This window comes from Cottoperca gobio, chromosome 16 (genome assembly GCF_900634415.1).
Source record: "Cottoperca gobio chromosome 16, fCotGob3.1, whole genome shotgun sequence".
Classification (NCBI taxonomy): domain Eukaryota; kingdom Metazoa; phylum Chordata; class Actinopteri; order Perciformes; family Bovichtidae; genus Cottoperca; species Cottoperca gobio.
The window spans coordinates 24,236,892-24,483,882 of record NC_041370.1 but is presented as its reverse complement, the minus strand read 5'-3'; the positions used below and the strand labels follow the sequence as shown (position 1 = coordinate 24,483,882).

The 246,991-nt window shown below is 40.0% G+C and overlaps 1 protein-coding gene across 2 annotated transcripts; it reads left to right on the top strand.

Annotated features, from left to right (window-relative positions):
* The first annotated feature begins 4,237 nt into the window (after positions 1–4,237).
* grik2 (glutamate receptor, ionotropic, kainate 2) lies at positions 4,238–208,736 on the top strand. Of its 2 annotated transcripts, XM_029451364.1 has the most exons (18): positions 4,244–4,380; positions 7,128–7,519; positions 71,603–71,770; positions 73,363–73,620; positions 89,190–89,371; positions 93,603–93,656; positions 96,208–96,381; positions 132,798–132,941; positions 136,939–137,046; positions 142,957–143,070; positions 153,927–154,133; positions 157,315–157,538; positions 163,927–164,045; positions 168,065–168,282; positions 182,151–182,376; positions 192,344–192,594; positions 192,880–192,907; positions 208,483–208,736. In XM_029451364.1, exons 2-18 carry the CDS (start codon positions 7,402–7,404, stop codon positions 208,734–208,736), a joined length of 2,847 nt encoding a protein of 948 aa, XP_029307224.1. In that variant the 5' UTR covers positions 4,244–4,380; positions 7,128–7,401. The 2 variants fall into 2 exon arrangements, with proteins under 2 accessions (XP_029307225.1, XP_029307224.1); XM_029451365.1 differs by lacking the exon at positions 192,880–192,907 and having other exon boundaries at positions 4,238–4,380; positions 208,483–208,719.
* Positions 208,737–246,991: the final 38,255 nt, after the last annotated feature.

Genomic DNA, 246,991 nt, shown 5'->3' with positions numbered 1-246,991 from the left:
GTGTCGCTCTGTGGCGCAGCTTCAAGAAAAGTGCAGCGATTGGACTGACTAAATGAGATCCTACCCCACTGATGACTCCTGTCATCGAGGTTTAGGGAGCAAGCCTCAAGCACACTGAACCCTTAATTGTATACAGTATTTAATGTATACTATTTGTAAAAGTATACCGTTTTTGCTATTAGCAGACATTAAACTCACGTTCATGCACATTCAAAATGTATTCTACCAATGTGTGCTAATGGAAATAATGCAATACACCAATCAAACTGTAACTTTGTACTATATAAATATATTAATTTATATAGTACAAATATTTTCCTAAAGATAGATACCTTTTTGTTTTTATTTGATTGTATCCTGGGGGTTAACAGGATCCTCCAACATCGACATTGATGCTGGGTTGAGCATCAGCATCTCTGCTGGTGGGCCTCTCTGAGCTCTGTTCTGTACCAGGTTGTTCTCGGCTCTGGAAGCTCCTCAGTCCACCTGCAGCTGCCTGGTGCGCCTCGCAGCCTGACAGTTCATCTGACAGTTCATCTGACATGTCTTTGGAAAAAGTGAAACCTAAGCTAAGCCCCATTCAATAAATAAGGAAATCCCAGCTCCATTTAGTGGTCTGCTTACTTCATTAGCTTCTTGATTTGTTTTCAGAAACATTAAATCACTCTAATCTACAGTCTTTGGCAGAATTAAGTGTACTGGACAGGGTTGAAACAGAACGATTCGACTCTATAGAACTTCCTTCTGCAAAAGATTTTAAAGCAATTATAAGAGCACTTTGACAGGGCTGTGGACCAATTCTGTGTGCAGCTGAATATATTAAAAATGACCCTTTTAAGTCTGACACTTGATGGTTTTTACATGCCAGGGTGTCAGTTTGAGAGAATTGCACTGGTGACTGCAGCAGTGGCACGGCTGATCCAGAGATGTGCTGAACATGCATACACATTCTCGTGTACATTATTCAAACACTTATATTGTATATGTTGTATAAGTGTTATATTGTATGTATACATTCATAGGTTGAACTAGATTTGTTTTGGCTTTGGCCTTTTTCCTGAGGTGGATTCTGGAAAGACATTCTATATTTCACTTCAAATACATGTGAGGGAACAATGTGCAATCATTGCATGTGCTTTGTGTTTGAATGGCAACCGTAAACGTGTAAATAACTGGAGCACGACTGCATGTGGATTACGCAGAGCATGACGTGATGGCTGTGATGGAAATGGTGCTAGATATGAGACGGATTTAAAACATCCAATTTTAATTTGTTATTACAATATATGTTGAGCTATTACATTTGACATACAACAGTTGCTTCTAAGCTAAACATGTTACAACTAGTATAACATGTTATAACTTGTTTAAATGATGTGTGGAGTCTACTGTGACCAGACATGGCAGGTGCCACCATGACAAGAAGTCGAACATTAAGGAACTGACTTTTCTTTCTGGATTTTGTCTTTAATCTTTGATGTGCTGACTTTTATTGCAGACTCATAACCTTTTCCTCAAAAAATCTTCCATTTCTGAATCATGCCTTTTTAATACATTATTTCTCTAATGTTAAGCTCAAACTCTGGCCCAAATCACCAAACTAAAACAGCAGGATCTGCATTCTTTTTTTAAAGTTTCTTTATTCAATGGATGGTTTCAATTAACTTTATTTTTGGATCTCACCCTTTATCTATGTTCTCGAAAAACTGTCAGTGTCAGTCATGCTGCATTATTCATCTCAAGGATTCAAGGATCATTTATTGCCATTCTGCCACACAGGGCTGCTCAACCAAATGTTGTTGCTTAGTCCATGATGCTACACACCAGAAACGTGACAACACAGAACAGAACAAAAACAGTAAAGAAAGGAAAAGTAGCATTAGTGCAACAAAAAACAAAGAATTCTCTGGCCAGATAATATGTCCGGCATCTTTAACATTAAAACATTCAACATCAGGGAAACTCTAAAATGTTTTATCGGATCTTATCTTGTTTTATATTATCTTATTTATCTTTGTACAAAGATTTCAGCTCCTTTTATTTCACATGGGTGAAAGTAGCAGAGGTTGTTGAATCACAGAGCTGTCATTGACTATTTATTTGTAGCCCCCACAATTCAACTTTTCATGCAGCACGCTAGGGGGGTGGTGTGTGTGTGTGTGTGTGTGTGTGTGTGTGTGTGTGTGTGTGTGTGTGTGTGTGTGTGTGTGTGTGTGTGTGTGGGGGGGGGGGGGTGATCAAAGCTCCCTTTCATTTCAGCTCCAGACTGTGACTTCAGATCAGGCCTCCATTACTGCAGGGATGTGATCCTTCACCACTAAATTGTATATCTTATTGCAGTTACTTCTGTCTGATGGCCTCCCTTTGTTCCCCTTATTTCTGATCCTGCCTTTTGATTGATATGCCGAAACAAAATGAAAGGAGTATTCATGTTGAGCAGTGAACCGCAAAAAAATAAAGGTGTTCTATCTCATTTAAGTCAATTATTGCGACACTGAATCTGAAGAGAAGTGGCATTGCCAAACATAGGAGATCATTTCAGTTGCTTCTCTGCAAATCAAGATGTAACAAGATCTTTCTGTATTGAAAGACATTATCTCTCCTAATGTCGAGATATTGTCGCATGCTCCTATAAACACAAATTGAAACAGAGAAAGCTTTTCACCACACAGGCGGAGTTCTTCATTCATTTGTTACATTGCTTTGCAACATGCTCCATGACAATACTTATTCATGCATCGCTGTTAGGCTTGTCTGTTATCCCATCAGTGTCATCGCCTCTGAAATGACACTGAAATAAAATCAGTAAAGAATGACTTCAAATTTCCTTTGTACACCCATTCTTTAAAAAAAATATAATTTATTCTTAATATATTTGTATTATTATGTAACCTTTAGGTTACAGTTAATATAGTTAAAGGTTGGAAACCTCTTTGCTTCTAATCCTTTGACAAAACAAATACATCTAATAAACAAGTAAATAACAACACTTCACTCCATACACTGTGAGAGAATTTCTGTTTCTGTCACAAACGCAAAATAATTCAGTCTCAGGAGGAAAGATAGTTGATGAAGATCATTTTCCTAAGCAACATTGATCCTCCATTTAGGTTTACCATCTGCTACATGTGAATGTTTCTAATCTCATAACATTTCCTTTAAGTTCGGACAATGTGGGAACCTGTGAACTGCAACCGTTATAGAACTCTATGACGACGTTTATCATCTCAAAGAGCTCTCTTGCATTATTTTACATTTCACAAAATGTTCTGGATATATTATCCTAAAGGCGTTCTAATACTGAACATGAGTTGTCCTTGGTGTTTACTGAGGTCCTTCAGTTTTGGCTCATAATAAAAAAGATTTTATGGATCTAGAAAAAGTTAACTTTAGTTAACATACCAAACCCCAAGCAGTTAAATATGTTGTTGTCTGTACTTTTTATTTAAACTGCCAAGCCTCTAAAACTGCATACAGTTTGGAATACTGATAACTTCACTTTGCTTCTTTTGACAAAACCTTTACTTAATTACTTTGGTGAACCAATTTTAAACAACTTTCAAACACACTCCATACACTGTGTTTGAAAGTCTTTATAGCTTGTCAAAAATGCAAATTAAACTATGAGTCTGAGGAATTTAAATAGCTGGGTTCACCAAGCTCTGGGTTAATCCCCTGAAATTCAAACAGTGGGATCTGCTGTAATCTGTAAATTTCGAGTAACATCCCATAACCTCTTTAAACTCTGTTTAAACGCCTATTTGACTTTTCATGAATTCAAATTAAACTGCATCCTGTTTACATTTAATGTGTAAAATTAAATCTGTGGGGGAATGACGGCTGACTGAGAAGATATTACTATTTGAAAAAGGCAATTTTACTATAGTCCTGAAGGGAAGATTGTGATTAACAATAAAAATAACAATATGGCGCATTTATTCACATTCCTGACGGATGAGATCTGCTTTTGGCTCACCCAGTCTGTAGCATGGACAGTACCACACTTTAACACCCAACTATCGCCTCTGATGGCCACATTACAATTGTATACTTGCTCACAGTGCACATGTCCTCAGGGTTGTCGGGGCTGAACTATCCAGCGGATAAAGGAGTATAATGTGCCTCAGTCCAACCTGACAAACAGTCTCCTCCGCCGGGGTAAACTGCAGCCTCGGTGTCGGTGAGTCCCATGGTCCGGTGTGCCCCCCTGTTGCTTTAAGCAGTGCGTCCTGCCGTCCGACAGGAGGCGTGTCTCCCATACGGCCGGAGCGCAGCGCTACCAGATGCAAGTGCGGGGGAAGCGACTCGGCTCCTCCATAGAAACAAATCAACTTCTTTGTGCTGCTCTGGTGACTCTTCCCTGCTCCAGCTCTACCGAGGGTAAGACCATTATTTTCAACTTCACACATATTTACATGTTTTTAAGGCTCTATTTGTTTGCGCGTTTCATCTTTTCAGGAACAGTTCTTTGGAAACAGATGAGGCCGACGTATGAGATTTTTTTAACATCGTTTCCAACCAACAAAACGCGCAGAAAACACCGTTACGCACCTCAACGGTCAGGTTTGAAGTTCATCTGTGAGTTTAGAAGGGACAAAGCCGCTTTTAACCTGCGCATCTATACGAAAATAACATTGAAATGTCTCAGAAATAAGCTCCGACTTGTGGTTTAATAAGCCTTGGAGATATGTGACCTCCCGTGTCTTTGCCCGACCTCTATTTGGAGACGCTTGGCACCTTTTCGGGTTCCTCCTTCTTCTTCTCCTCCTCCCCGGGCTGATGACTTTACTGTTGTGGGGTTATGAGGGTCGTTAAATGCCTACCGTGATCCGCTTTATGAATGATCCGTAGATAACCCATCTACTTCACGGGGCTGGATGGGAACTCGCGGAGACGAGTCGCGCATTTAAATCCGATAGTTGATGAGCACATTAGCTTTAAATCAACTTTAACATCACGCGGCGCTACTGGGTGGAGGGGCTCCGCTCAGCATGTTTTAAAACCCGTTTTAGATGTACAAAGGAGCATTTGTTGAGCTTTAAAAAAGAGCTGGAAATAAGAAATCACACCCGTGCCAATTGTGTTTTTTTTCACCTGCCTACCCTGCAGACTCCATAAGCACCTCCGTGGCCGTTCTGCACGGCTGTCAGAACTGCAGCTTTGTGTTCTTATTAGTTCAGATCTGCTCCTTATTATTATGACCTGGATGTGCGTTAAATCACTGCGCCGATTTACTCACTGCACGCGGAGAGACAAACACATCTCAGACACGTTTTTTCGTTCATTCATTAGTCACATAGGAAACCTACTGACAACCTCTAAAACGGAAGCTATTACAACACATCTAAAAACAAGCCTATTCTAAAAACGGAGAAATCAACTTGTAAGTTCATCTGCATGTTTCCAGGTGTGTTAAAATAATGTCCTAACTATTTAATTTAATTATGGCGTTGGTTGGTTTTTAAAATAATAGTTAGCCTGTGCATACAATTTACATATTAGTTAATTTCAGCTTTCCAAAAAATGTTGGGCAGTCCGGCATGGTAGTTATTTGGGTGTTGGCCATTATAAATGAATGCTAATGTGGAGGCAGGCGTTGTAGTGGAACAATATTTAACCTTTACGCATTAGCTGTAACTGTATCACATGGATTCGGTCCAGCCAGAATGCCCCGCTGCTAATTAAGGAGCCAAACAAACTGTCAAAAAAAAGGAACACAAGGGGCCGTGGAGTCGCTGTCTATGGTGCTGAAACCTTATCAGTACAGAAACTGGTTTTAAATACAGTCTCTCTCCGTGGTGCTGAAAAGCCTCCATGCAAATATTGATCCAAACTGATTCCCTGTCCGTGGTGCTGCAAACTCCTCAAAGCAAAGACTCGTTTAAAACAAATTTCATCAACTTTGGCCTGCATGTTAAGCCGTTTACTTCTTCAGAGACTGTCTTATATCTAAATAAAATAACTGACGATGTAACAGTAAGAACGAATATCTTCTCATAGCTTAATTTCTTCCTGGAAATACTGTCCATATTAATTTAGTGCTGACAGCCTGCCGCTCTTTTTATTTGCGCCATGTTTAAATCAGCTTGACCTCCATATATGCAATACTCTCTATCCTGTCTAAATTGTGAAGTTTAGAGATGGAATATTTAAGATTTAGAAATGATGCATCATATTAACCAACCAGAATTTGACTGAAAACTCTGCATGCACATTTACCGACCTTGGAAATAAAACAGTAATAATTTGTGCTTCTATATATCCAGTATAATGAACCCATATGGTTGTAAAATCGTTATGGAATTGTGTGATTTATTTACATAGCAGGTTAGAGGCCACAGTCCAGCCTATGGGAGCATATTGACCATGACACTTACATGTCTTCGCCTTTCAGACCACGTAGTTCAATAGTCATATAAAGGAGCCGATATGCCACTTCTCGCGATCAGAAGTCAGACGAAACACATTACATTGAATTAAAATGTGATGTTACGGGCTGTCTCTAATCTAACAGGCTGTCGCAGGAAAAGTAGAAAATAAAAAAGTAATAATTCAAAAGACGGAACAGTGCTGAAATAGAACGGGGGTGAGGCTATTCATCATGTTGAGTGTACAGTGACAGGTTTGCTTCACGGAGCCCTCACATGAGTCCAAGCTTGAGTGACTCCGATCAAACACAGGCGATATTTTCAAATTCAAAGATTGTCTTTTAAACGTCCGTGCACGGCGGCGCTCCGCTGACAGTAACGGCCATTGGACCGAAACGAGGCAAAATCTGAGGGAAAACCGGAGAGCGGCGGATAGCTGGCCGGGGACGCGACATTGGGGAAAGAGACGGGAGGAAGGGGGGAGCAGTGGGGGATGCATGACAATTTCCCCGGGCAATATAGATAAAGGGGCGTAGTGTGGTCAGTAGTAGCCGAGAAACATGCCCGATCCACCCTGTGCGCTCCCCCACTACTAGTGTTGGCTCGACGTCAGATGCTGTGCGGCAGTGCAGCAGGAGGAGCTCGGGCTGGAGAGGCTGCTGATACCGCCACTTCACTCACTCACACTCTCACGCTGGATCTCCTCAAACCTCCGCTCTCCCCCTCTCACTCCCTCCAATCTCTGCCTGTGTCTTTCAGTAGATGGATTTCTTCAAGCTCTGCCCTGCCTAATATGGATGCCCAGCCACCTCCACCACCACCTCCACCATCATCTTCCTCAGCTGACTCGGAGGGCTGTTTCTCCTTGGCGCAGTGAGCTGGACACGCAGTGTTTTTTTGCTAAATGGATGTGGGGAAAGCGTTACCCAGCCCGCCGGTGGTGCCCAGCCGTCTTGCTTCACGATAAAGAGAAAACAATTCTGGGGAATATACCGATTCAGGGAATAAAAATCCTGTGCACCACACAAGAACCATGAAGATTACCTCCTTGATGATACTTAATGCGAGAGTTAGGTGGACCGTCAGGCTTCTACTGCTGCTATTACACTGTGTGGGATATTCTCATGGGATGCCACACGTCTTGAGATTTGGTGAGCTACTTCTTCTTTTTCCTCTCATGTAGTCCTAAAAGTTTGATTGGTGTGTTTTCATCCCCATAACGCATGTTGCTATCATCCCGACCTGTTGGAGACTCACTTTCCCTGCCTTTCCTTACTTGTGGGAAAGTTGCTGTTCTGAGTGTTATTTGCTGTGAACGCGGCTTTTAGTAGCAATAGCACGAGAGTAGTGCATCCAAAGAGTTGGCACAGATCTGCACTAGTATTATGCAAAGCTGTAAGATGCATAAGGAGGCAACCTGTCACTTGTTGCTATTTGGAAAGTTTCACATTTAAAAGGTTTAATGTTTGCAGATTTGAATGCCCCTCACACTTCACCATCACACCACTGTGGACAGTGTCAGATGTTTATTAGTTCATATATGTGTGTGTGTGTGTGTGTGTGTGTGTGTGTGTGTGTGTGTGTGTGTGTGTGTGTGTGTGTGTGTGTGTGTGTGTGTGCCTGTGCGTTCTAGATATTGAAGTTATGGCGTTTGTGTGTGTGTGTGTGCGGGTGTTTTGTATATATTTATTCAATAATTCATATTGTACAGTTTATTTAAATGTAGTAGTGGTGTGTGTGTGTGTGTGTGTGTGTGTGTGTGTGTGTGTGTGTGTGTGTGTGTGTGTGTGTGTGCGTGTGTGTTTGTGTGTGTGTGCAAAAGTGTGTAAAAAACAACAGTGAAAAAGTTAAATAATTTTATTACAGTCACTTCACTTTTTTTGTTTAAAGAATAATACACTCTCTACATTTTCATATATGCCTACATGCCTCATCTATATTTCAGAAATATGCTGTAGGGGAACATTTTGATGACATTTTCCCCTTAAATTGCAGCTTTAAAGTACGAAAAAACATCACTATTATAATTAGAACCCTTTGAATAGATTATGTTTGTTCCTACACAGGAAATATTCCACCCCAGGTCCATATTTTCATAGCTGCATCATTTTATCGAATAGCAATATTCCAGACGTCTTGTGTATCATTTTATACACAAATTAAGGACCGTGCTTCTGAATGAGTCAACATTTGTAATGCTGGGACCAGCGGTTAGAGATTCACACAGTGTGGCTGCGATCACAGAACAGAGCAGCTGAAAGAAGGAAAAACGTTACAGAAACAAAATCATTAGAATAAAATGTTTGATTTATTTGACCCTAACAATCATGTAATTTCTCAAGAAAACACACAGTAATGTGAGCACACTAACACACAACACAATCACAATAATGCACACAGATACACAAGTACGCAGATTGCTACTACTGTCACCAGCACACTGATATGTTAATATCGCACTTTTGGTTGAATAATTCAACGTTTTAGTTTTGTATGGATTGGAAGAAACAGCACTGAAGAAATATCCTCAGTAATTAAATCCACAATGTACATTTCTTTAATTCATTAATGCAAATTGATGAGGTGCAGATTGATTTTCGCACTGATGGAGATAAAGGATCTTAATCAAAGTGCAGATGATAGAAAGGTGAAATCCTGTGAACCTCTGGCCTGCAGGGTGTCAGCAAAGTCGTAGTCTCTTTACATTACGTTGACTGGCTCCCAGCTCCAAGTCATTCCCTCCATATGTTGAGGGCAATACAGTGTGTTGAGGCAGTGACGCGGTACCCCATGACATCCCATTATTTCATCAGTCCTTTGCTGCTCCTCGGTTAAATCGGCCTGTATTTGAACACATACGAAGGCTGATGCTGGACAGTTAACCCCTTAATCTTTCTGTTGGACAACATGTCCTCTCTTCCTTTGCCAAGCTGCTTTCATCAGCTACCAGCCACTTGTGTGCAGAAAGACCTGTTCAGCGGGTGTCTGGGTCTTGCATGTGCATTTGCTTAAAGTTTGATCAAGGTGACAGATTTCAGTTTGAATTGTGAAAACATTCACCACATCAGTGGCTCGGGAGATAACTGTATTGATTGAGCTGCAAAGAGAAAACCCTGATCAGAATATAAATATGTATAAACATTAAAGCGGCACTCCAACAGTTTAGTATTGCACTTCAATACATGAGTGGAAACCTTTGAGATATGGATTAAAAAACAAATGCTCAACATTCAAGCTGCAGAGGCTGAGATATCTTGACTGTTAGTCCCTAATATGGATCAAGCTCCAGAAACACTGGATCCTACCCTTCCCATGATGCAACTCAACAGTGTGTTTCACTTGACCCGCCCACCTTTGTAGGCCAATGTCTTTAAAACTCCCCCCCCCCCCAGTTTTAGCACTCAATGATAACTTTAATCATTCACCAAGTTTCAGAAAATAAGGGATGTTACTGAGTGCTATAATGAGAGTGTATCTTTAAATAGGAGAAAGGGCCTCATAATATTAGTTACGTCATACACGTGGACTCCCTCTGTCCACTGTCAGAACTGTGCTGCTTTCTCTCCGCCAATTTCATTTTGACTTTACAAATGAGATTTCCTCTGTTTGTGGAGCAGCTTTGACTCTGAGAAATGACATGAAAAGAACTTGCTATTAATGCAATAATCTCAACAACACGCAGTTTATATTATATTATATTTAGAATTATGGTGCAAGAGTGATGGATAGCTAAACTGGATTTCCATTTTTAAATTCAAGCACAAGAAAAAACAACTCAGAGTAAGAATGCCAAAGCTGTCATTTTTAATCAATCTGACCAGATCATGTGATAAATAAGGCTTTTTATAGATTTCCATCGTGAGTTCTCATAGAGCTTTTGAGCAGATATACTGTACATGGTCAAGATTATATTTTAAACAGCTGTGCAGGGAATACGAACATTAACGCAGCGTAAACGCTCACATGGTGTGATACACAGTTGTGTTTGTTGACAACCTCTGATAATAGAAAGCACATCGCTGAATTCTCCCACAGCCCATTGAAGATAATGCTTGATACAGATCAGCTGTAAGCAGCGATAGACCGAACCACAGCAACACGTGACCTGCCAGCTCTGTAACTATGACTCCAGCCAGATGGGTCTGCTGAAATGTTTGCGTTTTTGAGGAGTTGTATTGCAGACAGGTGAGGTCAGGAAATTAGATTACCCGTGTGAAGGAGAAACCATATTCAGGGTCACTTCAGAATCAGAATCAGAATCTTTTTTATTGCCAAGTAAGTTTTCAGACAGAGTGCAGACTGAATCAGGTGCATTGACTGCCATGGTTGGCATTAGTATGAAGGTCACCATCTAATGGGGCAGACAAACTAAACGTTGCAGGTCGAGGCCAGAAAAACCCTCTTTAGAAAACAACTCGCTGTCTGAGAAGGCTGTCTGTCAATAACTGAACAGAAAAGTTGACATTATCATCCAGACTCTGGCCCCCGCCTCACCAATGAATTGTAAATAAGAGGATTTACAGAGAAACGCAAGCTGCTTGGAAACAATTGTTGGCTAAGCAGATCATTGTGCAATGGAGAGCATTAGGTATGAAATGGGAGGTGATAATCACAGCATCCTTCAATGAACAAGCTAATTTCCCTATTTGTTTTCCAGTTTGTCAATGTAGCTGTAGGCGTAAGAGTTTTCTGAAGAGACAGCTTGGAGATATTACTGATTATAATATCATAAGGTGACAAAAACACTAAATGTGTATTAATCTACACCTGAATAAAGTCTCCCACAAATGCATTATTTCTACCTGCTTGAGTGAAAAACTAGTAAATCTTTATCTAAAAAGTCTTCAGTAGGAACCAACTGGCTTCAGTCTCAGAGCCACAGACTGGGTGGTTCTGCACCTTAACATTTATGTTCAGTTGCAATACAGGAAGCAGGATGTCCTTTATGTAGTGAAGCTGACATTTGGGGTTGGAGGTCGGGGTGGTGGATGGGCATGTAGTGCAGAACCTGGAGTTTGTGTCCTGTCACAGACCTTTATCCACAACCACAATATTTTCCACCTACCGTTAGGTAAGCATGGAAAATTTACTGGTTTGCTTTAAGGCCTCAAACATTATTTTGTCAGTATTCCATCTGTATCTTTATAACAAAGATGCTGAGGGGAGGGAGAGGGCTTTGAGACACACCATGTGGTACATACACAGCACCTTTTACTCCTGCAGGAACCCATAGGCAAGGCTTGAATATCGGAGTCTTTATGCAAAACATATGAGCAGATATAACATTACATTTGTAATAGAAAAAGAAACCCATATGTCTAATACTGATTATGAGGGTGGAGCATGAGCAGTCTATTCAACACAAACACAACTGAACATGTGTCAAACGCCTGACTTCTGACCTTTTGCTCAGAGCCAAAACAAAATGAGACCTTTTCAGTGGTAAAGAGATGAGTGTGTGAAGAGGATTATGTCCTGGACTGATACATCTATTATTCTCATGAGCACATGTATATGTGGTGTCGCTCAGATGCTGTTGTTTGTTGATGGTTTTATGGCCTGATACCAGAGGTGTACGATTGGTTATAACATTGGGGAGGCAATTTTCTTGGACATCAAAAATGCACTGTTGTGTTTGTGTTTGTGTGTAGTTTCTCCTTTTCTATATGTGTGAGGACACACACCAACACTTTTGCTTAATTCATAACTATTTACTTACATATTTTTCTCAAAACGGAACCTGCATCATATGGAATGTTGTCATTGTTCAGACACTAATCTACATTTAGACTATCTTTCAAAACGTACACTTTGCTCTCAGGAAATCTAAACTGTTTTTGTCATTATGTCATCATTTGTTCACCAGACAACAGTGACAAGTTAAGTGTCACTGTAAATGTTCTGCTTAGTACATACAATATTTTACACACATTGTTTAAATAAAACTTATTCAAAGGGTCCCCATGAAAAATACTAGTCATATGTTTATAAAAAAACAAAACAGCAAAAAGAACGTGTATCTGTTACGGTCTCAAACATCCAGTATCAGTCAGGCTGTGGTTCTTATATTAGGCTCATTCTGTGATGTTGAAAGAGTTAAAACTATGAAAACCAACTGCTTTAAATTTCCCTTCATTTATCTCACAGATGCTACTGCCAGTGCTGCAGCTAGTTAATAATGTATAATCCAGCATACAGAGCCAGATCATCAGATGTATGGATCCATAAACATAGCTCCCCTTGTACAGGAAATACACAAACCTGGCAACCCTACCACTAACTTACCATTTCATCCACAGAACCTACAATACCAAGATCATTTGGGATTGCTAACATATTCGTGGGGACAATTCAGTAGCATCTTAAAATGGCAGAGACTGTCTGTAAGCAATTCTCTGTCTATAGAGTCTACAATGGCTGAGAGAAATTAAAGGAACTCTTCCATATTTTACACAAATTCAAAATGTAATGCAGCACATTTTATTGACTTATGATCCTGGATATTCTCTTTTTAGCCATCTTGTTTAAAATTGCATCAATTCATTTTTCCTTCAAGCTCCAGTTTGTCAGAAGTCCTGCTGTACAGTAAGATGTGGACTCACAGAAAGAGCAATCTGCAACAAGAGAATATAATTGAAAATAATCATTTCAATGTTTAATATTTGGACTGCCACACTTGCTGGATTGGCCGTTATGTGTGTGTGAGTTAAAATCGTTTTTTAAGATTCAGCTGTTTTTCCAGTCAGCTGAAGCTACATCGCACTCGCTAGTGCAGCAAGAGATTAAATCTTGAACATAATCAATACTCATGATGGAAGAAAAAAGAACAAAAAAAAAAGAACAAGAAAGAAGGTCTAGTTTTAAAAATGGATCAGGTTATGGATTATGAATTGCAGTCCAGTCAGAATTAATTTCATCAAAGGAGAATGTATAATTTATAAACAGTATTTGGCAGAAAAGACTCTGTGGTTAAGCATGATTATAATATGAATCCAAGCAGCGTGTTAAAGATTCAGCAGGGACTGTGATAAAATCGCTCTGGGGTATAAAACAGACCCCAGCAGAGACATCGCACTGAAACAACACACAATGCACAAGAGACAAGATGCCATTGTGAATTGAGAATTAGTTCAACATTTGGGAAAATGTGGTTATTTGCTTTATTTTGGAAAGTGGGATGAGAAGATCAATCTCATGTCTGTCCTGACGAGTACAACACAAGACAGAGAGACAAGAGCTGGAGTCAGGACAAGGTTAGCCTAGCTTAGCAGACAGACTGGAAACAGTGGGGAGCCGGTAGCCTGGCTGTGTGTAAAGCTTTAAATCTTGTTTGTTTAACGTGCAGTTACATAATGATGCTATTTATTGATGAACAATAGTTTATCCGTCAACTAAGCAGATCTCTAATTTATGCCAGGCTCACATTGTAAGGGGAAAGACAGATACATTGGTTGCTCATGTCTAATATAAGAATTGGGCTGAATTTGTAGATCTGCATGTGTTTCACGTTTTGATTGAGGGGGGGCTGTGACACCTGAATTGTCAGACGGAGCTAGCTGTAGTAGGGACTGAGACTGTGCTGTGATGAAAACACAACTGAACTTTGCTGTACAACAGACCATCCGGTTTACATCTTTCAGCCATCTGTGGCTCCATATTCTTTTGTTCTTCCTGCTTTCTGTTCAAAGTACAATTGTATAAAGTAATGCTGCCATTCATTTGAATAACATTTTTAGGAATGGACACAAGCGATTGGGTGTCCTGTTCTTTACATTCAGTGCGAGCCCCCAACAGTTGTCAACTGTACTGGTTGATGGAGCCGTACAGTGTGCACATAGACGTTCTGGCTAAAATAAAAAGTACAGTGTCTGCCCAGTTTCAGAGGAATTCCCAAGTCCAAAGTGAAAAGTGAACCTGAACCCAACATGCATTTTCATTTCTACTACAAGACCTCTACTCTGGTCTTGCTTTGGTTTCCAGATGAGGTCATCGAGTCTCTGCACAGTACTCGACAAGTTTAGAGGTGCTGGTTGGTGTCCATTTTGTAACAGGCTAGCTGTTTCCTTCTGCTTCCAGTCTTCACGCTAAGCTAGGCTAACTACGTACCCACCCCTGATTCCTCAAATCCTGAAGTCTTCCTTTGACACAATCACAAAACAGTTGAAGAACTGAGGTTGTGGTTTGAAATATCAGTACAAGTGTGAGCTGTCACATTTGAGATAACCGTTCATTGTCTTTGTTCATGATCTCACAATCTGCAATCATATTCAAACTGCTGCTGTGCTTTGCCAAAAATGTGATACTCCATTCAAAATGCACCTGATGCAGCAGACAGTCACATCCTCATGCTCAAAAGGCAGATTTTCTCGTGATTTGTTTACCAGCTCTACATCTTCCCTACTTGAATTACCAAGATGAATTAGAAGAAGTGTTAGAAGTCAATGTTATCTGGAGCTAGCAACGAAGCTGTCATTTCAATTAGAAGCATGCTGGTTGAACTACATTTGACCTCAATCAGAGGGAAGTCATCTGATTTGATGGAACCATGTTAAGGAGGATAGTTTTAATAGGAAGATACCTTTAAACGAGGAAATCAATTTCCTGCACTTTTCTTCTTTTAATGGGCAACAGGTATTTGGTGCTTGAGGTGTCAGTGTAAGACGAGGACCGAGCAATTATTTTGCAAATGCCATTATTGTTATCCAAGTCCATTTGATGAAAAAAGAAAAAAACAAAGAAAACGTGAACAAAAGCAGAATATATTCCCCACTCTTTAATATCTTTAAGAAATAAATCCTGGGGCTGTTGCAGATTAATGGGGAACATTTCATCTTTTACAATCAAATTAAGTTTTTGTCAACTTCAAAGGCCAGACTTAACCTGAATATGATCATCCATGAGCACTCATTCTTGCAGTGTCGTCGGACAAAAATCTGCTCTCACTTTTCAGCACGAGGAAATGTGCACCTATACAAAACCAATAATGCTGAGCATAGGACTTTTATATATTTAGACTGAAATTCACTGCCGTTCTTCAAGTGCCTTTGTGTTCATTTTGCCTCTCTGCAGTGTAATTGTGGTTTATATACTCTGCCATCAGCACTTCTTCCATCAGTAAGTGCTCTGCAAGAGAGGTCTTTCACTCAAAAGTATTACACAGGTATTACAATTTATTGTAACACGTGTATGCATTTCTCTGTAACTCAAATAACCGCAGGCAGTGTCGGGCAAAGGCAAAGGCTCCTTCATGACATTGAGATGAGGACATCTCTTATCTCTTGCCAAAAGAATTTAGCTAACATCTTTGGATGTCATCATGCAGTGATGGCAGGGTGATAAACCGGCTGTAAACCCAGCTCCAGCTCCAATGGCATCATTCTGAATCTCATCTGAATAAACAACATGTCCAAGGACAGCTTGGGTTTTCTCCAACCTGTCTGATTGTCAGACTTGCTTCTTGACCCATTGAACCAACTTTAGTGATGTCGTCATGCTCTAAAATCTCAGCAATTGCTTTGGTGAGTACAATATATCATAACTGATAGGACTAATGGCCAGAACTATTTAAAAATAATCGTAATATACCATAGTTTCTCTTTAAAGGTGCTGCAACGTTCGATACACCAGGCATCATGAAAGTGGTGGATTGAATGAACAACAAGTAGTTTTTTTGCTGTGGAGGTCAGGGGGTCACCAAAGTGCTGAGTTTGAATAGTAGCTGTGGACCCATCTTGCTTTGGAACAGCAGTGTTGGATTGATCAATGGAGAAGAGTTGCGAAGATATTTACATTGATATTTTCCCATTTTCCCAACATCTCTCGACACTGTTCACTAAGTGGAACACATGGTAGGTAGACATTAATTGTTAATGTCTTTGAGAAAAAGACAGAGCGAGTGTATACTCTACATAGTCCTTGGGAACCTGTTTTTAGCCAGAAGGCATGTTTGCTGAGATGGAAAGAAGTTCAGCGGTTTCGTAGAATGGCAACACTCATCGTATCATCCTTCATTGAGGGTAACTCAAGCATATGATGTGTCAGTGACTCTTTTAATGCCCTTGGCACCAGAGCACGCGTTATACCATTGCAGCACTTCCCCTTCCCCCCTCCCCCTTGTTCTTCCAGTTTATGATGATTTCCTACTAAGAGGTGCAGCTTTACTGGCCTTCTTTAAACAGATGTAGAGTGCAGCGCTCATGTTTTATAAGGTTGAGGGTCGCTGTGCCTGCCAACCATATGTGATGGGTCAAATAAAGATAGCACTTGATGCTTTCTTGTCACTGATTATAGGGATCCAACCCTTTTATAAACAGATGGTTTTACATTGTTATAGACAGATAGTTCTTAGGGTAAACTTATCTTTTAACCAGTTGACCACGATCATGCTTGACCTTGGAAATAGTTTGCCAACTCTTAGTCCATTTATTAGCTTTTTTGGGAGATTTCATCCATATCACATGTCTTAATCAGAATGGAGCTCAGCAAAACTCTCAAAAACTGTGTTTTCCACAAGCTGATGAAAACTGTGCGATATGATATTCAACAACTGTAACGGTCCTTGAGTTGAGATAGTTTAGTCAAACTGCACTTAGAATTATAATTAGATCAATAAATGATGAATGATGATCAATGAATTAGATCACATGACCTTCATCTGAAGATGGACCTTTCACAGCTGTAATGTAAATGTGGATGTTCAAACGTTCCATTAGTGCAACATTTGAGGTCGAAGCATTTTGAAACTACATTTCAGCATGTAGCAGGTTTTATTACAATCTCCTGGACACATTTCTTTGCAATGGCTGTACAAAAGCAGGCCTGTTTACGTCTGCCTACAACAAGGATTAGTCTATAGCCATTGCCTATACTGTCTGTCATACTGAACATGTCCTCTATAAGAAGGACACATACTGTAGAATAGGACATGACTCACCACACTGTACAAAAACACTTGTAGTTGTTTTTGTTGCCTAATTTCGTCTCCGCCATGTTCTCACCATGTCTACTCATATCTGTGTTATTCTCCTTGCTGTTTTTACAAAGCATTAGAAAATGAAATATTTGACTTAAATGACTTTATTTGCCATAGCGCTGCCAGTCTGAATTATCAGCTTTCTTAAATTGAGTTTAGCAGTGGTGGCTTTGTGAGCATTACACTGTGTCTTGGCCCACAGCCACTGCTGGTAAATATATTTAAATCAGTGCTAAGCTGCTTAAAATATTCATATTTCACTCATAGCTAGTTTATAGAAATTTGAAACTATCTCAGGCTGGAAAAATCAGTTACATGGATAAAATATATATATCATTTCACATTTTTAGGGCAACAAAGAGAGCTAGTGAGCGGTGGCGAGGCATTAAGCCCCTGTCCACAGTGTGTGTTTTTTTGATATGGCAGGCTTTAGATGCTCTGTCTCTCCCGGGCTGAGAGAGGCAGGAGGACACATGCCATGTTCCTCTGCGCCTCATGATACTGCCACGCGTGAAGATGGTTAATGTGCCACATGAAATGATTATTCTAAAAGCTGCTTCTCTGTATCCTTCCCTCAGCTTGAAACAGAAAGTCTCTGCCTGCTGTTGGTTTAGCCAAATACGACATGTATTTGGCTGTAATTAGCTGAGTCTTAGATGCTGACTGGGGCTGAGCTGGAGGTGACTTACAGTGCAGACTAACAGGGACAGAGACGCTCTGTTCCTGCTGTACTGGAACACACTGAGAACATAAGTGACCAGATCCCTTCCCTATATCACTGTGACGGTAATACGAACCAAGACTTTTTATGTCACAGTGTCCTCTGCTCTGACTATTCTATCCTTGTGGTTCGTCCTTCACTTGAGGCCCTGTGTACTGAGACCTGCATCCTGTTGCCATGATGACTCTTTGCACTTGAGCGCCATGAATTACATTTATCCAATGTGTTGTTCTGCCTGATTCAGAGCCTCCTCTGCAAATTCAGATTCTTAATTTACACAAGAGAAGAGTCTCCAAGATCGTTCTCATATCCAGTGTCGTTTCAGTAAGGTGCTGGTGTGGTACTTTCAAACCGATGTTCTGGAAGTATACATACATGTAAGTGCTTCCCTAAATCAATCATATGATTGTTACACAAATGATTGTCTGATCTACCACCTTTATGATTCCTTAGGAAACTACAACTACCTTTGTTTGCCCAATGATCCTCCATTTTGCAGATGTTGTGCAGATCTATAACAAAGTCATACAACCAACTCCTTAGCTTCTTAGAGAAGACATACCTGCATGACAACAAGAGGTTTCTTGTTGGGAAAACTTTAAATTAAGTTTTTGTAAGAATTTGGACAAACAACCGATGCTATTATTTTTCAGGTAGTGGCAGTCCTAATCATAACTTCAGAGGAAGTGATGGGACATTTTGCTGGTATGACTTCATCACAGCTGGTTATTATCATGGCATCAATTCAAAGGGAATGATCAATAAAACAAACAGCCAGTTTAGCAGTGATTGTTAATATTATACTCACTGCTGACCTTATGCTAAACTGTTCTCCCTAGAGTAATACAACCTATGGATGTCCAGTATGGCTGCATCACCTGAAAGCCCTCTCTTTCCATCTGAGTCTTCCAGATGTCTCTATCTGTCCTCCGGCTGCCTGGGAGACAGGTGTTTGGAAAACAGAGCTGTATATATTATGTGTAAAGGACTCTGATTGAGAATGGCAGAGAAGCCTCTCCAAGTCAATAACTCATTTGGAAAGGGTTTTGAATTAGAATGATCTTGCTAAGGGGAAGGTAGACTCCAGCCCATATCCTGCCTCCAGTCGCTGAAGAAACTGGAATAATAATCCTCCAGGAAAATCGATGGCAGAATGCAGTGCCACAGGGACACATACCAGCACCGGCCCCTTTGTGCCACACACAACTCTTATCCGTCAATCGGCTGAATTTCTGCTGATACGCCATAAATCCAATTCTCTAAAATGTCATATTACAATTTCAGGCCATTTAGATTGGCTTGTGGATGGAGAATGATGGCTTCCCTTTCCCAGGGGCTGGGATTATATGTCAATAATGTCCTCAGTTTCATTAGCTTGTATTTAGATTGAAGTGTCATCCATATTTTGAGAGCGTGCTACTGCATCTCTGCATGTGTGTGTGTGTGTGTGTGTGTGTGTGTGTGTGTGTGTGTGTGTGTGTGTGTAGGTTTGCCTGTTTGTACAACAGTCAGGCTGTTTCTCAGCTCTCAACCTTAATAGAGTCGTCTGTCTGATAAACAGCGTGATGTGTTGGGAGATACACAGTGAATCTAGTGTTGCAGTGTGGAGGTAACTGAGACCCCGAACATAGAAGCTATACGTTTCAGGTCAGTAAAGTACCCTTTACTCTAAAGCTGACTTTATCCTACACATCTTTAGTGACAACTTAAAACATTCACAAAGCGCATAATACATCATTTTTACCATGCATAAGTATATTGACACATTTATGGCCCATCGTCAGGCCTTAATTAGTGCAGAACTGTAAACAGGTTATTTCAATGTATTGTATTGATTACACAGAAAGCATGATGAATACAACAGTTTGTTCAAAACGACTAATCATATTTTTAGCCATACTAGCGGCAAGTCTGCTCGATAAGTCCTCTTAGAAATCAAACAAAAGATCATAATTAAAGATGTCTCTCTGTGATTTTGAATATCACATCTAATCCAGTTCTTGAGTCTGTACACTGTATATTGGAACTACTAACGCACAGCTTTGAACAAGAGCAGTGCAGGCTGGAAACCTCACTGAAATCTTGCGCAGTGCTTGACAGTAGAAGCTACTCGTGCTTCTTGCCTCTTCAGACCTATTTTAGTTTTGTCGCTGCAATCCAAGATCCCAGCAATTACTCTGGTGAGCACAACATTACTTTCATTAATAGCTATGAAAAGAAATATGTTGGCGTCGTTGTTCTTACAGTGATCACTTAACTAAGCAGTGTGGATGCTGTGCTGCTGTTTAAACGCATTAATAGAGTTACAGAGCTGCTGACTCTCCAGTTGCTTTGCCCTCCAGCTGAAGTTCCCAACAACACACCGATATGTCTCATGGGTTAGTGGAGCGTTTAGTAAATGTATCCCTTTGGGTTGTTCTCTCTCTTTGTGTCATATTTGGGTTACAGGTCAAGTAATTTGGGGACCTAGTTGTCTGCCTTAAGGTGTTTTGGTGCTTGATCAGCCAGAACCTCCATGGTCATGATTTTGTTTTCACCCGTTACTAGAAAGCTTGAACAGCCATGAAAGCGCTCTTTTACAACATATCAGCTTTCAGAATCTCCATAAATGACTTTTTCTAGACCCTTTGGATACGAACGTATACTGTTGTTTCTATAGAGATGTTGTTAGAAATAATGTTCTCCTAATCTCTTTAGCTTTGTGAATTATGTGCTGTCATGAGCCATTACTTTACAGGTTTTCATTTCAGGTTTGGCGTTTTTACTTTTATTGGAGAGCTGACATTGGTGGACAGGACAGGGGGGAAGAGAGGCCGGTGTGATATGCAACATGGCCCCGGCTTGAATCAAACCAGAAGAATCAACATTCCTGTTTTGTGGCAACCATTCGGCTACCAAGGTGCTCCAAGTGCTGTAGTGTCAAAGCATTATAAACATCTTGTTTTTGTTACGCACGTACACATGCATGCACGGGCGATCTAATTCACATTATATCCAAAGGTTTCACACGATTCCACTGATCGACAGATGACAGTAATGCCCCAAGAGACGCATCAATGCTAGTAAACATGGATTCAAACAATGCAGGATCGAATGATTGGCTATGCAAATGTTGTATTAGGAAGGAAAATCAGTCCAGACATTTGTTAGTTGAGGATACACACAATACATATTTGTGAGTAACACTGAATATAAACATGACTTTTGTTGGATTACAAGAAAACTCCACAGGGGACTTTTAAGTGTGAACACATCGTATGTACTGCATTATTGCAAACATTTTCCAAAGCATACCAAGCAGCAGGTTTCAGGCATTTCCTACCTTTCAGTGAGCACTTGGTTTCAGTTCATTTCAAATTGCTCTGAAAAAGAACTTTGTTTGGTCCATCTTGAACCAGCCAATCTGTGGTTTCTAATGCTTCAAGCAATCATGTGCATATTCTGTGCAGTTTTGTCCCGTTACTCAGTGATTGTACACACAGCGAATGTCCTGTTTCTTGCATTCAGAGACATGCGCAGAGAAAGTTGCTCTCTCGGAGGAAGAGTCTTACACTCTGCTGACTGGAGAATAAAGAAACACTTCAGGCATTTCTTAGAAGTGCTGCGACATCACAACCAACAGGATCCCTGGTTGTGGGTGGGTATTTTATCTGAACTTCTACAGGCTGTGTGTGTGCATGATATCTCCTGCTGTTATCTTCACTCTTTGAAACTTTGCATGAGGGATTTTAGTTGTGTGTGTTTTGGGTCTTTCCCCCTGTTTGACAGGCTTTTGTCCGGTTTCGCCTCATGAACTGTGATTCTCCTGATCTGCCCTTTGTGACTCTGAGGGGATATCAGTGCATCTCAAACGCCCCGATCAGCTCACTGTAACTCCTCATTGTCTGCTATGGTTTTGAGTTTCCACAAAGTGTGTTTGTTCGTGTGTTTTTATACGGGCTCAAATCGGTACAGTGAGAAGGGAGCCGCTTTGATTTCCCAAGACGTCTCGGTCAGGCCTCATCGCTTTCAGACAGCAATCTCAACTTAAACAGGAGAGAGAAAATGTTGGGCGGAGCAGAGAAATGAGTGAGTGCATCCTTGCGTGTGTGTTTGAAAGAGAGAGAGATAGAGAGAGGGGGAAGATGGGATGAAGGTCATTTGGGGAAACTTTGCAGAAAAATATGAAGACACTTTAGAGAGGAGGGAGCAAATAAATAAAGGATATTTCCTTTGAATTAAACATGACTGTAAACGGCGGTGGGGATAGGGACCTCACACTTAGTTCATCTGAGCTGGTCAACACAACACTACGCCTCATGAGCCTATTGGGACAGTGAACAGTAGAACATGCTGCTTGGCTGGGCCGCTCTTCTCTTATTTATATAAGTAATAATGTTTGTCTTCATGCTGTGTCATGCTTTTGTTGAACAGGCTTGGTTATTGCTCCTTCTTCTTTAGGACTCAACAGAAATAACGTTAATACACACAATTGAATATTATGGTATGGAACAGTTTAACTTATGATCTGAAACTTTGAATCGCACTGTGGTCATTGAAATCAATCTAAAGACCTTTTGAATTCTGTTGGAAGTCATTTAATTGTGTAGAATTTATATTGTTTTTATGTATTATTTAATCCAGAAATGTGCATCATCTGTGAAACAGAGACGGGCCCGGGTGATGCAGCAGAGCAGATAGCTAGCAGCTGGCTGAGATCAAAGCGGCCACGCTTAATAAAATAGAAACAGGTTGTATGAAAACAAAAACAGACTGTAAACTTATTTATTTTGGCTATAAAGTTGAGCATTTTAAATTGTGGGTCTATGGAGATCAGCCTCTAGTGGCCATTTGAGGAACAGCAGCTTTTGGCACCACAGAGGCTCCACTGCTCAGCCCCGGACGTTGCCACTTGCTTTCCCCCCACAAAGCACTTTGAATTGTGTTTGTATGAAAATGGGAAATACAAATGTTTGGTAGAGTTAGGCCACAGTAAATTACATATAAGTACATCTTAACAATTTTGAACTTTGTGGAAAACTATTTAAAACAGGACATTTTTAAATACTTAACAATTCTTTAATTAACTGCAGAGGCTTCTCAGATCGAATGTATTCAGATGCTGGTAAAATTGTAGAGATGATTTCAGTTGGATAATTAAAATACAAGCTGAGCTCATGGTGTGGTACATTTCAGCAGTTAGATTTAGTCAGGTTCATCCTTAACCAAATCTTTCAGTCTGGAATAGAAGAGAGGCAAAAATGGGAGGATAGCTTAAAGTTTGGGAGGAAATGTGTAATAGTTGAGCATGAATATGATCTAATTTGAAGAAAATACAAACTATCTCTATTAGCCTTCCATAGCTATTATTGGTCCAACAGTGTGCAGGCACAAACATGCATCTTATTAGCTTCAGTCACATCAAACAGCATCCTTCTGTACTGATAACTGCTCTCTGTGTCAACTGCTATACTGTACATTCATCCTGTGTTATTATAGGGGAGGTCTGCTCAGCTCCACCACCAGCATTACTTCAAAGGCTCCCAACTCTCTTCTCAGAACTGTTAGGGGCTAGAGAGGAAGTGCTGCTAAAAGTGCATGACAATATCCTGAGCTGCAGAGCTGCTCACCATTTTTCATTTTCAGCCATTCTCTAGTTCCACATTTTGCTGACTGATTGTTGGACATATGTACCAAGACACCAATGTTACGGTCAGCTGCATGTGCCAGATTCACTGAAGTCAGGGATATTAGTTAACTTCTAAATATAAATAGTATTAATTGGCAAATTTAAGCATGTATCCAATGATTTTAATCACTGAACTTTGTTCAACAGTAAAATATATGAAAAAGATCTAATTTAACAAGCAAGCGGGCCATTTCCCTGTGAGGGTTACAATTACCCTAATTGAAAAAGCTGGACATGGATTGAAACTGGCAGTCTAATTAATGGACTCATTTACAAGCTTCCATAGAAACCCCTGTTCAGTATATTACTTACACACATGGGAGGGTTCTTGGTAAGTCTGTGTATGTATTCCATATTTAGCTGGCATTTTATTTGTATCTGTAAGATATGTGTTTTTTACACATATACACATATTCCATGTATGGCCCTTTCTTTTTATGTCTGGAGCCCCAAATATTTAATATTAAATGAATAAATAAATCGACATCATGAAATAAACAACAATATGATCGCTTTGTGTAAAATAAAGAAATGGACCAATAAAAAGTTTCCCTTTTTTTATAACTCCAGGCCCCAATTTGGGGGCATAAAATTATGAGTTTGATGTTGAGTTTTCATTTCATATTGCAGAGTTTATTGTTCATGTATAATTAAATAATTACACAATCTATAATAATGTGTGTAGGTTATAGTTTCTTTTCTGTGTCATCTGTCGACACAGGAAACTCTGAATAGGTGTTAATTGTTTTGGTGGCCTTTCCATCAGCTCCTAGAAATGTTATCAATAATTGTTAATGGCTTCCCTGTTGTTTTTCATTTGTATGTTATTATCTATATTTCCTGGCTCAAATGCTCAGTTCTGAATTATTACGCCACTGACAGTAAAGGGTCCAATTATTAGATTCTGCCTCAGCATTCCTTTCAATGCGACATTATGATATTACGTGCAATATCAAATCATAGACATTCTGAATTAACCATATACACTCCACTTCAGATTTTATAATGTATACCACTTCTCATACATATCCACGTGGAACCCACCACGACTGATCCTTTACGTTTTGCATCTGATACCAACGCACAAGGAACCCTCCATACAATCTCTAATGTTTATATTTTAGTTGTAGTAGTTTGATATATTGATTGTATTCTAATTTATTCTTTATATTGTGTATTGCATTTACTCCTGTGTAATGCATGTCAGTCAGCCAGTGGGCAAGAAAACCAAAATGCAATCAAACCTAAACAAAACAAACAGGGCTGTAGTCCGTGTGACGTTATGTTAGTTTGTTTACTGGACTAAATCCAAAGTGTCAGAATCTATAAAACGACCCTCACATTCGTCTCATCTTCCCGGTGGCAGCGCAGCCAGGAGAGCAGCCCGCCAGGGAGGAGAGAGGTCGACAGAGCCGCCACTCTGCAGCCTCGTCCGTCAGAACCAGGTCCAGCCCTGCAGTCACAGCTGCTGGACCTGTGTAACAGCAGGAACAGGGAGTCTGCAGTTCCCCGGTGGTGTGGCTGAACTCCTGCTAACTGCTAACTGAAGCTACGCAGTTTCCCGGGGCTCCCGACAGATATACACTCAGACAAACAGCCTCCTGGCAGCTGTGAGGATGAAGAGAGGTGGTGCGGGGGGTTTTCTCGTTTCTGTCACTTTGAACAAGTCTGTAATATCTACAAGAGAGTCAGACAGCTGAACTTCTCCCTCTGTACTGAGGCAGACTGCAGCTACAGTGACTCACTATCATCTCTAGAGGAACAAGTGGTATTACACACTGGACGGAGTTTCTTTTATGTTTATCACCTACATATACTTTACTGTTACAGCTGTAGCTTTGGTGATTGTTGTAAACAATTTGTTGGCATTGCTAAATTAACTCTTCCTGCTTCTTCTCAAATACAGTGAAACACAGACCTCGTTTAATCTTTCATGGGGATGTTGTGCTTGTGTGAGATATATGCTAGTTTCATTCCTCAATAATATTAATACAACATCAGCATTGAGGGAACAAAAAAAGGGAAAAAATATCAATCTTTCCATTTAGTGTTTTGTTACTTTGAATGTGTTAAAGTTGTACTTTCACTTAAGGTCATTAAGAGCTCATCCGGCTCAAACCTACAGTTTATGGTATCTGTTTCAGTCTTTAAGCGTCTTGTACGTACATCTCTTTTCCTGCTGAACAGTGAGAGTAAGAGCACGAGTGGGTGAGCATTTACATATGTCTGTGACTAAGCCCATTGGCACAGTACAGTATGATGCAGTGCTCCTTCCCTCACTGTGCCTGTCTGCTGTGAGTGTAGTTTTCTGTGTCCTGGTTGTAATCCTCAGCACTGTCCCTGGGGGAAAGCTGGTGATGCTAACAGCTGCCAAACTGCAGGTTGCTGCGGGAGAGAGCAACAGGTCAGTCTGTTCTTGCTTCCTGAACGTTAACAACCTAGGCCACATTATCACAAGTGCCAAAAACTGCAGTTCCTCTAATGGCAATTTGAGACTGGCTCCGATAGCGATTCAATCCCTGTAGACCCCCTTGTTGAAATGCCCAACTGTACAGCAGAAATAAACATGTTTACAGCCTGGTACAAATACATGGTTTTGGTCTCAATAGCTAATTTCCCCGCTCATGACAACGGTACGGGGGTTGACTTTTAATTTAACTTTTTATGACTTTTATATAACTTTAATCCCCGGCTCCTTCAATCCGCATGTCGAAGTGTCCTTGTGCAAGATACTGAACCCCAAACTGCTCCCAGGGCACAGCCTCACCGGTGAGTGTGTGTGAATGAGCATCAGATTATGATGAGCAGTTTGGCACCTTGTACAGAAGCCCTGCCATCACTGTATGAACGAGTGTCAATGAGGAAATGCTAGCATGTTGTGTGGAAGTGCTTTGAATGGTCAGAAGACTAGAAAGGCACTGTATAAAAGTCCATTTACCTTTTACCATTGAAAGTGATGCATAATTAAGAGTGTGGCCTGATTAGAGTGACAGTTTGGTGCCGTCACTAGAGGTCTGCTCTGCTGCGTCACCCGGGCCCGGACCCGGGCTCTTTACCTATTTATGGATTATCCGGTTAGTTAGGCGGAGTCGGCACTGCCAAGATGGCGGCACCCGAAGCCCCCCACATTAAGCTTCACACTGGTTCTTAAGAACGTCCATGTTTTATACACAGTCTTTGACTATCAGATATAAAGATACTCCAGACCCTTTCAGTGCGGTGAATGAGTTCCTATCATGTCGGTGTTCCCTCTGACAGCTCCATTGCACAGACCTCTGCCCTCTTACGTCTTCCAATGAGCCAGACAGTGTAGTACTACACAGGTCACTACACATGGGATCTTATCTTATTCATTAGGAACATGGATGACAATTAGACACTAAATAATTAATTCAAAATTGGCAAGTAGGAGAATATCTGACATCTTTCTCGTTTGGCCTTATTCACCTCCCATGTCACTCAGTCCTTTTCTTGAAAAGACGATTAAAGACAGTGAGTGATACACTGTGACTCAGACTGTTTGTGCAAGTACAATCTGAAAGCAGCCTGGGGGATACTGCAGGAGAGATGTGCATGGGCTCTCTACCTCATTCAGAGGTGAAAATAGGCATTGTGGATCCGCTGAGAGACAGGAGTGTTGTCAGGTGTCCCATATCGAGGAGTGTGAGACAACCCCCTTTGCTGCATGGCAGAGTGAAGGAACTATCAACACAAGCTGGATGAGTACCTGCATAGTTCAGGGATTAAAATGTGAGATGGAGGTCAGAGAGGAAGGTGGGAAATTACTAGCTTCAATAACACGACCAACTGGGGAAACCTGGGCAAAGAAAGCAATAGATTAACACTCTCCAAGCCTTAAACGCAATGCTTTTTGGAGTAAAGCGCTGTATCCTCTACCTAACCTTAACTGTTCAGTCGTCACCAGTCGATGACAGTGGTTGGTCTGGACAGGTCCTACACTGTAACAAATTGCTGCATATTTATTGTGGATTTACAACAGTATTTTACACTACTTCATAATAGTAACAGTTGGTTAACCACAATAGTAGATAACTGTCATTTATCAGAAAATACAGAATTTTCTGACAAGCTTTGGCCATGCACACCATCATCCTTCAGTCCCTATCTATCGACATCGTACTGATGATTGTAGCATATGTTTCTGTTACGATAACACTTTGTTATCTGTTATCAGTTAAAGTGCTCATAGCCTACTACTCATTTCTTAGTTACAAGACAGGACTGGTTATTCCCGAGCATGACTTTGGACTTTGGTAACCAAGGAGTTATATCTCCAGAAATTGAAAATCCAGTATCTTTTCAATCTACATGATTATTGAACTGTTGACATTTGATATAATGTTTCATTAGGTCAGGTTGCTGAAAATATTAAAGCAGTCTCTGTACAGTAGCTAGCTGAAGCTCAATTAGCCGCTAGTTTAATTCAGCGTCAGAGGTTATGATCATGAGCTCAGTGCAGTCTGTCATTAATGATTTTATTTGAGTTTCTTCATAGTACATAGCAATGCAGTATCGTTCCAAATAGTATTAGTCAGAAGTATAAATGATTGAGGATTTGTAAAAAACTACAGCAATATTTTATTGAGCATGTATTTTCTTGTGTTTTCTACTTTTTCTGTGGGAAATTAAAGGCAAAAGTAGCAGATTATATTACCCTTTGTAAATAAACAGTAACATACTGTTATATACTCTACTACCACATTACCATAAAACAGTGTATAGCATAATGATGTGTGCTTTAGTTTTTCTTTTAAACGTAAAAGGTAACTTTCCCCAGATAGATAAAGCTGAACATATAATACCTGCAAGCAGCACTTCCTGGGGCCAGCAGAACACATCAAGCACAGTACACTGCACACAGGTGCTGCGAGGACATGTCTGCCTTCTGAGCAAGTGTGATCAGGATTGGAAAAAGCATAATATAGACGTGGTCCACTTCCTGTTGTTTCTACCAACTTGAGAAATAGTCTGCAATAAATGGCTTGTTAATACACGACGGAAGCTGTTTTCTGCGTCTTCCTCAACAAATGTATATTTTTATCGTTGTCAAAAATCCAGGATGGATCACCTTATTGTTTATTTATGGCAGCAGCCGGCACTCTTTGATAGAACCCAATGCTCTTCTTCTTCATCTTCTTCATCTTCTTCATCTTCTTCATCTTCTTCATCTTCTCATCTTCTTCATCTTTTTCTTCTTTTCTTCTTCTTCTTCTACTTCTTCTTCTTCTTCTTCTTCTTCTTCTTCTTCTTCTTCTTCTTCTTCTTCTTCTTCTTCTTCATTACCTGTGTTGTACCTGTCACATGAATGAAATGGTACATATTCCTCATTAAAGGCTAGCAAGGGTTAGCACGGTTGCCTCACAGACAGAGAGCTCTGGGTTCAAACCCTGGAAAAAGTTCATTTTAGAAATCAAAGCAATGTTTTTTCCTTCGTCGTCTGTTTTTCTCTCTCTCTCTCTCCTCTCTCTCTCTCTCTCTCTAACTTCTCGGCTCCTGTCCCATCTGTCCCCTCTGCCACCCCCTCTCCCTCCCTCACCCCCAGCTCTAGTCTCTCACTCCCCTCTCCTCTTCGCCTCCTTCCACCCCACCTCTATCCTAACTCCCTCTCTCATTAAGCCCCCCCTCTCTCCTCACTCCCACCCCTCTCTCTCCCCTCTCTCTCTGTCTCTCTCCTTTCTCTATCATCACCCCCCCTCTGCACTCTCCGCTCCCCGCGGCGCCCCCCCCCCTCCTCACTCTCTGCTCTCACTCCCCCCCTCTCTCTGTCTCTCTCTCTCTCCCTCTCTATCCCCCCCTCTCTCTCCCTCTCTCCCTCTCTCCCTCTCTCACTCCCCCCCTCTCTCTCTCTCCCCCCTCTCTCTCTCACTCCCCCTCTCTCTCCCCCCCTCTCTCTCTCCCTAATCTCTCTCCCCCCCTCTCTCTCTCCCTCTCTCTCCCCCCTCTCTCTCCCTCTCTCTCCCCCCTCTCCCCCCCTCTCTCTCTCCCTCCCCCCCTCTCTCCTTGCTTCATGCTCTGTAAGCCGAACCTCTGGAGGGCGCCGGGCTAAAAAAGGAAACAGACGGTTTGGCCCCCGGCTCTTTCCTCTTTTAATAGGCCTAGTATTCCTGGCGGAGCAGGCAGGAGTTCACCTTGATGTCACATAACAGCGGCAGGCTCAGGGCCGGCCTTCTCTCACTGACTCACAGTTACAAAGGACAAAGGTTTGGGGAGGGTGAACAAACCAACTTTCTTTTATCTGCCAGGTCTACTGCGAAGGGGCAGTGAGGGTGTGTGATTTTATTTAATTGTATACTGTATGTTCAGAGTTTTTCTTATACACACTCAAATATATTTTGTGACATGTAAAAGCATTGATAATCTTATTTTTCTTTGTATTGTTTGGAACAAGGATTTATTGCTGCAGGATGTTTTTGCATCGAAATCACTCAGTCAAACCAGTGATTGGCTCTGAACCTCACAGCTCATGCCAACTGCAGTTTTTATTCTTGTCATTCTAATCAAGAAGAGGAAAATTGCAACGCAAGCCAGTGGTGGCTAACGCTAGTCAGTGGTGGCTAACGCTAGCCAGTGGTGGCTAACGTTAGTCAGTGGTGGCTAACGCTAGCCAGTGGTGGCTAACGCTAGTCAGTGGTGGTAAATGACAGTAAAACGTTAATGCACTCCGTCAAGCTGTCATATTCAAACTGTTACAGGCTGGTCATGTCTCCTCTGACAAAACAGTTAATGCCGGGGGCCGGTGGTCTTTCCTTCAACATCTTAGATGTATCCTTTAATCCAGTTTCCACATGGAGATTCCTTTACCCCGTCCCATGTATTAGGTATTACTCTTACTGTACAGTTAATACAGTGTGAGGAAAAAAAGAAGGTTGTGCAGACATATAATATGCGTTACATATTAAATCAAACCTCGTGGGGCCCTCAAGATTCACTGAAAAGGAGGGAGACATCCAATTTGGCTCCAGATAACTCCCTGTTGAAAAAGCGACATCAGGGGAGTCTCAAAAAACCTGCACATAAATGCAGAGAAGTTCACACACGAAAAGCAGTTTTTAAATGGAGCAGTGGGCAGCTACTATACAGCGCCTAGGGAGCAGTGTGGGAGTCCGGTGCCTTGCTCAAGGACACCGTGGCAGTGTACTTGGTCTGTTCGGGTTAGTAAGTAACTGTGGTGGAAATTCAAGGTGAATCTAATTTTGAGAGAAGAGTAAATAATAAAGTTTCAACCAAGTTGTCTTTAATGGTTTATTAATCAATTGTCAAAAGAGATTTCAAACTACTTCCGCTGAAATGGACAGAGTTCCCACAGCAACAAGTGCTGCCGAGTCTGACCAGGAACAATAGAAAACACATGTTACTTATACACACAGTGAGATTAGCACAAGGAATGGGGGGGTGCTCGGCACACCTCGTTCTGTGAATCTTCTTCCCATGGCTCATTTCAACAGGTGGAAGGAAGTGAACTGAAACCTTCTTCACAGTCAGAACATCAAAACAGGAGGCATTCTCAAGATGCAAGTATATATCGTAGATAAGGTCACGTACAACTCTCTCACAGACGAAAAACAACCGTTTCACATACAGAGAACAAGTAACGAACCTAATTCATCATGGAAATGCACTGCTCAGAGTCAATACAGGGTCAACACATTCCAGCTCAAAACATACAAACACAAGGCTTACATACAACTGCTTAAATGAGACTAAATATGATACATTTAACAGTAACCACCGACCTTAACCTTAATAATGTAATACTTAACAATGAAAATAACTAGTAATATGTAATATATTACATTATTAAGGTAGCTTTCCCAACACTGCTGGTGACATTATATACTTATGTAAAGCCTTGCTGTCTAAGCAGCTAAATAACTAAACTCCAGGTCAATATCTGCAGTACATAGCCTTTTCTCTTTTCACTGTGGACCATTTATATATGGACAGCGTTACCGTGGACTGGCTGGCATAAGGTGCTCTGGTGGATCCTGACCAAAGTAAAAGTTGGATTCCAATGTCAGGCAGTTCAACACGCACAGACCTTTTACCTCCCAAACCTCATCCACACAAGCTCTCTAGCCGTCTCACATTTCTTTATGTTTGTGTTTTAACTCATATTCTGTAACAGTAAAAGTACACACAAATCAAGTATATAGGTGGGCATTGATCATATCATATCCGACAGCAAATCTGATGTGCCACAGGCACCGGAGTGGAGTCCCATTAAGATTGTTAAGCAGGTTAAACAAACCTTGGCTACGCAATATACAATTCTCCCCTTGTATTTGCAGTCAAATCAGACACAGATAATTCCATTTATTTATTCAATTAGTTGAACTTTTAGTGCAAAAACTGGTTCAAACCATAGACTGAATATAAGAATGAAGACACTGTGACATCCCCACAAAGAAAACAGGCCAAATATAGCCATGCCCTAAAAGCATACCCTGCTATATCTCGTATTTTACTCTAAATGGGACCATTATTTACAAAATGAACATCAAGGTGTGTTGAAGAAGACTTAGAGAACTAGATTGATACCATAAAGCTCATGTTTACAGTGAGAAGTGGGGTCACTTTCTCATAGACTTGCTTGAAACCCACCCTCTCCCTCACACGGCCATTTGGTGAACGTGGTACCATAACAACATACACATTTAGAAGCCTATTGCATCATAGATCATATGATATTTTTACCAGTTCATGAGTCAGCGTGTATTGTGGTGGCTGCAGTCGCAACACATTTGTGAAGCAGGTGTTTAAATACACTTCTTTGTAAATGTGTGATGATGTGCTGATGTCCTGAGTGGCACTAAATACTTCATGCTCTTACCTCAACCTCCACTATACACTTTATAAGAGAATGAAGTAGTAACCAGGAAACAAAAGTAGTTGGACTTGAAGATCCATACCACACAAGAACTTTGCTTGTGGCTGTTGCATTAAGTCAAGTGAAGCTGATCCTTTAGTGGGCATGAGGTTTCTAATGTACGGAGAGTTCTGCAGTAACTTTGCTCGTCCTGAACTTGTCAACAATATTTCTATAAGCACATGTCAGGGATCATTGCTTTAAGACATTCTGTGGAGGAGTGCACATAGTATGTTACTGAGTTCATCTTGACTTCACCATCACCATCGTCTGTCTATCTGTCTCTCTCTCTCTCTCTCTCTCTCTCTCTCTCTCTCTCTCTCTCTCTCTCTCTCTCGTAGTCTCTCTCTGTCGCTCTCTTTCTCTTTTTCTATCTCCCACTCTCAGTCCATTTTTCTCTCTTTCTCTAACACACACCCACACGCAAGCACACACACGCACACACCTGTACACACACGCGCACTCTCTCTCTCTCTCTCTCTCTCTCTCTCTCTCTCTCTCTCTCTCTCTCTTTTTTTTTCAGTCTCTTGCTGTTTGGACAAACACTTGACCAGAGCGTCTAGCAGGCCAGACAATCGATTGCAAATGCCCATGGCTAAATCAAATTACTTCTGCTCGATTTGTAGCCGGGAACAAAAGAAAGAAGAGGAAAATATAAAACAGTGTTATTTCCAGGGTCAGTGGCTGTCTGAAGTTTTTTTTGTCTCAGTCTAGAAGGACACAAAACCGCTGAGTTGAACTTTGGCTTAGTAGAGAGGATCACTGTTGTGGTGTCTGGTGGTTCACCCGAACTTATCAGTGAGCGCTGGGTGTTATATATAATCATATGTCATTTCTCTAATGAAAACTAAAAATGCTCGAGTCTCAACTTGCAGTCGGGTGACTCTTTTTATGCTTTCCTCAGAGCCTACTACTATAGCAACACAATTAGCAACTTATTCAGATCATCAGGAAAAATGCAAGAAATATGTTGAAATATATTCTGTTTGAGATGCTATTAATTCATTCATTAGTTTTCCCGGGAGATTGTACCCGGTGCAGAGAGAATTGTATAGTGAAAAGCCAATAGGGATCCAATCTAAATCAATATTTACTTAAGAATAATAAGTTAAAGCAGAAAAGCTGTCTGTTGTCTCTGGGAAAATATATATTTTATGTAATATATAAAATGACCAATTATAATATTCAAACTTTTAACTATTAATTTGCTAAATTAATAGGCAAACAGAAAAACAAGGTGTTTCCTTAGAAGTGACTTAATAATAACTATTTAATTTGACACATTTATAATCGGAGAATGCAAATATATTTTTAAACAATAGCACAGACAGTTGGTAATAACGTTAAGCAATGACAGAGTGACAGTGAGACAGCATGGACAGTACCAGTACCCTGAATATGAAGCTGCTAAATGGAGTTCAACCATCACTCATTTGATTATTTAGACCTACTGTGACACGCCAACATGTCTTCATAAAGGCCTGTTGGATTTATGATTTTGCATGTTTAGCTGACATATTGTGCAAAAAGGTTTTAGATGATGATAATAATTTATTCTATATATTAGTTTGATGTGTATCCATATATGTTCTCTATGGTAATTATCAAATGACAAATTCACAGCCCTGTGAAACACAGTGTTACCTCTTTCAATCTTTAAACCGTTGACTGATTTTTTCTTTTTTACCCATTTTCTTGCATTTTTGATTGTCCTTGTTATCATATTGTATCATCATTATTCTAGTCCATATTGTGCCTCTTCGCCTTCCTCTCCAGTCTTCTCCGTCCTGTCTACGCCCCTCACCTCTGCCTCCAGGGCCACTTTGACAAGACATGATGCAGGTGTCAGGCTGCAGATACTAAGCTATCCATTTCTCTGTCTAATGGAGTTACGGCTGGCCTCTGTTGACCCTTAAACAGTTTGCGGTGGAGGAGGCGACCACCGGCGGCCACATTAGTGTGACATTCTCTCCTTGCCGCCTGTTTGTTCTCTGCTAGCTGATCTCATTTCAAGGTGAAATGCGGGATTTGACAAAGACGGACCTTTAATGCAGGCGACTGATTGATTTGCGGGGAGATCTGGAGGTGAGTTTGTCTATGTGCGTCTTTGGGCAGAGCTGGGGTTTCCATCCTGGTTTCAGCCTCAGGGCTCAGCCTTATAGCCCCCCAGCTCTATCTCCTCCTCTTTGATCTCTAGCTGCTTTATTTTCTCAGCCAGTTCCAGTTGGATCCATAAAGGTAGTTTGAAGTTGCTGCATCATGGCTGGGCTTGCATCATAGAAGAATATGTAGCAGTTGCTTTGTTTGAGTCATCAAATGATTTTTTGTCAGAATTTAAGGAAAGATCAAGTCTTCCTGAAGAACATTCAAAAAGTGTTACACTATTGATCTCTTCAAACCAGAAGAAGAGCACAGTATTGACATCTTCTGCAAAGGTCATGAGCAGCTTAAATCTTCCAGGGTCCACGATAAAGCCAACCATGTCCACTGGGGTGTGAAGGAGCCTTTGAGCAGAAACAAATTGGAATGTAAGAGTAAGAATCCTAAATGTTGGTCTCTGTAAAGATGTGGGAACAAAAGTCTCCGATGTTGTTGGGTTAGCCTAAGTCTTATTTTATTTTCCCATGACCGGACGTCAACGCAGAAGCAGGTTGTGTAGTGGAATAGATTTAGCTATATAACCCTAGCTGGGTTAGCATAGCTCCCATCTTGGCGCTCCTCCCTCTTCTCCCTCTCCCCATCCATTTGGTCTGGCTAGGTGGTCGGAAGATGCCGCGGACGGAAGTCATCTCAAGGCATCCAATCCCCACGCTATCGTCTCCAATATTGATGAATGTATCTTAGTAATAGACAACAGACTAAAACAAAAATGTAGCAAAGTTATTGTAACTACTGGCCCTGCCTCTTCATGCCTGCCTGATTGTACTTCTTTTCACAACTGACTCCTTTTTAAACAATTTTGACATTTTTCCGGAACTCGGCTTTAAACTTTGTGATCACAATGCTGTTATTACTGATGCAGATGGAGACTGTCTTCAGCAAAAGATTAACACAGAATCTTTGTTTATGTTTTCCAAACGGATGATGTGAATAATGACTATTAACTGAATAGTTGTTACAATTATTGTAGCACCAGGATGAGTCAATGCGTCAACAAAGCATATGACTTCTATACATGAGCCAACAGTTAATGCTGGTGTCCTTTACCATGACTGCAGTATTTCCGAAACCCTTACCCAAGTATTTATAGTTTACCAAACCTAACCAATTGGTGGGAGATCAGGAAAATTTTATTTTAGCTGAAGTCACCGACTAAGTGCCATGCTGACATTCAGAATGACTAAATATCAAAAAATGCCAGCGTAATTTGTGATGAGGAGGCAATTCAAAAATGATCTATTTTGTCTTAGATTGCAGGACTTGAAAAACGTGAAACGTGGCAAAAATAATATCTTTGGAATTATGCTTACACTGTATTATTACGGTTACAAAAATATATGAAAATAACCACTTTCATATTGCATCAATGATATTATATTGCTATAATGACTTTACACTCCAAATTGTAACCAGTCCGGCACAGATTGTGTTTATTCTGTTTGGCTGTGAATTCATTTGAAGGTGAAGCACACTGCTGCCTATCAGCCCATCTGACTCCTTGTGATGAGATGCTTCACCTTCCGCTGCAGTGTCAGGGAATAAGGAAAAGTCTCAAAGAGATGGAAACAAGATTCACCAACCGATCAACAAAGTGCTTTAAAAATTACAAATAAAAGGCCTGACATTCAGATTTCATGTTTGTCTCTTACCTGCAGATTCAGCTCTTGCAGAGTCAGTCTGGAGCTGCAGAATGGCCTGCTGCTAATTGTGTTATTTCTGGACAGTTGAGGCTTTATCCTTGCAGGGCTTCAGCAGTTGCCATCTTCTGCAACTGTATATTCTCTCTACAATTTCTCCCTCATTCGCCTCTTCCATAATAACCATTACATTTTCTGTTAAAATGCCTTCCCTCCTCCAGTCTAATTATCACCAACCCGTTCCCTCTCTCTACATAATGGATGCGAGGAAACATTAAGAGCTCCTGTGCAGAAATTAGCGCTTGACCCGCAGCCTCCGAACTGAGATAATGTCTGTACGCTTACAGTAGAGGAAAAAAAATCGGGGAGTGGGTGTGCTGGTGGGAAAGGGGGGTTTGGGGTGGAAGACTGTGATCTCTTCCTTTGCCTTTTAAGTGCTGAGGGAATTGAGAGATAGTCTAACTCAAAAAGCGTGGTGTGTATAATCCAGACAGAACGAGATAGGCGACGCAGAGACACTGAGAAGGGATGGGATCAAGAGGGTAGGCGAGAAGAAAAAGCTGCTCTCATCATCCCTCTCTCTCACCGTTTAGCTACCGTCATTACTGCAAAATGTCTGTCTTCTTCGTCCTCCCAGCATCCAAAAACACTTTTCCAGTGCTCAGATAGCTACTGCAATGGAAACTGGGCTGTTTCATATTGAGAGGAGGCATACAGAGAAGAAGAGGAAAGAAAAAGGAAGGCATTTACCAGTGGTACAGCTTCCAAACACAGCACCAGAAGGTTGTGAGTTCAATACCAGGCTGCCACCATTGTGCCCCTGAGCAAGGCTCTGGATAAGAGCATCTGCTAAATGACCTGTAATGTAATGTAATGTATATAGTGAAAAATGGCTAATATCCCAGTTGACATATTTAAAATGATTAACAGTCCAAAAGCTCAGGATATTCAGCTTACCACTGTAGAATACTAAGTAAACTAGCAAATATTCTAATTAAAATTGAAGTTATATCTGTATAAATGATTGAACAGAGCAAACAACACAGTGATGAGCTTTCTATTCTTCCACAGCTCTCTCACCAAATGCACAACCTTGATATTTGATGAAGCATATCATTTGAACTGAGCGTCCTGCAGTGCAGCTGGTCAACCCACAACTTTGTGCTTTTCTGATGGATAATAATTTCCTTTATCTACACCAGCCATTTTGCTAAATATACTGTCTTTCATGGGTTTTGACAACTCTGCTTAAATTCTATTAGAGTTCAGACTGTTGTTGCCGATGGTTTCAAGTTAAGTCTACAATTGGTTGATATAGGTGTCCCACAGGGATACATATTAGGCCCCCAGCAATTTACTCTCTCTCTCTCTCTCTCTCTCTCTCTCTCTCTCTCTCTCTCTCTCTCTCTCTATATATATATATATATATATATATATATATATATATATATATATATATATATTATAAAACAGACATGTCAAATCAAGCAATCTGATTGGTTCTTAGCCGTGATATAATGAGCGTATATCACGTGTAGAATTGTAGTTACTTTTCACAAAGTCAGTATCCCTCCGCGTCTGAGAAAAAGCTACACCTTACAGCTGTTAAATTACGTCCGTTAGTTAATTGATTAAGTACAATTACACACCCATTTGAATTAAATCCGCTGTGTGTGTATTCGTTCAGAACAAAGGGGCTGTTTCGCGGGCTTCCGGGAGCGCCGTAAGTGAAGTTACCGTAATGAATTGATATATGATGTGAAGCGCAGAGTCTCAGCTTTCAGAAACCGTTGAAATCTTTTCGATTGTGCAAACTATGACATAATTACGGTAATCCAAAATTTTGCTTGCAATCGCCGACACATTCGGTTTTAAAGGGAAACAAATTTACAAAGCTTTACTCTGGAGGAGTGGATTGATCAGTGCCTATCTCCAGAGAAAGAAGCCCCTAAAAGACGACATGCAGAGCTACGTGAAGAGCAGGTAGACCAAATAATCATCAACGTTGTCTGTCTAATATGTTCGCTAACTGTTAGTGTTGTTGCATAGCAACCACCTTGCACTATGTTTTGTGCAGAAGGCAACGGAGGGACTATTTAAATTGGAGTGTGTATTTTTCTTTCATATTGCCACACTTGGTAACCGTTTTATAAAAGCAATAGGTCACTTCAGACCGTGATCGGGCCGAACCATGCCCTTTAACTGTGATATAATGACCATATACCATGGCCTGTCGTGAGCTATTGCTTAAATATATATATATATATATATATATATATATATATATATATATATATATATATATATATATATATATATATATATTTCATAAGCGGATTAGAGGTTTTTAATGACGCAACATTAGAGACAAGAAAATGCTAATTTTGTGAAGAAGTTTGTCTTCCAATTCCAGAAGTATATAACTATCTCGAACCTACTGAGACTTGAAAAAAATGACTGAAGTAATCACAAAGATTGGGGAACCAGGTTAGAAAACTAGTAATTTGACTATTGTTATTGGATAACATCCTTGTAGGATGGGTAATGCTCTACATAATGGTCTTCAATTTATTTTTCTCCAGGCACAAATTGTGTGCCCTTGACCGTTTGGTATGAAAGATGCTTTAGAGTCTTGTCAGTAGGCTAAACATCTACAGCTTGTCTAAAGACACAGGGTCATTACAATCAAAATGCTTCATCCTTTGGGTGAGAGGGTTATAAAAAGGAAAGTGCATATTTCTCCGATTTGGCTATGGGCACAAGGTACTTATCTTGGCATAATGATGTTCCATTATTCTAATATGATGGAGCTGGAGGCTTTGGATTCAGCAGGAAGTCTTATTAGCATAGCATTGGCCGCAGGACATTTGCCTCATACTTGTTTAAAGGTAATGAAGAATCATCTGAGAGAGTGCGTGCTGCGATCAGGCTGCCATCTGTTACCTGCTAACACTGCTCACCTTGACAATGAGGAAAAATCTGGAAACACTACACAGCCACACCGAGCTGTGTTCATACATGAGTACTTGTTTTGCAAATGATCTATTATCTGTTTGAAAAACGGCAGACATTCGGTTCACTCTGCACCGCTTTTTTGTGGCTAATAGTGACTTTTGGAATCATATTAAGATAACATTTGAGCATTTTGATGTCAACGCATCACACCTGAAGCATTTAGATCTTTAGGGGACACAGTAACTTTCCAATCTTTATAAGAAAAATACAATTCCCTTATAATGTAAATAATTAATTGAATAAATCTAGATACACTATTTATTTGGTTTTTAGACATCATCCGTTACTTTATGGTTGAACCTGAGCCATTCTCCCTACAGCAGTAGGGATTTGTTCTTAGCATGAAAAGACTCTGATAAACCAATTGTGCATCACCTGCCATGTGCCAAATGACAGATACACTTAGTGACTAGCTGATGTACAAAGTATAACATCTACTGCCTGATTTTTTTCCCCAGTAGTAACAAATGAGATTGAAACTTGGATTTACATTTATCAGGTGGGCATGACAATGACCATGGTTAGGATACAATTATTGCCCTTTGTCTATTGTGAGTGTAAGCAATTGTTCTTTAACATTGAGCCATAACGACATAATAAGTGGGCAATTTATAAGGGCTTTCTATGTTTAATGTTGTTTTGGAGTTAATATGGCTGCTCATCAATTAATGCAGAATTAAGACTAAACGACTAATGCCCAATTTGTAGCCTTATAGTTGTGTTGGTTGGAATGAATAATGTACTGATAATTTTTTCAGAGAGACTTACCAGTGCATAGTGGGTCTAAAGATGTAGTTTATGCTAAGGGTGGTGCAAGAGGTAGGGATGCAAGATTAGTATCAGAGTTGATCGGTACCTTTGACACAGCCAATCCACATTGGTGCATCCCCATTAAAGTGTCAACACCTCTGGTTAAATGTGTGGTGGTGTTATGTTCTCTATAAAAAGGTGTATCCCCTTGAGAGCATAAATGTGCACATGATAGTTTATGAGGTAATCTGTGCAACATTGTCATTTTTGCCTGTTGGTGAAACGGGAGAAAATTACAGGGGTCACAAACACATTAGGGTTGATCCTCCTGGGGGGAATGATTCAGAAAATAAATGATTATCATCCATTTGTTTTGGAGATGCTTTGTCATGGGCCAAAGTTTTGGTTAATGATAAATGTTAGCCTGGTGGTGGCATTGGAGGAAAAGTCAGGGGATCACAAAAATGTCTTGGCAATCTTGGCATTAGTTCTCATGATATTATAATTTGACTTTCATCATTGGGAGAAAAATAAAACAAAATTTCCCAACAAACAAAAAAACAAAAACAGATGTTGCTTATTTGTGACTTAGAGCCTTTTATTTTATACAGATGTGTTACTGTGCATGAACATCAGTGAGAGATAATCAGCCTACTTACTGAATGTCGTCACTGATTTTCTGATCGTGTTGTCCTCTGATTGGATTCATTTCCATTGTGGCCTGTTAGATGTCTATTGATGAAAATGCAAAGGACCATATTTCTTTTTCCCTGCTGCTTCTTGATAATGCACCATGGGCTGAAACTGGGTTTGCTGCTCAAAATGTTCTCTGGATTTGTTTCCATTGCTTCAGCAATATTGCATACAAAGAGCTCATCTAAATAATTATGGATTGCATTTTGTTTTTCTGGGAGACAGGCATTTTCATATTGGAAAAACAGCAATGTAATAATCATTATTCATTATTATTGCACTGAATATAATTGTTGAGTTAAAATAATGAGAGGAAGTGAGGAAAGCCTGAAATATTCTATAGTCTATAGGGCTCTTACTGGGACTTGGCCAGTGGTCTATTGTTTGTGTTTTTACATTTCAGAGGAAACTCCCAATCTGTCTTAAAGTGTGAGATGAACAAATATGAAAAGAATTATCTCTCATATGTTAATGGTCACAAGATTTTGTGTGTGGTTCACAAAAATCTATTCCGGCCACAACACAGGGGGAAGAAATTGATTCCCCAGTGTTTGTTTCATTTGTGATCGACAAACCCCAAAGACAATAGGGGAAATCATTTCTATGGGGGAATAGTTACTTGGTTGGTAGTTTTAGATTTTGTTGCTTTTTTTGCGCTGTATTCATCCTTGGTGTGTTGTTATGGTAGATCCAATTAAACTTGCTGCAGACATTTACAAAAATGAAATCAATAACATATTGAGTGTAAATTCTACCCTACTCTATTTTGGTCTTCCTTTCAAACATGGCTGCACGCACACACACGCACACACACACACACACACACACACACACACACACACACACACACACAGATCAGTGAGACTGTTAGTTAACAGAAGGCTGGTATCGGGGCAGTGAGGTGGTGAATATTGATGCCAGTGGTATTGATTGAGGACCTGTAGGGTTTGTCTTCTTTTATCCAGCGAGCCTTCTGCCTGTCCAGCATACTTTATAGAGCATCTTGTCTATGCCTGGCTGCACATTATGAGAGGAACGGAGCAGGCCCATTAACAGAGCTGAAGAAACACACTTATTATATACACAGCACAGTTAAATCATGGAAAGACACTGCGGAACACTGATGTTACTGCATATAATGAGACACAACTGGCTCACTCCTCATAATATAGACCCTAGCTCAGACAGATACTATATCAAATTCTTTGTAACCACACGTAACCACTATACAACCACACAGTAATACAGCAATCTCCCAGAAATGATTAATACATGCAATGCAAACACTGGGGGAAGGCTTGTACCTGCCCAGCAACTCAGTCACTACACAGTAACTACTAGCAGCATGGCTCAATGGATGGTAATGTTGCTGCGAATAGTCCAATAGTCCACTTTGGTCCAATACCTGGTCTGTTGAAAGGCTTGATAATCCAATTAATCTTCCACCCAAGAGGTTATGTGAGTCCCTTCTTCCCTTCGTCCACTCAAATTGTAGTTGTCTGTAGGCAACATACAAAAGCTAATAGCTGGATTAGCATTAACTGTGCTGGACACATCAATGATCCCAATCACCTATTGGTTCCACTGTGATCTGTGTTGGACTGTGGGGGTTTTCAAGGTCATATTAAGAGCTACAACTCCAATCTATGTCATCCATTTCCCCTTTTGAAGGTTTTATCTGGTGCTGTCAGTGTTGCATTAAAATGGGAACTAACAGCTGGTTTAATACAGAACAATTATGATTTAGAGACACACACAGTAGTTTCTGTCCATGCTACTGTACTTTTCAGTATTTTAGAACTGCTCCATTGTGAAGTGCTGTTTGTGGTGCTGTGGGTTGGAAGCCTTTAGATATTTGAAGCCTTATATAACAGCACCATTCAACATTAAGTGGTACTTATTCAGATTAGTGCAGCGCTCAGCTGAATCACCTGTTTTCACAACACCGGTAACCGCTGAGTGGAGAGCATGTGGGTTTTGCCAAACAGGTGTTGCATTATCTACCAATTTGCGATTTAGATTATTTGTGATCTTAATGGCCATGAAACACCCTTTAGCATTTGTGTAGATGTTTGTCTGAGTAAGAAATTAAGTGTTTGTGTGGGCCAAATAAAGATTTAAATACAATGTCAATCATCTAAGTATTCACTGGCAATTAGAGTTCATAAGAGAAACTCATTAAAACAATATTTGCACCTGTATAATGATACATTTTAAAGTTTGAACATAACGCAAACTTTTAATGGATTTCTTGTTTTAGATTTGTTGTAATCAAGTCATATAATGGTTTTAATAACACCACTGATGGTTGCCGTGGTCCAAACATCAAACCTCTGTAATCTAGGAGCCAATCAAATATGCAGAAAAAAACTTGCAAATCCACATACCAGGTAGAATGCCTTGTAGTTTATAGCATTGTGCTAATTTGACCCTTTATCTTGCACTGTTACAAAAAATACTAATCTGAGATCTAGAAAATCAAGCCATAATATTTTAATATTACGGGACCAGTAGCTCCGAGTCTACTCTCGCTTCCACAACTTTGCTCTGTTTAGGAATACCTTCCTACTCCAGGATGCTAACCCTGTGCACGCAAAAGACTCTGGAATTAAAGAATAGCAGTGGTCACAAGAGGTGTTAGTTGCCAAAACTCTGCAGTCAACTCTAATCTCTCTCATTGTTACTATATGTGCTCACAAGGTGGTCAACAGCTTCCAGACACCTGAAGCAGTGGTCCCTCCCCTGGACCCCCTGATTGAATGCTCCCCATTACATTGCACTTCTCGTGTTTCAATCATCAATTCCATTTTTTCCCCCAAATGTTGTCAGGCAAGCGAGGCGGTGTCTGTGTTTGGCAGGGGGATATAATTAGGATGATGAGTAGTTATTGGGTTGACGGATCTCTCGGCAGTCCCAGCCCATTGTATTAGGATGAGTTTGAGTGAAAGGAGTTAATCGGAGAGCATGTTCCGATCGTCATTGACACCTCAAACCTCATTAACATGCAGCCTGCGCGATGCAGGAAGGTGGGCAGGAGAGGTGGGCAGGAGAGGTGGGCACCTGGTGTAAGGACACACTCTAACTGTCAGTACAAGATGTAACAGACAATTCCTCTGTATTCATCTGCTCTCAGATTTACGGAACATACCATTCGCGGTGGTAGGAGGTCATGGGGTATTGTTTGTTCTGACATCTTCTGATTGGTTTTGCTTCTGGAAATATTACCAACTTTCTTGGAATATACATTGATGATGCTTGTAATTACAGTTAATATTTAATTCTGCACTAGGCATCATTAGTAAAGAGCAAATGGCAGTGTGTCTAAATGTGGATGTAGGAGTGCAATAACAAAAAAGCATCCCATCTCCTTTATTATAGATGCCTAGAATGTGCTGTATTTATCCAATAACTCTGCTTTTGGTTTGGTCATAGGAAATTGTCTCCACACAGGAATTGATTCTTTTAATGAATGAAATTGTTCAAAACATTGACAATTATTCACAGTCATTTTGCTGTTCGATCTGGGCTGGTGCATTTTCTGTAATCCGGTTTCACTTCTGGGAAAGCAATATATTTCTAGAAAGTGCATCCTCGAGGCAACCATATCTTTTGTTTTGTACACATTTCGTAACTAAACCATGTCCGACTGTCTCCTGTTGTGTTCTTGTGTGTTTGTGCATGTGCGACTCATATCTGATTTACCGAGGAGAGAAGAGACACGCGTGCATAAGGCTGAAAACTCAGCGTTCCGCAAACCCTCGCTGGGGAAAATCACTTACACAAGCATGTTTTCTTGGATATTAAGTATTGAAGACATTTATATTCTTCACTCAACCTTCATCACCGCCTCACACTCCCTCCCTCATCACAACATGCTCTTTGTTTTTTCACCTTCCCTCTTTTGTATATCGTCAAAAAGGAGAAGCACATGTCTGTTCCTCTGCTGAAGGGACTGTTTAGCTCCACAAGAACAAAGAGCAGCAGTCTTGTCTGCGTTGTGTCACACAACTCTTATGTCGGTTATTTTTACCTCCTCTATTTATAATCTTTCCTGTGTCCTACATATGTCTTAGACAACTCTGCTGGGAGGTCTTTGTCACTAAAATAAGCCTGTTGCTCTCTTTCTGTCCAAACCTTGTGATTAGGTCAAAGAACACAGCACCGAAAGGATTAATAACAATATTTCTCATTCTTTCATTTGTTTAATGGAAGACCTACAAAGCCGCTTTGATTAGTTTTGATGCAACGATTGATGAGTGGCTGATTAAATGAATTAATTAAACCAAAACACAATTGGCCAATAACAGAAAGGAGACTTCTTTTGCTTTTGATGTTTTTGTTGAACCTGTAAATCCTACCTGCCTGCAAGGTGTGTGTGTGTGTGTGTGTGTGTTTACTGTCCCTTACAATACAACCTTTCTGGACAAAACAAATAACATGCGGATCGTTTGCCTTTCTTCAAGCAATACAAGTAGATCTTATCATTTGATCATAACGATCCAAACAGTTCATCGTCTTGGGACCAATAGTGATCCACACACCATTAGTTGGCCGTCCTGTTCTTAACGTTACTGTCCAAAGCAAGAAAACAACCGCAAGAATCCCAATCTTAGGGGTAGTCATGCAGTGTGTATGTCCAGGACTGTTATTGTGAAAGGGAGAATGCAACCCCTGAAAAACAAACATTTCGACTTGCACAAAATGGGGGCTCTGTCCAAAAACAGCTGGTTAACTAGTTCATACGGCATGATTTGTGTGTTTTGTTAATATCCGTACAGAGGAGAAGAGCCACTACGGTGTGGTCAAAGTGTGAGTGGATTGTGCCTGGCTGCTGCCTGCTTTCTTTGCCTCCATTCAGCTGGTGGCCCTGTCCCTATGCTTTGTATCTCCATTGTTAACCCCCCCCCCCCCCCGCCTATATCTGCTTCCACAAGGAGCTCCTGCACCGTCTGCCTGCAGGCTTGGCTGGCTCTGATTATACTACCTGTAGATATTCATGTCACATTTTCCTCACACTCAGCCTTTTGAGGCGTCTACATCTCACACTGAAAGTGAGAAATATTCCCACCATATTCCCACCTCTAGCAATATAATGTTTACACCCCGCTTACAGCTTTGCACACCCTCTGTTTGGGAAGGGTGTGTGCGTCCGACCAAAGTGTTAATTTGGCTTTTAAGAAAAACACTGAGTGTTTTCGTACACACAGAGCTGCGTGTGTGTGTGAGTGTGCATGAAAGCGAGGCGGTTGGAGTGTGGAGGGTCCATGTGGTGGTGTAATGGAAGGCAGTGGTGGTGTTAGTGTGGAGTGTGCGTGGGAATACTACGTCGGACCCCAGCAGGTGTTGTTGTTGAGCTGATCCTGTCTGTCTGTGGGCTGTGTGGGAGGATCATCATATCAAGACGGCTTCTCTGATGAGGGAGTACAGTTTCTGTGCCCACCTCCTATTATCCAGGTGTAGCTAAATATTCTTATGCAAATTATTTATGCATTTCATTTTAAAATCTAACTGGATATGGCATAGCAATTTAAATGAATAGTGACACTATGGTTTTGTATCAAACACAGAGAGAAGTTACCAAACTTGCTGATCTCTGTGAGCTGATGCAGGTCGCAGGGTTGGAGCCACCAGTGTCATGTTCACCATATCTTTGGGGGAATATGGATGTTTTAGGGAGCAGCAGCCGGTTGCATTAGGGTTACATAGCTTAGATTGATTGTAGTGTGTACGCTATACTGTAAAATGTTATTCAGTTAGTTTGAAAGACTTAACGAAACATTGAAATATATTATTGAAGAAGGAGAAATAATTTGTGTTGAAATGACGGCAAAGATAACAATAAATTATAATTAGTTCATTGTACTTTTTATTACACTACATTTATTTTAAAGCTATAGTTACTCATTGCATTTTGGATAAAACATATATATTTTATAATTAATATCAAATATTAATGCATCAGTAATAATATCCTTTAATATATGATAAATACAATAATCTGAATAAGGGCATTTTGCTTAGTAAATCATTTTAGCCGACTTTTGATACTTTTATAAATAATATTTTTTGTTTCTAATATTTATATACTTTTACTTAATTATTGTTTTGTGGAGATTGGGTGTACTATATTGAATGAGTTCTACATTGAACTCAATAACAGCTGTAAGAATGCAGAAACATAAAACGAGTCCATGAGCCTGTTGCCCCAGTGCATGCTGGGATGTTTCCCTAATTGCAGAAAGCGAGATTACATCCACCGTAGTATTGTCACATATGAAAGGTGTCCTGGTTATATTCCAGCAATGGGAAGTTTTGCTAAATTGTTAGGTGACGTAGCAACTATATCTGTTGGTTATGTTAGCACTTAGATATCCTCTGCAGAGCTGCAGGTGCGTTTCAAGCTGCCCACGATCGAAGCTTGCCAGAGGGTTCTGCTAAAAAAAAAAATGAATGATGAAAGGTGTGCTGGAGAAGAAACAACCTTGTCTCCTTGTTCTGTGACGTGTATTTGAGTGAAGGAAGCACTTTAATTATGCATTATATAGTCATAGGGAGCTGGTTGTGGTGTAGGAAATATACGGCTTGGGATTCTGAGACATGACTTTATATCCATCATTCAGTTACTTATTACCAAGTGACAGATTGTGTTTTAGCTTAATGATTCAAAATGAATGTGGCAATGATTTATTAATGTGAAAATGCTACTGACTGCACCCTAAACAGATGACATTTCCAAAAGTATGATTTTCAAGGGGAAATGTGTTCGTATCCTTAATAGTTTAAAATCTGTTTTCAGAGGCTTTTCCAGCCTAAGTGTGATAACAGGGCAAACATCAAGTAAACATTGAGTACATTTCCACACATACTGTTGTTGTGATAGTCAGGTGTTGTCGCGACTCTGTCTTGGTGGATTAGCACTATAATATGACAAGTAAATACTCCCTAAACCAACACCATCATCATTATCAGAGCCCAGAAATAAACAACAGCAACAAACCATTAAGCCACACACACACACACACACACACACACACACACACACACACACACACACACACACACACACACACACACTGCACGTATACCCAGTTGCGTGGCAGCTGGCTCCGTGTCCCAGCTAAATGCAGCTAGAGGTACAAGTTCCCTCAAACAGGGAACAATTTCCTCTAACTGAATGGTAATGTTTGAAATAAATAAGCTACATTATGCATAAAAGGGAAAATGATTACCTGCTTTTAAAAGCCTTTATGAATATTTATAAATTGTTTCTGTCACCACTTATTTCCCTTTGGATTTTGGATATCCAGTCAGGAGCAGCTAATAGAAAGGCTCATGTTCCCTCTCACTGTTTCGACATGAAGCCGACTTGCACGTTAATGCTTTGGCTTAACATTTAATTTAAATCTTACCTTTGATTGCTGATTGAATTTTAATTTCTCTTTATGTGTGCTTTTATGCCTTTTGTGTGCTTTTACATGTGAGCCTGACGTGCGTCTGTGTGTCTTTTATGTTTTAAAGGATCCTGCAGGCATGCATTTCAGTCCCTGTAGCTGTGATTGTCAGGGTTAGTTAAAGGCTGAGGGTCCAATGTTCCCGTGGCTTTAAGGACAGTGTGATCTGGCAGTGGAGGGATGAAAAGATAGAGGTAACTCTTCCACCCATCTGAGGGGATTTTCCCTTCAAGGGCCTCATCACGATCTTTCCAAATGAAACCATTATCTCAACATTTCTGCCCCAGGGTCTCTCACTCTGACTATTGTTCTCTTTCTTTCTTTTGCACACACGTTCACACCATATCATCTATGCTCCCCTGAACGTTTTTCTCTATCAGAGCTGTATTTTGGAGATGTGAAGGGAAGACGGAAGATGGAAGGTGACAGCTGCAAAGAGATGGTGGATGGTGGTAATAGAGAAAGGGGAGTAAAAGGTTGGAGGTGTCAGGGGAGGAGGAACCAGCAGGGAGGGAAGTGTCAGAGATGAAGGAAACGGTGGTGCAGCGTGTGTGGATGTGTGTTTGTGTGTGTACACCTGTGTGTGTGACTGTGGAAGACTCCTAATTCATCCAGGGAAAGCTGAGATTTGGTTTGCTTGTCATAACAGATGCCTCAGCCTGCCCAGAGGGAAAGCTGTTCTCCACCTGCCGTGATTCAGTTTGAAATGTCTCTTAATGTATTAGTCGACCATAATGGATCCCATGGCTCATACCTGCAGACATGCCTGCCTTTTATCTCCACACACACACACACGCACACACTGCAGCCACCCACTAACCCCCAAAGGAAGAACCAGGGTAAAAAAGGAGGAAAAGAGACGACAGAGTGAATGAGAGAGGGCAGTGATCATGATGGTAACGGTGAATAATGGCATGGCCGCAGGACTGAAACAAATCACCTGTAGATGATTTTATTATGTGCAGCCACAGAGGAGCTTTTCACCACCGCCTGCTGCTGTGAAGCTTGCTGAGAAGCTGCTCACTCAGGACACAACCAATGAAATGAGAATTTAATTATGTTTATCAATGTGTTCTAGACATTAGTGCAGGGAAATACTTCTTTGTTGATTAGATCCTATTGAGAAAGCATCTTGATGGGGTGAATCTGAAGGTGGTCAGGGTCTGTTGTGGTTGGGATGTCTGAATGAACTCTATCTAAGTCTGCCGGGTTGATAATGATTTCCTTTTAACTATATAAGTAAAAAAAAAATTTTTTTTAATTGGATTGTTAAATTAAAGAGTGTAATTAAATGAACTATTTATTTAACATATTTTAAAAAAGGAAAACACTTTTCCCACCATGGGACCAAGACAATTCACAGTTAAATAAAAATGGGGAATACATTTAAAAGATTATGCAAAAAAAAGCACAAATGACTTTTTACACAAAAAGAAAACGACAAGAGATACAACCAGATCAGTAACAGTTTAAATATGTCCTAAGATACATAAACTATACTCTATAGACTACAGGGATGTCATAAAAGAGCAAATATAACCTAAAATAAAAACATGTATAAAAGAACAGAAACAAAGGACAATGTAAAGATCATTAAACAATACAGTATTTTGACTGAAAAACATTATTTATTTTCAGATTCTATAGACAGAACTGTGTTTTTTCCAAAACAATGATTCAAAATAATAATCTGGATAGTATGTTTGTATTTATATGGCAATGCATGGTATGTCAAAACCATGTAAGGTGATACAGAAAAATAAGAGTTTCAAGAATTAGTATCAGATAAGACATCAGTGTTAAGGTAAGCAGTGTGATTGAGGATGAAAAGGGTGAACTGCAAGTTAAAACAAGATGTCTGCATAAAGAAATAAAGAGCAGACTTTCTCTAACACTCAAATACACATAACACTTAAATACACACCCCAAACATGATATTAAATATTAGAAGTTTTGTGTCATTCCAGCAGAATAATTGTGGCTATCAACGTTTCAAAAGTCCTCCAATACGTGGTTGTATAAGCAGCCACGGTCCGTGATTGGAGCATGTTTGTATCTGGAACTGGAGAGATAATATCTGCACTCAGAGAACCTGGGTTACGCATCTAACCTTTTTGTTCTCTAATGTGCCGACACTATCTCTCCAACCTACGTATTCCAGATGTACTGGAACTGCAGGACACACTATGAGGAAACCATGCTCACAACTCCAGCTGCTCCAGTGGAAGCATGAAATGGCAGTTGACTTCGAGTGAGACGTCACCACCAGATCGCTCCCTCACGGGCTCAGATAAAGGAAAAGCAGTGTGCCTGCCAGGTTGCAAAGCTGGCTTTGAAAGCACTAAACAAAAAGAACCAAAAGAAATTCTAAATGTTCGTACAGTGTATCTGGAAAATGTTGACTGACGACGTATTTAATTAGTATTAGCACAATGTCAGCTTGGAGCCACTAAATCATGATTTCACGGTTAGTTGTTTAGTTTTGTCACTATGTCTCCCTAACCTCCCTAAAGTGTTTCTGTAACCACACATGGGATGCAGAACACAGACCCCGAAGTATTGCGTGCTATACTGTATATCTATCTGACCACTCCTTCTCAAGAGCATTACAGAATTACACTTCCTGGTTTACAAAAACACGCCAACATAAACATGGTCAAGTGCCTCACTCACTTTGTTACCAGATGCTTTTCTATATTTTGTTTTCCACTGTATATAATTCGGCCTCAGTGTAGGTAGGATTCTCAGCTGATTGCCATAGCGACACCGCATGAAACTGCCGCTACATCTTCAAGGCGACACTCGATGAATCCTGTCACTGTCAACCAAACAGAGGAAAGTGTGCACTTGTACAGCGTAGTGTCAGCATAGTGTATGCTATTTTCTTTAATCTGGGTCGAGTAATTAAAAAGCTTGTGGGAGCTTGGCTTTTTTTAAGGGTGAGGGTTTGTGCAGGATGTCCTGCAAGTGACAATTCTAGTGACACTTCTTGTTGATCAACCAGTGGTCTGCTGTGTTCTAACTCCACATTCTACTAGTATCTGGTGGACAATGTTGTTTTCTTTTACCCATGATTGTTTCCTAACCTAGTATTTATTTTCTTCTTTCCCTAACTTTAACAATGTTGTTTATGCACATTAAACAGTAGAAGATAACAACATGGTGACATGAAACAATGTGTAAAGGTCGTATGTTTTAGAAAGTGTTGACAGATTTCAGAGGGCAATGAGAAACAATGTATTGTGTGGTTGGCAAGCTGTAAAGAAAGGAGGAGAGGCCAATGGAACAATCACAAACGTGTTTATCCTTTGAAGATAGAGGGCACAGGAAGCAAGCAATTGGACATATGGTGATAATTCAGAGAAATATTAACGCTGACAAAACCACTGGTATTTCAGTTAAAATGCTCTAAAAGCCCCATACACCTCTTGCTTTATTGATTCTATGCTTGGCTACACAGGTTGCAGTGAAGAAAGGGTTTACTCTCACCCCCATTTGGTTCTGTGTGGCGGATCAAATGGAACAAGTTCATTACAGAGACCAGGCGGATCGTTCCGCTGCATCCATCATGCATCCATCAGCCGTTAGTTCTGTCTCCCAGATTCCCAGAGAACCTTTTGGGATCTGGGAGACGAAGCAATCAGCCCGCACCTCTGCCTTCGAAAGGGAATGGGAGTATTCCAAGAAGCCGACCTGGTTGTGACCTTGAGGCTGCAGCATGATTTCATTAAAGGGAAAGTTGAGACAATAGAGGCAATAGAGGCAAGGCGTCTTAGGAGCATAGAGAGCTGCTCGCTAAATGGGAAGTGCAGTGAAACATGATGATTTCAGTGTGTTGGCACTTAGTGAAGACGTGTGGAACAGTGGAAAACAGAAAAACACAATATGTGCACATGGCAGACACAGAGGTGCCAGAAAGACTGTCTGATAACTGATAAGATCACCAGTTCAATAAACACAACAGTCCTGTCAATTACGTCTTGAGAAAGACACCGCCTGACACTTTCCTTGCTCAATGCGATTGCTGGCTCAATCTGTCTGTTGAAGTACTGGCTTTGTGGCTTCCAAACACAGGTTACTGTTACGCTGATGTTCCGTAATGGCTCTCATGACATGACAGAACGTTTGAGCATTCTGGAGCTCTTTGTGTCATGGTTCTTTACGTTACACAAATAACTGCAATGCTTGGAAAATATTTGGTGCCTGGTCCACAAAGGAGAGCGGTGTCACAGCTGGAGAACATCAGTTATTATGATGAAGGACGAATCATGACGGAGCAGCCGACGTAGTTTCCCATAGACACTGGATGGCAACTTGCCGTAGGCTGCACTTCGACACTACTCCAGTGTGTTTTTGGCACAACAGTTTTAGGAAGACTGATGGCGTGATGACCTGCTTTGGTGGCACTGTCTGTTGTTGAAGCACTTAAATTTAAATATGTTGGCACCTATTGGACGATCCCCTGGTCTTACAGCAACGGTTCCTATTAAGCAGTGGAATATGTCCATATGCCCTAACTATAGTTTATAGTTTATATGTCCATATGTCCTAACATATGATCAAATAGCTTTTAAACTAGTGACATTCCCACCAGCCTCAGCTGTACTTTGCATTTACTAATTTAAACTAATTATAGCACGCTAACACACCAAAGTAATTGGTTTAACTTGTTAAACATAACCCGGTAAACCCCATCAAGAAAAACCCTTAAAAGTGCCAGTTAAACGTTACAGCTTTCGTTGTGAACATACACACAAACACACTGCCATTGAATGAACTTGCAGTGTGACCCTGAGAGCAGCTTCAGATGAGCGATGCAGCTGTGAGGACATTTGTTTATGAAGCCAGGGATCACATTTTTTCACTCCCACCTTGCAAATGATCTTTTCTTGCCATTATGATTCAGTGCACACTTGCCAGAGCTGTTTTCTCCCTCAGAAAATCTAATTGCTGTACATTTGATTTGCTTCTCTTTTTGTTTTCTCGTTATGTGTAAAACATGTTGCGTACCTCTCCACCCATTTCTAACCCTCTACCATTTCATACAGAAAGCTGAAAATGAAAGTCACGCTGCATATCTTTCATATCATGATAGTGTCCACGTTCAATTTTGCTCCTTCCCACTTTTCTAAATATTTCTAATAATAAATAGGTCTTGGCCGCAATTCTCTGGAAAATGAATTTAGAACATGAAAAATGTGTGTAGAATAAATCCGTGGATAATAAAAGGAGGAGACTTTCTTTTTAGTGAAGTACAGAGAGCTGATTTTTCGCACTTTCTTTCCTCCATCTGCACCCAGCCATTTGGTTATTGGAGAGATTCTGAGATTTACAGCATTTATATACGGATGAAAGAGTTCCCTTTTCCATTTCTCTCCTTTTAAATCATCGTAAAAGATGTGGTGATTCAGAATATCCTGAACACACCGCATTCTTCCTTTATTTATTTATGCTCTACATGAAAGGCAAACCTTCATTTCTTTGTGATGGACAATGGCGTTTCTCTGAAGCTGAATTTATGATGCAACTTAAAGCTGCTTTATTCAATATTTTCACATTAACAATGGATGAAATGACTATGTGAGAGGGGTTACTCGTAACAAACCCGCACACATTTATTCTAAACTCTTTCCTCATTGTTTTAGATTTCCGGCCCACAACTTTACAGTTCAGGGTCAGCGCTCTCATCAGCTGTTAGTGAAGAAGAGCTTATCACATGTGCTCCACCTGCTCACAACCGAGCTACAGATAGACACAGTTGGAGACAGTTAGACAACTTAAGAGCCAAATGTTTTTCTCAGGAGTTGGTGGAGACTTCGCACGTGGAGAATCGAGTTTACCAGATTAGAATGATGACTGGAGTCTGGATTTTTTTCGAAGTTGTCTTGATTTTTATATGGATCTGTTGTCAGAGCAACAAGTCCTCATACCCATCATTGACAGTCATGACCCAGACGGTTCACTGTACCACACACACAAAGTCATCTTCCAATACAAACAGCTCACTTTCTTAGATTCATAATGAAAGTGTTAATATAATAATGACTTTAGATGAGAACATGCGGGTTATTGTAAACACACCATGATCTGTAATTATCACATTTAACTTCTTATAATTTAAATGTACCTATACATGATGAAACATCATTATATTGAAATGAATAGAATAAGAATAAATAAACGTTTGTAAACAAAAACAACCAAACATTTTTTTTTTTGAGAAATTCTGAGTAATATTTTTACATACATTTTATCTTTTGAACACGATTGATACACTGCAAAACTCCCTTTGCTGAAAATTGTTTATGCAATTAAAGCAGCAACATCACTCACAAGGAAAAAAATGGCATCAGTGCAGGGACGCACATAACATGAGATTATGAATGAATCGATTGCCACGTGCAATGCATGCTGGGATAGTTCTCAACACACCTACCTCATGTAAGCACAAACACATGATGAGCACTCAGCCAGTCGTATGGATGTTGCTCACAGTTTCAACTCTCCACTTAATTAGCCTTTATTTCAGAATAAGAGTGCACTGGAGATAACTTCCTACAGGATTTAAAAAATCAATTGTAAAAATGCTGGATGAGAAAAACACAAGATTATTTTTAGTCTGATGTCCAAGTGGAAAGAGACACATCTCCAAATGAAGGCTTATGTTGCTTTGGGATAGCTGGATGTGTAAACAGGTGACTGATAGCTCACATGGTTTTATTTGTGCTGCTGTAACCTTTTGAAGATATGGTCCAGCTCGTTGTCAATATATTGTTTTATGAGTCAGTAAATAAGAATAGGACATTGGGAATTCAGTGTGGTTTACCACTTGTATGATTGAAGTTTCCCATATGACTAACACTTAATAAAAAAGTTTGAATAATATGTGTAGCTACTTTTTAAACATCTAACACTTCCGTCTAACTTCTGTGAATGTTTACACAGATTCCGAGAGACATATTTTTTATGTTCCTTGGTGAAGCTTAATATCCATAGTCATCCATTCAAATCACACACATCTCCCATTGTCTATATGTTGTAGTTATATTATCTCTATCAATAGTGATTTATGGAGGCCCTTCAGTTTTACTACAAGCCCTTTATAGAAGTTTCTCTGGGCATACAGAGCTTCAGTGGGAGGGAGGAATAGAATATATTAATAACTAAAAACAATGCAGTTTTATTACTACTCCTCATGGAGCTTACAGTACTTGAGGACTTTATTGAACATTGTATTTCTGATATTGTTTGGTGTGGTGAGGACCTAAGAAGCTGTAGTGATGACAGGGCAGCTGGTTCTGAGGACAGTGATAGCCATTCTGAACGTCAGTTGTATTGAATGGATAGAAGCTTCAGGGATGCTTATGTAGCTTTCTTTCTACTGTGCACTTTGGGGAGGACTTTCCTTAACAGCTTATGGACAGTTTCTGTAAACCTGTAAATCTAAGCCATGAAACAGGAATATTGGCACAACAAGTATTGACAGGTAAAAACAGTAGGAAGGGAAGGATGATGGATATACGAGGTAGGAAAGAGGGGGCATGTACGATCCAAGTCTCCTGTAACCTCAGGAACCTCTATTTAGACCATTAAAGATCCACAATTGATCCCATTAAGGCTGGGAGACTTTATAGACAGCTCTGCATCCGTATACCTTAATTAATCTGAATCACGGACAGAGAAGGAAGGTTGTGTTTGTCTACCTGGTCGATCATTGGCTGATGTTTCCTCCTACACTAAATCAATGAGTCTGTCGAGACGGCTTCATATCTCATCAGAGGCTCAGCTGATTCCTTAAACGGACTGGGATTACAACACAATGGGGGGTCAGGGGGCATCATGCAGGTGCACCATGAGGAAAATTGCCTGAGGAGAAACGTGCCCCTGACCCCTCATCCCCCTCGTTTTCCCCCTTTACTCAAGATAATATCACAAACTCGCATGAGCACAGAAAATCAATGTGGCTCAGCTAAGTTCAAATCCAAAGCTACTCATTAAATAGAGGGGGGGGGCAAACACGTTGTTCAGAGTATTGGTCCAAACCTGGCGAGTTAAGCTGCAGGGATTGTTATCATTGTTAAGCAAATAGATCTACAGAGAGAGAGATAGAAAGGGAAGGAATAATAAGATTTACTCCCTGTGCTATTAGCAAACTGTGTCTTCTTGTACACTGACGGGGGGAGTCGCCCCCTCGGAGTGACTGAATGCCCACCTCAGCATACAGGGAATTAGCTGACTGTTGATGGAGGAGGTTGTATTGTAAAGCGGAATAAAGCTGGGCTCTCTGACGGTCCTCTAAACACCTGGCCAACAGTGTGACACCTCCACTGTTTGAGGAAGGCAACGTGACGCACTGGAAGTCTCGAAAAAACCTTCTCTGGGGTTAAATTAACAATACAGATATTAGGTTATATTTAAGAAATGAACAACAACATTCTGTTCTACAAGGGCAGATTTGGTGTGGAATGAACCCTGATCCAAGGCTGCTACCACAGCAGATCTGCTACCACTAGCAGCACTTTTGACCCCTAATTAACTGCAACATTCAGGTCCCACAAACATAGATCAGGACTAGAAAGAGATGCTCATTGTTCCCCTCACTAAAACACTCAGCTTAATAGCACCCTCTAGCAGCAGTATGTGGAACGTTGTGAAACATTAAGAATGGAGTATTATGTTATATGGCTTAATTCTATATATGGTGATGTTTCATTTCTTCACGCTAATTCAGATATCCCGAATACATTTGACACATATGTATTGATCGTAACAAATGTATCACCTTTAACACTTTATCCATTTCCATTACTCATGTGGCCAAATGTATCATATCAATGTGTGTGACCTTTGCCTTGTATGGGTGCTGATATGGGTCACAGGGTTGTAGCAGCAGAGCGAATGAGTTTCTCTGTATTACGTGACCGATACTCTTCAGTAGATCTTTATAGTGGATTGGATTGTGTTGTGCTTTCTGCCTTCCAAGAATGTGCTCCCTCCCATTGTGGTTTGCTCATTGACATTTCCAGATGTGAGCAGTTCACAAAGGCTGTGACTGAGGAGAGAGGCTGACATTTTGTGTCTCTGCAAGTGTTTGACAATGGCTGAGAAGCACTGACATTTGTGAAAGTGCCGCGAGAAGCATTTCTCAGATTTTCTATTATGAGGAAGAGGGGAAAATTACACATTACACACTTATATCTGTTGCAGTAATCTGTGCTCACAGGATGTCAGATACAAATGAAACAGAAAAAGATGAGTGGTAGGGAAAGAGGGAAAACAAAGCACAGGAAGAATGTAACAGAAATAGGAGAGACAGATGAAGAAAGGACAGATGATAGAATAAATACAACAACCTAGTTGCAATTCTCAAGTGGCTCACTGTGTGAAAGCGTCTTTAGTCTTTTCCTTCTAAACCTCCCCCAACTGCTGCAGACAGCTCCCTGAAGTATAGGAAGCCTGCTGTTGATCTTGTATGTAAAAGGTACAAACTGTTCTACACAAACAGACCATTGAATAATAATGACAACGCTCTGGGAAACAAATTCACAAGTGCCTGTACAAGATGTGCACAGGCTTACAGAGATAGAACACATACTGAATAAGGATAGCTGGAGTATAAATCTAATTATTCCACAATTAAAATGTTCAGTAAACTATTTAAAAAGGCTTAATTGCACATGTGCTCCATCATTGAGGATTCCAGAAACTATAAGGATGCAAATATAGCGATGCCTCAGACCCTGTTCATCCCACAGCACCAGTGCTGTTACACCAGTAGCAGCAGCAGTAGCTGCACAGTGTGCAGGAATATTGTTTAGAAGAGGAGCAGGTTGTAACCGTGTGTGTTCTATTCACATTCACAAATAGCTAATCGTACCAACCACTCGTATCTAACAGGCATGTAATGTCTGGAACAAAATGCTTTTGGTTTTGGCTTGTGTAATGTGTCATAATGCAAAACAATGGATTCTGTATCTGGAACACCTTACTAGCAGGGCTAGATGAATCTACTGTGGTGGCAAAAATAAGTTGCAGGCCACTGTTCAACCCCCAATTGTTCCTAGTGTTTTTGCGATGTGTACAGTTTCCTATTGATTTAACAGGAAGAAACTAAAGAGTCCTGCACACAATTGATCTAGAACTCCTTACTAGTGCTTCAGTCTTTATACCTTTGGTTACATTTCCCCCAAAAATGTATGATAATGATTTAAGGTAAAGACTATCTTCAGATATCATTTATCAAAGGACCAACCTGTACGACTGGTTTAATGAAACATTATTTTATTAGAAACTTGCCTAATGCAGGCATAAAAAGTGTTGTACATCATGGAAAACACCTCACATCCTCTCATCCTGGCCAAACAGTGGAGCACTTTCAGGAAGAGTCTGTCTGTCTGTCTGTCTGTCTGTCTGTCTGTCTGTCTGGGACATGCTCCATGATGCCACAGTTGGTGACATTAATGATCCTGGAATTCTATCGCAGTCTCTTTGAACGCCATAACCTTTACACGTGATGTACTTTAAAGACCACAAACTAATGTTGGTTTGGGTTACAGTAAAAGTATAGATGGATAAATCCATCAGCTGAGTGAGGTTCCTGTATACGTACAACATGTACTTGCTTTCTGCATGGGCAGAGCTAACCAAACGCTTTAATTTCAGATTTCGGGTTAGTGTGCATTCTTTCAGCAACAAACATACAATGTACTTACATTTGTAGTTTTCATTGTTAGAGGCAAAGTCCACTATTCCCGTGCGGAATTGAAATTGCCTACTTACACATGAGGGATTGACAGGAACTGAAAGAAGCATATTTATTACACAGTAATGCAGTCTTACTGTTCGTAATGGGAGCTCGCCTCACTGTTTAAATTGGGGTGATGCTTGAAAAAACTAGTTTGTACGACTTGTTGTCTTGATACTTCGGAAGGAAAACCTGTAACTGTTTGAAACTGCCACACTCACTTCACCACGAGGCAGGGGGAAAATAGGTGCACACTTTCAAACAGATTCTTTTGGAAGGCGTTAATAGTGTTGCATTTGGTTGTTCCAACAAAACAGAAGAAGTTTTATAAAGAATGAAAAAAGAGAGCTTGAGAGAGAAGTTCAAACTGCTTACTTAAATTGACTGAGCCTCACCAATTCAGTTGTTGGAAAAGTGTGGGGGAGGGGGTTCAGACACTGTTTAACCATCCGAGAAGAACTTTGATTGAAGCATACTGGCGCCTAAAAGGCATACATGCTGTTCCTCTGGACAGGAACCGACTCCTCCTCAGAGGTGCGTGTTTGAAGGAGGAATACATCATAACGGGTCAATGAGAAACAGGAATTGATGTATTTGTTGTGGTCTTCAGCATCTCTAAATCTCAAAACTGTTGCATGAAAGTCTGACATAAACTAACCTTAAAGGATTCAATATGCTTCAAATGAACAAGGTCATCCATCCGTGTGTAGAGGCAAGGGTTTTTAGCTAATCTGAATGGCAACACTCGGAGTTGGAGTGAAAAGTCTCCCATAAAAGCCTTTTCTCGTTGCAGCCCACCTCCGTGTCCTTGATCTCTCCAAGAAATATGTACTAACAAAAAACGTGAGGTTTACTTCGAAAAAGCTGGGTTACAATTTCTACACAGAAATGATGTGAATAGTAGATTTTTCAAGTAAACTGTACTTACAGTTAAGAAGTGTTTCTATCAAAAGATACTCAAGTGAGCTTTACTGTGTATTATCTGTCTCTGTTAGTACATTTTGCTCACAATTGCATCATCATTTTTACTTTGCACCTAAACATTTGTTTTGGCTTTTCAAGTTTGTTTTACTTGCTTTTCTTTACTTTAATTTGAGAAATATTTACATAATATTTATTCTACCTTTAAAAAAAAATTACATTTATCAGACACTCTTATCCAGAGCGACTTACAGTGAACTAACTACAGGGACAGTCTCCCTGGAGCAGCTCAGGGTTAAGTATCTTGCTCAGGGGCTCAATGGTGGCAGCCCTGGTATTGAACTCACAACCTTCTGGTGTTGAATTTGGAAGTCGTACGACTTATTTAATAAAACTGTTTATACTAAGGCTACTACAAAACATGAAACATCAGACATTTCTAAAAGACAGCACCTTTATTATAACAAGCCAGGATATATATATACATATATCATATACATATACAATCTAGTGCATCAACAGACAACACTGCACCTAAATCTGTGTTAGAAATGTTTTTATTGAGAGGCTCAGTGTGAGTAGAGGAACTAACTGTCGGGCTGAAGACATCATTTACAGAGATCAACTTCAGTTCGTCTTGAAATGTCCAATGACATTTCCAAAAATATCATTTTATAGTGCAATGGCTTTGCAAGTGCAATCACTCACAAATCCCTTTCTTTTAGTGTCATAGAGAATAATTACACAATGTTGTTCTGAGACCTCAATGCACAGCAACTCAAGAAAACACACATGTGCAGCATTTAGCTTGTTGAGGTTTGTGACTCAAAGTAGAATTGTCATTTTTTTTATGATAGGACAAATGTGTCCCAGCCGTGTCAAGTCGTGTTCATCGCTTTACAGTGTCCCTGGAAACAGTTTCCATTATTGTCTGTGCTACACAAATGCTGCCAATCAAATTGATGAATATGTGTTCTTAAGTTGCAGTGCGTAGAGCTCTCTGGGCCATCATAGAGTTCTCTTGTTATCAGCACCCAATCTGTAATGCCTCAACACCCTCAGCAAGGTTCTGAAACATTATCATAACAATATGCAAAACATGCAGTTGTACAAAGTGAGCTCAGGCAAAACATTTGAAAGAGGACACAGCTGCTTGCCGCCATAACTACCAAGTATTTCCTCTGATCTGCAACGGTCAAAAACAAGCGTGCATACACTTATGCAAGATGCTTGTTGCACAAAGCCTGTACTTTGGGAGACATCTTCTGGACATTAAGCTCAAGAAAGAGCTTCTGAAATACTAAGTATTTCATCTTTGGTGAGTAACTTAAGTGCATTGCATAGATGAAGCCCATGAGCAGAAAGCCTTTGCCACTCATCTACACTTACAGTATCAAGAAGCTCAATTCCCTGGATGCTGATGGACACATCGGCAGGGTGGGGCTCACATGAAAACATGTGAATTGGTGTTCAGATACAATATACATACTGCATATGTTTTCTTTGAAGTTACAGAAGAGTTGATTGATTGGGTTAAGGTGGCCATTTAATTCAGTATTTAAATAAGTGATGATATTACATTTGTCGTAAGGTGAGGTGTAGGGTAGCGTTATCAAACGGGATGAAAGGAAAACATAAAAGGCAGAGAGGTTCTCTTGAGAAATGAAGACATCCTATTACTGTACAGATGCTGAGCATGTACCTGTAATGTTATTATCATCTTTTCTCAATAAATGTCAGCCGTACATAAGTTGACTGTAACTGTATTAATTTGACACTTTACCTGACTGAGTGAACCCAGCATGGGTCGTATTTTTGTGGCCACCTTTAGTCCCAAATATCTCCTGCAGTTTGAGCGTTTAAAAGTCATGTTTTGTCACTAAGGTTTGAATGAATTGTCGTTATCCTTCTGAACTCGTCTTAAATCTGAAACATCAAGGTGGTGAAAACACACTTCCTGTGCTGCACTGCAACAACCATGAAGGTTCAAATGTTCAGTTCTTGTTGAAACTGTTTGAGAGAGGTGTTGATTCATTGAACCACTTTGTGTTATACGGACATGCAATACAATTGAACAAGCATCACAAACTATAACATACAAAATGGCCACCAAGTTGAATAATTATTTTTTACATTATATTGACTTCAGCTGAAAAGTTAACAGGAACTAATTAATACTAATCCCTTATAGCATTTAAACATGTAATGAAAGTGATATTTACAAGGCCAACAAATCATTTATTTCAGTGATGTGCATCTCTTGCCATCGTAGTCGTGATGTAATAAATCATACACATGATTTACACAGTGCACATCACCTGTGGACAGTTTCTCCCTGGAGGCACTCACCATGGTGGACTTTGTAAAAGCCAAAAGTGACAGAAGTAGTTGTCTGAAGAATCAACAAAGAGAGCTCGACAGAGAAGTTCAAACCCTGCTAACTTTCTCACCTTAGCAGGTTCAATTGCTGCATACATTGAGTTTGACTGTTGAATGCAGCTTTCCCCGATTTGACTGTGTTTCAGTGTTAGATGTTCCACACGTTTGAAGTGAATGTAGTCTGTGTACCACCAAGTGAAACAGAGCTGGTGAGCAGAGCTTCCTTCCACAAGTCTTCTTATTTTATCTCATGAATATCACTGCCCCTTTTTCCTCATCGTTCCCCATACTATTCAGTTTCATACATCGCCTATTGCCTTTGTGTGTTGTCTTTTTTTATCGCCTCCATCTGGCCTCTTCCTGCCCTCCAACGCTCCCTCTCCCCCCAACCTTGTCTACTGCAGCAGAGCCTCAGCTGTGATAAAGACGGAACATGCTCTCGGAGCTCGTCATGCTACGCTTCCCGTTCTGCAGCACTGATATTCTGACACTGATCGCCATCAAACTGTCAACAACAGACAGGGAGTGAGGGCTGAGGGTGGGTGGAGGTGCCAGGGGAAGCTAACACATTTTTCCTCATAAACAATTTTCACTCAACAGAAGAGATGAGCTGAAGCAGGATTTATTATTCATTTCTCTTTTTTTTTGAGAGAGAGAAAATTGAGATGGATGATGCCTGGTGTTTGCCGGGGCCTGCCAGAGAGATGTGGGAACGGCCAGCCTGCAGCCTTGCAGGGCCCTGAGTCACAGCCCAGTGAGGCGGGATTAGATAGGGCCTTTATTCACTTTATGGATAAGGATTAGGGTGACATGTTGTTCATGAACTCACTTGAGGGGTTCAGAGGAGTACAGAAGTCATATTTGCATTTAACACAGTCCAGGCAGTAAACCAATCACAGCAAATAGAAGGTGCTCATCTGCCCGTTGTTGTCTCTTTGAATTCAGCAGGAGATTTCTTTGAAATTTACTGTGACATCTTAAGTATTGATCTAGATGTCAGTAGGGGCACAGTGGCCAGTTCTGTGAGCTGTAGCATTGATGCAGGAAGAAATGTGTTATCTTTCATGGGCAGATCTGCTAAACTATACACCATTGCTGTGATACAATGTGAATCAGGAACTCTGATACATTCTGTGTAAATCTGTCCTTGAACTCTGCTGAGCCTCAGCGTGTGTCAGTCTCTCAGCTCCTCACGGCCTTAACCCACTGAAGGACGAGGAGCAGGAGTGCAACAGACAAACAGAGCTGTTTTAACAAAGCAAACAGCATTCATGCTACCAATTGATGCTTTACTGAGCATGCTCATCGAGTGGGCAACAGAGTCTTCTTCTACAGCACAAACACACTTTTACATTGCATTACAGTTCTTGTAGCTGATGCTTTTGTCCAAAGCAATGTACAATAAGTGCAAACATGAGGATACAACTCCGAACATTAAGTACATTAGCTTCAAATAAGCCAAACAAACATACAAAAAAGCTGGGGTTTCTCTCAGTCCAATTAAAAATGAGAATAATAGTTGGTCTTTTGGTTTGTTACACAGAAGGAAATCTTAGCAACTACTGGCCATATTTCACTTTTCTGCAGTGGACAGGTGATGCTGACTTTTTAGCCACTTTAGTGTGGTGGCTATAGGGATAGCTACAGTATGTGCGTTGGATGTTTGGTCCACCACTTTAATATTTCAGTGGGTTGCCATTACCATTTGGTACAGCCATCAATGTGAGGATGAATGTGAGTGACTTTTGTGATGCCCTGATTTTAAATCTAGTGCTGCCAGCAGGTAAAAACATTTCACTCATCAAGTAAAGTATCTCAACATCTACCAGACAGATTTGTACTAACATTTGTACGTGCATTCTTGTTACCCAGACAATACATCCTAATTACTGGTACTCTCTCTATTGCCACCAGCAGGTTGACATTTGTGGCTACTACAAGGTGTCATGACAACTTTTTAATGGCCTTAAATGTAATTTGGCAGAGACATTTATGTTCCCCTAAGGATAAATTGGAAGAACTTTGGTAATCCTCTAACTTTTCATCTAATGCCATCATGTGCAAGTCCTGTAGTGACTCATTCGGTCTCTACTGCATCACATACTGTGTTGTACTTTCTTGTATAACAGGAAATGCTCCTGAAAAGGAAGTACAGATTTCAGAAAATGCCAATACCCCCCTGCCAAGCTCTGACTGTTATTTATGGATGTAATGATTACATAGACTTCAATGCTACTACCAGTGTCATAATTAATCATTTATAACTTCTGGGGGGGGTTCAATCGATGGGGAGTATGTGGTGGGAAAAGGGTTTGATGCATGGCCTGATTAAGACATAGCTGTGTGCTTACAGGACATATGTCCATACAGACAAGACAAGGACTTAATGGATTAGTCTCAACTGTGTTTGTTGAGTCTTTGAGCCACCAGAGACTTAATGTTCAGTGGCTGAGGGCACCTGTCAGTGCACTGAGCTTGCTGGATAGCAAGGTAATGTTATATTCTGCTACGGCATCACAACTGCTTTATTTAATACAGGAGCCCTGTAATTGCTGACAATTTGTGTCATAGCAATCTAGAACTTAATAATGATGTGATCTTCCCTGAAATGTTAATCTTATTTTAAGATTAAGATGGATTTCAGATTGATGTAAAAAGTAATTATGTAATGTTTCCAGCAAGAATACAAATATGATACACTTAATCTTGAACATGAAGGTAGTTGCAGGTGTCAGTGTCATTTGAATTCTCACATTACATTGCAAAAAAAAGAATGAAAAAGCATAAAATAAAAATTATGAATTAAATAAATACTCCCATTAATGAATTGACCAACCTTTTGAATTCATTGGTAACCGTCAGCTCACCTGGTAGGGCCTACCCCTCATATACTAAAGCAGCGGCCCAGGTTTGAATCCGACCCGTGGCCCTTTGCTGCATATCAACTATGTTCTGTACTAACCGTGCTAACTCCATTGTTTCAGATATTGACATACTTGATTTCTAATGTTGATTCTAAAAGTATGGGCCCATTTCTAGAATGAGATGTTGTGATGTTATAGGTATTATGATAACACTTGTGGTTCTTGCCTTATAAACACACATGCATAAAGTAGTGTGTTTATTATGAGACGGTTACAATGTTTAAATTGATCTAATTGTGTAGAAAACACAGCACTAATACTGGAACATGCTGCGTTACTGCAATCTTTAAAAGTGTTTCATCAAATAAAATATTCAATGAAGGTTTTGTAAAGATGAATTCAATACACTTCCAAACCATGCCTTCCTGTACATGCACAGCTAAGTCTGTCACCTGACAATCATCCTGTTTAGTGACTCTTCAAAAAACAGTAAGATGTACTTAAATGATTTACTTAATGAAAAGTAGCAATACCATAATTACAAAACCCAGATTGTAAAAATCTTTATCTGCAAAGTGCTTGAGAAATATGAATAATTGTGAATGTAAAACACATTGATTTGTTCTGAAATGAAATAAACTAAAGTAGTAGTTTACAAAAAATACTTTGTCAGTTGACACCGCTGTCAATAACTAAGCCAAACTATATGTGACAACAGCAGCAAGCTTTTCGAACATTTGTGTTCTTTTGTTCATTGCTGTATATTGGTGTGTGATAAGAGCCGAAAGTTCCTTGGACCTATCATTCATAGTGATTTCTGAGCAGCTGTTTTCCTCCACTTGGCATCCTTCCTTATAACACCCATTTTTAAACTCTGAGACGCTCAGTCCTGGGTGGCTTATTGCTTAAGTACTCTCTCTGATCCATCATGGAGGTAATGTTTTGATCGTATAGGGTTAATTTTCAGAGAGTGCTCTGTCTGTTGGAAATGTTATGCTTCAACAAATCCTTGGGATAAGTAAAGAAGGTGGCGAGGGCTGCGAGTGCTGTGGTCACTGTGTGTTCACTGTCATTTGATCAGATTGATGAAGTGCTGATGGATTTCTCTCTTGACTGATCACAGCTCTCTGGCTCTGGGTACAGCAGCATGCCTCTTAAGTAGGAGGCTTATTCTCACACACAAACACACACATATATACAAGAGTAACTGACTGTTCAGCTTCTAAAGTGCTTATCTACAGTGCCAAGAAAAAGAGTGAACCGTTTGGAATTATGAATTTGTCTTAAACCATGGCCTGATCTTTATCTAAGTTAACACAATGAACAAACACAATCTATTTGAACTTATCATTCACAAATTATTGTATTGTATTTGTCGGTATAAAATACAGCATTAAAACATTCAAAGTGTTAATTGGAGAAGTGAATCTCTAAGCTAATTATCTCAACAAAAGCTAATTTAAGACAGTAATTTACAAACCTGGTGTCCAATCAATGTAACGAGTGTGGATGTGATGATTAGAGCTACTTTAACTTATAAAAAACACTCTTATAGTTTGCTATTCACAAGATGTGATCCCTTCCTCAGAGTAAAGATCTCTCAGAAGACCTTAGATCAATAATAGTTGATTTATATAAAAGTGGAAAGGGTTACAGAGTATTCTCCAACACTTTAGATATTCATCCACTGTTGTAATCCTGCCTAAAAGTGGCCCCCAAGCCAAGATGACTGCAAGGGGACAATGAAGAATGCTATATGATGCAAACAAAGAACCTTCTAGTCCCAACCAAAGGCATTTATATCTCTGTTCATGAAGTCCCCATACACAACATTGAATAGACATCGTGTCCATTACGGCTTGGTGTTGGTACTCTTTACATTTTAAGATATTGATGAAAATAATCCAGTACCAAGTAGTATTGAGTCTTCTCCAGTCAAACAATACCATAATTTGGTCTTTTTTTCTTTATCTAGAAAGAAATGACTATTTGTATGGTTTTGCTTTTAGCCATTCACTGCAAGCATTTTTTGATTTATTGCTATGTGTGATTGGCCCACTATGGCAGCATCTACAACCCATACAGATGGGATTGCCTGCACACGGCTCTCAACATGGAGATGGCTGTGCCGGAGGCCAGCAGCTTACGATGCTAACAGCAGGAACTGTACTAACGACAGCAACAGCTCACTAGACATTGGGTTATTCATCAGGACAATGACTGGAAACACCAAAGTAAATCCCCCCTCAGAATGGCTCAACAAAAGACAATCCAATTTGGAGTGGCCCAGTAAAGGCCAAACCAAATAGAAATGCTGTGGACAGACCTCAAGCGAGCCATTCACAGCAGACATCCAAAGAACCTGGAGCAACAGTTTTGCAAAGAGAGATGGGCCAGAATTCCCTTTGATTGAGGTCATTGCTGTCGAATGAGGTTCAACCAGATATTAAATCAAACAGTTCACCGGCACTGTGAATGTTTATTGGCTTTGTTCAATAAAATGCAGCAACAATTGTAATTGTTTCTGTGGTATTAGCTTAAGCCTTTTGTTTTTTCTATACATGTGAATTTGATGAAGATCAGAAAACATTTTGTGACCAAATGCGTTCTTTTTTGCCTTTATTATGTTTAGTGGCAACGGTTATTCAAGTCACTGCATACAGGTCATTGGGATGTAATAGGGGTTGGGTGGATGGTAGGCATACAAAGTGCAGGTCTTTGATCCCGACCACAGGGCTTTGCATCTGGAGTGCAGCATTAGGGTTAGGGTTAGGCACAAAAGCACTTTGTTTTAAAGTTGACTTTGAGAAAGATTGTGGTTTCAGTTAAATGTTAAAGCAATATAATATAATAAAAAAGGTAATTTCTCTTTAATATTCCCTTTTTAATAATTCTGTCCATTTTCCAAAAAACTAACGTGCTTTGAGTGAGTACCATAACACATTATTTATACTTTAGTTGCTAAAAAGCAGTAATTGCAGGAAAAGAAATGGAATACTTTGATAGTGAACATTTTGAAGAAACTATATTAATTTACATCATTAGATTACTCTACACACACACACACACACACACACACACACACACACACACACACACACACACACACATTGCTATTTTTAGCACAAGTTACAGCACAGTATCTCCAAGAGTCCTATATTCACCGTGACAACCATCTCAGGCTTTGGGAGTTGTGCACGTAATATACAGCTTCTACTTTCTCTGCCACAGATGTAAGTGTGGATTGAGCAAGACACATGCTGGTGTTTCCCACCAGGGTTCACCTGCCAGGCTTGGACACGGTTTCTATAGACTATCAAACCATTGCTTAAATATGTATCGGGGCAACGCAGTCGACCCTCTACGAATTACAGTGAATTTACTTTAATTATTATTATGATCTTGATCGCATTTCATGAATCAGATGTATAGTTTTCTCCTTTACTGTTCCCTTATTTGAAGGATTGAATAGGGAAACATTTGTAAATGAGGCCCCTCAGTGAAAGAATCCCAGAGAGAGATTGGGAATATAATTTCTAGAGAGGGGTTTTGGAATAAAATCATTTTGGATTTTAAAACTACTCCTAATCCTAACCCTAGACTAACTCTAATTAAGATGAGAACAAGCATTGGAGGATTTTCTCTCTTTTCTTCTAACCTCATCTTACTTATCCTGCTTCATTTCCATATCAGCAGACAAACGAGCAACTTTCTCATTAGACTCCATGTGTATTCATTTTCAAACTTACCTACTTAGACAGTCACCTCTCTAACACCGATTCACCTTTCTGGAGTGATTCATCTCCACATTTACAGGCCACATTCCTTCCAATGGAACCGCAGAGATTCTCAGCAGGAGAACAACGTTTCTTGCGTGTGAACGGAACCATTCCACACGCTCAGCTTTCCAATTATAGTACATCCCGCTTAACTGATGCTTATTAATTCCTTCAAACTCATTACGGCAAGCAAAATAGGGCTCTCCCATGAGATGAATACTAATGAAAGTAGAAACTTCTCGACAGTGCTGCTGCTATCAGAGGTCTTTCTGTTTAGATGTTTGCTTTAAGCTCCATCACACAGACAAAAATAAATGGCAGTGGAAAAAGAGCATTTTCAAAGAGACCACTGGTGAAAACACTGTTAGGAAGCATTGATCAGAATCAGCCTGTCCTGTGGTAATCGCTTGTGACAGGAAGGACCTGCAGTACTTGTGCCGTGGTGTGTATAGATTACGTCTGGACTTCAAGAGGGTCCTACAGTGCTTGTAGTTAGAGTAAATAAAGCTCTCTCTGACTGACATTGAGCCAGCAGGGCCAGGCCATAGAGCAAACCCAAACAAAACACTTCAATCTCTTACCGTTGCTCTCCACTGCTCCCCAAGGGCTTGATTGATTGATTCGCCGGCCAATCAGAGTACATTGATCTCAGAACCCGACCCCCCTACCCTCAACTTCACAGGCCTCCTCTGCGTCCATTCATCTGCTGGCTGTCAGAAGTATTCACAGGGGTGCTGTAGCTGTGGAGACCTGCGCTTTTAAACACACATGTGCAGCTTTCTGAAGAAAACGCTTTACAGTTCCTCATATTGTTATTGAATCCTCCCTGGATCCAGTTGCTTTGGCTAACATGAGGCTCATGGGTCATTCATATATAGTGTGAGGATATTAAAAGCTTGCATAGTTAGCCTTGAGAATATGACGCTTTTACCAAATACTTAAAAATATTACATTTTCAGTTAATTAAATGTTTTGACAGAAGTAAAGAAGTGATGTTGCTACACTGACACCTCTATCCATTCATTTACATGTGTCTGTTGTGATTTGTGCCTATAATATGTCTCTACAAACACTATGTTGTGCTTAGCAAAGACATCTAGTGACAATGCCATAAGCCTGTAAATTGTGTGAGAGAAATCTAAGAACAAGCAGCCTGGGGCTCAATGTGGTGAAATGCTGTTGTGTGTGTCGCTAACAGTAAACTCATGCTATACACAATATGTTTCCATTAATTAGTCAAGTATTCCACTTTTTGTTTACAATTGCAACAATACACATTTATTTATTTATTTACAAGGTCGTCACAAAAGATGTTGAGTCTCAAAACTGATGGCTATAACATAAACATATTCTTAAGTTATCCAGGAGACTCCCATGTTTGTAGGATATCAGTAAAAGAACATATAAATAGGGAATTTATGTGTGAAAGATAATTTACAGAGCCATTGACTCCTCCCACTTTACAGCATCAAACTGGACCTGCATTCAGTGCTTGGCTATTGAAGAAACTGTTACATCAAACTTTAATATATATAATACTAGAACTATTGACCAGAGGGGGAGGTTTCTGTGTATCCTCCCAAACCCTGTGAACATCATTAACTCCAACAGTTGCCCTTTAAAAGGTGCACCACTCAGACAAGTGGTAGAGCGTTCACAAATGGAAATCAATGGATCAATAAGACAGTGGTGAATCTGCCCAGGGGAACATCTCTGAGATAACTGAAGAAAGTAGATATTCCAAAATTAGATTTTGAGAGCTATGTGCTGATTATTATTATTATTTGTATTGTAAAAGATTACAGATAAAAAATGTAGTACAGTACAGTACAGTTACTAATCCCAGTACCAGTCACTCTTTGACATTTTAAGGGGTTGGCGTGTCTTACCAGGACTTGGACCGGGACAAAGGAGGGTTGATATCAATTTGATCTCTATGCATTCAGTGAAGAGACTGGTCTGAAATGTGTCTGGATGAGTAGGAGAGACTATTGCAGTTTCTCCAAAGTTGTTTTACATGTCTTGTCTTCTTCGGTTTGTTGCTAATGTTAGCCACTGTTAAAGATGGAGGATGAAGACAGGACCTCCTTGTGAGGACAGTATTTTTGGAGTGCTGGATGCGGTCATCATGACTAAGCAGTTAATGATCTGTAAATGCCTTTTAATCCACAAGGTCTCCTTTTGTTTCCACATAAATAAAATACAGAAGATACGTGATGTGTCTGTCTGGCAAGGAGTAGAAGGAAATGGTAGGAGTAAATGTGATGATGCAACGTGATGATGCAATGTGATGATGCAATGTGATGATGCAATGTGATGATGCAATGTAATGTGCCTTGATTCTTTTGGGGGAATCCATTCAGTAATAAGGGTATGTGTTTATTTGGAAAAAATCCTTTCCTCTTGTGATAAACTGATTAAATAAGGTTTTAAGGTGTAAGCCAATTCCCTTCTGAATAAGCCAAGTTACTCTTAATATTAGTGTAACGAAGGCTCCATGTAATCATGACTGCTGACTGTTAATGCATCTTTTCCAATCAACACAATTCAACCTTGATAAATCACTAACCACTTGTGTCTCTCTCTTTGACAGGGGGGATATTTGAGTCCATTGAAAGCGGCCCATCAGGTGCTGAGGAACTAGCCTTTAAATTTGCTTTAAACACAATCAACAGGAACAGAACCCTACTGCCAAACACTACGCTCACCTACGACATCCAAAGGATAAACATCTATGACAGCTTTGAAGCCTCCAGGAAAGGTATTTATGTGTTTGTGATTGGAAGATCGGCCTCTGGCTGAGTGTGTGTGTCTGTGTGTGTCTGTGTGTGTGTGTGTGTGTGTGTGTGTGCACATATGCTATGCCATAGCTGCTTTGCATTGTAAATGTATTCCCCTTTCGAGGTTTGTGAGCTGCAGTGGCTTAGATTGTGACAATTATAATCAGGCGAGAGAGAAATGGCTGAGCACTTCAAATGTAAACAGAGAGAATTGATTGGTTCCAGGTAATGACTCAGCGGCAGTAATTCAAAGACCTGTTTGGCCCCCAGAGACAGCCAATAAAGTGCTATAATCTATCAGTTTTGTGTGTGCATCAGGCTGACATTTCAAGTCTCTTATCAATTACGGGCCATTATATCCTGTCTCCGTGATTTAGCCAACTCCCTTATATCAAATAAGGTGATTAGAGTGCACAGTCGAGCTAATACAAAGATGTGCAGTTGTTTGTATGTCCTTCAAATACAATTTCATGAGAGCAAGCACAGTTGTCACACCTTTAGCTTCAGCTTTAGCTTTGCATTGTGGAAATGTAATGTATTAGATGTTGTATAATCAAGATCAGTAGATGTATTTATGGGCATTTTATACATTAGAAATAAAGGTATCTCATTTCCAAACCATGCACATGAATGTGCCCCTATGGCCACTGATATTGACCAATATATTATATCACATATTTATGGTATCTGTTTTCAAATGTTTAGTCTGTAATTTATGCTTCTGCTCTTTATTTTGGCCTGTGCACTTCTGAGATAGAAATCCTTGATCTCAATGTGGCTTCCCTGTGTTGAGGATACAACTGGTGTTATTCTATAGTTTCTTGATTGTCAACACATTCTATGACAAATCCAAAGACACTTTGTGACTTCCTCACCCTGTCTGCGAACTATTTTCACTGACGGATTAATCCATATTTAGTGCTGTCACAACAAAGGTAAAACTAACAAGATGTTTTGTTGTTAGGTCCGGGAGCTTTAATTACCACTGAGCCTTATGTACCAGCTCCCAGCCCACCATATACACTAAATACCTTGATTGCCAACAATAAGGCTGCAGGCATTACCTGAGTCCTGGTGAGCTCGACTGGTTTACTTGTCTTTTCTTAATTTGGGCGGCAAGACGGTGTATGTGGGATTGAGCAAAGGATACTACAGTGTGTGTTCATGGTAATGATGTAACCCACAGTGCAACAGTGTGGCTCATTAATGTGTTTCTGTGGATCAGTGGATCTCTATGACACAGAGGAATGTGATACACAGTATCAGGCTTTAGATATATAAGGATACATTCATTGTTGATTTAACTCTGCACATGGAATTTGTTGAAAATAAGAAAGCGAAGGAATATCTTATCAGACTTATACTTTAAATAAAAAAAACTAAAAACGTATCAAAGCTGTTAACATACAGTATTCCTTAATGCTGAATTGTTGGATACAGACCTAATTCATGAAGCCTTGTTCACATCAGACAGCGTCTCCTATTGTTTGCTGGTGATTTTGGCACTGGTCATTATGAACATGCTGCATAACAGCAGGAGGAAGCTAACTAGTCAAATATTTCCCCTCTCTAGCCTGTGACCAGCTCTCTCTGGGGGTGGCGGCCATCTTCGGTCCCTCTCACAGTTCCTCAGCCAATGCGGTCCAGTCGATTTGCAACGCCCTGGGGGTGCCACACATCCAGACCAAGTGGAAGCACCAAGTATCAGACAACAGAGATGTCTTCTACGTTAGCCTCTTTCCAGACTTCTCGTCCCTCAGCCGGGCCATCCTGGACCTGGTCCACTTCTTCAAGTGGAAGACGGTCACTGTGGTTTATGACGACAGCACTGGTAAGACCTCAAACACTTCCACTGTTGTTTCATTTCATCTATATCTTATCTTGCCCAGATGTTGTCTATTTTTTTTATTCCATTTTATGTTGCATATATTGGGATATTTTTCATCATTTTTTCTAACATACTGTTAAGATACATACATATAAAATGCTCACAATGTCAATGTACATACTGAGAATAACCATGTTCACCAACTCTTCTGTGTCTTGTGTCTTTCTATGGTAACATGTGCTAATCAATGCTAAACATAAAGTGCAGCTGAGGTTGATGGGAATAGTTATGCAGATATTTAGTCGAAGTATTGTACAACTTTATATTTTGACCTTGTGAAGGGACTAGATGAAAGGTCACCAACGTTATCCCAATTCATCCTTATTGTAAAATATTATCTGTGCCAAACTCCATGGCAGTCCACTCAACAGTTGTCAAGAGATTTGATTTAAAACCTTAAATGTCAACCTTATCTAGGCGCCTAACTGAATGCCCAACCGAAAGTCTTTTCCAACACATGTCTGGCTACATTTTTGCAAAAAGACATCTAACACAAGATTAATGATTTGCTGAACCACTTTGTGTCTTTTGTAATTCCTATATTGACATGCACATGCATTGTTATGGAATTGGTGAAATCTGTTTCCTTCATGTGCTTGTGTCTTCTTAGTTTTTCCTAAAAATTGATCATTACATTATACAAATATATGTTGAGATTCATCTGAAACTAATGTGGAAAATCAGATTGAGGTTTTTGCCCGGGTATAGCCGAGTATTGTTGCCATTGTAGATGTTCCATAATTCCTGTTAGTCAAAGAGCTTGTGAGGCCTCAGAGGACATGCTTCCCTTGTTCCTTGTTGAAGCAGACCTTGTTTAAACCTTGCTATTATTGCCGTCCAGGTCACCAGGATACAAATAAGCCAGCAGGCTGGGTACATGTACCATATGCCCGGGGTCAGGGTGTGTGCCAGCCTGCCAGGCCTCCCAGAGCTCCATCCAACAGACGCTGGAACCAGTTTGGCCTGGATCACAGTACTGCATTGTGTGAACACTGTGTTTAGCATTCGGGCCAGCTAAATAGATTACAAACAAGCCACATAATCAAGAACATTTGCAAATAGTAATGCAGAGTATTGCACTTCATGAACTTCATGTACTGGAAGAGAGATCTCCAGTCCTTCACACAGCTAACACACAGTCAAATTGACAGTGGTAGAAAGTAACTAAGTACATTTACTCAGGTGGTGTTATTAGAATCTTTAAGATTTTAATTATGTCAAATATTCAGTGTATTTGCATTCAAATTGTATACCCACCCACACACACACACACACACACACACACACACACACACACACACACACACACACACACACATACACACATAGCTACAGCCCTGAAAACCTATTTTTTATTAAATATGTTCATATCCACAATCCACAAGAAATACTATTGGTCCATTGATCCCAGATAGATAGATTCTTTATTTACACAACAATGCAAAGAAATACAAATAAAAACTGTGCTTCTATTTCAATACTGTTGAAATTCTTCTTCTTCTTCTTCTTCTTCTTCTTCTTCTTCTTCTTCTTCTTCTTCTTCTTCTTCTTCTTCTTCTTCTTCTTCTTCTTCTTCTTCTTCTTCTTCTTCTCCTTCTCCTTCTTCTTACAGCCTTGCTTTGGTGGCATCTCTCCACTACTTGGGCATGTGCCAGAGTATTTGCACATGGCACACCTGCCCTTGTACAGTGTTTAGGCATTACCTGCTAATAATAAACACACCTGGGGAGAAGCAGATTTTGATGGCTAAGAACATTTAGTGCATCTGAGGTTGACTGCTCGATGTGCGGCTTAACCCTTTGAAAGGGGCTGACTTCCATAATAATTACTGTTACCTTTAACTTAAGATCATTTTGAGAAATAATATTTCTGTACTTTTATCTTCAATTTTCATAATTGTAGCCTTTGACGCCAACTGACGCTAACTCCAGTGACATCACTTAATGTATCAGAGCTCCCTCTGGAGAAACAAGGCTTTATACAACTTATCACTACCACTAACATGTGCTGCTGTACTCCCTAACACCCGTAAAAAGACGAGATGTGGAGAATCTGCCCTGCAGGTCTTCAAGGCAGCTTTAGGGAGGAATTGATTGTTGCTGACCCCACAACCTCTGTTAATTAAGTTGTAAAGTGGACATAGCTGGTTCACTATGGGGTTAATAGTGGCTTGATTTTCTGTCTCGGTGATAGGAAATGAAATCCTTGCTCAACCTGCAAACAGCTTTACCTTCTCATTGTCGGCATTTACACAGATGACCTGATAGCCAGGACAGATAGCATTGATGGTGGACACTCAGGGCAAACAGAAATCTGATCTAATTGGAGTTCTTGAAGAGGTTCAGGCAGGATTCTATTTCATTTGAATCTTTTCTTCTCTTGTTTCGTTACAAAATGCGCATTGCCTGATGTACTGAGCAAAGTTAATGCAGCAGAACATTTATATTATCATATAATTCTCATGGGTTCTCCCCCTGACCCCCCACCCGCTGTTCTAAATCGTGTCTGCTTTTCGGGAATGGGATATAAAGGGGGTAGGAAACAACCTCTCTCTTTGTGCTGTTTCTCCACCAAGCGGGAAGCAAACAAGCAAATCAATAACCATAATGGGACTCCTCTAACGGCTCAACTTTATAATGGCAAAACTGAGATGGCAGCAGCATGTGTTATAGCTCTCCCAGCCAGCCATAACATCCATACAACTACCTGGAACACTGCTGCCGCTAGTACTGCTGCTGCTGCTCCTGCTGCAAAGTTTGATTAGGCCATAAGGGAGAACAGGCTACTATACAATAAAACACTGGCTCGGAAATAACTGCTTCTTTGTGCTGTTCACAGTATGGAGACCATACATACCTTCATTTGTCAGTAACCAAGCGATACAGTCGAGTCTTAAAGCTTAAAGGGTTTGCTGCCTTTCTTTGTCATAGATGACACTTAATAGAAATTGCTGGTTGAATAAAACAAACACATTCATCACTGTGGACCATGAAAATAAGCATCTTTTCACCATTTTAGAACATTTCATAAACTAAAAGATTAAGCATTTCATGCAAGGCTGTATATTGAGGACATTCTTTTGGAGATCATTACCTTTTTTATGATTGTGATTTCAGTATTTTTAGACTCAGTATGAGACTGTTAGGCTCAAATTCTTTATTTTACAGGTGTATTACTTTCTACAGAAACAACTATGTAATCTGATACAAATTATATGGAGATTTATGATCAGTTATTAATTTTGCAACTAATTTCCATCACATTTAAATTAAACTTGCAGAAAGTAGTTTAACAGCTAACTGAATAAAAAAACAATTAAGGTTGTCGACTGATGTTGGCAAATAAGATCTGGTTCACAGTTGGCGTTAATCTAAAATGTGTTGTTGTTGTTGTTGTTGTTGTTGTTGTTGTTGTTGTCAGGGCTCTGTGCAGGACAGTCACATTCCTCCACACCAAACAGGGGAAAGTATTTCTTCATGGGCCTGGCTTTGGGCACAGGGACATTGTCATATTGATACAGGAAAGGTATATACTTTTGTCTATAAAGTTTGTTTTATCCCCCCTGATGTCTGATGTCTCATGTCTGGCCTTAAAGAGTATTACCTTCATGGTGTTTGTTTATGTCATGACTTTTCTTCTTCTTCTTCTTCTTCTTCTTCTTCTTCTTCTTCTTCTTCTTCTTCTTCTTCTTCTTCTTCTTCTTCTTCTTCTTCTTCTTCTTCTTCTTCTTCTTCTTCTTCTTCTTCTTCTTCTTCTTCTTCTTCTTCTTCTTCTTCTTCTTCTTCTTCTTCTTCTTCTTCTTCATAACAAATAGTATCTCATAATGATCTGATACTTGGGACTAAAATGTGGACCACATTACCATCTAGATAGCTTTAACTGAATGACAGACAAAGAAGGAACATGCTAAAGATGTTGCTATTCTTAAAACCTTCCTTGCAGTTGGGCTGACCTCATGGAAAACATGAATGTTCATTTCAACCAGTCGTGTGCAACAGTTTGTCCTCAGAGTGGCAGTAAAGGAAAGGCTCTACTGATAAAGTCATTTTTCTGACAACTTTAGTAACTTTGCAGATTTAGATTATTATAATTTAAACTTTAAATCAACTAATATATTTTGATGTATAATTCAGTTTACTCCTCAAGGACAGTGCATATTAATAAACATTACTGTAAATATGCCATAATTAGCCGGGAGGCTATTTTTCATCTGTATTCCTCAAGCAGATGTGAAGTTGGCAGCCCAATGTCAAGTAACAAGTTTAAAACAATAATCATAATGTCAGAAAATGAAAGTAATCAACACATTAATGCAAAATGTGATGGTGAGTATGTAAACTTTTGTTACGTCAAGAATATTATATTGCTAATTTACTTAAAGGGACACTATGATTTGGCGGCATCCAACATTGCGGCTGCAGATTGCCTACCGACTGAGAACACCCCTCTGCTCGCCCCTTCCTTTACGAGACTACAGTTATGACCCGTAATGACAGTAACAACATGGTTTCTTTCAGGACCTTCACCTCTCTCTCTCTCATCCTTACCATCATCCTTACTATAATAGCACTTCAGGAGCAACGGAATCCAGGTGGCGGCTGGCGTTATCGCAGTTTTACAAGCGTGTCAGATAACTACGATGGCCTTGAGGTTATGTAATACCGTGAAAGGCCTTCTCTAAAGACAGAGTTTGGTTTGTCCATTTTGAGCTAGTAGAAACACGTTGGTGCAACATAGTGATTATACACTAATGAAAAAAAGGTTTTGCTAATAGAGCCCCTGAAATATTAAACACTGGCCATTAAAGTAAAGATTTGAATGCAGGACTTTTACTTGTAACAAAGTATTTCTACACTTTGCTATTACTACTTTTACTTGACTTTAAGTACAAGATCTGAGTACTTCTTCGACCTCTGTTAAAAATGTATTTTCATCTTCTGTTGATTGTGATTTAAGCATCATGAGTGCAACAATGATCGACCCTCTGAGATGTGCCATCTACAAAGCAGTGGTACCAGGGTATGGTTAAGAAACCTATGAAAAATACTTTGATCTCTTAGGATCTCTTGTATGTTATAGAGGATACTTTTTGTAATAAGGTCATACACATTTGTCTAATTTTCTGTTGCAATTTATGAAACATTTACACCTTTTTAATCACAACATGTCTGGACTATTGGGGGTCAATATGATCTTTCCTAATGCTGGTGGCAGTTAGAAATATCACTCGATATGAACCTCGTCAAACCCTTTCTGTGTGTAGCCTGGATTCTATGGCAGCAGCATCCTGAGGCTGTCCCTGAGGTGGCGTACGCAATAAAAGAGATCTTGTATTTCCCCAGCCAATCACATCTCCATTCACTGTGACTGAGTCATTTTTAATTTTTCTGCACCATTTCACTCCTCTTCGCATTTCTGCCTTGGAAACGTCTTGTGATGCTCTGACAGCAAAATAAAAAATAAAATTATTGTTGCATGCTTTTCTCAATTTAATAATAACTTACAGAGTTCAGAATCCGTATCCTATCTCTTTCTGAAGGTGGTGCTTGTGGTGCTTGAAGAAAGGTCATGTTGACGGTACGTTCACTACAAGTAATCTGGATGACTGCATGGTGTAATTACAAAGTGGTCATATGTAAGAGGCACGACAGTGACCAGGAGCCATGTCTGACTAGCTGAGTTGGTATTTAGAGGGTGGGCATGTCTGAACTTTGTAAATCCTGGTGGGGTGTTAATGGAAATGAAAGGCGAGAAGCAGTAACAGGGACAATGGTAAGAATAGTTGTGGCAAAGCTCGTTACAGTGGTAACGGTACCAGTAACAGTAGCAGATGTACAATTGTTACGTGCCAGTAGCGTTAGTTAGTCGTAGTAGAAAAAAGATGAACATTTAGAGGTTCTCAATTCAAGGGAAATATTCTAAACTAAATGTTACTTATCTACGAGAGACAGCATGTTGCAATTCCCCATGAATGCAACCTAATAATATTCATTCCTTTTAAAGGTTGTGCCTTGAGACAAAGGAAATGTTCTACAACTAAAATATACCACTATATACAGAAACATGGTCATCTGATGCAAGCTAGGCCTCCTTTCCTATTAAACTAATTTAACCAATTTAGTAAAAAGCAGGTGTTGATCTATAGATTCCATTAATGTGAACAACAATTACCGTGTTTGGGTAAATATTGTCCAGTTCTCCGCGGAATACATATACCATAAGAATTCATTCTCGTCACAAATTGAATTTGAAAAGCAACAGCCCAGCAGCAAAGATGTGCCAAGAAAGAACCAACAACACTTCAGCCTCAAAGCTTACTGACATCGACAAGCAAACACGACCTTTACTCAGGCAAAAACATGCAAAGTCACTAGCAATGAAGGAAAGCACACACAGCGCAGCAGAGGATTCTTAACTTAGACCATCTTAACACAAAGTGTGAAAAGACTGGAATGAATTAGTCAGTGGAAATATCTATGGAAAAGCCATAGCTTTAGATTGTAAAGTAATATATATTGATGCTTTTTCTAAAGTGCTGTGGCTGTGTACATTATACTTTCATTAACACTAATCCAAATAAAAGTAGAATGAAGAAGATCTTATTAGTGATTGCAAACCATATTTCTGCATTTCTATCATGAATTTATCAAGACATTCTCAGCAATTGCATTATATAAAAAGGGCATCAACAGCAAATGAACAAGTAGATGCTTGATAAGTAACATTTTAATAATTCTGGTTGCAGTAGAGGGAAATAAAGGCCTGGTCACTATAGAATTCATGTTAAACTGCGCCTACATTAGATAGAGCCATGTGAGTGTTCCTGTTCTTGTTAGAGAGAGTGTATATCTATGCTACCACTGAGAGTCCTCTCAGTGTACTTCAGAGTGAGTCCCAGGACCCCTCCAGTAATCTCTTTCAATTTGCTGTGTGTGCGTCTCCACACCAGCAGTCCCAGTTCCATCATACGCTCGACTACCACTCAACAGCCTGTTTAGAGAAGGGCTCACTGACTCTTCACAATTCACCATGCTGATCCCACTGTGGCTGTGCAGGAATGCTAATGGAAGCTGCAATGTTTTCCGTGCTTTGATCACATATTATTGTCTTATGTTTTTGTTATTTTGAGAGAGTCCAAAATTGGATGTTATTGTCAAATAAGCCTTTGTTCCAGCTGGTTCTCATTAGAAATGTATTCGGTCACTAACACAAGCAGTGACATATGTACCAGTGTGAAACAAAAGGGCATTAAGTCATTTAAAACTCCCTTGGTGAATGACCACAGTATTGCAAGAACATGATTTCTGACACAAACATGATTAATTAAGTGACACAAAGCACAGGATGAAGTGAGCTAACTACAGAAAAAGTCCAAAAAAAACATCTATAGAAGAGGTGGCGGTAGGACAATATTAGCAGCTGGGGCCTAAAGTTGAACATTGAAAAAAGAAAAGAAATTGAAAAAAGAAAAAAACAATGTCTAAGGGAAAACTGAAAACTAAAATGACCTATGAAGTATTCTTCACGTTAAATTCCTTCTTCTCTTTCGTTGCTGAATTCCTCATTTAATTTTTTCCTTTCTCATTGATGGGGGGCTAATCCCCCTTCATGTCAACCACAGTCACCAGGTCCGGAGAATCCAGTTCAACATTTACAGAGTATGTCATAAAGAAACAGGATATGTCCTATCATAATCGACACCTTCGTAATACAAATAAGTGCATTTTTTTAGATCGTTTACTATACATGTTCTGCAAAACTATATTTAACATATATTTGTAATTCATCATAAACCTTAACATCACTATTCACATCAATATTTCATTATTTTCAAAGATGAGGTAGATACATTTAGCAGCACAGTAAGACACACACACACACACACACACACACACACACACACACACACACACACACACACACACACACACACACACGTTATATATTTGTATATACAGTATATAACGTTTATATTGCCATAATAAATACCAAAATGTGTAATAATAGTTAATAAGTCTTGAGATGTTGTAAACACTTGAATTTGTTCAGAATATGAAGGAGAGTGATGGCACTTAACTTCGGCTGTTAGAAATAACTTACTCTGTGTTAAATAACATCATTTTATTTAAGTTCACCTTGAGGCCCCACCGTTTGAAAAGGAGAAAAAGCAAATTAATTAATTTTGTCTTGTACAGTGACCATAATGTTTCATTCACACAAAGCACATAATCAAGTTCTTTATAAATTAAAAGGTTTATTAAAGTATGTACACAACTAGTAACTACTTACAAACAAATCAATGAATACATACAACAATGAATAAGCACCATGAATACAGTGATGAACAACGTATGAGAGTTACAACTTGAGTAACGGTAGCAATTTGAAATAGTATCACATCACTGCTTTCTATGAATACTTATTTTTACAGATAAAAATGAAGGCGATAAAAAGTAATTCATTGTAATAGTGTAGAACATATGAACTAAATAAGAACTCAGATACAATGTCTTTTGATTAATTCAAGCCTATCTTCTGTGAATGTGTTCAACACCACTGTGGTTAATCCTCAGTTGACAAACATGTCTGTTATTGCCACTGTTGGTTTTATAAATTCATCTACAGCATCACAAATAAACTTTACTGTCCCCTGGTATCATCTGAAAACAATCTATCTCCAATTCTCCAAGTCTTTTATTTGAACTTTTTTGTGGGTTACGAAAAATGCACTTAGACCCATGAAATATATGAAATCCTGTTGTATAGTAGAAGCTTTTACTTTCAACTCTGATCCACCAAAAGAAGAGGGACCAGCAATACATCTGCATGGAGTGCTGGCAGGGTGTGAGGACGACACACACCATGCCAGGTGCCACGCTAAAGTGTTATAATGAAGATATGGGTTGTCTCAGTGTCACACATTCATCAAGGTACTGTAACCTTTAGCTGTATGAAGTAATTATGAAATAAACAACCAAAGAAATAACTACATTTATATGACTACTACTACTACTACTACTACTACAACAAACCAGCTTTCATATCATTGTTTTCATTCTATCCATTTTCATCATTCCATCACTGTTTAACCTGTTTATTTTTACAAAGTCTGTATTCAATTTTTTTTAATGAGCTTCTTCTTATGCCTCTCAACAGACAAAGGGCTCCATTTAAATGAACCCAGCGTCGCTTAACACAGTCAAATGTGCCCTACTGTTTGCATTTGGGATGTGCCAAACACACTTCTGGCAATTTTGTGCCACCTGTGGCACATTTGGAACAGAAATCATACATTATCATACATTATAGATGGTTGTGTTAGAGGTTGTGACAATCACGTCAAGTCACATTCTTTACTTTCAACCCCACTGTACCAAGTCCCCAAGTATTACATACAAAGTAACATTAGTATTTTAAATATAGTCTAGTTCTTTCCATGTTATTTTTGTATAGCTTAATTCAGTTACATTTGAATATCTTACATACATAATCCTTATATAGAAACATAAATATGACATAACTGGGCTTTATTTTACAACCAGCGCAAAACTGTCATTGCTAGTTTTAGGGCCAATTCATACTTTACGCATCTTTGTGTTTATGAGGGTTTGCTTTGGTCGTTGCAACACAAATGTCATCTGCCATGTCATGCCACAATTTGTGACCACACGGACTTGTAGGCTTAGCAAGCGCGCCGACAGCGCATGCTCCCGTTTTGTTCGACACGCCAGTCTAGTTGGTGGTGCATGCACCTCTACATAGTTTGCTGAGAAGAGAAAGAAAAAGATAACAAACGGAGTGGTTGTTTTGAAGAGAGGTTGTGTGACAAGATTCGTCATTACAGGCCATTACCAACATGAAAATAATTCGTCATTAAAAACGATACAAAGACAAACAAATGGTGATGATCTCCTTGCAAACAACGTAACATGGACTGTGGATTTGGTAAATGCGCATGTGTGCAACTCAATTGTAGTATGAAAGGAAACGCGTCGCGTAAGCTTATAGTTAGGGCTGGCTCAGGTTTGCCTTGGATCAGCCCCTAGTTATGCTGCTATAGGCTTAGACTGCCGGGGGACACCTCCCTGCTCTCTTCCTTCTCTTCCTCTCTCCTCCCCTCCCTCCCCTCTCTTCTTCTCCCTTCTTCTCCCTCTCTATCTGTATGCATTTAAATGTATGTTACTAACTCACCATCCGGGGTATCATCCCCGGAGTGTCTGTCTCTCATGTGGCAAGTTGCCACTGATAAAGTTTACGTCAGGATCATGAATCGTGACAGCGCCTGCTGACCTGGTCCTGCTGGATACCGGGAAGCCTTATTGACATTTTCCTGGATTCATCCATACTTTCTATTTTTTTTTCCAACACAACATAATTTCTGTCAAATTTTGTATTTGTACTATGTTGTTTATCCTGTACACATCACATCTATTGCACATCTGTCCGTCCTGGGAGAGGGATCCCTCCTCAGTTGCTCTCCCTGAGGTTTCTTCCATTTTTCCCACTTCAATTATGGGGTTTCTTTTAGGAAGTTTTTCCTTGTGCGATGCGAGGGTCTAAGGACAGAGGGTGTCGTAACCTGTACAGTCTGTAAAGCACACTGAGACAAATGTATAATTTGTGATATTGGGCTATACAAATAAATTTGATTTGATTTGATTTCATGCACATCCAAGTTACCGCAGCGGACGCGCAACGTATGTCCGAGCCCAGCGCCCACGTTGTACACTGTACTGCCCATTTGTGAGCCTCTGGGCGTTTTGGTTTTACAATGAGGTGTGGTCATATCTATCTTGAGGCTGCAGAAAGTGATTGCACTCTCGACCAACAAAATACTTGTCTAAAGTCGATGGCTCAGTATTTTCCTGCTTTTTACAGGGCGCGTTATTAAGATAGGGATAGAGAGGAAAACACAACATTCAGGTGGCAGGTGACAATTAAAATAATTCCAAAATATATAATGGAATATAATAAAGTAAGACTCTCAGGCATTCTTTATTGCTAAACCTGCAGCATGCTCTCAGTGCTACTCCGTGACCGGTCACAGACTCATTTTATAATCAGCACATTTCTTCTGTCACACACTCAAAGGCTTCCCCCACACATGTTTTTTTTTGTCATAATGAGTCCACGAGTGCTGATTTACTGGAGGCTACACCGTGTGAACGGTACACAAACGCCTCTTTCTGCGCTCAGTGTCTCCTCTCCTCATCTGTTACACTCACACACACAGACGCATGCGGGTTTGCATACACAGAGCCTCAACGCCACATCTGCGGGCCCTCCTAAACGGCGGCGTTTTCAGGCTAATTACGCAGCACCTCTTCGGCAGTGACCGACTGCGATCCTGTGCCGTGCGCAATACAGCCTCCGGTGGCTTCCGCTCAGTCTTTTCGGTCCGAGCCCCCAATGGGTTGCATCAGAAGGCAATACCATTTTCATTATTAATCAATACATGTGTATCATATTAAATGTTTATTACAATTTGCATTGTGCACACTAGGTTTACTGTGCAACTGCTCGTATGCAGTCAAATGGATTGCATTGGTTTAATTCATGTTATGCCCAAAACACACCTATGATTAATTAAGAGACTAAATACACCCGCTTTGCCCCAGATTACCTGATGTTTAACTAGGAAAAATGCAGTTGGACATGCACAATGCATTTGTGCCATGCGATTTAGACCATGTGCTATAGATCGTTTGAATAGGGCCCAAGGTATTTGCTCACATTCCCAAATTAATTACTTTGAACTCATTTTGTGACAGAAGAAGAACTTTTTAAACTCACTGTACCATGTGGTGAGAGTAGATATGTGAAGGGTAGAGTTAATTGCAGTAAAATAAAGTGGTGTTGCAGACAATGGACTCTTCTCAGCACAAATGATTTAGAGCCAGGAGGACTATGTGTAGGTAATAACAAAGAACATTTCTACTGCTGTGACTGGCCCACATTACAGTGTATTTATAGCAGCATGTTCTTCCTCCATATTCCTGAACAACTGTTGGAACCTTTGACTGCCGGGCTGCTTTAATCTTTCTCCAACATGTTACATACATTTAATTGAAGATAAATAAGCCAGCCGATGTGGCGAAGGTCACATTAACCTTGACCCCGGGAGTCTGCAGCTCAGTGACTATTCAGTCATTACTCCCATCAGGCAGTGCTGGGGATCGGCTGTCTGAGGGAATCACTTTAGCGACTACGCGATTGATAATGATTGAGCAGTCCAGTAAAAGGAACTCTTCTTCCTTGTCCCGATTCACTCGGAGGGGAGTTGGGAAGGGAACGCTTGAGGGGCTGTTTCCTTACAAGGATATTTATCACGGCAGGCCAATCTGTTTTACGCTCAGGAGACTCCCAGACGACCCCAAACGCTTAGTGGGGATGAAATATTCATGCAGAGTTAAATATGGATCCTAGAGCAGTCGGCGCACATTAAACACCGTCAATACTGATCAGCGCTGACACCCCTTTTCTCCCACTCCAGTATTTTTCCCCACTAGATTTCTAATCAGCTGTGCCTGTAGATTTTGGAAAGGTATGAAGGCAGATTCAGCCATGCAGAATGCAAGGAGAGACGTCTTAGGAGTGAGAGGGGGAGCTAGAGAGCTCTGACATGTGTTTATGAAGAGCGAATGCAGCAGTCAGATGTGTCGGGCTGCTTTTATCGATGTTAACTAACTAACCGTAAAACAGCAATTGCTGTTCCAGCAGCGGAAGCTGTTTTTCTCCTAAGACAGCTCACGCAACATCAAGCGCTCATATGAGATTGGACTCAAGTCAAAATAACACACACACACACACACACACTTTGCTGTTTCATACACTTGTATACATGCAAACTAAGCCAGGTAAAATGCAGCTTATCATTCTAGGTCCCAGCAAGTGGCAACCATTTTGCAGGACCTTTGCTCACACTACTTGGGCACAGCAAGAATTTATCATGCATGGTGGCCACCCCAGTGGAATCATGGGAGGGACTAAATTGATCAGCATGGTTCCATCTGTCCATGTGTCTCTCCATCTGTCATGTACTGTAAATCAGATGCCACTCACTGGCTTTTGTATAAGACTTACGGAGGACTTGTGCCAGTGCTTTGTTCAAAATTCTCAAAATTCATTGGAACATGGATCAGATCTTTTAAATTGTAAGGAAGCAAAATATCATTTGTCAAACTCAAATAATAAGAAACAACTATAAAATAACAACCATGATTAGCCCATGGTTGAGGCAAATTAAGTTTACAACAAGTTTACAGGTCGGCTAATTGGTCATGTTTCTTTATATATACAATATATATATATATATATATATATATATATATTATTTTACTTTTATTTACCAATAAATATTTCTAGCATATAAATCCTCATTTCTGATTGTGTACGGATCAAGACGTGTTATTAGTGAGCTAAACAGATTTATTTTTCAAAAGTGATTAGTAACGGTTTTGGACGATACAAAACAGATATTATCACTTAAGACTTGTTGAACATTGTTTAACCTTGGACAGTGCCAGGCTAGCTGGCTAATTTTCCTTCCTGCTAAACTCTGTAGATACCAAATCAATGAAGTCCTCTTCATGCAACCTCTTTTTATAACAAGCATCCATTATGCTCTTGTGTTGCACGCACACTTGATGCCCTAGTATACAATGTATACAATCATACATGTGGTGCAGACGTCCACACTCACATGGGCAGGTGACAAGATTTATGTAATGCTAACCCTTGATGACCTTTGGCTACGAAAATATGGAAAGTTTAAATTTGCATTTTGTTTGTCTTCAACACCTGATATTATGATCATTTAAACTGAGCTTTTTTAACCAATTTTCATCCATCATAAAAGCTTCATTTGCCCACAGCATTACCTGGTTGATTTAGCTACAGTATGCATAGCCAACAAATAACTTGTTCACATGTCCACATGTCACATTTGCAGAAATCTCGCCTTATCAGATCATGCTTAGTCTTTACTGAATATATACAGTTACACCACATAAATCATTATCCTCAGCCTTTTTTTTCCGCACACATATGGACGTGTTTGTGCACAGCTAGCTCTTCACACGGAGCTCCGTGACACAACTTCAAACCTTTATAGTCTGGTTTGTTTATATTACACACAGTGGTGTTTCCGTGTCCAGCTGAGATGTTGTGAACCACAGCTGAGGAGTCACTTTGTCACAAGATGGTTAAATGGAACACTGCCAGTGTCTCACAGGTCAACACTCTGTGGATATCGTCATCAGTGTTTGATTTAATGAAACCCAGCGACTGCAGGCTGGTTCCCCACAGTGCAGTGCACTCATTTGGAAGCAGGAAGTAAACAAATAATGCCACAGGGCAAACAGCTGGGGACAGGGGGCCGTGGGCAGAGAGCAGGACTGCTGCGCCCCTTTAGGCCGATGTGCCTGTTTGTGGAATGTAAGGACTGGTGCCTGACTGGTATTTAAAACAACATCTGGTCCAGTCCCTTGGACCAATTCCCTTGTGATAAACAGTAGTTTGATAATACAATGCGATCACTTTTAATTGAGAATGGCACTAACTCTTTACCTTTTCCCCCCCTGAATAATAAATGTTTATTTCCTCGACTTGTGTTCCAGCACCTGTATCTTACAATGATCTTATCCTAAAATATTCAAATGTATAGTGTGAATTAAAAAGAGAATGGGGTAACACTATATAATGGTATTTAAAGGATTTTGAAATAGATGCAACAAGAGCACAATTAACCAAAATGATTTACATTACAAACAAATCTAACAAACAATCCACTGTTCATTTATTAATTATAATTATATGAATTGGATTGGGGGTTTTGAAAGTCTGAGACTGTGGGCCTCCCCTCAGACAAAGCTTTGGACAAATTAAGATGCTTATGATTCTGTTGAGTCCAAGTCAATTGTCCCATAAAGTTTGACTTAATAAATATCCTACACACAACAGTGAGTGGCCTCTAGAGGAAGAGTGGTATCAATAGTGAGTACAGGATCAATGTAATCTATGATGAACGTTAGGTAATGTGCAGTATTGATGTGTGTATGTGTGTACTGCGGTGTTGCATACTGTTAACATGCACTGTGGATAGTATCAGGAGGACAACAAGCACAGGGGCAGAGACGGTGAAAGAGGAAACACTGACAGTGAAAGAACAATATTGTGTTTAGAAAAGAGAATAGTGGGGGAGGGAAGGGGAGGGTGTCGAAGAGAAATGGATTTCATCAGGAATAAAGTGACAACAGAAATATATCCCTGCAGCTTTCTTACCCTCAGTCTAATTATAAGCACCACTGCCAAATGAATCAGGAGTAGCTGTTTCCTCAATTACTGTGGAAATGTATGTACATATATTTAAATTTTCCTTTTAGGAAATTCATTGCTCTCATGGGAGCAGGACTGTACCAATTTCAACTGGGCAAAGTTTTCAAATAGCAATGGCTCTTCAGGCAACATAAAACTTTAAAATGTATTTATTTTCTTTGTTGTTTTCCCGACAGGTCTGATTCGGTTGCAAGAACTTATAAAGGCGCCATCCCGGTACAACATCCGGCTAAAGATCCGGCAGCTACCTGCAGACACCAAGGATGCTAAGCCGCTGTTAAAAGAGATGAAGAGGGGGAAGGAGTTCCACATCATCTTTGACTGTGGCCACGAAATGGCTGCTGGGATCCTGAAGCAGGTGTGTGTGTTTGTGTGTGTGTGTGTCATAAATCATTTGAGTCCTCAAGTCAAGTGGGAAATACAGCAGAAGACAGCTTCTTCATGTTGTCCACTTATACTATATCTATATATGTATACAGTATACATATACTATGTCCACTATATATTCCTATTCTAGAATGGGAACTTTACCGTTTACCCTATTACCCCTTAAAGAGTAACGGGGAAATGTACCTTGTTACTGCAAAAGAAGAAGAAAGTAAAGTGGCGAGTACACAATAATTAAATAGAGTAAAAGTAGTATAAGTACAAATAAAGTATTTCTGATTCTGACTTATATCGTGAGGCGGAAAGTAATGATATGGATGCAATCATGTCCCATCAGGAAAAACAATCCTTCACTTAACCAAGTGTGTAAGTCGCCTTAGGCTAATGATACCTTAACCATATTTTATTTAGTATAACCATGACCTTTATTTAGTTTTAACAAGAAGTCCAGATACTGCAATGGAAGCTTGGAATGGCTGTAGTTGGTAATGATAATATAAGTAGTAAACATAGTTACTAAGAATAGTTTTAGGATCAATTATTACCAAATTAAGACTCAGTCATTTCATTATGCAATAGCTGTGTATCATGACGTTATGGTCACATTGTGCTCTATCCTCTTCTGAGATACTCTTTTTCCACGGGATGGATTTATCAAATATTAAGGACAACATGATTCACCCCCAGTCTGTCAGGGTTTTTAATCAATGCCAGAGTGGTAGATTGCTGGGGAAGGTCAAGGACTGCTTTCATTATTAATGTCAGAGAGAATCCCTGCTAATGGGAAGTAATGAAAGACCTGACTGTCCTGCTGTCTGATCTGATATTCTCATTATATGACACACCTATAAGTTACAGATCGTACATACTTTTCATCAGCTATAAGCCTTGACCCCCAAAGTTGGGAAATAACAAGAAGGACAACAAGACAGTCAGGTGAGAAGATCAATATTATTAAATGTCTGTGTAGGATACAGTATCCGCTGCAGAGATTGGTCCAAGACATGTAGCACAAAGACCAGCAGGGGAAAACTGTGTTGTTAAACACTCAAAAACTACTAAATTGTTTATGTACTGTACGTGTTGGATGTTTAGGGTTCATACATTTACAAAGAATGCTTGTTCGATTTTACACAGGCTTCTCATTTCAGGCCGATGACTGTGGCTTTTGATGCATCGCTCGGTGCAAATTCGCATCTATTCACGTCTTTGCATTGACTTTGTAGGTAATTGCCTTGGCATTTGGTGTGAAGACACCATTATACTTGGTCTGGAAGAGAGTATTTCCAGTTTGGTCAAACTTTCCTTTTTATTTTAGCTAGATTAGACAGGCCTAGACGTGTCACTGATAAGTACCGTTTGTAAAAACACTCCAGCTGTAAAATCTATGTGAATACAGTGAAACAACGAGTTGTGTCTGAAGGCACCTCTTCGTGCTACAACACAATTAGGTGTCTATTAAGTGTTTTTTCTGAACTGTTGGTAGCTGTGATCCATGTGTTCAATCTTCACAGCTACTAACTGAACAGAATGTATTTCTCCATTGATTTGCTTTCATAAGTGACATACATTTTTTGGAATATAGATACATAAGTTCTGGAAGGTTTCCGGCACTGTTCTGTTATAAAAAGGTCCAGGAAATGGCACCATGTGAGTCATTACTGAGTGGGCTGATCCTCAAACGGAAGGCTGGAAGCTTTCTCAAGGTTTCCCACCTGATCCCAGCAGCCATTATCCTTCCTGTCTGTTTAATCATCCTTTCCTCACAGTCCTAGTCTGTGATTCTTATTGGTTTAGTGACTCCCAGCACGGCAGGCCGGACTCTGACACCACCATATAGCACACACACAGACACACACACAAAGGAAAAAGGCAGTCATGTAAAGTGACTTTGATCTATGAATGTAAAATGTAAAATATAAAATGGAGCTGCAACAGAGCAGAATGTTGCTTCCCCATTAATCAAGATTCCCCCTCTGTGCTCAGATTTAGTTCTGGTTTTCATGTGATTGGTTTCTCTACTAAACTGTAACACTATTAAACAACATTGATCAGCAGGTCTATAGGCTGTTGTTTTAATGATTCCATCCAGTCATATTTTGTTACTTATGGCAAAAGCAAAGGCCTGAGGTCCTTCTCCAAAATGTCTTCCAACTCTCCCTGGGGGATCACAAGGTGTTCCAAGGCCAGATAATCCCTGCGGCATGTTATGGGTTTGCTCAGGGGTTTACTCCCAGTACAAGATGGCTGGATTAGCTCCACAGGAGGGCTTTCAGAGGGCATCCTAATCAAAGGGCCACATCAACCTCAGCTGGCTTTTGTGTGAATACATAGCAGTTCCACTCCTAGAGTGTACTGGATGTCTGAGCCCCTTTCCCTTATCTAAAACCCAGACAACTTCTGAACAAAACTCATTGTGCACAGTTGTTGGTACACACAGCTCATGACTATAGTTGAGGATTGGAAGGTAGAATGACAGGTAAAGTGAGAAGTATCAATCTGCCGGCAAATCTCAGGAAAGTCTTTCCTCATTTAAATCCATTTGTTTCCTAATTTTAAACTGTTAAACGTACGCAGAGCAGGTGAGGACGGTCACAGGACTCTCTGTCTTCCACATACACAGTCACATGTGTGTCGATACAGTGTTCCCTTTTTATTTCTTAGCATTAGATATTGTGTGTTTTGACATTTATTATCTTCTTAATAAATGCTTTTTTTTTAAAATACACTTGCTGGTTTGTTTAATGTTGTACACGAGTGAGTATTGTCAACCTCTACTATCAAATAATTATGAAATCCTTCAATCTTTACTTGATATTGTTCTGGTCATTTTGTTTATAGCTAATCATTTAATAATTAATCAGATTTCCTATTTCATTGTCTCATATATGTTATGAGACTACATTAAGTGGTTATCATTTTCCTCTGACTCAGAGCTCCTGATGAGGAGGTGGTGCCCCCATTGAGGTGAATTAGTGTAAATTAAGTCATAAAATTAAGATAATTAATAATCATATTAAATATAATAATTATTTTGATAATTATGAATTCTTTCTGATAGCCATGTTAATGTCTGAGCTAATGCACCTACTCCATTGTAGTGCCAGTTATTGTCAACTCCTATTCATGATTTTATGAACATTAATAGTTGTATTAATATAAATGATCATTAATATTTGTTAATAACCAGAACCCCATACATAATGGGGACACTGGCGTGAAGCGTTATCTAGTTATCTACAATATCTGCATCTGTGACAAAGGAAAAGATCACGGTTATGGTTAATAAAAGGGATAATGCTTATTTCAGTTCCATAACTGGACATGAACTCTTGTCTCCTGCATGAGAGTCAAGCCTGCAACACACCTCAAATTTCACACCCTTTCTCTCTGTTTCCGTACTTAAAGGACACACTACTTTCCAAATTGGCAGTGAATCTAAATTGTTATGCGCAGAATTGTCAAATATTGACATAATTCCTGGCATAAGGGGCTGCATTAACATATCCATCTATGTGGGGAAATAACGCAAACTAATCTGTTTTTGAGAAATGTTGATGAGCTGCTTGCACCTTTCGTGGTTGACTGCTAATAAAATATTTTCCAAACACAGCCAGCAGCATCATATTACACACCATGTTTGTATTTTCACACATTCAAATCAACAGCATAAGTATCACACCTCACTCGCTGTTTTTCTTCTTCTCCAAATGTGATAAACACCAGTTTCCAAACAATCTCCCAAAGCAACTCCAGCGTGGACCTCATTATTGTAGGATGACTTCCTTATATGTGTTTCCCATATGTCCCACTTCTACAGATTCATGCATTACCCTACATATTACCCTACATATGCCCAATGTACGACTGAGCTCAGTCTTTTGCTTTATTTGGCTGTTTTTCTTTTTGGTGGGTGTTTGTTTCTTATCTATGAGCCTGTGGCTGCAGCAGTATAGCAGAATATATGCCTCTTCACATTACATGGTAATACAGCCAGTAATACAGACACACACATAGACAAATGTCTGTGTGTGTGTGTGTGTGTGTGTGTGTGTGTGTGTGTGTGTGTGTGTGTGTGTGTGTGTGTGTGTGTGTATGTGTGCAGAATATGACAAAATATTTTATCTGCCTCCCTATTCATTTATAAATCTCTCCCTTTCCCAATCTCTCTCTCTGCCTCCTTCTGTCACTCTCTTTCGTAGGCTCTCGCCATGGGGATGATGACAGAGTATTATCACTTTATCTTCACCACACTGGTAAGTAGAGAAAGAGGTTGTGCTGCACAGTCGCTTTGTCATCAGGTCTAACTCAGAACTCCATATCCCCATGAAGATTTGTTGCATGCCCAAAGAACGAGATGGCGCCGCTCTTTAATCTTCATTTTCTCAGCTATTCATTTTACTACCTTGCATCGTTCTTTTTCCCCTTTAATGTGTTTTCCAGAGCCAAAGACAGTAATAGCATAGTACTTTGTGACATCGAGATAACTGTTTTCTTTCTTTTTGCTTCATCTTTTTTTGCTCTTTTTCGTTTTCACTTCTTCTTTCCGGCCTTCTTCCTGTTCTTAACATTAAGGCTCTTCATCCTTCTCTCAGTCGTTTTTTCTCTCCTTTTTTTATTCCTTTGCACTTTTCTAGAATCTAGATTATACTTTTAGGAATATTCATGCAAACATAACCTTTGAGTAAATCAAATTAAACAAAAAAATATGAAATAATAATATTAATAACGAATTCAATATAAGTTATACCTTTTTATTTTACATGTCTAATAACCCTGAATTGTTCTTCGATCTACTCATTTCAGAATGTCTGAGAAGGGAAAAGCTCAACATTTCTTTTAGTAAAAACACAACACATATCTTTTGAAGACAATATTCATAATTTAGGTTGTCCAAAAACATCAACAGACCATATTTCCTTGTCTATCAGCAACAATTTGCGTTGAGTATCATGGATATTACACTGTGATCTGTTTTGAAAAAGAACAAATAAATGAATCATACAGACTGTTCATGTATATTCACGAGTCTCTTTCAAGGTTGAATCATCTGATATCTGATATATAGCCTTGTTATAGTTGTAGTGGTCAGCAGATGTGCTAGGTTGCTCATCTACCCCCGTGAGTCACATGACCATTGCCTTGCGGGTCGTAGTGGCCCGTCTAGACTCCCAAGCCCTGGGTGAGAAACATTTACTGAAATAAATGGTCATCACCATCTTGGGATTTGATTTCATGTTCTCAAAATAAGTCCTTGCACTTACTGTGTCCCTCCTCTGCTCAACACCCTGTTCCTTCTGTTTCTCTTCCTTTACTTCCTGTTTCTTATCTGCCTCATGTTTTACCCTTTGCCTCCTCCACTTTTTGCTTCTTGCTTCTTGCTTCTTGCTTGTTACTAGTATTATTTGTATTGTTAATAGTAATCAGCAGCAGTAGTAGGCATAGTAGTAGTACTTGTAGTAGTCGTGTTTCTTTTTCACAATGTTGATAGCCAGTTTGAAATCTGTAAATGAAGACTGAACAATATAGAACATCAGAGAGAGGTGAGGCAGAAGCTTGTGTCATTGTTCACCTAAATGTGAAGGGCTGGATTCTGTAGCTCTTCTGATATTATGCGGCTGTATAAGTGGCCTTACCTTTGGTTATATCAGGATATGGTCCCCTTCACTGTCCACACAATAAAATGCAAAACAACACACATATACATATACATAGTAAGCATAATTCTGAGCTCCCTGACTGTATGAACTTGCTCTCAGTCGATGTTCCACATCAAAGATTTGACTCGGTCCCATCCCACTCGTATCCTGAAGAGGCTGCTTGTGTTGCCTTGTATCAAAACACTCACTCTGTGTGTGTTACGTCTCCCCCTGTCCTTTACTTTTTTAATGTCAAGCTCCTTTGAAAACGGAATAATTCCGTTTTCAAATGTCTGTTCTTTTAATCATGGCGGCTGAAACGGATCATTTTCATGTGTTTTCAGGAAAAGTAAAAGTAAAATACAAACATGAATGAGGCCGGGGAGGTACAGTAGTAGTTGTCATTTCTCACTGTAGAGTTTGGCAGTCAGAGTCCAGTGCTGACAGCCTAATTCTCCCAGCAGACTGAACAAAGCAGCCATACTGAGGCCACATATGGCAGCCATGTTCCTGCCAGATTCTTTCTTTTCTCTTCACTTACCTTATGTTGAGTGTTTTGCAGTGTCGATATTGGCAGCTATTTTAGATTTAGTCTTAATCTTAAAACTCAAAAGCTTCATAGTTTTAATTTTGTTTTAATTTAGTTTTAATCAACGACAACTCGAAACATTAAGTCCAGTTTTAGTCAACTAAAAGTAAAACATTTTTAGTAAACTTTATTACTTTTAGTCCAATTGTTTTCTCTGTTGTCTTTTAGTTTTCAGATTGCATTGAACATTTCAATCAATCTAGTTATTATTTATAGTTATAGTATTTTAAGACAAACCATGATCTTTTATCTAAAAGTAACCAAGGACCTTTGTTTCCTAAACCTAAACGAGTACTTTTGTTCCCTTTTTTTTGTTTTGTTTCATTATAAGACAAAACTGAGAATGCAGTTTAGTTGTACTGGAACATTTATTGGAGACAGGGTTGCAATATTTATGAAAAGCCACAAAGCGGTTTTTATCATTGAGGTGTCATTGGGTTTCTTCTAAGCCGAGACGCTCGTCACTAAGACACTATGACTGTATGACTTTGTGGGGTTTTGGGTTTTAGCTTTTTCTCAACAGTTTTCAACTGCAGGGCTGTCTCTCCTATCTCTAATTAGTATTTCCCTTCTTCTCAGGATCTGTTTGCGCTGGATGTGGAGCCTTACCGATACAGTGGTGTGAACATGACGGGCTTCAGGATTCTCAACACTGAGAACAGCCAGGTAGCCTCCATCATCGAGAAATGGTCGATGGAGAGACTGCAGGCTCCACCCAAACCTGACTCTGGTCTACTGGACGGCTTCATGACCGTGAGTCTCTCTTTTAAAAACAAATGAGTAGTGAAAGGTTTGGTTCATTCGTTCTGGACCAAAGAAAAAAAACAACCCATTGTGGCCTTTGAGTTCTGGTCCATCTTCATGTTCACGCCAACTTATCATAAATTAACCAAGAGGTGTAAACTGACAAATTATTTGGTCATTGGACAGATTTGGTGGCTGCATCAAACGCAATGCATGGGAAGTATGTTGCAGTTACTGACGGCACGTCCTATTGCGCTTCAGGGCGCCTCATGGGTTCATTCATCTTAGCAGGTGTTCAGGAGGTCACAAAGCAATTGGTTGTTACAAGAGTTAGTCATAGAAACTGCAGCCAGATCACATATATCACAAATAATGACAGCAGCTTGAAACAGGACAACAACAAGGCATCTTACCTTACAGTAACTTACCATTAATGTCACATTCCAGCTCTTTTGCAGCTGTTGGCCACCTCAATGCTACTGGTAGACGTACTTCAGACACACGAGTGAAGGTTCCTTATGATGACTCACGTACTGCTATTTTCTCATCTTTATTAAAAACTAAATTCCCTTGTGAATGTTAATCAATGCCTATATCTATATCCATTGCTATAGCATGAACATTTGATGATGTGATACTTCTTTGGCACAATATGTGAAGCAGGAAGGGGAAGGCTAAAGTTTTCCTTCTACTATTCAGGAAATATAGATTTATGGATTTGTAGAAATAGAAAAGCATCTTTTCTCTGCTGTCAGTGTCCTTGGATCAGAACCTTGCTGAAGCAGGCCAGCAAAGCCCACTGAAACACTGCTAGTGATATACATCACATGCAGTTCTTACCACAGTTGATCAATGAGACAGCCAAACCAAAACTTTATGAAATTCGAGTGTGTTTCTCCACTTTTATTTCGCTTCTTGCCGGGTTTTTACAGACATAAAGTCACTTAAGATACACAGCGTTGTTCTGGACATGATAGACCTGTTACAACGATGTGCTGTGGCATCTCTTCCTGTAACTTGCCAGTCGTCCTGAGGGAGTCAAAAGGAAAACCTTGGTGCCCCGGGTGTGATAAGAAGAATCTCTGTCACTGTGATCTGAAACGTCTCTGATCAGAGCACACTGCCTGTAATAACTGTTCCTCCATGCTGCTTTCATACCACTCTCTTATCTGGGAACCTTGCCAAAACGCGTCAACCCACAAGAGACAAGGAATGGAAAGGAAAAGAGAGTAATAGGGGATGAATGAAAAAGAGAAAAAGAAGAGGGACAGACAGTGGGTGAAGGGAAGGCAGAAGTGAAATCAGAGTCCTTGTGTTTTATTCCCAGATCGACTGTTAAGGTGTTAAACGTCAGGCCGATGTAGCCGCTTGGTCTGATTCCAGTTGGAAAGCACTGGCGGCGGCAGCGGCAACATGTTGGCTGCTGATTGAAAACAGTGGCTTACCTCTGGGGAGTAACAGATTCCCTTTTTTTCTGAAACAGCGAGATCTTGCTGAGTCATATTTCTGGATTGATGTCGGAGAGTGGGTGTTACTCAGTATAAGCCCCTTTTGTTGGATTTGTGGCTCAATCAATACTGTTTCCCACTTGAGACCTGAAATGGACTGTGTGTGTAATAACTGTACCTTTTCAAAACACAAAAAGCTCAGAGAGTGCCTTTATAGCTTCCAGTACAAGATACATGGAGTCTTCAGTCCTCATAAAGAAAAAACAAGGGGAAATAAAAGATCTGTCTCATCATCTTTGTGTTTATATTCACCTCTTTAACTCCATTATGTGCTGTAGAGAGTCATCAGGCGAGCAGTGCTGGGTGGGTATTTTTGGATCAGCGACAGAAGAAGATTTATGTGTGCAAGGAGTGTGCTGTGACCCTGCTCATCAGTGAATTAATGGCATGAGTTTGAAGGTGGGGATTGATTAATTAGACAAATGGCAATCAGTCAGCAGCTAATGCATATTGACATGGTGAAAGGTTCCGTAAAGGTTTGATTAACGGCTTAATTTGTGTGCTGTATTTACGGTTTTGTGTGCTTAAGTAGTGAACTGCTGATGTGCTGTAACTTATGAACTCGCAGATCATGACAGATTACACTGAGTGAGCAGTCCAGCGACTTTCTCACATCGCTTCTCCATTTAGCGTCATTGTTTCACATTTAGGGATTGAAATTGTCGTTTGAACAGTATGGCTTTGCACAATAACAATAATGTGTTTGGACTCAAAGTAACTGCACAGTTTGGATTTATTGCAAACATTTAGAAGTTTCTGTTTTCCATCAAAATGTGTTCTTGGCAGCTGGAAAAACCTCTGAAATGGCATTATAGTTCTATAATGAATAGCCAATGCATTGGAAGATGTCTGTCCTGAATAAAGTATCTATCTATCTATCTATCTATCTATCTATCTATCTATCTATCTATCTATCTATCTATCTATCTATCTATCTATCTATCTATCTATCTATCTATCTATCCATCCATCCATCCATCCATCTATCTATCTATCTATCTGTCAGAGATGGACGAGGCTGCTCAACTGTTACATCAGTGTGTTAGTCAACAGTCTTGATCAAACCAGCATTTGACCAGGTTTGTCCTAAACCTACTACTTCACACAGAGATGATTTCTTTATTTTTTGTGATCATGGATTTATGAAGATACCCTTTTTTGCTCCTTGTACTGCTGGCACGTTTCAAAAGACTTTTACCTGACTGCTAATACATTCTCAAATGGACCATCATGATGTTATACGGGAAACTATATCAAACTAAATAGTGTTAATAAGTATTGACAATAAGAAGGACTAAAGTATTTTCATTTATTTGTCCCCAAAGGGCAAATGGTCTCGCAGCCTACATAGTGTACATCAAGGGGTGAGGAGGGGAGGAATGGGAGGCACTCAATGTTAGGAACGTGTTTTTCTACCTTTAAATAAACAGAACTCCAAAATGGAGGAAGCTATCATACTAACATAACATACATAGACGTGTTGCATCATTCACTTTTACATAAACTGCTCCCCAAAAAAAAGAGATGATTTATTTCTTAATAAGTCATACGGCAAGAATGGAAGGTCCAGACACATTAAATTAACTATTAAGGTGGAGCACATTAATAACTATGGCTGTGTCTGAAATGACTCATTCACCACTCCCTTTTTTATACCATGTCCCACAGTATTGAACACCATAAGATGTCTCTGTTGTTGGCTATTACGACATCTTCCCAAATGTTTATTCTTTCACTTGTGTTTTTAAGTTTCATTTTGCTTACCTGCCTGATCAGAATATCCAGCTGCACTTTTTCTCCCAAAAGCTCCAAACTGCATCTAGTATCATGAAGATGTTTAAGTGAACCTATGAAATCTGGTTGAGAGAGCTGTTTCCTTTTCCCCAGAACATGTTGATGTGTGACAAAGCAGGTAAATTAATACTGCGCCTTATTCCTTTATGCTGCCTCCAATTAATCTGGCGGAGGAGAATCCCTGCCCTGAGTCGTGGCTTAACATGCACGACGAGAGTGACCTTACAAGCTTCACGCTCTCATTACCATAATGTCTGTCCTTGTTAATTGCTTAAACTGCTGTCTGATTCATTGTGTGCCCTGCTAAATTGAAACAGGTTCAAAAGAACACTCAGGCATGACTGTAATTTCTTCATTTATCTCTTTGTCATAAGTCTGAAAGCCGTGGACGTTACCTTTGACCCTCGTCCGGGCAAACGGGCTGACCCTTTCGTCATCAAGGTCATCTCTTTGTTTGTTGCATCTCGAAAACACAGTTGGTATTCAGGGCCTGTAATGCTGCGGAATCATTTATGTTCCCATATTACCATAAATATGCTATACCTGTGGGTACATTTAAATGGGGCAGTGGGAGACAGCTATTTCCTTTTTGACAGATATCATTTAAAGTCTGATCCAAACAGAGTTATGAGAAATGTCACACAAACATCAGACATATTCCAGGATTCATATTATCTGAGCATCACTCAAACAGGCATATGTGGACATGTGGACACCGTGAAAGGAGAGGATGAGTAATATGAGAAATATGTTATTAAATAGTCAACAATGTGTGTGTCTGCCAATACACCTACTCACAATTTCTTATATGTACACCCTTTATTGTACATGTATTAATTCATTCTTATCAAGTATTGTAGACCATTCATAACATAACTAATATTGACTAATCCTCTCCATTTAGCTTTCTACTGTCTGTCTTGGCAGAAAAGGAATAAAACAAGTCATACTTATGTCATGTGATCACAACTAAATGATCTCCATGACAAGCGAGCAAACTCCATTTACTGATGAAGGCCATGAGATGTGGCTGACAGCTCCAGAGAATAGTTCTTGTTTTAATAGACATTTGTCAAAATGTTCTCTTAATAATGAGATAATCAGAATCTCTGAGAGGATAGTCACATAAGGAGTGATTACAAAATCTGGAAAGTCATTTTATGTAATAGAGTAGCAGAGTAGACAAAATCCTAAATAGTATTCACAAGCTATTAACAATAGTGTCTTTTAGCAAGAGCAATATTTTAAGGCATCTTTATAATATATAGGTGAACTCGCCCGGACACATGATTTGCTAAAGTTGGTCACTGGTTTATGCTTAAAATGAGCACAGTGTTTATTTCAATTGTACTGTAATATTCTGATTTCATGTGATTTTATTGTGAAAGGGAGATCACAAATGTTATCTATAGCCACTTTAAGTAGAGCCATAGTCTGCAGGATATTTGGCTGTAACGTGTTTTCACTATTTCTTGTGTTTTATTCTGGCAGTGCTCATGAAGCGATCAATTGTTAAAGAGCAATTTATTGGCAGAAAAAGAGATGATTTACTGGAATAAGACGAGGCTGGTGCAGGGATTGAGGGACGGGTTTTCAGTCTTTGTCCTGCATGTTCCTCTTCCAACCTGTCAGTCACGCTTCTCACTGGAAACCTCCCTGAGTGGCAGAACAGGCTGGGAAACATTGCCTGGACTGGTTTCAGAGGCGAGTGAGTCAGCGGGGGTGCAGGTTGGTTTTGGGTTGGGAGGGTTTGTAGCTGCTGACCCTTGGCAGAGTTCAGCTCTGGGACAGTGGGGGCTGCCAGACCTGTCAAAGTACACTGCCGTATACAAAGCCAGCACAGACCAGCGAACTGCCTGTTTATTAGCCAGATCATGCTCCACTCAATGACCTCACTGTTTTCCAAGATGCACAGCTTTTGTGTTGCATTATGGGATATGCCCTGATGAGGCTGGTGCTGCGGCTTTGAAAGGCATCCAAAGCCTTTGTCTGGAGTTTGAGCAGTTTGAAGGAGTTTTAGGAGGAGGCTAATATTTGGTTATTCCACATTTTGGCAGCGGCCCTGGGATGATGCTGTTGGACCGTGCCCTTCTTCGCCTCTTAGATGGGGCTCTTCTCAGCTTAGTTTATTCCATCTGCTTCTCTGTGAGAATCAAGCCATCTCTCTGTCTCCCCCCTCTCTGGCTCACAGACTTGGGTCTGGCTCTGGTATTGTCCAAATGTTAGGAAAGGAATTTGGGTGTGACATGTTGCTAGTACATTATTCCGGCAGCTGGCGTTACTTGGGCAAGGGCTGGTGGTTCTTGGCAGTGCCGGGGAGGCTGAGGAGCAGTGACTCCGGTGAGTTCACCCAGAGAGCCACTCAGTGTATCCCGGGGTCCTTTGTGAGCCCTGAGGATTTGTCGGAGACAATTTGCTCTCTACAGTTCTGACTTGAGCGGGTTGAAGTTTTCCTTTTTTTTTGCATTCTTTCATTTATTTAAATAACAGGATCTGTTTTTTTTATTCCTGCAGTTTGTGAGGCAGCATGTCAGGGTTTCAGGAGTGGGCTGCAGATTACAGAGCATTCAAACAGGGCTTCAGCTGAGCTCCTTGTTTTCAGCAGGCCTGTTGGAGTGGCTGCTCTGCCTTTGTTGCCATGCTGTCAGTTAAAGAGGCAGTACAAGGTTACATTTTCATTCTGAGCCTTAAAACAATGGATTCAATATTATTGCGGGGTCTGGATGAATTTGACTGTGAACACTAGCGTGAGGGAGGGAAAATGCTAATAGAAGCAGCTGGAGTACTTTCCGTCTTTGTTTGTGTGTAAGTCTTTGGGAGTGGGAGTCTGAGGTGATGTTGTAGTGACGTCCACGCTGAAAGAGGAGAGATCCTTGAGGTCTTAAAGGTAAAGAATTCAGTTGCAATTGACGTTAAAAGTACGTGAATAGAACATAAACAACCAAAATACTATCAGTTGTAGCTGAAGGTCAACATACATAGAAAGATACAATCCCAGAGTGAGTACCCAACCACAGTCCAGCATAGATGTTTCAAAGTTTACTGACGTGGGGAAACATTTGGCAATTATGGGTGTATGTTTAAAGGAATAATTTACCCACAAAATGACCGTTTATATATCAATTACTCACCCCGTGTTTCCTTGAACTCTTGAAGGACACTTTGTGTTTTTTCTCGCCTCCATGGTGAACAAAGAATCCAAAAAATAAAAATTAAAACATCCCTTTATAATTTTTTGCACAACTCGTGCAGTATAATCAATTTGTGTGTTCAGAAATCAGAAATCCTTTATTAGTCCCACGACGGGGAACTTTACATTGTTACAGCAAAAGCAAAAGTGGCGAGTACACAATTAAATAGAATAAAATACAGTAACAGTATTATAAGTACACAGTCATTGATACAGATTTGTAAAAGTGAATAAAGCACATGACAGTGATAATTGCACACAGTGGTGTAACAGTGTGTTGTTGGTGTGGTGGTCTACCAGGGGCCGTGGTGATTGTACAGTCTGACCGCTGCAGGGAGAAAGGACCTACGGTATCTCTCCGTGAGACACCGCGGGTGAAGCAGCCTGTCGCTCACCCGCAGTGTGGACAAAGTGTCCTGGAGAGGGTGGGACATGTCCAATAGAGAGGACAGCTTCATTCTCCTGTCTCCCACCACCTCCACAGTGTCCAGAGGGCTCCCCAGTACAGAGCTGGCCTTCTTAACCAGGCTGTTCAGTCTCTTCCTGTCAGCAGTCGAGATGCTGCTGCCCCAGCAGACCACTCCATAAAAAATAGCTGATGCCATCACAGAGTCACTGAAGGTCTTAAGGAGTGCCCTGCACTCCAGAAGACCTCAGTCTCCTCAGCTGATAAAGCTGCTCTGTTCAAGAAGGGACAGCTCAGATTATTGTTTTCGAGTATATTTTCATTTCATATGTCTTTAATATGTAAAATAAAAGTGTAAAAATACAAAGTTCAAGTTCCCTAAGCTAAGCTAAGAGCAGATAAGATAGTACCACAACTGTTCAAACTGAAGTTGACAAGAACAAAACAATTGACAAGAACAGTATTAACAGGGAGGGATGAAGTGTCTTTTTCTATTTGTTCAGGGTCGTGATTGAATATTAAAATAGTTTTCCTAGATGTTCATTAATATTTTGGGAAAAATAAACTTTGAATTAATAATTAAACGCACTATTAATCTTTGCTAACCTTGGAATAAAACCTTAAGTATGCAAGTTGTTGCTTAATAACATCTGCAATGTGCAGAGCATTCAGCTGTGACTAGCACGGACATGAGAACGCTGCATCAAGATGGCGTAACCGTGCCGGACAGCTGCATGATGATGGAATTTAAAGTATGACCTCCTTCGTAAAGTCTGCCATTAATTACTCCGCCAAGGAGGTTTGTCATCAGGGGAACGGATCAACCACTGTTCCACAATTTCTCAAGGAACTTGGTGGAAGGTTGTAGCAGATACACAAATAATCTTTCACTTGTTATAGCATTGAGAGATGGCTAAGATCTGCCCTCTCTGAGTGTCCTTCTAGTTAATAATGTGTTCATGGCACTGTCACTGAACTGCTCAGAAAATATTAATGCTGTGTTTAAAAAGACATATTCAGGGTTATTTTTTCCCAAGAAACTTGCATTCTTTTAGGTCAGTATGCAGCTTTTTTTTATCCACATGCTGTGGCCAGTGTATTATGCTGCTCTCTGTTGAGCTAAAAGCAATGATAGGAACAGCATTTTAAAAACCTGGTTCTATATTTGGTTTTACACCTGATTCATTCATTAATCCTGGAGAAAAGAAGCAGAATGTTGTACGCTGCATGAGGACATTTAAAGTGAGTTAAAGCTGCTAAGAACTGTACAACAACGTTAAATATACACAGCAATATGTTCTATGTCCTTCAATTTCCAAATCTCAGTTTACAATGAATAATTTAAAACTCAAAACAACACATCAGCAGTGAGCTGAGTACATTACAAGTGTCAGTACTAAAGTCAAATCAGGGAGTGTATGTGCCTTTATTATTGCTCCATCAGTAGGAGTGTTTGAGGCAAACATGAGCGCACTGACCTCTGCTTTGAGCTTTGCCAAAAAACACAAATTATGCTCTTCCACAAACAGCACTATGGCTGCTCTACATGTGCACCACTGTTAGACCCATATTGTGCTACTCTTGGCTTATAATTGAATATGAAATATCTGTTGAGAAAAAGTGATTTTATGGCCAGTGGACTCATCTTTTGACTTCTTCTTTAGAGTGTTTATGGGAGTGACATACCTTACTGTCTTTGTCATTGCCATTGCCAATTTGTTACATTGTTTGCCGAGATACATGCTGTGGACCAGAGGTTACTGACTCACAGTGGAGGAGAGGGTGGAGGAGTGGTGGTGGGGGTGACATGATTGTTAAGAAGAGAAATTAATTTAAGAAATAAGTTCAGTTCTCATATTGACAGAAGGTTTTGTGCCTGCTAGATGCAGACTGGATGGACTAACCTTCAGCATGGGGACCTGATGAATGTCTGCTGGACACCGTGTGTACTCTTGCTTTCGGTCACTGTTGGCTGCATTTCTGTTGCCTCTGTACAGACGAACAGTGTATTGTTTCACTATGATTCAGATTCCAGCAGACTCGCCATATTAAAGCCTGCAGCTAATTCTAAACAGTTCACACACTGCCAACGTCCTGATCCTGCCGAGGCTGAGAAAGTCTGCAGACGTTCCGAGGGTCCTTGTAGCAGATTCCTTTCTCTGCTCATTATCTTCTTGCTGGGAAAAACTCATCAGATTCACTTGAGTGTTAAGACTATTAGTTCTCCTGACAGTGTGTCTTAGTCACGGGACAGTGGATTCTGCTACTAAAGCAATATGGTAGAGCTCTGCTCATAGTCACGTCTACAGTCCATTCAAGGCTTGGGCATTAGTATGCTTGACAGAGTAGGAGGCTTTTTAATTAGCAAAGCTACGCTTAAAGACTTAAAACTCATTTGTGTTGCTTTGAGCGAGATCAAATACAACACTCTTGGTGTTTTTCTTTGTCTCTCACAGCATTCTGCAGTGGACTCTCACAGCAGAAAGAGACAGACAGGTTTGATAGACATCAGCGCACAAACCATAATCAAATGGGCTGTGGCAAAGCAGTGTAGCACATACTCAGCACAGCCTTACAGCGTGTTGGAGTGCTGCAGCTGGACACATTATACATTCAGTTCTCTATTACTGGGTATTAAGTTAAAGTTTACAAATCTTTTGAAGATTATTCTGCATGATTAACAAACTGAAAAGAACGCTACAATGCAACTATTGAAAACTAAGTAAGGGCTAGCCATGCTTTTTGTCTAATTTTGGCAAAAAACAATACTGTCATTTTTTACAGTTAATACATTTGTCTCATAAACGGTGAGATAACATGATCACACAATACTGTCGGTCCCTCTGTGAAAATGTGGATTTACTATTAGAAGAGTCAGAGAAAGATAGCAGCGCTGGTTTCAGGGATTTTGTGTCCTGGGACATTTACTACCCGACTTTGCAAAGTCTGAAGCAAAAATGAACTTTTCTACAACAAAATGCAACAAAACCAAGATTGAAGTGGAATATTCTTTCTTACTATATTGTATCATCTTTATTTTAGTGTCCTCTTCAAGCAGAAAGCACGTAACTGAGCCTTGAATGGTTAGAAACAGAAACTGGGATAAAGTCATGAGCTCTACAGAGTCACTTTGCACAGCAGAGAAAACGGTACTTCGATGGTACAGTCCAATGTCCTTCTCTGTGTCCTGGCTGAGGACAGGATGTGTAAATACACTGGTCAGTGGATTTATCAGAGAAGCAAAACTAAAGTTTCCTGATCCAGTTAATAACATAGTCCCCATTGAGTCATCAGTACCCCATCAGTACTGCTCATTATGACCCAGGTTGTGGTGCATTGCCAGCAGAGAGATCAAACAGTGTGGATGAGTCAGACTCAGGCCTGAAGATGTTCAGACATACTTAAAACACAAAGGAAGCTCAAACTCAAGGCCCCAGGGCTGCTGCTTTCTTACCTCAAAAAAAGACTTCAAGCAACCAAAGTATTCTGCTGACATGTTCCCTTTTCACACTATTCATCCGTACACTGTGAGAGACTCTTATCAAAGGGCTCCCTCACAGGTTCACTGAGGCTCTTTAAGCAGATACATAGCTGTTTCCTCAGTCTCTAGCCTCAGGGACTGCAGCTGGACCATGTGGAGCTTCTATCAACTGGATACACAATAAGCAAGGTCACTGTGAGGTGTTATTATGGTCTGTGATCACCAATTCTAATTCACAGTTTTTATCTAGCCAAGTATGCTGCTGCATTGCCTGTTGAATAATACACCGCCTGATTTATGTGTTGAGCTCTCGAGCGAGCCATCACACTGAGCGCACGTTTACTGACAGTGGAAGCACGGATAGTTGGACTGCTGGTATGTGAAAGTGGATGTTTTCCAGTCTGAAAATCTTACTCTGAGATTTGATTGGTGAAAAAATGTAGTCAACGTTCTGCAGAGGAGAAACTGTATAGTGCTGCGTAGGTACTTTCTAGCCAGCATTAGTTTTCAGACCTAATTTGCATATGATTATTAATCTATAATATAGAGTTTCTTGCATTATAATCAGATGGGATGTATAGTTTAATGACTAAAACCTTACAGTCTGGAGAAGTGGAGGTGACATCCCTATCTGTGTCTGCTACCAGACAACTGCATACAATAGAAGGGTTGAAAGGTGTTTGTCAACACAGTTATCAGGAACAAGTCTTGTACTTTTTACAGCTACATGTATCTGGCAGCCATAGTTACTGGTTACTTTACATACACACAACAGATATGATCATTGTATAAGTGATGATACAGGCTTACTGCTTAAACTACTCAACTGCATATAAAGTAATTAAAGTTACATTCACTCCGGTCTGCTAGAACAGTAAATTGCTGCATCGCCATATTGTATGCTTTTATTTTTCATAATTTAGGTACAATTTGCTACCAATAATTACATACTATTACTTAGGTAAGATATGAATGCAGGACTATTACTTGCAATGTAATTTTTAGACTGTGTTATTCCTTCTTTTACTCACGTAATGGATGTGAATGCTTCTCTAAAATGGTGAATTATTGAAAGGCATAAATGCTACCTGTAACAGTTATTCTTTAGCTGCTGCATTAAGAGCCTCTATCAAAACACTGTACACTGTAGAACTGACAACACCTGCAGTGTGTGAATAACTATGTTTACAGAAAAGAAATAAGAGATGACAGAAAGAGCTCCAGTATATCTGCCTTTTTGTAGACAAATTATTAAAAACACACATAATGAGCCACACCATTGCACTGGGTGACATGTTCCCTCACCCCCACACACACTGTCCTGCTGCCAGAACTACTCACTGCAGCATCAAATGTGGATTAATCCACGGCTGAAAATAGTACCCAACGAATGTGCTTTTCTTGTTTGAGTAATATGAAATTAATTTTCATTTATCAATGAATTTTTAGAAATGAAACTGTAAATGTTTGGCTGTTTATAAAATATTCCCGTGTATAAAAGGATCCAATGGTTCTTAGAGCTGAGAGCCAGAGACAGGGGAGAGAAGTCACAAAGTATTGAGAGGCATACGAACACATTTTTGGTTTGGGTATTTTCATGGGGTTTGTTCAGCAAAAAAACATCCTATCCTTTAACATTACATTTAAAAAAAGCTGAATTGGAAAGGTGTACTAGTATACACTGCGGTTACTGTGGATCGAAGGTTTTATCAGGCAGAAACAAAAGCTGATTTAGTTTTTCTATTCAAGTGTATCTGCATTAGAGTGGACATGGTCTCATTAGACTCACTGAGCACAACATTGAGACATGCAATGTTTGTTTTGTCGACACTATTATACTTCAGATTGAGTTGGAGTGTAGTCGTTTTCATGAGATGCACTTAATGTATTGGCAACTCCCTGCATATGTTGTTCTCCATAGCTCCTGTGAACAACTGCGATCAATTAAGTAGATTAACTATGTGTTATTCACTCTGCCTTTGTTGGTACTGACTGCACATACAGGACTTTACAGCTGACGCGTCCTCAGCACAAAAAGGGTAAAGGATCTTTGTGACTCACAATTCATTCAGATTATTACATTTGTCTTGCAAGCAAAGGTTTGAAAGCCAACAAATAAATATAAATTGAATACCCATTCATCGTTGTCATTTCTAATTGCTGATTCAGATTGTAAAAACTGAGCGGAAAATATTATAAACCTTTCATACAGTAGATGCATGACTAAACACATGGTCAATCCTCATTTGTATGGAATCAGTTTAATGCTGTTTAAATGTTAAAAACATCCAATTAAATTCCAATCCCTAAAAGAGATTCTCAAAGCCAAGTCGAGTCCAACCCACACAAGATACTCAGCTGCTAAATACACATTCAGAAAACACATGTTTTAAGATTTTATTTAGGCACATTTCAGTCATGCAGAGAAAGTGTGATCACAGTAATGATATCTCAGCTGGGAACTATTCAGATCCCAAATGAATGCTGTATTATGAGACAATAATTAAAATATGTTGGAATGATTGAAATAATGAATCGCTGATGCATGTTTATTCACAATTTTTTCAAAGATTGCAAAATGTCACATTTTAAGTTTTGATAGTCAACATTGGAGAAACCAACGCGAGTAGATCTTTTACATAATCCAACCAAAAACCCTGTTCAATGTTGTCAACTCTTTTCCAATGAAAGTAGCGAGCAGAACTAGACAAAACTGACAGGCCGTCCCTTCAGGCCTCCCTCCAAAGCCACATGAAAGTAAACTTATTATAGTGAACGTAAACAACAAACTATTGTTCGTACTCACAGCTGTCAGGCTAGCAGAGTGCAGGCATGATGGCAGGTCGTTTGGGCCAAATGAAATGATTGGACTGACAGTCCTGCGAGAGCCACTGATACTGGATTTGTTTGCTTATATTTATTGATTGCTGTCGGGATGTAAAGAGTATTTCAGCACACATAACAAAAAACCTAAATGACCTACCTCAAATATCTCATGAAACCAACAATGTGTTAATCCGCCTCTCATTTAATGACTTTACTCTGTCTCTGGACCCATTGGTTCTATTGAAGCGCACATATCTATAGTTTCATTTTAAGAAAGACTCATTTCCTGAAGCAGCTGGACACTGTAGTTTTTAGAATAAAATCTCTCAAACAGGAGGAAGGACTATTTTCAGCAGTGGATTAATCAATTAATAATATAAAAAAAACAAAACATCTTTCTTGATATTTTCTTTGCCTCTTCCTTCCTTATCTTCTTTAGCCATTTCCAAGAATACATGTCCACTGTTGCCACTTACTCATCCCAAAAGTGAGTTTTTCTTTGTTTTATGTCACAGACACGACGCGTTCCATGTTTTTCTAGAGTCGGGGAAAAGAAATCAGTAGCTGAAGTAAAAATCCATGAGGCGGGTCGAGGGAAATTGTATACAAAACAAGACGACAATTAAAGCACTTAAAAAACAAAGTAATTATTTGAGTTCTTTCCATGTAACATTGTCAGAGGATAGAAGAGGTGATGCTTGTTTCTTTAAGGGGAGAGGAGCATGTACACTTCCATAAAGCAAAGGGACAGAATGGGGGATCAATTAGCTCTACTGAAAGGATAAATGGTGCTGCCAGCTCCTGCTGAATCACAAACTCATTCAAGCGCTGTGTGCAGGAGAAAGGGTCCAACTTAACGGCTGTCTGCTTCATTCAGCACTGTGTAAAAAAAATACAAAAAAACCCACAAATCGGGAATGTTTTTAAATCAGCTCACCCTCTTTTAAAGCCATAACGCTTGATGACTTTCCTCATGAGTAAAGCCATTAACTGAGGCTGTAAATGGATGAGTTAATCTGGGCAGGGAGACGGGGATAAAGGACCGTGTCTGGGTGGAAGCGGAGGCAGAGGAGGTGGAAGTGGTGATGGGCTGTTTTCCAAGTTTGAGGGTTCTCTCCGGTCGTCTTGTCAAATTGCTAATAGAGACATCCCACTGAGAGACGCTCCAAGTGTTTCACAGAAAGAGACGATGTTAGGGCACACAGACTGTCATTGCAAACCCAAATGTCCCATTGTGAACATGAGGCGGAAAACTGCCCACGGAATACGGGATAACCTGAGGGCCTGCAAGGGTCGTGATAAGTAGAGGACAGAGTAGAGATGTCTAAGAGAAAAAGATCGCCAGTAGAGAGGCTGGAGAAGACTGCAAAGAGAGGAGAGTGTGACATTTGGGTGTGCAGAGTTAGAGGGGGATTTGGACAAAAACAAAAAACAGAAGTAAGGAGACGCAGGAGGGGGAGACAGCAGCGAATGAAACAGCAGAGCGCAGCAGAGTGAGAGCAGCAATGACATTAAATCTGTGGCTGAAAACAGATGATTTCCCATTTAACACTCCATTGAGTTCTCCGTTATCCTGGGTCCTGCCTGGCACTGTGACGGTGCAACTGCTTTCCTTCTGTTTCACAATAACAACCCCTCAAACCATCCACCCTCCACACACACACACACACACACACACACACACACACACACACACACACACACACACACACACACACACACACACACACACACACACACACACACACTTCATCCTCTACACACCCCTCCCATTGTTCTTCTACTGTACTGCTCAATATCCCTAGCCCAGAGGCTTCCAGGACATTATTAGACAGCCTGCAGGATACTGAGTGGGGGGGTTGAAATGGGGTTTGGAGGTGGGGGTGGATGGTGTCCAAATAAGAACAATCTACCACCCACGCTTGTCTCTGTAGCTCCAGTAATGGACCACAATGGACTCAATGGGAGGGATTGTCAACAGATGTTTTTTTTGTGAGGGAAATGATCAGACAGCAGAGCGGTGGGGATGTTCTCACTTTTACTGAGAGAAAGTGAGGAGGAATTGTGTCTTGCTTCAGCCTCAAACACTCTGCCGACATTCTTAGACTGGGCTGCACCAAAGAGGACATTGAGGGATGAGATTTGTTGAACCAGCACACATTTGTCTGTATTCCTGTTCTTGTACTTGCACCTCTCACTGGCTTTGAAGAGGGTGATGCCACTGTCAATCAAATCATATGTCAATCAAACCATGCCCAAACTGTCCTGATGAAGCAAATTAGTTGAATTGATGGGATAAAGAATATATCTTTTTAATTATTTATTATTATTTTATTTAGTCATGGACATGTCATGATATATTAGACCACTTACTCTTTTTGAATAGGTTGCACTACAGATATAATTAGTTTTCTTAACCAAAGTGGAATGATTTAATATAAGTTTTCTTATTTTATAACATTATATGGCTATTCTTTATTTCACTATTGTGTTTTATCAATTTGATTGTATTAATTGTTATTATTATTGTTATTATTAAAAAATGACATGAGTTTTTACTGACGTAGCCAACATCCAGAAGAAGGGTGTGTGTGGGATGAGAAAGAGAAAGGATACGGAGGAAGGCAGCAGGCCAGACGGAGAGATGGTAGGAGATGGTTGGGCGCTGACACCGATTCTCGATGTTGGTAATGAGACACAGTGGCAGTCTTGGCCTGCTTTAGGAGTGTTTGCCAAACAAAAAGTGTTAACTCAATTAAAGGCCAGATTTCCCCCAGGAAGAATGGAAAAGTGAAATTATCCCTGCTTGTTAAACCTGCCACTTAATTTCACTCAAATTATTACTTATGATCCCAAGGACCCCTAGGATAATTGTTTCTCTCGCTCTGCCTTCCCCTCCCTCCTTTTGCCTTCTGCTTAGTTTGCAGTGACAGAAAGAAGCTGTTCCATCAGCTCTGGTAAATGGCTTCATCAGGGAGAAGCTGTGAGCTCCCTCTGCTCTGGAGACTGCCGCTGTAGTCATCTTGAGCAGCATCATGTCACTTTGTAAAATGAGCTCAAACTCTGGAAACCACATTAAGTGTTGGGGACACAAATCAAAAGAATTTTCATCACAATGCACAGAATATGTGATACTAGCGTTTTTAGACACCGCATTTTCATTTAGTAACGGTTGCATTAAAAGATCAGCTAAGGCTCAAGTTCTATGCACCTCCCAGTGTTTGAAAAAAAACTAAACGTATTTCACAATGTGTCTGTCTATGGACAGAAGGTGTTGTATGCTGTACAGTCTGTAAAGCACACTGAGACAAATGTGTAATTGGGCTCTATAAATAAATTTGATTTGATTTGATTTAGTTGAACCTCGGATCGAAGCGAGAGTTGTGTCCGGATACTCGGCAGTAAGTCGGACTAGTTCACAGTGGGTGTTGGACTCCGTCAGGGCTGCACTTCATCACCAATCCTGTTTGTGATTTTCATGGACAGGATATCGAGGCCTAGTCGTGGAGGAGAGGGGTTGCAGTTCAGTGGCCTGAGGATCTCATCGCTGCTCTTTGCAGATGATGTGGTCCTTATGGCATCATCGGTCTGTGACCTTCAACAGTCACTGGATCGGTTCGCAGCCGAGTGTGAAGCGGTTGGGATGAGGATCAGCACCTCCAAATCTGAGGCCATGGCTCTCAGCAGGAAACCAGTGGATTGCCTACTCTGGGCAGGGAATGAGCCTTTACCCCAAGTGAAGGAGTTCAAGTACCTCAGGGTCTTGTTCGCAAGTGAGGGGACGATTGAGCGAGAGATTGATTGGCCGAAGAATCGGAGCAGCGGGGGCGGTATTGCATTCGCCTTACCGCACCTACAAAAAGAGAGCTTAGACAGAAGGCAAAGCTCTCAATCTACCGGGCGATCTTCATTCCTACCCTCACCTATGGTCATGAAGGCTGGGTCATGACCATAAGAATGAGATTGCGTGTACAAGTGCCCAAAATGGGTTTTCTCAGACCGGTGGGTGGCGTCTCCCTTAGAGATAGGGTGAGAAGCTCAGCCATCCGTTAGAGACTCGGAGTAGAGCCGCTGCTCCTTTGCGTTGAAAGGAGCCAGTTAAGGTGGTTCGGGCATCTAGTAAGGATGCCACCTGGGCGCCTCCCTAGGGAGGTGTTCCAGGCACGTCCAGCTGGGAGGAGACCCCGGGGAAGACCCAGGACTCGGTGGAGAGATTATATCTCCTCACTGGCCTGGGAACGCCTCAGGATCCCCCAGTTGGAGCTGGAGGATGTGGCCCCGAAAAGGGAAGTTTGGGGTTCCTTACTGGAGCTGCTGCCCCCGTGGCCCGAGCCTGAATAAGCGGTAGACGATGGATGGATGGATGGAACAACAATACAATAAGATTATTTCCATTTCATCATACAGTTATGCAAGCAGACAGACACTTTTATAAATGACTTTGATCCAATAAAAAAGGGCTTGCTCTTCTAGTTTGATGGAAACTCTCAGTATAGAGTTAACAAGCCTTCCTATGACTCCACTGAGATGGAGGTGTGTTTCAGTTTTAAAGGAAAGAATGACAGATTCAGTGGTTACATTCAAATTTGTTTGAACGCAGGAATAAAGCAGAATATTCGGATGTGGTGCTGTTTGAAAAACAGTGTGGAAAAGCTGAATGGACATTGACCGCTGAACATTTTTTAATTAAGATGAAAACTGAGGAACATAAATAAACGTAAGAACGGTAAATTCATAGAAACTCAATGAAAACCCATCTACAAGTACAAGTACCATGTTTGCCTTGTTGTGCTCTTTTACCACAGCACTGCTATTATACCCTTAAACCCTGGGAATGCTTCATGCCACACAATATTTCTGGTTGCAACATTTCAGAATGTATCCCTGGATAATGTTGCACTAAGGCATTGCTCGGTAGTTGGTTTGTTTGAATGTCACTCAAAACTCTCATGCAAAGTAGGTGAATGTTATGATATTATACAGCCGTATCCGGGATTCACCAATGTGGATGTAAACATTGTGTCTTCATGTCATATGAATAAATGGAAAACTTTAGATATAGACTCCATATTTGTTTGCCGGCTTAAATTGATCAAAGTTTCTCAGTTGTAATTGCATTTTATATATTGACATGAACACTGTTTACAAGTTGTTACTGTAACTCCAATATTAAGTGAACATAGTGGCCTACTACCTTGAAACCATACCTACCATAGACTCTGTATACAAATGCATCAATTATTCTTTCAAGAAAGCAAAGACAGCTAAAGTTTTGATTTACAGTAGACAACAAAACAAGTTTGGTTAGAATTGATGTTCCCTGTAATCTCATCATGTAACACTTTGCAGGAAGGGAAACATTTCTCCCAAATCTTATCCTGAGACCAGTCTGGATGTATGCAGAAGGACATGTTATGTTTTCATGAACTGTGCAAGTTTCTCCATTTCCTTCTTGCTTCATCACTTGGGTTGGGTTCAGTGGGTTTTGGGCTGTTCATCCTGCATGGAGGTGGTGGACTGCTCACATGACGGACAACGAGCAATCATTCAGCTCAGTTCTAATTAAAAGGCTCTCTAATTGCATGCGGAGGAAGTGGATATTAGTTAGTTTGATGAAACGCCGCTCTGACATTGAAAGAAAGCCTCATCCTGATGAAATGCCGCTCTGACATTGAAAGAAAGGCTCGTCTTGAATGTCACCCACAGCTACGCCTTCTCAATAAATCACCATTTCAAGGACTGCAAATGAAAAATCGCGTTGGTTGGATTTTCACAAGAGCATGCAGTTAGCACTATCTTCTCCCTTTATTTGCCTTTTCCTCACATATATGCTTACTGGTCACACACACACACACACACACACACACACACACACACACACACACACACACACACACACACACACACACACACACACACACACACACACACACACAGTGATGTGACCTAGATCATGGGAACACATGCCTGCATACGCCTGCAGAAAATTCCTAGTGCACAATTTTTCCTAACATGCTCCCTCTGCAGAGTCTTCAATCTTCCTGCCCCCAGGAAATCTTAAACAGAGGATTAGCTTTTCCAATTTGTGAATTGAAACTTGCATCATTGTTCTTATTTAATCAGGCGCTTGTTTCAAACTGACAACAAAAAAATGCTTGAGGAGGGGAGAGTGGGACATTGTCACTGTGTGCTTTACAGAGAAATGGATTCAGAAATAGCATATCAGCAGCCATAGTAATCTGGCAGAGAAGAATGAGTGAAGACTCCACTGAATAGAGGAATAATTAAGAAAGAAAATCTATTAGGCGTAGCTAATGAATTTAAAAAGTGAGAGATCTGTTCCTCTGAGGTGAAGATGCGGTCCAAGAAGACATAATATAGCAGCAGAAATCTAAAACCTGTCTGCTCATCGGAGGGCCGATGGGGCTGTAACGCTGCTCTGTTATAAGCTGTTAGTGCTGTTGTTATTTTGTGTTATGTGTGGTGTTTAATAGTCCTTTGTACATTATGATTCCTTAACTTCTTCTAGTCTTCATTAAATGTTGTATGTTTTGGGTGCATTTTGGTTTTTGGTATTGTACCATGGCTTCACTTCTCAGAGGCTACAGACAGTGTATAGAAGATCCTCACTCACTGAGTTTGCAGATATTATATGTGCATTTTTCTAAAAAACAGAATGAAAGATTCAGCCTGATACTTAAAGATTGTAGAAACTACGCTGTTTGGTTACTGGATGTATAATGACCAAAACAATTATTTGTCTCAACATTTAAAACTGAAAAGAATGTAAATATATGCTATGGTATTAAATTATTACGTTGGAAAAATTGCAATTGATTTTTAACCTGTTCAGAAAAAATTAGTTAAAAATGACAATAAATAGTGAATAGGGAGAATTGTTTTCAATGAAAACATATGTTTATTTATGTTTCATAAATGATTATCTCATATTAATGATTAAAGTGATGCTACTGAGTTGTATATTCTGAGTGCATATTAATAGGATGCATTAGAAGATTATTGTATCATTAGAAGATCAAATCAGAACAGTTAGAATAAATCCAAACAGTATTTCCCTTTCATTTCCCCAACACTTCCACTGACAGATCCCTCATCCATTCCAATGGACGCACCTTTTTGAAACGAACGATGACAGGAAGAGCGATGCAGCGCAGATTCCCAGCTCAACACTGGGTGGGACGTTGCAGTTCATGGTATTTTTTTTAAATGACAACAAATTTAAGTTCTTCATCATAAGTGTATTGATGCTGGTCTTTAGGTCACGTATTGGCTAAATGCCCCATGAAAAACCCAGCATTGATGTTTTGATGCTGGATAGTAATTACTTATCAGAAGTGTTGACATGCATTGATTCGGCAGATGTTTGACAGATCTGAGTTCAGGTTTCTGTCAGAGCCTCTATCTATTGATGTTTCTACTTGTTCAACAATAATCTTTTCGGGCATGCAACTGATATGATCTTGTTGTTTGCTATTTTCACAGCCGTGCCTCAAACCCTGTGAGTTCTGGCCTTTTGTGTCCTGATTCCGGTCAAGTATCCCAACACAATGCTCATATCCAGCCTTGCTTTGTGTGTTAATGTCTTACAGCCATCCTCTAGTTGTCCCCTCTATCACTGTCATTGGCAGCCAGCAGTCATCTTCAGGACTCATTTCCTGCTGTCATTTAAGGGGCGTGTACACTGATGGCATGTGGAGAGACACATATTGTCATTACAAAGGAAAGCCAGTAATAGTAATGATTCAGTTTTACACAGTCAATTTCCTCTTCTATTGAGGCACATTATTGTGCAGAAATTCTCCAGCGTAACTGGTGAGGAGCTGTCGTTCTCGCCCCTTTTTTTCTATTGTAACCTCCTGCTCCTTTTGACTACCCGATGCAAAATTGTTTTTAATTTAACAGAGTTTTTTTTATATATGAAAGGAGTGGTCACTGGAGCCAAATGTTGAAGAGAAAAGTGGTTGCCATGGGAAAGATTTTGGAGAAAACATTTGATTTCTGTGAAGTGAAAGAGTTTGAAAGCCATCTGGAATCTTAGCCGCAGGCAGAGTTGCAGAAATAAACAAGAGCCTGGAGGCAGTCCGCTCTGCTCCCATCTCACAGTCTGCTCCTTTATTTCTAAAAGGTTTTATGTTTGCTTTGCAAGTTGATGGTGTATAAAGGCTTTGACTGATATGGGCTTCTGAAGGGCGATATCTATTTTATGATTTTTGGTTTAAAGCTGCCAAAAGCTACTATTTCAATGGGTAACACTTTGTAACAATACAATGATATTGTGTAATGCAACAGGCACAACTCACTATAACTGAATATACATTATTTGTTTTGTCTTGGAACTACTGCAATACATCCTATTGAGCAAGGTGTTTAAATGGTGCTCAGTGATCTCCATCCCTACCTCCACAGCATCCCAGAGCATCACACACCATCACACACCATCACACACACCATCACACAGGTCCTTTGAGTTTCACGTCCTCCAATCACATATTCTCTATTGTGAACCAAAGTCATTGTCACGACACAGTAGAAATCCTGTGGATAGGTTGTTGCAATAGCATCATCTATTTTCAATAAGAAAGCCAGCAAATAATTAAGAAATAACTGTAATGCATTTCATTCAATGGGCGACACAATGGACCTAACGCAAGAGTATCTTCCTTCTTATCCTAAAACCTGTTTCTTTTTGTGAAGTTTGTCCGTACAAGTGTTCCACTTCGGATTCACCAATCTCTTCCTAACTACACAAGCACATGAATCACGTCAGCCTGGTGAATACCACCTGTTCACGAGGAAGTGTGTGTTAAACATTTGCACAATCAGCTAAAATGGTCATACGAGGCTGCCTGTTCTGTGAGCAGCTTCCCTCACAAAAGTATGACCCAAGATTCAAATAAGAACTTCGCTCCACAGACCTTTAAGTCCTGCTTTAGTTATTCAGCAGACAAAAACATAACAAAGTTAGCAGTTTCAGCAGTGATAATAGAGGACCTGAAACAATTAGAAGATATGAGTCATGTTCCTTCAGAACAGAGCTGCACTGTGACAGAAAGGGAACAGTTCATGAAGTAAGATGCTAACAAAAGGTTCTTTCCAAAGTAAAGCGGTCCATGAATAGTTCTGTATATGAGGCAGTCAAGGGGAAGTGACGGTCTCAGGGATATTAGAGGAAATAATATTTTATGGTAGGTGATGTCACCCAGAGGTTGGTACTGGACTATTTACTTAACATTTTCAAATCAGCGTTTATTTAAACTGCACCCTGTAGGTTAGGTGAGAGCACTAACATGATCCATAGAACAATCCCTTTCCACTAACCAACATGTATTATTAGACAAAGAAACATCCACTTCCTCAGTTTTTAAGGACACTCACCCACTGCAGCTTGCTGGTCCTGTCAGCTGATAATACTACAAGCCACTTTGGTAGCTCTTGCAGTTCATCCATACAAAGACTGCTTTGGGCAGAGACTTCCTTGTGCACATCACATCTTTTCGTTCTCCTCTGACCTCTGTCATCGGTGAGGCATTTGAGCTGACTGAGTTTTCCAGACACTGTGTGTGGTAAAATCCCATGAGGCACTGAGCATATCATACCACATTGAGAGTTCCATGAATCAGTGTCTGGCCCAATACAACACTGAACTGAACAGTAAGACGCTCAAGCTTTACACATCTATACACTATATACACTATATTTATAACATGATATCTGCATGAGCGGGAGGGCTGTACTGAGTTTAAGCTAGGGTAGGTAATGTATTTCAGGAACATTTTTAGGTATATTTGTTATAATACATCCTGACAGCAGTCGATAAATCAAATACTCTGACAGACAAAGGTGGCCAAAGTGAGTACAGTGGTGTATCCCTTAATACATACCATTGTCCAATAAGCAGACATTAATGTAAGTACCTATTAGTGGCTTAAGTCTTGTCTCATTATCTGGAGAGACTCCTCAGGGAGACTCTTGTGTAATCCACATCCTTTCTCAGTTGTTATACAAGACATTTCAGAAGAGTAACAGAAGACTTTGTTACCTTCCTTTGCCCCTAGCTGTTAGCATCCTGGTCTCCGAATAATGACGTCCCCTTACAAGCAAACAGCGTTGTAAATGAAGTTTCCAGGGAAACACATTTTGTTTATGACGTATCACAGATACATTTCTAATGAGTCAGTGGAACTTTCATCATTCAGACTGCTGTTTGTGCATATGTACTCTTACTTATCCACAAGCTATATGAGAAGGTCAGCATCACAAACAGGGGGAAGTCTGTCTCTGTTTGACAGGGACCAGTGACCTCCTTGTAAGTTCTCTTGCAAAGGATAACGGCTCAAAATAAAAAAGGAGCGGAAGATCATTTTGTTGTATGTAGTTGGATGAAAATGGTCTCAGATGAGATGTACAACAATGTATGACTGCAGACCATGCAAACCAAACATATGCATTACATACAACTAATGTGCAAACAAACGGGATCGAACAGCATTATTACTCTCACAGGTTAATGCATCAGTCATTTCCAACTGACAGGGACCATTGTCTTCTTTTGATAAGTTATGTACTTTTACATGAGATTCATGTTGAAAGCTAAACTCTTTTTGGAGCATAATGGAGTCATTTTTAAATGTCTTTACACTAGATGATAGCGTACAGGTGTGGGCATGTGAAGTGTCTGGCCTGAATTTGTCTCCTAAAATCCACAGCCCCATGCTGAAACATCATGTGGGATGGGAAGTGAAAGCTACATGGTGCAGGATGGAGAGCGTGAGGGCATCCAGACTGAGGCTGGCTGGTGAGAGCAGATTTTAATCAGAGAGGCTGGTAGCAACAGCAGTGCGCCCCCTGAGGGCCCGGGCATCACATCACATTATAAACCAGCCCAAACAGAGGCGCCAAAATGGCCGGGCCTGAAATAACAGATAACCCTGCCAAATCGCATCATCATCCAACCCGCTGCGGTCTTAATCTGCCTCATCCTCCCGCACTAATGAAGCTAATGGAGGGAATAAGTGACATGCTCTTTCTTCTCTCTCTCTCTCTCTCTCTCTCTCTCTCTCTCTCTCTCTATCATATATTTCCAGCCACTAGATAAAGAGGGAGAGAGAAAGAGAGAGAGAGAGTAGAAATAGAGAGATCTCTAGATAAGTATCTCCCAATATCGACTCTCTTCTCTCTCTCTCTCTCTCTTGCCTCTCTCTTCTGTCTCCTATCTCTCTCACCCCTCTCTCTCTTTTGTCTCTGTCTCTCTCTCTGTCTTCTCTCCTCTCTCTCTCTCTCTCTCTCTCGCCTCTCTTCCTCGTCTCGACTCCTCTCTCCCTCCCTCTCTCTCCCTCTCTCTGTCACTGGCGTCTCTTTATTACATTACATTACATTACAGTTCATTTAGCTGATGCTTTTGTCAAACAATCATGGAGATACAACTCTGAACAACAAGAATCTTGTTAGTACAATAGCTTCAAATATGTACAATCGTATAAGTGAACACTGTCTTCAAATAAGCCAGCTTGAACTGCAACATAAGTGCAACATACAGAAACAATAGAATACAAAGTCAACTATTAGCTATAAGCCAAACCAATACAAGTGTAACATACAAAGAAAAGTTTTTTAGTTTTCTTCATTCGCCGAGGTCTTTAATGGCTTAGCTTCTTATGTCAGAGAAGAAACAAACATTGTTCTTACCTGCCAGTGTTTTATTTTAGGGTTTGAATATGAGCATGAATAGGTAAAATAAAATAAATATGTAAATTGGATATAAGCAGATATCTGGGTAATATGGTTATCTTTTACCAATAGAAAAGTGGTCATTTTTACTCCTATTAACTTTAATGCTATGTATCTGTATGTATAATGAAGCTGTTGCACACAGCTGTCTACTTCTTGACTGCCTTAACTGCGACTGATTTGCTACTAATAGGTTCTCCAACTTCACAGATGTAGTAACTTGATTTCCTTTTATCATCTCCTGGTGTGTCCTTTGTGAGTTGCTTTTGCTTTGAGTCAGTTAATCTGAGCAGTTATTTGGTAGAATTGATATTGTTATGCTGTTGCATTGTTCCAAGTCAAGTCAATTGTATTTATAGCCCAATATCACAATTCAGATTTGCTTCAAGTGGCTTGTATTGTCGTGCTGATTTGTGTATTTTTCCTGCAGTTGAAATGAGGAAAATTATGATTTTATTGCATGCGATCTCTGTCGACATGGTGCTGATTATGCATGTGTGCCGTCGCTGCTCACTATTTGCTTCAGTCCAGTGAGTGCTGAAGTGCAGTATAATAGTTTATTTCTCACATGATGGTTGACATGATGATCGGGTAGTGCTTTATTTTTATATGGGGTTTTGATCACGTATGAAGTCACGTATTTCATGTGCAACACGGCCAGTGTGTAACTTAAACACTTTCTGTTAGACAATAATAGAATTGTGTCACAAATGTCACAGTCTTGATTTTTGTATATCCTGTTTTATTTTGAAGTGTTCACTCCCCCTTATGTCATGTCTAGTTGTACTTCCTGTCTGTGTGTTTTCCCTCTGTGATTGTTGATTTGTTCCTCCTGTGTCCGTTCACCTTGCCCTTCACCGTTAGTGTCTGTGTGTATATATCCCTGTCTTTCCCAGTGTTCCTTGTCAGATCATCAGCACTTGCCTGACCCTGGGAGGTCCTCGGAGTCTCCAGGGGACTTTCAGGTCTCGGCGCAAGAGACCCAGACCACGGCAGACTCCTGTTTCCGTTACCGGGCCGCGAAAGCCTCCTGTTCCGGCTGTTGGGCTGCAACAGCCCCCTGTTTCTGCTGCCGGACCGCAACAGTCCCCTGTTTCCGCTGTTGGGCCGCGACAGTCTCCAGTTTCTGCTGCCGGGCCGCAACAGCCTCCTGTTTCCGCTGTTGGGCCGTGACAGCCTCTTGTTCCTGCTGCCGGGCCGAGACAGCCTCCAATTTCTGCTGCCGGGCCGCAACAGCCCCCTATTTCTGCTGTTGGGCCACGACAGTCTCCAGTTCCTGCCGCCGGGCTGCGACAGCCTCATGTTCCTGCTGTCGGGCCGCGACAGCCCTCTGTTTCTTTTGCCGGACCGCAACAGCCCCCTGTTTCCGCTGTTGGGCCACGACAGTCTCCAGTTTCTACTGCCGGACCTCCACAGACTTCAGTTCCCACTGCCGGCCTTCCGCAGGCTTCAGTTCCCACTGCCGGCCTTCCGCAGGCTTCAGTTCTCACTGCCGGACCTCCGCAGGCTTCAGTTCCCACTGCCGGACCTCCGCAGACTTCAGTTCCCGCTGCCAGATCTCTGCAGACATCTGCTCCAGTTGATGCCAGACCACTGCAGACCCCAGCTGTTCCTAAGCTGCCCCTCGAGACCCCAGCCTCTGTGCTCCCTCCGTTCCTCGAGACACCAGCCCCTGTGCTCCCTCCGTTCCTCGAGACCCCAGGCCCTGTGCTCCCTCCATTCCTCTAGACACAGCCCCTGTGCTCCCGTTGTCCCATAAGACTCCAGTCCCTGTGCTCCCTCCATTCCTCGAGACCCCAGCCCCTGTGCTCCCTCCGTTCCTCGAGACCCCAGCCCCTGTGCTCCCGTTGTCCCGCGAGACCCCAGCCCCTGTGCTCCCTCCGTTCCTCGAGACCCCAGCCCCTGTGCTCCCTCAGTTCCTCGAGACACCAGCCCCTGTGCTCCCTCCGTTCTTCGATATCCCAGATCCTGGGCTCCCTTGTCCCTCGATACACCAGCCCCTGTGCTCCCTCTGTCCCTCCATACCCCAGTCCCTGTGCTCCCTCTGTCCCTTGATGCCCCTGTGCTCCCTCGGTCCCTCGAGACCCCAGACCCTGTGCTCCCTCTGTCCCTCAATACCCCAGACCCTGGGCTCCCTCTGTCCCTCAATAGCCCAGACCCTGGGCTCCCTCTGTCCCTCGGGACCCCAGCCCCTGTGATCCCCTCTCCTCCCGAGACCCCTGTGCTCCCATCGCTTCCCGATACCCCTTCACTCCCCTTGACTCCCGAGACCCACATGTTCCCCTTGACTCCCGAGACCCCCGTGTCCCCGTTGACGCTCGAGATCCCCGTGTTCCCCCCAACCTGTCGAGACCCCAGTGACCCCGGCCCGGTCTCCTGAGCGGGTCCTCTGGCCCCAGTCACGGACTCCAGCCCGGTTTCCCGAGCGACTACTCCGTCGGCCTCCAGCTCGGTCTCCCAAGCGGCTTCGCCGGCTTCCAGCCCGGCCTATCCGCCCGCATCCTGCCCGGCCTCGCCGCCGGCCTCCTGAGCGGCTCCGCCCGCATCCTGCCCGGCTTCCGCGCCGGCCTCCTGAGTGGCTCCAGCCGCATCCAGCCCAGACTCTCCGTCCGCCTTGCCGCCTCCTGCGGGCCTTAGACCCTCCTCCTCTTGATTTTTTGTATATCCTGTTTTATTTTGAAGTGTTCACTCTCCCTTATGTCATGTCTAGTTGTACTTCCTGTCTGTGTTTTCCCGCTGTGATTCTTTTGTTCCTCCTGTGTCCGTTCACCTTTCCCTTGTGTTTTAGCCTCTCTCTCCAGCTGTGTCTCGTTCCCCTCGTCAGTGTCGTGTGTATATATCCCTGTCTTTCCCAGTGTTCCTTGTCACATCGTCATCTAAGTGTCACCCTTGCAGATGTCTCCTTGTGCTTCCTCGTGCTCCCCATGTCATCCTGGTTTGTCTTTTCAGTTTACTGTTAACCTTTTGTATTTTTGTTATTTTGTAAAGCTTTTTAGAATAAAGCCCTCTTTTTGTTAATTTCCTCATCTGCCGTCTTGCATTTTAGTGCTCACCTTTTCGCTGCCGTGACAACAAATCTGTTTTGACTAAATTAAAATGCTATTTGAATTAAAGCAATTAAGCATAAGAAGTTATAAAGTTATACTTAATTATTTTCAGCTGCGAGAGCTGTCCTGCAGTCTGGTGCTGACCATGTAGATACTTCACTGTGGAGTATCTGCATGGTCATAACAGCAACACCAGCATTTGTGTTTGGAATGAGGGTAGCAAGAGTGAGCTCAAATAGCTGCCACTAAAGTCATCAGCATGCAAGATGAAAGAATCAAACAAAATAGAAAAAGATATGAACTCTCAGCAAGGCGAACTCCTGAAAAATAGAATGAACATCAAAATTGTCTTTCAAAGATAAAAATCACTCCAGGATGAGAACAGACAAGGAGAAATAAGTTGGGCGTGGCTCTTTTCTCTGTAGGAATAGAACATGTCTTTATAATTTCACTGGCGATATCTACAACAATACAAGGATTTGCAAGTTATAGCAAAGTTACAGGAAAGGTTATCACATTTTATCTTTGTTTTATATATACAGTATCAATATCCATTTCTGTAAACTTCAAAGCACAGGAGACACAAGAGATGATGGGAAATGCAGAACAAAACAACACAGTGATGACCTGGAAGCACAGCTGATGTCTTTGCAACTTGTTTCAGACTGACGTCACCAAATCTCTCGTCCAAACATAGCAGAGAAGTCAGGTGCATGGTTGATTTAGATTGAATGAAGGATAACGGTAACATTCATTCAACTCTGACATGCAGGCTGTACTTTACAAGCTTTACAGCACTGTTATACTTATTGCATCTATCGATCATGCATGTGTTTTTAATCCAAGGAGTGAGACTTCTGTTAATGTAAAAATATGAATCTTTACACCTCGACTGTGAAACTCCACACTCCTACAATCATTCCTCCAAAACACCAACCAAACAGTTTGTGTTTAAATTCACATACAATATGTATATCTGTAGTTATCTGCATAGTATGTGGAGCATTGTTCTTATTTGTGTGTGTTCACAGATGTTTTCAAATGATTGATAACATATATATATATATATATATATATATATATATATATATATATATATATATATATATATATGTAGTGTGGGAGCACGCCTGTTATTGCATACCACATGTGCAGATATGTATGTACATGTATTATAAAGATGGATGCACAACGTCTCTGTCACCAGAGCTCTGCAGCGTTAGTTGGATCTTGTATCTGTGCTTGTTTGTCTCCACACACATTACACTGCTGCTAACCTTACTGTTCACCCAGATTCACAGAACCGCAGTTAAATACTAGACTTTTGTTTGCAGATGTAATTCAAACCACTGGAGTAGACATATTTATTCTGTTTACTTAGTAATTAGTTTTACAATTTTCCCAATCACAAACCATTTAGAATGTACAACACAGTAAATACACAGTAAATTATACAGTAAATGATATGTATGGCAGCACACTGTTAGTGTTGTAATGGGGGTGAGTGTCAGTGGTTGTCAGGGGTAACGGTGGGGGGAGGGGACATTTGAATATGTGAGGGTGGCATTTTGAACCTCAAAAAGGATGTTAAGATGTTCTTTAAACTGAGCAGTAGTGATGATTGTTCACGGTGAAGGCAGGAGGTTGAGTCACGTCGTATGTTTAGCTCTGCTGATTCGTGAGAAACAGCTCTCTGCTGTTTGTTTCAGTAACCTTTATTTATTTTAAGTTGCACACCCCCATGTCATGGGATCTTTAAAATACAGAAAACGGTATTATATGTTTATCTAACACTTGTTTTTGCCATCGCCAGTGTGCCTTATTTTTCTATTGCAAAATAATAGAATCTGTTTTGACCACATAATGCTGTGGAGTAAAATGTATGTTTGAATTAAAGAGAAAAGTCAGGATTTAATTTAAATGAAATTGTTTTAGTAATCTGGTAATGAATGTGTTAGAGTTCTTATTAGCTGAAGGAGCTGTCCAACAGTCCGGTGCTAAACAGGTCCAGTATCAGTCTGAATTAGGCTGATTTTCAATTGAAATGACACGTATTTAAAAAGTCAGCGTGTTATTCCTTAAATCAGGATGCAGGTAGATGAATATGTATATGAATAGTTACTGACTTCATGTTAACTATTCTCTGTTCCTCCTGACACCAGAGAATATGTAAGTATGCTCTGGATAAAATAATTTGTGACATATCAGTACAGCTTGTGTGTACAGTGCTGAGAATAGCAAGAATAGCTGATGGCAGTGAGTGACCCCTTCATGACTCAGGCCTATGAGAGATTCCAAAAGAGTACAAAACATGCTCAATTTTTAATCCCTTCAAATTGCAGGGAGGAGGGGCCCCGAGTAGCCACAGGAGAGGTGGCCACACGCACGCACACACACACACACACACACACACACACACACACACACACACACACACACACACACACACACACACACACACACACACACACACACTGCTCTTATACCTACTCTCCCCAGCTTGTTCCCGAGTGCGCCCTCATCTCTCAAGGTGTTTATGTTTCAATCAAAAGAACCAGAGCAGCGTGACCACAGCTTTCTGCGTGACCAGCAGAGCTCCAGCTGCAGCCACCACCCTCCACCGCTTTAGGAATCAGCCATAAAAAACGCCACCTCACCAATCCCCCTTTCCCCTCTTGTTTCTGCTATTACTAACCCAGGATCTGGAAGCCGGCTATTGGCCTTCCGTCCCACTTTCTGAGAGGAACTTCAAAATAAATCCATCACTGTCCCAGATGCCGAGAATATAAGAAGGGCTAGGATTGACCTCTGTCTGTTGTTCCTTTGGTTTGAACATCTGTCACAAGCAATATCACTGATACAATTGTGACCAAGCATGAGCAGCAATGCATCTTGTCACTGTGTTCCAGGGTTATTCCATCACAGATAGATCAACATACTGGGTCTCTATTGTTCATATTGGAATCAGATGTTGGACTATACAAACCGATATAATAACTATATCTACTTTGACTGCAGAAAATAATAATAGTTCTAAATTAATAATAGTTCTAAATGTTTAAATATATGTCTTGTCTTATAACAGCTTCTCTAACAAAAGCTATCGTATCATAAATAATTCAGAGAGTTTAAGATTGCAAGGATAATCCCAATCTTCAAAGTTTGTGATCCTAAAATCTGCTTTTTATAGACATAATTGTTTCACCTGTTTTGGAGAAACTAGTATTAGGCAGATACATCTTAAAGAAAATATACTATAACCCCGCCATCATAGTTTGAGTAAACCTCGCTCTACATCCATGGCAGTATTTGATTGAGCAACTGCACAGGATTAAGGATAATAAGGAATTTATTATTTTATTTTTTTATTCAAGAATCTTGAATTCAATTCCTAGTAGTTTGTAAACCTATCCCCTGAAGTTTTTTGCCCTCCATTTCAAACAATATTCTATAGTACAGAATCTATAGTATAGTATATTCTGGATGACACAGATGACTGAAACACACCTAAAGATCGGTCAATATTATGCCAGCCAAGACAACAACACCACACACCAGAGCCTCATAACATAGCATTCCGTCAAACCCTCCCTGATGAACACGTCCTCCAAATGAAACCACTGAATGCGTTGTTAGTCAATGCAGTAAATCAGTTAATAATGATGTCATGGTATCACTGGACTGTTTAAGCATCCCATGATGCATGATTGTTAAGTTGTGGCATGGGAATTGAAGAGGTTAAAGCTAGAGAATACTGGTGAAGAAGTACTGATGGTGGTTAGTTTAAATGCACAGTTTGGTATTATATCAGTCTTCAGAAGCTGGTTGTGAACCTTGATTCTCAAGTCAGCCTTTCTTCTTCTGCACCAGGCGCGGCTCTCTGCAGAGTGCATTTACACAGAGCATTCTGCAAACCAGCGTCAGGAAACAATAACCCCAGCCCGTCTGGTGAAAAGCTATTTCTTACCACTTTGTTTCCATGGCAATGTTGATGAGCTACTCGGTCAGTACATGGGGGGGCTGGGGGATGGGGGGCCGCCAAGTTAGGCATGGGCATTTTAACAATTCATAAAACTGTTGAAATCAATCTGAGTTTAGGAGATTTAATAAATCTCTCTCACTGAGATAAGCAGGAGAGAGGGGGAGAGAGAGGGGGAGCGTGAGGGAGAGAGAGAGATAGAGAGAGAGGGAGGGGGAGAGAGAGGGGGAGGGAGAGAGAGAGAGAGAGTGAGGGAGAGAGAGAGCTAGAGAGAGAGGGAGGGGGAGAGAGAGGGGGAGGGAAAGGGAGGGGGAGAGAGAGGGAGGGGGAGAGAGAGGGGAGGAGAGGGAGAAGGATAGAGGGGAGAGAGAGAAAGAGGAATGAGGGAGAGAGAGAGGAGTGAGAGAGAGAGAGAGAGAAGATAGAGGGCGGGGGAGAGAGAGGGGGCGGAAAGGAGGGGGAGAGAGAGGGTGAGGGAGAAGAGAGAGAACGAGGGAGGGGGAGAGAGAGAGGGGAGGAGGCGAGAGGGAGGAAAGGGAGGGGATGAGAGAGAGGTGGAGGGACGAGAGAGGGAGGAGAGAGAGAGAGAGAGGGAGGGAGGAGAGGAGAAGGATTCGAGGGGGAGAGAGAGAAAGAGAATGAGGGAGAGAGAGAGTGAGGGAGAGAGAGAGAGAGAGAGAGAGAGAGAGAGAGAGAGAGAGAGAGAGGGGGGAGAGATAGGGAGAGAGAGAGAGAGGGGGGAGAGAGGGAGGGGGGAGAGAGAGGGAGGATGTAACAATGAGGTGGGAATAGACAGTGTCAGGGGTATGCTCATATTGGCTGACACAAGGGAAAAGCAGCTTTTAAAGCATTTAGCTTTAATTTCGTTCAGGAGTGACATAATTGATTTTAATGAGATGTTTATAGAGTGAAGTGCCGGTGTTGCTAAATCATTTGCGAGTCTGCCTGACGGGTACTTGTGAGGCTTGCACCGTGGAGAAGCAGAGAGGCACACAAACCTCTGCTGCCAGAACTCCCCCAGCAAGCCTCCACTCATCTTCACTCACTCCTGCACACTACTGAATGACTGCTTATTTTAATTAAGAGCATATTTAATTCATGAAATACTTTCTTAACTTTGACACTGTATTGACTGAAGTGCTTCAACTGGAATATCTTTTTGTCAGTGTATCATCAACTGAGGCTATACCAGCCGAGTCCAAGCCATCTGCGTGAGAATACAAGTTTACTTTGACTACCCAACACATCCCGCTCACTTCTGTTGTTTGAAATATCAGTGCTGTGACTGACAGGGTGTCACATTGCTATTATGAGGTCCCTGCGGGCCTGTGTGAGAATGGATGGCAGTGTGAACATAGCTGCAGCTCCTGTCCTCAGCACTGAGAGAAAGATTGGGTGGGAAAGACTAGAGTTTGACTGCTAGCTTCCTGGCGCTCAAACAAACATAGTAGTGTTGAACTAATGCAGGTTTGTGAAGGTTAAGATCAGGGATTGTCCTGACAAGTAAGGCAGCATTGGTAATGATTTCAAACACTGCATATGTTTACATGTCCTTGACAAGGACCTTTTGCAGGGATGCTAATGAGGACTTTCATGCAAAGTGTCAAGACAAACATTACTTTGACTATCAGTATAACAATTGATTTCATACTCATATCGGTCATTTTATATCTTATTGCTCCTTTGTCAATGAAAATAGTCCCCATGAAAAGTACTATTTACTCCTTTTAAAGAAACATTTGGTTAAAACTATCGAACCCAGCTGTGTAATTACAAAATGAAAGAACCTATTTTTAAAGATTAATATCTTGGGGGAATGGCTTGGGCTGGAAATACCACAAACAAGGTAGGGAAGTTGGAAACTATTGATGGATTAAGACACTGCAGGTTTTGGTGTTCTCATAGACTTGTCTGTCTATTCGATTAGTACTTTTCTTTAAATTCTCAGAGAATATTCAAGGTCCCCGTATTATTTATAATGATTTTGACTTTTTTGAATTTGACCTGTCCTCTTCCTCCATCTACATGTACAATGTCTCACATTGTACCCACAACAATTTTTATTTCAGTTCCAATTACATCCTGATGTCCAGACTATGAACCATTGCATCTATGTGAGCGTTATCAGCCCATTAATTGGCCGTCATCTGGTGTTTTTACTACTACTCTTCACTGCTGAAAGGGCACACTGCACCCACCACCAGGAGATAAGGTGCATATCCAACATTATGAAAAGGTTGCAGTTCCCCGACGTTTTACTTGATTACATAACTTTTCTTCTTGTACCACACCCGGATGAACTGCATCGTACACAAGGTTTAAAATGTTGGATGTCTATGATATTGTGTGGTAATTGTTGCGGGATGAACCCTTTAGAATAAATATAAAATGTTTTACTGATCAAGGTTATTCCTTTTCTCCTGCGTGGTCCACACACCAACATCTTCACTTGACAGTTTAACATGTAGCATGATCAATTCCACAACCACTGTTATATTGGTTATTTCTTTAACAATTATGAAGTCATTCAAAGTGGGACAAATCCATCTTTCACTGCTGGTTGGAACCCATATCTGCAAAACGATACTGCATAGCCCCCAACACACACACTTAACAGCCTCCAGGTGACACCCACACTGCAATAAATTCACACTCCTTTTGATTCAACACCTTCTTCTATCACAGATTATTTATACCTCACACTCCTGTGGGCACACACATTGAAAACAGTGGGAAGTTCTTGAAGGCAAGCTTTTTTGACTGTGATTGATTTTGAAACATCTCTGGACATCTCCTGTGCATGTGGAACCAGCTGCACACACACATTCACACATGTCGAAAAGACATGTCTTCCCAACGCTATTACAGCCAAACTGGCAACTTAAACTGCAACCTTCGGACGCTCAATCAGGGCCCAAATGGGGGGAAATGACAGGTTTGGGACTGATGTTTTCCTGCAGGACAATGCTTTCCAAAGCACCTTAGGGCACAATTTCCATGCAACAACTGAACAGAGCTGTTTTGATTGCTTTTCAATCAAGCGAGACAAACACTAATTAGATTTTTCTTTTTTGAGGAACTGCATAATTATAGGCTTCTTACATGAAGCATGGATAAGAGAGAGAGAGAGTACATTCTTGCAGCACACAGTCATACTGGCATATCGAGCTTGAGAGCATTTTTGTGTGTTTAATTTGCTTGAATGGTCTCCTGTTGCTGAATGACAAAAGAACATATCGACACCAGATTGTAAATGACATGGAGAAAATGCTTATTGCTGTCACTTCAACTCCCTGCTCTTGGTATCACGAGTGTCTTCATTCACTGTAGCCACTTTGATGTCCACATTAATCCTCACAACGGAGCTTTACCCAATTCTGCGGCTGAAAACACTCCTGTCATTTGTGCATCCAGCTTTACAGACATGAATTTATGAAGTGTGAACGTATTGCACAGAGCCCCCTGAAGGATCACAGAGGGATTTCTTTTTCTTTCGAAATTCTTGTTGGAGCTAGGCCTTTTGAAAGGAGTAATGAGCAATAATGCATAATGTAAAGTGTCAAATCATCCCTCCTATCTGTAGTGTCTGCAGAGTGTTATAACTGGACTGGACCAACACACAAACTGTTGATATGGATCAGGGGGATGCAACATGTATTGTGAAGGAATGCAAAAGTAGTTCAGAGCAAAATAACCCCAACAACCCTATTGCACACATATTTTACTCTACACTGTATGCATAAATGTACATATACAATAAGGGATTCTGAAAGGCTTTTAAGAGTTGGCTGCCAACCTTTGTTCTGTAAATTAGAGCTGCAGGTACCTTCTGCAGCAATATTGTATCTCTTGTCATTAGGTTTGCTGAATACTCTTGACTAGGATTAGGCTTTTTCAAAATACTTTGAGAGTTTACAGATGACTGGAAGAATATAACATTTGGAATTTGCACTCTAGCCCTTAAGGGACCTAAAAGCAATAATGAACTATAGGTCAGAATGAAGGAAATTAACAATGTTAAAAACGTAGCTATTAGCTCTGTAACTCTGAAACTCAGAATGACCTACTGTATATGTGGTGTCGCACTTACCACTCCCTCCTCTCCTGCTTCACCCTGCAGATCTCTGGACTACACATGGACTACAGGACTTTATTTATAGAGTCTAATCTGTATAGCTGATACAGTAAAATACATATATTTATAAATCTGAATATATTTCCCCTTTTCTCTCTTTCCTTTATTTCTCACTATTGTTCTCTCTCTATACTCAGTAATCCATACTCTGTGGAGCCATACACCTGTGTTTTAATGTGAGGCTTTGATTCTGCCATCATGATATTGATATTTCGCTGATTCTGAACAGATCCACGGCGTGCTGGTTTGTCGTGTGCTGTATTCCATGTTAATGACGCTCTGTTTCTCCCATCTCTGTCTCTGTCTTGCAGACGGACGCCGCGCTGATGTACGATGCCGTACACGTGGTGGCCGTGGCTGTGCAGCAGTCTCAGCAGATCACTGTCAGCTCATTACAGTGCAACCGACACAAGCCCTGGCGCTTCGGGAACCGCTTCATGGCCCTCATCAAAGAGGTAGCTTCTCTACCTGCTCCCCATTCTGTCTTCCTCCTCAACATACACAGCACCTTCACACAGTAAACACATGCTCTCAGGAAAGCAGACAGACAGAATGCAAATGAGGCAGAGGCAGTCAAGAAAGGCAATATGAATAAATAGAAATAATTTATCTGTGTATTTATTTATATGGAAATATTTTTTTGGTGTGTGTATACATATATACTCCCCCGAGGAGGGCAACCATCTTGAGCCTGCTCTCTGAATTTCAGCAATAATCACCCATGCAGAAACAAAAACACAACATTATTTAAATATTTGGTAATTGCCCCACAGTTCGCTGCTTTTCTGAATCTGGGATGGTTAATCCAGAGCTTTCTGTCTGTGGAAAGGCCGGGGATTAGGCAACCTATATTTAGGGCTCCCTACCCCTCTGTTCATGAGAAAACTGCAAATAATTTAACTATTTGATGAGGGTTTGTATGCAGATTGAGGCCACATGTATGTATTTATATTAAACTCACAGTTTTTCACTATGTAAATCTTATTTTTGCTTCCCTGACCCTACCCTCCTTCCCTTTCTTTTTTCCATCTTCTCTTAATCTGCTCCTTTTGGGCGTTTTTTTTAGTCTGATTTGAAGCTCTTTCTGCCCCTAGTCACATAAACAAATGACAGCATATATAAGACACTGTTTATCTCGATGGCTACAGTGCAGAGAAGTAATTGCCGATGGTTGTGCTAATCCAGAATGATGCTCTGCACACGTTTACATGACATTATCTTTGAAATACTTTCTCATGCATGATATTTACTGGACAGAAAGAGGCATATGTTATAAGAAATGGAATGTTTACACATTTGCTATAATTTGGATTGCACTCTGGATTCAGAATACCAATACAGTATATTAGAGAAATGTTACTGTATATGCTTACCAAATAAAGTTCATTACATTAAAATTAAAAACTTTAAAGCAAGATCAAATATATTGATTAGATTAGATTTATAGTGTTATTTGAACTTTATTTAAAAAAACAAGGTCTGTTGCTGTGTTACAAACAGTACATATGGATCTATAAGAATGAACAAAAAAGAGTATGAAGGGGTGCAACACTTAAAGAAGAATAGAAATAAAATGACATGTCTTCAGATTTCCATGACTTTCATTTAGCATATTGAAGGCCCGACAGGAATATTTGTTGATTTCTTTAGTGCCAAACCTTCTAATTGTACACAACATGTAATGCATTCTAAGTCATGCTCCCAGATGATTAACACATCTGAAGTTAATTCCCCCACTTCCTTTTACATTAAGGAACAAATATTTACATTTTTAATCCCACAAACTGCAGGGTTCTGATAATAAAAATACAAATAAGAAAACTATGTTGGTCATTCATCTCAACACTCCATTAGTGTGGGATATAATGAACACTGCAATGTTTACCCTTTGGCTTGACTTTAGACTTGGCCTAACTGTCCTGTATATGGAAACATTCCCCCTACTGAATAACTGATGTATTTAAGAACTGCACATACCCCCACAGTGCAATAGGGGCCAATGTGAAACCCAAGATCATTGCACTGATAGGAATCATATTAAGTGGACACAACTAATTCAAATACAGTATATTCTTCTTTTACTGGGTCATTTTGGAACTCCTTTGTGGACCTCTTGAGTTCAGTTGACCCCAGTTTCAGAACCCCTTTGCTGGCTGAATTGCAGTCCTTTGTATTAGCTCTCACCCTTGGTGCCTTTATTTTAGGATCTTTAGTTAGGCCAAAATCTTCTTGAAAGCCCCTGAACCACAGGGTCACTGAGCTGGTGTGTATTGAACAGTTGGTGCTTGGGACAGGAAACAAAAAATCAGCACAGAGAATTGAACTCTAACCTTTTCGAATCAAGTCAGACGCTTTAAAGTCAAGGTCATACTGTGCCTGTGATACAATAGTATTCGCCACTTGATGTTCAAACTGTTTTTACTGGTTCTGTCTAAAAAGTACCTTTTGTGATGTGTTTTCTTTCAAGTTGTAAATTAGCTTTTACCGACATACACAACAAAAGGGTTTTTAGTAATGTTGGGTACAAGAACAAGAAGAAAAAAGAAACTCAACCATTCAATAAATAAAAGCTATCAAGTTTAAATCTGAAAACAGAAAACGCAGCTAGTAGTTGCTTATGTCAACTGTCAAATGCTGCCACAAAAACATTTCATTTTAATAAGCAGCATTAAGTCAAGTCCAAGGGAATGATTAAATCAATATCTGCAGGACATTATTAATTATGAATATTTATTGGACTATCATTTCAGAACTGATAATGTTAAACTGAAACTAGGCAAATCAATTTTCCTCTATTAATGCAAAAAACATTAATAGAGGTACCAACAGCCTTACCTCAATATACAAGAGTTGAAACAAAGTGGGGAGTGGGGGGGGGCAATAGCCACACCCACATAATAATAATAATAATACATTTAATTTATATAGTGCTTTTCGAGACCTCAAAGCCTCTTTAATGTATGTAAGGGAAATGGGGGAAGGGGTTAGGACGAGGGAAGAAAGGGAAAGAGAAAAAAAAAAAAGAAACATCTTCGAACTTGACCTTCATTTTGATCTCAACTACACAAAACAGGCTTTCAGGGGAAATATTGTTCTGATGTTGCAGAAGGAAAGCTCACAAGGTCACCAAGGTCATCTGTTTTCTGAAGATATTTAATGTCCAGAAAGTTCTGTGGATTCTGTTAAAATGTTGTTCTTGAAAAAAACATATGCAAAGTTACATTTGGTCTTTAGGATGGCAGTCAAGGCTGGATTACCAACCAGGAAGAGCAGGCAACTCAGAATGCCAAGGGTCCTGAAAGCTCCAGGGTTGATGTCAGCAAATTAATTTAGAGTGCGCACCATTAGAGCCAAATATCAACTGTAATGATAGAGGCCTTAAGGTGGGTCTTGCTTCATTATCTGACATGGAAGCCCTGTTTTGAAGAGGTTCTGAGTGTCAAGATGTTGTTTAAAGGCTTTAATTACAACATGACAAACCGCTGGGACCTTTTGAAAGAGAATGGGAGAAACTCTGAGTTAATAGGAGACTTGCAGCTCATGTTTGCCTTCAGAGCCAGGCCAGATCATAGATTGTTCTAAAAGAAAAGGGTTCATCCTCAGTGTAGCCTGATTATGCTGAGTGAGGTTCATGGCAATTCACCAAAGAGTATTTTAGTATAAAATGATTACCGTAATCTTGACATGCATGTTGTTGCTATGACATGATGGTAGGACACCAAAATCTGAAGGAATCCTCTTCTTGGGACCATGAATATCTAGCATCCAGGAAATGGCCACCAGTATTAGTAGTAGTATCTTGAAAAGACAAAATGACAGACTGTTTGTAGAGTAACAAATACACATACTTACCTAAACAGTTGATATACGTATATAACTACCATTTTCCTTGGTTATAGTAGTTAATAATAATGTATTTTGAAGTAATCTGCAAACAGCACTGGTAAACAATGGAGAGGTATTCAGACACTGAGTCAAATGAGTATGAAAAATGCTTTCTAGAACAGTTGACTGTACTGAGTGAGTAACTTCCAGATCTGTGGCTCCCACTCATCAAATAAAAGATGGGGCCCGAAGTTCCCAGCTTCCAGTTGGAAAAGCTCTGTTATTATTTGCTGTACCTGGAAAAAAGGCTTTCCTGCACTGAACCACTTTCATGCTACATTGTATCCTATCACACCCCTAAATATCTGTAAAGATTGGGTAATAGCCTTCCAACTGTTACAAATACAGCCTGAGAGTCTGTGTGTCGGCATCTTGATACCAGGGGAGACTGTACAAACAGAAACCGTGTGTGAAAGAGCTAGAAATACTAACAGTGTATGTGTTCTCACTCCTTGACTGCTTTGCCTCAAACTCTGACATCAGAAACATATCAGAAAGTGGAGATTTAGACTTGATGCTGATGGTGGAATGTCCCCTCTAATATTCTCTCTGCCTCCCTCTCTTTAGGCTCACTGGGATGGCCTAACTGGAAGAATCACTTTTAATCGGACCAATGGCTTAAGGACTGACTTCGACCTTGATGTTATCAGTCTGAAGGAAGAGGGGCTTGAGAAGGTAGTGTGTCTTTAATTTGTGTGTGTTTGTGCACTTATTGGTTCACCTGGTATGACAACGAGATAATTAGAAGAGATACTGTGTATTAAATCAAGGTGTATATAACAGTGAATTATGAAAGATCAAAACAAACACAAACGATCTGCAATCGCAATAACATGTACGTGTAAATGCACATCTAAATGCTTATGTATGCATAGTCCATTAATGAAGGACTTTTAGGAAACACTTTGGCAGCCATATTGGAGTTCCACAAGTCACGTCTATCATTGACACTGAACTGCATACACCAGAGCTTTCTGTAGGTATCCAAATATTGATAATTTTGCCAGTGATGTGTCTATTTGTAGAAATAGTTTGCTCTCTTTCTGAGATGAGAAGATCGATATCAATCTCATGTTTGTGTGTTAAGTAATAAGCAAGCTGGAGTCAGGACGTGCTTTGACTGGCATAGCATAAGGACTAGAAACAGTTAACCTGGCTCTGTCTTGTGCAGTTCATAAATATGCGTACAACACCGCTTAACCTTATAAATGAGCATGTTGTATTTCTTTTGATTGTTGTTGTCTCTACAAAAAAACCCGAGTCTGGTCGTCATAGTGAGGTTGCCAGCTTTGGTACCATTGTGCCTTTACAGAGACCAAAACCAAAACCTGTGATTTCAATACTGCAATACCAAAGTTTGACCTGCAGACACTGAGAAAATTTGCCTCTAGGCAAAATGAACCAAAATCTTTCTTTCTTTAACCATAGAAGGTATTTGGATTGACATTCAAAAGGACACATTTTGCATTTTTCCGCCCCTCAGGGGAAGTTTCACTGAGATCAATGATCTTTTTTTCAGGAAGGCCCTGATCAAATTTAAACAGTTACACTTTTACACCTGGAAGCTGCCCAGCACGACCACAGTCTGATCTGCTTGCCACTCAGCAGCTCCACTGGAGCGGTTGGGGTTATGGGCGTTGCTCAAGGGCATCTCAGTGGTGGTAATAAGGGAGAACCAAGCACCGTTTTTCTTGCTTCCTGCTGGTCCCGGGATAAAACCTACAACCTCCGGGTCACAAGCTTGCTTCTCTAACCTTTAATCTTGTTGTTAGATCCATGTAGAAAGAACAAGCCCAAAGAATACGAAGAGAGATTGTTTTCTGTGTGAACTTAAAAATAACATTTGTGTGAGAGTGGAGCCTTCGGAATCTGGAATATTTCTAATATTCTAATAGCTAAGTAGACTCGTGCCTCACGAGACAAGTTGATCCTTTAACACCTCCTTTTGCTCAATTAACATACTGCCAAGTCAGCTGCAGAAATCAACAGTAATAAAGCAGTTTGTTTAGAAAAATGAGTATACAGCAGCGGCCCCTAATCCCCAAACTAATGTCTTGAAACTTCATAAATTCACAACACCATTGACAGTGTTTTAGAGTTGAGATGAAGACATGATGATAATGATGATAATACTTTGTCAAAGAAAGTTCAGTGTCACAGTGCCATGACAATCTTTTTTAGATTTGTTTCACTTGTTATGTATTTAACTGTTTTATGAACATTTACTGAAGATAATTTAATTTGCATTTTGACAAGCAGAATAGAAACACTATTTTATACAGTAATTTATACTGAAGACACATTGTAATAGTTTTATATAGTATAGTGCATTTCAATTAAGATTATCAGATCAAGACACAGTATAGCCAGTGAGGATCCAGGAACTCAAACTTCTCATGGGGCATTCAGACCAAAAGCAGGGGGGTGAGATCCAGAAAGGTCAGTTACACTAAATAGACCTATGAGTTTGATAGATTATTGAAGATGTTACAACTCTGGAAAGATATCTTCTCCTTGTGGCTCAGAAGATAGAGCAGGTCGTCCACTTATCACAGGTTTGGCGCTTTGATTCCTGGCTCCTTCTGGCCCAACGCTGCAGACTGTAACTTAATCTAACTTCATGTCAGTTAGAATGCATTATGTCATGGCATATGTTTGTGTACTATTTTGAATAGGTTCCTCTAGGTCTCCAATTTTCTTCTAGGAATGGCATCTCCAGTGTTCAGCAGTCAATTTAAGATTCATAAGATTATCAGCAGGAAGATAACCTGCTAACACTGCCGATAAAAATGATATTCTTGAATGCAACCACAAACACTTCACACTTCAGCTTTGCCTCTCAGAAGCTCCTGACCTCTGCTCTGTGTGCGCCTGCACCGCCATGAATAATTTACTCTCTTAATAAAAACCCCTTCAGAAGCCCTCCAGCCTCATGAAGCCTGAATTAAAGAGTTGATTTGCAATTACAAAGCCCATCTCTGGCCCTAGTCTGGGGCTATCAGAGGAGCCCTGAGGAGTGTGTGGCTGATGTGGGTTGGAGTGTTTGTGGTCCCTGTGATCAGGTCGGTGGGGTTGGATGGGGTGCAGGGGGGTTCTGACTAGGAGGCTTAGGTGTGGAGACTTAAGAGAGAGCTGAGAGAGGACAAGAGAAGCCTTGAGGCATGATCCAATGATCCTCTTCTTTCTACTTGCTACCCCAGGATGCGCCCCTCCTCCTTTCAGCCCTCCTCGGTGCTGTCCTCCACAAACCCTCCAAAAGGCCACGGGCCGATCCAGATCCTAGATCATCTCTAACATTATTCCCTGTGGGAGTCTAGAAGAAAGTGCCCCCTGACAGTGTTCAGGGTTCACACGGCTGTCAACAGTGTCCTCAGGGTGTTGCACATTATCCTCTGTATGTACCAAGACTAGAAAGAGAAGGAAGTCTGAGTTAGTATATGTCTATACTGTACATGTCTGGCTGTGTTGGTAGTGTTAAAGTTACATTTAGAAAAATGTCTTATCTTCTGTTAAGATACACGTAATCATATCTACCAGCCCGTATCCCTCGTAACTATGTTCACAGTGGAAGATTTAGTGTGTCCTGGAAGTAGTGTGTCATTCATGCAGGTGGAGGTTTGGCAAATCAAAGCAGCCTAGTATTGTTTTTTACATGAAAAAAGCGAGTACTGCCTAATACAGGGGTCGGGAACCTATGGCTCTTTCGATGACACAATATGGCTCACAGACAATTTTTTTTTAGTTCTCCCCTTTCCTTACCTCCGCTCTGTCTCTGACTGTAGGTGTGTTCGCACATGTGTGTGTCGGCAGTGAAGCCCCGCCCTTCACAAAACCCAGCAGAGGAGAAACTGCACAAAGCAAGCAGTAGACCGGGGGTGTCAAACTCAATCACAGAGAGGGCCAACATTAAAAACTGGGACTACGTCGAGGGCCAAACACGGTCCACATTTATTGAACAGGATTCACATATTGGATAAAGTGCAAAAAGATATGGAACATATTTAAGTCAACTGCAAACGGATTGCTGAGCAGTTCTGAGCTGCAAAGTCGGCAAATGCGCTCAGTTGATCAGCAGAATGCGCGGTCGGGAACACAGCGGTGGAGATGGGTTGTCAGTTTTTGGAAACACGTAGTGACCAAAGTTTCCTTCTGCATCCGAGTCTCCCACAGGCAGCTCGGCTCTCACTGCATCATACATGTCCGTGATCACACGGCCCTGAAGCTGGAACAGTGAGATGCTTCGTTATGTTGCACCAACAGGCCAGCTCACATCGTCCCAGAGATCTGTGGTTTCCCTTTGCTTTCCAAAAACGGCCAGATTTCCTCACGCAACTCGAAAAATATATTCAGCACTTTCCCTCGACTCAGCCATCGGACCGCCATGTTCAGAATGTATCTACACAGGAAGAGACTTACATTGACTCTTATAAAGTTTCCTGTCTGTGTTACGGTGCTTGTTACATGTTCCATCTCCAGAGCTTTACAACACAGCGCTCCCTGGTGTGTGATGCGGTGATACACCGTCAGCTCACCTGCACAGTTCTCCCGCTGCATCTTCTCCCGCATCCTGCACTAATCCGCTCTTTTCATCACATCGCAGGCTCCGTCTGTCGTCAGTCCCGTCAGTTTGTCCCGGGGCAGCTTCATTTCATTCACACATTTAGATACTTCCTCAAATATGTATTTTCCCGTGGTTGTGCCATGCATTGATTTAATTACCAACACCGGCAGGCCAGTTATGATAGACATAAGATATTTTCTCCCGAGTTTGACACTCGTGCAGTAGACACAGAAACGTGCTCATAAATAAGATAAATAACGTAAGCGTTTAGTTTATTTAATAAAAGAGCACGTGTTCAATGAAACACTGATACTGCTATTAGTTCTCGGAGACGTGTTATTCTTAAAAAATGCACGCGTAAAGTTGCATTCAAATCTATTAAATATATGGCTCTCAAGGAAATACATAAAAAAATATTTGACTTTTATGGCTCTCCCAGCCAAAAAGGTTCCCGACCCCTGCTATATACTATATTCAAACCCCAATAAGCTTCCAAAACGCTAGCTGAACGCTAATAACACGTTGAATAAGTTACTCCGTCGTCAGGGATAAGCTTAACATAGGTTACAAATAGTTTATCCACTCAGTTATCAATAAGTTGGCTGTAGGGTTCACCGTCAGCCGACGTAGGCTATATCTAACGTACCTCTACTGTATTCACGTAGGTATTCATGTACTGTATTGGCGTACTGTATTCAGTATTCACGTATGTCTAATGGAACGTAACTTATGTGTAACGTCTGCATAACTTATGAAGCACACGTTGGGTACGTCCGAAAATTTTGAACATGCTCAAAACATTTTCACAGACTCGTAACACAGCGTGCTCTTTTTTTAAGTTATATTTTTGGGCTTTTCATGCCTTTATGATAGTGAGAAGTGCAGATTGTGAAAGGGGGAGAGAGAAGGGAATGACATACTGCAAATGGCCACAGGTCTGACTCGAACCAGTGGCCACTGCAGCAAGGACTCAGCCTTTATATATAGGGTCACCTGTGCTACCGGGTGAGCTACCGGGACGCCCTCACACAGTGTGCTCTTAACGAATACTACTAATGCCTTACCTTATATAAACGTACACCAGCGTATTGCCGATATTTTGCATACGACATATTTTTGTATACGTTATGCATTCGTTGGGCATTTTGTATAAGTAAGTGATTAATAGGTTCGACATGCGTATCTGTATACGTTCACTTTTCCGATCCAATCCGATGACAAGGTGGACGTATTTGGACTCAAATTGTGAGCTATTTTTCGTATACGTTTCCCCCATATGGATATGTGTGACAGGGCCTTAAGTGATTGGATGTACAATCTGTCAATCAAACTCTTGCCATAGCCAATTGGGAGATGAACGAAGACTTGTTTTCCCTCAAGAGAAGCCTTCAGTGCTGTTGTTTTTTCACACGGCCCTGAAGCTGCAGGTTTAACAGTGTGATGCTTCGTTATGTCGCACAAACAGGCCAGCTCACATCGTCCCAGAGATCTGTGGTGTGTTTCCCTTTGCTTTCCAAAAACTTTCGTTCCATTCACACATTTAGATACTTCCTCAAATGTATTTTCCCGTGGTTGTGCCATGCATTGATTTACCAAAACCGGCGGGCCAGTTTTGACAGACATATGATATTTTCTCGCGGGCCGGATATAATTGCCTTGAGTTTGACACCCGTGCAGTAAACACTGAAACGTGCACATAAATGAGATAAATAACGTAAGCGTTTAGTTTATTTAATAAAAGAGTACGTGTTCAATGAAACACTGATACTGCTATTAGTTCTCGGAGACGTGTTATTCTTAAAAAATGCACGCGTAAAGTTGCATTCAAATCTATTAAATATATGGCTCTCAAGGAATTACATCAAAAAATATTTGGCTTTTATGGCTCTCTCAGCCAAAAAGGTTCCGACCCCTGGCCTAATACAATCATGCTTTTTCTATGTGTTGTGGCGTATTTTTTTTCTGTATGCCATCTGGATACATAAATCCTGGAACCAATTAAAAAAGTGTATTTTGTTTTCCAGATCGGTACCTGGGATCCTCCAAGCGGCCTGAACATGACGGACAACCAGAAGGGGAAGACAACTAATGTCTCTGATTCCCTATCCAATCGATCCCTGATCGTCTCCACCATACTGGTACTTCATATTTTCAATGCATCTATTTGATTTCTGAACTGTCGCTGCTACACCACTGTTCAGCAAATGGAATTAGCGTCATTAAGCGTCCTAAGTATCAAACTTCAGTCACCTGATATGCTACGGGCTTTGCTCAGTACAGCCACCCACCTAAAATAGTGATGCAGAAGGAAACCAATGGGAGGCTGATCTCACCGTCAGCTCTTTGGTAAAGAAGTAACACACAGACCCATTTGGTCAACATAAACCAGCTCTGCGCAGTTCACTTATGTTATCTAACAGTCTTCAAGATTCAAACAGTTACCTCTCACTGCCATTTTGGGCTGACAATGTGCAAATTAAATATTGCAGCTTTAAATGTCTGTTTATAGCCAAATCAAATTGTAATGGTGCTTTATGTGGGACCAATTATAGAAGCCTAGAACAGCTTTCAGCCACAACAGACTCCCTCCAAAGATGTCATTATTTTTAAGCTTTTCCTCTTGAAAAATCCTTCACTTCTTTGCCTGGGCTGCCCTTTCTGTTGATGCTGCTCTCCGACTCAATTGAAGTAGAGTACCCCAAAGCACTGCACTCCTAAATTGCCAGTTGACTTCACCACTGTGGAGGACTCCAATTTGGTAGGAGCAGGCTTAGGCAGGGAAAATTGACTGATTGATTGTCCAATAAGATTTCATGGTTTACGGCTTTGCCTCCTACCGACCAATTTATCAGGCATATTGTGTTATTGTCTCTCTTGCCAGTGGTGCCAAAATCTAAGGAATTCAAGTCTAAATTTGAGAAGAGGCAGAACATTATCTGGTATCTTCATAGCAATTATTTCCTTTAGTGATGTTGAGCATTGTAACAATGTTGCATAAAAGCTATTTAATTTGGCTTAAGCAGCAACTATGGAGGTCATGTCCTTGTAATATCCTTGTAATAGTCCTTGTCCTTGTATAGAGTTTGATGATATAATTATATCATTATACAGATATCACACAGGCTGTGGAACTAAATAAATCATAAATAAATGACCTCAAGTATTCTTAGCCAGAATTATTTAGCAGCTTTGAAACATCATTAAGTCCAAACTCAAGGTCTACTTACTAGTTTTACAAAGCTTTCAACCATATCACTCAGTTAGTTCACTTGACATGGATCTGTTGACATTTGGGCTCAGTAGCTGATATCATTTCACACATTGTTCAAGTCCCCAAATGGACCAGCTATGCAGAGTCGACTGGTACTTTGAGAGGTACCGCTTTGCCTGCTGGGCTCTGCCGGGGTACTCTTGGGTAATGTGCTGTATAGTGGGTAGACTATTAACATTTTTATAGAAATAATGCAATACATTTAATTACCACAAATGTATTGCCTAATGGAGGACCTGGAGCCGTTGTTTTTTCTGTCACTGAACGTTTACTTACCATATGTGTGTGTGAACATATGCATGCCTGTACCCCTACAAACAGCAGACTATGTGAGCACCATAACAGTAGAGGAAAACTTGTAGAAGCAAGCCAAATTTAATCCATTTATGATCCTGTTATTGAGGAGGCAAGCTAAAAAAAAAACAATATCAAGTAAATTGCGGGTTGTCATTATTTATCGTGGGCCCTTTTTTCCTTCCGCGCGTGCTGTGAAGTGATTGGATTGCAGTTATTAGCAAAGACTCTCCACGGCTATAATTGCCATATCAGGACTGAGTCATGGGGAGATGTGTGATGGCTGTGAGCAGCGAGGAAAAGAAGGGAGGGCTGACAATAATTGGGTTTGTTACATTTGATTGATGTACACTTTCATCCAGCTTCTCATCATTTTCTCAGGGATTATGTACTATAAAACATGATGTAATTACTGTTGAGATCTTGGCCTATCAACAGTTTATCTTCTTTGGAAATCACTCCCATAATGTTGCGGTGGAAATGAAGTACCTTTAGGCTAATGGCTGGAGCTGCAGATAATATACTGTGTAATGTCTTGGAGAGAGCAAGGAGCAGGCCTGCTTCCACTTCCACAGAAACAACCCATGTTTTATTAGTCACTGCAGGAAAAAGGTTGAACTACCTGCAGACTGCTTTAAAATACAAAATAATGGACACACTCAGGGATTGTGTTGCAGAATAATATACTGTACAATTATTTGACAATTTGCTCTGTTACAACGCAAAAAGGTCAAATAAGATAAGATAACAAGCGGCAGAAGCAGTTTATTCATCAAAGGACATTTAATGATTAAACATCTGTTGTTGTGCCAGCTGGGGGAATTCATATCATATTTGACATTTTCTAGTCAACCTCAAAAATATAGCTAATGTTACGCCTGCTGTCCAATAAGTCCTCCAAACGAGACAACTAAACACATTGTTTGGCATTGCCTTCTAAAATGAACCATATGTCCCGATCAGCAGGATGACGTAGATTACCTTCCAAAACTATAACACAAATTATTTATGTGATGTTGGTTAGAACTTCATATCTTCATATAAACTAAAGCCAGCCATCTTAGTTTGTCTCTCAATACTTCCGTTCTCCTCTCCCCTCGCTGCGGCCCATTGCTTCCTACTGGAATGTATCTTGAATCTTTTTTTCTAAAGGCTCAGTATTTTTCCTAAAATAGCTGGTCACTGTATTTTTTATCAAACATTTCCTCCTTCTGTGTGAGTGAGTATTTGGGGCAGCAGGGCGGTGTGTGTGAGATTCAGTCAAAAATAAACTGCAGTGTGTGTTCATGATAATGAAGGAACATGTCACCCAGTGCAACAGTGAGGCTCATTGATGTGTTTTTAATAGTTGTTTGACAACAATGGAGCGCTATGTTACAGAGGAAGAAGATACTTCAGGCTTTGATACACACTATATTGTTAGTAGAGACGTTGGACGAAAACCTGAATTGACAATAAGTCTTTATATAAAGATATTACACTGCTACAGCCACCTCCCCACGTCTCATATTTTTGGAAAATCTAAATACTGTTGGAAAAATGTAAAGTTGACTAATATGAATTTTTAAGGAGCCGTGCCTCATGCCATTGTTTGCATTGTAATATTGACACAGCCCACTGCAGGTTTAAGACAGATCAAAAACAACATACTTGAGTCCATAAATGTGTGCAGGTAAATAATTTCCCCCCGTTTATATTTTCAATGAAAAAACATTTCTAGTCTTCAATCTGAGCTAAAGAACTGAACACGGACATGTCTTGCAGAGCAGGATGGGAGAATGGGTTTGTTTGTGTCAGTAGGTGTTTAGTATGCTACACATTGCAAATAATTAAGTACAACTTAATGAATTATGTGACTTGTATTTACTTCTACTGTGCAATCTGTCAATCAACTATTGGGAATTCTAAAATAGTCTGTGTCCTTCCTTTTTACCACATCCAGACTAAAAGCATCTGAAAGCTAAAAAAAAAGAAAAAGAGAGCACCAGTAAACCCTGTGATTAAGACATTTGGCTGGAAAACAAAACAACCTCTGGTCTCTGATCCATTTGGCTGTCAATATTCAGAGCAACTGTTCTTGGATGAGACACCGGGAAATGCAAATAAGCCGATGCCAGAGCCCACAGACCTTCCAGCACGTATCACATCATGAAAGAGACAGATGTGGAAAGATAATTAATAAATAGGACCGGTTGCATTAATCACTACATCATACCAACACATAAGTACTGTAAAGGATCATTAAGCTAAAGGTCGGAGTTATCAAACATATGTTGTTAGTGTAACACATCCTGCCGATTATCTGCTGCGTGATGCTTCTCACTTTTCAATATGTCTGCAGGAGGAAATGTTGAGCATATGTGGGAAATAAACCAGATTGTAATACAACTATATTAAGTGAAATATCATAGAACAGACTGTAGTTCGTTTTACTAACATCCATTGAAATATTATCTCCATCAAAAAAAAAAAAATATCTTAATGTTGTCATGGAACTTTGTTAAGCACAATTTTATTTGTAATGAATCTGTCAGTTTTTGAAATACTTTAGTGCATTTCCAGGGCTTGGCTACACTACTACAGTGACACATTCTGTAAACATGCTATCATCCACAGATTAGTTTTATAATACATATGTTTCTATCTACTGTACATTAAATACTATATGTAGAACTATATATATACATACTAAACACTTATCTTTCACATGTGGGGAATGTCTCATCCTGAGCATAAAATGAAACCTAATCAAATCAGTCCAAGTCTAATATTCCAGCTAATGTAGGCTACAGTGTCTCTTTAGGCATTGACTGAATCTGTTTCTTATTATAGCTACATATAGAAGTTTCTTCCTATAAGAACATACCAACAAGGTAAAGTGATGTGCTGTTATCCAGAGAGACGTATCTTGTTAAAACTTGTGTAGTAATATCTAGTTATAACAATGCACAAGTCAGTATAAAATGCATCAGATTTAGATTTATTGCCAAGCAAACAGGGAATTTTCCATAGTGTTTTGATGCAGTAACAACAGTAAACTTAGTAAGATAAATAAATAATAAAAGCAACTACTATAACAGTCAAGACAAATACATAACATTTAAAAATGTAAAAGTATTCTAAAAAATATGTATAATATATCTGTTATTAAATTTAATCGCTGCACAGTTGTGTACAGGAATGTGCAACATATTGTCCATATATTTAAGCCATAATATATATATACTAAGGTGATTTACATTGTTCTCCGCTACAGTCACACTCAATGGAAGGGAATCAATATTACTAAAATAAATGTTGAAAATAAGGCAGTATCATTTGTTTTTGCTGAGGCACAAAAATCCTTGTTTTTAATTTATTGGAGAAGAATGGGCTAGATGTTGTGTTTGTGTTAAAGGAGAGTCTGCAGAGGGAAATGGAGGTGGTATAGCTTTAATTAGGTTTGCTTCACAGAGATACTCAGCTTCTCCTTCACTCTATCTTTTTAATTAAAGATGCACCGGCCCCCGTCTGCAACCAGCCTCGCTGCAGGACACGGGAGGGAGTGTGATTATTTGTCTCTGAATGTGTATTAAAGGATTCAGGGTAGGGTCAAACGTCATCATTGGTTATCTGTTATACAAAAAACGAATGCAGTTAGCTGGATCATTTTAATTTATTTCTCAAATCTACTTCATTTTCTTTCAGTCAGTTTTTCATTCAATCACTTTCAAAAATTGTTGCAAGCAATTATTAATATTTAATATAATAAAAAATCTTAACCACTAAGATACCTTTTAACTAGAAATGTTGAACCTTTCACGGTCACTTCAGGGCCTTTTTACACTGACGGAGTTTTCCTTGTTGAAAAATATGTTTTCACCACAACACTCTGATTCTATATTGCACATTCCTCAATGTGACTCCCAGTGGACTTTACAAAATCATTTTGATGTAAAACATTTCTTTCCTGCTTTTTAGTATTTCTGTAAGCTTCTTTTGGTAAACACCTTAGCTACTACATTACATATTGCTAATAGATTGTATCTTTTTGAAGATCACCGCAGACAAATGTGGAGTTTAAAAGCATCTTCTGTGCAACTACGTGGATCTTGAAAAGTGGGAATATATGATACAGTTACAGAACATGATTATGTGTGTGTTGCACAGAGAAAATGTAAAGTTACACTTGTTACAATTTAAGTTTTAAATTAAAGGCTTATAGTACGCAAAGTCAAATGTAATTATTTTTAATTTGAATTGATTGGAGGCACTGTAACATACAACAGTGTTGACCTGTATGTAAATCAATTTATACTATTTAGCTCACTGTATTATTTACTGTGATGAAATGTGTTGCATCTGGGACACCATAGAACAGACTGCACACACAGTGCATTAGCAACACATGTACTGAATGTAATCTTATTGGGCAATGTGCTCATGTGTCAGATTATGTACGTCACTGGGTCTGTGCTGATACGATTAATTGGGATTAAAGCATGTGTATAGCAGCTGGAGAACCACGCTGGTTGAATCAAAGCATTCCATTAAACATTTCTTTTGAAAAGATTCTCTTTGAAAATTCATAAATGACAGACATTGCTGAAGCTCGGTTGGTCAGTGTTGGCCTTAATCAAACCAGATTAAACAAATTGCTTGAATTATTGCAAATGTGTAATGATTGCATCAGAAGACGCTTTGGAGCTGACTAATAATCAGATTTGAGTCAGAGCGGCATACATCAAATTGTTGGATATCTAATTTTCTGCCATGGCACCACAATGTTCCACCGAGCCAAGTGAAAGCCGTGGGGCTAAATTCTGCAGGATTTTGTGAAATTTGTGAAGAGTGAAAAGTAACAGTTCTTTTATGTTGTGGCTACTTATCCAAACAAATATTAAAATTCCTCAATGGACCAATTCCAGCTCCACAGGTGGAAGATGAGAGCTTTTATAATGTCCAGGAAGAATCACAGGTATTTATGACTGTTCCACAGAGAAGTGCTTTTTGTTAATGTGCCCAGCAACACTTTATGATAATGACAGTCGTTCACAGTTGACAGAAGGTGAAAGATCATAAGCTGCTAATGGGCTCAAAATAGCTTCTTTGTGCTCCAGATAACAGTTTTTCCATCGCTTAACATGGCAGTAAAGAGAGACTGAGAGAAAATGCTCAAATTATAAAGAGAGGAATTAAGTTATAATTTAAAGGGAATTCACTGTCACCGTGTTCAAAGCCTCTCTACATATGAGGTATGTTGATGTATATCTGCACTGCAGGGTTGGGTTCAGAGCACGTTGCAGAGGCAAAGCGTTGAGTTGGTCTACGTCACAAAAATGCAGTTTAGCTTTATAGGAACTTAATTGTGTAGGAGACAGGGTTGAGCAGACGGCAAGTTACTGGAAAGCATTGGGCCTGGCAAATTACCATAACAAAATATACCATTTGGAACTTTATGTTGATATGTCAGCAATATTTTAGGGTAATAACCCAAAAGTCAAGAAGGGTGTTGGTGAATAAAACCATTTTCTTCCATTTTAATCACTGGTATCTTTCATGGACAGTGGTCATCGTATTGGTTGTGCATTAAAAGGTCACTAACAAATCAGGTAAAAGGTTAAAGGTCAAGCACTTTATGACACTGAACGTAAATCAAATCAAATCAAATGTATTTGTATAGCCCAATATCACACCCGAACACAAACTGGAAGCTGGTTCCACTGGAGAGGAGCTTGATAGCTGAAGGCTCTGGCTCCCATTGTACTCTTAGAGACTCTAGGAACCACAAGTAACCCTGCAGTCTGGGAGCGTAATGATCTAGTTGGTTTATAAGGTACTATGAGATCTTTAAGATATGCTGGAGCCTGACCATTAATTGCTTTGTAAGTCAGGAGAAGGATTTTGAATTCTATTCTGTATTTTACCGGGAGCCAGTGCAGAGCAGCTAATACAGGAGTAATATGATCCCGTTTCCTAGTTCTTGTCAATACACGTGCTGCTGCATTTTGGATCAACTGAAGAGTCTTAAGCGACTTTTTGGGACAACCTGATAACAATGAGTTGCAGTAATCCAGCCTTGAAGTAACAAATGCATGGACTAGTTTTTCTGCATCATTTTGAGACGTAGTGCTGCCATGACGTTTCATCTACAGTTGTATCGTGCTTTAATCACTGTGCTTCAATCAATATTTCCAAAAGTAACTGTGTTTAATGTGTTGAATTTACATTTTGACGTAGCGTGAAGGTAGACCACACTTACAGAAAAGGAGTTACACCCAGGCGACCTCTGTTTCGATTGGTTTCATTACTGAATAGGAGGATACTGCCATGCAGTCGCTGTGTTTCCATTGTCATTCACTGTGATAGAGAGCGGGGGTCACGGTGTGGACGTCATTGTTGGATGTGTGTTACTGAAAGAGAGATTACAAAACCTTTCTTCAAGATGTCTTCCCTCTCAACGATCTCCACCGACATCAGAAACTTGTTGGACAAAACATAGACAGCCCAAGCTGACCAACCATGGCTCATGGGTGCCGTAAACCTTTGACACATATCTTGAAACTATAAAAAGTCTGTGTAATGTCCGATAGCAACAGCCATAAACTGAATGTAATCTGGTTTTTAATCTGTAATTCTTCCCAAATTCATCTTCAAGTCTAAAGTAACAAAAACAAACATTGTAATGTTATAGCAGAGGGAATTTCAATTCATAATTGAGTTAGGAGGTTTCGCTTTTCACCGACTCTTCTCTAAGCAGGCCTCTAGTTCAATAGACAACAGTGAGTGATACATAACCCTGAAGTTATTTATCATAGTTAAACATGAAAAGATAAAAAACCCTCTCAAAAGATGGTACTCGTCTTCCTTCCCCTAGACTCTGATATTGGCAGTATCAGTGAGTGCTGTCCTTCTGCATACAGTATTAAAAGTACCTGGGTGGATTTAAAAACCTTGGCATGCTCATTACCACTGAAGCAGTTACCATGGCGATGAGAAGAAAGGAAAACACTGCTCCTACCTTGGATTGGTAGATGTGATATACACATATTATACACATCACCTGCACAACACACTGCTGTCTGGTCAATAGTAGCTCACCCACCCTCTGATATATTTTAGTGGTCGAGGTTTTGGGGGTGTTTGTATATTTCACGTGTGTTCACCTTCAATAACGCGCCTGTACAAACAGACACCAGTGTATTTGGCTGTTCGTACTGTAGGTCTTGACATTGCAGCGCACTGGTATTGATCTGTATGTGGACAGTGCTTTCTGCTCTTTCATCAAGATTACATCAGTATCTTTGCAGTCCTACAGTTTCTGAGGTATAATGAAGCAACACGTGAGCTGCAGTGGGTAGAACATATGTACTGGCTTGTGTCAGCAATGATAATTGATTGAATAATTGTTGCTGTGTTGTTAAAGTGAGGATAAACTGTAGCTGCTAATTTGAACTGATGTCCTGTTTTATTTGAGGGCGGAAGGCAGCGATGGGAGAGAGTTACATTGTTACAGATGACAAATGATCAGACTAAGATGGTGATTGCTAGTGGTACTAATGATGCAGTTTGCTCCATTAATAAAGTTCTACTATTTAGCCATGGTATTGGTCTTGTGGGAGTAAAACAATGTAGAATTGAATTACACGTTTAACACCATTTAATGTGATGAACGCATATAGTTCACAGGTATCTTTTTGTTAGGGACACAGATTTCACGTGAAACAATAATCTTTTATGTGACAAATTCGCACATTTGCACATGTAGCTTTCAACAATTTTAAATAAGAAATGTAAGATATCACCCGTGCAAACCTCAATTTTGCATGTGTCTTTGTTTAAAGGGGCCATAATTTCACTGCTTGCCATACTATATATGACATAGTTAAGATTTAGCACAAGTTTTGTTTACGCAAATGAAAAGTGCGCCTATAAATACAATTTCTTCTTCTTCTTCTTCTTCTTCTTCTTCTTCTTCTTCTTCTTCTTCTTCTTCTTCTTCTTCTTCTTCTTCTTCTTCTTCTTCTTCTTATTATTATTATTATTATTATCATTATTATTATTACATATATACATGATATTAGACATATGTAGCTTTTTAAACATTTTACATGAGGAAACATCCATTTTACGTGTGTTTTTTGTTAGAAACCCAATTTAAAAATGTTTTTAATATGATACATGAAACATTAATTAACATGTGAAATGTGAAATAACATCTTAATGTGCTTTTGTAAGGGACCCACATATCATATTTACATGTGAAACTACTGTGTGTCACATAGCTGTTTGGATATTTCGTTTGTGAGACTGCATGAATTTCAAGTTTGTAAAGAAAAAGTAAATACATGAAAATATTAGGGATTAATGGTAGATTATTGAGAAAAATACACCACAGGACATAATGATAGGATTTTATATTTATGCACATATATAATTATATGTATCAAGAAAGCTGTCATTGTGTTCTACGTTTGTTTGCTTTCCATCCTCACAACACTGTGCAGAGAAATCCTCATCCTCAACATCTGTCTATTATCACTACTATAAGGCGAATGTATGATATACTGCAAAAAACACCTATTTCTTTTGTCTGCCACTACTAGTGAAGAGAACAAACTGTTTGTTTTCTTGCCGCTTATACAAACACAGCCTGCATACTGTTAAAACTCCAGCCAGTGAAATGTGTCAAAGCTGTTAGCAATCTTTAATGTTTTTTTTTGTTTCAGTCACGGCACAGTTATATTATAAACAACACCTGCCTGATGATATATTGTTGGATTTATTTGTCTGAGAGAGTCAAGGGAGTCATAGAAATGAGGGACGTGCGGCAAGAACGAGCGTCTAAAGCTAACAAAGACAGATGGTGCACGGAGCAGAGGTAGAGAGCAGAGGAAGCAGGAGGAGGAGAAAACGGGGAGTGAAGCATGGAGGAAAGAGAGGAGAAGGACATGGTAGAGGAGATGCTCAGTAGGCGGTAGCGAGAAAAAAAGCAGTGCGGAAGAAGACATTAGTAATCTCCCCAGCTGTTTGTGTGAACAGAGCGGATGTGCCGGCTCTTGTTCTCTCTTTTTGTGTCCGTCTATCAGCATCTCTTATCTTATTGACAAAGCATGTGATGTCCTGAAAGCTGGGCCTGGGCCCAAAGCCAGCCTGCTGAGCCTGAGAGGAGCACAGAGTCATTGATATGGGGGATTATCTCTTATTATGGTCATGCCTCACTTTGCACCCACCCTACCTCACATCACAGGACCAGGACTGCTGCCTGACACACACATAAACACAGTAACTTCACACATGCTTTGCTCGTCAAGCCAATGTGTGTTTGGACTCGCACAGCTCAAACGCCTATCTCACCTATCAGACACCCTTTCAGATAGGCCTTATCAGTAGGTAAAAGATGTCAAGTGCTGTAGAGACTCATCCCTCCTCCACTATTTCACCTGACAGGAAGAGCCATACGTGATGTTCAAGAAGTCTGACAAGCCGCTGTACGGGAACGACCGCTTCGAGGGCTTCTGCATAGACCTGCTGAGAGAGCTGGCCAACATCCTGGGCTTCACTTACGAGATTCGCCTGGTGGAAGACGGGAGATATGGTGCACAAGATGAGAACACAGGCCAGTGGAATGGCATGGTGAAGGAGCTAATTGACCACGTGAGTCTCTAAATCAATATCAAAGACTTTGCATGAATGTGATCCCAGCAAACACATGTCAACATCCATCTATTCTTAGAGGATCATTCCGGTTCAAGCAGCTTTTAGAGTTCAGGTCAATTGTTCCTTTAGTTATGATGGAATGGTCCACACCGAGTCAATTGCTTTGGTTTATTGTCATGCAGTTTTTTATGCAATTCACCTCAAGTATGCTCTCTTGTTCTATGTCAAGAATGTTTTACAGATGTGCCTAGTTCTAAATCAAACTGCCATAGCAACATCTATTACAATTGAAATGTTTGGTTGAAAATGACCAAAAATAAGATGTACTGTAATGAGAAGGAGTATTTCACTGAAACACACTAAGAGGCAAAAATAAATAGGAAAGAATAGGGAGGTAACAACTAGCACTATTTGAGAGTACAGTGAAGCGAGGAGAGCATAGATTCTGTCCGGACGTGTTTCCCCTACAGAGCTTATTAAAACACACACACAAATACACACAATCTGCTCGCAGTGTAGATCATTACACCCGACAAAGCCTCAGATAGGATAAACTGCATGGGGAGAAAAATAGCAGACACTGCATGGCCAATATGTGACCCAGGAGGGGTCAAGTCTCCTCTAACTGCTTCTGCTTTTGATCAGGGCAGTCATTGGCCGCCGTGACAGATTGTCTCGGTCTTTTCAAGGGTGAAAGGCCCAATCCCCTGCGAGATGATCTTCAGTGTGGGTTTGCCCCACTTCTTGGACAGGGTCCGGGCTTGACATAGACAGATGCTGATTGCAGCAGACAGACCCTCAGAAGACTGGGGAGTGTTGACTCACAGAGGAGAAGTTCCGTTGAGGAATGACATGATGGATTTTGAGCTGAACAAGTTGGAAACATCCTGTCAAAGCAATTAAGCAACATTATATTTGGTCTCTCTTTTGCTTAAAGTGTAATTTACATTGTGTAGGGTTGTGATAGAGCAGTACATTCAGAGATGCCTGATATCTGCAAGACTGTTTGTGCATCACAACTATGAGCAAGAAGCTTGGTCTATTCATCCTGTGTGATATATGGCAACCTTCATAAGACAAAAAGGATATATCTTTGAGAAATGAACCACTTGACCTTGCTGTGAATGTTCAGCATTTATAGTCACAATGCAAGCTAAGATTTATTAACTGTCAACAGAACAGCATGGTTTTCGCCCCAGATATGGTAACATGACTTTCCTGGGCAGGCTCTATGCATTCCTTCTCTAAATCTCTGAAGCACACGTCTCACATATATACACGACTTCTGTGCTTGCCAGAGAAGGGATTATGCCATATTATAAATAGCTCTATAGAAATGTCATGTTAAAGCTCAGTTTGTGGTGCAAACAGTTGCATGTGTACAGAGCAAGTAAGAAAACCTTTTTCAACTGTAAGGAAGCTCAAGGGGAAATTTTGCCACAAATGAGTGTTGAGTTGAGTGTGTTTGAAGCAATACATTCCTCAGTGAGCGTTATATTGACCAAGAAATCTGTTGTTCTCCCTGCATCCAGTGCCATCATTTGATGTGACAGTGATGTAGTTGGATGCAAAGAAAAACTACTGGTTATTTCAGCTTGGATTTGTAGTCTCCGCCTCTGGGTAGCCAGGGGCTGTAAATGCTCTAGACGCCGCGCAAAAACAGAACTTACTTCTTCTTTTTGCTTGTTTTGCAAACTAGTTATGTTTTCAACAATAACAATGGCATTCCAAAATATGAGTGCAGGACCACCATTTTACAACTGCATCTTTAGATATCAGAAAAACAATGCTTGATAAAAGAAAAAACAACCAAAACAAAGAAGAACCATACAAATAAAAAAAGTCCCTCATTAGTATTTGGGGAGATGAAGCCATTCATAGGGAGCATATTCAGTTGTTAGAAATTCAACCAAATAACTACAAAGCGATGAGAGGCACAGGATTTAATTTTGAGCCGACTGGCAGAGTCCTGCCTTGGCCTATACAATTGTATGTCATGTTTATGTCAATTTCAAAGAATCAATATCAATAAGAGCACCACTTCTTACATTGTTGCCTGACACATAACCACTTATACCAAACTGCAAGAAAAAAACTTCATACCAAAGCCGCACAAGGTTCTTAACAGTTCATGTCATTGGAAACCTGGGGAATGGGTTGTTAAGTTCTTGCAGTGGAAAAGGATTATAGGTGTCCCCAGACCTGCACAATTGCAGTATGCAGTACAGTCTGTGAAGCCCAAAAATGTGTCATTTGTGATATTGGGCTATATCAATAAATGTGTATTGATTTTATTGATTAATCTCAATAATTCAATCTTATCCTTGAAAGATTTTAAAAATTTGGTTTGAAACAGTAAGCAGTTGTAGTAGTACAGATATTAAAATAGATACCCTTGCCCGTTTAACAATAAGAGAGGAGAGGTATGTCCTTAAAATCAATGCTTCTTCTTGGATACAATCTCTTGCTAAAATATCTGTAATTTCTTTAGGTGTTTTGCTGAAGTTGTCACAATATCACTAGAAGCTCCCTGTGCAGTAAAGAGAAAAACACATTGGCTGTGTTAGTAGTGTCGCATGGTTGCCAATTGCACACTTACAATTTCTGTTTTTTGGAAAGGTGGTGTATCTTTACAGGATGTAACATATTGACAGTGTTGCCGCCAGCGTTTAGGCTTAAATAGAAATCAATGGGCCCAGGAGTTTGATGCAATTCATAAGCAATAATCATGTTTCGCCTTTTACAGTCAAAGTAATTTGCTCTTACACATAATAAAGAATATTGTCACCCAGACTATGTGCTAATAGTCAATAGTTTGGTTATACATTATGTACGTCGTTGTGTTTGTCCTCTAAAGCACTGGTGACCTGTCCTATATAAAGTACCGTGCTATGATAGGCTACAGCTTGCAGCCATCCCAGCAAAAGGAGAAAGTAGGTAAAGAAAATATATGAATGCTTTGATTTAAGCTCCAGGGGGGAAAAGGGTGAGTTTAGTAGTGGGAGTATACTTGATGGGTGGAAAGAGAAAGAGGGCTTTAAATTTCTTGCTAAGTGCCTTGGGACAGACTCTGTAGTGTGTAAAGACCCTGTTTTCTTAATTTGATTGCCTCTAAATGCTTCTTGTGCCTGTGACTTATAGCCTATCTCTCTTTCCTTTTTATGTTTGCTGTTGACAGAGAGCTGATCTGGCAGTGGCTCCCCTCGCCATCACATACGTTCGTGAGAAGGTTATCGACTTCTCCAAACCCTTCATGACGCTGGGTATAAGTATACTGTACCGCAAGCCCAACGGGACCAACCCTGGGGTCTTCTCCTTCCTCAACCCCCTCTCGCCCGATATCTGGATGTATATTCTGCTGGCTTACTTGGGTGTCAGTTGTGTGCTGTTTGTCATAGCCAGGTAACATGTCACTTCCAGTGATCACAGCCTCACACACAGTCAGAAACATGCTTAGCTGCCATCGCTCAGCCTCGCCCATTGGATTTACGACAGGATCTGCGTCCTGAGCACACTCATAGTAAACGCCTACCACTCGGTGCTGACTCTAATCAACGGTCATTTATCAAACCTCAGCCTTAACGCCATTGTTGTGTAATGTGTTTAATGCAGTTTAATCATGAAGGATCACTTTAATATTTGCCTATTTCCACCATTATACATTTATCAAGTATTAATCTGGCACTTGGCACAGCTGCAAGGTTACTCCTGGCCTGCTACTTCTTGAAATCAGTAAATAAAACCACAGGAGATGCATACACACACGAACACAGACCTTAGACAGAGAAGTTGTAGGCCTATCAGCCGTTTGAGTGTTGTGTGTATACAGTATGTCACATATGGATATGTGTGCGTAAGTGTGTGTGTGGGACGTGTCTCGTGTGAACACTGCTGCCCCCTCTCCCACCTTTCCCTCACTATCCCCAGTGTCTCAGAGTTCATGCTGTCTTTTCGTTTTCCTTCACCTTGCTTCAAGCACAACTATGAAACAAAATAAAAAATGAAAAGATAGATTTAAACACAGCTGGTTCATTAGAGTTGTGAGCTGTCTCACCCGATGAGGCATTTCATTGGAAAAGCAGAGTCAAACCTGATTGTTTTCCTTGTAACCTTTTCTTAGGATGACAACCTTATCTGTACTCTCTGTCATGACTAACCTTATAAATATCTATGCCTAGACTTCAAAGCATAAAGAACAGTTAGGTGCTAACATGTGTTTTTCCACATACAACTTTACATTTAGGGTTATTTCCTATAGTTGCCTTGGATTACTTTCTCATCAATCTATTAAAAGTGGTTCTATGACCTGCAATTTCAGGTTTCTCACTGCAGTTAATCACACTTGTTCAAAGAAACTGAACCCAAGGAGGGAATGCTACAAAGTTCAAACCCATTGTTGCAAATATGTTGGTAAAGAACATTTGTGAAGAAGGTTCTAGAACTCATTTGGAGTTGCACTTATGGTGTTGGTGATGGAAAGTGATCGTACATAAGGGCTATGGATACAGTGGTTCTGTGGAGGTTAAATGTAGTATGGGGTAGAGCGCTGTACTGATTTATAGTAGAAAGCAATGATACAAATGCATATTATATCATAATGTGCTTTAGATGAAAACATCCTATAAATAATCAGAGATGTTTTCATCATCTTTGCTCTGCTGGTGTTCCTGAGATTTAATGTGACCTAACCCTAACCATACTGCTAGAACATCTTGCATAGACTGGTAGGTGTTGTATCTATAGCAAACACAAGCAGCTCTGTATTACGTCATTTGCTTTTGTGTTTATCTACTCTACAGTTTAGTTTGGTGACATCAAAAATCCTTTGGCTGGTGAAACGATACAGCATATTATTTGTCCAGGTTGTCCTTTCTTTCAGTGTCTTGGCTCAGACGAATCCTTTCAGTCGATGAAACCCAGTGCAATGTTTTTTCAAGGTTTGTTCATTTGATCCAGTAGCTCTATGCTCAGGACTGCCATTGAAGCATGGTGAAGAAAAACAGAGAAAATAAAGTTCATGTTAACTCTAAAACTTTTGGGAGACATCGGCTCTCTTGCAGCTGTGACCCGACAGTTTTACCGTTAACGCACATGTGTTTTCCGATGTTACTGGCAATATGATCACACTGTCATCTAAGTTGGCTCAGAATATGCACCTATCTGTATTTAATATCATAATAAGTAAGTGTTTCGGTAAGTGTATAAATTCCCCCCTCACTTTATTCCTTCTTTTTTCCTGTATACACACATGCATGCTGGGCTACAGCTGCATGTGTTTGCTGTAGAGTGGAGCACATAACAGTCTCACTAACTTTCATGAACTATGAAGTCTAAAAGGCAGATTTTATATTGTGAACAGAACATGTGGAGATTACGTTCCTCCACCATGACAGATGTGACCAGAACATACATGCATATAAATTAGTGTCAGGCATTAGTTCCATCAGGTGAAAAGAGCCTCTGCAGTTGAACTGCCTAAACAGTAGATCATATTAATTTACATGTCAAATATCTTCTCACTTTCTTCCCTGGCTGGTTCCTTCGCTCCAACACAGTGGAGGTGAATGGATTTTAGTTTAAATTGCTCACCACAGAAATTCAACAGGCACATGTCTTACCATGAAGAGTGTCCCTGTTGTTCTAGATAATCCACAGACCTAGCTGTCAAACCTTTTCACTGAAGCTACCCTCTACAGATGAAACACTCCATGTTTAAAATAGAAAAAAGTGATAAGAGACGGATATCTCAAAACCTCTGCAGGAAAAAACAAAACTATCTGCATTGGTACACACAACAAGGGGCAAGAGAGTGAACCAATCATTTTATAAAATCATCATGGGATCAGCTAAATGTGAAAATGTTGATCGTGGTTCAGTATTCTGTCAATAGGAAAAGAAAACCAAAAAAAGTCACACTGTACCAATCAAAGAAGAAGAAAAAAGGCTTGCAAAAGATAACAGGATAACAAACTTTCTACATTTGCATTTTAAGTCCAGAGCATTGCACTGCACTGGTCCTACATTTGTAGGACCAGTGTCTGAAACAAGTAAATTCAAGTATAGACATTTCATTTCATAACATGAAATATTTTATTTCCTACAAATCTCTGAAACTAAATGATTGATCATTGCCATCAAAAATGACCCATTAGATTGTTTTCTGATCTGACAGGCCTGAACTATGTCACGCTACTTTAGCCTTTGCTCTAGACAGAACAAGTCTTAATTCAGATGGACATGAGATGTTGTTACTCACTCAAATGTAAACATACAATAGGCATTTGCAAAAATACATATGCTATCATTTTTCTTGGGACCATCTCTGCTTATTCTATACTCCTATTAAAAAGTATTAACTGTCGCATGACCTCCACTTAATCCTTTCATGGTGTGGAAATGTATATCTTTAACTTCTGTTCACATGCATCATTTGTATGTTAAGAAGTCACTCCAATTTCACGAAACTTTGTGAGACCAAACTGTCTAGCACAAACAATTGACAGGCAATACCTAATACCACCAGGTTTATTTCCACTGTGCATTTATATACTGTTTATGTGTGTGTACACATTACACATTTTATCTATGTATGCTTGTGTTTTTGTGCTTTACCGTGTGACTGACTGTTTGTACGAGTGAGAGACTGACAGAGACCGAACACCAGGACTGACGTACACAGAGCTAGAGCAGCTTCTCTTTGCCATGGATAGGTCTATTCCACATGGGTGCACACATGATTACTCTGTTCTACTGCCACCTGCCCTGATATCTCCAGTTACTGATGTTAATGTCACCCGTTGTTATTGCTTTTATGTTCCCTCTAATGACATCAATAGCACTGTTGCTGCTTCTGGCGCAGGTGATGAAACAAAAAAAAAGCCTGTATAGGACATCACACCTCTGCTAAAGCGGAACAGTTAAAGTTGGTGCACAATATTCTTTGTCTTTCTCTAAATAATTGTGACTTGTGATATTGATATTTAGTTCTCTCTTTACTCACATCAAAGTGTAATCTGTCCGTCCTCGTTGGTTAAGTGCTCATATTAAAGGCAGATCCTCATCATGTGGTTCAAATTCTCCTCTGAATCCCACGCAGACCTCTAAGCAGGATGTTCTGGATATATGCTTATCCTTTTAATTTTCTCTAAATCTTGAGACAAAAAAGACAACTGGGGTATTGAGTCTTAAAAAGTAAACGGAAGGTTAACAGTTATAATTACATTGGACATTTAAAAGAAATCTGCGTCATGTAGGGATCTGAAGTATGTTACCTTGTACAGTAACATACCAGAGTTGACTAATCAGAACTACATATTGGTTGAAGAATGTTGCCAGTGTTAAGCCAATGTACACAAAATGATTTATCTTGCACTTGTCATTATGGTTGAACATCTACCAAACGAGGCAAAGCAAGGGAAGGCACATTTATTGTGTGCAGGATATTCGAAACACAAAAGGAAGTGCAGAGACAGGAAGCAAAGAAATGTATCATGAAATATTGAAACACAAATTAAAACGGCAAAACACCATTTTAAAAATAAATAAACCCGAGATAGGATAGCATGCGAGTGCTAGCAAAGATTTTTGTAACTTGGATGTGGATGTAATCTGCTACCCAATTACTTCAGAGGCAGAGAAGGGTCATAACATGTGATTCACAAGCAGTAGTAACTGAGAGCCGATACAGAAACCTGAGAATGTCTTTGCAGCTACATTCTCTTTCTTTTTATTTAAATTTAAGCAAAAATCCCAAATATAATAAACCAATTCCACATTGTTGTAAAATATGCACCACTGTAATTTTATAAATAGCAGCAGCAGTCTAACTGAGCTCTTTTGGTGTGACCTGTTCAAAGATCATTACAATAAAAGTGTGGAAAAAATCTCAACACTTCAACAGTCAGCAGAAATATAAGGCATACTAACCTGGTCCTTATTTGCACACTGCATCATTTCTAACATTAGACAGTAGTTCATGTGTAGATATTTACAGTCTATCATCGTATCACCGTTCTCTCCCTCCCATGACATTGGCGTTATCGTGTCTATCATCGCTGGAGGTTTCTGCTGGGTGACCGTGACCCCGTAGAAAGATAAAAGCCTCACATTGTTTCTGCGCTGCTGAAGAATTCCCCGCTTTTTTGATTTTTTTCTCCGTGCTTATCTCTGCACTGACCTTGCTCAAAGTTTCTCCCTCTGCAGCACAGATGATCTGAGATAATGTAAGGGCATTGTAATTGGATCAAAATGACAGCAAGCGGGGCCAAGCAGTGCTACAGTGAGAGACAGGTTAAGCTATGTTGTCTCCTATAAACGGCGGTGGTTTAGCATTCTCTGACCCAACCAGCAGCAGCAGTCCAGCCAGCCACTCCCATGATCTAGCACGACGCTGACAACTTCGCTCATCCATGTTAATGGCGAGCGGTAATTGGCTTTTCATGACATGATTGGAGGAAACACACTCAGAGATCTCTGCTCAAGGGATTAGGTCACATATGCCACTGGCAAGGTCGCAGTTCAGATGAACTCAATTTGGCATTGCAAATTGACAAGCAAGCAAATCTGGGGCAAATTGAGTGAGCGGACGGATTGATTTAAGGCCAAGGATTGTCTTAAAGCAAGAATAAGGGGGACGCGCAGAGGTCCTTGAGCTACACTACACAATATCCTCCCGGGTGTTGTAGGGGTGAAAAGAGACACCACTGCTAACCACATTATAATGGCAAAGCCCATTAGTCAATGAGAGGATACAGTTATGATGCTGTCATTTCATCGATACAGCCCTACGTCTTCATATAGAGGCGTGTATTACAGTATTTAACCAAGTACTACTGTATTATAAGCAGAGGACAATGGATCAAAACCTTAACATGTGGTGGTGTAGCAGTTTTATCTGCATTATCCTCCGTGCAGATGTTACATCCACTCGAGGTTATCGTTTTTGACTTCCAGTGCAGCAAGTCTACATTACGCATTGCAATTTGATTAGTCAAACCCTTTGTGTCTGTTTAACAGATTGAGTCAAGATAGGGCCCCGGTTCTCCCTCTACCCCAGCACAAACCAAATCAGGTCAGAATGTTTAATTGTAGACCAATCAACCTTTACTAATGCAATGTCACTTTTATTTGATATGAATAAATGAGAAATCTTTCTGCTTGAGGAGTGTGTCGAGTAAGGGGGAGCGGCGGGGCTGGCGTGGGCATGATGGGAATGAACCGCTTGATCTGCTGAATATTAATGCGCCTCTAAGATTATAAGGATTATTAGTTCTTTTCTCGGCTGACAATGGAGTTATTTTCAGACCCCATCGATTAAATTACTGAGGGAACTGCCTTTGATATGACGACTCCCACATGAGGAGCCACCTTTGGAATATGAGTGGTGTTAAAGCAAGCCAAATCCCCAAGTTATTACAATTTAAAACACACAAGAGAGATTCAGATGAGCAGTCATTTTTAGGCTTTATTTTGACTAATACATTGCTCAGTAAATACATCCTAATAATGATTTTACAATTATTCATGTAAATAACTCTTAATTTACTAATCCAGTTAACAGCATAGCTATCTCAGGTATGTACATGAGTACACAGCAATGCTTTTTCATTCGTGAAGTGTCCTCAGGCATGATTTGCAGTGTTTCCTCTCTGGACATGACTAAGTAACATTTGTTTTCTCTCTCCTGTCTCTCCAGGTAGGATGACAACTCTTGGTATCTTGTGTTGTTTACTCTCGTGTCTTTATGCAACTGCAGTAAACATATGTGTGTGTTCTCTGTTAATTGTCACAGGTTTAGTCCCTACGAGTGGTATAACCCCCACCCTTGCAACCCCGACTCGGATGTAGTGGAAAACAATTTCACCCTGCTAAATAGTTTCTGGTTTGGAGTTGGAGCTCTCATGCAGCAAGGTAGACGCCTCTGCCTGTCCCCCTTTTTCTAGCACAAGTCCCACTTTTTTGCTGGGGGTCAAACTTGCTCTTGGACCAGGCCCATGGCCATGCATGGGGGCCTCTGTGCATGATGCTAGATGCTTTACTGGTAGAGTCCAGCAGGATGGACCGAGTGGAGCTTGAGTGATGTGATCAATGAATGAGGATGGTGCACCTGCATGCTACCCATTTTCTAACTCCTCCCCTCCCTCCCCCCACCTATTCACAGCCGTCTGAACAGGTAAGTGTACCCACCCAGAATACATGAGATGGATCAAATGGGTGAGATTGAATGAGAATGTGAACTCAGCAATTTACCCTGCCTGTTAGGGTTGGTTCTCTTCTGCCAAACCATGCCATATCTTCTCAACTCGTTGCCATCTTTAGACTGAGAAAAAAAGTAAAAAAAAAAAAAGTAATTTATTACTCTAATTATACTGCTGCGTATATCCTTTACAATGCATGTCAGAATGGGATATATGTTGCATTTTTAAATGAGTATTTATTCCAAAGCAATTGACAATACAACATGTTTGTAGGGCCTGGAAAGCATGGTAGTCTATATACTGGATGTCTGTATGTGTCCTTGCATCTGAACAGTGCAATGGAACACACAACAAACTAGATGCTATAGTCAAAGCTGCTTTTAAGGGTTATTTCACATCCAGCCATGCAGATTTGGTTTGGGTTTTATATGTCCGGGTTTTGAATAGCTGTCTCTGACATTTCTGTATACACCCTAATAGAATGGAGGATGAAGGGCTTTCCTTTGTAGTGCACACAGTGTTGAAAGAATATATGAAACCAAGTAATGGCTGCAATCATTTGAATCTTATTATCAATTGAATATCTTATTGTGAAAGGCAACCCCAAATAAATTGTTAATGTTCACATTTAGACACTACAAATATTTTTTAATTAACTGCACAGATTTCTTTTCACCTTTAAAATAATTAATCTGAACATATTCAACTAGATATTCTATTTCTTACTGCATGAAATTATTTGTTAAAATATCTACTAAAATAATCAGTGGCAACAGTGTTCCAGGTACCTGCCTCCACCATTGCATTAGGTGGACGGTGAAATCTCAGAGACAGATATTTCAAAACTTGGAAAAATAAAAGCAAAACTATCTGCATGACTAAATACCACTAAAGCTATGTGGGAAAATGTGTTTTTTGGATGACGTGACCCTTTAAGTCCACAGACAATCTTTTCTAGGTATTAGTAGCTGATAATGTATCCCTTGTTGGCTGGTTGCATGCTTACTTATACTGCATGCTTACTAATATCCCAAATTAGCGACTAACATTTTTCACAGAGTTTAATTTTTTGAGTCCTAGGATGCAAATAGTATTCTAATTATTTGAAAACAAAATATGATTACTGGTTTGACTGTAACCTCACCCCAACGAAAAACACCAAGAAGATTTAACTAACAAGGATCCGTTTAGGATTTTTGTAAATGTCATGCATTTTAGCAACTCGAAATAGTCCGTAGCTAAATAGAGTAGTGTTGTTTGTTTGAACCCAGCTGAACAGATGTGTAGCGTTGAACAGTTGAGAAGATGTGGCTGAGGGCCAGAAGGCTGTGGGATTAGACTGAACCGTGCTGGACTGCACTGTAGAGAGGCTCCCCTGCCCGGCGGCTTGCCCCGCCCCCCAGAAAACTGTGGGATGTGCTGTTTGGTCATGACGTTACCTTGGGTACATGACAGTCAGCCCCAACCAGGCTCTGTTTGGGTCGACTCGTTTCTCCGAGTGGGTTGCCCCTCTTTATTGTTCTGGTTTCTGAGGTGAAAGAGGAAAAGAAGCCCGGAGCTGGTAACATGTTTCAAACAAACCTGCTTCTGATAGAGAGCCATGGGTCCAACACAGAACAAGCAAAATCCACTGCTCACAGAACTGATGAATATGTGTTTGTGTTCATGCCTGCTCCCTTGATTTCTGTTCTTGGTTGTGATTTTATGAATGGGCAAAGTGGGTGCCGGGTGACTTCGATACTGTGGTTGAGCCATGTATGACAGTGTGGATGGCTGGTGGCTAATGAGAGGTTCAATGTGTTTTTAGAAGACTGTACCGCTGTCTAACTTATGTTTTAATTGATAACATAGACAATAAAGTCATTGTTTTGTTGCTAGTAGCCAAGGGGATCTTAAAGGGAGCTCTGTGAGATTAGCCTTCCAGGGGTTCTCTTTGTTTATATCACACAATTACTTCTTAACCTTTAAATAACCTTCAATTAATGTATTAAAAAAAATAGATGCATTAGTAGAGATATGATCCGTCTACTAAATGCATAACAATGAAAGGTGTGTACATGCTGAAACTGTACGTGTGGTTCATGACATAACAGCAGATCAGAGATGTATTTTGGCTCCAAACCATTTAGTGCTTTAGAAACTAATAGTAGTGTAAAGTCAGTATTTATTTCATAAAAAATGTATGCAATGTTCACACTCTTGTAAGTTTAAAGTAATAAACAGCCGCACTAATGTCTAATGGTCTATGCTGCTGATCTGGGAGGTGAAGCCGTGTCTCATCTCATCAGCTCCTATTTGTTTCCAAATGCACACACATATACATGTTGGATGTTGAGTAATACACACACAGAGTGGTAAAAACTGTAAAAGGCACACTGCAGAGTACATAATGTTGTACAACAACACAAGTTGGTTCACATAATGTGCGTGTTCTAGGCCTAAACTGCATGCAAATATTATATATATAATATTTTGTTAATTTAACACCCCATATTTAAAGTGGCATCTTGGTGCTACAAAAGAGTAGGTGTAGTGCCATCGCTGCATTTTGTTAACATGTAGACATGCTGACAATAAACACATTCAGCTACTTGTGAAAAGACACAATTATATTAATGTTAATTAAACCAACCACTGTTAATTGTAGTCAGTAAGTCAGTATATTATGTACATTTAGTTGTTATAACTTAACAGGTAAGTTAATGTCCCTAAACCCTGATGTACTCCTGGGTTAAACAGTAATGGAGGAACCCTGGAAGGCATGCCCCCCCCTCCATCCTGTCCTCCCCTCACTATTGCAGTAACAATAGCAGTGGACTCCAGCTGCAGTCGGCTGTCATGTCTTTCGCTGCATGCTCCCTCTACTAGACAGCTCACTCAGGGGACTGCGAGAAAGAAAGAAAGTTTGATGAAAGTGAGTCTCTCACAAAGGGAGTGGAGCACAGAGTTCTTAACCTCCTATCTGTCTGACTCTTTATCAGCTTTCCCTCTGAGTAAATGTGCGAAATCCCAGCTTTCAATAGCTTAAGCCGCTTGAGGAGAATAGTGCTGATATAACCCAGGTCCACATCCTTTCCCTTGGACAACAAACCTCCCTAACTCCCTCCCTCCCGCTCTACCCACGCACATATGCTCCTTAATGCTCTGCATACATTGTGAATAAAACTTGAATGTAAAACAGTCAAATTAACTGAAGATTTAGTGTGAGAGATAAAAAAAATTGTCAAAGTAACTTTATAGAAATTGTCACAATCACTGGACTCACTCCCAGGGGGTGAAGTAAATCTGCGCAGATGCTTATGTAGAGTTAGCTTTAGCAGTTAGCTGGACAGGGTTGGGCTGCTGATCTTTGAGGGACCAGAATCTGAAAGTGATCATTGTAGTTGTAATAACCCTGTAATGCCGTAGTATATTGTCACGGCACCAGTAGTACTGATAACATGATTTGTCTGGTTTGATTAATTACTACTAAGCCATAACATAATGGAGAGGCAGTACAGTAAAGACAGACAATCAGCCAGTCCACAGCACACAGGAATACTTGGTAGACTAAATACCAATCACCAGATCCAACCATGAGGCTGCCCACTCTGCCCACTTTGTGTGTATGTGAGTGTGTGATCCAGGCAGCCTGGTCTGGTCTGGTCTGGCCTGGCCTGGCCTGGTTGCTGCCACCTCCCCAGCCTGACGCTGTACCAGACCTCACCAACCTCCTCTGCTCCTCTCGTTCAGGATCTGAGCTCATGCCGAAAGCCCTCTCCACCAGAATTGTAGGAGGAATCTGGTGGTTTTTCACGCTCATCATCATCTCTTCCTACACGGCAAACCTGGCGGCCTTCCTCACAGTGGAGAGGATGGAGTCGCCCATCGACTCTGCTGACGACCTGGCCAAGCAGACGAAGATAGAATATGGGGTGATCGAGGACGGCGCCACCATGACCTTCTTCAAGGTTAGTTACAGCTGGATATCATTAAACCAACTACAGTCGTTGACGGGACGTGTTTCCCTGCCCTGTATCACCCAAGGAATTAGCTTTGGTGTATAATGGTGCATACATAAACACAGTAAGAGAAATAAAAATAGAGAAATAAGAGCAAATATTGAAAAAAGAATTACAAAGAAATTACAAAAAATATTATAGAAATAAATATTATACTGTATAAAAATTATATATAAAAAAACAAGAAACATAAATATACAAAAAGGAAAAATTAAATAAGAATATGACAAACTATATATGAAATATGTAGCCTAAATCCGAATTAAAGTGGCAGTATTGTGCAGAAATGTGCAAAATTGTCAGAGGAATGTGTAAAGGTTCAGATTACCATCATTAAATCATAGCGTATTTTGTCTAACGTTTTGCAGAGCTAGAAACCAGCCAGTTTTCCTGTACCGGAATAATACTGATACTCAACTACTTGACTGTCTGTGTAAATGAGTTTGTGGTAATTTTATAAATACAATATTTCTTTGTCATGTGTTCCCTGTGAGCACAATATGAACTCCAAATCTGTTCCTTATAGATTTTGAGACAAAGCCTCAAGATTAGGTAATAATTCAGAATTTGCCTGTTGTGATATTGTACTTAATTGGTGCAAATTTGTAATAAATGTAGGTACACAAAATTTATTGACACACAGTGAACCGGCAGCCTTTGGGACAATCGGAGAGTCTGGCGGCCAGAGGCTGTTTGCCACCTCACCCAGTTAGCCTTGAAGAGTAATCTGTAGCTATATTACATAGTTATTTTATACTTTGACTAGTTTCATACAATCAAATAAGTATGTTATTGTTTTCTGTACCCACTCATCATGTTCAGTGTCATGAGGAACTGGAACCTGTGTCTGGATTGGTCACCAACCTCTCACTGACACGGACAGATAGACTAACACATTCACACCTAAGGGCAATTTTGACTTCAACTAACTTGCATGTCTTTGGACTCTCAACTCCATACAGAGCGGTCCCCGGCTGGGTTGTGTTCAAACCCAGGTACTTGTGCTATGAGGCGACAGTGCTAACTACTGAGCCACTGTGTCACCATGATCAAATACTGCTGTACCTCTTTGCCAGTGAAATAGCCTGGAACCATGTAGCAGTGAGAGTCCTACCCCTGCCAAGACTCTAATTGGTAATCCCCTTAGTGTAGGATCATATAGAATATCTGATGCGTGTCAAGGAAGTTGTGTTAATCCGGCCACGTTTGAAAACTTCCCTGCTTTAGATCTTGTTGCTCCAAATATTACATTTCTCACCGCTGTTTGTATGTCGTTTTTTTTCCTCTTTTGAGATCTATCGATGGCACTCGGACAGCGTTGAGATTTAACTTTTTTCCCACCTCATTTCTTATCCAACTGTGCAATAGGCACACATACATTCGCAGGTACTTTTCACACAAAACAAAGACCCGGCCGTGATAAATATGTTTGTGTGTGTTTCATCTGAACTGAAACATACTCACATGAATTCATTAGAAAAGTGCTGTGGTGATAGTTGCAGAGTCTTTTTATCTTTTCACCACACAGATGAAGGAAACAGTTGGTGTAAGAAGCAGCATATGTGCTTGTTAATCATCCTAACTATGCTGAGGTCCCTCTGCAGCCATAATTTACAGCCTCAGGTCAGACATTGTTATTCTAAATTCATTTTGCAGTATGGGCCGGGTTGGTATATGTTCACAGGATAATACCTGTGCTGATTGCAGTTTTTGTGTCAGTTTTGAGAATATGTTTAATTATTTTTGCAAAATTGCAAATGTAATGCTCCAAACTTCTACACAATGATAACGGTGTTTGAAAACTAAATGCTGTAACTAAGTAACAACCTTCCTTTTCAATACAGATTATCACACGTTTAATGCAAAAAAATTAATTGACTAAATGTTTTTGGCAGACTGGTTACTATTCCATATCCATCTCAGCTGGTTGATATTCATCCATATCACACCTAAACTAAAATGCTTGGAGGCCAAACACCTTGGATCAAAAAGCTCGAGGTGTAAAATCTCACTTTAGAGCATACCTCTTGAGCATGTTGTGAGCAGAAGACTCACAGGTTAAATCTGCACTTATGCTACTTATGGTTGTGAAAAGTGAAGAGAATGCTGTCAAGAGAACCAAAAATCTAGGTATTTTCGGGTAAATTCCCCCACCTCTTAAGAGGTTAAAGGTTAGTTCACATAACTTTCAAATAAATATATTTTTACCTCTGATGGTATCTAGCCATCTTGTTCAGGTTTTGATATTTCTGTTTCCACCTCAATACAATGGAGTTTGATCGAAGTTTTGAAAGCAGAAAAGAAAGAAAGGTTTACTGATTGCTGCAGAGAGTAGCGCTGCAATATTATTAAAATGGTCTCTCCAGGGGAGATTATGTTCCATCGCGCTCTCTCTCTCCCCCTCCCTCTCTTACTTACCTGTCTTCCTTCCTCTTCCACACTCTTACCTGTGACTCCTTCTCACCTCTTTATTGTCGCTGTGGTTTTGGTCACGTTTCCTCTCTCCTTCCTCCTGTAACTGCCCCTCAGAACTGCAGGCTGCTGCATCTTTCCTCTGTACGCACATACCAAACACAATTAAAAAAATGTTTAAATTGTTCTAATCTGGAAGCTATTTTATAATTACTTTGTCGTCGGTGGCAGCTCCGAGATATTTACCCAAGTCGTGGCTCTTCTTACCTACAGTTTCATACTGCTGCATTCATTTTGAACTGCAAACAAACATCTTTGTCATAGATAAAGTTAATCCACACTTTCCAGCCAATCAGAATAGGTTATGCAATGGTAATGGTATAAAATTCTAAAACTAACTATAAACAAGACGTTATGAAGTACAAGTGCTTAATAAGTACAGAGTACAGTAACCAAGCAAATAACATCAACCTTACAGTACTACATGTATGCTAGTAGCACCTTCATGCAGTGTTTTATTGTTAGCTTCAGGGATCATAGTGGACTATCACTATAAATGTTGCCAAATATCAACTAAAGCAGGAAACTGTTTTCATACATGATGCCGCTTCGTTAGAGCCCCGCTGTGTCGGAACATAATGTACATGCACTAGTCAATAAGGACCAACAACTAAAATACAATGTATTACAAAGCTAAATGCATATCATGCTCACTCAACAGCAGCTTGTATCATGACATCCACTGGCTGCCTCTTTCTGTAACATGTAGTCCTTCTTATGGTTTGAGTATTAATCCGTCTAGGTGGATGCAGAAGGCGTTTGTCCTCACTGAGGGAATATATTCTCTCCACACGTCCTGTCTGAGGCGTTTAGAACACACTGCTGAGATGATGAATGGAGTATTTTGATTATCATCAGTCTTAGTTGATTAAGTGCAGCACACACGGATGATGTGTGCACGTATCACAATCACTATTCAAACCCAGAGAAAATAAAGACAAAATACCTACTCTTTGGGTAATTATTGACTAATTATAAATACAAGCCTAATGGTGGATAATTATGTAAATGTCTGCACGAGCTAGTCTCTGAAGCATTGAGGCGTGACACTCGTCTCCCGAATAGGGACGTTCCCAATGGACTGTCGCTACAATAACACTGAATAATTTAATAAGCAAACACACACCGCTGCTGTGTCTGGCTTGTTAGCTAATAAAATCAAATCTTATGGAAGGGATTGCTGGTTTTTCACCTTGTGTGTGTATAATGCGGAGATGGCTTGCAGAGAGACAGTAGCCCTTTACATGTCCGTGGCAATAAGCTCCATGTTCCAAGGCTATACAAGCCTGAATTGTTTTGCATTAGCCATGAGACAAATGGGGGGAACACTTCCAGCACAGTGATTAAATCACACACATAAGGCTTATTGAGATGATGTGCTTGATACCTGAGAGAGCAGAGGGGCAGGGTACGGGAGGGGGGAGGGGGGAGAGGAAATGGAACATTTCTAACTTCTTCAAGCACATGGCTGCTTGATGTTTACGATCACATGGATACATTCACAGGAAAATAGCAGCATACTGCATAATAGAATGATTATTAAGTATGAATTCACGCTTAATCCAAGTCAGTCTCTTTTCATATCAATTAACTGAGGTGGGACGCTTGTATTTTTCCCATTTCAAAGTTAGTACAGATACGGCAGCGACGCTGCTATTGTTTTCAGTTTAAGAGTCTGTGCGTCGTCATGTGCAAGATGCTGTAGTTGAGATCCAAATCAAGGCTGAGTCTGAAGATGACCCCCCCCCCCCAATTTATGGCCCTGGCCCAGTTTGGCGTCGCGGCTGGTGTGATCCCATCCCAAAATTTATTTTAAAAGCATCCTCAATGTAACTCAAGATAGAAACACAGGAGTCTCCTGGATAATGTATAAAGGCTGATGTTATAGACATCAATGTCATTATTTTTATTTAAATTACCGTATTTTCCGCACTATAGAGCGCACTGGATTATAAGGCACACTGTCAATGAATGGTCTATTTTCGATCTTTTTTCATATATAAAGCGCACCGGACTATAAGGCGCATTAAGCGAAACAAAACAGTCAGATAAGTCAGTCAGTCAAACTTTATTAAACGTGTTCACAATAACTCTCAACATTGTTTAAACGTTAAGGAGCGTATTCACAATAACTCCCAACCTTGTTCAGTTGTAACACGTAAAAAAAACAGTCTGATACCGCCAAATGGTCTTCTTTACTTGGCGCAGGTCATCTTCTTGCTTCCTCCACTTCCGTACCATTGATTCATTAATGTTGAATTCTCTCTATTCCCATGTTCTACTGCGTGACTGATAGCCTTGAGTTTGAAGTCCGCGTCGTAAGCGTGTCTCTTGACAGGTGCCATTTTGGGGTCCTTATACACACACACTGTAATATTATGGTGAAGCACAGTATGTATTACTCCGCGACGCGGACTACGGTAGCTGTAATGCTGCAAGCGGTGTGGCTTTGTAGTTTACCAAAATCGTACTAAAACATTTTGACAGAGCGCCGTGTACCACACAAAATCGCTTCGAGATCAGTAACCACAACCAGAATTAATCCATATATAAAGCGCTCCGGATTATAAAGCGCACTGTCGCTTTTTGAGAAAATTAAAGGCTTTTAAGTGCGCCTTATAGTGCGGAAAATACGGTAATCAGTTGGTATGGATGGAGCTTTAGAAAATTCAGAATGCTTTATAATTTCAACTGCAAATAAAAAAAATGCACCTGAGCTGCTGAATTCACGTGAAATGATTTAACCATTTGAACCTGACCAATTTATAAATTATATTTCTATTGTTGTATTACTTGATAATTGATAGAAAAATAGGCACCATCTGACTGATGGATTCCTTTGAAACACAACATAAACTTAAGTCCTAATTATTCCACATTTATTTGACATCAGGCTACTAAGGCTCAGAGTTTAAAACGTGGACATACAGGCAAAATTCAACTATTTAAATGTTCAGCTATTTTAAAATTGATAATGCCGACACTTACATGAATCAATATGTAACAGCCATGTTTGTTTTGGAAGGCACTAACAAATGATGGTGTCCTACCGAAAGGGACACCAGATCAGAAAATGTTTATATGCCATTCTTTCAGATGGCAGGGATAAATGACCTAGTTCATTGTATCGATTGGAGGACTTGTTGGTGCGAGAGAAGTCGGTGATATCCTGTGGTTGCTCCGTATGGGTCCAACTACTTTTAATAAATCTGTTTTCACTGGCTTTGAAAAACCTAGAATAAAGAGTATTGCAATCATGTGGTTTGGAAAAGCAACCATGATAGTCAATATTTAACTGCTTAATACATACTTTACTTTACATTTTTATAAAACACGTTCTTTAAAAATGTGCAGCAAATGACTATGAGTCCAGAATTGGTGTACGTTATATAACCCCTTGTGTTTAATGTTAACAGTGTATCATAGACAATACGTGTAAAATATGGCGTGAGAGAATGTTATAAAAAAGCAAAGTTGTTTGCTGACAGAAAGTGTGCGCCACTTCCCTCCGCTCTCTGGATTCTTTTGATTAGGGCCCTTTGAAAAAATATGCAAAACACTTTGGCAAGCAGCGAGCTCCGAGTCTTGACAAGGACCAACAGATTGTGTGTTGTTTATGGCAATTCAAATCCACACACACACACACACACACACACACACACACACACACACACACACACACACACACACACACACACACACACACAGCTAAACCACATTGTGTATACTCGCTCAGTGTCAGTAAAATAAAAAGTGCTCAGAAACACACACACCAAGACATAGTCACATCTACTGCGTACACACACAGTTGGACGGATCAGACTTAACATTTCACTTCCACTCATTCTTTTTCTAAAGAAACTGGAAACATAAAACACATCAGTTTAGGAAGAATAATATGTAATCACCTAAACCAGATAAACAGCTAAATGTCATGTGTATCAGTCAACATCTGCAGTACAAACACAACTTTAATTATTTATTTGCAACTTCCCAAGAAACTCTATATGCATTACAAATGAAATACTAATGAAAATAACATATGAGACTGAAGAAAATCCCCCTGTGCTTGGTACAACCTGTGACGTCATTGATGACATCAGAGATAGCATTGTGTCTTCAAGGTGAGTTTGGGTTAGTTAGATCACAGAAACCTAATGTTTAACTCAAGAAACACATGAAGCCAACAAACAATGACTGAACTTAAAAATATGTCCTGATTTATTGAGATAATATAACAGAACATCATCTAAAACACAAACAAACCTGGAATAGTAAGCATTGCCAGATAGAGATATTAGAGTATACTGGCTGATTAAGGAAATGGTGCATCTCACCCACTTTTAAACAGGCCCCCCCTCTCATGGTGGGATTCATGTAATTGTGGAATTGATCAGGTGTGCAGAGGTGAGAAAATAAGATGGATTGGCTCTTTTCTTCACAAAATTCCTTACTTCCCCTATTTGTGTAGAACCAAGCTTGACACAACGACTGCTTTAGAGAGTGAGACTGTCTGAAAGCATACACTATGTCCTTATCCCTGTATGGCTCATTGCATCAGGAGTACAAATGTACAAAGGTATGCAAATTAGTTCTTGGAGAGAGGTTAGGAAGGAAGCCTAATGCAGCCAGGGGAGGCTATGACAAGCAGTCGAACTGATGCTTTTCAAGAATACTAAACCCCTTCAAACCTTGTTGTATCATGAAGCACATCCCCTATATTGTTACTGCTGCATCCCTCTTGCTGTTAATGCCGAGATAATAAAGCTGGACCTTACCGAGAATTCACAGAACCGTAGTGCACTGCAGAGAATGAGATGTTGCCGTGTACTTGGAGGGTGTGAGGTGGAAGTGTATTTGAGTATTTAGAAAAGTGCTATTTAAATTGAATGTATTATTATTAGTGTTATTGTTATTGTTAATTATTATTAATAATGCTAATAATAATTACCACTAAATCCATTTTTTAAATGTGGTATGCATAAAGTGATTGTGCATTATGTTAATACTGGTCATAATTTATTATTAGTATTATTAATAATAATAATAATAATAATAATAAAATAAATAATAATACATTTAATTTATATAGCACTTTTCTTATTATTTTTCTATTATTATTATTATTATTATTATTATTATTATTATTATTATTATTATTATTATTATTATATAGCAATAATAATAATAAATTAGGACCAGAATTAACATGATATCAAACTAAATGCACAATTACTTTATTAATGCCACATTTAAAAAGTGGATTTAGTGGTAATTTACTCTTTGGTAAAACAAGCAACATTTATAATTTAATACAATTCCAAAATAAGCAATGAGTTTTGTGAAAATGTGATCAAGCTAATATGGATAACATAGAGTAAACCTAAACATTCCTTTGGCCTATCTGTGTAGGGTTCATAGTGGAGGAACACAACTATGATGTGCAAAATTAAAGCTGAAGTTTTATATTTTTCTAGTTTTCTAGTTATTCAACATGTAGAGTCGGACGTGCTGTGCATATCAGACAGAAGGCCGAACAGTCTGCAACCAACTTCACAGGGTCTTCAATACAGGAAATTCTGAATACTAATTTAAGTTGCAAACCCTTGTATGCATGTTTAAAGACCACTTAAACACCTACATTTAACTCCAAGCCTCCCCACAACATCCAAGATTAATAAAGTGACAACATGTACATTACTAACTCATGCAGGAGTCTGAAGTCTTCTTGATGAATATCATAAAGTGAATATAGTCTTGTAACTCTAACGACATTATCATGTTAGATGAGTCTGCTATCTGATTTTACAGAACTGGGATGATTAGTGTGCACTTTTGTTTCCTGTCCCCAAGGTCCCGGAGCCCAACTTTAGCTTGAGTTGTTATTTTGTTGATTCTGCAATGTTGGATGAAATTGGGCTCCTTAGCTACTGTAAGCTGTTACGTGATGTTTCAGGACTTACTGACCCAAACCTACTTCCCCTCCTTTACTAGCACAGCTCAGAGAAGTGAAGCAAATAGAACAATTAATGTTGTTTTCAGACATGAAGCTGCATCTCATGTGGAAGGGTGGTATAGCGGTCTGAAAGGGCCTGGAGGGGATTTCTCTGAATCGGAAGATGACGTTAGGTTTGTGTCAGGAATGTAAATGTTTCTCTTCGTGATATAGAAACTGAGCAGAATGCTGTGTCAAAGCGTTGTGCTGTGAATGCTTATTAGAATGTCTTCAATGTTTAATAGCTAGGACGTAAAGACATTTATATAGGGTGGACACAATACTAGAGAAACATTAGAAAGTCAATCAAAGTGAAAAAGAAGCTAAACAGACCTGCCATCAAGTTTACAGCGAAGTGTCAGCTTTATATATTGCCACTGACAATTACACCTTGTAGATTTTCAAAGCAACCTATAGAAACTTACACAGCAATAAACAGACCAAATAATCACCAGTCAATCAGTGATTTCCAACAACCCTTTTTACAATCTGTGACCCAGGATAGTCCAGTGTGAAAACAAACAAAAGGAACAGTGCGGCAAGAAAATGATCCAAAAGGTCCTCCTACCTAATTACAAGACGGGCTGTTTAATAGAGGTGGAAATAACACATAACGTTGCAGATTTGTACAGTTTTGTTCCGCTTAATTTAAAGATTTATAGTCACTTTTTTTTCAAAGCTCAACCATCTCATTACCCTTTCAGGGCACACCAGTAAATAATCAAGTGACCATTCATAACGATGAGTTACATATTTTAAATGTTTTCCACAACGACCCTTCTGAGCATTTTTTGATTAGTTGCCTGATTGAGGTTTGTTGACTGTTGGTTTTCCACCTTTGGGTGGCCACTGACTCACCGACAGGAATGAAAGGAGAGAAAAGCCACATAACATCACGGTCAACCATCACTAGAGGTGTGGACCATGAAGCAAGTTCGACAGAGTCAGGCTTCCTTTGCCTTAGCTGGCTCGACAAAGCCCAAAGGCCCCATTCAGAGATCAGCGGTAGTTATCAGCGTGCTTTGTTAACCCAGGGTTTCTACATCAGGATTTCCATGATAGGGGGCGTTTGGCTCAACATTTGAATACTACACTAAATGGAGGGTTCATGTGGTGCCTACCTCCAACTATGAAGAATTTATAAAAGTTGTTACAGCTAAAAGCAACACTGTTGATTCAACTAAGGCCAAAGAGGAATGCTGGCAGGGAATTAGTAATTAAATTAATGTATTTTTTATTTTATTTTATCTGCAGTTTTATGTCTAATGTAACTATACATTCTGAAGCTTTCACTTTAATGGTCACTATAGTCTTTGTCATATCAAAATTAAATGAAGTACATTTCATACTGATTAATAATATAGTGAACTATTAATGAATGATACCTGTGATTTTAGAGAACCAGCTTTAGCAAATGGCAAGAGAACCCTACAAACATATTCCGTAATGCAATGAGAGACTAGAACACCCCCTGAAATCGGATTTCCGACTCGGAAAGTCGTGGGAACCTCATCAGCCCCGACCCCAAAATCCAAGATGGCTGATGGAAATGAAAATGGAGGTTTTTGAATCAATGGTCACACACACGTGTACACAGCACAGCACACACAGTGGAATTTAGACTCTGCATTTAACCCATCCTAGTATTAGGAGCAGTGGGCAGCTACGCCCGGGGGGCAGTGTGGGGGTCCGGTGCCTGGCCTTAATCAAGTGCTCCACAAATCAACAGTGTGAAAGCTGTAGTAATATACAATTTATTAGCACTTATGTCTTATTGATGTCACATTAAATCAGTCATACTCACAGCACTGTCCAACTTCTACCTGTGGATATGTTGCCACGGTGTATGACAAATATTGTGTAATGCATTGTTATCAACTGGTGGTATTTACACTGTCTAACAAAGCTAACATGAGTAAAACTGTTTTTTCAACTTGTTGTACTGGAATGCCGTCAACTCGTGTGTGATGTCATTCCAAGCTCCGATTTCCGACTTCCCAGTACAAATGTAATGCACCATAACTAGCCAGGTTAAAAGAGAGCCGTCATCATGACGATGAAAAATACAAACACAGAAACATTTTAAATATCTAAATTAGAATTGAATACATAAAATTCTATAAAACAAACTTTAGAAAAATAGCACTAAAGGAAGAACTAAAAATGAAAATTATATTTACTGCGAAATACAGTTACAAATAAAATAATATATACGATTATGTGTAATGCCAGTTTTTAATATGAATGTTGTAAATTGAGTACATTTGAATTAGCATTCTGATAAAATATATTGTTCAAAGGAGTTTGGGATGGAAGGATGGTTGAGTAAATAATATGACTTTGAAAAGTAGGTTCACTTCCTGTGACCCCCGTGTTGTTAGGACCAGACTATAAAACACTGGGTTCAGTTGAGGGAAATATTGTGTTTCAGGCTGAATCTTGTAAAAGTCAACTTGTCGCATATCATGCGACAAGTTGACTTTTTACTAGTCGATCTGGGGATGGCTTGGTTGATTGGTTGGCCAGCTCGCTGTCCAGACTCAAATGTCCTGACTAAGTAGATTGCCATGTAAATGTGTACTGCCGTTCATGGTCCTGAGTGAATGAATCCTCAAACTATGGCGATCCCCTGACTATTCATCTGGTGCCCTGATGATGTTGATATTTTTCAGTCAGTCTCATAAATCTAAAGTTTGTCTACTAAAAAAACTGTCTGCTTGGAAAGGCGTGTCATGAAGGATGTGTCTAGTATATGTAATACCTACCTGGAAAACATTACATTTTGGTTTAGAATGAAATGTCTTGACAGCTGTTGGGCAGATTGACAGATTTAGTATGAAATACCCACCCGTGGCATTCTTTCTACGCCATAACAAATAAGTTATGTAGAAACAAGCCAAAATCTTTCACTAAGTGGTGAGTTTATTTCATTTATGTAATATTCAGCCAGAGGCAGCGAAGGCCTAATGGAGTCTCTCTGTCTCTTTCTTCATCCCCTCCTGAAGCAAAAGCAAAAATCAGTGTAATTTGAACACTGATGTTAACAGTGTCATTGTGAGCATGTTAGCATGCTGATGTTAGTATTTTGCCCAAAGCACCATGGTGCATTACAGAGCAGTTACAGTGTGTCTCTCAACTCCGCCATCATCGTTCACTAACATTAACCAAGTACTATGAGGTGCTTCACCACGGAAACATTCTTAAAGGAATACTTCAACCCAAAATGATCACCCGGAGATCCATCATGGACCGTGTGTTGCCTTGTTTCTTGTAGAAAACGTTGTTTTTCTCGCATGCTTCTAAGGTGAACAGAGAATCCAAAAACTGAGAAAATTCTCGATGAATTGAAAAAAATGGGCATTTAACTACAGCAAAACTAAACACAATAAACAGAACTCATTCGGCAAGCGTGAGACTTCTAATGCAAAAGTGTTTGGGAAGCAGTGAGCATGACTTGGATTACACTGCATGAGTTGTGTGAACGTTTATAAACCGATGTTTTGATATAGTTTTGCTGTTCTTAAAGGCAGACCCCATTTATTTAAATTCTTCATTCGCTGTGGAGCCAGAAAAATTAAGTTTTCTTCAATAATTCAAGGTAACATGGGGTGAGTAATTGATATATTAATGGTCATTTTGTGGGTGAAGTATTCATTTTTGCTCTCATTTCCAAGAGTAGGTAGGGAAAGTAAATGAATAAAATATTTTGACAGTGAATATTTTGCGGTATTCAAAATGCAAAAAGCAAATTATAATGTTGATGCTAATTAGTTGTATACAAATCAATTTTTTAGCAGACATTGATCATATTCTGGGATTAAAATAGTCGTATTAAGTACATTAAATATGAAATATTTTGCCTTCACAAACCCATACTGAATCTACAAACTTTGCTTTAAATGATTATATACGTCATGTACGAGAGGATCAGACGTCACATCCTATCACTCTTAAATGTGTCTTAGTGTAAGTAATCACATGGCACAAACCACTTCATACACATTGTAAATAGAGAGTATTTCTCACTCACCATGTTGCTCTAACGAAGGCTGATAGTGGTTTTGGCTGGCTCTTTTCTCCCCATCACCCCACATGACTCACTGCTGCCTAACATACAGCTGGGAGCCTTTCAGCTCCTGTGAACACTGATTGTGATCTACAGAAAAAATACCTAAAATCTACAGATTGTAAAGCATTGCGCACCTCCAGCCACTTCAATTTGATAACGAAATAAACCAGGAGTTTTTCGCAGATATGGGGAAACTGTGAAAAAAGAGGACGGCATTCTCAAACAGAGGCAGGCATATGGACACTTTACCAGACAGCAAAGCATTTTTTGAGCCTATTACTAATTATTGCTCGAATATTCTGATAGAATTTGATGAAACAAAAAGGACGTCACACATTCTATGGATGGATTATTTTGGACCTGTTGACAGCTATTTGTCGTGTGTACAAGTTGCGTTTTCCAAGATCTCTTGTATGGTTTAAGTGCAATCAGCTCTGGGAAGCCCTCCTTGGCTCTCTGCCTGACTTGGAGTGTAGGTGGTTATCTGACTCTCCCTGTATTCACAGCCACTGCTCTCGCCTTATCAGCAGTCTAAAGCTTGCATGCTCAATCGGCTGATTTGTCAAGGGTGACTCCGAAAGATTCTGATAGGCACTCCGCAAATCACCCAGTTGATCTAAAATATCGACCAGCCACAAAAAGTCATTACACGCAATAATGGCGGGCAGGACCTTGAAGATGTGACTTAATTAGGTTTCAAATGGCTTCAAAAATGGCTTCAAATTTGCTCCCCTAGAGAGTAATGTGCTCTTGGATTTCTCTCCATGATTACAGGTGTAGAAAGTGAAGCACACTGCTACTGACAACACCGCTGCTGATCCTAACTATAGGTGATAGCAGCAGCACAGACAGCGGAGATGTAAGGTCATACAAAAATCACACTACTGCTGCTATTTAACATGCTCGTCTTCTCCTCACACGCGATAATGGGTGAGGCACACAGAAGGCATGTAGCGCTGCTGTAGCTGCAAAAAGGTTGTGCTGAAGCATTTGACGTGTTTTCCTAATGACATTTGGAAAATATAATTGAATGCAAATGGTTGTGCAGGCCTTGATAGAGATGCAAACAGTATTTAAGAGGTTTGAGTGCTCTGCCTGTCTTTGTTTCTTTTAGTCACTCAGAACTTTATAACTGCTGAGAACTTTTTGTCGTTAACCTCCAACCTTTACATTTATCAAAACACAGTATAGCTTTTATAATGAATAAATGTGACAATGTATTGTGTTTGAGTAGTCTGGTTTTATTATTTGTTTACTCACAATGCCATTGTCTCCTCACAGAAAACCAAGATCTCCACGTATGATAAGATGTGGGAGTTCATGAGCAGTCGGAGGCACTCAGTGATGGTGAAGAACATTGATGAAGGCATTCACCGTGTGCTCACCTCAGACTACGCGTTCCTCATGGAGTCCACCACCATTGAGTTTGTCACCCAGCGCAACTGCAACCTCACCCAAATTGGAGCCCTCATCGACTCCAAAGCCTACGGGGTCGGCACCCCAATGGGTATGTACGCTACAATTATAACATACCATGTTTTGAGCTTAAAAGCATTAATGCACTGAATGCAACATTAGACTCAACACATTTGATGAACTGACTATATGAAACAATGTTTAATAAATAACTGTGTCATTTGGTACTAATTAAATGGGAAATAGATCTAGTTCAATTTAAACCCACAAAAAATATCTACTTGATTATTTATTTATTAGTAGGAACTTTATTTTCACATATATTTCCACATGCATGTTCAGCTGGCCTGCTTGGCCTAAAGCAATTCCCTGGAAATACAACATTTGAAAACCAAATCACCACCAAATGACACAGTCCATTCTGGAACCTTCTTAGAAATTGTTAGGAAACTATTAAAAGAAATTGCAGATCCATAAAATAAGGCGTAATACCAAAAGTTTGTAAAATGTAAATAATGTTTTGTATTATGTGATGGAAGCTGGTAGTACTCGGACATTGCAGTGAAAGGTAAAGGTGTGGAATTCAGAGCGGGATGGTTTACATGTCTGTCTTTAGTCAGATTTAGTTTACAAATCCTCGAAAGAAATTAGTGAGTTATGATTTCACTTCCAGTGTTTTCCTATTTAACCCCAACTGGACATTATTATTTCCTCAAACACCTGTGCACTGTGCTATAATAATATAATAATGTAATAATGTGGTAGTAGACCAACATGTGAAACAAAAAAATATGATCCAAACATGATGTTTTTCATGACTGTAGATCATTAATATTGATAAAATGTTCAAAACTATTACAAATATAAAGCCGTGTGAAATGTATTCTGGTGTGTTTACGCTGTAGTACATCCCTGAGGGTAACCCATGTGGAGGAATACTTATCAGGGGAAATCCTGTGGCAGAAGAACAGCGTTACATAAATAGAGGGATGAATAGGAAGGGTGGAACATTACACTTGTGTGTTTGGAGGTGCAACATTTGATTACAGGGCTCAGCAATAGATTGTCATAATCCAGTAATAAATGCAGAGAAAAGAAAAAACTATGATTAAGTACACGCAGAATTATAACTGGCAGACTACTTCACATGATGACCTCATGCTGCTAGTAATCATATTTATTCACAGAAAGGATATTGTAAAAGTGCTCTTGCAGTGTGTATGCCTCCTACAAATGGTTCTTTTGAGCAACATGCGGTCTCAATAAATGTCAGTCTATTAAACCTAAAGCTTGGAAAACACTGGCTACTTGCAAAGGCGTGTCATGAAGGATGTTTCTAGTATATTAATACCTACCTAGAAGATGACGCTAAAGTAAAAGTCATAATCTTGTTGCCAATTTGAAGTATTGATTGTATACAGAGATGCTGATAGCATTGTGATACACTCTGTATCCCCTGCAGTGGATGACATGCCTTGAAAAGAATAAACAATATGTTGGTGGATCTCTCTATACCTTCTGATCTCTCTATACCTTCTGGCTCTCAGCTACAAGCCAATTGCTTCTTACTGGGGACTATTTTCAGCGGTGGATTAATCCACATTTGGTTCTATTTCCAACAGCAGGACAGTGTAATGGGAATGGGAATGAACATATCACCGAGTGTGACTGTGCGGCTTATTCATGTGTTTTTAATAGTTTTTGGACTACAATGGAGCTCTATAGCACAGATGGAAAAGTGCCATTTGTCACACGTACACAGCACGGCACCCACTGTGAAATCTAAACTCTAACTAGTATTAGGACCAACGGGCAGCTATACAGCACCCGGGGCGGTTGGACATCAAGGGCACCTTGGCTGTGCCCAGGAGGCAAACTGGCACTTCTCCAGGTACCAGTCCACACTTAGTACGTTGTCCGTTCAGGGCCTTGAACCAGCGCACCTCTGGTTCTCAAGTCCCTATGAACTGAGCTACTGCCGCCGAATAAATAAGATATATCAGACTTTGGATACACACACAATACTTGTTTGTAGAAACGATGCATTGTTGGGTGAGTACATAAAGTAATAAAGTAATAAAGTTATAAAATAAGTAATAAAATAGAAATAGAATATCACTATACCTGCCTTTACAAATGGTGTGGTGTGTAGGTGAGGTGGATCATCTTATAGTTAAGGTTTCTTTGAAGACCTTTGGGGATCATTGATTGTCTGCTACATATGTGACTTTACCTTTAATATCCGGTTTTAACCATTTTCACTTTAAGTAGCTTTAAGGTTGTCAAAATCATTTTATTCCGCACCGTCTGAAAGTATCACATATTAAGCATCAGCTCTTCATTTAAGCTACAGTGTGTTTACAATAAGTTAAACATTCAAAGCAAACACTCCATGTTTTTATGGCTGCAACATTAAATCAAATGTAAATACTCTGCAGTCTGAAATCACAATAAAACAAAGAAAGTTATGAAATACACAGACATTTTCATATGAAAACGGTCACATTTATACTGTAGAAATGATCTATATATCTACAACCAAATATCATCATCATCATCTGCCTTCAGAAGTCTCTACATGGAGGATAGATGATATCCAGTGGCCGTATCCTTGTGACAAATCAGGGAAATGTCCTCTGGGACTGTACGTGTTGGCAAGGTCGTTTGCTTCTGTTTGTGTATGCTCTGCTGGTCAGCCACAGAAGGTAATTTGAGTGACTGTTTTGCTGTGTGTGAAAACAGTGGAGGTAGGCTATATTTGCTTTGGGTGATTGCATTTCTTGACTGATGTTCTCCTTTTGAAGGTTTGCTACAGTATGTGTGTGTGTTTGCACATTTTCCTATTTGCTTTTGGGTGTCTGCATGCATGCCTAGATGACTCTATGCATCTGTTCATACTATACATGGGTGTGCATGTGTGTATGTCACTGAAAGAAAGCGAGCTTAAGAGAGTGAGCGGAATGAAGTGAGAGTGAGTGCTCGCCTGTGGCAGCTTGTGCACCACACAGATTGTCCGTACTGAAGAAAGCAGCGGGGTTAGCATCATTATTCCCTGGTGGCCCATTCACATGCAGTCAGAACAAGGTATTTAAATTGCTAATCCTACCCTTTTAGTACCCTTTACCATATGCAGCCTGTATTCCCATGTAGCCGGGCCATTTAGCATATATCTCATTGACTTGAACAGAGAGTAGGTGTCGGCCTGCATTAGTACTTGGGCCTTGATAGAGCCGCAGCACTCAGCGCTCGGCCTCATGGCAGCTCCCTCAGCTCTGTAATGGACAGACTCAGTTCACCTCACAGCTGTAAGTCATAGCTCATTCTAATGGTGTGTTTACTACATGAAACCTCTACTGGCAACTTCTGTTGATCCTCAGGACAACATTTAAACATATGAAGGGCTCTTGTAGATCAAACATGGATCCTCACTAGTAGTTCTTTCATAGTTATTTTATTTTTATTTTTTTGCTGAAGAGAATTATATAGTTTTTTGATGCACAAAACATTCCTTATGTTATCATTTTCAATATTGTTACATGTTGTCAATGCAGAGAGTTTTCCAGGTGAGCCAATTTAAGGAAATACACTTTATGTGTAGGTAGAAAGGGTTGTCCATTAATTGCAGGGTTCCTACTGTCCACATGTTGAAGTGTCCTTGAGCAAGACACCGAACCCCACCTGCTCACAGTGATTGGGTCAGTGCCTTACATGGTAGCTTGCAACAACTGGTGTATGAGTGAGAGGGTTTACTGGTGAGTGAGAGGCAAATTGTAAATTTGTAAATCTACATAACACATGGCCATGAAATATGCTGTGAATATTTACGATCCTCAGACCATGAAGTCAGTACAAGAAGTCAGTGAACGCCTTTTAAAATGCATGGGGAAATTTCCAGTTATAAGGAGCCGCAGTATTGTTTATATCTATGTGTTTATTCACTTGACAATTTCGTCACCATGTTTCTATATTGATATCTGAAAGTGCAAATACATAATATATAAAAACATAAATAACAACACATTAGAGGAAAACAAGTCCATTGTATTATGTTGTGGTAAGGAAATGAGAAAGTGGTATCAAGCAATTCCTAATTATAACTAAACAAAAGCAAAACAGTTAAGATATAAAAATATATTCTCTTTTCATCATGGCAAATTCAATGTCTGCCCTAGTGACAGTAGCATGGCTGTCTGCTGGGATCTAAGCAGGTCTCAGAATGTGAAGCTTCTTTCTCTCTTGTGTTTTTGACAGTGTTTACTGTACCAGATGTCCTGTAGTAGAGAGAGGCCCCAAAGCAGGGTGTCTTTAACATGTGTTCTTACCAACATTAGCTGATCATTTGCCATGTTTATGTGTTTCTGACACATAAATGCAGTCACTGCCTGTACCACCATCACCCATTGTGTACAGCTTGTGCAGCCACAGTCTGCTCCTCTGCCATGTCTGTCGTCTCAGGAGGCTCTGCATTATGCATCATCCTTCTTTTCTCTTTGTCTCTCTCCCTGATGAGTATCAATCTTCATTTAGCTTCATTAGGCTGCATTAATCAAACAGTGTAAGGGGGAAGTGTCTGCGCTGCTTGTCAGCAGGCTGCTGTCCTTCCAGTATTCTCTGCTGCTGCCTGCCGGGCTGTTCAGCTTCGCCTCATAAACAGGAAGGCTTGTGAATGCTTTTCTGAGAGATAGAAGATCTCCAACACTGTGACCTGCGGCGACTTCCCCCACCTCAAACCCCCAACCCTCAACCCCCCACCACTTCCCCTCCCAATGCACACTCTGGGATGTGTGCGATAGAGAAAGAAAGGATATTAGACAGAGAGCTCACACAGAATGAAGATGCAGCAGGGACATCAATTCTCTGCAGTGCCCTGCACTTACCACCACTTCCAAACACATACAGTTTATCACCTCTATATGGGGGGACAAGAGGTCATATGAGGAGGAGTGACAAATTGAAGAACTTATATAGTTAATAATTGTAAATGCTTCATTTAATATACGGTATACAAAATAGGAAAAGCTGAAAAAACACATGTACAGACTTTAGCTTTTAGACGGTGAGTAACCACAGGATTGGCATTGATGAGACACAGTTGTGGACTGCACCTTCATGAGCCACTGGAATCACTTGTGACAGCAGACCAGAAAGAATGATTTTTAATTGTGCCAGGAAAAGGAAGCGTATGAAAAGTGGTCTTCCTGATTAAACTTTCGTTAAGCTTCCCCTTTGATAGGATTTCACGTGTAGATTTGGGCTTTAAATAGATTCCTGGGGATTTTTGAGGAGGTGTCGAGGACACACATGGAGTTTCCCCAGTACCCTCCACGCTCTCTTCAGACCTTTTATGGACTGAGGCTTTTTGGAGGATCGAGCAGAAACCTAAGCTCTTATCCATTTGAAAGACTTCCACATATGTATGAGTGTGTGTTCCTTGTCCTAACATGCAAAACAAATATTTCCATGTATTACAAAGAGAGCTGAACATAGTAGGCTAAAAATACACATCTTCAGAGTGTAAGACATTGCAGCATATTATCATTTCTAGCTTTTTTTCTTCATTGAGAGACAATGCATCAGGGATTGGTGCGCTATTACTCTGCTTTGATCAGGCAGATTACATCTATGTGTCTTTTTCTGGATTCAGTAAGGCCTGTCACTTCGCTCCGCACTCTTCCCTGAATCGGAGGATTAAGTGCCTGTTTTATGGGCACACATGCAGCTCACAAATTAACATATTCTGTTTAGCACGGACAAGGATAACGACACATTTCTCCATCTATCAGCCAACCAGAATCATGAGAGATGTTCTCACTAGACTTTCAGTCCCAGGGAGCTTTGATTGATGTCACTTAAAGCACACCTTGTTTATTAACAAGCAATGTGCAGCATCGTGTTTACACATTAGCTAACTGTCCAAATTCAGTTTATTTTTCCCTATATGATCACTTCTGATGATGACTAATCAGTGTTAACTATGAAATGTTCACATAAAGACATAATTAGTAAAGTCATATTCTGAGCAAAATCGACTCACATGAATATTTTATTTATTGTTTGAGTCTGTCAAAATTGTGATTTTTATCTCCTAAAGCATCACACTGTGATCTGCCTAAAATGCCTTACATGAAGAAAATGATTACTTTTAAAGCCAAATTCTCTCTTTGTTCAGTTACAGAGGAATCAATAAATCAATAAGTAGTCCCTCCAGGATGAAGGCATCACATGTGTAGCTGCAGTCGCCTGGAATAGTGCACACCGCAGCAAAAAAAACCGTACGTAAATAAAAAAGATCCTGCGGAGCTGAAGGCATGAGGTAGTACACAATATTACATCAAGTTTGGGGGATATTTCCATTAATGGAGAGAGCCCTGTCATCCCAGGTGTGCTTTTAGGTCCTGGATGGGGGGGAGGAAGGGGACAGGACAGTATGTTTCATGAAGAAGGAGTGTGGCGGTGGAGCAGACCAGTGACGTAGTAGGAGGTCTAATTGTGGAGGGCTTTGAAATTGAAGAGAAGATCTGGATGCACTGGAGTTTATTAAGGACCTTGGAGGATGAACCTTAAAGAAAGCTGTTGCAGTAGTGGAGTCCGGATGTGATGAAGGCATGTTTCGGAGTTTCAGGAGAAGAAAGTGAGTGTGATCGACATGGATTTACTAGAAGAAGCATGAAAAGCTTTTGAGGTTTCTTGCTCGGAACCAAAGGATTGGACCTTTCACGTGACGCTGCCATTCTTAGACCTCGTGAATGGCCTGTCGTGTTTATGGAGCCCTGAAGTATCACATCCCACAACCCTAACCCTAACCCTCGTAATACCATTTGGTTCTCTGTCTGAAAATGGTGGATCTGACAGTATGCAGCATATTTTACAAATCTAATACAAAACCAATTTACAAAGGAACACCATTGCTCTATTTTCATCTCCCTATGTCAGGAGGCATCAGACCCATTTCATGATCATGTCAATGTGGGTTATGACACTTGCCAAAAACGTGGCTGGCAAGGTGCAGCATAGGTCATGACTGTACGACACAATGCTCACGTTCATCCAGCCCATGATATCACAGCTGAGGTCTTTCAATCTGTTTAGATCGGGCAAAGCTGGCCCAGTTTCAAGGCTGCCTGTTTCTTTGTCTTAGCAAGTGATTTATGCGACACACATTGGCTTGTTGTTCCACTCCGGAGCTGAAGCGAAGGTATCTACTGTAGATGGCAATGAATAACTTTAACCGGAGTGTGATTCTCATTCCCCATCACCATGGTAATAGATGCTTTTGAAGCATGCTGGCCGGCTTGCTCTGAAATAAATAGTCAGATAGCAGAAACCCTTGGGCAGAGATGAAGGACAGAAGAGATGTGTGAACACAGCCTTGTGAATGCAGCCACACATCGGGCTGCAGCTCAAAGCTCCACTTCAGTCAAGGAACGTGGCTGATCATTCTCACTGTTCTGAGTCTTTTGGGTCGTCCACTACATAATACTGTTGAAAAAGCGACTCTGCATACTGACTGCTAATCACAGAGATCGCTACTCCACTGGAGCTAGCCAGTTGATAATGTTTTCTATTCTAATATAAACATGTTTCCATCCTCCTGTGCTCAGGGAGAGCTCATTCTAAGTGTTTGTGATAATAGGTGTTATTAGTTTTTTTAAATAATTAAAGCTGCATTAACATTCTGATTACAGTGCATCGGCGGTACCGTAGGGAGGCTTTTTTGAAGTGGGAGTCGTTTTTATTTTTGTATTCTCTAACAAAGCTTTACGCTTCAGGTTTAATCAGGGATCTTGACATGTGACTGGTTTTGATCAGCAGAGCAGAGGAAGGTGCTGGAGTGCTTTCCCTGAGTGAAGAAGGGAGGCGCAGGTGCTGCTGGGAAAACAGAAGAGGGGTGGGGGGGGCTCATTGAGCACTCTGCAGACATCTTTCACGTGCATGAGGGAATATTTCAATGCTCGCTTTGTGGACGTTAACTTGTTAAACAAAGGTAACAGCTCACAGTGAAAACATTAGGACAGATTAACCATGGCAACTGGTTTTAATTAGGCAGCTATAGAGGTGGTATGAGTGGCGATATAGCCCCATAGATGTATTTTAGCTTTATTAGTTTAGTGTTGTTGGGCTTGTGGGGACAATGGAATGGTAATGCTAGACATTAGCATCAATTGTTTACAAAGTTAAACATGTACTGGAATGCAGAATGGAATGTGCTGAATGCTCACTGAAATATAATATTGTTTTTTATTCATTTACACTGCAAAGTAGAAATTAAAAATTACTCATAATAAAATAATGCAAAATAGGCTACGTATATGTTTAACAGGGATTAAGTGTAGACCTAGAATTATGAAGTAACATAAACACGGCTGGCAAATATGAGACATATGAAGCTAAATAACAATAAGTTATCCAATAAGAGGTAATATACCCATGAAAATATATCATAGGTACAATAAAATCTTAAGAATTTTATATTTACTTTTTATTTACACTTTAAACATATTTAAATTATTATTATTTATTTATTTATTTTATATTAAACATAATTTAGTGTTTATTATCTGCATACAGGAGCACTGTGACAGCCACATCAAGACAGGAGGGGCTGTGTATCATATGTAACAATATGTGCAATTTCTGTGTTCCTCTCCAAAATACACAACCCAGGCAAGTCAAGAAACAAAGCTAGCTACAGTTTATCAAATTAAATGCTTTTATACAATTCTTTAAACACTGTTTTCTGAGGAATGATTCAGTGTAATAAAGGCACCGGAACACAAACTGCAAAAGCCAAATTAGTTGGGCAACATAACTAACATGTAAGCCTGGGTTGGTTGAAGAAAAGGTCCCGGACCACTGAAAATGCTCGAACCGTGTCTCATTTTCTGCTCAATAATAAAGATTGATTCAGCCATTATCAATTCATCTACTATCAGAAAGAAAACTGTATTACAAGCATCTTCACATCTTAAGGAATAAGCCCTGAGAGGCTGTGGTTTACAGAGATCTTCAAACAGCTTAGGGCCGTTGTTTGGCCAGAGCGGAGTCGCCATCACTGTAAATCACAGCCTCTCGTGGCTTATTGCTTTTATTAAACGGTAAATACATATACCTTCCAGGGTTGTGGGGTTATGTTATGTCTGGACAGGTGCGTGTTAATTACGTGATGACAGAAACAAGAATATTTCTGCAGTATCTTCTCTAGTTTCTCTCTCAGAAATTGCTCATTTTCTTTTTTATCTTCCTCCTCATTCCTGTCCATCTCTTTTCACCACTTATCCAAGCTTAGCCATTAAATTAAAATAAACATCAAAACCGAACATTTTCTGTGGCACAGTGATACTTACAATATTATGAATATTGCAGTCTGCAAATACTCAGCCACATGCCCAAGAAGTAGAGGCAATATCATCCTCCAAGGGTCTTAACTGGGATCGAAGGACCAATAGTATTTATTCAGCCAACACATGTAATAATCCAATCATTATCATTACTCTAAACATATAATAATTGATTTTATGAAAATCATGTGTTTTTTTAAGTTCTTCAAATGATGTCTCCTTGTGTTGGACAAACAATATGTGAACTGTGAAAACAAAATGTTCTTATCTGAGAGCAAGAATAAAAAAAACATTGAATCCCAGAAGTCAATGGGTGCTAACAAAATAAGAGCAAAGCATGGCTGAAAACAAAAACGAGGACATTTGTTTTTATATTGCTCTCTGCATGAGGCCCTGAGTGACTCTGTGTAAAACAATGATTTACTGCAAGAAGTCAGCTAAAACACCAACGATGCTGGTGAGTTTAGAAGGAAATAAAACTTTATATTATCGATGAAGTCAACTGTTTTTCTCTAAACCACACTGAATCTTTACTCTCGTTACCTGTTTGCTTGAGTGGGCAGTTTGGCGATCTGAGGTATAATTAAATAATATGTACAAACTTTAACTGATCATCAAAGTCAATATTCAATAAAGTTGTCTTCCATGTTAAATAAGATAAAGGCACTGATTCAGTCATGTTGGTTGCTCACGCTGACCTTATGTATTTTGGTCCTTCAGGCTCTCCGTACCGAGATAAGATCACTATTGCCATCCTGCAACTTCAGGAGGAAGGGAAGCTGCACATGATGAAGGAGAAGTGGTGGAGAGGAAATGGCTGTCCGGAAGAGGAGAGTAAAGAGGCCAGCGCCCTCGGCGTGCAGAACATCGGAGGGATCTTCATCGTCCTGGCTGCTGGACTCGTCCTCTCAGTGTTCGTGGCCGTGGGAGAGTTCCTCTACAAGTCCAAACAGAATGCACAACTTGAAAAGGTAAGAAATACCTCTGACTTTCATCCCTGCTTTGTTATTTATAACAATGATAGCAGAATTTCTTACTTAACCACGTATGCTATAAAAGGCAGTCTCATGGCAAATAAATAAATATATAAATGCTAACAAAATGAAACAAAATATATGCTAAATATACTATATGTTCTGATATATAAGTTAAAGAAATCATTTGTTTTACCAATTTGCGGAAACTCACACTATAATGACAGTGCTATATCATATGCAGCAAGATAAGGGTTGGTTTCTTTGCATTTATTCACTTAGGCCCAATGGCGACAACGAGATAAGAAACGTGAGGAATTCTGCTGTCACCATGGATCCAAGCTAGACTTTAACCACCATCTCAAATGACCTCAAGAAAAACTCCAGAAACTTTTTTTCTGTTGTAATCTAACATGATCTAAAACTTCCCAAAACTATTGAACTGTTGTTATGTTTTTTTCCCCCTGACACCCCTGAGGGAATGGGAACACTAAGAGCAGTTTAATAAAACATTTGGAGTGCTGGCAGTAATATACAGTTGGATCACAGGCGGTATGCTCTGCTGCATGACCCATGTCTTCAACAGCCACATCCACTAACACACACCTCCCCACTTCTGCTGTCCATTTCCATTCTGCTTACAATGAATCTATTCTCACTGTGCATATCTGTCGCATTTAGCTCATAGCTTTCTAGATCAGAGCAGTAACACAGCAGAAGGTTGTGTTGTTTGACTACAGCTTTCTATTAACAAACATTCTGACACTGAGTAGTTGCTGATATAATGGCCTGCACCATCAGATAAATAATTGGGGCAACTCTAAATACACAAAGAAAGAAATAGTGAAATCTCACCAGAAATATATGTACCAAGGTTGTTGATGTTCAACAAACCCAATCCTGTCATCAATGATCAGTTTTACTTTGTACTATTCAGCCAGTTACTAACTTGTTGAAGGACAATACACACAATATATATCTTAATTCAGAATTATTCAGCTGCCAATCATATTTAAACTGCTTTACTAATTTTGACCCATGTCTTCTTTAGGCTAGATGCAGCTGTGACTCCATAAAATGGGTTATAATACATAAGTATGTCCTGGATGTACGTCCTCCTTCATACGTTTCAGTCACAAGTGCATTGTGCAATGATGGATATGTTTACGTGGACATTTTGTATGACTCAACAAAATAGCAGTTATTTTATTCTCAGCAGTCAGCTGCAAGATTGATGATAAAACAGTAGAAGCACTTTAGAAGCACATTCAAAGCTAACTGGCTTCAACACAAGTTAGCTTTAAGCTAACTGCTAGACATCGTTGTCTCCATTTAGATTGGAGCTATGTTTAGCTAATAAATAAGAGACAGACTTGTGACAGTTTTTTTATCACCGTTGTTAACTAATACTGTGGACTGAACAGAGCGGCTTTACGCCAACAGTATACATGGAGAGACGGAAAAAAACAGAAAAAAATATACATTAGTGTACCTTAAGATTATACACATTTTATGGTTAAAAAAAAAAAGAAGGATATTGCATACTAAGATAATAGTTGAACTATTACTTTTCACATAGGCACATGACTAATATATACACGTGGATATATTATGTAGTACGCTGTGATCCAGTGTACATACTGCACTAAAATTAAACAATAGCCACAAACATTTAAATATACCACTTAGATCAAATCAAATCAAATGTATTTATATAGCCCAATATCACAAATTATACATTTGTCTCAGTGTGCTTTACAGACTGTACAGGTTACGACACCCTCTGTCGTGACAACATTTTGTTAAACCTTATTAAAGATGTACATTATTGTGTACTATTTAGGTTGACATAATACTAGTTGGAAATATGTTTAAAAATCCTTAAAGGGCAATTACCAAATGAACAATTATCCAATAGTTTAAGTGACTAGAGAGAGCAGAGATCATTTAAGTGAGTCCTCTGCTTGTGTTGTTTTGTTTTAATAGGCTCTCATGGGAGCTTCCATGTGCTGGAGCTATACAGTCCTCATCCTGTAACAGCTTCCTTCAACATCTGATTGCATTGATTGTACAGTGTTTTAGCTTGGCCCGGTGACCCTGTATTGATGGGTCAGACACCCCTGTTGTGTCATTTTGTTAAGTGAATACACTCAGAACACTCAAATATGTTACATGTATGAACACACACATAATGTGTAAGCACATACACACCATAAGGCTGAGCTGTGAATAAATGGGTTGAAAGCACAGAACTGAAGAAAAAGTACATTAAACCGTAAAGGCCTTGATAAACAGGGTAACTACTAAAATGTGTCCATGACTTACAGTCACACTCCCCTTTAGAGAGCATTCCATTACAACTGCATACTCTACAACAAGTGACCATAAAAAGCCACAAAACCATAAATTAATGTAAACCAGCTTTTATTTAGCTGATTCTAGTGGTGCAGGTATTTGCCTCTACACATGAAAAGCTAGAAAAATCAGATATATTAAAAAGACAATAATGAGTATATAGCTTATATCTTATCACAGTAGTGAAATGATGTATCATTAATGAAAAACTAAAATTCTCAATTATGTGCATCAATTCTGAAACATGGATTTAAATGTAATCGGCAGCATTTGTGATTCATGATTCAATTCCTTTACCACAATTTAGATTAAAGCATAGATACTATTACACCATGTATGATATATTTAACAAACTGGTTAGGGAACTATAACAACTATGTTTTGGTTTGAGGCTAGGTTTAAAGGATAGAGTTTTTTGTTATTTGTTTGTTTGTTGTTTTGGATACCATTATCATATAAATCCCTGAAAAGGCCATAACTAATTAAGACTTTTTCAGTGTGACATTAACAGTTTAGTGGAATGAGATTGTTAGGGTCTGGGGACTATTCTCTGCTATAACAAAACTAGAAAATGATATATCTTTAAGCTTCAATAAGTAAAATCATTGCTAAGGGCTGGTGTTATTGTTGGAAGAAAACTTTAAAATTGAAACATTTCAATCGCAATATAAAATGATATAAAATGATATAAAATGATATACAATGATATAAAATTGGAATCGTTTTCTTGGAGTTTCTGGTTAAATAAGAATTCAGATCCCAGTAGAAGTAAAAACAAAGGGTTTGCACATGATGTCACTGTTTGCGAGATCTCCACGTTCCCAACAGGCATTTGCCATTGTGTGTTCACAGAGAAGAAATACATTGTATAAATGGTACAAAGCTATTGCATAATCGACGCAATAAGCGTAAGTGCAACAAATTCAGAATTAATTCAGAAAAGAGGCTAAATAGAAGATTGGGGAAATGTAGGAGTACAATCAGAGGCATAACATCAACAATTTAAACATATTTCTGAATGGAGCATGTAGTACAACCAACATATTTTTACAAACCTGCCCAAAGGAACCCACAATATAGTTAAAGTTCTCAGATTGTTCATCTACTTTTAAGTAAGATGCTACAACCATGTAATGCACACTTGACCATAAGGCTGCCAGTTGGTGTTCAACCTTATTGCCAAAGATAAAGTATGTGGGCAATAAGGCTTCAATGGTACTTTATAAGGTGGTCCAGGGGCACAAAATAGACATCTGATAAACGTATTGTCAAGGTTTATATACCCCTTCATCTCCATTGGTACAGTATACGGTGCTACACCTGGAGCACCATATACTATACACCATGTACCACTAGGAGCCCTATTGCCTTGGGTACATTATGTATAAGGTATGTGTAGGATATGCATAATGATCCGGGGTAATAAGGGTACTTTAGAGGGTGTTCTAGGGATACATTACCCTTAGTAGCCTTATTGCCTGGAATACATTATGTGTATGAAGGATCCGAATAATATACCCTCGGCATTAAGGCTGCCAGTCATATATTACGTGTTGCTCTGCCATATTGTCAGACGTAATATACCGCTAGTAACAAAGAAGAAAATTATATGGTGCTCCATATTATGTACCCTCAAAAGCCTTATTGCCCTGGGGTACATTACATGATTGAAGTATCTTAGATAGATATTGTTGTCCCCATGATTCACAAAACAACACAGATAGAAAATATGGCTTCTGACATCAATATTCATGTGTACTACTATTGGTATTTTCTCAGGTTGGTGCAGGCAATCGTGTAAGCATCAGTGTTTCAAAACATAATAGAAGGTTTGTATATCTAACATTGTAATGAATAAGTACACCAGGTTATTATAGAGCATATTCAGTAAGACACAACATACACAAGTGTGAGTGTCAGCTCTACAACTTCTAAACTATGTAATGTATCTATTCAGAACAAGGTAAGATAGAGAGGATGAATAAACCTAGAAGATCAGTCTTGTTACATACTCAACACATGACAACATATCGCCCTAATTGCTTCCAGTCTAGTTTCACGCACAAATGCCACTGATGAAACATGTTATGCACTCTGCTGTGGACATGCACTGGATTGGAGCACATGGAAGTGTGCAATAATTGACACTGTCACTTGTTTGCTTGGGATGCACACAGTGATTTACTTAGTATGTAGACAAAAAAGGATCCTTAACAGAACAAAATAAGGTATGACTAATGTTGGTTTGTTAAGGCTGTTTAGAAGCTGCCTATAGCGAGTATGTGCTGATATTCATTAACTTCTTTTTTGAATGAAAACGCTTCTGAAATTTAAACCATCATGGAGGACCAAAGCTCTCCACTGAAAGCCAGACAAATGAAATGTTTTGAGATGGTTCATCAGCTTTTTGAGACTCTGCTAGTGGTCTATGTAGCCCACAATATTTCGGTTTTGAAAAATAAACCATGGTTAAGGTATAGATGGGGTTAAATACTTGGTCAGGGAGAGGTCAGGATTACAGTTCATAATTGGCAGACATTACCTGTTGGATTTTGACAGGGCATGAATTCTGTTGTCCACCCCCCCCAACGTCCACATCGTATCTTTGTGTTTCACATAAAGGGCACACTGCTTCCTGCATGGGCAATGGATGTTGGCACAGGACTTCATCCTTGAACAGCAGAAAAGCCCAATGTGAACATAATTCCAGTTCCAAAACTTTTAGCTGATAACAATCAGTGCTAATTCAATACGAGCATCCATAACCAAAATCAATGCTAGCCACTTTTAGAAACTTTAGTGTAACAATAAAGCTGAGAAATTATAGGACTTTATTTAAGCAAACGCTCAGTACTAACCAGCCCTCTCGATTGTTGTGGTAGTGTTTGAATTAATATAGTGGGTGTTAGTTTTGTGAGGCTACCACAGCTGGCTACAAAGATACATACATCAGCAAGTACTGTGGACATTAAAGAAATCCCCTATTAACCACATATCTATTTAGCAGACGTGGAAAATGCGTTTAATAATATAATAAAAGTATAATATGAAAAGAACAAACTTAAACTTGCATTCCAGCTTATGTAGATTGTTTTTGTACAGTTGTGGTCTGGAAATAATCATAATGGCCGCTTATGATTCAGATTGGCGGCAGATATGACATATTAAAAAAGGCCATGAATTGAAATACAATATATGGGTCTAACCCTAACCTCAGCTTGATTTACTTAGTCCAAATATTAATTAAAAAACAATGAATATCCACTATAATGTGTATAATGTGTAGCCTGCACATCTCACAGTCCAGTGCTAATTATTATCAGGCCAATCTGTGAAAATTAACTATCTATTTTTTTCATTGTGAAAATGAACCATATATTTTGTTTCATGGCTCCAGGCATCTCATATAATTGAATACCTCCTACTTTTACAATATGGGGTTGTTTTCTCACCATGATGCTGAAAGTGTCAAGTTGAAAAATGTGGTGCTAAGCATCTCTTTGTTGTGTTTCACATGCTTGATAGTGCACACCCTGCAATTTGCATTTTATAATTACTTCTGTAACATTAGAAAGGAGCAAAAATAGCAGCTAGTCATTTATATAAATGGATGAGCCATACAGCCTCTTATACAATAGAGCAACTGTTAATAGTTTTTTTTAAAGGTTTAATAGACACGTTAATGCCATAAAGTATGTGTTTTTGAGATTAGTGCATTTATTAAACAGATTGTAATGCCACAAGATGAGAGCATTGTCAAAAGAAAATATACACTTGTTAAACATTTTAATAAAAGTATTAATAAACATTTGATACATTTACAAACTATAGACCTCTTTAGGCTTGTCATTTTAGTTCATCTACCGAGACTATAATACTTTCCTTTTCTTGTCTCGATTATGTTCCCTTTACATTCGTTCAATACATTCCATCATCACTGCTACATGTTCACAGTTTTGCTCTCCAAAGGTTTGGGAAATATGCGTGTTTGCCTTCAGATCCACAGGCAGATCAGAGGATGAATAACGTTTATTTCTGTTCAGCCACTACTGTTTAGCCTACACAATAAAAAAAAACTAAAAACAAAGCTAGCTCCCTTCAAAAGTGAAAAACTAGCCAAATTGCAGATTGTTTAACACGCTTCAACCACCTCACAAGGAATTGCAGGCCTGTCCGGTGCTCTCAGAGGAAGGCAATCATGTGACGTGAGAGACTCAACGCACCTGCCGTCAAAATCCAAATGTTAGAAAGCAAATCAAAATTAAAACGTTAGTCTTCTGGTGAAGTTTGTTGCCTTTAATCCATGTGCTCCAGTGAACACTTAGAACCAATTCTTAGGTCTCTCCCAGTACACTCAATTTGCAAGCATTCTTGCTGACATCATCAGCTCAGGTGACACACCTGTTATCATCACTGTAATGTATATTTACAGTACAAATATTACAGGACTATAGGCTATATGCATTTACATAAACACATGTTTATTGGCTGGCAACAAACAATTGATTTTGACTGAGATCAAAGATGGACAGAGAACTTTTCTCACAAGCGTTGACCATGGATGTTGACATCACAGCTCTCTAAACGCTGAACATATCTGGGCTCGCTAACAGGCCATCACAACTCAGAAAATGTCCGATTAAACTTTCAAGGAGGCATTACAAAATCAACTCATAATCTGACTTTATATTTAAAATCTTTATTTCTCACCTAAAAAACATCTAGGCAAAATTTGGTAAGAAAAACAACAATTGTACAATTCATATGATAAAAGATGTGTTTGTGGCTATCCTCCATAACTGCTGCTAGTTCATCCTGTCCAAATGGAGTTTTACTAATTTCTTAGTTTTGGATTCGTGGGTTATGTAAAGATGACAGGGTGACTCTTGAAGGAGCTAAGATAGCAGTTTCCTCCTGCTAAATACAACCTGGACCTCTAAGTATGACATTTATATCAATGTTCTCAGCTGACTGTGGGTAAGATGGCAAACAAGAGGATTTCTCAAAATGTTTTTTTTCTTTTATGTATACAGTCTAGTTTACAGTAAGTGCTTAATGTTGCTTAAAGTTTTGACTATGAGTTTTGGATGGATGAAAATATTAACCTCTGCTCTCATAATGCCTAGTATAAAGGAAGAGCACAGTCAAGGCAAAAGAGCCAGTGTTAGACATTTGTTTTCTTCAAGAAACATGTAAGTGTTGTAAATATGCTTAAAAAATGATTCTTGCTAATTTTACGTTTAAGTTAAATATTTTAGAAAACGTTTTATTTTCAACTAAATCACATGCCTCATTGACTTTCAATGGAGCATTTCTTTGTCATCTCCATGCTAGTCTGTCAAATTTCCATGATTACCATGGTTGTGCCCTTCCTCCCTCTCCTCCTACTCCACCTCCTTTCTCTCCTCTCCTGCCCCCCCCCCCCCTCCCTCAGCTCCTCCTCCGCTTCCTTCTGCCCCTCCTCCTCCCGCTCCTCCTCCTCCTGCTGCTTTTTCCTCTCTTCCTGCCTGCTGCTGAGGCTGCTGCAGACTAACCTGGCTCTTGGGGTGCGGGGACCACCAGCTGTGTGTGAGGAAACCATCTCATCAACCCAGCACAAACACACACACAGGCACACACACACACTCAGACACGCTTGTATGTATATGGATGAACACACACATGCACAGGTAGAGATGTCTGTGCTCAAAGGAAAAGTCTAATGATTCAGGTGGTTGGTCTCAGTTACATGGCTTTTCTGAGTTTTTGTAAGATTCAGATCTCAGAAGAGGAGCTGCTTTTAAAAACAGATTTAGTGTTTACCTTCCCAGAATCTTTGGCTTTGTCCCATATCAGCGTCCACCTGTCATATGTCAAAACATACCAATGGGGCTTTCCCATTCCAAAGGCTCTTCCACAGAAAATCAAGAAATGCAGCCTTTGTTTGCCAACATTTAGAAGACTATCTGTGTATCTATCAGCAGACAGTAATGTCAATATGGGACGATTCCTGCAAAACCTTGGGTCACTTTCACTGACAGCACTTTTTTTTTACAAGTAATGCCAACATTTACAAAATCGGCGTAAGCCAGCTACTCTATGGTTAATGTTAGGGAAAGATTATGGTTAAAAATATCCTGTCTGTGACAGGAAGCAAAATCAAAGTCATACATGCTACATGACCATCCACCACCACAACCTCCACACCATCAAGGCACAGACCCACCAAACCGACTTCAAAGAACTGGCGACGACGGAGGCCGACTGTTGGGTCGCCTCACGTCGCCTGCGTCTGGACCAAAAGGTCGCATTTGAACACACCGCAAAGACTACAGCCAACGACCAACCAACACGTAGGTTCTGAGGAAATAACTTGTCATTCAAAAAGGGAAAACAGAAAATCTAGGGCTGTGAGTCAACAAGCCGTTGCTATGATACATAAATAAAACATAGCATATTTTCACACCACTATCACTCACCACTTAGCTTCATTCCAGATGATGAAGATGAAAAACATTATACAGCTCTGCTGCCGATGCAACGTGTTACATCGGCAGCAGAGCCATATAATGTTTTTGCAAAGACGGCGACAAGCGCCAATGGTGCGGGACACACCGCAAACAATAGGACATATAACAGATGCTCACCATTCAATGAAACCTTTCGTATGGTACATTTGGCAATGTATGACCTTACGAGTTTGACGAAAACAGGTCAAACACAACACAGATGTATGTCTCTGTGAATCTCCTGTCAACACATGTGGAAGAAGGTGCAGGTTTAGCCTGCTGGTAATCTGGTACTCTGTGGGTAAATCATCTCCGTCTGCTTGGGAATCACAATAACATTTCTCTTACACATGCATTTCCATTCATAAATACGTTCATCTCTCTTGAGCCGTTTAACAGATTCTGAAACTATCTATGAAGACAGGTTCATAGTAGGTGTTTAGGAAAGGAAAACAAGTAGGGATGTCTTCTTTTATTTTATGTCTGATATTTCTGGACAATAATGGATTGGATGGCAAAGGTCTTTAGTGTGGACAGTTTTTAAATCTTAAGGGTTTTCCCAATGTTGAATTCTTCTTCACCCTCACTGACACACACAAGAAAATATGCATGCAGGTGGGCATACGCACAGACATAGAATTTGACAGCAACTGGAACACAGTTCATCCACCGAGCAAAATGCAGATTGCACTGCAACAAATGTGGTTGATAGCTCTGAGGAGCCCACGGATTAGACAAACCCTCAAAGCAACAAATCATTTACTGCCCACCAGGGGCCAAACGCAGAGTAAATTGAGGATTACAGCGCAGCCGTGCCCCATCCCATCTGCATCACAGCTTCGCATCTGTTCCTTCTGCCTTCAAACTAAACCGAGCACATTAGTTCACTCTCACAGGTGAGGGACCTCTTATATGCTGGACTAAGAGAGAGTTGAAGAATACACCAACAGTGACACCATTCCAGATTGAAATGTACCTGCTACACATGTATTCCATAAATCATCTTTGTCTGAATTACTTTTTGATCATTGCAGCTATAAAATTCATAAAGAATGAAATCAAACCAATAATATCCCCCTGGAAATGTCTTCCTTATATAGAGTTGTATCAGATCAGGACTGTGTAAATAATCGCATGGACTAAATGCACCTTTCTCTTTCCAATGTCTGCTCTCAGCGTTAGATTTACGACCCTTCCATCATCCTCAAAGCGGGCAGACCCTTCCTCTGAGCAATCCCTCATTGCTGCGGCTGATTGTTCAGCGTCATAAAAACTCTGTAATCCAATGACCCTAAGCAGCCACCATCAATCCAGCATGCCAGCAGCAGGCAGCCATGATGGCAATGTGTCCCCTGAGTGCAAGTAGAGTGGGCCTAGTGCTCCCCAAAGCCTGGAGCTACAAGGCTTTTACTGGTGAAAACACTGCCATGATTTTTAATTTTAGGGGGGGAATCAATATTATTAAAAGCTAGCTTGTTTCAGAGTCGCTTAGACAATCAGCAGGTACACTGTGACATGGGACATTGCTGTTTGCTGCAGGTATAACATACAGTAGCAGTAGCACTATTCATAAGAAGCACAAAAAGCAAATGGATATGGATATAATTAATATGATAACAATCTTTGAAAAAGATTAACTTAAACAAGCTAAATGCATAATTTTACCATTAACAAATGATTAGCAGACCTAAATGTAATAATTCTTAATGAATAAACTTATTACATAATAAACTTGTTTTGATTCTGGCTCTCAAAATTCACTCTCAGCAGCAGCAGGCCATTGTTTTCAGTGTAAACCCACTGTACACTGTAAAGTAGCTACTGGCTGGTGAAGACAGTGAAACATTTAGCAGTTAAAGAGCCAGATATTTGTTTTCCGGCCTTGGTTTAGAAACAAATCAGCTAAAAGGACAGTGAATATTGTACTTACATTCACACTGTTGACACAAACTGACCCTAAATAAATGTTAATGTTGGTGTGCTCAAACAGCACCAAACTACTGTTCTTTAAACATATTTACCAAAGCGACTTCATAAGGAAATAATACTGTATGTGCTGCCCCCAAGTGGCCAAGAAAATCCATTAATATAGCTTTAGCCATGACTTATTCCAATACATTGTGTTAACAAAACAAATTATGATAAACTTATTGTAACATATTGCCTCTATGTTACACCACTGGCATAGTTACTGCTATTGTGGTTGTAGCATGAAAAGTCCATGCTACTTTTCACTTGTTTGACTGCAGACAGCATTATGCAACTGTGAAAATGCACTCATTTGAATTCAGTAAATTACGGTGAAAAAGTATGAGAAATTTGATCTATAAATAACGACAGCCATCAGGAGTGGTCACCCTTGTTAAAGCTTGGGTGGGTAACTTTTGGGAGAAGCCAACAAGAGCAAGCTATTGGTTTAAAATTATCCAACCAAAAAATCCAGCCCAATTTTGCCAACTCTTATCTAATGAAAGTAGCTCGCAGCACTAGCTCCAAAGGTTGCTAAATCGAGTAAGAAAGTCGCCAACATGAATTTAAACATATCATCTGTAAACAACATGGCTATTTTTAGTACTCACAGCTGAATCAATTACAAAAATGTGTCGATGTACTGCTGCATTTACACTATTGCTTTATTCATGAATGGCATTATCAATGGCCAAAGAGGAACATTAATAGTAAGGATAGGGCTGACCTTTACGTACGTGCCTGAATTAGCCTATGAGCAATTATAATACACACTGGATGGCCTCACACCCAATCACATTCACTGTGTCTCCTTCCAATTTGTATGTTACTATAATAAAGATAAGTATACACTGGGCCACAGTGCTAATGATGGCTTTCAAATACAACTGAACACTTTGTTAGTCACAATAAACTCCTTTTAAATGTGGCTAACACAGTGGCTCTCATTGTAGCGTCTCAAGGAGCAGGACTGATCCTTACCCAGCTGCTGGCGTTGTTTCACATGCCACAGTAGCTTATGAGAAAAGAGGAGATAATGTAAAGAAACAGCAGTTTAATTGGGCATGCAGTGACACGGAATTTCAGTCTGATGAAATACATCGTGCATCAATAAGTGATGATGTTCTATGGGCCTGTAAAACCCACCATGCTCACAAAGAATGTGTGTATGCACATGTGGAGATGGCTGTCGTGTTTGTGTTTGTGCATAGATTTTGTTCGCCACAGTCCTGTATGACTGAGATTCAGCTAGCGTCTTCTGAGTGGATGTTTATGTGTATTACTCTACCACAAACGACATTGTGTCTTCTTACTAACCGACGTTAAATACTTAAAAAAAACCTTTTGGTCATAATAAAAATATACTATACATATGCAAAAAGGAAAAAGCATCTTCATCATCTGATCTGTAAACTGCTCGATATTGTACTTTGACCAATTCTTCATAAATATTTAATCCAAATGGCTATAATTTAATGGTTTGATTCTGCAAACTGTCTTTTTAATGCAAAAACCCTAAAGGTTAAATGCACATGTTCTGTCAATATTGTCATTTCCTAGAACTTCTGTGAGATTTAGGAACATAGCACTACATGAACTGGAAAAACATTGCTAACCTTCGTAATCGCAGCGGTAGTTCTTCCAAACAAATGAAGCTAAACCATTAATTAATCCATAATTAAGGCTATAGGAATACATATTCATATATTTATATTTGTGTGCACTTTCAGCCATGTGCCTTGCTTTTGAACACATACTGTCATTTTGCAGCATTTAGCTGAAATTTCCTCCAGGGTGTTTCCCCCTTTAATGCACTCCCTCTCGGCTTGACTCTTTCTCTTTCTCTCTCTCTCACAATTTTTTCTCCTCACCACTCAGCCACACATACTCCATGTACTGAACGTTGTGTTAATGCGTTTGTGTGTGCAGCCAACAGCGTGTGATCACGGACAAGAACCATACCATCAGGTTAAAAGCAGGCAGGGGGTTTGACGGCACACAGCTCTGAGTCACTTGTGTTGTTTTTGCTTTGATTTACACATTTCATTTTGCATTTTTAATGCTGGCGAGCCACTCTAGGCCAATCGGCTGGCCAGGGAATTCTTTCGATGCTCCAAACAGCCAGTCTGGACCTGTATACATAATATTCTACGGAAACAAGGTTGCCAGAGACTGTTATTTGTATCCATATGTAATCTTGAAAACCCTGTCAGTAAAATATTTTGAAGAGGTTTCTCATTCTCATGTTCCTACTTCATGTTTTGTGGAGAGAATTTAAACCTAACTATCTGCACATCATTGGTGTAACATCATTTTTGAGAATCAGATTGTCTTTAATGGGTCGCATAGTACGTGGCTACAATAATCATTCAATTACGTATGAATCTTTTCATTAATTACGTAATCATGTCCTTCATATCCAGTCAGGCTATATACAGTGAAATTGTTTTGCAGGGTGCCCAGATGTTCAGCTACAGTTGTGATGATCACAGCATGTGACTAAAGCTTCATTTGATAGTATTTAAATGAAAAGCTGTAGAAATTAAGCTATATAATCAAGTTAGGTTACAAAGTGGGGCTGGAACACACACAAGTGTCTTATCCACACTGGAGATTTAGCTTATTAAGTGAATCCTCACTCAGTTTACTCACCACACATTGAATACAGTTGATGCAGGATCCCGATTAGTAATTACCAACCAGTTTACCAGCCAGCTATATTTACTGTAATCCCAGTTCAGCAAGCTATTGTGGGAATCTTTCATTGAACATCAGACCTTTTGCTTCACATACAACTGTGTTTTGACTGATGTAGGGACTTGTTGCTGTGCCTTTAAAACGAAGAATGACAGCATAAGTTTTTTTAGTCAGTGCCTTAATATAATGTTTACATTCAAGTGACAAAGCCTCTCTTGGCCTTGGTAATTATGATGGGAGCAAAGAAAGAAGTCATGTAACGTTATTATAGATTATCAGAGTCGGTGTAGGGAGGAGGTCAGGGTGGATGGATGGGTTAACAAAACATCAGACTTTAACACAGGAAACAGGCTCATCCTTGGCTTTGAAAACAGCCCTTTAAAATGCTGTTTACAAGGCCAAGAATTAATCTGTATCCAAGGTTCATTCCTACATAACTATGGAAGGATAATGCATAGTATGTAGTGTTGCTGAAAGTATACTTTCCTGTTAATTTCCAGTCATTTCAAATCCACCCACCTGTACTTTCAACAGCATTATCATGCAGCAATGACAACCTTTTTTGAAACCTCAAGTCCAACTGGTATGATTGTAACACTATAAAACATCACAAGGCAGACTTTGTTGATGCTTGGGGGATTAAATTTTCCTGTGCAAACTAACAATGCCCAAACTACGTGACATGATGTCCCATGGAGATAGAGTATTTCAGGACAGCACTGTAACACATTGATAAATAGAAAGGAACATTGTGGGCTGCCATGTGTTTATTCATCTGAGGGTTGAACATATAAAGATGTACCAATTCAACCTGAACTGAGCATCTGGTTTCAGAGTTCAATTCCTGGTCAGTTGGCCCTATTTAATACAGCTGGCAATACTCTTTCTTCTTGTGTATACACCCTCCTCTGGGGGTGGGAGTAAGCAAGGGATTGGACAATTTAAAATGGGGAATAAGATAAAGAACACAAGGAATAACAACATATTGTTTGCTGTTTTCCAAATGCAACAAGGATCATACTGTTTCACTTACCTTATATTTGCCATGGCCAAAAACTAATTTCTAACCAGGTGTGTTTTCCATGTGCAGAAAGTATAGAAATAAAGAATCTTAAAAATGTTGGCATTATATGTTTTAGACTCCAATAAGCTAAATGCTAATGCAAATGTAAATATGCTCACAATGACAATGCTAACATGCTCATGCTAAGCAGGTCTAATGTATAGCATGTTCACCATCTTAGTTTTCCATATAATATAAGCAAATTAGCACTGAGCACAAAGTGAACTTAGGCTTGTATGAATAGCTGTGCAGGTACTTGGTCATAAACCAAAGAACAAAAAAAAAAGAAATGATGATGGTGCTAGATGAAAATCAATCAATCAAATCAACCAAAACACTTTATTATCATTTCGAGATTATACAATGTACAATTCAAAAGAAAGTCCGTTGTCCTGGCTTACTGTAAATGTGACTAAAAGTGGTCATAAATATTTAAAAGTGTCGTGGTGCTGATGCATAAATATAAAATAAAATGTGTACTTAAAATAAATGTACTTTATATAAATAACATATATACACTCTATTAAATATATACATTTAAGAGTTCTTAGAGTGGAGTTCACATCACATTGCTCAGGAAAAAAGTTACAACAACAGTTTGACAGTTTAGGGAAAGTCAGGGGATCACCAATATTATTAGGATACATTGTATGGAACAAATTGCTGTACCAACCATCAGACCGACGTTGCCTTTCCTTAATCCAATGGCATGGCTAAAAAGTAATTGAAAGCAATCTGGCAGAACTGTCCAATATTGACGTTTTGTCTGGAGATAGGGTTCTAAAAGAATTAACTTCACATCCTTCTCTGAGACTGCGGAAAGGCATTATGGGAACCATTGGCTATTATTTATGTAGAAGTAGACAAGATTATATACATACAAAAATAACACATAAAAACAAAAGATACAGCTGAAATCTATTGGACATTACAGATTGATAATTTACAACACACTGTATGCATAAAAAGCCTTGCATGTGCAGCAACAACCACAGATTCACCACTGATGTATTCTGACACTGTTGTTGGGTAATTCCTTTACACTTTACACTCTACTACACAGCCTATGGACCTGCACCTCCCTCCATCCTACTTCTTCCCCTGTTCCGTTCCCTCCATTCCTAGCCTGATACACTGTATATTTCACCATTTTCCCCTATGGCAGCTCTGAAATGCGGTGGTGGGTGGTGATGGGGAGGCTACAAAACGAGACTGCCCACAGGGAGAACAGGCTTGTTCACTTGCCCATAATATTTGGACAGGGGAAGCAGTCTGAAACCCATTCTGTTCTCCTTTTTCTCTTTCCCTCTGCAGCGGTCCTTCTGCAGTGCGATGGTGGACGAGCTGCGGGTTTCCCTCAAATGCCAGCGCCGGCTCAAACACAAGCCCCAGCCACCCGTCATGGTGAAAACAGAGGAGGTCATCAACATGCACACCTTCAACGACCGCAGACTGCCAGGGAAAGAGACCATGGCCTAAAATGGGAATCTCAATCACTTTCTCACACTTTCTCCTGCAGTGAGGAGGTGTGCAGAGACACTGGAGTGAAGGGTGGGGGTAAATGGTAAGAGGGGGGAGGGGGGCAGTGGGTTGTAATGGTGAACAGTTGGGTTATTCTGGAGGTAGCATAGTGGTGCTTGGAAGTATATATTGACAAAATGTCTTGTTTCTTTATAAATAGCTACGGATAAGAGATTTAACAATGTTTCCTGTGGAAATAACTTGAACCTGGGTGAAATTTCAGCAAGTTACCTCAGTACTCTTACAACCTACAGGTGGCAAACTATAGGTGCCAGGAATTTCAAAAAAACCAGGAGTCAAAGAGAGTGGGTGTGGAAATAAATTTAAAATGGGGACAGAGGTGGTCTCTTAAAAGAACAAGAAAAAAAGAATTGGACCTATCTTCTTTGGCTGCTGCTCAGTCAGTCTCTCACTGCACAGCTCAACAGAGGCTGGTCGAGCAGCATCAAGAGCATCTCAGAGATTATGAACCAATAGAGACATGCTAACTGGGGGAGTGGGGAGAAAAGATTGGAAATGATTGTTTATGTTCAAAGGTTGTGAGTGAAATGGCAACACAGGCTCTCAGATCTCTCAAATTAAACCCAAAGCCCTGAAGAGGAAGGCGAGCTCTGCTGCTCCCAATATGTACAGAGAGGCATTGCTTAGTCACATATGATATTGATCGACTTCAAAAACGGATATACTGTATATCATCCATCAGGCAATAAGTGATATCATTTATTTGTGTTTCAGAGTACTAACCCTTTTAGTCTTTAATGTAGGGGGCGGGGGTGGGGGGTATATGGCGAAGTACAAGCAGAGAACGGAGTAGAGGCAATATAGTGAGATGTTGATATATCAGCCAGTAGTCACTTAAAGACGGTCCTATAGAGGTACACACTATTAATGACAATAAGGAGGAACCTTGGTACGGCGTGGGCACAACTCACCAAGTCTAAATTCATAGCAATCAAACACACAAACTCTATTTATTCAAAGTATTTATTGTTTTATTTATGAAACTCCTTATTTATTATCTCTTCCGACTGGATTTTCACTACTGCCGTGAATACACCTCACTTAAACTCTGTATGGGTGTACACAGTTTCTTACCATTTGCTCAGTGTCAAGTCTCCACTTTCATTTTGTACTTCTGTGGCTTTTTTTTGGCAGTAAAGCTTCATATTTACTTGTGCAAATGCAATTTCTATGAAAAAGTGTTTTTGTACGAAGAGAATCAAACTTTTGTAATGATTTTTATCAACACTTAATGCACCATGAGGAGTGTAGTCCATGGCAGAGGGTGGTTCTCCAGGCTGGTAGTTCAGGAGGCTTTCCTAGACACTAGACAGAGCCCACACACACACACACAAACACACACACACACACACACACACACATATGCACACACACACACCCAAGAGTGCAGCGTGCACATATCCTCCATGGAGCAGATTCACACCAATGAGTACTTTTAGAACTATTATTAGTACAAAGAATTATGGTAAGCATCAGTGACATGATGTTGTTTTGGAGAAGAAGAAAAAAGAAAGTATTTTTATCATGTAAAGGAATCCTATTCAAAGAAAGATATTTTTACTTCACATGAAAGAAGAGTAATGATAATACTGGTTAGAGCAAATATATAGTTTACACACACGGGAAGGGAGGAAGACTGCTGATGATGCTTATCATTCTACACCCCTGATTACTGATAGACTGCTAGAATCCAGTGCTGAGCAATTGTGTGTAAATGGTTTTAAAATGGAAAAAGATGTATTAAAAAAATTAATGAATAAAGAACACTTAACTAATTTTGAACTTGTTGTGAAAACAAAATGGAGTGCACACAGTTTACCCTTTGAAGTTGATGCACAAGTTTAAAGAAAATAAAAAAAAGTATTCACAACTTTCCCCTCATCTGCCTCTTTATTGAATGTTGGTGCATGAAAGAAACATGGCAAGAACAGGGAGCGCGTTACCACATGTAATGTCTTCTATTGCAGAACACTATTAGAGCAGGGGGATAAGAATGTTGTACCATGTATACACTAACAATACAAAGACAGCAAAAATGCCCTTGTGGGCGATTTTAATATTTTTTTATTATTAAATAACCCCATTAGGGAGGGTTTGTCCAAATAAAAACATGTTGGTTGATCAATCCCCTTTCCTTTGGCGGGGCCTTCCTATAACCAAAGGATAGGGGCTTCCAACATTCAACATATTACAAGCAAGCCCATGCCTGTCAGTGCTTGATTGACATCTCCCTTTTAGTTTCTTTTGCACCTCTTAACAGGGAAATTACTCCTTTATGGATCTCTTCATGGAGCCATGTTCAATTTGAGCAGAGTTCTAATCAGCCAGAATGACAGGAAACACCTGTGTGGTTGTGCATGTTCAACAACTATAATATGTGTTCATGCCTTCAATAATTCTTGACATGCTAATGAAAATAAGGACCATAAATAGTTGGCCTCTATCGCCTAGTGTGATAAAAAAGAGCTCATATGAACAATCATTCTCAAGAACCATGGGTCCCTTATTGTGTTTCACTGATCATTTGCAGGCTAATTATTGGTGGATCATGGATGGGCAGGTTTGGAAGACTCGTAAAGCTTATCAACACATGACGTAGACCAGACCCTGTGCCCCATTTTGGTTGGGTATGACCCCAATAAAATGCCATTACCCGTAGTCCTCTACTTCCCCAAAATGATAAGAGACTTGAAGGACCTCCTGAGTGAACAGTGGAATGTATCTAACTGGTACCATGGGAAACTAATAAGACAAACACATCTACAATGTATGCATATAATGACAAGAAAAGCATATTATGAAATGTACCATTACAGTATAGTCCCATTTGTGTAAGCAACACACATGGGTATGGGGTCTATATTAGGGTGGTGGTGGCATTTGATACTGCTAATAGTTTCCATTACATTGCATGCCTGGGCCAATTTTGTTGTTTGGTTGTGTATTTTCTCATTGCAAAACTGACATCACAGACTATCATATCACAATACTTTACAGCGTATGTGTCGATTTGAGATTTATGTGTCGATTTGAGCTATAAAACTAAATGTATGCCATTGTCTTCTAATACTGTTGAAAGCCTCATTTCAGCACTGTGAACTGGTAACATCGGTTGGAAATTTGCTCATAAAACCACCTCACTCAGCAAAGAACGAACCACTTGACAAGGTCACTGCGTAACCCTCTGTCAGGGAATCCAGTCAATGCTAGCCACAAGGACTCAGCAGAATGGCAGCCAATCAGATTAAAGCACCCATCTTACTTGCCCTGACCCCCGAGGAGGCACGGATCTGAGCAGAGGAGGCTGTGGGAGATGCCGCCAAAGATTACATTACACACATTTGTACTTAGTTGTCTGTCCTGCTGGTCTAGAGAGGACTGTGCCCTTACCTGCTTGACCTCAGAGTTTGGCTGTTACCTTCATATGTGTCAGGCAGCAGAGTGACCATGGCATTATAGCTCCATCAGTGCATATTTAAAGTGCTCACTGACCTCTATGATAATGTTAGACTGTTGGTGAGAGAGCAGGGTTGCTCTTACAGGAGCTGCTAAATTTAATTTTCACATACCACTGAAATGATGTTAATGTTTTTGCATTATTGTGTTTTTTCTTCAATAGGCCACTATTACATTTATATTTCAAGTGAATTACAGCCGGTCCCTTGGTTGGAGGCAGGGGCATATTGTAAAAGAGACATTAGTTTTCATTTCAAAAGTAAAATGCATAATTTCCATCCATATTAAGTGCAGGTACTTAAAGGATGGGTACAGGATATAATGTAGCAGCCAGCTTGCTGTTAGATTCATAGAATGCTTAATTGACATTATAGTATTATCAAACAAAACCCCAAAGCAAGGACACGCATAGTTGACCTCACGTACATCACATAACAAGGTTGAAGAAACAGACCTGGAGTCAAAAAAGCACGTTATTATGGCCTATGGTTAAAATGCAGTCTTTTTATGAAGATGATAACGTGGTATATTTGTAATTCCTTTAAGAAGCACATTTGTATGAAAATAATTGATCGACCTATTTGTGCATAGTGCAAAGTATATTATTTACATACATGGTAGCTGCCTTAAAATTAATATCCCTCCAACCAACTATATTTTGGTAAAAGTGAACTGGGTCACTTTCACTCTTCATAGCTACAGGGTTGTAATGCATTATTTTAACATGTGAGTGGGTTTATGCTTAAACAGGGTGTTTAATTGCTCATGAAGGATTGTTAGGTCTCCACATCTGAGAAATACATGCTCCACTAACATCAAGAGAATATGGAAAAGCACCCAAAAAAATGACAAACAATAAAGCCCCTGGGTTGGACGGATTCCCAGCTAAATTATATTTGCACTTCTTGCAAACACTTTCACTTGTATTCACTAAAACAATTTTTAGTTCAATCATTTTGTTGGTCATCTAGTTCTCTCATTACTTGCTATGAATGCAAGTGAAATTATATGTTATTGCCAATATTGTCATTCACATTTACTATTCTTTCAAATTGTGAGCAGTGACACAAAATAAGTATTTGTTTAGTTGAAATTCAAGTGAAATCCTTTTATTTTGTATAGCACATTTCAAACTAGTAAACTTCATAGTAAAACATAGAAAACCTTCAACAAAACAAAAAATCAAGCACCTCTGAAATACATTATCCATTAGTAGTTTGATATCTAATAATTTCAAATCAAACAATGCAATGAAATTGTTATATGTACGTCCTACTAATTAATGTCATAACAATGCCTCATGTTTTGTAGGTTGATCATATGTTTTGTATGTAAAATCTGTATCTGCAATGTAAATAGAAACTAGAGCTGTGAAATTAATATAGTTGGATAAGAAACAATGCAATAAACAACACTATTGCCCTCTCATATCTAGTGGCGTTAAATGATAAAGTAACAATCAAAAACATACTGACCACTACCTGCTGTATGACACCAATTGGCTCCTTTCAGTCTCCAGATGTCAGCAAACACACAAATCCTAACAGATGCATACACTATTTCATAATGTGCTCAAAACATGGCTCCAGTTTACAAAAACAACTATGCCAGTGGCAGCCTCTACTTCTACACAGAGCTCAGATGTAACTGTCTCCTCCCTGCCCAAAGGTGGCAACAATATAAAAAGCATAAGCTTCCTAATGCTCAATCCATGAAAAATAAATCAAACATGTTTTTTGGGTGCCCCACAGGACACACAGCACTCACACACAAAACGCTATTCCTTATTGTGTTTGTCTCCTTTGTGTCTCTCTATTACAGTATCACATTGACATTTCCATACATAGTTGCTCTCAGATGGGACGTTAATCTTGGTGTATCGGCTGGGTCAGGGAGCAGATAACCAGCTCAAAAGCCACATCCCATTAATTGGTTAATTATCATGGCTAGTCTGGGCTCTGATCTGGACATGGGAGGCATAGTGTCCTTGGCTGCAGCTCACATAACCTGTTAATCAATCAACAGTTTTAATGAAGCCTTTAAGAGAGCTGCAGCAGGGTAACATCTTCAAGAGGTGCCTGCATGTCTGATGGCCTCTGTATTGTCCACGTTTGTCTGTGATAAAACAACTTTACAGCATAGCAGTTTATGGAAGAGAGCTACCTGCAGTTCTCTGGTCCAGTCTTAAAGAAACAGTCAACATTTTTGATATATACGAGTCAAATAAAAATATCAAATCTAAATCAATGTCAGTGCATCCTCCAAAGACAATTGTTGCATCATGTGATTAGCTTAGCTCAGCACAATTAAAAAAGATACACAAAAAAGGCAAATCAAACAATGCAAATACAATTGTTATATGTGCTTCATTTTTATACATGCATCTACTGTGTCATAATTCAATGTTTTAAAAGGACAAATATTTTACTTTTGTAGAACAAAACTGGATGAATTGTTTTTTATTGTGACATGCCAGTGCAGCAAAGATCTGCCAATACTAAAAGCAAAGCACTGTCAATAGTTTTAATGAGGGGGTGCAAGGCTGCGGGTGTTAGCTAGCTAGCTTTTAGTTACAATAAGACCTGACTGATTTCAGAGAAGGATACGCTAATACTGATAGATGTCCATAGAGTACATAGCTGGAAGAACTACAGGGTGGATGCATGACCTGTTTCTTTGCGGCTTTGCTAACAGCTGACTTGTCACGTGCAATAATATTCATACGAGTAATCAGGGTGATCCTCATGACTTGATAGTGACCAACATTAAGGTTCGGTCAAAATGGCCTTCCTGTCCATCCCAAAAGCATTTAATTAGTTTGAGGTCAAGGCTCCATGCAGGTCAGTCAAGTTCTTCTACAAAAAAAAATCTTTATAGTACTGGTTTTGGAGACATTGTCATAGGAAAGTGCAAAACTCAAATTGTTGACAGAAAGTCAAGTCACCTTTTTACATCTTTTATTTTTCAATTGTTTCTGTTTTTCCCTGAGAGAAATCTGAGGGCAACAAAGTTTAGGATTGCCATACTGATGAAGGAAAGGGTTGTTTGTGGTTGGAGGGATTTGGCCAGAGTCATATGTGCTGGAACAGAAACACATCCGGAGAATATGTGATGCTGTGTTAAATCATAGGTAAAATTAACAAGTTAACCAAGATACAAATCAAACCATGTATAATATGCTACTGAAACAGTTGACAATACTTTTCTTTAGGTGGAAATCTAGTGTTGTAGTGAAAAGGGGTTAGGCTTTGTCGTTCTGTGTGCTACTGGAGATTATTGGCCCAGTAAACACAGCGCTGAGCGGTTCAGGGGAGAGCAGTGAAAAGGGAAAGTCACAGGCGTTTACCCGCCTCTGATACCCACCACAGGAGCTTTACAGACATAATCCCAAATTCTACTAAGGGAGAATCACACGGACTTTACAAGCCATGACCTGATTACACAGATTGAGACCCATGGAGGACTAATGGAGCGTGACCAGATTACGGCATCTAAAATGCACCTGTGGTGAGAGTCCCTCCGGTAGAGAGACTCTTTATAGAAGTGGTGCCATGTCACCTAATCTTCAATGGAAAGATACAATTTCCTGGTGTTCTTTCTATGACCATTTTGTTGGGGTAGCTCTGGGAAACACAGGGGAGACAAATATCCCATCATGCATTTTGCAACCAACTTCATTGGTGGTCATAACTTTTGTCTCACTACTGTTGTTCTGTCACTATATATAGTTTAGATATTTTTCTCAGGCAATAAAAATTAAACTTTTATATTGAGAATATGTTGTTTAACTAAATTAATTCTACTTGACAATTTTCTTCAATGTACCATGTAGTAGAGATTCGAGGACCCACTGATGAAGATGGTCCATAGTCCCTGGTGAGCTCACTCTTATCTTGGAAAGCTCTTTCGTAATTTATATGTGTTAATAGTGTTTTTAAAACTTGATAACTTTTGCAGGAGAAACTTGTGATATTTGTTGCTGCCAAATGAGTGGGTCTGAAGGTAAAGGTAATGTTTTAATAGGTAGATCAAGTACATTAGTGCTGGCTCCTTATATGGATGGATCTGGCTACAATCAAATTGAATAAATATGTTAAAATGAGACAGAGAAGTAAATTATATTGAATTTAATATATTGTAAATATACATAACAAGTATATGTGGATGGCATCTCATTCATCACCCAAATACTAAAAATAAACAGAATTAAAGTACATGAAAGCATGAATTGCTAAACAATTACAGGGTAGTGTTTTCGGAAACCTTATGGGCTACCTAGAAACATATCGCCATGATGGAGACAATTACTTGATATATATTCATGAGAGTTCATGCACTATGATGATTCCTTCTTGTGAATGTGGTTCCACTATTCTATTCTCTTCCTGGTTTGCTTCCGTAGTGTGTTGGCAAAGTCACGTGTACATTGCTACATTGCTAGAGTTAAAACAGAAGAGAACATAAAATAACTTTTCCAAGGGTCGGCAAAATATTTTGAAATATAGGATGTTTTCAGAGAAGCTATAGAGAAGGACTTTCGGTCGGCACCGAGGTGCTTCTGGAAAACTGTCCGGCACCTCAGGAGGGGGAAGCGGGGAACCATCCAAGCTGTGTACAGCAAGGGTGGGACCCTGCTGACTTCAACTGAGAAGGTTATCGGGCGGTGGAAGGAGCACTTTGAGGAACTGCCCTCTATGGTAGAGGCAGAGCTGGAGGCTGATGACCATCGTCAATTTCCCTGTTGGAGGTCAGTGAGGTAGTCAAACAACTCCACAGTGGCAAAGCCGAAGGGATTGATGTGATCCGTCCAGAAATTATGAAGGCTTTGGGTGTTGAGGGGCTGTCTTGGTTGACACACCTCGTCACCATTGCGTGGAAGTCTGGGACAGTGCCTAGGGGGTGGCAGACCGGGGTGGTGGTTCCCTTATTCAAAAAGAGGGACTAGAGAGTGTGTGCCAACTACAGGGGTATCACACTTCTCAGCCTCCCTGGAAAAATCTACTCCAAGGTGCTGGTTCGGTCAATAGTCAAACCTCTGATTGAAGAGGAACAATGCGAATTCCTGGTCGTGGAACAACGGACCAACTCTTCACTCTCGCAAGCATCCTTTTGTGGATCTGGAGAAGGCATATGACCGGGTCCCCGGGGTGATACTGTGGGAGGTGTTGCGGCAGTATGGGGTGAGGGGGTCACTTCTGAGGGCCATCCAATCCCTGTATGGCCAAAGCGAGAGTTGTGTCCGGATACTCGGCAGTAAGTCGGCCTCGTTCCCAGTGAATGTTGGCCTCCGCCAGGGCTGCGCTTTATCACCAATCCTGTTTGTGATTTTCATGGACAGGATATCGAGGCGTAGTTGTGGAGGAGAGGGGTTGCAGTTCGATGACCTGAGGATATCATCGCTGCTCTTTGCAGATGATGTGGTCCTGATGGCGTCATCGGTCTTTGACCTTGTGTGTGGATGAGGATCAGCAACTCAAAATCTGAGGCCATGGCTCTTAGCAGGAATTGGTGGATTGCCTACTCCGGGTAGGGAATGAGCCCTTACCCCAACTGAAGGAGTTCAAGTACCTCGGGGTCTTGTTCGCGAGTGAGGGGACGATGGAGCGAGAGATTGGTCGGAGAATCGGAGCAGCGCGGGGGGGGGGGGGGTATTGCATTCGCTTTACCGCACCGTTTTAACCCTTTTTTTTGTTGTTTAAAGTATCTTGTCAGCATTAAATCTTTCTCTTTGTCTCATCAAGAAATAGCTCCAGCATGTAAAAAATTTATCACTTTTACATGTATGTTTGATTACGGATTAAACAAAAAATATATAACTTCAGAGGTGTCGGTTGATGGTTTAGCCAAACTAGCAGCCTACGTGGATCTAGGGATGGAAATGTCGGTGTGATGTTTTTCAGTCCGCCACTTTTATTGGAACTATTGGAAAAATTGACATAAAATTGAATACAAACATTCATGGTCCACAGAAGATGAATCTTAATAACTCAGGTGATCCTCTGACTTTTCCTCTTGTGCCATCATCAGATTTAAAAAACGTTTTTTGATGACACAATATCTATTTATTTTTGTACTAGTAACAAATGACATTCAATCAGCCCCAGTTGTAGTTTGTGTTTAGTGCTATTCTAGCATGCTAAACATGACAATAGCATTTTGTTCAAAGCACCACTATGCTCAAGTCCTACCTTACTTGTACTTACTTATAGTTGCTGTACACTCTATGGTCTTTTTATTTACTTTGGAAAGAGCCAGGCTTGATATTTCCCCTGGCTTTTTGAATATATATGAAGCTATATATGAAGCTAGGTTTACTACATCCTGACTCTAGCTCTGTACATGACACAAACATATTAGATTGATAAAAAACAACTTTCACTTAGTTGCTTATTTTCTTATTACTTTAGACCTTGTACCTATTACATTATCCGTCCAGCAGCTCATAATCGGTATTAATGAATCTGTTAAGTCAAGAACTATAGTCCCTTTTTAAGCTGCTGACAATAGTACTGACAACTTTTTAAAAACCACTCTCTAACCCTCTTCTTTGTTTGTGTCCCAAAGCACTGTTATGCATCGGTCATTCTGACTGTTTATGCTGTAATTTAAAATGTTGGTCTATTCTGTACACACAACATATACATATCTGGCCGTCCTGGGAGAGGGATTCCTCCTCTGTTGCTCTGGCCAAGGTTTCTTCCAGTTGTTTTGCCTGTTAAATTATCTTTTTTGGGAAGTTTTCCTCATGTGAATCAAGGGTCTAAGGACAGAGGAAGTTGTACGCTGTACATTTTGTAAAGCACCTTGAGACACATTTCTGATTTGTTTTATAGTGTTATATAAATAAAATTGACTTGTAGAATGTAGAATCATTAGAATCTCTGTAGTATCATGTCAGGCTTTGTTGAAAGTGTTTGTTTACCACACACCCCAGTACAACACTTCTAATATACCCGTATTCCTCCAGGTTTGTGCGTTGTAGAGGACACAGAGAGTGGTATTCTGTGTCCCACTGGGTGGCAGGTGCTGTGCTACAGGGACAACAAACAGCAGCAGTCACACATTGTTTGTTCTATTAGCCAACAGCAGAGTTACAAGCAAAGCTACTAAAAATGGGAAATCCATGTGTAAATCACTTCTTCATAATCTGTTACTGCAGCAACGAGCTCAATCTGCCGCCGGCTGTGGGCTGAATGAAAATAAGCCAAAGCCATCAAGGCACTTCATCTGTAATCCTTCCCCAGGATACAGCTGAAAAAACAAAAAAAAAAAAAAAAAAAAGTCTGTCTTTGTTCCACTGAAATCAATAGAGCTAAGGAATAGTATGTAATGGTGCAGCTTTACTGTAAATATAAACTGGACTGAAGGGCTAACAGTTTGTTTTAGGTCCCTTATTAGATCACTGCAATTTAACTTAGGCCAACAACAATTAACAAGTTTATGGCTGAAGTACTTGGTAACTTTAACAACAACATTATTTGGAAGTCAAGTGTTTTTGCAATGCCCTTAATCACAGGTCTCAAGTGCTTCAGTATGGACACATTGTTTCACAATAAAAATGAAAACCACACAACAAACTGATGTGTAAAATGTATTAACATGTATAAGATGTCATATTAACATGGAGGGTGTCATGGTGTTACACTGTAGTTACTGTAGTACTGGGACTATACTATAGTTATGGGACATCACATTCTGATCATTTATACAGAGAGAGTCTCACTTCCGACAAAATTTGATTCATTGACTAACACTAACACTATAGATCTTCATTTGAAATCGCCTCATGATTTCTATAAACATGGAGAGCGAGCTGGCACCTCTTGTGCCACCAACTTAAACAGTTGGCAACATCAAGTTTTCTATTCGCGAAAAAGGATGAGGAATGTTATATTACAATTATAGTATATTACATATTATATAATATATTAATTATACTACTTAAAGGACCATTAGTGATCGATTTAAGTCGTTCTATGAAAGCTGGTAAACCTCTGAAGCGAGTGACAAAGAACTAGTAGAGGACTTCTTTAGTGAATTAGAAATGCTCTATCAAATGGATTTCATTGGGGGGGTTATTGAGCAACATTCGTTGAGACAGAGCTTATAATATCATTAGATGCACAAAAAGCATTTCACAGGATTGAGTGCAACTACCTCTTCACTGCACTTTAGAGCAGGGGTCTTCAGGCTTTCAGTCCAAGGACCCCCAAACTGGTGTAGCGTGGAGCAGGGACCCCCTACTACTACTATATTGTATAGAAGAGGTCCGTCAATCACAATCACAAGACAATCACAATCACAACATTAATTAAAACATTTACAGACACAGCGGTCTGCTTCAATGTCTTTAAGAGTTGCTTTAATAATAATAATAATAATAATAATAATAATAATAATAATAATAATAATAATAAATTGTATTTATAAAGCACCTTTCAAAGCTAAAAGCAATCTCAAGGTGCTAAAATGCACGACAAAAAAAACAACAACAACAACAGACATACATATACACAAACATAAGATTTTACGGAAAGGCTTTTGTGAAAAGAAAGGTTTTTAGGCTCTTCTTGAAGGAGTCAGTGGCCTGTGGAGCCCTCAGGTGCGTGTGGAGGTTTGAGGTAAGAGAACTAGAAGTTATACCTTCTGCCCGCACACACTGTGATCTGCCTGATAAATAGTTTTCAAACCAACAGCTTGATCTGAGAGACCTATACTGTAGAGTCTTTGTGACAATAAGGCATGATCTACTGTATAAAAAGCCTTGGATAAGTCAATAAAAAGTGCTGCACAATGTTTTCTATTGTCTAAGAAATTTATAAAATTATTTACTACTTTTAAGACGGACTGTTGTAGTGGTGTGTTTTTTCGTAAAACCAGATTGAAGGTCAGATAAAATATTATTAGTCGTTAAAAAGTACTTTAGTTGTTGACTTACCAATGATTCCAGCACTTTATTTAAGACAGACAATTTGGAGATGGGTCTGTAATTGTTTAGGAGAGTGGGGTCACCCCCTTTCGACAGTGGGAGAACAAAAGCAGATTTCCAAATAAGGGGAATTTTGTTTGTCTCCAGGTATAGATTGAAAAGATAGGCCAGGGGCGAGGCAAGGAAATCAGCTGCTAACTTTAAAAAGTATGGCTCCAGGTTATCCGGACATGCTGATTTTCTTGTGTCTAAACTTTTAAGGGCTTTATGCACCTCTGAGACTGTTACTGGATTAAAAGTAAAGGTTTGACCCTGCCAGACACGACCTTCAGACCGAGCAGGGGCTCCTTGAGGTATGTTCTGAGATTCAAACAAGGAACCAGAGGCAATAAAATGTTCATTAAAACAACCAAGCATTTCTGCCTTGTCAGAGGTTTGAAGAGAGTCTTTGACAATAAGGTGGAAGCTCTATCACATTTTTATTTCTAGCTATTGATTTAATAGTTATCCAGAATTTAAGGGGATTATTTAAGTTATTTGTGTTTTCAGTTTGGAAATAATCAGATTTGGCTTTTTTGATTATAACAGTGCATGCATTTCGCAGATGCCTGAAGAGCAGCCAATCCGACCCAAGACCTGTACTCCTGGCTTTTGACCATGCCACATTGAGCTCGTGAAGTAAATCAGACAGCTCTGATGTGAACCATGCATTATCTCTGCCTTTTACTTTCTTAAGGGGGTGTGCCTATCAACAATTATAATAAAACCATCATAAAGTAATTTCCAGGCATTTTCAACACCGGATATGAGATTGATTTTCTCCCAATCGAAGAGAAACAGGTCACAGTGGTCACTGATGTCATTTGCAAATACAGAAGCAGTGGTGTATTTATGAGGAGTATTTGTAAGGATAAGATCAATTAAGGAGCATTTTTCAGGAGATTTCAGATTGGGTCTAGTGGGACTACCAACAATCTGAAAGAGAATTAAGGAATTGCAGTATTTTTTAAAGTCCTCTGATGCTGGTAGCAGCCAGTTCCAGTTAAGGTCACCCACAATGACAATTTCACTATAGTTAAGACTGGACAAAAGCTGCATTAAAGATGATAAAGCGTCACTGACAGCTGACGGTGGTCTGTAGCAACCAACGACAGTGATATGGAGAGCTTTTGATACTTCCAAGTCAAGAGCCAAAAGCTCAAATTGTTTTGTCAGTGATGTTGAGAGAAGAACCTTTACATGAAACTTAGATTTAACAAAGATTGCAACACCTCCACCCTTTTTAGGTCGATCAGTCCTATATACATTGTAACCATCAATATTAATATCCTTGTTTGGAATGGATTTGGTTAACCAGGTTTCAGATATCACTATTATATCAGCATCAGTTGAATGTGCCCAAATACGAATCATATCCATTTTAGCAATCAAGCTGTGCACATTCAAATGGATGAGACCAAAACCAGACCTCAATTTAAAATCTGCAGGAGTGTTAAAATTATAGGTTGCACATTTCCTGAAATCAACAATAACAGTACAATTAGACATCTACAGACAGATGTGCGTGGATTAATTGATGGCTCTCTCTTGGTATTTAAACCAAATACAAGGCCAGGAACACGACTAGCAGGAATAATAAAGTTGTCTTGTAGAGCCATGAGGCTCATCAGACGGGCCAAGTCCACAGAAGCACACTGGACAAATGCGGGGGAGAGGACCAGAGGGAGGGGGATCATGAGAGAATTTGACGGGATTTTCCAGTCCCGTGGGGGCTTCCCCTGGTGCCGCTCCAAATTAAAAGGGATAGAACAGCCAAAAGCAAAGACATACTTGAAATCCCGCGAATCGTGGAGAACCCAACCATAACAGCGGACTCCCGAGCTCCACGCCACATGATCAGCTGGGAACGATGGTGTCGTGATGTCACAGGTAAACAGGAAGCCAGACCCGGTGCATCGTTGGTTCGAAGTAAAACAATTTGGACCAGCAAGATCCTTAGACAGTCAGATACAGTCAAGTGCACAGCTAATAAGCCAGGAATTAGCTCTTCCCTTCAAGATGAGAAGGAAATTGGACCCATCGAGTTCAACGACGTGTTCCCGGTTCCCAAGTTGAACAGGCTCCAATAGTCCAAGCAGAAAATATCCGGTATTTCCGAGGAAACGAAGAAGTAAACCACACTACTACATTTACGATTAGGATTTAAACGTAGCAGTTGTAAATTGATAGTGTCCGCCAGACAATTTAAATATAATCAGATAAGTTAAATATAATCACTCAAACGTAACAGACATACGGACACAGAAAGAGACGTGCTGTCATCTGTTAAATTAAAATTTAATGACGACAACCATAAATTGTCGCTTTATGCAGATGATCTTCTCCTCTTTCTGTTTGAACAATTTACTACTTTACAATTGATGGTAACCAATAATGTTCGGCAGAGGCCTCCTCCTATGTACTGCCCCTGCATGTTTGAAGCCCCATCTGTGGCATTTCCAATGAAGAAGCTTGTGTCCAGTTTCAAATTTTCAAAGACCCTTGTCAGCAACTTAACAAAGAATTGTCCAGTCTTCTCAAATTATGGTCACATTTTGAGTAAAATAGACAGTAAAGCAGGGTATGCTTTTTGTGGCTACATTGTGACTGACAAGTTGCTACCACAAATGTTCAGTGTTGTGTAACCTTTTTGGTCACCAACAAATACCTTATTCAGCATTTGGTTGTACTTAGCTTCACCCTCTCATGTCACTTCTGGTTGCAAAAAAACAAGATGGGGACATGACAACTTTGTTGCCTGTTGTTGGAAATTAAAACAGTTGGGTTTCCTGGCTTATACAGATTTACAGAGACGATGGTGGCTGGATCAGCTTGACTCTTGTCCTCCCTCTCTTGCCTCTGTTCCTGTTGCAGTAAAACCCCGTTCAGTGGCGGCTGTGGCTCAGGAGGTAGAGTGGTCTTCCACCAATTCTATGTAATGTTTAGATTAGATTCAACTTTATTGTCATTGTGCAGAGTACATGTACAAGCCAATGAAATGCCATTAGTATCTAACCAGAAGTGCAAAAATGTGCTATATTATATACAGAAATTGCATTGAGTGGTGCTATAAACTACTATAAATATGTAACATAGTGCAAATGCAGGTTGTATGTGCAAACAGTAATGGTATGACACGAATATACATTTGGTTATATGTACAGTAACAAAATTGAACAGTATAATAGGTTCAGTCTGTGCAGATGTGAATAGTGCAAATAACGTCCGTTAAGTACAGTTATGATGATGCTAATGGGGTGATGAAGAAGGGTTCAGCAGAGTCACTGCCTCAGGGAAAAAGCTCTTCCTGAGCCTTGTGTTGTGAGAGCTGAGGCTTCTGTAACGCTTGCTGGATGGGAGGAGGGTGAACAGTGTTGTTAGGGTGGGAGGCATCCTTTATGATGTTCCTGGATTTGCCCAGACAGCATTTGAGAAAGAAGTTCTTTATGGTGGGTGACTGAATGCCGGTGATCCGTTGGGCGGTTTTCACCACCCGCTGGAGTGATTTACAGTCTGAAGCGTAGCAGTTGCCATGCCACACTGTGATGCAGTTTTTGAGTATGCTCTCGATGGTACAGCGGTAGAAGTCCACCAGGGCCAAAGTGAGCTTTCTTAATGCCCAGTAGGAAGTAGAGGCGCTGTTGCGTCTTTTTAACCAGGGTGGAGGATCATCGGAGATGTGAATGCCAAGGAACTTGCAGCTGGACACACACTCCACTGCAGCTCCATTGATGCAGATGGGGTGTGTGCATGGCTCCCAGCCCGCCTGAAATCCACGATGATCTCCATGGTCCTCTTGGTGTTAAAAGTCAGGTTGTTATCAGCACACTACGTGGCCAGGTGCTATACCTCATCCCTGTAGGGACGTCTCGTTGTCACCTCTGATCTGGCCTACCACCATGGTGTCATCTGCAAACTTGATTATGGTGTTGGAGACATAAACTGGAGGACTGTCATGGGTGAACAGGGAGTACAGGAGAAGGCTCAGCACGTAGCCTTGTGGCACGCCGGTGTTATGGGTAATAGTGGAGGAGGAGAGGTTGTCTAACTTCACATACTGGAGTCTGTTAGTCAGTACGTCCAGAGTCCAGTTGAAGAGCAATGTATTGATAAGCTGGCCAAGCTTGGAAATCAGCTTGGAGGGGATCACACTGTTGAATGCTGAACTGAAGTCTATGAATAGCATTCTGACGTAAGAGTTGTAACTATCCAGGTGGGTCAGGGCAGAGTGGAGTACCGTGGAGATGGCGTACTCTGTTGACCTGTTGCAGACTGGTGAGGATCCAGCGTAGCAGGCACACAGGATTTTATGTTTGAGAGAACCAGTCTCTCAAAGCACTTGGCAATGATAGGGGTGAGTGAGACAGGACGGAAGTAATTTAGAGCTGTAGCGGTAGAGTGCTTCAGCACTGGCACGATGGTGGCGGTCTTGAAAATAATGGGAACAACTGCCTGGGCTAGGGACAGGTTGAAAATGTTCGCAAAGACGTCAGCCAGCTGCTCTGGACAGTCTCTGAGCACGCATCCAGGTATTCCATCAGGGCCAGCTGCCTTCCGAGCCTTCACCTTACTCAGGGTGGAGCAGATATTGGAGTGTATGAGGTGATTCATCAGATGGTAGATCGGTTTTGATGATGACCTCCTTGTTTTCCTGGTCGAAGCGAGCGTAGAAGTGGTTGACCTCGTCGCGGAGGGAAGCGGAGCTGGATGGGGGCATGTTGCTCGGTGATTTGTAGTTAGTGACTTACTGTATGCCTTGTCACATACGCCGGGTGTCAGAGGAGCTGAAGTGCTCTTCGATCCTCTGTTTGTTGCAGTATTTGATCTTTGAGATTTCCCACCTCAGGTTGGCCCTGGCTGAGCTGAAGGCTACATATCTTTATTTGAGCAGAAGGCGAACCTCTCTATTCATCTGGGGCTTCTAGTTGGGGAAAGTTTAAAAATGTTTGTGTGATGTCACTTTGTCCACACACCTGTTAATGTGATCCAGGACATAGTTGGTGAAAATAACAATGTTTGTCTGAGAGTCCGTAGTGGCCTGAGCAGAAAACACAGACCAATCTTTTTGTTGGAATAGATCGTGTGCATGTGACGTCACGCTTATTTTCCAATAATGTGTTGGTACACACAATCAAGACTGCGGCCGTTCACGTGTGAGTTGCTGCAACGCTTCGTAATTTTCTTTGTATTTAAACATCTAAGATTGAAAGAAAATGCCAATCCTGTGCGCAGTGTATAATTGTGGTAATAACGCTACTCGTGACCCAGAGAAATGGTTCTTTAGATTTCCTAAAATCACCAAAAACAACGATCCACAAAAGAGGGATGAATTGCTGTCTACCGAACGCCGTAAGCTGTGATTTAGCAACATAAATCATAAGGATTTAACAGAAGAAAAAGCACAATTCACCCGTGTGTGTGGCGTCCACTTTATATCTGGTAAGAGCTCATGCTAAAGCTATGTTTTCAATGCTTATGTTAAACATTTGTGCTTATGATATACCCGAACACTGTAAGACCTTACTTCTCGTCACTAGGAGAAGCGGCAAAGCTTTATGATAGCAGCCATTTGCTCTTTTCTTCTGTGCATGTTTTTGTTTGGCTTATTCTTGAGCCTACTTCACTTGCGAAAAGCAAAGCACCAATGTGTGAACATGTTTCGGGTAATCCAGCCATACAATCTTAGTGTACAAGGATAACATCGCCGCTCTTCTCACTCACAAACCACGGCTTGAGCGGTGTATCTCGAGCTCTTTGAGAGTGATTTACATGGGCATGGACGAGCACCCTGTCATCTTTCACTGGTTTGGTAAGAAGACTACCAACCCAGCCAGAAACAAATAAACTATAAGCATCTAAGCTCTTGTATCTCTTCATTTGTGCGTTGGTTGCCCACGACGTTTGTAGCACAAGGTAGTTCACAATATCCGGATATTCAATCGGCGGTAATGACTCTAAATCCTCAATATAATCCAACGGCTTTAGCGTGTACGGGTCAAGGCCGCAAATTTGGACTTTTTCTCTGAATCTTGCCTTTGCAGAGGACTCCAGAGAGTCAAAATACTTTGAAGAAGTCGGAGTTGTATTGTTGTTCGATTTAGACGCCATTGTTGATTTGTTTTCCAACCAACATGGCTTTACACGCATACGTCACACAGTTTTGTCACGTGTTTGCACACTACCTATAGGTGCTGTAGAGTGGAGTCAGCACCCACAGACATGATCTTGACGATCCTCGTGGGTTTCATACGTTTGATGACCGGGTCATATTTGGGGAGCAGGAACACAGAGAGATGGTCGGACTGTCCGAGGTGGGGGAAGGGTGTGGCTTTGTAAGCGTCAGCCATACTGGTGTAAACATGATCCAAAATGTTTTGTCCCTTTGTGTTGCAGGAGACGTTCTGGTGGAACTTTGGTAATCCAGATCGTAAAGTGCAGTGATTAAAGTCCCCAGCGACAATAAAGGTCCCATCTCGGTGCATGGTTTGCAGTTTGTTAATAGCAGCACACAGTTCTTTCATGACCACTTTAGCATTAGCATTTGGAGGGACATGCAACAATGCAAGTACACTCTGGTGGTAGGTAGAAGGGCCTGCACTTAATAATCAGGTACTCCGTACACCATGAATTGTTTACATAAATGCAGAATCCTTCTCCTCTGCTTTTACCTGTAGCTGCTGCTACTCTGTCTGCCCTGAAGACAGTGCGTCCCTGTAAGTCCACCACGCTGTTAGGAACAACGCTGCTCAGCCATGTTTCTGTGAAAAACAAGAGATTACAGTCCATAAACTTTCTTTGTGTAAGGGTCCAGATTTTGAGTTCATCCAGCTTGTTCGCCAGAGACCGTACATTGGTTAGGAAAATGCTCGGGAGTAGCCTTAGCTTAGCACCCAGACCTCCGCTTTTCCCCGTTTTTGTTTACGATCTCGACTCCGAGAGGTAAGTAAGCACTAATTTGCTAAAACTAATCAGACACTGAGCCTCGCAACGTACACGTGCCGCCATCTTGTAGCCTTGTCGGTGGGTCGGTGGTTCAATCCCTTGTGGGATTGTCGAAGGTTCCTAAGACATTGAACGTATCACACAGTGAATTATCACTTCTGATGAGCAGCATCTTGTATGGTAGTCTCTGCCTCGGAATGAATGTTTGTGTGAATGCGGATATGTAAAATCACACAGATTGGTCGCAAAGACTAGAAGAGTACTATATAAAATCAGTCATTTATCATTTGGTCTGCCAGTGTGGTTGAAAGATGTTGTGCGTTGTGATCTTCTCAAGGTCTGCTGCACTTAAACCAATCTCTATGCTTCCTTTTCTAATGTTGATGAGTGTATTTCTGTCATAGGCAATATGTGTTCCAGTAACAAAGGCGAAAACAATAACAAGTTACTTGCTACTTGCTACTGCCCGACCATTTGCATGTGCCTCCATCAATATGTTGATTAGGATGATGACAAAATATGCAGCACCTTTTAATGACAGAATTTCTAACCAAGTTATTTCTTAACCCTGGGTTTCCAGGTGTCCAAAATAAATATACAACTGTATACCAGTTAAAAGTATAAACTAAAGTAAAGCAGAGGCTCGCTGCATCTTCACCCAGCCAGATAAATAAAAGTAAGGAGCAGTGACAGGCAGGATAACTCGCATAACTTTGATCATGCATTATGAATTCTGGATGTATTATTTATAGGAGAGGAAAAGCACAGCTCGAGGATGTGGCCTTTTCCCCCTCTCCCTGGTGCTCACTCCTACATGAGGTAATACAGCCTAGTTTTCTCTCCACTGCTTCATCTCCACCTGCATATCAGAAAATCTCTGCCCTCTCCCCCCTGAGGCCTCATACTCTCCACCTATCCACCAACCGGGGCTCTATGGGCTGAGAAAAAAGATTCATCGCAGAGGAGGAACTGTTGGTGAGGCAACAGAACCGTTACAACATATAATTTGTTCCACTGTGATGTGCTTTGAGTCAGCTGAGAAAATCCACTCTGGATTTAGGTGATCAGAGAGAAGGGCAGAAAAGGTTTGTTTTTGTGTTTGATCACTGCACTTTTTCTAATATGAAACTTTGGCAATACACATACTGTATGTTTGTTTAGTCTATGAATTAAGATTAAAGTACGTACAGGAAATTATTTTTAAATGCAGAAAATAAAGAAAAAGAGCGGGAAGCTTCAAATGTGCATAATTTTCTCCAGTTGTTTTTGCAGATTTGGACTACTTGAAAGGGTGTTTAAGTATTAAAGATAACACAGTATGCTCATTTTCAGGTTCATACTTTAATTTTGGCACTAGAACCTGTTTGCATGCTTTAATGTAAAGAAAACTTTAACTTGTCAGACAGTTATTGCCATATTTATGATGTAAAATATTTGTGAACGGTGCAAATTATCTGTTTGATAGCCTTTTAAAATTCTGTAGAGAATATTGTATAATTCATATTGTCATTTGTCATTTGTCAACTGTAAAACAGATAAATGTACTGTGTTGCTTACAGGCTCTATTTACTACCTGTAGTAAATGACTATGCTTTTATAGTCAGGATGTTAAATTGACCAGATACGTGTCTGTATATACATGAGTACATGCATACATACATGCATACATACATACATACATACATACATACATACATACATACATACATACATACATACATACATACATATATGCATACATACCTACGTACGTACGTACATACATACATACATACATACATACATACATACATACATACATACATACATACATACTTACATAAATATATGCATACATACCTACATACATACATACATACATACATACATACATACATACATACATACATACATACATACATACATACATACATACATACATACAGTACATACATACGTACATACATACATATATACATACATACAGTACATACATACGTACATACATAGCGCCTTGGGAATGCTTTTAGCTTTGAAAGACGCTTTATAAATACAATTTATTATTATCATTATTATACAGTACATACATACATATATATAAATCTTCCATGATTGTAATAAGGAATTACTTCTGGCCAACATGCTTCATTGACTTTGACAATAGTAGTGATCAGAGGCAGCTCTTCTGCTCACTCGTATCTACAGACAAGACCTACATATCACTGACACATCAGTTAGTCTCATGATTGTTGCCTTGCATGCTCAAATCTTGACTTTGTTGTCAGTTATCTTGTAATAGCAAAAGAGCCATTCTTGAGAACATTTCTCCTCCTGATGATCTAGTTCCATTGTGCAGAGTGTATCAGATCACTCATTAGGTTTACCCACAGCTTGTCGAATAAGTGATGGAGAGGCTCATCTAAGACTTAATAATAACTGTAATCTAGGGCCACACCAACCAAACTAATTTGCTATTTACTGTAGTTGCACTTCCCTGCGATCTATCTTACCAATGATAAGCCTGTCTCGGATTCAAAGGGCTTAAAACGCCATGGATTGTTTTATGTTTTAAGAATACAACCAAACCAATTACAAGGAGAGTTTTGGGTGTGATGAATGTTTTGGATCACAGGGAGTCTTCTATAAATTTGCAAATGAAAATGTTGTAAATATTCACAATATCTGACTTCAAGGAACCAAGCTTCCTCAGCTTTTCATCATTATCAGGTTTCTGATCAGCTGTTTTAGCAGGATTGTCTTTATTTCTTTCGCATTGCAGTCCGTCATTTCAGGAATGAGGTGCAGGTATTATCAGTATACTTTACTTAACCTGATCATGTTTTATAATCCAATATTTTAATCCTATTTTTGATTACTTTTTCTACATTTTACAATTTACAGTGCATTTACAGACAGACAGACAGACATATAGACAGATAGATAGATAGATAGATAGATAGATAGATAGATAGATAGATAGATAGATAGACATATAGACATATAGATAGATAGACAGACATATAGATAGATAGATATATAGATAGATAGATAGATATATATATATATATATATATATATATATATATATATATATATATATATATATATATATATATATAGATAGATAGATAGATAGATAGATAGATAGATAGATAGATAGATAGATAGATAGACATATAGGTAGATAGATAGATAGATAGATAGATAGATAGATAGATAGATAGATAGATAGATAGATAGATAGATAGATAGATAGATAGATAGATGGCAACACAAGAATAGAGATATAGAATCTACAGAATATTAATAATATTAAAGAATGATGAAGATGTCCAAATTCACCATGTGCAAGGTTATTGAAGGAGCAACACAGAGTGGCGTCTGGTTGAGTTAGAACTATAAGGCTGAGTCTTCACTTTTAGACAGAGGTGAGGTGTTGAAGCGAGTTATTGCTCTGGACAGGAAAAATATTTCCTGTATCGGTCATGGTGACAGCGCGGCTGAATCAGTCTGTTAGAGAAAGAGCTCCACTGTCTGTCCAGTAGCTGGTGGAGCGGCTGGTCACGATTAGCCATAGTGGATAACAGTGTGTTCAGTGTCCTCCTCTACACCACAATTTCAAAAAGTGTCTGGTTTTCAGTCAATTACGACGCTAGCCTGTTTAATCAGTGTATTAAGTCTGCTGGTGTCACCGGCTCCAAGTCTGCTTTTCCCCTTCCCCAAAATACACAGCTTCTAACAATCTACCTGGTCTTGGCCCCATATAGAAGCAGATGATTTCTTTCAGCCCATAACACACAATCATCTACCAGTACTCTGCACGCCTCCTGTCGCCCATTACTTAAACACCCCCTGCAGTCATCCCAAAGTTTTACTAAAAGTCTGTGGTGTACCAGGTGAAAAGGAACAAAAACAAACACTGCTCAGCTGGACAAATCGCAGTCCGATGTCTTCCCTGTGGCGCATCCAAGTCTGTGGACTCAAAGCAGTCCTGTAGTGCCTCATTATCCGTGAGTTAGACTGTCGTCACCACCCACTCTTCAGAAATCTTCATGTACGTCACAGAGGCTACATCAGTATTTTATACAGTGTATTGTCTGCATCTATCCATTTTGCAAGCTCTTTGTTAACCAGATGCAGCAGCTGTACATATCATGTAAGATGCAGTATATACACACAAATACAGCTCTAGAATCAGGTTATACAGCAACTATTAAAATGTTTTACTTCCTAATTCTGCCTCTGTCGGTTGATTACAACACCAAGTGTGAGCTCCACAAACAACTGCATGGTTGTGTTTGAAGTGAGAGGAAGTGTCACATTCTGCTTCTCTGGCCCTGTTCAGACCTGGCATTAACATGTATCTTCTGTGATCCGATCACAAGTGGCCAGCTCTATTATAAGTATGTCAGTTCACTCCTGGCATTAGAATGCATCTCCACATGCGTCTTGAGTGACAACTTGTGACTGGATCTAACTTCCCCAGTCTATATGTAAATAAACATTTCCGTTTGCATATACAATGAAAAAACTGTGTTTGTTATTGGTTATTACAGAAACATGCAATGACTAAAGAAAAACGCTGCCTACTGTCTTTGTGTTTTCTGTGACATGAGAAGTACTAATGTTTAAATATACAGAAACAACCAAAATACACTACTACGCTACTGACGTTGCAGACAAAGCCAGTGAGTGTTTAAATTCTGTGTAGGTAGGCTTGTCTTCAATGTGGTCCAGACCACCTCCAAATGTGGTCCAAGTGATTGGATCTTAATGTGTCCTCTTGCGTTATGGGAGCATTCACATCTATACTTAAAAGAGTTCACTTGTGATTGTATCACAAAAGCCGTTGCCAGGTCCACGAACCTGCTCACCGGTTTCCACTTTCCCTGATCTGCCCTGCAATAACACCTTTCCCTCCAGTGCCAGTCACCTGAACTTCCCCGCCCACCTGCTCATCGGTTTCCATTGTCCCTTGTAACTTGCCAATTTCCACTCATTCCCTGACAGACCGTAAAAGTATCTTGTGTTGCTTGTACCTTTATGTCCAGCCTCTAAAACTTGCTGAACCCTGTTATTTGAACCTGTACCTACCTGCACTTGAATCATTATTTATACCTACCAGAATCTTTCCCTGCCACATTGCTGCTGTCCTGTGGACTCATTACAACTTCTGTTTAGACTTGCCAGTGAGCTCATGTATTATACCTTCAATAAACCCCTTAGCTGTTCCTGTATGCTAGATTGTCTGCATCTTGATCCTATCCCTTGTCGCCTCACAAGTACATGCGTAACAGGAATAAAGAGCATTTAAGGGGAGGAGAGAAAGATGGATGTACTGTATCAGAATGTTAAAAAAAGGGATACATATGGGGAAAAGCAAATAAAGGGAAGACGAGTGGAGGGAAGAGGGTGGGAAAGAAGGAGAAATAGAAACAAAAAGGTTGAAAGAATGGATGGAAAGTTAATTGATTGGGTCCGTTTGAAGTTAATCGCCATCTAGCAAGAAGCCAGTCTTCCCAGCCCTACAATTAGAGGCAGCTGTAGCTTCAACCGTCATATCGAAATCCACTAACTGTCCTATGAACACAGCCATTAAACTGATGGATCCACCTTTATGCCAAACATCTGCATTCCCCTGAAAGACGATGTTTACTGCCATTTCAGGGAACAGATCTAATGGTGGAAGTGCTGCTGCATTAGCAAGGTAGCACGCCCAGAGGTGAGCGTTACCTTGAAGATGGAAAACAGACTAATTTGTTTGTCACACCCATGCAAAATTATATTCATGCAATTATGTAGCATTGGCATTTATGGGTCACACTTTTTCATATGGACTGTATTGTCATTTATTTGGAGCTCAGAAAAAAATGAAGGGGATATTTAACAATACTTTGGACACAATGGGCTGCATTGATCACTGCAGGGATACTAGTTACCGCACGAGCAATCTCTACTCATTAATCATCATTTTTCATTATCTTATTATGTACAATTTGGAATATAAAGATTATCCGTTTGTGGTCTATTTTGGTTCTAATATCAAGATCAAAATCTTGAAGAGTCAGACGAGCATTTACGAAAAATCCGTTCATTTCAGTGGATTTGCTGGTAGATGCAACTTAAATAAATGCAGAGCTTTCCAGCTATTGTCTTATAGCAAAACTGGCAATTAGCAAGAACACTATTGTAGCTCATTATGAAAAAATAATCCCATGAGCTACTCTCAATTATTCCTTAATATTCCCTTGACAACGCCTTAATATAAATGAAGGTGTTTGGTTTGATAGCCACAGATCTCTTAACTAATAATTGTTGAAAATATTGAATATTAAGGTGGACAATGGGATTCAGTTTAATAGTAGCTAGTTGGCACCAGCATTTTACTTAGCTCTCAGCATCATCCATTTTTAAAAAGATGCACAGATGAATTTCGGTGTTACGCTTTCTAAATAGTTTCCACTGCATTGTATTTATAATTTTGATGTCAATCAATGTTGTGGATGATCTTTTATTCACATCTGGGTGGGTCGTTCAGTATAACAATAAAAACTGAGATTTGTAGATATTTGGTATACTGTTTATATAGGTATTCTGTTAATACCTCTGGGTGTATGAGGCGTATGAGGAGTACACTAAATGGTCAGCCGTTTAATTTACTGCAGTAATCAAAAACAAACATTGCTGGCTTGAGACAGCTTACTGGTAAACACTTTCTGAATTGAATTTTACAGAAAATGTACTATATCATTATATACAGTGATATTGCAATATAAATTACATATAATGTGAGTGTTTTATTCAAATTAGGCATGGGCCATCATTATTTTTTCTGTCATTATGTTTGATCTGCAATATCCTTTGTGATGGGGGCTTGGAGGGGTAGTGCAGTAAAGACTGACCACAATGTAGCTTGACAGTGCTCTCTTAGTTTGATTTAACTGACGTGGAGACATGGGATTGTGTCTTTCAACAGAAATGAATTGACACCCACAGATTTCTTGTGATGTTTCTTTCTTTTGAACAGTGAACTGCTAAATCTCAAGAAAGGCAACCGACTGGATTTATTCATTCTTTACCTCATATCTCCTGCTGAATAAAGGAGCTTTAAATATGCAAGCAGTATTACCATTATCAGCCCTCTCCCATGCTTTGGCAGGTATCCACTGTTATCTTTGCTGAGAAGGAAATTATAGCTCTATCATCTGACCCACAAGCTGTGTCAGCCACATATATCCCACCCCACCCCATCACAACCCCTACACCCAACAAGCCTCTTTTCATCATTATTGTACATGTTGGGGGCATCACCAGCATATTAAAATCATTGTCTGAAAGTCAAAGCAGGTCAACATCAGCAGTCTAGTCCAGACCACCACAGTTAAATTGAAGAAATTTCCCATCGCAGGTCCAAATGGGATTAACACCGTGTCATGACCAGACCAAAGCAAATTGAGTCCTATTGAGGATTTAGGAGAAAGACCCAAATGTGCATGTTTTTTATGTGTAAAAGGATACCTGACAAATGTCTGTAGATCTGCCTGAAGGAGCTGTGGATAGCACATATTTAAAACAATTTGGACGAGTAACGCACCTACGCAAGCTTGACAGTGTTTACCTGGAAGTGTTTTCAATAGTAATGTTTGAGAGAAAATGTATGTGTTGGGAAGGAGGCAGTATACGACTGGATGAATGAGACTTGGATTATACTGCAAGAGTTGCGTGAGTTTGTAAACAGATATTTTGATATAGTTTTGCTGTTGTTAAACACAACCACCATTTACTTCAATTCATCAAGACTTTTCTCCGATTTTTTAATTCTTTGTTCACTATGGAGGCATGCGAGAAAAACAACGTTTTCTTCATGAATTCACGGTTACACGGGGTGAGTAATTCATATACAAATCGTCATTTCGTCAATCGTCAAGTCCAGTAACAACATTGAATGCCAATGCAGATAGTATTGTGTGCCCTTATATGCATTAAGGTGGAAAGTAAGAATGAGGATGGTGCCTTCCCATTATTCCAGAATCCTGATAGCCCGGAAAATGTCCCATTAAAGTGACTTAAAGGCCATTTATCTGACAGCCAGTTACCCCAACAACAAACTCAGACTATTCCTAAGGCCTATTACTCCAAAAATGCACACTGTCAAACAGAAATACTTGGCTAATTATTATATAGAATATCGTCATACGTCACCTACTATGGTGAAGGCATGAACGCCCTACTCTGACTCTAATTGGCTTACCATGATGTTCTTACCCTAACCTTTACCAATCTCACCCCTCATGCCGGAGGCTACACGTACAAGCCAATCAGAGGCAGTAGGGCGAGTCATGAAAAATAATTTTGTGAAGGTGCGATGACGTCATTCTACAAAATAATTGGCCCTGTATTCCTGCAAGAAAAACTGTTGAGCTTTTGTATAGTAAAACTTTTTTCAGATCTTACACCTCTATGGTTATGGTTTGAAAAGGAACAAAATGACTAACGTTAGCAAAATACTATAATTTTGATTTAAATCAGTAAATTCTTTAGTAAGTTTTAGTAAATTAGTCACCTAACCCTATTCATACCCTCACCTTTCCATAATCTTGATCCTTTCCTAACCTTAACCATATCATACAAAAATAATTATTAATTGTTATATAAAAAAATATTATTAATTATATTGATTAGAATGACTTCATTTACATTAAGTCCCCTTAATGGGGCACCACCTTTGTGTCAAAGGAAAACGATATATCAGTTAATGTCTCATGAAATAGTCTAATACAAAATACTAGACTTTGAATTAGGAACTCTGATGAACAATTAAATTGATAACTATAAACACAATTACCATATCAATAGCTAGTCAAAGTTGAAGGATGTCTGAATTCTTTAAGAGTAAAGGTTGGCAGTAATCACTCCTGTACAAGAATAAAAAAAACAGCAGCAAAAAGCATTGATTACAAAGATAATACATAATACAGTGTCTATTTCAGCTAAATATCTAACTACAGTAAAACAAAGGAAAGTTGTTTGTCTGTGATGGGTGTGTGTGTGTGTGTGTGTGTGTGTGTGTGTTGTGTGTGTGTGTGTGTGTGTGTGTGTGTGTGTGGGAAAGAGAGAGTGCGTGTGCGTGGTCATGTGTCCGTCTCTGGGTGCTCTGCATGGGACATGCATAAACACATTTAGGATCAGACAAAGGTCTCTGTAGAGCGAGAGCTTTGGAACCCTTTCTGTGTGTATCACTGTGTTTAAAATCCAATTTACAAAATATGTGAGATCATGACACCGGCTGTGAGGATCAAAGCCGTGCAGAGGAGGGAGACCAGAGGAGAAAGAGGGCGAACACATTGTGGCGTCTCTTTTTATCCTGGTGAATTTTCACATCAAGGTGTGAAAAGGTGATATCAGGCTGCAGGAAGTGATAGAGGGTTTTGAAAACCGTGAAGGATCCTGGGAAATTGAGTCCCATGGTGTGAGTTCCTAACAACCCGTAGGTTTTGTGCGGACATCCACATAGGCCTACTTCCATTTATTTTGTGACCGCACACAGACTTTACGCTACAAGAGGTGGGTAACAATCTACTTTGCATGTATGGAACACATCCTCTGAAGCATAGGCTACTCCAGAAAGTAAACAGCTGTCCGTGTATGCATCTCCTTGGGAGTATAACCTTAGCTTATGAGTCAACAGCAATGCCATCAACTCTATGAGGCTGTGCTTGGGCCCAGCGGTACTTAGAGCTGAATGCTAAAGTCAGCATGCTAACATGCTCACAATAACAATGGTATCATGCCAATGTTAACCAGCTATAATGTTAACCATGTTTACATTTTAGTAAAGCTAATTATTAGCATGCTAATTAGCACAAAGTAAGCTAAGGGAATGTTACAAGTTCCAGACACTGGCTGAGAGTTGATGAACTGAAGACAAATTGAGTCTTGGTTGTGTTGTATTGATCGGCAATAGAGAGCAGCAAAACAGACTTCTTCCACCGATTAATTGATGTAAATAATCCAGCTGAGCACTTTACATCATGACCTGTCCTGTGTGGCTTTGAGCACATCAAATTGAAGACTAACACAAACTTGTCCTCCCTGACTGTGTACATCCCAAACAGGATGGGATACAGCTGGTGTCAGAGGTCTTAGCAGCTTAGTTCTCCTAGCAGCCCACACTAGGACAAAATGCTAAGCTCACAGATTAATCAATAGTGCTGAAGCCCAGCTTTAGGCAAGGCCAGGTACCAGGAGGGGGGGGGCTGTTGGCTCAGTGCCAGCGTTCTGGAAGAGCCTCTGTGTGCTTCTCTGTGTCATTTAGACAGAGTAAGCAAGACCCCAAGGGAGTTTACTCTGTTACTTTCCTTCTCTTAACCAACAGCAATTAAACGGAGCAGGTTTTTCTTTCTCCCCTAAGAAGAGTGGATGATTAACTTAGTGCTGGCAGGATGGTGCCTCCCAAACAGAAAACCACAGCACCTCAAAATGTCTGCAAAGATGGGTTTTTTACGTCCTCCGTAAAATTGGTAACCAATGTGTCATAAGGCATCTCCCGGAATCCAGAGATATAATGTAAAGAAAAATTGAGCATTACAAGGATTGCCAGATGCAGTACATTGGCCCAGCATTGGAATAATGACAAGTAAATGGTATTTAGAGGCCTATTGTATGGACACAGAGATAGCTGCTTTCCAATGACTGAAACTAAAACTTGTTTTTTAAACTCCATCCTCCTACAGACGCTTTGCCTTTTTTGTATTTTGTGTGGGAGAGAGACAAAGCGAGACGTGCTGCTCCCATATTAGGCCATTCTTTCCGTAACATATTAGCTCATTTAAATTCAATCATCCGGTTTTCTAAACTGCTTACCATGCTTAGGGTAAGGCTAGAGCCTCAGCTGCCTTATAGAATTCTTCCAAGCCACATAACTTTTTCTTCACTTTTATTATGAGACAACAGGTGAAGTCAACATAATGGCCTTAACTGAGCGCCCGCAATGCCGTGAGCACCCAGCCTGCTGACATGCCCTTAAGCAAGACGCTGAAGCCCTTCCTGCTGCTCTGCAGATAACCCTTTGGTCTGTACTCCCTGTGGAAACGCTAAGAAAGAAAAAACTACTTTATGATCTTTGCTTTCTGCTCTACTGTGTCCTGACCTGCACAGTCTTCTCTCCAGTATACACTCAATACAGCAAATACTGGCATTTCTTTTGACTTTTGACCCAGGTAAATGCTGCAGGCTACATTATTTGATGAGACTGAAAAGTTATATTATTAATTATTTATGCTTTTGGTGATGATTATTCCAACAACACAGTGGTGTTTAGTTACTAAACTATAGCTACTGTGTTTACTACTACTGTATTACTGCCACCCTACAACTCTGCGATCCCAGTGATTAGCCAGGATGCAACTAATGGGCGGGCAGAACGGAACTTTAAAATATTCTCTAAATAATCTTTAGCCCAAATGCACTTCAGCGACGGTTCTGAACAAGCTATGCAACAGGGGATACACTGTTTCACACATTCTTGCAGGCAAACTATGTGGTCATGGGTGAACATGTGAAATGTCTAATAATTGAACACCTCAACCGTGTCGCCCAGAAACTTGGGAAATACTTCCCACCTATGGACACACCTTAGACGTGAATTTGCAAACCCATTTAAGCTTCCATCCCTGTCCCACAGCTGTCATTTCAGGAGCAGGAGCAGCTGATTGTCAGCTCGGGGACTGCACATTGTTCCAGCGGCCCATAATTTAGAAACCCCAATAGTTAGAAAAGATTCCCATTGGACCAAAAGCCCATTTGTCCTGAAAACAAATGCCGATTGTTTTCGAAGGCCCATCGCTCCGAAAATACACAGGGACCATCAGAGGCAGAGTAGGGAATGACCAATGTGGTCATACAGTGACAGGAAAGTTTGGCTTTGACAATAACATTTGGAGATAGCTGCAATTACTGAAACTGACTTTACATTTTTTTATTAAGAACTCCATCCTCCAACAGTGTTTGTGTTTATTGTATCGTGTGTGGGAGAGAGACAAAGAGAGACATGCTGCTATCATTGAAAACAAGACCTGAACTGGAAAAGAAAACATTGGCAATAAAACAAGTATTTACTCTAATTGAAAGAAAAAGAAAACACAGGCATTAAAAAGTATTTTATTCTATTTTTTATAGCTTTTTGTATTCTGATGTGATTTTTGATGAAAATCTGTTTTATTAAGTCTTCTTTTAGTGTGGAAGAGAGGGGTTTGAGGGGGGGTGTTGGAGAGCATGATACTAGGGGAAAAATGGAGCTCTTCTGGACCCACTGTCCGCTCCGAAGCCTCTGGCATTACCACACTGTTGCAGCGATGGCTTCAATGACTTCACCTGGAACTCCCAAACAGCAGGTATGTGAAGTCTGTTTATTTCCACATAAACTGGGCTGGTTAAAGTTAACTTTGAATTGGCAATATGTTGGTCTGGTGGAGGAAGTGATGTCCTTATCTTATGCATATCAGCTAACTAAATGATGTTAAATAATGCTCTAAGTGAAAAACAACAGCTCTACATGCGGCTTTGGGAAATCCAGGTGACCTTGTGGAAGCCATTGCTGTACATGTGTCAGTGTTTTAGGGCCACAAACAGACTCTTGTTTAGGGCCACCAAAATCCTAAAGCCCAGGTGATCACAGTAAACATCCTGCTCATCAACATCTGCTTCACTGAAAGTGTCTGACATGTTCCCCCTTCACCGCCGACTGCTTAATGAAACTCCACCTGCCACATTTACTTTATTAATGGCAGAGCCAGGACTCATAAACTGTCTGTTCTGTAAAGCAGGATGTGTCAAGAATGTGCTTAAGCACTTGGTGTAAATACCAAGAAGGTGATTGAATTGATCATTATCCAAATACCGCAGCAGGATACAGAGCATTTTATCAGCCATTGCAATTGTGTCAATGCCGTTTCATGGGAGTGAGGAGATTGAGGATTAGGATGAGGACACCCCCAGACAACTGCAACAGCTTCAATGAAGTGAAGAGCTTTTTATTTCCATCCAATACAGAAAGAAGACAGAGTTGAACAAAAATCATCAAACTGTCCTATGCAGGAACTACTTTGGTGAATTAGTGGACAACAATGGCAGATTGGCTGGTTTAGGACCTGTGTGATGTGTCATCTAGAGGCCAAGCTCTTAGTGTCCATTAGTGTATCATTAACTGAAACTATGAATTGTGTTTTTGTTAGTTTAGGATGGGCTTTTCATATCTAAATAGGGAGTGGGTCCTCTTCCACGGAGTCTGCCCATGTTGCACAGCCATCTTCTACAGTAGCCTGGAATGGACAAACCTTCCTGATTTTTACGTTACCTAAAGGCTACGATAGGTTCTCCGACACACTTGTAAAAGGAGGGGTGAGTAGAGGAGTTTTCAGTTGGTTAGAATATGCAAACCACCCAGCTAGATGACACTAAGTCCTACACACTGCTCCTTTAATGTGTTTAATGTGTTTTTTAACAAAGTGTTACTTTGGGTCTGAATTACTGCTTAGTACAGTATGGTGTTGTGACAAAGGGAAAGACCCCATTGTTCCGGTATTTCGCCCCTCATATAAAGCGCAAAGCAGACAGGTTTCCTGGGCCGCCTTGCCTGCCATGCCCTCATAGTGCAGTCTCCTTCATGATCAGTGCTGACTGATGCCTTATTGCTGCTTCTCACCTCTATCACACTAATGGAACAGCTGCAGCCCTAACAGCCCTTCAGCTGACGGGTGCACATTAGAACATGCAGGGTGCTCCCTTCATTTTCATTATTCCATGATAATGCATCCAACACAAACACAGCCCCATATATACATGCACACTGTACTGTATATACACACACACACATCCGGCCACATCTCCATCAACAAAACATTTGCCCTGTCCTTTGGTAATACGACCAGCAATGAAGCTCATCTGTGATATAGCCTGAGCCACTTGCTCCATCATGTACACCACAGCCAGTCTTCTAATATGTAGATCTATCATCCTGTTCAGCAGCTTTCACATTAATCACCTGTCAGGACGGCAGCCACTAAGCTTGCACTGAATCCATCTTGTCTTTAGAAGAGATAGCTAAACATGTCAGTCTCTAGATGCACTGCAACTCTACTAAAGACACATATACAGTATATAATATCGAACACCTGACAATTATTTTCATTTTATAACATGTAAAAATATAAATATTTGTTGGACTCCCACTCCAACATAAATTAATTTATATATGGTTTTGTGAAAATGATTGCCTGCTGTTCATGTCAAATATTAAACTTTAGAACTGTGACCTTATATGTTTTAAATGTGTTATATGTTTTGCTGTGGCTATGCTGCTTGGCTAATCGTGAAAAGTTAACAGCTGCAAAGCAGGTGTTGGGATTTGGTATGAGCAAGTCTGGTTATTAACACATAATAATGATTATTAATATCATAATAGGGGTTGATATAATAATGTAGCACTTAATTGATGTAGTTGCAGTTATCAAAAGGAAAAAGTAATTGTTAAAAATAATGAGTAGTTATATTAATTAGCATGATTTAATTTACATTAAATCACTGACTGTTGTTTGTGCCTATGCCCCAAACCGCAGTTTGGAGTATTCGGCCTTCTTGGAGACCCTAAATGGAGCCCTGCAGGGGGCTCCGGTAGGGGACTCTGTAGTCTTGCTGGGAGACTTCAAGGCACACGTGGGAAACGATGGAGACACCTGGAGAGGCGTGATTGGGAGGAACGGCCTCCCTGATCTAAACCCGAACGGTCGTTTGTTGTTGGACTTCTGTGCTAGTCATGGAATGGCCATAACATACACCATGTTCGAACATAAGGATGCTCATAAGTGTACGTGGTACCAGAGATGATGATCGATTTTGTAATCGTATCATCTGATCTGAGGACGCATGTTTTGGACACTCGGGTGAAGAGAGGGCGGAGCTGTCAACTGATGACCATCTGGTGGTGAGTTGGATCAAGGGGTGGGGGAAGACTCTGGACAGACCTGGTAAGCCCAAACGGGTAGTGTGGGTGAACTGGGAACATCTGGAGGAAGCCCCTGTCCTGGAGATCTTCAACTCACACCTCCGGCGGAGCTTTTCAGACATCCCAGTGGAGGTTGGGAGCATTGAACCTGAGTGGGCGATGTTCAAAACCTCTATTGCTGAAGCTGCAGTGATGAGCTGTGGTCTCAAGGTCTTAGGTGCCTCAAGGGGCGGTAACCCTCAAACACGTGGTGGACCCCGGTGGTCAGGGAAGACGTCCGACTGAAGGAGTCCTGAGGGTGAGGGAGAAGTTCGGAGAAGCTATGGAGAAGGACTTTAGGTCGGCACCAAGGTGGTTCTGGAAAACCATCCGGCACCTCAGGAGGGGTAAGCGGGGAACCATCTAAGCTGTCTACAGCAAGGGTGGGACCCGGCTGAATTTGACTGAGAAGGATAACGGGCGGTGGAAGGAGCACTTTGAGAAACTCCTGAATCCGACTAACAGGCCCTCTATGGTAGAGGCAGAGCTGGAAGCTGATGGGGGGTCATCGTCAATTTCCGGAAGTCACTGAGGTGGATCAGAGAGTGTGTGCCAATTACAGGGGTATCACACATCTCAGCCTCCCTGGTAAAGTCTACTCCAAGGTACTGGAAAGGATGATTCGGCCGATAGTCGAACCTCTGATTGAAGAGGAACAATGCGGATTCCGTCCTGGTCGAGGAACAACGGACCAACTCTTCACTCTCGCAAGGATCCTGGAGGGGGCCTGGGAGTACGCCCATCCGGTCTACATGTGTTTTGTGTATCAGGAGAAGGCGTATGACCGGGTCCCCCGGGTGACCCTCGGGTTCTTGTTCGCGAGTGAGGGGACTATGGAGCGAGAGATTGGCTGGAGAATCGGAGCAGCGGGGGCGGTACTGCAGTTGAGGTACTGCAGTCGCTTTACAGCACCATAGTGAGGAAAAGAGAGCTGCAAAGCTCTCGATCTTCCGGGCGATCTTCGTTCCTACCCTCACCTATGGTTATGAAGGCTGGGTCATGAACGAAAGAACGAGATTTCGGGTACAAGCGGCCGAAATGTCAGTCGGGTGGCTGGCGTCTTAGAGATAGGGTGAGAAGCTCAGCCATCCGTGAGAGACTCAAAGTAGAGCTGCTGCTCCTTTACGTTGAAAGGAGCCAGTTGAGGTGGTTCGGGCATCTAGTAAGGATGCCACCTGGGCGCCTCCCTAGGGAGGTGTTCCAGGCATGTCCAGCTGGGAGGAGACCCCGGGGAAGACCCAGGACTCTGTGGAGAGATTATATCTCCTCACTGGCCTGGGAACGCCTCGAGATCCCCCAGTCAGAGCTGGAGGATGTGGCCCGGAGAAGGGAAGTTTCGGATAAGCGGTAGATGATGGATGGATAAATCATGGATGGATAAATCACTTCAAAGGTTTCATAGGAAACGATAGCCATTTAATGTAGCCTCATGAAATAGTCTCATAATATATATTTTATATATACTTTACATATATATATATATATATATATATATATATATATATATATATATATATATATATACATATACACACATATGCATATACATATATATATATATATATATATATATATATATCAATTATATATCGCGTCATGGGTCACCAGCTACTGTATATTGAGTCCTCTGGAGTTTATGGCATTTCTAGTTGCAGGCACAGGAAGTGATGTATGGATTTGACACCCATGGAGAATCCTGGGAAATTGAGTCCCATAGCTCAATCACCATGAGTGAGTGAGGTCCCAACACAGGGAAGTCATAGTAACAACAACAGAGCTCTAAAAAAAGAAACTAAAAAGGTCCAAACTGAAAGCATCAGTGTTTGAGATTTTCACATCAGAACTTTGAGGAGACATACTGTAAATGATAAGGCCAGACATGCGCACTGCCAGACAGGCACAAATCTGTTCTGGTACTTTGCAAGCTAGCAGTCCAACAGATGTCAAACTAAATATAAAGTGCTAAAATATGAACTCACCCAGCTTCACTTCTATATTCTTTTATATTGTGTCCAAAGAGGTTTAATGAGCAGCATGGACTACTAGCAAGATCGGTTGACTCTTAAGCTTTTAGTTAGAAGTGCCAAGTGTTAATGGGAGCACAAACTGGTGTCGACAGACAGCAGTGTTATCGGTTATCTGTGGTGGTAATAATGTCCAGCGACAAATCATTCAATGACATCTGATTTGTATAGCACCTTTCATATAGGTTAGCGCAGTTCAAAGGGATTTACAGATGACTTACAAGAACACAAGACAGAACAAGTATGGACCATGAAAATGACAATAAACACAAATAAGGGGCAATATACATATACTACTGGGTCCATATAATCTAAATTCATCAAATAACCATCAGGTATTATAAAACAACTAGATTATGTTATCCTGTTTTTATTTGAGTTGCAGTAGTTTGTCATATTTATTGTATTTTAAGTTTTAGAGTACTCTAATGTATTCTTTATATTGTGTATTGTATTCTACAGCTATACATCTCTCTTTTAGTGTTGATAAACAATATTTACTGTGTATGTTTTGCTCCTGTGTGAGCCCGTCTAAATATCTTTGCTATCTCATAATGCTATCTCAAACTATAAAAACGTGCAGGAAACATGGATGTAATGTTGAGAAGCCCTTGACTCTACCCGAGTCAGGCAGCTTACTTCTTCTCCCTCTGTACTAGCTGTTATCATGCTAACTTAAGTAGATATCTCTGCAACACAACACATAACATCAACACTGTTATCTCTTCACACTCTGTTCATAATGTTCATTGTTTTAATGTTTTAAGTTTAAATTCTGGAATATCTTATACATTGAATCTTGAATACAATGAAATAAATGAATTACAAAATGTCTATAAGACATCTTAATCGAAAGCATGGGTTAAACTTAACGCCCTTCTCGGCTCTCTTTCCTCTTTTCCTGGGTGATCACTCCACCCCCGGTAGCGTTTGGTCCAGCAGGTCTGGCTCACTGGCCGGGTGGTCAGAAGAGGGTGTGGGCGGCAATTATCTCAAGGTCCGCTGCACCTCTATGCCTGGTGATGAGTGTATCTCTATCATATGCCATATGTGCCTTTAGTAAAAAAAAAAGACAAATAGAGACGAAAAGACAACAATTTAAAAGCATTTTTAGGAAAGTTCATGGAATCTACTGGCCGCTGCATCTACATGCGTCACCTTTATCATTATTCTTTACAGTTTACTGATCCTATATATACAGTTCACCATTTAAATCCAACAGCCTCATACAAAATAAAAACATGTCTAAACCGAAGGGAAAAACTGGATCCAATATCAATCAAAATTGACAGTATTTCTTAAGTAGCCTATTTAGGTTGTTTAATTTCCTCTTGCACAACAAACAATAACCAGCCACTAATTTTGTTTTAGATATTCTCAAAATGTCTGTATTATGTGGTAATACAGGACTGCATAAGTGTTTTATTTTTATTTTCAATTTTTATTTGCATTTGTATTTATTGTGGTCAAGTTGATGTTTGAAGTTCCAACCAAAATCATTAGAAGTTATACTTTGGGGGCCAGCAATATGCAAAGTGATGTCTAGGATGGACAAAATGTGCAAGTAGCGGTGATGCAGGTCAGATATGAAGCAAGGACACATCTGTGCTATACAGGCAATCACTGAAATATTTAAATCTTGATTTTATAACTATCAGGTTACCAGTAGAATGATGCAAGGATTGCCAAGATATGTTCTCATTTTTTAATGCCAGTTACACCAACTATGGCTGGTAAGTACAGATCTTTTTTTTTCAATAGACAGAATGGAATCATTTTACTACTCCTTTGACTTGACATCAAATATAAAATATTTGACGTTTATTAAAATGATTTGAGTGCTCAGTGATGGAGGAAGGTAAAGAGAAAAGT

Excerpts from the sequence above, each read along its gene's own strand:
- grik2 (XM_029451364.1), top strand. The coding sequence starts at position 7,402 with ATGAAGATTACCTCCTTGATGATACTTAATGCGAGAGTTAGGTGGACC. Across the intron at positions 164,046-168,064 it reads TGGAGCTCTCATGCAGCAAG|GATCTGAGCTCATGCCGAAA; the intron begins GTAGACGCCTCT and ends CCTCTCGTTCAG. Across the intron at positions 192,595-192,879 it reads AGAATGCACAACTTGAAAAG|GCCCAATGGCGACAACGAGA; the intron begins GTAAGAAATACC and ends TTATTCACTTAG.